Source organism: Anomalospiza imberbis, chromosome 8 (assembly GCF_031753505.1).
Source record: "Anomalospiza imberbis isolate Cuckoo-Finch-1a 21T00152 chromosome 8, ASM3175350v1, whole genome shotgun sequence".
Classification (NCBI taxonomy): Eukaryota; Metazoa; Chordata; class Aves; order Passeriformes; family Viduidae; genus Anomalospiza; species Anomalospiza imberbis.
The window spans coordinates 26,150,001-26,404,191 of NC_089688.1; the positions used below are offsets into that span (position 1 = coordinate 26,150,001).

Consider the following 254,191-nt stretch of genomic DNA (forward strand, 5'->3'; position numbering starts at 1 on the left):
GGAATAACTGATGAACATCACAAAACAGAGATGCTGAGAGCTTTACTGCAGTATTGGATAAGGTTTGGATATTTGCTAGTGACACATGGTAGGAATTTGGAAATAAAAAAAAGGAGGCTTTCTCTTCTCTTTTCTTGGGTGAAGCTCAGGGCTATCATAAAAGTTCAGGCTTAGGGCCATGGAGGCCTGTTAATAACTGGCTTTGCTCTCGGCACTTTCTTTTGCCTGCTAATAACTGGCTTTGCTCTCAACACTTTCTTTTGGCTGTGTACAAACAGGTGATCCCAGGCCTCCCACTGCTCTGGCTCCCTGAGGTCCCTTTCTATAGCATGACTAAATCCACACACACCTGGGTCTAGGTTCTGTTCCTACTGTGGGCCTTGGAAACAGGATCAAAACCCTTACTGTGGCATGGCACTTTCATTCCTTCTCATAGCAAGTGTCCCCTGTCCCTGTGCAACCATTTTCTTCTGAAGGCAAATCAATCCACCAGAATTGCTCTTTTGCACATCTTTTGGATCCTTAATGAGCCACGATGCTCATTACTGTACTTTCTGTGTAAACCTGAGATAAAAAATTCCAGCCCTTAGAAAAAATTCTAGTCTTAGCTAGGGACTTAGCTTGCAACTATGAAATAACATTGCTTTTAGACCTATGAATTTTTTCTTACCCACTTCTCACTGTGTTTTCCCATGCCCCAGAGGAATTTATCCTTACTTACTGAAGTATCTTCTATCTAGACTGCCTCCAAAGATCAAATGCAAGCCAGATTAATTATCAAGGAGATAATCACAATTTATAATAAGTCACGTGCTAATTACATGTACCCTATGAGTATTTTACTCTCATTTGTCTTGTGAGTGCTCATTTTGCAGATTAGTAATGAACATGACAACTGCAAGTGCAACCACTACTGTGGACTGTCAAATAAAGGCTTGGAGGAATTGGTTTCTTAATTAAAACTGGTATTTGCTTTGCATTACAAGTGTAACTACTGATGTTGCTTTCAGGAAAGTATGTTTATTAAAAATATATTATTCCCAAGAGACAGATAAAAGACACTAAGACACTCAGGCAACACCAAAAGAATCACTTAGTATTGAAAACTCTTTCATAGCAACGACAAATTAGTCTATGAAAAATACCACCCTGTTAGACCTGAAGAGCAACACACTCTCTCTTATGCTGTACAGATGAGCTTTTCTCCTCTGTCTGAGCCTTTTCCAAAGAACTCAGGCCTGCCTGTGGTTTCCTTCCTCCAATTTGGTTTGGCCTAGATTCACTCACTAAAACTGCCTGTAGATCTCACAAGTAATTTCTGTAGTTGAGAAGCACAATGAACTTGGCTATGAGTGGTCGTCAGTCAGAGGACACTTGATCAATACCAGCTTCATGGGCTACATGAGAATCTGCAGTTTGGAAGTGAAAAATGGTTTACTTATTTTTTAAAAGAGCACTTAATTCCTCCTCACAATCTGAAAAACAGTACTCATGGTTTTAATACAAGAAAAAATGTGGATAGAAATACCTCAGCATCCAATGCTTCTGAGAAAATAAGTCCTTTTTTTTGGGCACCAATGCTCTTCTGGCAGTTTATGGTCTGCTTTGGGATGGATTTCCTTTGGCTGGATGTAGGTTTATCATGGAAATTACCTTTAAGAGTAATAACTTTATGTCAGAAAAACAGTCCTGCTTTTCTCAATTCTATTCAGCATCCTATTACTTTTGACATTTTTCCTATACTGCTTTTCAGATTATCACCTGTTTCATTCCTTTTAGTAGTCTGGCTAAGTTTCTGATGAATGTTTCAGCAACATCTCATTTGTTCCTCTAAAAAGTTCCAAACTGAATTACTCTAGAGGCGGAGTTGTGCCTCTGCATGTGCCCCCCTTTCCCCTCCAATAACTTCACTAATCTCAGGGCTGAAATTCAAGAAGTAATTTCCAAAAAGAAACAAATTCTCTTACTCACAACTTACATTTCAGAAAGAATGAAAATGACCTCTTGTGGAATGCCTTTAAAAAGCCTATTTCTTTTTGCTCTTTCCATACCCCAGAAGAGATAATTAAAACTCATGTAATTTCTTGTCCACTACTTCATGACTCTGTGACTCAGGTGATCTATCTCAAATCCTTGGCCCAGTTCTGGGGCCCTCAATTTAAGGACATCAAGGTGCTGGAGCAAAACCAGACAGGGCAAAGAAGCTGGTGAGAAGTCTGGAGCACAAGTCCTGTGAAGAGCAACTGAGGGAGCTGGGGTTTGTTAGCCTGGAGAAAAGGAGGCTCAGGGGTGATGTTACTGCTCTCTGCAACTCTCTGGAAGAAGGTTGTAGAAAAGTGGGGGTCAGGCTCTTCTCCTGAACAGCCAATGACAGGAGGAAAGCACACAGTCTTAAGTTGTGCCAGGGAAGGTTTAGGTTGGACGTTAGGAGGGAATTCTTCAGAAAGGTTAACTATACACTGGAATGGGCTGCCCAAGGAGGCAGTGGAGTCATCATCCTTGGAAATATTTAAGGGAAGACTGGATATGGCACTCGGTGTTGGGTCATAGGCTGGACTCTATCTTAAAGGTTTTTCCAGCCAAATTGATTCTGTGGTTCTATGATATGTTACCAGCTGTGCATTCAGAGACACAGAACCAGACCAGCCTCCTCTGCTAGACCTTCCAGCACTGAACAACTCTCCTACAAGTGTCTGGCACTGTTCTGGACCTGTCCTTGCCACTGCTCCTTTCTTTATTCCTGCTTTCCTGCTCTCACTCTGCCAAACAAAACTGCAACCAGCTAATATTGCTGCCAAATGTCTTTCTTTTCCTATCAGTACCAATCTGAATACAGAGCAGGCAGTGAACTTGTTGACACCCATACTTAAATCAGAATAATGTTTTTTATCCAGTACATTTGTTTTTATGACCTGGGTGACATATTTATAAAATTTGGTTTTTCTGGTTTGTGTTTACTCATGCAGCAGCTGTGCTTTGTCCTTTAAAAATACAGTATAGTCCTGATGCCTGGCTAATTTTAAACTACACAAATCTCACTGGTCATCTAAAAATAAGTTTGTAATGCTCACATGTAGTATACATAGAGCCATTATTTGACCAAACATGGTAACATAAAGGGGTCCTTATCAGGTCTTTGGCTTCTTCTGTAATGGCAATAATGACTTTAAAATACACAGCAAAACCATAAACAGGCCCTGTACTTCCTGTTTGCAAAACACCATGAGAAGAAATTAATGTTTTTGTGCAAATAGAATCTGGGTTAAGGACACATTTAGACTATTCCCAGCAGTAATCAAAAAATTATATCTTATACTTCCCTGAAAGATCTGGTTTATTATAACCCCTGTAGATCAATGATGGTGAATATTTTGAAGGGGAAAATAATGCTGGAATGTAAACAAAAAAATTCTGATCCTTTGAAATACCAATTAATTGTCATTCTTTTAGATAAGCATAATCCAAACATCTTGTTATACAGCATCCTGATCAGAATTATTTTTTAAACCCAGTCCCTGGATTTTAACTATCCAGGCTTTCTCAGCAGAAGGGTACTGACCTGGATAAGCGAAAATGCCATAGGTCATCTAACAATGAGAGAGATGGGCTATGAAGGCTTTAGCAAAATGTTTTAATTTTCATTAACTGGGCATTTCTTTGACAAAAACCAGAATGGAAAAGGTTTTCATAAGAAACCTTAGGAAATCTATGTCCGTCACAGTTTAAAAGAACACTACAGGCAGTAGAATTAAGAATGTCTGGCTTTGTATTGATTTGTGTCCCAAATGACCACCTTGGTGGACTTAATCATTTTTAGTAAGGGGTGAGCAGATGGTTGAAACCTTTCTTTTCTCACCTTCTGTTCTTTCCACAAATCCAATAGGAATTGTGGAACTTTGAGAAAACTTTATTTCTTCAAACCCCATAGACAACTACATCATTTCGGAGTTACTGGGAACAGATAGTCAGAATGGGGTAGAGAAACAAAAGCACATCACTACATCAAAACAGTTTTGGGTGCAAATTCTACAATACAGACATTTAGCACTACAGGAAGCACAGATGTTTTGCTTTCATAGCTGTACATCTAAATGAATATGCTCCATCCTCATGTTGTTTTTCTATAGACAAGCAAAAGCATCAGGTTAAATACGTTGCACAGAAAACAATTAAAATCCAATTAGCAGGAATTATTGTTGCTTAAGGAGTTAAGAATTAATTCTAAAGACCTCAATGCAACAGTTTGGAAAGTAGTCAGGGCTGACTTATTGGATGAACTGTACTGGAATATGTAAGTCCTGGTTTTGAAAACCTCTCAAGAAATACTTCAGTATGACAAACTATGGATCGTAATGGGATATTTTCAGTGTCATGTTTGAGTGCATTACAAGTCTGCTTGCATTCTTTCAGAAGAGGATGAGTCATTACCCACAGAATGCAATAAATTTAACTTGGTTTTCCACTTAAGCAATATTATGAAGTAAAACAATTTCCTGAAATGTGTACTTTATCGAAATTCATTCTTCACTGAGGCTATATTTTTTAACTTAATATTTCTGTCATGTGCCTAGTAGACATCTGACCCACCACAGACCTTCCTATGACATTAATACAGTCTACCTGTAAAAAAAACATGCAGATTTCAGGGTGAGCTCAGCACCCCACACCACTATGAGGTCCTATACTATGATTGTATTTCATAGGTCTTACACTATTTTTAACACTTTTCTTTAGCTTCCCTTTAACCATTCCTCTGCTTGTGTCATCACCTTCCACACTGCTGGTATCGGTCATTAACAATTCTTTTTTTTTCAAGCTTTGTCAGTATTTGTCCAACATCTACAATATTAGAGTCCCAGCATCACAGTTGTGCCCTATTGTGACAGAAATAATAAACCCATCTTTGTAGTTTCTTTCTTCAAGCTATGGTTATGGCTGATACTTCCTTAAACACGGTGTTGCACTCAAATGAAAAAAAACACTCTATATTGTCATCTGATTGAAATGGAAAGGGTTCTGCCTGTATGACAATATGAAAAACCATTGTAAGGCATGGCTTCCCACGAAACAGAAGAAGAAAGCGTTCTGTGGTTTCAGCTGAGCATGTGAATTTTACAACAGCATTTCAGAGCTTTCTGCAGCAGCAGTTTTCATAAGTGAAGATGTTTTCACAAATGAAGATAGACTCAAACAATTACAGGAGTGGGGTTTGAACTTCATGGTAGGATGGATGCCCTAAGTATTACAAAGCAGCTCCTAAGAGGAAACTTCTACAGTGGGAACTTTGTGCATGAGAGCTACCATGTACTTAAACTTCAATATACATCACAATGTGCTCTGTTGAAAAAACAAAGTCCACTTACATTTTCACACCATTCCAAATTGAGTGAGTTGGATTTTATGCAATTCAAAACAGCAATGGTGCCTACTGCTTTCACTTATATTATCACAGGAATCCCATCATGCTTATATAGAAGGATATTTTTTTGTGTTCATTAAAGGAAAAGCATTCCAACAAAATGTTGTATACAACTGCAGCTGGGGTGAAGGGATAAAAAAAAAAATCAAGAAAACCATCTGTTAGGGAAGTTAGGAAGATACTCTCAAAGTACTGATTTATCCAAGAAAACAGCTTATTTAGTAACCCTACATCATAAGACCTGGGCAGATGGAAAATTCACAGAAACCATGGCAGAAAGGTCCATTCAGAGGACACTGACAGTGAGCTATAAAGATGTTCAATGATTCTCGCATATAAGCAGATTTTAAAGGCCAGAAGGAAGCCTTCCACCACCTTGCTTGTTTTAGATAGGAACAGCATCCAGAGTCTCTTATAACATGTGTTTAAAGAGTTTTCCAAAATAGTACTCTATATTTAAAGAATTAAAGAGGTGAATCATTCTCTATTTGGCCTCTGTTGGTGGCCTGAAACTAGAGGAACTTATATTTTTATTTGCAAGTGTCCCAAAAGCGAAGTTTATGCAGAATAAGCTATTTTCTGAGGCTTATAGCATTAAATCCTTTTTATTCTGAGTGCTGAGACCTTTAGAGAGAAGGGAAGAGAAGAGAAAGAAATTTGTGGTGATGAGACTTAGTACATTTTTTCTAAATACCATGGAGATATCCAAAACATGGGAAAAAATCTAGGGAGTTTTCTAAGACAGCGGAAGGAAAGCTGAGATATGGGAAGACCTTCCCTGCTTGGCCAAAGCATGATTTTCCCGAGGCAAAAGAGAAAATAAAAACCTAGGGCAAATAAGTTGACCTTCATCCCGCTCCAGTGGTGTGCTTGTCACAGCCATTAACTTGACAACGTTCTAGTTCTTGCTTCTGATTGAAGGTGTTAGCTGGGACAGCATCCTAATTCTTTGACAGTTCAAAATATACAGCTTTTCAAACACAGGAAGAAAGCTTCTGCATTTCATTAATCTGCTTTTGGAAGCATGATGGGAAACTGAGATGGGAAAAGAGATTGCAAATGCTGATGGAGGCATTTCACCAAGTTTCTAGGCTCCCCTTGAAATTCAGCTCCTGGCCTAGCAGCGCTTGGCATTGTCTCTGAGCGGCATAAATCTGAGGGAAGGAAAGGAATGTCAACGAGCCCTTTAGCCCACATATCACAGATCTTGTACTTTTGGGACTTTAGAAATTGACAGCATATGTTGGTAAAAAGTCTGAGAGATCAGCTAAGAACATAAGTTTCTATTAGGACACAACTTGTTTATCTGGCTTTAATTTGCTGCAACTGGGTTGCTTGCATGAGGGCACATGGCTACACAAGCATGTAAAAGCCTTTGCAGTGCCCCACACAATTCCAACTGGACATCCCTGCCATCCTTCACCCTGGAATGGCATGCAGTACTGGAATAACAGAACAGCTACTTCCCCTTTCAGAGGCACAGCAGCAGGAAATATATTCTAAACCCATCTGATTTAGTCTGTGGAATTGCTCAGGTCTCTTGCCAGCTGGAAGGGGGTTGGCAGGCACACATGGGCTTCCAGCCTCTCTCAAACACAGCCTTGTTTGATAGCCTGCTCTGATGAGCTGCACAAGAAGAGTCAACCCCTAAATGAGGATGGATGGGCTGCAAGTGCTTGTTTAGTCTGAACCTCCAGCACTCACTACATGCCGCACACAGCACAGAAAAGAGAAATGCCTCAGAGAGGCCACAGCACAGGATACATTGGGCTGTATGTGTTGGGAGACATGGCTCCTTGACCACCTCATAGAGGCAAAAGAAGGCAGGCTGCTTGGAGCCAAGAAGAGCTAAACACTGAGATCCAAGAATCAGGGAGCTGGAGAGCAGCAGCTCCACTGCTGCCCCACTGTTCCAAGAGCTGCAGAGGCTGGATGGGCAGCTTGGTCCTGGGGAGCACGGTGATGTCAGCTTCAGTACTACCTGCTGCTTTGTTTCACCCTCACAACGGTCACTTAAATTAGCCAGCAATTCCTACGGTGGCACAGCCCCATATCCAGTTTAAGACTCAAGCAATTCAATCATTTAGCTTTTGCATTTGGCTTGATAACCACAGTTTGGCCACCTCTCTCCCACATTTGTCCTAGTTTCCATAAGCAGCAGCCAGGGGATTTTCATTGTATTTCCTGAGGGAAATTCCAGTATGATCAAAAATATAACTCTCAATTATTTCCTGTGAATTTCTTGCAGTACTAGTACATCTATCAACACAAACAACAGTCTTTTAAATGAACATGTTGTACAGCAAGAAGTTTGAGAATATTGCTAAAGGGTGAAGGTTTTTGTAAGAGTTTTTGTTACATAATTCAAGAAATCAACAGGCTGCCTATAACTACCAAAAGCATCTGCTGAGGATGTCCTGGCAATGATCCACAATGTTAAAATTTTTGGGGCTGGAAAGTACATGAAAGAATATCTAGTTCCAGCCCCTCTCAATGGGGCAGGGATGCCTTCCACTAGACCAGGTTGCTCAAAGCCCCATCCAACCTGTCCTTAATACAATTCCAGGGCTGGGGCATCCACAGCTTCTCTGGAAAATATATTCCAGTGCTCCAACATCCTCATAGTAAAGAATTTTCCCCTAATACCCAATCTCAATTTACCCTCTATCAGCTTAAAGTCATTCCCCCTCTTCCTCTCACTAGAGGCCCTTGTGAAAAGCCCTTCTCCAGCACTCTTGTAGCCAGCCCCTTTAGGTCCTGGAAGGCTGATACATATCACATGTATATCCACAATGTATGGTTATAGATGCTATTTATGTTAATCCTACGTATTTAAAAACTCTGGAGTTACTTTACTGAAGATCAAAGTACAACTGAGTTCTCTGGTGCAGGGGGGAGATGGAGACTTTTCAGCTGGTGATGGACCAGCACGGGGAAGGAAGATGAGTACAAGCTTTTGACTGTATTATGGGGTTGGATAGACACAACACTCATCACCCAATCTGGAATTTTCCCATGATATCAAAATTAAAACTGTGATGCCACTTTCCGTCTCAGGAAATCACACCAGACTACTTTTTGTGGCCATCCTAGTTTGTATGGGCCTGCCTGTCTGCTTATAAACAACTCTATTTCCTGGCAAAGGATTGCTTTGGCTTCACTGCAGAGAATAAATCCTGTAACTGTTTAGGAAAAAACAAGCCCCTTACAATTAGACTACAACTTTCAATATAAAATCCATTCCAAAATTGTAACTACCCCAAAAGCTAGAATTGTGGTTCAGTTTGTGGTTACTTCTTGCAACACAGCTTTGTCAGGACATAAGTAAAATTTATTTACTAACAGAAGGAGTCAGCGCATACCATGAAAAATACAAATACTAAAAGTATCCAGAGTTTTGTAGGGCACAGACAATAAAAGCATCAATATATGCAGCTATCCCTTAGGAGACTGTGCTCCAGTTATGTCAGGAGTACAGATCAATATTTCCAAATTGGTTTAAGTTTTGTGTTGTATTCGATGTCCTACACCACCACTGTGTGTGTTTTCATTAAAGAAACAGAAATTATTAGTATTGTGGACTTGGGTTTTGGTGTTTTTTTCCACTCCTTTTCCTGGTAATATCATTTCTGCATTTAAGCAAGTGCTACTGCCATGAAGAGAATTTTCAGTTGGTGAAAAGAGACAATAAAAGAGCAAGAAATTGGTACTGAGAAACAGAGACACTAGGGCAAAAAATTCCCCAAACAACAGAGTGTGAGAGATGAACAATAATGCTGAGCCAGCAGTTAAATAGAAGGCAGAAGAGTATATTGAACAGTCAAGGTGGAAAAGAAAGTGTAACCTGCAAATAGAAAGGAATACTGATTCACCATAAACCTGCAGTCCTAACAGGATGGTCGTGGATGTTTTCCTAGTCTCTAGAAAAGGCATGGCAAGGTCATGAAAATTAATATGTAGTTCTATATTTTGTATTCTGAAGTTTTAAGACTTCTGATCAATGGAAGATATTCACAGGTAAAGGACAGCTGGTTGGTGGACTCCACTGGAGTCCAGGAGAAGCTCACAGATTGCTCCCACTCACTTCCTCTGGAGGAGAAAACTTTCAGAATTTTCTTCAAAACTTAGAGAAAAAAGTGAAGAGTGTAACAACAGTTAGAAGGGTATCAGCATACAGAAAACCAGATATTAAGGAAACAGATGCTAACATGGAGGAAATCAGTTCTGGACAACATTAAAGTCTAAAGAAAGACTTACAGAGAAACTGAATGAGTTAAGATAAACCAATTTAAGATTCTTATTGCCACGAAACTGGATGGCAAACCAGAAGGAAACACACTGATTAAAGTAGGACATGAAAAGAGCTATACGGGGTAAATAAAAAGAGTATGGAAAACCAGTCATGACTAAAGGACACTCACTGTTCAAAGGGGATAGAAACAACCATGAACTGATCTGAGAGGCTGAAGAAGAGTAGGTATTATAAAATGACAGGGAAAATAGAGGCGGGAGAAACTTTGGAAGATCACTGGTCCAACTTCCTGCTCAAAGCAGAGCTAACTTCAAAGTTAGACCAGGTGGTTCAGGCTTTTTAATGCTGAATTCTGAAATTTTTTAAGGATAGAGATTTCACTGTCTCTCTGTCTCTCAAGAGACTCTGCTAGAGTTGCATATACAGACTTCTGCAGACACTCAAGGTCAGATCTGCTTACAACTTGAAAGCTCTTTGATAGTTTTGACAGATCAATATTACAAGGAAATATCCCATTCTAAAGGATATAAAACTTTCCCACTGGACACCCAGAACAAACATTTCCAGTAATGCTAAATACTGCATCAATTTCTTTGCCAAATAGCAAACATATCAACCAAGAGCGATAACATTTTACATTTGGTTTAAATTATCATAAATAACAATATAAGATGAAGAATAAAATAGCCTTGGATAGTGTGATCAAAGGTTTGATATTAAAAAAGTCCCAAAACAAAAGAGAAAGAAAATATAGTAGATATAGTAGGAAGCAGTAGATGTATTGTAGTGAAAAGGCATGCCAATTTGCCAGTTGATGTTGCTAAACTCCATGCTGAACTCCAGGGCTCTCTGGAAAGCCCAGACGTTCACTGATTCAGGGAGCAGCAGGAGACCTTGCTTTCAAGACATGCAACATAAGAAATCCAAGCTTATTATTATTTTCAATGCTATTGATGCTTATAAATAGCTTTATTTATTGTACAGAATGCTTGGTGTTATTTTGTTAGCTAGCTTTGTTGACAGGCTACGAAGCAATTAATTAATCTGCAAGGAGGATATTTTGTAAATTGTGTTTAATGGATGTTGGCATATCCCGACTGTTTTTACAAAGTAACTCGGAAAATGACATTTTTATCTTGTTAATGGATGATGGGCCTTGTTGGTCATATGAAATAATCTGTCAAAAGAAGGTCCCACTTGCCACAGTGAAGCCGGTTCCTTGTGATCTGTGTGTCAAATGGACTGAGAGGTTGGGTAAAACTGAAAGATGCTGACAAAGGAATTTGACAAAATCAGTAACAGCTGATGTTCTCACAGCTGAGAAAGAATATGTATAGGTCTTAGTTCACGGTTTATTACCTGGAATTATTGTCTATGGATCATTAAATGAAGAGTTTTCCATGCTCAGTATGAAAGAGTACAGAAGGTGCATGTACACCTGAAAAACATGAACCTTTTTTTTAAAGAAAAGATGTGCAAAGTGAAAGAAAGCGAGAATCCTATGAGTGGATTAACAGGTAAGATGGAGCATGGGGCAGCTTGGCAGCACCAGTCACAGACTAGAGATTGCTTGAACCCCTCTGAAACAGAGGGCATAACAGCCATATAATTTTTTCCTTTGAGGCACAGGAATGAAATAGAGAATTGAGAAATTTGATGGTAAAGCAAGGGAAGTTTCCAATCAAAATACCAGGGGTGTCTTCAGCTAACACAGGGAGCCTTTCCCATGGCTGAGCCTTGAGCTGCAGGGCTTTTCCACTGGTGTTAATGAGTGGCTCTGCTCAGCCATGGGCCTAAGGAGCAGCTGAAACTGTACAAGACTGAGGAAAAAACTGAAAACAGTTAATGTTGCAGTATGAAGAAATTTTGGTATTTTAACCAGTAAAAACCGTGTCACAAAAATTGAGAGCTTAAGTGTTCCTTGAAAATGGGCTTGGTTTGGAGGAAAAAACTTCTTTGTTCTGTTGTGATCATGAAAGCAGAAATTTGTTCTTTCTTTGACAAGACAGATGGCTGCAGGGATATTTGATTCTAGACTAATTTCTTCTCCTGATCCAAATTGGACTACTGCTTTAGCTGTAAAGGGAGAACAGTTTTTTTCTTTATTTCCTGCTATAGAGCCTGAAAAAAATCTGTGTATCTGGGGAAAAATGACATATCATTTATTGTTAAGATTTTCTGATATGACTTAGTGCTATAGAACAATCTGTCTTAAATGTCTTTATTTTATTAAAAGTATTTGTCTGTTAGAGAATAAACAATTATTTAGGACAGAATAAAGAATGCTGCAGCAGAACCACAAGGACATTTTAAGTAGTCAAGCTGAGAGCTGGAAAAGGATTAAAAGAAAATTTCCCTCAACTTTAATGGTTTACATTCACTCAGGTCAACTCCTGTTCAACAGGGAGGATTAAAAGATGAGCTCTTTGCACAAAGGAAATGAACTACAGAAAGGTTCTTCATTTCTGGCATTGCCAAATTTTACTTTTTTGGCTCAATAAGAAAAATCACAATGTAAAGTTGTGTAAAACCTGAGACGCAACAGAGGAAACAAACGTGGCACAGCACACAAGCAGCAGAGGACATTTGATGATGCTCTGTTTAAGCTTGAAGCATTTTTTAGATCTTGCCTCAACTTCACGAACATTTAGGAAGCTGTCAAAGATAGAGCAAATCCTGTTCATGACATAAAATTATTTGCAACCTTAAGTTTTAAACACATGCAGTCTAAGAAAGTCATTAAGATACAGCCTGAAGGGCTTTCCTCTCTACACGACATTGAGGACGTGCCCATTTTCATTAAACTGTCATTAAAAAGACTTGATATTAATGAGTCACTTCTACCATTTAATTTCCTTTTCAGAATCATAAATTATCTACAATTCTGAGTTCTACACTTTGCTCATTCAGTTCCAAATGTTCTGTACTTTACCATAACTTCATATGGAATGGGGGCACTGGGACAAACCAAAACCCCTTAACATAACAGACTGCATCTTGCAGTGTCTCCTTGCAAAAGAGACGAGTGTAAGTGCTTCCAGGACTTTAACAGTAATGGGTTTACACTTTTATACTTATGTCTGACAACAAACACCTACGAGAGCCAGTAGATTTCAAACAGCTTCCTGACACTAAACAAACTACAGTGAGAAAAATCTTGGCAACAATTACTGCATGAAAGAGACTCCATGTCCCGAGTTAATTACTGCCTTGTTCATTGTCTCAGTTAAGTCTCCCACTGAAGTGAAGTGGTTTCACTTAGCACTTTACGAACTTGTCTCTCCCTACCCAAGCTCCATTTAAGAAATGGTTAAACATAAGCACTTTTTGCTTGCTTTTTTCTCACTTGGATAAGTACAGGAGATGTGTTTACTGTCAGGTTTTAGCCAATGGATCCTGTTGAAGGCAGCTCCTGCTGAACAATTTCCTCACTCTGAAACCAGAATCGACACTGCACTCAGGACATTTTGACTCCGGCTTCCTGTTGGATCCTCTGGACACTGTCATAATATGACAACACAAGCCCAAACTCTAGTAGATGAGGGTCCACATCAGATATCCAGGGATCCTGTGGAGCAGGAAGCTGGGAAACAACCACTGAGGAGTGCTGTGGCAACTTGAATGTTGGTATGTTTATGCACACATCACCTCAAGGCCAAGGAAATAAAATACTTGTGTTTTGGGAGGCTTTTAGAATTTTCAGAGAGTAAGAACAAAACCAGAAAATGTGTCTAGCATGCTTTTTCTTACCAAAAGCACCTTTCCCCACATCATACTGATTTTCTTGCTGTCTCCATAGTCTGCTGCTCCACTTATTAACATTCTGTTTTGAGACTTTGTGCAAGACTGGCACAGCACTACTTCCAGCCACATTGCTTGGATGACAATGCAGAAGCAGCTGCTTGCTCCTCTTATGCTATCTATGATTGCCTCTGAGATGAGAGACTGAGGGTACAAGCTGAAGCCCTCACTGAGCAGACAAGCTCTTTGTGCAGACTCTCACTGAGCCCCAGAAAATCTTGCTGAGCAGTAGTCATTTGGTCAGCAGAGGGTCCCGCCCTGTCCGGACTCTCTTAAGAGCAGAATTTGACCAAATGGGTTTGCAACATCTTTGGAGGGGACAAAATGATCATACAGATTTTTAGAAAGTGTTTTTCACCGATTGCAAATGTCAGTAGTGGGGTAATAATCTGTTTCTGTGAGTGTGAAGCCTGACTGTAACAATCTGCTCATACATAACTCTCCCCTTTCCCAAGTGAGTGAAGAGTTTTTAATCATGTAACCTGAGGACAGTTCTGTCATCACCTGGATTTTTGCCTGTGGTCTGTAGTGAAGAATGTTTATCACCCTAGTTCAGACTGACCACTATGCAGATAATAAATCACAGATGTTACTATTTCAGGGTTTAGCCTAAATGCAGAACTGATTTATGTTGCTGGTTCTCTCATTAGCTGATAAAGAAAATTTGACTGACAGGCAGTCAGAGAGTTTGAAGATCCTGAATCTACATCTTTTTGAGCACAGTGGTCCACAGAAGAAAAAGCCTAATAAAAACTCTCTCAAAGATTTCAGATCAGTAATGTTAGATATCACTGTGTGTGAGAGAGTGGCTATAACTGACACAGGTGGTTTCATATGGAGAAAGAGAGTCCAAACAAAACCCCAAAACCCCCCACAAAGATCCTTGAAAGAAAAGATTATTTGGAAATTTGGCTGCTCAGAATTATTCCTTTGATTAGATCTGAGCTATCCCAACTTTTCTTTGCCATGATATTTCAGTCACAAACACATCTGACAACCCTTGAAACATCCTTTACATTTTCCTTTTCTCTGCAGCTCTGGTGCACTCTGCGTTCTCACAGCTGAACAAACACCACTGTTTCTCTGTTCTTTTCATTTCCTCCAATAAATCTGATGCACCCACAGGTTGGTGAAGCCATTGGACATATCTTCAGGGGAGCATCTCCACAGGCACTCTTGAGAACATGGTGTTTGTGTCTCTTTAAATGAATCATCTATGTAACAGCTAAATTGGGAAAGCAGCCAAAGAGTTCCCAAGAGAACTGCTGGTAGAACCACATCATAGTCCTGTAATAAAAAATGTGAACTCTATGGCATTACAGCTGCTTTATTGTAACACTTTCAGAGATGGCTTTGGGTAACAAAATGTAACAGAAAATCACAGGGTTTGAGGGCACAGATAAACCTACCCAAGTTCTCTTCCTGTCTTATTGCCTGTCTGGAGATGCTCCTGGCTCTGTGACGGCCAAGAATGAAACACCAGGTCATTGTTGGCCGGCATTTTTGTTTGAGTTAAATACCTGTGTGTACTGGTATTGGTCAGGCTGTGACCCTTGGCAGTGCAAAACCACGTGGACATGTGGGCCAGGCTTTTGGAAGCCCTAAACAGCCGCACCTCTGCTGGTGTTCAGACACAGGGGAAGAAGTGGTGCTCAGCCACCACCTGAGGAAACACATGAGGCCAAAAACCCCAATAAACCCAACCACCAACAAAGGAGCAATTCCTTGTTTAAACAAACCTGTGCTATCTCTATGGAATGAGTAAAGGCCCTTCCTCCACAGGGGACAGTTTTTCAGGCTCAAACTCAATGTGAGCAAAGACAAAAGATCTCTCTAAGCCCTAGAAAATAAACTTTGATTTTTGCCTTGAGGCAAGGCCTTGGATCAGTGGCAAAACTGAAAATCCCTGACTGAGATGGTTTGAATCACAGCCTGGGGACCAGCTCTCCCAGTTTTCATGTCTGTCTGACAACAACAGTCTCACACACAGCTACTGAAGTTCATTCTTACAAGAAAAAGTTGAGAAGGTCTCTCTAACTGTGAAAATATATGACTGTGGCAGATAGTGAAAAAACAACTGCTTTGAGGTCTCACAGAAATAGTTATTTCTGCTGAGATTCAGCAGGAAAGTAACAACCAGTGCTCCAACTCCTGAACGTAAAAGTCAAAAAATCCACCTGACATTCAGAAAAATAACAACTGTTTTATATATGTCTGCAACAGCCAGATGCTATGAATCTTGTGTAGCCTCAGGGAATATCAAATTACTTGATAACATGTGATTTGATATTCCAAAGAGAAGAATAACCTGACAAAATTTAGCTAAAGAAACATTACCAGAAGCATCAAACTGTTCCCATTTCTTTCTCATGCTATGTCTCCATGGTACCCAATGGGAAGGACTGAAAATACAAACTTGACATCCGATAGAAAGATCCAGAGCCATTTTTTATAATATGCAGCTCATTGCAAGAATAATACTTAATTCTAGTGTCAGTAATAATAATAAATAAAGTAATAATAATAATAAAGTAATCAGCATCAGTTTATCAACCAAATAATAAACCAAATTCTGTGCTGTGGGTTAGTTGCACTTGGAAACCTTTAATTCTATAGATATTCCCCAAAGAAAACCACAATTTATGAGAAAAAAACATCTAATTTATTAAAAAAATTATTCTCAAACAATGTGAAAAGAGGTGGCTGGGTAACACTATTGACTTTGTGGGCCTTAGATAAACCCACTGGTTCTCTTGATTTTTAGAATGTCCTGGGCTGTGCATGGACAAAGTGGTTTCAGCACACTCGTAGGAGGCAGAGGTACAAGGGATTTATTTCCTGAAGGGCATTATCTGCTCAGGACTGGGGCAGACAGAGATGCATTCCTGTGGAGCCATGGCCAACATCAACAAACCCTCCTGAGAGTGGAGGAAGATTCTCCTTCTATGCTATGAGCTATATGGTAACGGGGTTCATAAAAATAAAAACAGTTTCTCTCCCACTCTAGCTCCCCACACACCAAAAAGATTCCTGAAACAGCAGGACTAGGGTTCCTAAAAACACAGAATCTGGTTTTATTTTTATAGCTTATGAGGAAAGCAGCTCTAATTTCACTTGTAAAGCAGAGTCAGAACTGCAACGAAATATTGCTGGGTTTTCCTAAAATCCTTGCTGCCTAGTGCTTTATCTCAATTGTTAGTTAAAAGAAATATTAGAAAGCCCATTGAGCCCAAATGCTCCTCATCATCAGCTCCCAGTCCAGCCCCTAGGATGGAGCACCTAAAGATGAAGTTGCAGACAAAATCTAATGACAGATGTGAAGAACCACAGATTTCCTTCCTCCTTTCCCTCCTTTCCAGGTTGGAAAGAAGATGTCTCTAAAATGAGACAGGATAATGTGCTTGCAATAAGGACCTGTGAGACAGCTGGCTTTACAAGTGATGGGTAATAACAAGATATAACTTCATAATTTTAATGTGAATGTTGAGCTTTCCCAAGATCCTTCAGAGTTAATGATTTTAGTCAGGCAGCTGGACATTTAAATATCCATTCTGTTAATTTACAGGCATTATGTACAACTGCAGTTTACTAAGAATGCTGAGCCAGCTCCCCTGAATACATGACACAGACTGAAAGCTGACATATGGGCTAATTACCTTATTTAAGAAGGGAAGCAGAAATCTACCCCTAAATAAAGGATATTTGTGGTGGCTATTTAAACTTCACCCAGGAACAACATGCAAGATAGATATTTCAAACTACTCTAATGCCTTTCTGAATCATGGACTGCCTCTGTCTGACCTACACTGGTTTTGACTAAATTTACCAGTGCCATTCAGTGGTACAGAATACACATTTCAAGAATCAGGAGATCCCCCACCTTTTAGTACTACTTTATAACACAAAACTGAGATTTTTATTTTCTTCTCAAGAATAATATATAAAAAAAAAAAAAAGGACAATGCTTTGTGGGCCTCTGGTTCTGACTTAGCTAAAAGTTAAAGATGGTTTTTTTTTATCCAAAAAGTATTCACAGTTACATAGAGATAAAATGAAAAAATATAACAAGAATACAATAGCTACTTTTTTATCAGAAGAAAAATAAATTAGTGTGCACAGTTGTGCAAAATTATATTAGCCTCCAAATTTTTGTTAAAAAAGGAATCTCAGAAGTTCTGACACTTTTGGCATGTACAGAAGGTATTGAAGTTCTGAGTGCCAGTGGGATAATTACCTCATATTTCTGCATCTTTGATTTTAACCATTTTCAATACGTAAATTATAGTAAATGAAATTTTGTTTCCCAAGAGTTTTATTAATCATCCTGCACTCTTTAAAGAAAATCTTTAAACAACACACCACCCAGGACTGAGAGCTCCCTTGCAAGTTGAAGGTAAGGGCCAAAGTTGTGTGTGAAGACAATGTTCAGTTCACCCTGTTCTTGTGTCCTTATTTACTTTCTGTAGTTTCTCAGTCTGAGAAGTTCTGGCAACTTCAGCCAATATTTAATCTAAAACTGAATAGTTTTCTTTCCTTTCTTTTGAGAATTAATTTGTCTTGTACAATGTTCCAGTTCTGCACTTGGCTCTGGGTTACATGGCAGCCCTGCCAAATGCTGAGGAGAGAGTGAGTCCACAGCCCCTCAGCACCACTCCACTTACAGGCAGCCTGCACATTGTAAACTTTTAATTCAAAGCATCAGTTGGTTTCTCAGAGGGCTTTTTCTGGGTGTTTTTTAGCAACTGCAAGTACCTTGTTCTGACTAGCAAATGTAAAACTTTTAATTGCTGTGGAAAGCCCTAAACCTCCATCAGGTTTAGAGCATACTTAGTTCCTTTCTGCAGTGTGAAGGACATCAGGCCATGGATTCCCTGTGACAGGGAGATACCTGCAGTCACTTTTTTTTATGCTTCCCCTCCTGGCAGATATTAATGAGGTCCATGTTCTGTCTTTATAGTCACACTCTAATTTTCTCTCACTTTTCTGGAAATTGCAGAATGCCCTCATTCTTTCAAAAGGATACATACACTTAGTCAGTTGGATATGGGCCCATAGCTTTTCTTTCCCCACTACTGATCACCACATATTAACATGTGTTTGCAATCATTTCAGAAGTTTCTACAGAGAAAAGCCTGAAAGCTATTTACTCAACACAATTCCTGTATCAGCTTTCTCCTTCTTTGATACTGAATACTGGCTACAGAAGAAGAAAACAAAATCTAAAAATGAAACATTTAAGTGTATCCACAAAAGTCTTTTGCCATTGCTTTCCATGACCTTGGACTGCAGCATTTAGCTTCTCATATAGAACAAATCTTTGAATGAGCAGTCTGGAAAAATAAATTAACTAAGATCTTGATACCAGACGCCTAAAGAGTTTCCACATGTTTATGAGAAGGGAACTCAAAGTACTGAAAACATTGCTCACGTCATGTTTTTTGCAAGCTTTCCATTTTTATTTGGTAAAAATATCTCCCCAGACTTTCCCATAACTACAGTGTTCATAGCTATATCACCTCCAGCTGTGATCTCATCAGATGTCTCAGGCAGAGCAAGGTCAGGCCTGGCTGGTTCATGCACATGGAGATTCCAGGAAAGGCCATGCTGGATGAAACACAGTAATACTGGATTCCAAAACACTGGATAAAGGCAACCTGAGTTCAGCCTTGGGTTTTGCTACCCACAGAAAACGAGGAAAGAGGTGGACTGACAATGAAAGCAAGTGAATTAATAGTTTTCCAACAATTTTCTGCAAGCCTTAAATACAAATCAACTGTGCCAAGATGGTCTGGGTTAGGAAAAAGAGCGCTCTGCTTTATGTACACAGCAATGGGAGAAGTGGATGGGATTACGAAGAGTATCTGTTAAAAGGAGCATAGAATTTATGATGCACTTTGACACAAGCTTTCAGTGACTCTGTAGAGCTCCACTGGGGGAGTCAAGGTTAGAGGCACAGTGGTTGCTACTGAATGTTTCTGCGAGCCCAGGAATAACATCACATGCTCATTCACCTACAATACCTCAATTGCTATGGAAACTGCAGAACTTATGGAGGAGTTGTACAGGACATGAGAAGCCAACTCCAGGTGCTACATCTGAGGTAGAATGAACTTTACTTGGCTAACCTCCTAATGTGTTTGTTGAAATGATAAATAATAAAAACCCCCCATGCTTTGAAAGAGGAGAATCAGTCTCTAGAAATAAAATGGCTACAAAATGACCTTGAGTTTGGATTTTTGCCGAAGAAGGTGGTTTCAGGTGAAAGTGTCCTCATTTGGCTTTAGGAAGGGTTTGGTGAGTTCTGTTTATTTTGAAGAGCCCCTGGTGACCTGAAACCTCACTTGCACTCTCTTTGTTTACCAGTGAGACAGTTGAGGTTCTGTTCACTGAGTGTAAAACCAGGCTGGTTCCTATTTCTTAGCCATGATAAGCAGCCTTTCTGTAGCATGTTCTTACGCTCACAGTCCTACTTTATTAGCTTGGATGTTTCCTCACTAGCCTGGCAAGATGTTCTTTGCTTTGTCAGCTCCAACAATTTTCATAGAGAATGTCTCATTTGCAGTTCTTCTATGATGTCATTATGCCCAAATCTACACCTCCTCTTTTCTCCCTATGAACAGCCATTTAATGTTCTATTTCCTGCTTCAGTTTCCAGTACTCAGAACAAATGCACTACTCAAGTTCACAGGAATTTATCTATAAACCTCATGACGAGCCAGATGTAAATAAATCACACACATATATCATGCCTGTCCCTCTGTGTCCCACCAGATCACAGGGACAAGGGACCTATGAAGTTGAGAGAACCTCATTCCTGCAAGTAGTTTAGTATGCTCAGAGACTGTATTTTTTAGTGACTGAAGCTAAGATTTAAGATCCCCACCACTCTGAAATATTCAAGCAGACTGAAAATCCACATGTGCTGCATAACCTGCAGCTCCCCCTGATTGCAGCTGATTTTGAGAGTGCTTTTGTATCACTTGAAAACTCTCTAACAAGCAAGTTCTTCTATCTAAATGTAACTGTTGAAGTCCTGGATAGAATGTGCTGAAGTCTGTGATGTGCTTCCAGGCACCACATTTCTCTAGGATTTAAAGTGATGTTGAAGAAGTCAGACCTTGGTAAGTCTGGTGTGTTCAGAGGAATCCGATTTTCTCACCTCCATTAGGGAGGACAATGACTAACAGCAAGAAAAACTCAGGCAACTCAATTATTTACCTGCCTCTGCTGAATTCAGGAACTAAGCCTTAGGCATTCAACCTTGAAAACCATTAGCTAAAAAATCTTCAAACACTGGGAACCTTTCGACACAGTACCCATGCCAATCACAGCAGACAAGGACAGGTACAAAAGTTTTGTAGAAATAAACACAAGGGAAAGAGACAAAGAAAAATTGAGGAGAAGCATTTACTTTTTGGTGGGAAGGCGTGAACTACAGAAGTTTCAAGACTGTCTTCTTGAAGGGCTGGTTGCTACCCTGATTGAGAGGAGTAAGGATGGTAACCTTGTTAGCAATGTTAGTTTTATTTACCACAACATGCAAGACGACTTGGAGAAATGGGTGAAATAAAACACCCTGAGGTTAAAATAAAACCCCAGAATTAGTGAGCCACCAGTCAGAGTTAGTTAGATGTGGCCTGCAGCTAAGCCTAGCAATGCATGAGAACAGTGGCATCTCGATAACACCCTCTAAGTTTTAGCTGTAAGGCTACTAGAAATTGCGACCGGTGAGCAGTGGGGAGGAAAAAAAAAAAAAAGGTAAATCCCAGCCATATACAATTTGTAGCATTATGTAGCAAACAGGCCCTGTCCAAGCATGCAAATTTTTCAGTAGCCTCAAGTTAACTCCCAGGTATTGCTCAGGACATCACAGAGAATGAATGCTAACTCCAAGAACATCTGCTGGCAAGTGTGCCTTATTAAATTATACATATGCAACCACTTAAATAGACTAACCACTGTCCTGTTCACACTGTGTCTTCCAAAAGCTACAAGAAATAAATCAAACCCCTTATCTTTATAATAAATGCCTCTAGTACACTGTGCAATATGCCTAGAGATAGACTGATTTTTTTACCATGGGCATGAAAGGTGACATAGCCAGAAGGACACTTTGTTTTTCCCTGGGACTCATGAAACTGAGATCACTGTGTCCTGAAGACTTAGAGGGGGAAAAAAAAACCACCTGTCCTCCTGGCTATGTCACCCTTAATGCCCACAGTAAAATAGTCTGTTTCTGGGTGAAGAACAGTCTTTTAGAAAGAGAACATCATGTGTTACCTCGAATAGATCACAAGTAGCACACATTGGATATATCAAGGGAAGGCATAACGACAGGGGAAGAAAAAATTCCTTGTTTGAGAAGGAGTTGAACCTGACTGTGGAGAGGTTTTGTACCACAGATTAAAAGTCTCCAGGTCAATGCAGTGGATTTGAGGTCAACTAGAGAGTACATGGCACTTTGGCTTTATTCCTGGGGCTCTGGACAGAAGGGAAGGTCAGTGTAAATCAGGATGAAATCAACACCATGGTGGCACTGTTGTGAAGGCATTTAAGTAATAAGTAAGTAAACCTGTGTTTGGAGGCTAAAATGGCCAGCCTGGAACAGCCTTTTTCCTGGCCTGAACAGATAAAATTTGGGGATCTTTAGCAACTGGGTGCTATCTGTATTTTCTCACAACTTTCTCAGGGTTTTTGAGGGCTCCCTGCTGTTTTAGAGCCATTGCAGCATCAAACCCTTCTATGACCACGCAAATCACACCAAGCACTACAGAAACCAAGGGGATGCTGTAGAAGGTAACTGGCAGATGACACAGCGAATATTCCAGCAACTCTGACCAGCTCCTGACCCCAACACTTGCTGCACCCACATGTGCCTAAGCAGCATCAGTGCTTCCCTACAAAAGTCAAGTCAAGAGGGCCAAATCAAGGACTTTAGCCAAACCCTCAGGAAGGTATCCGTATGTGAAAGCATAATGCTACACATAATCTACACAGAATTTTGCAGTACAGATTGTGAACCCCTCAGATACAGGTGCAATAATGAGATCTGGGGCTGGGGGAACATCAGCGTTTGTAGCTACCCTCAGAAGAAGCATCTGACACCTCCTTTGAGCTGCCTCGGAAAAAGCCAAAGGGAGGTTCAAGAGAGGCATGGTACAAAGTTGCTAATGAAGAGTCAAACCAAAGTATGTTCCAGTTACCTCTTTTAGATGCAAGAAAGTATCTCAATTCATTCATCTCTAATAAAAACCCAAAACACTGAGAGTCAGATGTAAACATTACCTTTGCTGGTCTCCAGGATTCCCATCCCTCTTGCATAGAGACAGCATCAGTTGCATCACTTCTGCTTTTGAAACGTCTTTCCTATTCCTGCCTTTGAGCTTCTCACTCCCAGTAAGAGAAAAGCTCAAAATAGAGAAAAAAATCCCTTTTAGAAGACAGCTATTACAATTTCAGAAATAAGTTCTTGCCTCAAAATTTATCCTCATACTTAGCTAAATCACTGGAAAAAACAGAGGAAAAGCAATACCCTCTTCCACATTTCTATTCCCAACTACCATTCTAGCAGAGCCCTTGCCTTACCCTTTACATGAATCAGCTGTTCTTTTAGCAGCATCAGCTGCAAAGATTCACAGGTGTCCTGTCTCATCTTCCCTCTGCATCTGTCAACACTCTCTATTAAAGATCTTTGGCTGCAAGTTTAGTGTATTTCCTATTATTGTTTCCAAATGCTGTTTAAGGAAACATTATTAGAAGGTTCTTCTAAAACCCTACACTACTCCTTCTTTACGGAAAGCAATCTGTTAGTAGCAAAATTTTCAGAAGAGGTCCCTGCACTCTCTGTCCGGTGAAGGTCAGAGACTTTTGCAAATCTGATGGAAAGGGATGTAGTTGGAGTTTAGTTGTGAATTTCAGCCTGCAGGCAGTTGTCTCCTTTACAAGAATGTATCTAGTAATAAGAGTCTTAGATAAATGTATAATTGCATTGCTGTTGTAATTAAAAAATCAATCATTCCCTGTGGTTTAAGCATTGACCTGTGGCATTTTTTTTGGCTGAGATTTTAATACTGATGAAGACAATACTGTCATTTGCATAACAAAAAGTGACTCTGCATCTATTGAACACTGCTTTTTTAGTCCTAAAATGGATGAAAAGTCTAGGCCTATGGAAAAATGTGTTTAGGGAAATAAATTGCTCTTTCAGAAGTAGACATTTGATGTTGCTGTTGGCTCTGAAGCACATGCAGAAGCATAAGCTATGTAAGAGCAGAACTTTATCCTCCGTTAAAGTGACATTTTCCAAATGGCACTGCTCACAAAAAGTAATTCTTGACTTCCCTGAGGGTTTGGGGTTGCTTTTTTACCATCTGTTGGTGAAGAGGTAGCCAAAAGGACCTTGCAACTGTGGGTTCTGACTCTGAAATGAGTATCTCAAATACCATTGAGAAAATGTGATAAACTGAGTCACAGAAAGTGTAAATCGACAGCTGAGGAAGAACCTGAATCCACCTTCTGCTGACTCCACATCACATCTTTTAAACAGGTGAAGTTTAAGAACAAGTTCCAAGTGCAAGAAATGCTAATTCAGATCCAGACTGACAAGCTGAGAAACAGGCAGGGTTCTGGGTGGGGAAGCATTTAGCTGAATGTGGGGACTTGCCGTTAATCTATAAATAGCACCTTTGTTAAGAGAGGGACTCTGGAAATGAGTCAGTGGAGGTTGACTCTCCTTCCTATAGATGCTTCCTTTTGATGGAGTTCTCCTTTTTTCTCCTCTGTCAAAGGAATCTAAACATTGCAATTATGGGTTAGATTAGGCAGCTGGGACTGATTTTGCGGGTTTCATCTTTCTTTTTTTCCAATACTGCAGAAGACTTTGCTTAGAGGGAAAGAAAAGGAGTAATTGCATTAGCATTGAAAACAAATCAGTCTTAGAAAGTAGTGTTCTTTAGGTCCAACCAATTTCATAAAATTTATTTCACTTAAACCACAAGAGCAGAGTACAGAACTGCAGGTTTTAATCTCATCTTTTTTATCTGTCTTTCTCTGGTTTTTGCATATACATCTGTAGGTGTATTTTTAATGGATGTATTTACAGAAAGTTCACTTCTAAGTGTGTGTTTATCCAGTGACACATTTGATTTTGATGCTCTGGCAAAACTGCCTTAAAAATCCCCATCTTTGTCTGAAATGTTGCAAAGAACTAACATGAAAAAGGATTTCTATGTACTTTGGGTTAAGAAAATATGTAGTGAAAGAAAAATATGTCTCTTGAAGGTAATGTTTTCTGCTGAGGATTGCGTAAATTTTTTTTGTTTGTTTGTTTTTCTGCCCTGCCTTCAGCATTGCATTTGGCTCAAAGTACAGATAGAGTGGAAACTCTTTCAGTCTTGAAGGATGTCAGTTATTGTATCTGGATTTTTCTTAGAAAACATATAGAATTTCCTCTCCAGGCTTGCTTTTAGCAATCTGGGCCCTTTCTGGGCTTTAAAATTTACCTTTCTTGTCCTTAATAAATTATAAAGAGTTGTTTCATTTTCATACAATTATCTCTTGGAAATAATTTTTTTCCATTAAAATTTTTACGTACAGGGAGCTTTCAAAGTAGATTTCCACTGGAAAATTGTTCTATTAGATGTATTTTGACTAATCTGAAAAAGGACACTGACACTTGCTGTGATAAGAAATTATAAGGGAGTCTGTTCATACCATCTAATATCAGCTCGTAAATGAGGAACCTAAATGAAGATTTTAGCAGTAATAGGCTTCCATTGAGCACATGGAGCAAGAAGGGATCTTGCAGAGAACTATTTATGAGAACTGGATGTATATGTCTTTGATAGATGAAGAGGTAACTTCAGGGTTCATGAATGCTTTGGTGCTACAGAAGTGGAGATATGTGAGCAATATTCTGTCTTTAATGCTCTTCCCTGGGGGTGAAAATCAGCTATGATTTCCTCCCAGAAGATGATATCCTTTGGGGGCTTACACAAGTGTTATGTAGTAAGGATGTTCTACAGTCTTAATTCTGAATTTCTTCAGTGTTTTTAGTTGACCTTCAGGGCTCAGTGGGGCAGGTGGCACCAGGCACGCCTAGGCAGAAATTCCATATGTGACAGTGATGGGATGTGCTACAGACTGAGATCTACATGGCAGCTGGCAGCACAGAATGTGTTTCCCAGCTTCAGAGCCTAACACACTGTCTGAATTTCAAGGAATTCACCTGCTGTCACCTCTGTGGTACCACACATGCTGTGGTTGTCTGGTCATAGCAACACAGAAGTCTGCATGAACAAATTTGCCCAGAGAAAGACATGATGTCTAAAACAATTTCATCCCTCAAGGAACTTAATTTGGCAGCTATTATGGGGAAAAACAATGCATAACTTTAGAGTAATCTCTCTAACACAGAGTTTAAAAAGTCTCTGCTGCTGCATAGTTGAGTAATGGGAAGGAGAAACACATTCACTCTAAAATATAAATGAAGTTTTCCACCCTCAAACGCATCTCTCTGGAGTGTCTCTCTGGAGTGTCAAAGGGATGAATTGTCTCACTGCTCAGCCTTGGTGCAGCACTGTGGTCCCTGGATCAGAGCCAGGCCACAATATATACTGAAACCCTCCTCAGAAAGGCCCATCTGAGTTATTTCCCTTCTGGCATCACCAATCTCAGAATAGTCCTACTGGCTGGTTTCCAGCTCAAGAGTGCCTGTAAACTCCTCTGAAAGTGTTGATAGATGCTGGTACTTATTCTGTAAGATGGAGACAAAATTCAAGTTGCCAGGGGTTTATTAGAGATACCATTTTATGTGATACACAATGACCTACCTTGCAAGCCTTTTGAAATAAAGGCTTGCTAATATCCTAGAGCATCTCCTGGGATTTTTTTCAGGAGGCACCAGTGGACAGCTCCTGATTGTCTCTAGAGATGCTGGGCAGAACCACACATTAGCAGCACTCACCATTTACCAAGGCCCTAACTTGATCTTACTTCTCCTGCAGTTTTTGACTTTTTCCCCACGTATTGCCATGGCCACGAGGATACACATAATTCTTCAGAAGGCAATATCTGTGCTCTGCCTCTCAGGACAGGCAAAGATGTCACAGGTGCTATCAGCTGAACTCAAGGGGCTGGGCTTTTTCTGCCTATTAACCCTGAGGTGCTTTTTTTTTTTTTTTTAGGCAGTTTCCCCCCCAGCCAAAGGCTGATATACCCCACATCATTAGAAAGAACATTGCACAGAGCCCAGGGGAATGTGATGGTTGCACGGGGGTGAGAAGCAGCAGCTGTGCTCACTTTGCACACCCGGGTTAGGTTTTAGAGCACTGCTGGGACGGGCAGGGGGAGTCATTGTTTCAGCAACGGTGAGTGATCACTGCTAGCACATCATTTCACCCAGAGGAACTATGAACAGCGCTGAGATAGTGTTAATTTGTCCCTGTTAATGCAGGAGACAGAAGGTTTTGGTGTTTCCAATACCTTGTGCAAGGGCTACAAGTAACTTCTTGTCACTAAGACAGCAAAGACAGCCCAAACAGAGAGGGTCCAGGGAGTCTGCTGTCACTTGGAGAGTGTATCTTTATACTCCTTTGCCTTGTTTCACAATACATTTTGCTTGTGTTCTGCAGAATTAATTTTACTTGGCTAAAATACAGCCCAGGAGAATGAGCAGTGGTCTGGCAGACAGGAGTGTTGGGGGTTTTGTTTCAATCTGCCGCTGCTTTGCACGGCAGCTTTGAACAATCTGGCCTAGAGCTGCAACAGGTTCAGGAGAACCATACCCTGACTTGTATACATAAATACATACATACATATCAGCACATGGTTTATTACCCCATCACTTAGTCAAATGTTACCTCTTAGGGGCTGTCCTGATGTGAGGCACAGACAAAATGTGGTGTGGGAGTGAGCAGCACGAGTCAGTCAAAGCAGAGCATGAGCAGAGCTCAACAAAAGCTTTGGATAACAACATATGTAAATATAGATTGCATGCATACCTTAAAAATACGTGCTCTTATTCTTACAACCAGACAACAAATTGTGTGGGCAATTGCACTACTCTGTCAATATTTGTTCCCTGTAGGAGAAAAATGAGGCACAGACAGTAAGTGAATTTCTTGGGATCTCATATGTTCAAGGTAAAATTCTGGAGCTGATCATAGGCTGGATTGGCACTGTGTGACTGTGAACTTAACTTCTTGTTTCATGATTAAAATACCTCTTCTAATGTCCAACATATCCTGTAAAGACAAATGTCATCCCAAAATGTCAATATTCTAAGAAATAAAAATCTCTGAATAGGTTGCTATAAAGAACATTTTTTTATGAGGCTTACTTTCCTAATTAGAAGTAACCAGGGCGGTCTTAAAGTGTTTTAGGGAACACTGAATAAAGCACAGCCTTAAGCCAACAGTGAATGTCTCTTATTATTAGTCACAGCTAGTGTCAATGTCTCTCCATTGTGTTTTGGCATCCATGGATTTGCTCCTGACTGTGGACTTGTCCTTGTGAGTGAAAAAGATGAAGAGAATGTTTTTTCTTTTAGTTGAAGGAAGTTGCATGGCACAAAGCTACCATAACAAAGCAGAGGGACTGGCAGGATGAGGTAAATGCACTGCCTTCCATAGAAGGGGAAGAGTTTAATGAGAAATCTGTGATGTTTTTAGAAGTACTTATGAGCCCAGCACAGATTTATTGATAGTAGCTGAAATGCAAATCATAAATGTCACAAACACTCCTAAAACCAGAAAAACAAGTATTTTAAAAGCCAAATGAAATGATATCAAACAAAAAAAGCCACACAATCCTTTTTGGTCCACATCTAATTCTCTGAAGAAACTTTGCCAGAACTATTTCCTCACAAATCTGCTCCTCTGTGTTGTTAGTGCGTCTTCCAACAGCACGATAGAGGAACACAATTACTCTCACATCTGTTGGGCCGTCATTATTCCGGGTGTGTGGGTGACACTGCCACTTGATGATGCATGGCACTGACGCACAATGACCTGGTGATGGGGGTGGGCTGGCTTCTTCTCTGTCACTGGGAGTCCTTGCAACTGTGACTCTGCTGGGTGAGGAGAAGAAAAAGAAATGTGGATTATATTTGGCATAGCAGTGCTATAATCAAGCTTAAGTGCAAGAAGAAGGATAGAGGTGTCATCATCCATGAGCTGGATGGGGCTCTGAGCAACCTGGTCTAATGAAGGTGTCCCTGCCCACTGCAGGGGGGCTGGAATGAGGTGATCTTTAAGGTCCCTTCCAAACCAGGCATTTGATGATTCTATGATCCTCTCGTGAGGCACTGAACAAGCTTTGAAGGCATGAGGAGGACAATATAGGAGGGGTGTGTAGAAACCAGCTGATAGCTGACACCACTGAGCAGATCCAAATCAGCTGTGTAGGATTCTGCATCTCAGTGTTTCAAAACAGAGATTGATGCCAAGTCTCAAAAATATTCTGTTTCTAGTCTTTTTAGTGAAAGGTAAAGGCCTAATTTTGATTTTGGTACAAGAGAGTAAAAATGTGGGTGTAGTTTTCTCTTTTCTTTAATGGATCTCTGTATAATAGCTTAGTGCTGCTTTTATAAATTCAAAGGAGATAAGCGGTGTGTTGAATAAGAAGCACTAATAATTTCTTTATCTTTTGGATGGAAAAAATCAGGCCCTGTTGTGCCCTCCATGCCTTTGCAGGCACTGAGCATGCTGCTCTCATTTTGGGTTTTGTGCTTCATGTGAGTGCTAAGATGTCACTCGGAGCATTTTTTTTTGCCAGTGATTTATTGGTAATACCATTGTGGCTGTATGCATTCCTCTGTGCCAGCTCTACCATAAATATGGAGGGAGACATGAGTCCCATGTGAAGTACTTTTATCCCTTAAGTCCCTCAGGCAAATGTAATTTTGGTTTCCGAACTCTCTTTGCATTTCTTTTCAGCACTTCTGTTCAAAGGTTGCAGTATCTGTGTTCTCTGTGACTCCTGCTTGAATGGCCTTTATGAAGATCTTCTCAACACAAACTAAATTTATTAAAAAGAGAAAGAAAAATAAATTGATAAAAAGAGTTGATAAAAATAAATAAAATATTTATCTAACATTTTACATGATTTTTTTACTTTCCTCATGAGTTAAACTGTTCAGCTATGTGATAAAAATAAAAAGAAGTATGACTAGTTCACTTCTCATGAAAATCAATCTTCTGTCTATTCAAATCCTCTGTTATCATGAGTTTTCTGTCTAGAGAGAGAGCTGTGAGTATCCTACTTATTCTCAGCAGAGTTTTCTGCAGGTAAACATAGGATAGAAGCTGAATCCATCACTTTGCTGACAGCTGGCTCATTGAGGTTGTTATCTTAAGTGTGATTAACCACTGTTCTTCAAATGCTCATTATCTGTATCAGAAACTGCCTTGCACAGTTTGTAACATCTCAGCAGAGCAAAAGTTATTGTGGCATAATCTCGATCAAATTTGCCTTTACAGTAGTTTTCCATTTGAGTCGATTTATCATGCACTAAAAAATTAATTATGGGCAGATCCCTGGACTTAACATTTGCCCAGTCAGAGTCCTACAGTAAGTTTGGAAATGCTGAGCTGACCATGTCCAGCTTTCTGATACCTGACACCTGGAATCAACCAGAGGTTTGAACTACCTCTGCCATCGTGAAATAGCAATTAAAATGCAATTACCCTTTGGCACTGTCACAGAACGTCACCTATTCTCAGCACTCCTAAAATGCAAGAAATAAAGGGAAATGACTGTGGTGTGTGAGTGGATGGTGATCTAAGCTGCATGGGTAGTGTGTAAATGAATGGGTAAATGAATGTGCTCTTCTCCCACTGCCTTCTAAATCAGGTGTGAAGGCAGTGGGCTGCTAAAATGGAGGAACTTCACTTAATGATGTTGCCTTGTCCTAGCCTGCTACAAGGTAATAATGCAATTAGGAAAGGCAGGCTGACTAATAAGCACACTGTTGTTGTGGGCTGTGGGATGGTGTTTCTTATCATCTCTCAGAAAATGAAGACAGCTTTTCTGAGCTGTACAAAACCACATCCTTGCCGAGGCCTGTGTCTTAGCTGTCTTTTTTTTTTTATTATTATTTTTTTATTTTTCTTAAGAAAACCAGAGCTCCTTGTTGCTAAGTTTTAAATGACAGACAATGGCATTTGGTCATGTCTGCTCCTTGCTCCATATTATCTTCCCCTGACATAACTGCTGTGATTTAACCTCCCAAAGAGCCTGGGACAAGCATAAACCTGTGATTGGAATGGAAACCTTTTCTGTGCAGGGCTGAAGCCTCATCTGTCAGGACAGTCCTGCAGATCCAGAGCAAACTAATTGCTCTCCTAAATGGCTTTGAACTGGGAAGGGTTTAACAGTGTAAAGAAAGCACTCCAGCCATATTTCTCCCTATTTTATGGAAGGATGAGAGGTCCAGGCCTCAGTGTGGATCTTTTCACACAATTCCATTGCTTTTACCAAAGCAAGAGGTGGAAGCTATTTTTATGGAGAAAGCTGTACATCTTGCACAGTAGCTTGGTTTTCAAACCACTCTGGGAGATTTCAGACATGTATCTTCCATTTGCTTTAACACGCTCTGATTGTAATGCAAGATATGTGTCTGAATCCCACAGGCTGCTTTGGAAACCCCAACTACAGAGTGTGATTTAAAACCCACTGAGATCAGATCTCTCAACTGATGTCAATGGGTCCCAAAGTAAAAAAAAGCTTCTGTATTTGATGTGCCTGTAAGTGCAGGATCTCAGCCAGTTCACAGTGACCCATTCTTCATTTCAGGCAGACTTTAGTCAGAAGTGGCCAGAGTTAGAGAGCAGTGGCATTTTTCAAGCTACTGGGTGATGAATGATTAAACAGCCACAAATACAGTGAAGTCTTTAGTGCAATTACTATTAGAATAGGTCAGGGAGGGGGAAGGTTCCCTACGAGGCATTTGCTGGGATTGCAAGGATTGAAGAGGATGCCCAGAAACACGGGAAGGATTTTGAGATGGTACCTTAAATAAATGGAAAAGTCAGAAATACATTTTACACCCTTTTTATACACAGTTTAGTTTCTCAGCTACTTTTCTACATCTGGAACACCCAAGATTAGCTTCAGCTAGTAAGACACGAGTAGGGGACACTGATATTCTCAGTTGAACAGAAAAGCTTTTCAGGGACCTCTTTGCTTCCACTTTCAACTTAAGGTTTATCTGCCTGTGAGGAAAGATTCCCCCACAGAGAGCAGAAGGGACTGTTTTCATTTGGAAATGTAAGAAGGGAAAAGAAATAGGGCTATGGGAAATGTGGAGTGTTTGTTTTTCTTTGTATGAGGGGGATGTGGCCTCTCCCATGTCACTAAAATTTTCCCTGCTGTTTGCAAGGACAGTGCTGTCTGTTTTTTTCTGCAGGCAGGAAGATGTAGCTTTGATGTCCATGAGCACCCAAAAGGAAGATACTGCACCCTCTGTAGGCTGCTGGGGAGCATTTTAAACTACAGAGAATATAAGATTTGATTTTGTGGGTCTGTGGAGCACTGCAGGGAGACAGCAAAAAATGCTTCCCATGTTCCAGGGAAAGGGCTGGGGGCTCAGTCTCTGTGGCTCTGTGTTCACAGATGAGGGTGTTGTGTAACTGTGCATTTGCCAATTGATATATTGGAGAGTTTAATCAGTTGTTTTATAGACTAAGTCACCACAGCACTGTGACTATCCTTAGCTCCAGAAGGTGGCTGAACCCCAGAGTGTAGTTTAGATTATGCTGAATTTCTTGTCAGCCCTTTGAGAAAACCAAGTGCAGGAGAGTTAACAGCTGTGCTTTGCAAGAAGCAGGCAACTTTTCCTTTTTAACACAAGTTAACTTTCAAAGTTATATTTTGGATTTTAATTTGTCTTCCCCCCCCCCCCCCCCATGAGTTTTCCCATTCTGACAAATCAGTCACACTCCTCTGGTGGAAATAACTAGATGGGAACTGTTTCTAGTGGAAGCAACTGAGAGTGGGCATCACTGTCAGTTGGTATCTGGCTAAGGTCATGGTCTAGTGAATTTAAACTATGCAAATATGATAGAAATGAGTTTGATCATCAGGAAAATCCAGCAATCACTTGACAGGTCTGAGTGTGTGGTACAGAACAGAGAACCCTCATTTCTAGGAAAAGATGACAATATTTTGAAAAGTTCTTGTGTTTACAGACTTACCAGAAGGACTTGGAGCAAAAAACTGTACCTATTTGAGGATTTGATGGTATGTTCTTTAGGCTGTCTTACTGAAAGGAATATGAGTCATTTGAAAATCACAAAGTAAATTAATGACTGTGACTGAAACTGGAGCTAGTTCTCTCTAAAACAAGTGCAAAGTTTCTTCAGGCTGGGAGTTGATTTCTCAGCAATGTTGTTACTCCACTGGTGGTGCACAGACTTACGTAGACATGAACTACAAAGAAGTCCTTCACAAAGTTAGGAAACAACAGATGCTCAGCTTAGGAGAAATATACAACTTGGCAATGTTTAATTTTTTCTATTTGTAATTCTAACTATTCACAGGCAGATGCTTTTGGATTTGTGTGCCTGTCTATGTAAACATATGTACACTTCGATCTATACTTGCATGTACCTCCCATCCACTCTTGTTATGGAATATGAATCCAACTTGTAATTGCAGGAAAGCCCTCATGTTTTATGTGAAGCAGTGGTGAGCTGTCAGAGAATGGTATTATAGGTTGTTATGACAGGTTAGTCAGAAAACCGACATGTTAGAGAGAAATACTCTCTCCATCTGAACATGCTGGAAAACTGACAGGATCGTAGTTACATGTAGAACTTGGAAGGAAGTATCCAGGCATAGGAAATCCCATTACAGACTTCTGGCTGTATCACAATACTTCTCCATATACCTATAGGATTGTTATATATGCCTTGTGTATGCTCTAGATTAGATGCCACAAGATAAAAACTTCTTCTATTCTGTTGACTTTAACAGAGATATCCAAATTGATGTCAGCTGATTGTGTGTTGTACTAAATATATAAAATGAAGATCAATGTATATCTTGTTTATAAGGTATCTAGGTGGTTATTTTGTAATTCAAGCTTGTTCTCTAGGTAGGTTTGGTGTTTGGGACTTTCTCCACATCTCTGTATACACATGGCTAAAAATCAGCTTTTTTTTTCCTTAGCTTCACCAGAGCAGAGATGCAAATTTGGTCCATCAAAAGATAGTGCTGTTGCTTTCATTAACATTTCTTCCACAGAAAATAACCTGACCCAAAACCTTAAAAAAACACATTTTCCTTTTCTTTTTTTTTTCCATTGCTGTAGCTGTTTGATTTAAACTAACACACAGAGAAAAGCAATAAGGTGGATATTGACGGTAGGGGAAAGAAAGCACCCAGTCATCAATGCTCCCTCATAATACTCTTGCTAGATTTAATTTCAAACTATCCAATTTTTATTGCATCTCAAATATCTCATTTCATCTGAAGTTTGTATGGTCTTACAAGAAGGAAGGGCCAGAGTCTGACATTTCTAGACAAAGTCTTGTGGCCTTTCCTTCTCATCTTTGTTTTTGTTAATTCACTTCCTGTTTTCAGAGAAGCAGAACCATTTCCCAAACAGTGTTGCTGTGAACAACAACTTGAGGACTGAGTCATGTGCCAGCTCCTGTGCCAAGTCCCTGCTAGGACGGGGAGCTTTTGAACCATCCCATTGCTATTCAAACAATCTGGTGACATCCTGCCAACCCCGTCCTTGTCATCTGCTGCTCCCTCTGCACACACATTCAATCAGCTCAGCATCATATTCTCCCTGCTGTGCACAAAGTTTCTTTTCCTTTGCTAAAGGAAAGGAGGGATAGACAGATTTAAGACTCTTGGCTCATCTTATCTGGCTCATAACAGCTATATTCTCAAATTGGTCTTGTAAGTCACTTTTTCCTAACTAGAAATTACTTTTTACAATGGTTTTATGTCTTTCTAGCCTGCTGCTCTGTTTTTCTACCCCAGGTTCATTTTCCCAGGCTCTTTCTTAGCGTTTGATTCTGAAAAGGGGAATAATTTGCCTTTAGGAAAGTGGTAAAGGAGACTAGCACATCCCACAACTGTCTGTGTTTTAAACTGGTCAAGTCGCAGTAGAGAAGGATCTGTCCCAAAATGCAAACAGCACTCGAGAAAGTACATAATTAAATTTGTTATCCTTTCCTGAACAGAAAGAGTGGTATCTCGTCCTTGTTTACAATGGCTCCCAGAGGTTTAGTTGACTCTCCACCTGTTACTCAACAGTCATTGTTCCCTCCTTGCCTCCCCTTCTACCACAAAAACACAATGCAGGAGGAAGATTATGAAAGCAGAAATCCCCTTGGACAACTCAGATCAAGGATGAAAAACTACTGCTCATAAAGCATAGCTGGAATCATTCTCATGAGCAGGGAAAGGTTAGTGAATGTGAATGCCTGTGGAGAGCTTGTCCATAGAGATTGATAATTTTGAGTGACACAGGATTTTCCAAGTGAATGCAGCAAAAGAAAAAGTGCCTTGCAAACAAGCAGCTTATTTCTCTTTTGGGCTGAGGCCACCCTGTCAAGTCTTGAGATCACAAACAGGGCTAAAAAATTCATTTGATTACATGAGTATTAGAGGCAGGTCTCATGGGTACTCAACCTCACAAGGCTGGACATCAAGCATCAAATATTCAAACAGCTGTGGATAACAGACATCAAATAAAATTTCTGCAGTGACTTTAAAATCTAAAAAGGGAGAGTTTTCAAACGTAGTAAAAGGCTGAATTGTTACTAGAGGACCCAAGGAAAAACAATGCACCACAGCTATGGTCAAGATGAAGAGACTAATTTATTTCTTCTGACTCCAACATTAATAGTTTTCAAAAGGTGCCAGTGGATTGGAGAGTGAACGTGCTACCTCTCCAACGACACTAGACAAACTACTAGTATATTAAATTTCTCTGCTTTTATGAAGGAATGCAAAACAATAGGTTTACAGAAAGTTGTGTGAGAAAGTTTTCTACAAGAATGTAAACTCAGAAGGCTTTAGAAAATCTTAAAAAATCAGGGCAACAGTGAGTTTAAGCCTTTTTAATAAGTATATGGATTAAGTATTCTTAGAAATTGTTGAGTTCAACACTTGCTGCTTCATCCATCACTGATTCTACCTTAGGTAATACAGCATGTAGTGGCTGTGCTGATATCAGTGTGTTCCACTTTGCTCTGTTCTGAACCAGAGCTCTCTGTGTGTGCCACTGGTCCTGTGATGCTCAGCAAAGCAGAGATCTTGCTAATATTTACTGGGGTAGAAATCTGTTCCCGATCAGCCCTGTGCTGCCATAGTTGTCAACCACCACCACAGTGCAGTGTTAAGTGACAGTGGCTGACAAAGGTGAAGTCCCTGAAAGTCAAACAGGGATTTTTCGCTGGTTATCCTTTGAGTTCTTTGTCTCTAAATGCTACCTTTGGGTACTTGCTTCTTGCTGGTTATCTACAACCTGGGCATCTACTCCAATGTGGAATGGTGGGCAAGATATTATACACGTATGTCATATATGTCATAATCAGATGGAAAAAACTTCCAGAGGACAATTCTTGACTTTTCAGGGGTTTCTCTTTCTGTGGACAATAGAGGTAGTCAGGACCAAAACCAGGCTAGCTATCCAACCTGCAGACAGCTGGTTGGAGAATCACCTTACTTCTATGTGGCTAAGTGAAATATGTACCCCATTTTGACTGCAGATTACTTGGGGCATCACAGCCAGTTTCATACTTTGCAGTGCACTTTTATGTCAGGGTTTTGGTCACCTGTTTTCTTTCAGAATACTGCAGCATAGGGTAAACTTGTTAGTTCATCCATTTAATTCAAGGTAAGGTGGGGGAAGGACTGTAATGTATAGAAAGTCGAATTAATCTTCCTACTGGGGACTTTAAAATAATGGGGCAAGAGACTTTCCAAGCAGATCCAATGAACAAAAGGCAACGTGTGCCCATAACGAAGCAGTTACTGGAAGGAACAAGAAAGATCATAGATTTTCAAGTACTGCTCCCTTTTGCCTTGGGTTAAAAGGGTAAAGAAATATGGTGTTTTGCTTTCTCTGCCTGTGTGGCATGGTCCTGGGAAGTGATAATGCATCAAATACATTAAGAAGCATTATAAAATAATTTTAAAATTAAAATTTGTTGCAATTTGCATCATTAAGCAATTTTCCACTTAGCTTTGTCTTAAAAGAAAACACATTAAAAGGCCATCAAAATTGCTGATATGACATTTGTTATCTGAAAATAATGGTTGGCATTGGAGAGAGAGCTATTGGATTTTGGCTAATTAACCTCACAGCTAACAATGAATGCCACATGTTTGCTGAGAACCTAGATTTACAGCTTGATTTATGGAAGCAAATTTCTCTAAAAAATTTTAAGCTTGTAATGCTGGATAAATCTAGAACCTAAAGGTAAGGGCAACTTTCCTCCACCCAAGGAACCTGGTTTTGTGGAAAAGTATAATAGAAAGGCAAATCTGTACTTCCACCACTTCCACAATGTGTGTACTTCCACAACTTCAGGAAGGCTGCTTTTCTAACTTTCAGAAGTCTTAAATGCAAATTTGTGGGGTGGGAGGGAATGACCATAACCTCAGAGGGATGTTTCTTCTATGCTTTTCTCCAGTTTGAAGTCATAAAATTTTAACACCCACTAAAGCTTATCCTGCAGCACAGACATCCATAATTCTGCATTGTGTGAAGTATATTTTTGCTTTGTTTTAAACCAACTTCCTTTTAAAAAACTATAAACACAGACCTCATAGTCTGTGTTTTGCTGGAGGCAAACCTTTCATATGCCATGCAAGATTTAATAGACTTCTATCCTGCAGCACCTCCTTCCCCACATCCATCTCATTTCCAGACTAGGCACCAAACTGATGTAATCTGTTTTTATGTCAAACTACTCTACACCACCATAAAAGCACTGAAATCCTGTGAAATTACCCAGGTGAGGGCGAGTTCAGACATAAAAAGTGTTGAATATAGAACACATCCAGCAAACCTGATGTTATAAACGAACACATTTTCTTTGCTCCCATGTGAACAATTAGCCTCGTCTTATGAGCAAGATGAATAAGAATATGAATATGTTCTAGAGGAACTACTGCATAGTTCACTGTGACTCCCTTCTGCTATCTGACTGCCTCAGAGCTACTGTGGCTGCCTGGTTGGGGGGACTAAACCATGGGCAGCATCGTGATCCCATGGGAATTGGGGGTAAGATAATTTTAGCCACGGTGAGGACTCTGCTCACAGCTTGTGCAAGACACACAACCTGGTGGCTCCCAGTCAACATTGGTGACTTGTCTGCTTCTCCAGAGACCATAGGCTATGGGAGCTGACTTGGGTTGAGGTCCTCCCAGGTCCTTGTCTCACAGAGCCTGCAGAAGCCTTCCTGGCCCCATCAGAAGCTGAACAAAATTCCTTTAAATGGACTACTCCATTTCACCTCTCCATAGAATCAGAGAACCGTCAAGCTCGGAAGAGATCTTTTAAGATCATCAAGTCCAGCTGTCAATCCAGCACTGCCACTGTAACCCCTAAACCCCATCACAAAGCACAGAGTCAGATGTCTCTTAACAACTCCAGGGAGTTTTGTTGCCTGTCATTTTACAGACTAGTCTGCCTTTGAAATTCTCACCCTCCTGAAGTACCTCTTCACTTCTCTTCCAGCAGATCCAGCACAAGAAAGCAGATACTCCTCTGTCTCTGAGCTAACACCCCGGAACAATAAATGCATACAACTCTGACTCTCTTCAGCATAAGATAAAAATATCAGACCATGGGGTGGAATGGATGGATTTGAAATTCCAGTAAGAAGATATCCCTTGTAGCTGTATATTTTGCACTTAAATACCTGTCACTGAGTTGCAGACACTTCTGGGACAGGGAGTGAGCCCTGCTGAACAACCTGCCAGAGCAGGATAGAGGTGGAATAGAAAGTTAGAATAGAAACAATAAGACAAAACTTTTTACAGCAGCACAGAGAACTTTAAACATTATTGGGCCTGTGCATCAGTGAACATATTGAGTCAGTGAACATTTACGCTGTGTGATATTTGGCATTACTTTTTCTAAACATGCACTGAGTCAAACAGATACTTTTGAGGATGGAGCCTAAAATTCTGAGGGGTTGACACCAGAGGTTCAGTTCTATGAGCCATTGCCCATTGTCACAGGAGCTGCAGAATTTTACTTTTTTACACTTTCAACAACTACGTGAACACAAACAGGAAACTTCCTGCTTTTTACACTTGCCATTCAAAGGAAAGATGGTCAGAAAAATTCCCATGCCTGAAAGAAATCCTCAATGGACTTCGAAATGCACTTTTACTGTTTTACTATCTGAGGGCAACTCTTCTGCAAATCCCACCTCAGTATATGGATAATTCTCTCTCTGGTGTTCATTCCTACTTTACATACTTTCATAAGAGGTGGTCTCTGGATGCACAGGTCTCAGCTATGACTCAAAGCAAATTTTGTGTAAAACCCTGTAGATTAAACATCACTGATTTACTCTGAAAATATCTCAAGTCTTGCTGAGCAACTGAAGAACTGAAAATATGTCCAGGAAGATGCAGATGGAGCTGCTGACTCAAGACTACACCCTAGATTACAGCCATCATGTGGACCATGAAAAACGATTTGATTAGAAGAAGTTGAGAAAGTTTGCATCTAATACCCAGCAGAGAAGAAAAAGTTTCCTCAAAAAAGATTTGATAAAAAAAAGATCTCCATTCCAATCTGTTCTGTAGAAAGCAGGGCTGGTTTTTTTCCTTGAGGAAAAATGAAAAAGTTGAAATTTTTCTATATTTTTAAATTGTGGAGCAATTCCCTAACAGGTAAAAAGCTGAAAAATCATCAGAAATTGGAGGATAAAATGCTTTCTTTTGAAAGTAACACCAGTGGAAGGAATGCTACTTTAAAATTGAAAAGCAGCACTTACCTTAGAAGGTCCTACTCTTAACTATTCTGTCAAAAAATTTATAATGACTTTTAAGTGGAAAAAAATAGTGTAAAAATGACCTTTTGCAAATGAGAGTATTAAAATAGTGTTCTAAGCAAGAAGAAAAACCACTTTTTCCTATAAAAACTCATTTCATCAAGTAATTATTACACCTCATTTTTAAAATTACATTTTGGACTTGTCAGGAGGGGAATTAGTTCAGTTTGCAGTATTAATATTGCCCACTGCAAATCATTTTTCTTCTGAAAAAAATGCACCAAGCATTAGAATAACCCCTGTGTTTCTTTCATAGCTAAGCACTATAGAGGCATAAAGTCAAAAATGGCCAAAAATCCAACTCAAAACCCATTAAAAATCAATGAAAAGCTTTGAAATAGGTTTCTAGTGTGGGTTACCTCCCCACTGATTGCAAATGAAATTAATCTGTCAGGCAACAATAATACAGTGATATAATGGACTTACAACACAATCATTTTAACTTTCATTAAAAGTGATGAGTTTCTTTCAATTATGTTGCCAAGATGCATTTTATTGTTGCTTGCTTGTTTGCTGTTGAAAAAGGAAATAAATCCTTTTTTAGTTCATTTTCCCCTGGACTGGGGATTGTTACTGTAATGAAGTCCAACTTCCAGGGTCATGCTTGAGAATGTAGTGACAAATAGGGATATCTGCAGAACAGGGAAATTGCAGCCATTTTCTTACTGCATCCAGAAGCATGCACATTTCACCCAAAAGTTAATGAGAACTCAAACTGGTTGTGCTGGAACACCAATTCCAGTGGTAAGCTGGTATTACAATGAGAGATTGCACAGGTTTTCCAAAGAGAGATGGGCTGGTGAGGGGAAAGCTTGGGCCCAGAGTCTAGAGAAACCGTGGCTTTGGGCGCCTTTGAGCTGAAAAACTCCCTGACGGACAGGTTGCTGTCTTGTACCTCAGGATTTCATTGGGATTTGGAAACTCAATATCTCTCATTGACTTCTCAGTGCCATGGTTGAATTGTGCCTTCTCCTTGGGCAAGAACTAGAAATGAGAAGCAACTGCCTCCTCTGCTGCAGTGCTTCCCTTCTCAGCAGGATCTCAGGCCGCTTCTGACTGCCTGCTTGTGACTTCTTCCCAGCCCAAATCTCACATCTCACCAGGGTGACAGGGAGGTGGAGAGGTTTGCTCTTCTCCTCATTACACAACACTTCTTGCCTGCAGATCTTAATGACAGTTACAGAGGAGAGCTGCACCAAGCCACAGATGGGGGGAAAGAGCATTAAATAAAGATGAGAGCGGATCAAGCAGAGCTATGAGAAACTTGCCAGGTTTGATTCCCACAGGTTCACAAGAGCATCTTCAGCTGTGGTCCACTAAACAGCTGCCAAAGAAGTCACAGGGGCGGTTTCAGCCTGGGCTACAGGGGAGGAGAGGCCACCTGGGTGTGAATTTCCCTTTTATTCCTTCCCTGTCACATTTTTATGCGCATTAAGGTTGGTATTCCTCTCCCCTTTCTTTCACTTTGCAATCTCTTACTTAAAAATATCAAAACAAAGTTTATAGTTTTCTATAGAACACAGTAGGCCAGGATAGAATATAGTCAGCTTTCAGAAAGGGCTAGATAGACTGGTTTTGACTTCATAACCTAACAACAGATATTTCTTTATTCTTTGAAAAATCAAAGATGCAAGATGCCCAAAAGTATAAAGATTACACAACACTAGCAGTTGGAAAAAGAGTCAGATATATCTTTAAGCATAAACATTGGGCTAAATAAGTAGAGCTCCTGTAAAGAATGAACTGCAGGGTGTGGGGAGGAATTTTGTTGTGTGCGATCTGGAAGATTTTAGAGAAGTGGAGCAAAGGAGGAAAAAAGTTCATATATGTATTTTTAATCTGTGTGAACTTACTTTCTTTTCACATTTTTAACAGTTATTTTAATATCAAAATCTAGCTTAATTTTTCATGAGGCAAAATTACCATTTAGATGGCAAAGAAATAAACCAGGAAAGTTCCAGTTTGAGAAAGCTGACATAAGATGTTATCATGTCCCTGCCAGTTCTTTCCTGCCTCTTCCTCGCCCCCAAAATATGCCATATGACACATTCAAACACCTTCAGCTGCTCTAGAAATCCATTTTTAGGCAAAAATTTCTATTCATCTGAGAGGGTTTGCCTAGGTCATCCAAATCTGGTATTGGATGTACAGTTCTGCTTCATTCTTCTAGAAAGCTCCCCATAACATGGGCAAGTCCTTCAGTGCATTGCCTCCAAAGGAAAAGATAATGTCCTGTGCTTGGCCAGGTGTTGCTTTGTCTGGTACCCACAGAGAGCTGAGCTGTGTAACACACACTTCTAAAATAAAGGGACTAGGAACTGAGTATTAGTCCATTTTTGTAGGATCACAACAGATATCACTGCCAGAAGAAAAAGTAGGATATTCTTCTCTAAAGCCATCAAGAAATCATGGCAGATTTCACTTTTCATCCTCATGTTTGCAAGACCTGTCACTTACAGGTCTAATTTAAATAGCTCCTTAGTTTTTCTTGTATTTTCTGGTCCTTACTTTTAGTCCAACTCAGAAGGCAGCACTTACTCACGTGTGCTATTTTGCAGTGACCTCTATTAAAAATGGAATAACAAGATGAGCCGGCAGAAGTGAGCAGAAAGTACAGTGACTGGGCAATAACTTTCTTCTGCCCTGGTGGATACTTGCAAGAAGGTTGAAAGATACAGTTGACCTTTTAAACTCTGATTTAGATCTCTTCTTTTTAGGATTTCATCAGGATCTTTCTTCATTCTGTGCAATGTTTAATGTATGTGATGGTTGGCAAGGAAATGCCTTGTTATATCTGACTTAGTGTTCAGCAAATATCCAAAGGGCTGAATGCTGCTCTAATTACAACCTATTTGCCTCAAACTTCTCTGTGCACCAGCTTTCCTCTGTGACTGCTCTTTATGCCTTGGCATTATCTCAGATGTTATCCCACCCCATTCCTTCTGCTGCTGGTGGATTTGTCACCAGTCCAGTAGGTCAGTGTGAATTTTGCAGGGAGCAGCAGGCCCATGGACTTGTCTGAGGGGCTCAGTAAACACAGGGGGTTTTCCCTGTGGAGCCCGGGGTCTCAAGTGCAAACAGCACTGGGCTTGCAGTCTGGGGCAAGGTAACTGAGGATGAGGGGTGAAATATTCTGTCATTATTCTGCTCCAGGGCAAAGCCAGTCTCCATGGCAGAGCTGTGAGCAGAAGGTGAGCTGTGAGCCTAGGGCTACAAAGCCACTTGCAGTGGGGCACTTTCATGTGAAACATGCAGGTGAGAGGGGGCAGCATTTATTTCTGGACGTTTGGTGGTTAGAGGTACAAGATAGGCCTTCCCTGGATGTGTCAAATAGCACATGGAGTTCTGTGTGTGTTCTGAGTATAGCTTGAATGCAGACGGAATCACTGTCCTTTCTCGAATCCATTTAGTCTGCTGTGATGGAATTTGTATCTTTATTGTACTACCTTTGAAAAACCCCAAACACCTTTCCCCCAGTATTTAATGTGGTCAAGAGAAATGGAAAGCTTAGGATAGAGGAACTACCATGAGGATAGTGGTGTCGTCCCCTCTGCTCTCTGGCACCTTTTATTAGCTCATGTTTTCATGGGGAACTGGGAGAGGCAGAGATCACCTTTACACCAAGTACCTCTCATAGGCTGGTATGGATGGATTTGATTCCTCAGCTCTGCAGCCACCTGTGCTGTGGCAATGTATAATTAAAGACAGGAACATCATCAGGAGCTGTCTCTTGCTCCCAGCTCAGGATTAATGTCAGAGAGGATTGTATTCTCACTGCTTTCAAGTCATCAGCTCCTGTCAGCTCTCATGGGCATCTTGAGGCTTCGTTGCTTCCTCGTGCTTTGAGGCCTTCAGGATTTGAGGAAGAAGCTCAGAAATTACGTCCTTTATTCAAAAGCCTTCTTATCCAGCAATTCATTAAATATTATGATTTTTAAGAAAGGCTGTCTGGAAAATAATCCCACTGACATGAAGTCTTTAGGCCAAGTGCTAAATTTAAGTGATGACGTGAGCAATACTGAAATGGAGAGTATATTGGTACCCTTGCATAACACACTTATCTAGGTGTATTAATTCACTATTCAGACACTCCTCTCTCTGCCCTGGGTGACCTCTTCTCCCAGCTAAGTTGCATTTAACTAAAATGCTTGAAAAGAACATGCAGGGGAGGCAATTTCCTACCAACGCCTCCAACTCAGCACCCCAGAACACATTAGCATCCCACTATTGTTGTTTTCACACACAAATTGCTCCATTTTCCAAGTCTGACAGATTAGCAGACAAAGCATGAAGCTTTTGCTGAAAAACAGTGAAAATCATTAGGTAAGATTTGGGGTTAGTTTCTTTCTGGGAAAATCCATGCAAAGCATTATTTAGTATTTTGTAACATTAATCTGTCTTTGTGTACAGGCTGTGGGGCAGGTTTATCTCCAGGTGCTCTGTGGCTCCTCTTTGGCCACACTTGGCAGCCAGCCCAACCTCTTTGAAGCCCTTACTTGGCCAGGGCTGCTATGGGGTGGAAATTTCATTTTTTCCAGTCAGCTTTATTTTCTAGACAATTATTTTCTACTTCAGTCTCAGAGTTCTTTGCTTAAATTAAAATAGAAGACATGTTTAAATCTCTTCCACACTTTCCTTTTTAGTCCTGTCCTGCTGTGATTTACTGGATGCACAAATTTCTGGCTGGGAAACCCATGGCTGAGTTGAAGACAATGGTGGCTGAGGTTTTCTGGGGAGGGAGCCTGTCTTGTTTCAATCCAGCTCATGCTTTAAGAGTGCTTGCCACCTTCCGGTTTTGGTAAGGATAACAAGTGTTTAACTGTGGCATATTGAGGAAATCAAGTGTAAAAATGCTGGTCCTGGTCCTAATTCCCCTGAAACAGGTGAGAGATTTTCAAGATGTCATAATGCTGATTGGAGAGTTGAAGAGTTTTGAAATGAAAAGATAGGGTTTTTTTTGTTTGTTTGGTTTTTTTTTTGGTGGGTTTGTGGTTTTTTTTTTTTTTTTTTTTTTTTTTTTTTTTGTCAGAATGTAGAAATGACATCTGACAAGAAAGAAATAAAAGAAATTTTAAATTAAATATTTCATTTGGTACTATTGGCATTGTTGGAGAATGCCTTTAACCATTATGTAAAGCATTAATAAAAGCAAGAATAATGGACAGTTAATTTTTTAAGGTGACATAGGTACAAATCCTTCAAAAGGGAAAGAACTTTGAAATTGGAATTTTTTTTTTTCCTCACAAAACTGCTTGCAGATTTTGACCAGTCTCAGACTTCTATTTGTCTTGTCAGTTGTCAGCACTCAGCCCAGTTTCAGCAAGACCATTTAAGAGTATTACCTGGGCCATTTGTGTGAGGGGAGAGTGTGCATTATCTCTAGAAAAGCCACTTCAAAATTATGGCACTCAGATAATATGAATAGCACTGCTATCAAAAGTCAAAGCATACCTTAGCCAGTCATCTGCAGTTTAGCTTGATGAAAGCATTCCACAAAACACATACATTTGTGGAAGGTTGGTACATGCTTATTCTAATGGCTGTCATATTTGCTTGGCTTGATGTAATTCATACTTAATTTTAGATGTCACAGTTCTGTCCAAAAAAGTCATTTCTACAGAGATCCTAATTGAAGGCACCAGAGTATCTGAAAACATTCCAGCAGTGCATGAAGCAGTGTGACTAACACATGCCATTGGATTGTTCAATTTGTTCCTGCCCAGCAAGGGACAACAGGCAGTGAAGCAATTCTTTTTGTTGTGCATTTTAATCACATACACAATTCTGTTTATATTGAAAAAAGCAGGTCAAAGCCAATGTTCCTCACAGGGAGAGAGAAAGGCAGTAAAGTTTCAATGCTGCACAGTTCTTGGCAGTTCCTATAAGGTTTTTGGCAAAAAAAAAAAGAAAAAAAATAAAGGTTGTTTTCTTGACTCTAGCTTGGTCTTGCACATCTTCACAGTGCAACAGACTCCTTGTTTGTCTCTGTTAATTAGAGCAGACTTTGCTGTACCCCACCACAGCTTGAACGATGGCTGCAGTCACAGCAAGGTAAGCAGCACCATTTGTTGGTTATGGCCCACTAAGGACATGTGGGAAGAGAAGGTGAAAATTGGAGGAAAGTTGTCAGGTGTGGAACAATTCAGTGATGCAGCACAGAACCCCTTGCAGAGGATGCCACACCTCTTTGTGCGGAAGAATCTACAGGCAATATGTGAAAAGACTGGGAAAATAAACAAAATGAAATCAGGGCTTTTAGACAGCCCCAACCTGGCTTCCATGCAGAAGAGAAAAGCTGGAGGAAAAAGCTGCCAATTCTTTCTGTCCATCAAAGGAAAGCAGAACAGGGTCAGAGCCAGTGGGAATAAAGGAGGAACAAGGTACAACAGGTCTGTGAGGCAAAAAGAACTATTTCTGCACCTTTTAATTTTGCAGCCGAAGTTCATTTACTCCCAGGCCTTCACTTGGGACAATGCTCAGAGTTACAATAACATCTTGAGAACAAGATGCCAAGGCACAGTTAGCTGAAGAAGCGGGTGGTTGCTTACCCAGGAGACCAAGTGATGACTGTTCTTAATTTTGCCCTAATTCATTACAAATCACTGCCAGACCCATTTTGGAGCCATGAGGTTTTGTCAGGCTCCCTTCTCTGACCAGCAGACATGTCAGGTTTGTCAAAAGTGGGAACATCCCAGCCAGGCTAATTTATCCCTCTCTCTCTCTCTCTACCTGGATGAAAAATCAGAGCTGCTCACACCAAGACTCTCTTGACAGAGCCCTAAAATACAAGGGGGGCTCAAGGGAAGTGTAGGTTTGAAGAAAATTCCTCCTGCACAGCCTGCTGCTGTGTATGGCAGTGCTGACACCCATGAGAGCTCTGGAACAGTGTGTGTGAACTGGGTTTTCCCCTCACTTTCAATACATAAATCAGCAGAAATCAGCCTGGTGTGTCTTTGTCCTGGTTGAGCCAATTTTCATGCCTTCTGTTCAGCCATATGAGAATTACTGATGGGAAACCGTGGCAAACATGTTAAGCAGCTTGTTTGTTACACCTCAAGTTCCATTCATTTTCCAAACCTAAACAGGGGACATTTTTCAATGAATATTTGACTTGACTGTTAATAACAAATCTATTGGTCCATGTTATAGCCACAAAAGTTATGTTTGAGCCCTCCCTCACTATGCAGTTTTTAAATTCAGGAATTAATCCTCCTACCCACAAGAAATAAAATTTTGTGACTGTGACAATAAAAGCTCCTTGCAGGTCTGCAAGATCCTAGGTATCTTCCATCACTACCAGGGTCTATCAAATGAAGACTAAGAAACAAATTAATTTGCCAGAAGTAATATTTGTGTCATCATCCAGAGCAATAAGAGCAAATACATCTTCAGAAGCTGAATAACCTCTAATAATGACTAAAGTATCTGTGCTTTTCATAACAAATTTTTAGGATGTTTAATTTCTCAGATTTATCCATGTAAATAATTTTTGCTCAATATATCTCTTTATAACAACTGTTAGAGTATTGTGGAAAGAAAATTTCCTTGCTCTGACTGGTACTAAGTTATACAGTATGTATCTACTCATTATTTGATTGAATAAAATCCAGATTATGAGGACAATATATCTAAGATTCCCTCCTGACAATTGTTTCTTTTTCTTTTTTTAATACTTAAGTAAACTAGTTTCCATGGAAGTTCCTGCCAATACACTTGTTCATTCAGAACTTTGGGCTTTATCCCAACTGGCCACTTATTTTTCAGTCAAAAATGGACAGATGCAGGAGGTCAGAATTTTTTAGGGGCAAGCCATAAAAAAGAAATTTTATCTTCTAGCTATTTCCATGATGTTGAGCGTGCTTTTCATTTTAAGCATGACTGATCCCACCAGTTCTAGATGACATTTGCAGGAGACAAATTACAAAACTGCTGTGGAATCTGTTGGGTTTCTCTCAGCACATGTGAGGCAACATGAGAGGAGGTACCACAGCACGGTAAAATACCATTCCCATTAAAGGAAGGAACATAGCTGCATTTATCTTGCCACGCATTTGCAGATGAAATGAAAAAGCCTCACAGACATTTAAGGCCATTGGATGATGCCAAATACGTGCAAACTTTGCTTGAGATACCTTCTATCTGAAGACTTCTGCCTGCTGTAACATCTCACAGAGGTGAAAGGATGATTCAGTGTCAGTGAGTGTAGCCATCAGCCAAAAGCTTCCAGAAGAAATAAAGCTCTCTTTCCCAGCAGAAGTAACGTACCTGCCTGTATTGTGTTTAACATTGCTACTAAAAGGCTGCACTGCTCTCAAGCACAGGAGTGACAGCACCTGAATTTTTACGTGTGAAGAATAGCTTCTCCCTGAACACATCCTAAAGCCTCTGGAACTTCACAGGAACATCCACGCAGGCCCTGAGAAGAGCTGTCTCGAATATAAACACATTGCTTGCATAAAAACTGTATGCATGCCTTCCTTTGGACATACATAAGCACAGATGGAGACAAAAAAACCCGCTACTCTTACATCTGTTTGCCTTTATTGCTATTTTTTTCTAATGGTTGAAAAATTCTGTTCATAGTTCTTCTAAATTAATGAGAAAATTATTACTTCTTTTCCTTTAAAAACAAGTCCAGAACTGCTAAACAGGTTGTTTGGCGATTTTTTGTGTGGGGTATTTAGTTTCTTTATCTTAAATTTAGTTACTTTCTTTTACAGGAGGGAGGAAAAGATAGTCAGTTTTCCCTCACTTAAATACAAAATTGGATTTTCTTGGCTTTGCAAAATTTTGAAATTTTTTGATGACAGCTAAAAAAACCCCAATATTTTTCATCCATCTCTACAGCTGCATTTGTGCCCAAGTGCTTTGCATAACTCTCAGCAATTTACAGGAAGATCAAATTCTTCATGAGTTGACAGCTAGAAACCATTATCACCCACTGTGGGGTGGTGTGCTCTGAGCTCACCGTGCCCTGATCCTCCTGACCTGAATGGGTCACCTTGTGAAATATGAGTGAGTCCATGCTGGGACCTGATGCTCAAAAGAATTCTATGAGTTCCATATTTTTATAGACATAAGGGTGTTCTAGCCAAGTCCTCATACTCAGAGGCATGCCAGGGGTTTTGGCATTGCCCAAGAAATTACTGTCGGGCTCGTAATTTGACCTGGAGTCCTCAAGAGGTAAAGAGGACACCATGGCCCTACACAGTTAATTACAGGATTTGTAACCTCCACTACTTAAGCAAATATTTTTACTTATTTACCACTAGTCTATCCCTGGTTTGATAACTTTTCCAGGTTAAGCAGACTTGCACTGCACACTGTTTTCTACACTGTGACTAGAGAAAATACTGCTTTGAGACAGTCCCTCTAGGCAGGACTTAGTAGCTGCTTCTGAGAATCAAGGTTGTATCTCTGTAAAGTGTTTTTCTATGTGATCTGGATCTACAGGTCACGATAACTTTGATTTGGAGGTCCTTTGCACAACACAGATCTGCTTTTTATGTAGATTGTATTGCAGGATTTAACTCACCATACTGCAAAAATTGAGCTTTTACGTCCTAAATTAATTCACTGCTTTCTGCTGTTTATTGTGCTGTTTAGGTAAGCCAAGAATGATAGACAGTGAGAGCTAGATTTCAAGAACTGGAGGGTTTTTTACTTCTCTCTATATCACTTTCAGGTACAAACTACATTGTTGAAAAGGCATTTGTAATATTCTTTAAGAGACTTCCCATGTTATTGAGCAGTTACACTAATTTGTTTCCTGAATATAACTCCTAAATCCTTCTTTTTGATCCCCGTTTTCCAAGATATCATAACATACCATTTTGCAGAAGAGCTTTTTGATGTGACTTGAATAGGCCAGATGATAACTAAATGATGTTAGACCCCTGTGCATCACAGTCTTACCCATATCTTTACTTAAGAGTCTTAATACCAGATTTTGTCCATACTTAAAGTGACTTTTTACTTCCCTGACACTCTTTGATGAAACATATACAACAGCATCACCCTCAGTCAGAATCACTCCCAATCTGCCAAGGAACCACCCCTTTTTGCTAAGGATTTCCCCTTGATAGATCTCTTTTGGGGGTTTTCAGTCACTTTTTGGCCATACGTTGTATTCTCCATAGGTTCTGATATTTAATCAAATGGAGACAATCCGATTTCAAACACTCAAAAAAGAGTAAAATCATGGTTAAGAGAAAGTACAACTGAGGGAAGTAAAGGGCTGATGAATTCTTTCCCACGCCCCCCAGACAGGATCAACTGTACTAATACCTCATTCTAAGAATATTACATCTTGAGAGGTATCTTTATCATCAATTTGTGCATTCTTGTCAAAGAGCAAATTAGGTTTTGTGTTACAAGACCCCTTTTCCACAGAGCAATGTTGATTGACAGCGCATATTTTTCTGCCATACCCATTACATTTAAAAAAAAGTCTTCTCATTTGAAATGTTAATGTTTGAACCTCTTTTCAAAAGTAGAAATGAAGAATCCTCACTCTGCACTGCAAGAAATTTCATCTACTTCCAACTAGATATGATCAGGCTTTTAATCTTTAGCCACAATTACAGCTTGATTTAAAGATCATTAAAGCCAGCAGGAGTATTTGCAATTATTTAATAAGCCAGGTCCTTCCTACTTTCTAAAATGTTTAAACAATTGACAGCTGCTTAACCTGAAGAGAAGTTCCAAATGGGTAAATTTCATTCTGCTGGGACAAAATAAGACCTGGAAAAGGTGACAACAGTTGTCTCTTCATATTTAAATGCCAAGGCAAAATTGGAGAATTAGATTCCCTCTTAGGGTAACAGCCTACATAATACCCTTGGCTGCTGTAGAGACAGACATGAGCAGAAAGCAAAGTTTATTGGTAAAAAGACCAAAGCCTCAGACTAAAAAGCATCAGATAAAAAGGATCTAAGAGACAACTGTACGCCTCAGATCTTGTTCTCATGGTGCAAGTTCTGTTTCTTAGAGCTATATATCCTAAGGACGCTGGACAGTCTCAGAACTTTTCTTGTATTACTTCAGAATAAACCTTCTGGAAACATCTTTGTGTGAAAGGCCAAACACCCCCCAATATGATTTCTTTAGTCCTCACTGTTTATTACCGTGTTGTAAACATGTCATATTGCAAAGTAGAGACCTTTACTAATGTTTTGTGTATTTGTTTGCGCCCAAAATTCATCTATTTGATCAGATCATCTTTTCCTGAGCAGTTTAAAAGAAAATCAGCCTCCAAGCCCCTAAAGTGACTGACATCTAAAGTATTATTACCCATTTTCATCTTTCATATGGGGATTTGAAGATCAGTGTGTCACAGGTCATAGAAGAGCAGCAAGTAATATAAGCTTTGAAGGAAAAAAAAACATGTTTTTTTGAGGACAATTTTTTGGTAGCTCCTTTTATACTCTTCTTGATTTTTGTTTCATGTTTTTCTTTGCTACTTGAAAATGAATCTGTCTAACCTTGGTTTGATATGATTAGTTAGTGTAAGTCAGTCTATGGGGGAGAGGGGATGAAGGAAAAAAGCAATTGCCAAAAATGCTACAAGTTTATTACTGAATCCATAGCTCCTTACAACTTCAGGCTGTGAAGCAATCAATGTAATTTTTCTAACAGAGCTTTTTCAGCTGGTTGGGAGGAGTGTAGGCTTGGTAATTGCAGTGTTTTCTACTTGGGAAATTGGTATTTTCTTAGCTGGGGTTCTCATGGGAGGGTATGACACCCTCTTTGTGTGTCCCTCTGCCAGGGAGCTGGGTGTGTAGCTCTGCAGTCCCTGCTGTGTGCATCTCACAATTAACAGGTAGGTGATTTGCAAGTGCATATGTGGATATTAATGGTAAATGCACTTGTTTAGGCTGCTAAATGGAAGAGAAAATATTTCATCTGGTAGCCTGATGAAAATAGCATCTAAATGTTTGTCAAAAGTACAATTCACGCACGGGATCTGCAGAGCAATTCCTGCAGTGGGCGGGATTCACCATCCTCAGCTGAAGGCTCTAGAGCTGAAACTTGCTACCCTGAGGATGGTGATCCACATCCTGGCTGGGCCAGGGCTGCCATGCAGAGAAAGCAGAGCAGATGGAGGGAATTTGGGTCTGGCTGCAAGGAGTAAAGCTGGATTTGATGTCCTTATGCCAGCCAGAGCGAGCAGCAGTTCCTGTCACCTGTGTACCCAAATCCCTCCCTGAGCTGCAGATAGCTCTGCCACCACACTGCAAACCACAAAACAGAGGCTGTCACCACGGTTCCATCTCCATCCTGATAAACTGCTGACCTGGAGATGTGCATATTTTGGTTGTGTTTATGATTAGCCCTTAGCCCTCGAGTTTTATTTTTGCATAGTGTAAAGTACAAGCATAAAAAGGAAGATATATTTGCTAAACAAAGATAGGAATCATGGATAAACCTCTCTGCAAGGCAAAAATTATTCTTGTACAGGCATATTTCTATAAAAACTAATTAAAATTGTTTTATATTTATTTAGACACAAGTAAAATTAAAATTGCAGATTGCTATTGAACTGTTCATCCTGCTCTTTGTGCTTCACTCCAAATTTTCTGTTTCAATTAAACTCCAAAAGCTCAAAAAATAAAAATATTCTGGGTTTTTTTTGTTTCTGATTTTGAATTGGACTAAAGAAATCAAGTTTTTCCTAAAGCATATAACTATGTTGCCTTTTAAAAAAGCTTGCAATCCCTCTTTCATTCAAAACATGCTCATTACTGTTATGAAAGTTATAATGAATACAACTCTATATTGCATATGATTCAAATATGAGAAAAAGTATGTGAATTACAGAAAGTTAAGTGGATGAAAATCCTGTAGCAGATGCATATGGCATAATTATGTTGAAGAAGTATCACAGAATTATATTAAAATACCAGAGAAAAAACGACTTACACCCCCAACTTCCTAGAATAACAGAACTAACTAGGAATCAAAGAATAAGAAAGCTGCTCTGGGTGAATTATAGGGTTCCCCCTGGCTGTATTAGTCTTTTTTCAAGAATCTTCTCTCTTTCATCTCTTTAGCTGCAAGACCAGGATTATCCAAGGATCTGCATTTTTGGTGTCATGAGTGCCTTTCTGAAAGGAGTGTTGTAAGATAGACATAGAAAGACTGGACAAAGTCTGCTTCTCTTATCCCTGAGAAAGCTTGTCTGACTCTTTGAATAACTGTCAAGTCAATATATAGCACAAATAAATTATCTTGTTATATCTTCAGTGAATATCCTTGCAGTAATTCAACTATCTCTCACTAATGAATAAAAAGAGTATAGATAGGCAGATCTCAATGGAAGAAAGCTATCACTGAAGAGTAAGAAAAACAAGCCCTATAATAGCTAAATATTTCATCTACTCTGAATGAATGGCTTTGAAATGATGTCTCACTTGGAAACAGATGTTAGAGAGAAAATGAAATGCTGGTAAATGTCAACAGAGAATCATCAATACCTTATTTTTCTTGAACTCACTTTTGCATGACTTACCCCCTACATTTCATAATTGTCATTACTTATTTGCTAATGCTGATTTTGTGCTGCCTCATGAACATACAACTTTCTTTCAGACCTTGTAGTTGACTTCAAAAAATAACTTTATGTACGATTTGCTTAAAATTCCACACCTACTTGGTTACTAAATTAGTTAACTACAGATTCAGAGAGATTACAGTGGTCCTTCACAGAATGCTGTTTAGTTGCTCTCACCTCATTCCAGCCCTCACTTGCTCCAGGACAAAGCCAGGACATTTGCATTGCTTTCCTCTGGGTGAGGCTGACCATGTATCTGCCTCACAGCCCCCATCTAAGGATCACCTTTTTTGGTCAAACACCGCGGTGCCCATGCAGTGTGATTTGTCACAGCCCTGACAGGTACAGGTGACAACACAGCAGAACCTGCCAGGCCTTTTGGGAAATCAGCCAGATAACAACCTGACTGCCATCCCTGCTGCTGAGAACAACACAGAGTACCCATGGATGATGGATGTTATCAAATTCAGGCAAGATTTCCTTCCTTGTCTTGTTTTGTTGGTAGTAGAAAGTACAGTGCCTGAAGGGTGCTAACTTATTATTACAGTCAATTGAGTGCACTGAGTGGTTATGTCTCAAAATACCCATGTGAGAATATATTTTAAGTCTTCTTGGGAGTCAGTAAATAAACTCTGGCAATGCTGACAAGCCCATGGAGAGCTATTAAATGCAGAAATATACCTCTGGCACAGGAAATCTCTCAACCACAATTTCCTGAGGGTTATGAGAGCATTTTGGGAAAAGGATCATCATACAGTCATCTTGTTTTATGTTTTCCAGGAGGCATCTGCTATTGGCTACTGCTTGACAGGAGGGGCTGCACTAGGTGGATGCATCATGGAAATCATAACTACTGATCTCACTCAGTGAAGCTGATGAGACCTTTACTGAGCACCTTGTTGGGAAAAGTCTTCTCTCACAGCTTTTACAAGGGCAAAGTATAATTGCTGAAGTAAAAGATCGAAATAAACTTGTCAAGTATCAGCAGTATCAGCAGTAGTGATTAGAATTATTCTAGTACTCAGCTCATTCATACACAGCTGGTTTGGCTATCTTCTTACTAAACTGGGGTTTTCTGGGGTTTTCTGTTACATATATATACATATATATATATATATATATATATATATATATATATGATTATATTTGACCCCTCCTGCAATTTTTATGGCGTTCACAGTCCCTGATCAAATTTTAAACTTACAAACCCAGTATCAGCTAAGCTATCTGGGATGAAATGGAGTTGTTCCTTTAGCAGTGCTCATGACAGTAACAGAAAATAAAAATTCAGACAATCAAGAATGCTCAAGAAGTCAAATAATCTTTTTGGAAAAAGCCCCAAATAACAAAGAGCAGACTTTGCCCATAAAATTTCTACACTGTTTGTGTTTTGCATTTTTTTCCAGTCACCCATTGTTTTATCTTCTCACATGACACACAAATCCTTCCAGTGAACTTCTGCCATACATAAAACAAACTCCATGTTTTGGACAGCATGGTTGTTTGAAGGGGCACTTGCCACGCATCACTGTTTTTCATTTCTAAATGTAAATAAAGTATGGTTACTCCTGGTGCATGGTTTCCATTAAGATTCCTATTCTGATTGCAAGTGCAAATATGGGAAAACAAACCTGTTTCCAAAAGATCTCACTGCTTCTTGCTTCAGCTCATGAGCCACTCAAGCACATGAAAATACAGATCAGTTGCTTTAGATTCGCCATGACTTCCTCCTCCTGTATTGGTTTGATTTTTTGTTTTTCCCTAACAGGTCTAACAGAGCTGAATACACTCTTTATGCCATTCCAAAGCAGATGTCTGTTACCTGAGCATAGTTCTGATTTCTATTTGAAATTTTTAGGAATTTGCTATTGACTTTGGATGGGAGATGGCTGGGGCTGAAGTTGGCATGACAGACTGCACTCCTGACCAAGCAATTCATGAAATATAGATCAATGCAAGGGAATTCAGGAGTAGAATCAGTGAGAGTTTTCTGAGGCAGTTTGTCAGCAGATGTAAATGTTGATAGGCCAGAAAATGTTGGCCACAAAACTTGTGTGCAGGTGGTGTCAGTAGGCAACAGTACCCTTGACAGCCTGGACACTGCCTTCGCAACAAAACTATTCCCTTAACTGTAAGGGTTCAGTGAGGAGATATCCAGATGTTCATACAAAAAATGAAATGGGTTTATATGGACCTGAATTAGCTTTGATCAGTTCAGTACCTCATTTCTGCCCACACTTTCTCCCCAAAAGTCATGCCCCTGTCATGACTCACACACCACCTGGATTTCTGTTCCAGTGTCCCTGAGGTGGTGCCATTGCTGTATACCTTCCTCCATCATCCATATAAACACTAAATATATAACAACCCTGGGACCGTCCCTGACAGCCAGGAGTACTTCCTCGTACAAATTTTTAGCTTCAGTTTATCTCCTTGTAAAATGTGGCAAATGATATTGTCTTCCTTTATTGAGCTATTTGAGATTTCCGGGGATGAAATATATGACATAAAAGAAAAGCTGTGGATGCCCCATCCCTGGAAGTGTTCAAAGCCAAGTTGGATGGGGCTTTGGGCATCCTGGTCTAGGGGGAGGTGTCCCTGCCCATGGCAGGGGGCTTGGAATGAGGTAATCTCTGAGATCCCTTCCAACCCAAACCACTCTATGACTCTATAAAGGCCAGGACCTTTCCTTTGTGTGTGTCTTGCCCATTCTTCCCTTCTCTCTATACAACTGTTTGCCCTTTGTGTGCTCAGTGCTGCAAATTCCTCTCTTACAATCACAAGTATGAATAAGGTCAGAGACCTCCAAACCCTTGGTCTACCTTGGAGCTATGTTATTTAATGTTGAATCAGAGCTGAGCATGGATCTGGACAAATTGTTTACTTCTCCTCTTGAAAAACATGGATTTTTAATGTTTGTATCTTTTGAGCACAATTGCCATGAATTTTACACAGTTAATCTAAAATAGTCACAGGAACTGGCATGACATTTCAGGAAACTTTCCTATTTAATGACACACTGTGCACAGAGCAAATAACCAGGCCCTCTTCCAGTCCCTTTTACAGCCCACTCAGGTTATAAGGTTGGCTCACATGACAACTTGCTCTGGGCTGAATCATCCACAGAGCCTGAACTCACAACCCCTGTGACTGCAGTTATAATTTTCTATGACTGGAGCTAAACTACCAGGTTCATTACCTCAGAGACAGCAAGAACCTTATCAATCTCCTCTGCACTCCAGCCAATGGGAAGAAAGAAAAAAACAAGTGTAACCCAGGGCAGAAAAAGCCATGGATCGTTTTGCCAAATGTGTAAGCCTAAGCTGTCCATTTTACTGTACAGTCAGCATCAGAAAATCAGAGAACCTTTTCAAAAAATGCACCTGATTTCTTGAAGATTCTACAGGTCCTCCTGTAGACCCAGTCTACAGATCAAGCAAACCTGTGTGAGTTATCTCTTTAAATCAAGACAAAACATTGTTTTTCATTTCACAGACAGTGAGAGACAGAACAGGGACTAAAGGATCCTGTGATAAGAGTGTTGTGTCAGCTGAATATGAAAACAGTCACATAAAACCCGAGTGATCTGCTAGCAGCTAAGCAGACATGGGGTAAGCTCTGCAGGAATGCTAAAACCCCTCAGTTATTTACAAATATATTCCTTGCAAAGGTCACAAAACATTCCAGATTAAATTGTTCACTATTAAAAGTAGTCTCAGCTAAGATGAGAGAGTCAATACTGTGGGGAGAGCTTTTATCCAAAATTCAACTGAAATTTTTTAGCCAAAATCTGCCTTCCAAGTTTTCTTTTTGAGTAGCAGGAGCCACTAGGGCCTGAGAAGGTCCAGCTTCTCATGGCTGGGCTAGGTACACTTACACAATGGAGTCCTGGCTGCTTGGACTTGGCTGAATTGCACTGTTCAGTAAAAACTCTTTTTTCAGGCATCAGTTATGGTGAATAGAACTCTCTAACTTGACTGGAGAATGTAACTGTTGTGGCATGCATTATTTAACACTTACTGAAAAGATTTATTTTTCTTGAGCTCTCTTCTGCAGGGACTCACACACTCACCTGCACTGAAATCTCAGCTGGCTTTTTCACATTTTATGAGCTGGGGGATGGGAGGCTGAAATCGCTCTGCAGTAGCTGTTCCTCCAGGTCAGGAGTGGTTTTGAGACAAAACTCTCAGTGAAGAAGCCAAAGTCCTTTGTAGTCACCGTCTTTGCACAGTAATACAACCAACAAGTGGTATTACAACACCATTACACTAAATTTAATGACTTTGCCTTGTTCATCTCTACAGCAGCTAATGAAACATTATGAATGCAAAACAAATAGTGTGTTCAGGCTGGTGTAGGATCCACATGGTATCTGAATGTGCTGCATGAATTATTCACAGTTTCTGTTCACCCCTGTCATGCCTCCCCCATCACAGACTAAAACTCCTCTAAAACTGTTCCCCTTGCACTGAGGAAAGTTTCATATCCAGTGTGTCAAAAACATACGAGCCAGGTCACCTAGTAAAAGTGAAATGATAAAATATGAATATGCTCAAGGAAGGAGAGAGAGAGAAGGGAGGAGCGGGCAAGCTTCCTCCCTGTGTGAGTGAAGGTCTTCTCATTTTCTATTTTTCAACAAACCACTGTACCACTCTTCCTTCCTCCCATTTAGCTTATAAATGAGATAGCTGGATAGACTGTGTAGAGCTGCTCTTGAGGCAGAAACTGCCTGTCTGGCATAAGTCAAATTTCCTCAATATCAAGGTATGCTTATTTATGGTGTTAGCATTCAGAACCAACCCAGCTTTGCATCAGTATCAACTACCTCCCCCCACACCTTTCCTCCAATCTCAGTTGCCAAAAGTACTGTGATAATTGCTATTTGACCTCTGTTACCCTTTTGCTAGTTTTTACAGCCAGAAAAAAAAAAGATACTCAATTTTGCCTTCAAAACAAACATAATCTGTTTTTCAGCATTGACCTGCTGTTTGCCTGTTAGCAGGAGGCAAATATTTGTAGTGATTTGGAAGGCACACAGAAAACAGATTGATAGAGAGTCAATCAGCATGCCAAATACCTTGCTATTTGCTCTCATGAAAGGCTGGCGAATCTGCTTTTTTGTTGGCTTTTTTTTTTTTTTTCTTTTTTTAGTTTTCTCCTCTGTGATTGCCTCACCTACTGGAGAGCTGATCAATTTGTCACAATCTCATTTTCATCTCAATTACTGCAGTGAAGGTAGTATTTCTACTAGCTTATTTTAAAAAAATTTCCAGGGTTTTTAGTCACACAGGTTGCAGCCTGACAGACCAAGATGTATATTACATATCACAGCATCGATGCCCATCAGAGAAAAGTTACACATAGGTAACAAGTAAACACATGAATTAACTGAAAAGTCCTTGAGCATTTTTAGTCAGGGAAGAAGTAAGAAATGTGAGTATGATGGGGGTGTGGAATATTTGGGATCCTGCCCCCTCACTAGGAACAAGTCAGAAGGGTGCAACTGAGTCTGCTTTGGGAGAAGTTGAAAAAAGCTGCACCTCTCTCTGGACTTATGGAACTCAAAGGTGCAGTAAAGCTGGCTAGAAGAATGGGAGATAAAGTTTGAGTGATGGGAAGCCATCAAGATTTTATGTCCTTGCCCTGTGTGTGGGGGTATTGCCATATATATTGCCCTGAAGTGAGCTTTCTTGCCAACTCCAGCAGTCTTCTGCTCCCTTATTTCTTCATGCTTTTGCATCTTAAGCTGCTTCTGATTGTGTGCTAGTCCCTATGCTGGCTCTGTATGGTGTCAGTCACTGCAGGTGTGCCATGATATCCCAGCCTTGCACTATCCTGCCTTCTCTCAAACTCTCTCCCAAGGCATTGTAACAGGCTGCCCAGCAAAGTGGTGGGATTGAAATAAAATCACCTTCCCTGGAAGTTTTCAGAAAATGCATGGATGTGGCCAGTCTGGGGACATGGTTTAGCGGTGAACACAACAGTGGTGGGTTAATGGACTTGATCTTAGAGATCTTTTCCAACAAAAATCCTTGATTCTAAGACACAAAGGGTAAGACAAGACACAATTCTGACTGTAGCTTTCTACTGCTTCTCTGGTTCTTGGGATGTTTCAGCGCAGATCAAAATATGAAGATTTAGCGGATGGACTTGGAAGAAGGGAAAATAAGCTGTCCTGACAATCGTCCTTTCCCCTAGTCTGTACATTCACTGCATTATTCCTTATTATTGTACCAAGCTTCAAAGTAGAGCCAGAGAGACCAGAAAGCAGCACACAATCATCTGCTCCAGGTGTTCCATTCCTGCCTTCTCAGCTGTTATTGTTCCTCCATGCAGGCAGCATAAAGAAAGTGACATGTTTATTAGCTCACATTCAGCTGTGCCTGATTGATATCTACACTATAGTGAAACAGCTTTTTGCAGCCATTTCACTTTCAGTGAAGGATGTTGTTTTAATTGTCATAGTCAGTCTTTTGTCAAATGTTTGTGTGTTGCTGAAGAGCCCCGGGTAGCACAGTAGCTGTTACTGCAGGATTAATGAAAGGCATGTTCTGTTTACACAAAACTGACACCGAGTTAAGTGACTTCATAGAAAAAGAGAATCTGGGCTAATAAGTGCCTAAGGACTGAAGGCAAGGAAGTCAAAACTGCAAGCACCCAGGGCCTGTCTTATAAGGAATTTTATTTTTAGGCAGGAAATCTTTTACTCTGTTATGACCATAATAGTTGCTCTTCTCAATCACTGTAATGAAGACATGTAATAGTGGTACAGTTTTAATTATTTTACAATAGTACTTAAGAAATGGAACGGAGTTTCATGTGGAAGTTGGTTGATTACCCAGATCCATCACAGATGATTTATGTAGCACAGCCCAATATAATCATCCTTAAGTCAAGAGACATTTTTCATCAAATTCAGAGTTGTTTAGACTAAGACCTAATGTCTTCAGATTCAACCCCTAATTCTTATTTCTTCACTTACCTTGATGGTGAGGGAGGCAGAAATAGAGAAAACAAAGAGCTAATAAAGCTTTTTTGACACTGATTTAAAATATGGGAAAGTGGCAAGGAATCTTATCTAGAAAGCAATTGTTCTATTAAGTCTTTTTCTCCAATGATGTGTTAGGATCCTAATGCATCAGTCCTGTGAAAGTTCAATCACTGGTTCTCATCGAGAAAAGCACTTAAGCACCTGCTTAACTTTGTCTGTGAATGCTCCTGGCAGATGTCCTAAAACATGACTGAGCTGAAAGCAGAATATTCAGCAACTAAAAGGTACTGTCCTATTTAGTGACTGTTACTGATACAAGAAAGAGACTTGAAATTAATTCTAAAGTGTTACCTAAAAAGAAGTAGAAATAATTAATTGCTTTGATGCAATCAATACCAGGAGGGAACACGTGGTAAGGGCAAAGATGGATTTACAAGTCCACTGTAGCTTAAGAATAAATGCCCACTTTGTTCTTATATAATTATCTGGTAAATGAGCCCTCAAGGCAAACTCTAGGCATTTCAGAGACTTGAGCTATAAGGGTTTTGGTGGAGGCCAGGTGTCCATGGTCAAGAGATTTAAGATCTGTTGAGGAGAGGAAGGGAGGCCAGAAAGGTCTCTTTGTCCTGGGACAGATCATTGCCTCTTTCTGTCTCCCCCCTTCTTTGACTGGAGCAGCTGGATCTGCCAGCACAGGCAGAACTGTTGCCTAATTTGTCTTCTGCCTCGAGCTAATTATGGTAGCTCATCACTTTTGCAAAGTGATCTACAGGATGCTTTGCTCACAGATGTGATTTGTACAAATTGTGACTCTGTCAATACGCTGCAGTGAACCGGCCAAAGATAACAAATGACACAAAGACAGGAGATCAGATTGATTTTGTACTTGTACAGTATCAGTGAGAGAAGTCTGCTGCTGCTGATAGCTACATGCTTCTGCTGATGGCAATTTTTCTGGCAGAACTTGTGCACTGGGATGGGAGAATCAGCAGCTTTATGGTGAGGACAAAGGCAGTGGCTAAAATCAGAGATATTTCCTCTCACCAGCCCTATCCTGCAGAAAGTCATCACTTGATTTTTAATGCTATAGTTATTGTCTCCAAATCAAAAATAAGGTAAATACTGTCTTTATTAATTGGAAAACACAGAAATCTGCATTTTCTGGCATAAGATAGGAAATACACATGAAACAAACTGGCCAAGCTCTTTGAATTGCATTCATTAAAATGAGTCTGTTTAAAGTCACGTGTCTGGGTTTTGCTGACACTTGTCAAACCCAGTGCTCAAAACCAGCTGTTTTACTATGAGAATATTTTGATGGGTAAGGTCAACCAAATAAATAGTGATTTATCCATCTCTGCTGCAGTGGCACAGACTATTAGCTTTCATCTTGGAAGTAAAAGAACATTCCTGTTATGCTTATTTCTTCCTTCATCCTAACAAACAAAATAATTTGCATAGAGGAGAAGACAAGTTATTAATTTCATTTAAAGGAATCTCAATTTCCTCTATTTTACCAGCTGAAATATCAGCGAGGGTTAATAAGACAAAATAAATGAAGCTTAGTATATGTTCTTAAACTCTGATCTCATTGCTCAATCTCAGCCATTCTGTGGAAGTCAGCAGTTTAAAACTCCATACACTGAATGTTCATAAGAAAAAAGATTTTTAAAAAATTGATAATTTTGGTTATTTGTTTAGCCAATATTTCATTTAAAGGAAGTGAAAGGAGGAAAGGCATCATCCTTCTTTTACTCAGCTTGTTAGTCATTCACCATGAGCAAGAGCATGTTCATTCAGCATTTCATGTGGAGAGGACAGCCTCAGTAGTGAGAGGAGTAGATCAAAACCTACGTGCTGCCAACGCAGTTTTTCAGCTGTTCTGAGTCAAGCAATCTCCTAGAAATGCAGGGAGGTTCTCAAAAACAACTGTATAAAATGCAACAAGTGTCTTAAACACAGGCATTCAAAAATAATCCTCACTTAGATGTGAAGAAAAATTTGTATCTCTTCCCCTCTTTTGCCAATTTTTTCTCCTGTTCCTACCATACACTTTATTGTGGGGGAAAATCCCTACTCACATGTGGCAATTACTGCAAGACTGGGCTTTTATTCTCAATATTTCAGATTGCACACTGTGCAAATAATCCAAAATGAGAATCAGGCAAATTCTCACAGCTCCCCTCTCACCCATCAGCAGCTGACATCAGGTATCACTTCTATAGGTAATTAGCACTCATCAGGGGTAGATCAAAGTGGGAAGCCAGACTGGGGTTATGTAAACTGCCTAGAAGTGGAGAATAGTAAGTCCTGGCAATTGGAGAGAAAATTGTGACAGGAAGCTGGGAGGTGGGAGAGCAGAGAGCAGATAAGGTAGAACCCAGACTTCCACCACGAAGGCTCTGCTTGAGGATGAACCAGATCAGCAGTGACATGAAATCACATCTGGTAGCTGTGATTCACAGCAATCAGTGCTTCAAAGGACAGCTGGCAAACCCTACATTAAACACTGTCTCCAGAGCTGTTTTGCCCAACTTCCAAGTTATAGTGATAAAGATGTGGTGCTTTCCTAAAGATGATCATTAGGTACAGGCAGCAGGGCTGAGAGAGATCCCTGTGCAGGTATGGTGAAATTTCACACTACTGATGGGAAAGGTGGGGCTTTCTATGCATACTCTCTCCCTTAAGCCTTACCTGTAACAAATCCATATTTTTCATGTGAAAAATGAAAATTAAAAGAAATACACCAGGAGCTATTGCTATTGTACCAATTTTGACATGAATTTAAAACATTTTATATATTCATAATTACATAAGGTAGAGTTAAATAGCAAATCCTTTAATTAAGAAGCCAGGTATGATGTGATCATCCAGTCTGCCTTCCATGCAGGACAGTGTAAAAAGGCTGAAATTATTTCTGTTTGAACTAGAACACCTTCATCAGTGCACTTCAAGCTCCTCTGTAGTTTGCTTACAACACACATCTGCCTATTTTTTATACATGGGAGTGTTCTAGTATCATACCAATAACTAAACTAATAAATACACCTGTAAACAGACACAATACTCCTTTAAATCTACTGAATAAAAAATGTATTACAGAACCTTCAGTTTCTTGTCAAGCTCCTATTGTATGATTTGGGAAGAAAAATGGAGATCAAGTCAGAATTTACTCCATTATAGAATCATAGAATGCCTGAACCTCTGGAGATGATCTAGTCCAACCCCACTGCTAAAGCAGATTCACCCAGGGCAGGCTGCACAGGATCGTATCCAGGAGGGATTTTGAATATCTCCAGAGAAGGAGACTCCACAGCCTCTCCGAGCAGCCTGTTCCAGTAAGGAAGCTTTTCCTCATATTTACTCCTGAAACTATTACTTTACATTCACCACAGAAAAACTTCTCACCCCAAGGGATTTGATGTTAAAGAATTTGTGTATTAGAGCCAGACAGTGCAGGACTTTTATCAATAATGGAAGATATGATTAAATAACCTTTCTTGGATTTTTTATTTTTTCTTTCCAAAGAGCACAGTTATGCATTTATAATACAAGATACGTGCTCACCTATTTCTGGAACAGTCTGGCTGCCCTGACAAAGTACCATTTGACCTCTTTCCTGGCTTTCTTTCCATAAGTAAATATCCTATAATATTTGACACTGTTTCCAAAAACATTGCCCCAGCACATTAGATTATTTCTAGATGCAAGCTTCTAGTGTTCCTTTTATAGACACCCAAAGTTTTCTTCATGTAAGTAGGTATGCACTAGTGTCATAGAGCAACTAGGGAGAAAAAAAAATATTAATTGTATAAAGTTCACTCCTGAAAGTCAGCTGAAGAACTTCTGCCTTTTGGGTTTCAATTGAATTCTCAGTGATGACTGAAGCAGAGACAGGAATGAATTAAAACACCCAATTGATAGATAATATATTTTTCAATTTTCTACAGCAGCATGAAGGTCCAGCTGTGTCTGAGACCCTTCCCGGTTCCATGGAAAGAAAAGGAAAACAAACCAGCAATATCCTTTTCTGTGACCTATTTCTTTTCCTAAAAAGACTGCAATGATTCACACCAAACACCCATCTACCACAACACTCTTCATAAATCATCCTTATAATCACAAGTCAAGTGACTCTGTGGTTTCATGTCACCCTGTTCTTTTAAAAAATTTGAAGTTCTTTTAAAAGTTTTCTATGCCTTCTGATGTTTACATATTTGTACTGGAGTTTCTCACACAATGTTAATTTAAATAATGATTGTTTTGCATTCGTCCTTGTGGGAAGAAAAAATTGAGGAATTGTTAGTTTGACCAGTGTGGTTGGAAAGGTGGCAATTTCACCCTCCAACCCACTGTCACTTTTAGAATTCTATACACTGTGAAGTCAAAAATAAAACTTCCTCTTTTCCTTCTTTTCCATCTTAAGTAAACGCATGAGTTATTTCATGTTGTGGTACGACAGTTTCATTCTTTGAAAAGAGGTTTATCAAGATTTGCTTAGTAAAGCAGTGAACAGGAAAGACAATTCCTCCGTCCTTGCAATTGTTCATCTTTGTTTCCCTGTACTACCTCAGATTTCCCTGAACCTTGTCCTTTGACGCATTCAGGGAATTCAGGATGGCTTCATATTCAATTATTGCTTGAATCTTAAACTATTCTTAAAACAACACTGTACCAAACAATCCCAAAAAGGTTTTCACTCTGCAAATGAGGGGTGCTGTCAGAATACACTCTCCTGTGTTATGTGCCCTCATGCCCTCTTATGCGGCAAGAAATGTGTCAGACTCTTAATTTCAAGAAAAGATTATTTGGACAGAGTCAGGCAGAAAAGAAAAATAAAAAGAACAGGAAAAGTGAGGGAGCTTTTGTAATCAACTGATTCAAGGAAAGGAATAAGCACAGTATTTTGTTTAAAAGCAATTCCAGGTGCTGTAGCTTGTAAGTAAAATGATGAGTGAATGGAGCAGAATATGTCTGAGTGTAGTCTCTATGTTCACTTTTTCTTTTCATATCTTTCAGCACAGTGTATCTGTGTGTTTTGAACTGGTCAGATATCCCTCTGACACTAAAGATTAAATAATGAAAACTCACAGGATACAGAAAGCCAACCTCTGGCAGCAACTTTCTCCCAAATATGGCTTGATTGGAAGGGATAAAAAATGTCCTTTGAACCTGCCCTTTCATTAAAATTTGACTTTAAATACCATAGACATTTTCATTAAAATTAATAAAATCTCTGCTCAACGGAATGTGGTTTGGTTTTATTTTAAATTTCTAATGTTACCTACTTTGCTCTTCTTTTTTATGAGAACTTAGAATGAAAAAGACAAAGAAATATGCAAAACTACCACAGAAACTGATTATAGAATATTTTTCAGAAGAAAAAGTAATTTTTCAACCAGTTTTTCAAGTCAAAACACCACTGACTACAATCAAACTTTCCAGCACATCTGAGGGTCTAGCCAAAAAGCTGCATTCCTTCATACAAGCCCAGTATCTCTGCAACAAATGTAAGTGTCTACACCCAAGTTTTATGTGCATTTTACATGGTGCCGTGGTACAAAGGCTGAAACATGGTGGGTTTGGATCACAAATTCTGAAATGACTGCAGCACAGTGCTTGGTTCATTAAAAGAGCTTAATATCTAGACTGATAATAATTTATGACTTTATTTTTTTCATCTACCTAGAATTGTCAAGAATCCAGTCTACTTCTAATGCCAAGAATCTATAGGCTCTCAGTCCAAAATTCATGGATTAAATATGGTTGTTTGACCTACTTGAAGATTTCTCCAGAAAAGCATGTCTTTGGTCAATGGAACACAGTTTAGTAACTTCCAAGATACATTCATGGACAACTTATTCCTCCCACTCATCACCTCCCACACACTCATCTTGCATTGTAGTTTTTCTAAACTTTATTAGCTCCTGTCCTTGGTATTCTCTTCAGTCTCTAATGCACTTACTGGCAGCAATCACATAACTGTCCCCATCTCCATTTGCTCAACAAAACAAGCCAAACTTTTACAGATCTGTTTTCCTATTTGCTCCATTTTCAGAAATAGCTCTCTCTGCCTCTTTTCCCTGGATTCATCTTTCTGAACCCCAGTAACTGGGTCTTGTGCTGCCTTGTATTTGAAGGTGGTTTGCAAGGGACTTGATCACGTGTAGGTCAGTCTCTCTTCATCCTCCTTGGAGGAGTTGCTTCCACAGGAAACATAACTTACACCACCTCTGGCTTTCTCAGCAAAAAAAGAGCAGGTCATTTATATATATAAAGAGATATATTATTATAAATCTATTTATACTCTGTTTATACAAATAAATAGATAGTGAAACAAACCTCCCACCACAACAACTCAACAATGACAACAAATGTGCCCCCTTTTTTTTTTTTTTTTTTTTTTGACATAGCCAACAGGACAGGAAAGTGCCGAGGGCATTGTTAATGCCATGTTATGTAAGTATGTGTGTATGACCAAATGGATCAATTTCTTAAGAACACCAATTTATTGCACTCCATGATCATCAAGGCAAATTGAAATTTGAAGCATATAGAGTTTTAGGTATATGCCTGACATGCACTGGCTTTCACCATGTGCCCCACCTGCTTTATCAAAAACCAGTGACAACACCACAACAAGCAAAAAGAAATTCCTTGGCCTGACTGCTCTTGAAATGTGGTTATTTTATTTAACCTATTTCAAGGGCTGATACTGAGCCAGGGTATTGTAGCAGGCTGAATTTCAATCATTCATGATTGCATTGCTGTGTATCCTTGGGGATAGATGTGAAGATTTTATTGACGTTCTAGGCAGTCATGAAGAATTGTACTCTGACATCTAGTGCAGGCATTTACCTGATTTCTCATCTATCAGGAAAAACTCTGCTCTCTGCTGTCCACTGACGCGTGTAAGGAAGGCAGGGTTGTTGAGGAACATACAATGCTGGGCAGTGCTGATACAACTCTTTTTTGAGACTCCATTATTTACTCTCTCTTTTCTTAATAAAACCCAACAAAACTGGCTAGAGGGTAACCATGGTGAAGATGAGCCTCTCAGTGTGAGCTGAAGATAAAAGTTGCAATGTTTTTTGTGTGTCTGCAAAGGGCTGGGCAGGAACTCTATGAGTGAACTGCATCATTTGTTCCAATGATGTGTTAACTCAGATACCCAGGGATAACAATTTATTGTGACAGCCTCATTTTTCTCACATATTATAGTCTCTTTCATGCAGATTCTCTCATCTCACCCTTCAGCTCTCTGTGTGCTTTCCCAGTCTGTAAGCAATGCCCCCCAGCAGTCCAGTCTCCCTCTGTTCCGCTCTCCTAGGGTGGGAACCATTTCCATACTGCCATGCCAGCTGCTAAGGCACTCCAGGCTGGCTGTGCTCTTGCATGACACCCCTGCCATCACACCAAATGTACAGTCTCAGTTGAGACATCAGCATGTGGGAAGTCTGTGTTTGCTCTTGAGGCAGTGTTTTGGTTTAGGGCAGATAAAACATTGTAGCAGAGAAGCAATGGCTGTCAAACCCCCTCACATCTCAAACAAGAGTGTGAAGGTCCTGACCTCTGCACCACAAAGTCAAACACATGAGTTAAAACCCTCTTCAGCAAGGCTCTGAGCACAGTGATGGATGCACAGACACTCCTGGGGTCCCAGGTAGAAGCCTGTCCTGAACAACTTGCAGGCACCAGGGGAAAACTTCCTCACCAGTTTCTCAGATATGGCTCACTGCACAAGTGCTACCACTGAAAAGTCAAACAAAATAATTTCACTTAATGCTAAGGATGTTTTAGGCTGGGTTAATTACCCCAGTATAAGGCAGAAAGGTCTGAGATTGATTTAACCAATGTTCGGTCTGGAATGCCAACTAGTAGATGAGTGGCTGGTTTCAGTCTGTTGGTTTTTGTGGGTTTTTAAAATTTGTTTGTTCATTATTTTCCAGGCACCTGTGGGTCTTACTGAATAGGTGAATACAGCTATTTATGGCTTGAAGGAGAGTAAAACAAGTTAAAATAAAAGGATTTCACTATGGTTTTAATCAACGGTATTTTATCTCTGCAGCCTGCCAAGATGCCAAAGGCCATTTGCTGAGGCCATTTGGAAATTATGGAAAGATGGTAAGAAGTTCTACCTGTTCTGCATCTAGAAATTTGTTACAGGTATGAAAACAGCTCAGACATGTCCATATCAGGGAATGACCCTTTTATGGGCTCAGGATGATACCAACATAATTTGGTAGGTGTGTTTTATCACTTTTACAGAGAACTGCAGGTCGTATCCATGCAGTGTCCTTGGGGAAGATGCCACTCACTAGGGAAGTGGAGGAATTTGTTTAAATAAGCCTCACCATGGAGTACCTGTAAGATATAGACAAACCCCTATACCTAGAGAGATCAGTGTGAACTTTGTGCTTCACACTGGTGGGGAGCCAAGGAGAAGTGAAGAATCCAGGACAGCTCTGCTTTATGACTCTGCATGACATACCCTGAGGAGTTTGGGGGAGCAATGTTTGCAATCAGGTGGAGAGCTCTTGATGTCCCTCCCACAGACTGCAGCTGGGTAGCCTGTTCAGAGTTCTACCTCTTTTTTGTCCTATGACAACACTATATTTCTTCTCAGTGGTAAAAATGGGAATATGTATTTTTAATTATTTTTTTTTCTTGTTGGCAGATATGGATTGAGAAATGCAGAAGAGCAAATAAGACCCTTTAAGGCATTTGAAGCAAATGGCTTTTAGAAAGGCCACACTTCCCTCACTAATTGTTTAGTATTTTCTCAAGGTCAAGCAAAGGGCTTGAATCAATAATAAGTTGCGCACAACAGGCTAGACAGGTTAAGGAGACTTAGAACTCTTGTCAAAATACATGACATTAATTAACATTATGAAAGCAAAATAATAGTACCCCATAAAAACTGCATTAGGAAGGAGATAGAATAACACAGGTCATGTTAACTTACTGCATAAGGGACAGGAGGGGGTAGCATTTTTTTCTTGTGAGAGTTAGGAAACTATGTAGTTCAGAGTCTATAAAGAGACCTCAAATATAGATCAGAGGTCTCAGGTGGGGGACTCAGATGAAGTTCAACTGAGAAATAGTGGGTGTTATGTAAATGTTAGGTCCAGCTGGGCTAAATGCAGTTGCACTTGTTGCAATTTTTATCCTTTGGTGTGAAAAAAGAAGGAAGGGAGGAAAAGAAAGACAGAAAGAAGAAAATATAAGGGAAGTAAGGAAGAAAGAGGAAAGAGAAATAAGCAAACCCTAGAAGATTCATCCTCACCAGACCTATGCTTCCCTTTCTTTTTTTTTCTGTCAGTAGTGCATGATCATGAACCAATGAAAGAAGGGAAAGAAGCAAGGAAACAAGAAGGGAAAGAGAAAGAGGGAGAAGCTGTACCTTCAAGGGGTACAGGGTTGCTGCTGTTGTATGTTCTACCATCTGTGCCACTGATACCCTGAGTACTTCACTCCACATTGAGGAAAAGGAGCAGTATCAAAAACTGCCCTTGGACACACCATAATTCAATCCAGCCTGTGCTGAAGTGACCCATTTTGTGATCTACTGCTATGACCTTGCTGCTGATTTATGGCTTCTTGCCTGAGACTGTGCGAGGAGTCATAAAAAGTTTTTGCTTTTTTTCTTTTTAATTCTATACTACTGCGACCAATAGCTCTTTGGATGTGCTCTGCAAGCCTGTGAAATAAAGCAACATCCAGGCCTCTTGACCCTTCTATTATTTTCTCTTCCACTGTCTTTTTGTGCCATGTAGGAACCATAAAAGAATAAAACCTCAGCAAACTCTCCTACTAGTTCATGATGCACTCTAAGTACATTTTTATAGCAAATTTAATGTTAATGAGCACCAATTACTCTTGGAAATCATCATAAAAGGCATAAAAAGGCTGATACTGTATAAATTATATACTCTGGAGGCTATCTCCAAGATGGGAGTGCAATTTTGAGAAACATCCACAATTACCATGGGATGGTAATTTCTGAGTACATGGTGCATTTGTGGTTTGGGCATGCATCACATTATGGACCAGACCAATACTCATCTTTGAGAGGATGGAATTTGCACCCTTCTGTAACAATAAAAATAATTTTACTGAGAAGACGTCTTCAGATTTCTTCTGTTTGTTACTGTAAAATGCTGTCATTAAATGTATAGGAGATAATCAGCCTTTCTTCTATATTTCTCAGTTGTACAGACAAGGCTTATTTCAGAAAAAAAATTGGAGTGGCATGAAGTGAATAAACAAGGCAGAGAAAATTTTCATAGTTCTATGAAATTATATTAATTATAAAAATAACAATAATAGCACAATTAATAACTCAGCAACCATATTTTCTAGCCAGTAATTCACACTACAGTTAAGTTAATTGGACTTCTCAGGGTTGTAAGGACCTGCCGAGCTCATAAACATGTTTCAAATTCCACAAACGTGATACCTCCCAGAGAAGTCTTTGAAGAAATTTCTAAGGAATATTTTATTAATTTAGAGTCACAGCTGTCATCAGAGACAGAAAAAGTACTTAAACAACAGATAACACTTTTTCCTGCCTCTTTGCTCTTCTGTCTCCAAGTTAGATGGACTTCCACGTGACTGCTGACTACTTCATGGCCATTGATTTCCTTCAGAACAAAGTCAACATTTGCTGTTCACACATGCACTCTCACAGCAGCTGAGTAAATTAATATTAAAGACATATAATGTGTCATTATAATTCTCTGTCCAGTGAGAATTTTGTTTTTATCTTACAGATGCCAGAGGAATTCCAAAAGCAGCAGAGCATTAAGAACCAAGCAGGTGCCATGCAGTACAGTCCTGATAAACTATTTTACCTCCCCTTGCATGCAAGTGTTTGAGGGATCACAGTTTGCTCCCCTCAAATCTATCAGATGTGGTTATCTCTATAGATTTACATACCACCAGTCCTTACAAACATTAAACTGGTGTGCTGGGAACCAACAGAGCTGCCCATCAGTCAGACTCATCTCTTTATTTGTGTGTGTTTCTCCAGATAAGCTCAGTCCTCAGGTAAAGTACAAAAGACCTGGGGAGCTCCAACCAACTTGTTAATACTTATTCCAAAATAAAAAGTTGCAAATAGTGGATTGGAGGGGAATGGACAAGTTCACAGAAGAAGAAAACCATGGAGGATTACTGAAAACAGCAAAACCACATCTGACTCAGGAAGGCTCAGAGTTCAAGTTTCCCTCAAATATTCTTCCAGTCTCTAGCATATTTTCACAATCTCTTCTGTAATCTTTGTTCATCCGCTAGCCTTACTATTCCTTTGGCAGCTAGATTTGGGCACTGCTGGAGATGGCCTACATGGATATTTGTTCTCACATAGCACATCTGAGTAACTTAATATATTCATGGGTTCTTGGGAAAAAACGTGAGGTTCCCCAGGCTCCTCAGTGAGCTTTGTGTTTCTATAAAGAAACCCCAAATTTATGTGATCAGCAGAGTATAACGTTTTCTACATATAGTCGTGGTTAGGCAACTGATAAATCCTACTAAACTGCAGGTGTTCTGGGCTGCTGTCGTCATGCTACGAGGGGTCCAAAGAGGTTGTGGTCATCTTTAAAGGTGTTCCCATTTTTTCCCCCGTCCTGTAATACTGGAAGTATTTCCTGGGGGCTTTTCTGAAGAAATGCAATATGAAAATGCTGAAGAACCTAGCTCAAGTACTTCCTATAACATCTATCACTATGATTGAGCTTTTTTTTCATGTCTGAATTTTCAGCCTGAACTGTGGCTTGAATCATTCATATACCAGTACTCATAGAAGAACTAAATTGTGTTCAGAAGTTTTTGCATCATATTTGTAATTCCATGAGACTCTGAACATGTGACTCCAAGAATTAAATTTATAGACTGTGTATGCCAATTAATGATGTCTCTCTCCTGTTTTTTTCAAAGGATAACATCTCTCAGAATGAGAGGAATTAGGAGCTGGATTTCCATGCAAACTTGTGTGGGCTCCTTGTATTGCCCTGAATCTCAGAAATAAAGTTAAATAGATGGGGAAAGACTATGCTGGCATGGTTACAGCTTGGGAAGCCATGCTGAGCTACTTTTGAACTGCTGATACTACTGGAGGCAGAGCAACAAGATTGAGTATGAGAGGGAATGGGTATTGCAGCCATCAGCTTGGGTTGAACTTTGAGATAAAAAATTCCCTTTCCTTTGCATATCTGGCAATGCTAATGCAGTTACCTGTATAGCATTCCTGCAAGGTCAGCAGGTGCTATTAGTCTTGGCAACAAACTGTCTGCCAGGACAACCTTTCCATGGAAAATCTGTGCTTAATTCTGAGTGCTGGAAGCCTGGGCAGACAGTGTAACATGGATGGGCAGGATGAACCAGCTGGAGTGACTGCAGGGTGAGTGGCTTCCCTAGCCCCCAGCACATTGTAATTTCCCATGAGTCATTTGGAAGATATTAACAGTCACCTAAGCCACTCCAAAAATAACATTTATTTCTCCTGCTGAAACTAGTGACATTTAACTATAGAGGAGAAATGTAAATATAGTTGAAATATCTCCACATTTGAAAAGCTCCTTTAATATCCACAAGTAGCTGCCAGATTTGTCAAATAATAAATCAAAGTCACTTCTCTCTGAATAGGAAAATGGCAACCAATAAATCTCTGGACCAACCGTTACCAGGCACAAGTACATTGTATTTGGGAAGGAGTCCATCAAACAGAACATGGCCAGCAAAATCCAGCTCCATGTTCTGCAAGAGGCTTCCTTTGAACATTTCTGTACCAAAGCAAGTTTTCCTGTGACTTTCCTGGTCCAGCCTTCCTGCCACAGAAGACTTCTGTGAGGACAATGCAGTTCTTTCCACCACCCTGAGGAACTCAGCAGATAATCACAGAACTGTGGGGTGTCAAAAACCTGCAGCCCTCTAACTAAGAATCTACCCTATGAATATTTATGTTCATTGTTATTTGTGATTCTCATTACAAATATTTTAATTGCATAATTTGCAAAATTTGTGTTTTCATGGACTATATATAAAAGTAATTATATTATTAACTGCCTTTTTTTTAAAGGAAGAACTTACTTATAAAGCACAAGCTCAGCCACTTATGTTTCGTTTTCATCTTAATTTTTACTGTCATGAGATCCTGTTCTGCAAAATGGGTTAGATTGCATTCTGTCTGGATTTGGCTCCAATCTAACCCTTTTTCATATACTTCACATCCATTGCTCACTGTAATGCCATAACCTTGGCAGTGATTGTATCATCAAGATAACAAGGTTCTTTCTGTCCCATAACAACTGCAGGCTAGGAAGGTAACATAATACCCAGGAAGTAAGAATTAATCTTTTAAATCCAAATATATTGCTGATAGCAGGGCTTTCTCCTGAATGCTCATAAGCACTGAGGCAAGTTGGATTCTTCAAGGTTTAGGATCAGCCCTCTTACAGTCTCTTCTATGCAGCTTTGGAATATGTCATGCTTCAGGAGCAGACGTTTTTCAAGTTGTTTTAAAAAAAAAAAACCATTGGTATTTTCTTAGGAGGTAGAGTTTTATGACTGTGATTAGAGTTTTTAAAAAAAGCAAACCCAAAATTGATCTCATGAAAGAAAATGTACCACTGACTTCAGAGAATGAATATGCATTGATGCAATAAGCTTTGTTTTTCACACCCACAAAGAGGAAAACCATACATTTATCAGATTTTACTGCCTTTCATAGTTCTTCTGTGAAAAGTCTTGCTTTCTCTTATAAAGAAGTGTTATGGACATTCTACCACTTACTGACACAATCTACAAGAAGCAGAAGTTCCAGAAATGTTCTCGATGTTGTGCTTGGTTTTTCACTGGTTTAGTCCTTTTCTACTAACAAGATATGGAAATAGAGCCTAGAAATCTCTTGGGAGTAGGGGAAATGTATGCTGGAATTAATATTGTCTATGAAAAGGTATCCAGTGCACACTATCTATGAAAGAGCAGCAGCTTTTTGCCCTCCAGTTGAAACTGGATAATGAAAAGGAAAATGAAATTGATATTCTTCTGACAAGAGCTGTTGAGATCCAGTTTTCAGTCATCTCTGCCTTACACAACCACACTCAGGAGGCTACTTTGGCTGCACTGTAGCTTTACTTAAACACACCTCTCAGTTTTGCTTTTAGTGAGCAAATGCTCACGTCAGTGAAACCACAAACCAAGACTGGCATTAGCTGACCGTGTCAGAAAGACATCCAATAGCAGGACTCCCAGATCTCATGGGCAGGTTTCAGTTTGCCAAAGTCAGTAGCCAGATTCTCAGAAGCTTTTGGCACATTGGATGCAAAGCTGTTGAGTACCTGAAAGGGAGCAAAGAGCCTGTGAAAGTCTGGCTCCTGTTGGCCAGAGATTCTGAGCTAGAGAATGGCCCTTCCAGGCACATTGAAACTTGTCCTCTTGCTGCCAGCTCTGGGCATGTTCAGCAGGTCATCGGTGTGTTCTGGCACTGTGGCTGACAATTCAGCACCTCTCCCAGGTTCTGAAGTAGCATACACACAGGCGAAACAACACAGGTACAGATACACACACAAACAAAAAAATTCTTATCCCTGGGATGTTTTATCAGCACTTTCAAGCTTAAGAAAAATTGTCCTTCATTCTGCACAATCCCTAGTCTGACACCTCACAGCTTCCTGCTGAGCTGCACAACTCTCAGCACTAAGCAGTGTTTTTATCACCATTTGACAATTGTGAGCTCATGGAGTTAAACACTCCTAACTTGGCTCTCAACTCCAGCTGCCCTCTGCACTTTGCCAAGGCTCCTGTAAGAATGCCAACACAATCAGCTGGGGAGAGACAAGAACTAGTCTGCCTTTTCAGGAAGAACATTTCAGAGTTCCAACATTTTCTATCTGTTCTGAAATACAGAAATTTGCTAAATATATATAGAAAGATATATATATACACACACATATACTAGAAGGAAATTGTGTCTGGTTTGAGAGAAATTCCTGGTTCTTGAATTTTCTGATTTCTATCATAGCTCCTCACACAACAGTTTTTGTAAGTTACATTCCCATTTAATTTGGTCTAGGAAATGACTGCTAAAATTACAGATAACCTTGCCTATCTAAAGCACTAATTTAGGTTTGGAATTTTTTAATCATTGCTTTAAAATGTTCACAATAATTTGATGTTCAGAAGCCTATTAAGAGCAAGTATTAGACTGGAAGAGCAAAGAGTAAGAGTGTATTGCCTATAGGACAGACAGAAGTCCTTTTTTCTGAGAAAATAGGATAAAATAAGGTAACATTAAAGAAACTGCTATGGATTAGCTGTGCTGAACAGTCAAAAACTAATGTCTGAGTTCTTGGCAGGCTGACTATCCAGAGCTAGAGACTGAGACTCAGCCCAGGACACAGAGGACAGAGGTACCTGTCTACTATTTCCCTCCATGGAAGAACAATCAATAAAAAATATCAGATTTCTATCACAATCCTGGAAACAAAGGATTGATGAAGAAAAAATATTGAGTGTCTGATCTAAAGCTAGTCTCAGTTACAAGAGTGTCAAAATTCATCAGTTTCAGTAGATCAGGCCTTCAAGGTTGTTTCTACTGATTGATGTCTCACTGTTGTTTCAGATGTCGCCAAATAGCATAAGTACTAATAAATTCCCAGGGAAAAACCAGATTGAATGGACAGTGTGGCAGACCCTTGTGCATCCTGATCAGCCTCTCCTTAGAACACATAATTAGCTAAAAGTATTTTTGACTTCTCCTTGAGGCTGCACAAGCATTTTTCATTTCACAGATCATATCTGAAAGGGCCTCCAGAGAAAGTGTGATACTGACTATAAAGTCTTTTTAAAAAAGATTTGGCTCAAATAGAACAAATACAGCCAAGACAGCAGGAACAATACTCTCTGCATTGCCTTATAAATATTAAGTTCACAATGCAATATGTGTTAATTAAGGATGATTTCTGCTGTAGACCAATATACCACACAATGGAATGAGATCAGTGCCATATTTTAAAATATAACATCCAAACAGCCATCATGCAGCAAAGCCTTATAGCATTGCTGAACTCAAATTAATATAAAACCATGCTTAAGAGATATATAGATAACATGGTTCTCCTGACAATTCCAGCCAGGACCATTTACATCTGCCTTGTTTTGTTTTTCTGTTCCATTTGTTATTTCTATTCCTGAAGTACAGAGCAAACATCTAGTCTCCTGGAAGCCAAAGCCAAAACTTGGTGATTTATTTTTTTTTTTGTTGGCAATAAAAACAAAATCAATAAAAGAAATTAAGAAAATAATACATTTAGATGGGCAGGTATTAAAAATTCATCTTTTTCTATAGCCATAGGGGAACTTGTAAGAAAAAATTTTAGTACAATCCATGATCATTTTATACAGACATTGACAGAAAGATAAGTAAGTCATTTAATGTTAATTGTATCATCAAAATTGTCTTGCCTTTTATTTTTTGTTTTGTTGGTTTTTTTTTGTTTGTTTGTTTGTTTTTATTCAGGACATAACCAGGTGTAAAAACCCCACCTGGAAGAGAAAAATCTCAGCATCTCTTCCAGTGAGATTAAATGAAAATAACTGCAAGACTGTCTGCCAAAATAAAGAGGTTCAGATGTCCTTAGACATATGGATATGAAACCTGAAAAGTTACATTGGCTCACTAGCTGAAACAGTGGTGTTTTTAATCTGGAAGTTATTATGCAGAAGAAGCTATCAGAAATACTTGAATTTGAAATATATATGTAATATGAAACCTGAAACATACTTTCTTAAAATCAGATTAACATACTGATAAAGAAAACCTCCTATGTCTTGATTTTTTATCTCTGAAATCCTCCTCTGAGGACTACTTATCGTTTAAGATGACAAGCTTTTGCCAAATTAAAACTCTTTGTCTCAATAAAAGAGAAAGAGGACAAAAATTGATGGCCCTTGTTTTTTAGACATCCAAACTCTATGTTCTGCAGGTCCTTTCTGACCTTTGATTTATGCTGTTGCCTCTGGTTCAGGTGAAGGCCTGAATAAGAGAGAATTTTTTGGTTTTTTTTTTTTTTTTCCCCTTATAGAAGAAAGAGATTACAAACTGCAGGGATTAAGGATTTCATTAGGGTCCATAAGCAGATGTTTGATTTCTGGAATTATATTCACAGATTCTTCACAGACAGAGCTGCTTAAAAGCAACCCTTTCACTCAGTCCCCTGGTTTATTTTGTCCCTTGTGTAAATCTATCCTTCTGCAGCAGACATTGGCTGCTCTGCCTTTACTGGAAGCTAAGCAAGCAAGGTAGTATATGTTTCAATATCCCTGGCTATTCCCAAAGAGATACAATATCTTTTTGCTGCTCAGGCCAGCAGACCACTGGACTGCATTTCTATGGCTTTCCACTCTCCATTGCACTCATTTTGGACAAATTATTACCGTGTATTTTTGCCTTTGGTTGTCCACTTCATAACTAGAAAATAGATTATGTATTTTCGACAAGCACTTGGAATTCTACTGAGTACAAAACCAAAACCAGCTACCAAACAAAACAAACCAAAAAGCCCAAAGCAACAGAAAACTCTCATTAAGAGAATTTGCTATGATTCATTATCTGACTTTCAAGATGTGAATTACCAGTCACAGGAAATAAATGTTACATGGCACCTTCAGTGTTCAGAGACAGAATTTCAGAAAGCTTGATTTACTGATGAGCAAAACAAACCCAAAAGATTTTAATCCCTGATTAAAAGAAATGCATATTTTTAAGGGAAAAGGCTCTGCCTCTATTAATAATCCCTGCTATTATCCATGACTCAAGAGGAAGCATTTAATTTTGCCTTGTTTTCTGCTTTTTTCTTCTATTTTGAATGGTGTGGAGAGGGTGGAAGTTATTCCACCGAGCAAATTTCAGCCAATAAACTGACAGTGAAGTGAATGAGGCTCTCTACATGACAGTTCCTTCTCCCTGTGTAATCACCAGAGAAGCCTATCCATAAATGACCCTTGGTTTCCATTTAAAAGCCTATCATCTCAGTGGGAAAAGTCTTCTAAAGCCTTCTGCCTTAGAGAGAAAAAGCTCTGCTAGCTGGCCTAAGGGCAATTTCTTCCTTCTGTTTACCTCTTTGAGAGGCAGCAGCCCAAATACATTACTGTCTAGAAAATCCTGTTCATAAAATGAGGGGGAGGAATGGGGAAGGAACGAAATAAAAAGAGATCTGGAGCTGGGGCAGAGAGAAAATCAGGGTATTGTATCCTTTAGTGCAAGCAGCATGTGTGTCAAGAAGCACACGATTAAGATTTAACCCAAGATCCACTCCACTACAATCTCTATTATTTTTGTGGGGCCATACCCATGCAACTTTCCCTGACACTACAATTTTCTTTATGAAAGCTCTTTGTCATAAGAGGCATTGCAGGACCCCATGGAAAGCTGGTGATCATCACCATGCTAGTTTGCCTCTAACTTTTACCAATTCTTTCAAGCTAACATAACCCATTAAAATAAAACTCAGTCCCTGCCTGCATCAATCTTACAGCATTGGCTAGACTAGCATGTGCACTTGTTTTTGCAAGGCAGTCTGCTCCCTGGACAAAAAAAAAGGACTGACTTTTCCTCCCCTCTGGAAAGTGATCCTCCACAACAGATGCAGCCAACATGCTCAATACCTGCACAGAGAGCAGGAATCATTTAGAACTCTTAATTGGTGTATGTGACATAGACCCCATCATGAGGGATCACACGGTCTCAATGAAAAAGTCTCCATTGACAGCAAAATATGTTTAAATGATATTTAGGAGAGGTCAAGCCCCTGGACAGCTTCCTTGTCTGGGCAATTCAGCAGAATAAAACAAAAGTCAGTTTTGTTTTCCTTTTGAGCTCCTAGTGCTGATAAAGCCTGACCAGAAGAGTTCCTGAAACCTGGGAATGTTGCAGTGGCCAAAGTTGTCTCCCGCAGCAACCTCGCACAGAGGGAGTTGCCAACAGCAGGCTCACATTGCTGCTCCCAACTAACAGTACCGCGGAGCTGCTGAACTCCTTTCCCTCTGGAAGAGCCCTCACCTGTCACACGTGGACACAGCAATGCTGAGAGAACATCCTGATGGCAAGGAACCAAAGTGTCTCTTTCATGCCTTGAGGTGCCTGCCTGTGTCTCTGTTCTCTTCACAAGCTCACACAAATCCTTTCATTCCCCATCCCCTCCTTCTGTCCTCTTCATGGGGGGAACAACGGCTGAGAGCCTCCCCATCCCAAGCATCTGGCCTTCCTCCAGCAGGTTTTTACACCTCCACTAGCATGGCAGAAACAACCACCCCAAAACCCTAATGAAACTCCTTAAATAGCACACTCCATGGCAGGGCTGCAGTTGTACTTCTAGGAAGCTGCAGATTTCCTTAAAGATGCCCATAAGCCTTGTAATTACCTGACATAGCTCAGATGAAGATAAATGATTTTGTAGAACTGCAATCTAGCTAATCACTGACAAAAAACAAACAAACAAAACAAAACAAAACAACAACTCACACCTCTCTGGGCTGTCTGACCTGTACTGAAAAATCAAGGTCAATGTATTTCTAGATTTTTCTAGAACAACAGCCTTGAGCCCAGCACCACTCACTCTCAGGCAAAGCTCAATATGAGCTCAATTGCTGAGACATGAGAAAGTCTCAGCAAAGATGGACAGATAATTTGTAGTAATTGCAGGTGGCTCATGCAGAGCCATGAGATGAAGCCTCCCTTGAATCAACTTACACTTAAGTTGGATTTCTTCCAAGAAGGTATTTGACTTAGTTTTTTTCTTAAATCAGAGCCAAAAAAGGAATTTAAAAAGCTTTTAATCACTGTAAGAATCCCATTTAATCAGACGACTGAGTTTGTTTCTTTAGCACTGATGAATTAACCTAATCACAGTGTGATTTAGCTAAGAGTTTTGATACTGTAATATTACAAGCTTTTCTGTTAGTTGCCTGCATTTGTGTCTGTTACAAACCTTGCTTACAAAAAAAAGGTTGATAAGAGAGGTCTTAAAAGCAATCCCTGACCAAATTAATGAATTTCCATGTTCAGACCCTGCTATTCTTATTTTCCAAATGAGCATATTTAAATAATTAATATGAACTATCCTATGATACAGGTGATTCGAATTATGCAAACTGAAAACAAGTAAACAAATCCAGTGTTTTCTGAGTGAAGTAGATATTTAAAGGGTAAAGGAAGATAAGAATCTGAAATAGCTAGGGCCATAATTTACATTACTTGTGTTGCCATCATACTCCCCACTTACTTTTTCCCCATTCCCTGGAGAATTCATTCAGACATTGGACTCACAGCTTTTTGTCTGGCTACTTTGAAATGCACAAGCTAATGAAAATCAGCCTACTGCTGAATTTGGAAAGAAAGCACAACCACAGTTAGATTGTCACAAGACTAACTGGTTAATGCGAAGTCAGATGTAACAAGATTGGAACAAGTTTAAACTCACAGCCCAGTGGAGTCATGGCCAGAGAATTTTTCTGCAACCATATGGTATCTGCCATGAGAATATCAAGAAATATTGTTCTTAGCTACATAGCTGTCTGAGAGATGGCAGATGGAGGAAACAGTACATGTGCCAGCATGTCTAATTAGCTCAGAGGCTTCTAATTCCTTTGTTGTTTTTTAAATGCCACTCTATCAATATCTGATCCAATGACCATGGAAGTGGAGGGGAGTTTCTCCACTGACTCTGGTAGGTGCTGGCCTCAAACCCACACAGTTTATGTAAGGAAGTATTTGGCTGCTGGCTTATTGCAGAATTGTTTGTGGGACACAGGGACGAGAAATGAATGGATCAAAGGCAAGATGGAAATGAGGCTACTTCTGTGCATTTATTGAGTCTATTGTAAAGAGGACATTTCAGCCTAAGTCCAGAACTGGAATGGTTTTGTGTGTGCTTATATCAATAGAAAAACATCCTGAAGGCTGATTTCCTTTTCTTTTTCTTTCTCTCAGAAAAGATTTTTTTTCTCCCAGTTAAAGCTCTGCTGCTTTTTCTGTTTCCGTGATGTTTTTTCATCTTTTGTACAATGACATGCTGCAAGGCATCAGTGCCAGGGATCCCACTTCCCCAAGGGTGGATTGATCCTACATCAGCTGCCTGGCTGGGTCCAGTTGCTGTACTGCATCCCATGCCAAATTTCCCTGTCATAGGAAAAACAAGGCATACAGCAGAGGGACAGTCACCCACCCACTGTGGGGGCTTCAAAAACTTCAAGAGCAGAGTTTCTTCTGGATAAGAGACTCTCTTACGGTGCTGAATCATGGCATGACAGAAGGATTCATGCTGGCTGGCCAAAGAAAATTTTCCTTTGCTTTGGGAAGGAGCTGGCAGATTGTGCAGGAAACCTCTGCTCCAGAGCAGCACTGACCTTGTTGGTGGTGCGTGCTCATGCTGGGCTGGGAGATCCTCTCATTTTATTTATCTGCCAGGGGGAGCCAAGCTGAGAGCTGCTGCCCAGACAGCCGTCACACAACCCAGAGGGACCAGTCACATGTTCAGTCCTGTACTCAGGACTGGCCTGAGCTAATCCATGAACAGGGGTCAGTGACTGACCTGGCCTTGGATTACGCATTCCTCAAACAAATCTCCCAGGGGTGGCTGAGGAGAGGAAGCATTGCCATTTCTACCTCATCCATATGAAGGTACAGGTACATGGGTGATGACAGCACTCAGAAAAGGCAAATTAGAGTTCAGCACTAGATTTGTAATCCAGTCCTAAACATTATCATTCTGCATCTTGGGGCATCTAACTCAGCTTGGAGTGGCATTGAAAATAAAACCAGGTCCTGTAGCTTTAAGCCAGGTTTAGAGAGGCATAGTTTGAATAACTGCACTTTTTCACTGCTGTGTGCTTGGCCATATCTTGGTGTTAGACAAAGGAGGAACATTTCCAGCAAAGCAGCCTGCTTTTGTTCCACCTCCCCTCTGAGGTGTGAAGTCTTCTCAAAACTGTCCAGACCTTGATTTGCACTGCACAAGGCAAGACCAGAATGAATATAGTCTGAATCTATCTCTCAGAGAGAAAGAAAGATGTCATTCAGACTCTGAAAAGACAGTTTTTATGAAGACAGGAAAAAAACCCCAAAAACTACCTATAGAGCAGAGGGTTTGCTCAAAAAAGTACATTGCTGCTCATTCTTATGACAGGCACAAAACTAAATTTGAAAAGGTTTAGTCACAATTTCTACACAAGAATATGGTCAGGAACTCTGTCCAGGCAGACACATAGTTTTTGGTGGCTGTAATTTTTTTTTCCCCTATGGAAAAATTTTTTGCTTTGGTGGACATTATTTCTGTAGCACACAGATGCCTTCACACATATCTGGACTGGCAACTGTGCTGGGTATTATATAGCTCTTCCTCTAACCCCCTTGTTCCAGTTCATTTGTCTCTGTTTTAGAGTTATTGCCTGATGGGAAGTTAGACCTTTAAACGCTGAGTTTTGAATTGAAATCTTACTGAATGCTGGTTTTGGCCTGAGTTTATTTCACTTGAGGACTCTGCATTGAAAAAAAATGGATAGGAAGCTTCATACTCTACAAAGAGCTCTCCTCTGTTTTTGTATTTTTTTAAGTCTTTACAGCAACTCTTTCAGGAAGCTTCCTAAACTATAACAAAAAAAAAAAAAAAAAAAAAAAAAAAAAAAAAAAAATCAGTCCTAATCTTGCATAGGCTGATACAGGACAATTTTGTGTTTTGATATGGTTCATGAGGAACTGTAGTCAAAACTAAAGATATTTTCCTTTCTTCTTCATATAAATAAGTATAGCCAACTAAACACATTTCCCCATGTAACCAATCTCTAAACTCTGCAATGGAATTTCTCATTTTTTCTGACTTGATATTCAAAATTCTATAGGGTAAATTTTAAAAAAGATTTAATATTAAAAACATACATCATTTCCCAAAAAAGATTTAAGTGCTTTTTAAATGGGCTTGCTGGTTTTGCTCAACATTTTCTACTCCACGGTTTTAACCACATTCATAATCCACTCAGCATATGGCAAAATCTAAGAAAATTCAGTCAGAGAATCATTAGAGTAAGTGGAATGAGACACATTGCCTATTTAGCCTTATATATTGCTTGCAGGAATTGCTTTTGCTTCCAGGGAAAGAAGTTTTACTTAGCATGTAGATCTTCAATTATTAAGTGTAATGACTCAGAAGAAAATGTTATTTTCTGTCCCCTGGAGTTAAGTAGCTTATGACTTCAAGCACAATGGTAAATATCCCAAAGCTTGAATTTTGGATAGCAGTATTATTTCTACAACTTTGCAAGTTAATACAGATTTCCTACATGTTTAGCAAACACCAGTACTGTGTGCATCGAGATGTGAAGTGATTGGCAAACAAAGCCAAGGAAGAAAAAAATCAAATTATGGAAACGCTTCACTACAGGACTGAGAAGAAACACTTATTTTCCTTTAGTTACTAAGACAGGTCAGTCCTCACCAACAGATATGATCCAAAGGTTGGTATTGAAGCATTTGACTCAGATGGGAGGTAGTACTCCAAGGGATTTTGTTAGTTATAGGGTTGAGCCTGCATTTACTGCAGCTGTGTATGAGATCAGATCCCATAGGTCCACAGAAAGCCCAGTCTAGAGGGCACTCCACTCTACCAACCACCAAGCCTCCTAAGAACCCTTCTGAAAAACTGAAACATGATTGAGCTGTGGAGCAGATGGGAAAGATCAGTTTCCCACTTAAAATGAAAAGTACCTGTACTCTCGAGGTTGAATTCATCAGCACTTGTATTAAATTCTAGGTTTCATTTTCCCATAAGTAAGTAGACAAACTTTCTGAAAAAAACCTGCCATCTATAATAGAAGCTGCCCTGCCCATAAAAAAAAATTACTGTGAAAAACAAAACTAGAAAAGTTTTATCTCTCTATTCTTGACTTCACACTTCATTACCAAAAATTAATCTGTGCATAATTAAGAGCTTCCTTTAGCTAATTTGCTTCATCTTGACCTTTGAAAGTATTTATTATACAGGGAATACTCTTGGATTTCAGATAATTCACTACAAGCTCTCTGATAACATAATGCAGCTGATAACACAATGAAACTGTTAAGAAATCTGTTTAATACCAAAAAGAAGAAACACAATATTTTAATAATAGGAAGCTCTGTGAGAACCAGCAAAGAAAATAACTTATCTGTTGGATAGGAAGACTTCAGATCTTAAAAATATAAAACATCAGCTCCAAATACATCACTCAGTTCCTTTGGCAGCAAAGCAGGGACCTCTCATCCATAAAAGCAAATGAATTATGGAAGTGATCAATGCAATGCAGTCCTGATATGGCAGGTGTCCAGATCAAGTTCCATGTACAAAGATCCATGAGGTCACCAGTGCTCAACAGTGGGCCATGGGGGGAATTTTCAATAATTTCGCTCAGAAAGCACACTGGTAATAAACTTACTGCATATCAGAAACGTTATATATCTTTCATGCTACTTTGAAAATACTGTTTTGTTATGAAATTTTTGTTTACTATTCAACAAACAAACAGCATCTGACTGCATCAGAACCAAGAGCAATAAGCAATAAATCACAGCAGCAGTCAGGATAACAGAATTCTTGAAGAAAGACGGCATCTGTGCTGCAGATGGACATGTTGCCAGATGCCATCTCCTCAGGAGATGTTCTGGAACAGCACGAAGTGAATGATGAAAGGCATCAAAGCTTATCAACTTGGGTTGATCACAGACCGACCAAATATTTCAGAATGGGCTGTAAGGTTTGGAGAAGAGGTTGTGGAAATGACACCATGCTCTGAGGTTTCCTCAAAAGCACAAGAAGCCAAAACACAGGGAACGTGGTTGCCAAAGCAATGCACTGAGCCTCATGACAGGTTCTGCAGGTCCTGGACCACAATCCACAACTCTTTCAATGTGTTGATTCTGAGCTACAACACTCAAAGCCAGAGACATCAGTGATTCCAACACAAGCATAGCACTACAGAAACACAGACACAAGTATCCAAACATATCTCTTTTGACAGTTGTATATGAACACAAGTCAACATCTGCCATAAAAATATAGTGGAAGCATCTCACTGCTGGCTTAAGCACTGGGGCTAGGCACGGGCCGGAAGATCTGCACAGACACAGGAATTACAGGTGTCCAACACAGGGACGCTACGCTGTTTCACCCTAAGCATAAAAGGCTGAGACACAGATTGATGTCTTAAGGGACACACAGAGAGGTGGACATGTTGACCATATGGTGTTGCTAGTGGAGAAGCATATTTTGTGACCAAGGCTTAAAGAAAAATGGCAAAATGAACTTCTAATGTGATTAGAATAAAAATTACTATGCAGGACTGTTGAGTCTGAATCTGATCTAGCTGGGAAAAGCACAAAAGATTCGTAAAATCAGAGAACATCCTGAGTTGGAAGGGACTCACAAGGGTCATAGAGCTCAACTGCCAGCCCTGCACATGTTCATCCCCCAAAGTCACACCACGTGCCCGAGTGCATTGTCCGAACACTTCTTGAGCTCTGTCAGGCTGGTGCTGTAACCACTGCCCTGGGGAGCTGTTCCAGTGCCCAGCCATCCTCTGGGGGAAAAACCTTTTTCTAATGTCCACCCTGAACCTCCCCTGACAGAGCTTCACGTCCTCTCACCAGACACCAGAGCGATCAGTATCTGACACTCCCCATCGTGAAGAAGCTGTAGGGAGCTATGAGGTCTCACCCCAGTTTCTAGTTTGGGCTGAACAAGCCAAGTGACCTCAGCTGTTCCTTGTATGGTTTCTTCTCTAGACCTTTCATCACCTTCATAACTCTCCTTTGGACGCTTTCTAATAGCTTTATATCTTTAATATATTATGGTGCCCAAAACTTACCATAGCACAACACTCAATCATACTCTGAAGAAATACTGTTATCTATGTCTTCTGTCCTAGAAATAAAAACCAAGCCCAAATCAACAAAATATACCACCATGGAGATCTGAACAACAGAAAACAATCTCTGCTTTGGATGCAAATGAGGTATTAGATAATAGTAGGAGGGAAAACAGTAGGGGTATTGCATAGCTTGGAAATAAAAACACATCAAAAGAATATTTCTAGTTCTTCCCATTTTGGAGGGAAATAAATGTTTTCTTAATCATGTACATTGTAGATGTTGCTTTACAGTGCAGGAAATATTCTTCAAGGAAAAATGGATTCAAAAGACCAAGGAATGAAGAAGAAAAAGCCAACAAGAAAAACCAAAGCAAACCCTGAATAGAGCCTTAATTATACATGTTGAATAAGACGCTCACTGGATGCTTTTGTTTAACATAATTTTAAGACAAAGTCCTTTAAGCACTGTGAAGAGAACGTAGATGATAAATCAGGCTGCTCATTAACTGCTGTAATTCTGAAATATTTTGCATTTCCTGTTCAGGTCCTGGTTTAGGCTTTTTGTGAGTGTGTTAATGATTAAACTCTGCAGGGAAAATGGAGGGGGCTAAATGGATAATCCCAATTAAATATGACAAAAAACATTTGTCAGCTAACAGTACATCTTTTCTCTCCCTTTCTTTGGGCAGTACATAGCTGATCTCTGCAGGAGGGAATCCTCCAGAAAATCACCTGGGCATCAGCAGTTTTGATTATGAGAAAGATGAGTACAGCTGTACAAAGGGCTTGCCTGTTCTCTTTATAGACAGACTGCAAGGGATTTGACAGTGTTCTGGGAGCAGTATTAAAAGCACTATGATGGCCACATCCCTGTGAAACATCCCATTACTTGGGACAAAGTACATGATATTTTGAGGGAAAAAGTTCTTTGACACTGTACATGAACACAGCTTCTGGCCATGGAAATATGATGTTCTTTTCCTCTCAAAAACCCACTCCTTTAACCCCAACACTATTTCCTGCACAGACACATCTGATCCCGTTTGACAGCAAGGTGACTTGCAATAGTTGAGATTTCAAGATTTATTCTAGTTCTACTTTTCCAGTTTTTGTCTGGTAAAGAAGATCAGGATGTAAGTTAGCTCATCAATATGAAATTCAAATAATTCTCTGGTGTTCATCACAAACCTCCTGGAAATGAAAAGCCAAACAGACTCTTGACATTTATGTAGGTCTTTCCCTGCCTAATTGCAATGAAAAGATATTTGTATGAATTTAATTTCTGTCTGGTTTAAGTCTCTCTTGGATTCATATTCAGGGGATTTTGTACTAGATCTCAATATCTAAAAAAAAAAAAAAAAAACTTGTGATAGTGTTTGATTTTCATCATCAGTTCTTATGACATGGTTGCCATGTTCCTCTGATATACTTCACCTCTGTGAGCTCATTCAAGGGCACTGGGGCAGACCCCAATTTAAGCATAGAAGTGATTTTTATGGCTACACACAGATTAAAGCTAAATGTCAAAGTACAGAAGGAGGCATTGTAAAGGGTAAGTATTAAAAACTAATAATCCAGTAAAAAAGTGCTTGGAGCAGGTGAGCAGTTTCACTGAAATTCCCTTTGTATCAAATTGTAGACTTTTCCCCTTTGCTCCATGTGGGAGGGGGTGGGAAGAAATAAATCAGAAAATACTTGAGAGAAAAAAATGCAGAGATTCCTGCATTTTATTGTAACCAATACATTCTCATATCTTAAACCTAGCTCAATGTTCTTTCAGTTACCAGTGAATATAACAAGCAAGAAACTATTCCTATGTGTATCGCAGAAAATATCAATAAGAAAATAGTTGTTTTTTTCCAGACAACAGCACTTTGATATTTTGTGGGACAGTCTGAATCTGGGCACAAAAAAAAAAAAACCAAAAAAGAGGATTCTAATGAAGATTCATTTACTTTGTGGTAAAGAGAAGCAGAGGAAAACCAAGGGCAATAAGACCATGGTAAAGGGCTCAAAAGAGAAATGGGTAGGAAGCAGAGCAAGAGAGGGATGCAGACAGCAGCAGAGAAGTCCTGCTCTACTAATCAAACCATAACCAGAAGGTGAAACGTATATGCAGTGAAACCAAAGTTTTCATTTACTTCTTACACTTATTGATTGAAGAATGGTTGGGCAGCCCATTATTCCTCAAACATCCCCAGACATCCCCCATTATAACTCTCCTGCTGAAGAGAAACTTTTCAGAAGTGAAGTCCTAGCCACAACTTCCCTCCAGCATGAGCCATACAGCTCCCCACAGGAACTACAAAAGCAGATAAAGAGTCTCCAGCCAGCACCTAAAGAGCCAAGGAAAGGGGCTGAGCCCCAACATGACACTGCTCTCTGTCTCTGCTGAACACCTGCTCTCAGCATGCCAGGCAAGGGAACCCTGCTGTCAAGAAACTTGCCCGGCTTCAAGGAAAGAGTCCATTCACTGCACTGGCACAGGATTTCCTCGATATTTCCAGCAACTAACTTGATCTCCTTATCTTATTTTTCCTCATCAGGAGAGCGGGTCAGTAATTTCAGTTTTATTTATTTTGCCTATTCTGATTAAAAGTCCAAGCGAATCATTCTTTCCTTCACTGCACTTAAACCCTGTAAAATTTAGAGCATGTTTTTTCTGAACTTTGAGGCATTTTTCAGCTTTTCACTGCAGACATAAGGGTTGAGAGCTTGATGGGTTTTTTTGTGAAAGACAGGTCATATAGGGCTTTTTGGGGTCACTTCTCTAAAGAGGCAGCCAGTATTATGTTGTCAATAATAAACCCACAACAATTTTGCTGTGTTTACAAACACGACTTTTATCTGCTTTGAAGCTTGTAGATAATATTTTAAATTTACTAGAGAACTCTAAACTTCAGATTTTCAAAGGGTAGCTCCTGAACCTCTGTTTCTCCCTCTTCTCATCTCACCATCACTCTACTACAAAAAAAAACCTGCACAGATCTAAGCTTCAAGCACAGAAACATGCTTTGAACCAAGAGATTCTGAAGTAGAAATATTCTTGTTATTTTATCTACAGACCTCTACCAAAGAGGAATGTTTTCCCTCTGCCTTCTGGTGTTCAATGGAAATCATCCAAATAGAATGAAGTCCCACGAGATCTTGAACAGATGATAGGATGGACTTACTGTGACTGCTATGAAAAATACAAACAGTTTGATTATATTAATTTTCCCCAAGGCAAAGGAGAGGTCATTCCAAATTTACCAGGATACAAGAACACAGATTAACAGGTTCTGTAAAAGTTACTGAAGTGCTCTTTTGTTGACATCAAGAAACCTCACCTACACTTACTGGAGGGTTGTATCATGTCCTTAGGGCTATTCTACACTACAAATCTTCCAGATGAGCTGGTCAAGATGAAAGTTAAGACAAAGACTGAGGAGCAAAGGATAAATATTCTGATTAGTTGTCTCCATAATTAATCTAACTGGATCCTTTAATTTTTCTTACCATAAATTCTAGAATTTCCAGGCAAACAGACTTTGTTTCAACCTGGTGCACCTCTGAATTCTGAGAGTTGTAAAGCCACATTGTTAAACACCACAGCCAGATATAATGGCAATAGAAGACACTTTGTGGAAAGCTTTGTGCTGCTGCAGCCAATGGAGAGAAATTGAGATTTCTAGATAGCATTGCTTTTTATTTTTAGTAGAAATTTAAATGATCATTTGGAGGTGCCTACCTAGCTCCATCTTCACTTCAGACAGAGGCAAGAATAACAGTTACAACCTGATTTCTAAGTGGAACATTTAAACTGAACTGGATCCTAAGTTTTGTACTCTCCCTGACTCATCTTGCAGGCAACATCTCCTCACTGAATTTGGCCACTGAGGTGCATGGAACCATAATAATTTTTTCTATAATAAATGAAAAATTATAAAGCAATATATTGTCTGACTCCAGCAGCGTTTCCTTTCAGCACTTGATGTACGGTTTTTTAACTGTTATGAAATACCAGGAATTATGATACAGGTAATAAATTGCAGATGTTTATTTGCTATGCATGAATGTAGAAAACACAGCTTCATATTCTTGGTTTGAACCATAGAGTTAGAATTCCTTTTCTTAGGAAAATACTCTAATCCTGAAGTTTCTTGGTTTTCAAGTGAGTTGAGGATGTTCTGCCTGAAGAGACAGCTTGAGGAGAAACTAAAAGACTTTCAGTACCTAAAGGGGCTACATGAAATGCAGAAGGGCTTTTTGAAAGGACATGGGTTGATAGGAAAAGGTGTCTTTAACACTGAAAAAGGGTAAATTTAAATCAGCTATTAGGAAGAAATTCTTTGCTATGATTGTGGTGAGGCCCTGGCACAGGTTGCCCAGAGAAGTTGTGGATGCACCATTCCTGCAAGTGTTCCAGGACAGGCTGGATGAGGATCTGAGCATCCTGGTCTAGTGGGAAGTCTCCCTGCTCATAGCAGGGGAGCTGGAACAAGATGATCTTTAAGATCCCTTCTAATCCAAACCATTCTGTGATTCTATGATCTCTTGTGTTTGAGTGAGAAACTCCATCCAAGGTCAAGTTGGGAAAAAACCCAAAATCAACACAAAACATTTTCTTACAAAACCCCCAGAACACTAAGACATTCCTAACCAATTCCAGCTTTAATGGCATCTCTTGACCTTTTGTGTCAACTGACTGGCTCCATTGTGACTTTAGCTGTGTGAAAGGTCTTTAGGATTCAGATAGGTCAACCAGCTCAGAATGCCCCATGTGGAGAGGAAGCTTAGAATAGCACAAAGACATTCCTGCAAAATTAATCACTGATCCTTTTGCACATATTCCCCACCAAAACCACTAGTTTTAATAGTGACTTTTGGTGGGAAAGATATTTGTCCTTTTATTTCCAGAGTTAACTCATTTCACAAATAGTAACAAATAATAGCACTTGATGATCAACTCAGCACTAGAGCAAGGAACTTGCCCTTTTTATATCCACAAAATAGGCAGGAATTCACAGTCAATGTTATAACTTTTCATATATTACAAGTCACAGATTTATGAATGAAGACAGTTTGGATAAGCTGAATAATAACCTTTGCAGGATATACAGAATAAATTTACAACACAACTGCCACTTTTACAGGTGAGCTGTCTCTTTTTTATGATGGAGCATAGGATGCACTCAGAGATCTGTAAATTCCCATGTTAATGTATCTTTTTTAATGGAGTGTCCTAATAATAAAAAAAAAAGTAAATCTTCCTGTAAAGTTGTCATTTGGAATGCTATTACTTTAGAAGGTGCAGTGCAGAGGGAAGAAAGCCCTCCACTACAGAGCTGCTTCAAAACTTCTGTGAAAACAATTATTTGGGTTCTTTGTGTTTGTTAACTGTCACTGTTGCTAACCCTTTCCCCCCTCCCAGCCTGCTCTGTTCAACACTAAATCTTTCCCCAAAGGAATCTGCAGAACCAAACTTGCTCTCTGCTGCTCTTATTTTGAGAAACAAATAACACCTTCTCAACCATTTCCAGTGCCCAAAATGCTTCATTACAGCCAGATGTATCTGCCAAAAGAACCTTCCAAACTACATGCCTCTGAGTCTACAGTTGACTATTAAAAAGTAGTAAAGAGCCCGGTTTTATTCTCTAATTGATCTCATCTAGAAAAACACATTTTAGCTCATACGTTTACTGCTTTGACTTTTTTCTGTAGAAGTATCACACATGGATGTAAGGAAGGCAGGATTTTGACCTCTATTTCAACTTAAATTTCATTCCAAAGAGTGGTGTCAGAAGCTGAGGTTGAAGCCCAGAACTATTCTTATTCCTAAGCTTACCCATACTTCATAAATGGTTTGAAATAAAATTAAGTGTTTTTATTCCTGTATTAATTTAAAGGTTGATGTATCAAAATATTTGCATTACTTTTTAAATAGATATAGTAATAAAAACTGGTCTAAAAATAATAGGTCCTGTGACATTTTTGTACTAGGCCATTTTGATCATTAAGATGTTCTGCTTCTTGCATTGCTGAAATGATACAAAAATAATAATAAAACCCCCACAACAGTTTGCCAAGTTTTAATTACAAGATTATAGGGCTGGAATTCTTAATTTTATTTGCTGCTGGATTTAGCAAGTAAGTGGCTATCTAAGCTTCCTTTCCCAAGCTCTATTCTGCTATGTAACACACTGTTCCATGATTCCTTCTTTTGCCTTTATGTCAACAATCAGGAATGTATGAAAACCAAGAGCTATGGAAGGTTTTGTGTTGACTTCAGAAAAGAAGTGTATAAATGGATAACTGGACACCAATCCCAAAATTAAAAAATAGCAAGTCTTCCAAATGGAGGGTTTCCTTTTTATATATAAAATGCTGAAAAGAAGATTATCTCCAAGCCACTGATTGAGTCTCTTGTTTGCACAAAGCAGGATTCATTATCTAGCACAGCCCTTGAACCCACAGTTTTAACTTCAGGCAACCAGCCACAAGCCAGCTTAAAACCAGCAACACTCTGCCTACAAAGAAGAGCCCATAGGCTTCTTTAGGTTGTAGATATGATTGTCATTCAAAAGACACAGGATTAAACTTTTTTCTGAACATCCAGTAAACCACTAAAATCTTGAGGAAAAAAAATTCCATTAAACAACTGATTTCATAGTGCATTATAGAACCTCTTCATAACACTTACCTCTGCTGGCTGTCATTGCTCAGACTACCCCACCACAAGAAATAAATCTCCAAATATTCACCACTAATCACAGCACCTAAATAAAATAACTCATCCCACCAAAATATTACAGCTACTGCAAGACTTCTATACTGGCTCAATTCTGTGCAGGTGGTTGCAGGGAGCAGGGATTTGATTTGGGATTAAATTCACCTGAATTGGAAATGAAATTCACCTGTAGCAGAAAAACATTCTTTATAAGATTTAACAATTCCTAAGCAGCATTTTGAGCGTGTTATAATTTTTTTTTAATCAAAAGGAAGAGAAAGATAACATTGAAAGAAGATAAATAGTCAATGCAGTCACGAGCAGTTTAAAAATGAAAAAAAAAAATGGTTAATAGTCTGCTCATCCAGGTTGTATAGTGATAGGAAAAAACTGAAGGGGATGAAAATCTTACGGTAAAACATTTGGGACAAGCCTTTGTATTCATCTGTATAAAAGACATAGTATTCAGTAACGATAAAAATGTAGAACAGGACCATGTCTTTCTCATTTAATCCCATATGGATTCAGAAAACAAAAAAAGATCAATCAGGCTCAGCAGAGTGTTCCCTCCAACCATCAAAAGGAAATGCTGGCTTGGCTTTATTTTCCAAGCAGCTTGGCAATATCTATTCGTATTTCAAAACTGTTGTGATCTCTGTTCTTGTAAGTCCAAGGTATCTGACTTGTCACAGTTCTATGCATTTTCCTGGAAATCATGGGAGACCACCATCAGTTCAGGAATGTCTTGGGAAATCCACAAGTGTTCTGCAAACATTTGGTGGGTGACTGGCAATATTGAAGGAGGCTATACTTGGTTACCCAAACATTTTAACAGGAAACAGATTCTCCAAACAGAAATAAAGGCTGTTGAATAAGAAGGAAGATTGCAAAAGTTTACCAGGCTGACCCCTCCACTGGACACCAGGTCAGTGCCCACAACTGCCTGTAAAGAGAAACTGCTTCACCACAAATATTGGTACCATGACCTCAGATCATTCTCTTTAATAGATTTAGTCATGTTTGCTGAAGCCTTCATAAAATTTTAGTCACAAGTCAGGAAAAAAATCTGATGCAGAAAGGGATGTGGGAAACATCTCTGTTGTTACATTCTGTTGGGTCTGAAGCTGTGGAAATTTTAACAACTGTATCAAAAGTCTTTATCCATCCTTAGGTTAGGCTGAATCAAATTTATCTCCCTATTACTGAAATTCAAGAAGTTAAAGAAAATATTGAATAAGTAAGCAGATGTTTTCAGTTATCCTCCTTCCTGAAAAGGAAGTAGCTCAGACGACCAAATGAGGTGAAATAAAAAGAAAGTACATTTTGAACATACAGCTCTTCCTGTGAATCCTTTATGGGAAATGGATTTTTTCCATACAGTAGTTGCTTACAAAGTAGAGGTCTTGTTTATAGATTTTAAAATATTCATGCAAACATAATAGTTTCAGTTACATTTTCAGTCTTTTGATCCATATACAACATGGGAAAAAAAGAGTGTGTGAAAGGTTTAGATCGGTCTTAGAAACCTTTTAATTCCTGGAGTACAGAAAAACATTAGGCCTGGGTTGATTTTTTTAATATTAACTCTGCATTAAATCCCAGGAGTAGCATATTTCTATGACTTTTGCATAAGACAAATTCCAATATTAATTTCTGATCACCATGCTATTATTATGCATATACTACACATTAACACTTCCATGATTCTAAATCAACACTCTGCAACCTGTAAATGTCCTCTGAACCTGCACAAATCCCACTGAAAGCAGTGCAGGGAGAAAAAAAAAAAAGTCTACTAATTTCACTGAGCTTTGGAACAGCATTCCCTAAAGATATTCAGGCTTACACGCCACCCTGTGTTAGACCTGCTCTTTTCCTGCATCTTCTCAAATGCAGCAATTGAGCCTGAAAGTTTCTATAAATCACATAATTGAGAAACCAATGCACATAAAAGGAATTATAGCAAAGTCATTTTTATTTTGTAATATCCTGGACCAACGCCCAGGATGGACTGCTCTCAGAGCTCCCTAGGTGATCATTATGGTTCAAGAAAGGTTTGGGAAAAATCATACTACAGTAAGTAAGTATTGAGTAGAGCCATTTGAATTGTTTATGTTTCAACCGCAATAGAATGTCACTAAGGAGATAGAAATTGCTACCTAAACTCATGACCAGAATTCAGAATTACCGATGGTTTCTCTTCAATGCAGCCAGTGTGTGCCTGAAGACAATCCACTGACTTCCAGAGTCACCCAAAATGACAGTGGCTTTCTGAAGGACTATTGTTAAATGCTATTTAACTATTCACCTTTTGGATCAGATTTTATTGCAGTGGAATTGCTATGCATTGATCCTGGTGAGTCTCTAACATTTCAGCTGAATCTACACACTTTTTGATAATGGCTTTTCACATTATTACTATGAATCAAGATTTACCTTAGCCCATAATCCAAAATTTTTCTTTTGAGATGAACCCTTGTGTTTGATTTCACTACTTATTGAGAAGGTAAAGATAAAGAGTACAGGTTTCTGTATGTCTGCTTTGTTAGGGATGTGTATCTCCCAGTGAATGGATTACAAACAAAAAAACCCAGATTTCCTATATTCTCCTTATGTAATCATAAAGTTGTCCTCTGCTGTTTTTCTGAGTTTTTTCCTTATAACAGAAAAAATGGTGCTGATGAAATTTGGGTTGCTGTTTTTGACTGAACTTGCAAATTGTATGGGAACTAAGTTATCTTGGCAACTCATCTCCTCTGCTACTCTGGGAACACGTAGGCTAAAAGGGTTCAAAAGAAATTCAGTGACACACAGAGTAATGTGTGAGCCCCATTTTCATAAGCAGCCAGGCTAAAAACAAACCTGAACTGGAACCTTTCTCTATGATCACCAAAATGGGAACTGGCTGTATCCATCATTTGGTACAGTGATAGAAGAAGACTGCAGAACTCATTCGTGTTCCACAGTGGTCTCCCAGTGACCACTTGTTCCACCCATTGGAACCACTCCATACAGCTTAACATCCCAGGAAGAGAAAGGTGTGGATAAACTGTGTGTGTGCTGTTCTGGAGTTCTGGGTGATACTGATGCAGTTTACTACTAATTGCTACCTTAGGGAAGCCTTACACAGCAGTGTAAGCAGTTCCCTGCACTGGCAGTGAAATACTGGGGGATTTCTCAAAGCCTGACAAAAGGAATGAAGTTCCCTGTCTCCTGGGGAACCAGCAGTGCTGAGAGACACTTGTCTGAAAGAGTGCCGAGTTGAGCCAGGGCGCCGTGCAAATTCTGTTTGCCGATTCTTTTGGCCACGAGTGAAATTTTTCCTGCTAGTAACAGGTAGGAACTAATAAATCCAGTATTTTCTAGAAAGAAAGAAAGAGGAATTAAACGCTAAAAAAAACCTCTTTAAACTGCCTCCATGGTGCGGGCAGGTACTGCCTTTACACTTCATTGGGAATGCTGATAGTCCATCAGTGAGATTTCAGATGCAACAGGAGAGCCCACTATACAAACACAACCTATGTCTAAATATATGTTGCTGCTCTGTTTCCCTCATGCTTTCTTATTTTTTATAGTGCTTATGAGATGATTCCTGGTCATAGGAAAAGTGTGAGTGGTTTTGTTTATCCTACTTGTTATAAGAGAACAATGTGCAGGCTGTTATTTCATTATTAAATTTAAAAACAAAGCAAACACCAGATCACTACAAGACTGAATTAGATGATAATATACCCATTTCTGCCTTACCTGTTTTAGCAAGACTTAGTATTACTGAGTGATGGTAGGTAAAGCTTCTACCATCAAGTACCAAAATCATTAAATGACTAATCCTCGTTGTCAACAAGATCTGCTTTCAAAGTTAAGTCTACCTTGTCTACCTTCCAAAAATTACCAGAAAATTTATGATTCAACAATGAACTCTTAATTGCTTCCTCTTTATGTTGATCTGTTTTCCTGGAAATACAATTAATTCTCTATGCTGAGCCTTTAAGAATGAAATAAATTGTAGCCCTTGCTCTCTTTGGCAATGCAATCACTTTTAATCAGTGCATAATTAGAATTTAAACAGTATCAACCTGTCCCTGTTGCAAGAAGGTAGCTGCACTTAAACTTCAATTACTCCTAAATTTAAAAATCAATTGCAAATAAAATGTCCTGCTGCTGATGCTAAAGAGATTAGAAAGACCAGAATACATTCACACAAGAAGCCAGTCATGTCAACACAATTGCAACAAGCAGCTGCCATAATGTAGGTAATTCTGCTGTAATGCAATATTAAGGCTTTTATCTAATCAAAGGCTGTGGGCTAAGGCTGTCAAAAAATACAAGATCCCTCAAAAGGCATAATACTATTTTTTTATATATGGCTTTATCTTGTGCAGGATAAATGAGCTATTTTGCTGAAAAAAATGGGGTTTTTTTTGATATGAATACTTTCTATGGTGGGAATTTAAAGGGTTTTTTAAATCATTGTTTCCTTTCCTCTTTAATTCCTCTACAGAAAAAAACTTTTTTTCTCACAATCTATCTACAGCAAGATGATGGAAAAGTTGAAAACCAGACATCCTTTGTGATGACTCTAAAAGTGTGAAATAACAAGTCCTTTTTATATATGTTTATCAAAATGTTTTCTGGAGATATCAAAATTGCAGTGAGACATTGGCCTTGCAAAGAGGCAGCTGGGATGGCCTTTGAGGAAACCTGGAGCTGGACTCAAGTTTCTGCACCTCAGATTTCTATGCTCACCCCTGCTAAGTGTGCAGGGAAAGGGCTCCCCGTGTGTGGCTGAAGAAGCAAAGTTTTCAGCAGGCACTGGAGAGGAGTGTGCTCCTCCTGGGACCTTCTCCAAGTGGGATTCCAGGTTCACAGGAACACTCAGCAGCTCTGGGCTGGAAGCCAGTTACTGCCATGTCCAAGGAGGGAAGGATCATGAGTTCTTCCTGTCTTAGGCACTGTAATACCTGAGGAAAAACTTGACAAATTGATTCTTATTCTTGGGTGGAAACTGCCAGAAAAAAAAAATTCAAATTTCATCACATCTACTTGGAGACTGTCTTTTTTAAAGGAATTACTCCAAACCATCTCTCTAGGGATGTGACTCTCATGTCACCATGGTAGGAAACAGTGAAGAATTATTGGCTGCAAAACAAAGCTAAACTGAAATGTGCTGAAAAGAGTATCCATGCCCTGCACTCTGTGAGCAGATACTGTTCTGCAAGCCTGGCTGTCATGCCCCTGCCTGCTAAACTACACTAATGCCTGTACAATCTGATTTCTATCAAAATGACTGTGGGGAAATCCCAAAAGCATTGAGATACCCCGCAAGAAAGTAGCCAGGTCTGCTATTCTGATCATTCTTTCATGTTTAGTATTCTGGAAATTGGGCTAAGTATACACCAATGACAGCAAATATTTATAAAAAGCATGGCAAACCCCACAAAGAAATTTTCTGCCTTCTTCCCTTTTCAGGGTAGGGAAGAAAATTTATTTTCCATCCAAGGCATACCTTTGGCTTGACTTCTTAAAAATCTCTTTATTTTTTTCAGATGGCAAAGGGACAAGCACATGGCAGCTGCATCAATACCAAGCAATGCTAGTGGGCACCTCTGGTAACACAAGAAGAAACTTTTTTAATTGGTATATACATGTATTTTCTTCTTAAACTTCTCCCTTTTCTAAAACAAATCACCATGGTACTGTTCAGAGCTGCTAAAAATTGTGGCTGAAGGATGCAAGCTGGGAAAAGGACTCAGAATACCTCTAATGGTCCCAGGTACAGGGGGAAAGTAAACTCGTTTTTAGAAAAGGTTTTAAGGCTTTGACTCATATGCAAATGGAGGCACTGCTTTGTGTCCCTTCTGGGTATTCCGTCCTTTCTCGTTTCTCCTGCAGGTAGGATTTAGCTGACAACAGCTGGGCCTGAATCCTTGGACAATCTGCACAAAATGCATCTGGGAAGAGAGAAGACTTCTCCCTCCTCCTCATTTTTGCACATCCACACCTACAATTTGGGCTCTCTCTCACATACACCTTGGTGTCTGCAGTCAGTTTTTATTTCTCCTTTACTGAGGCACATCTCCCACTGAGGTATCATTACCTCTGCACTCAATTCCCTTACTGAATATCCTAAAAAGAAACACAGTCTGACATCCTACAGTGTGTGAAAGTGAAATAAAAATGTTGTTTCTTTTTCCCCGTGTGATACAAAGTTAGAAATCCTTATCCATCCCTGTGATTTGGTTATTCTAACCTGATCAAGTGCCACTCAGTACTTCTTCATCTTAGACTGTGTTAGAAGCTGCAGCTCATATGGGAAAAAAAACATATATAGAGCAGAAATTATAAATGGTGTCAAAATAATTAAGGCCAGGTTTTCCATTTCACCTTCCCCAGCTTTTATGTATTTTCCTATCTCCTAAACCTACCAAGGACAAAGGATATAAATGTTCCTTTGAATATAGGTGGCTAAGTGCACACCTATACAACACAGCCTCTGGTGTCCATAAAAATGCATTAATTCCATCCTGGATCTATAGAGAAGAGGAATCTTTGTTGTGTGTTTGGGTCCTGATGTTAAACCTGAGGGTTTGCAGTATGTGATCACTGACACAGCAAGAACAGAATGACCTGACATCTTTATCTGCCATAAAGTGAGTGGAATTGAGCATGAAAACAACCAGGCAAACAATATCTGAAAGCTGGGGCTGCTAGAAGGCAGCCTGGCTCAGTGCCTGTTGTTACAGAGTCATAAGATTAGGGCACAACAGGAAAAGGCAGTATTTTATATTAGCTGAGATGAAGCTGCAGGTAGGGAAGGAGCAATACAGGAATTTGGAAACCCATCAGGCTTGTAACAGCAGAGAATAATAATTTTTTATATTAGACACCTGATCAGTTCCCACTTAGCTTGTTTTGCCTGGGAGCAATGCCAGGATGACTATTCCTTCCATGAGGATTTCCATGCTCATATAAACTTCTGTCTCTCTTCAGCTGAACAACCATCCTTAGTCTTTTTTACAAAAGTGTCTTTTGTAAGACACTTTTCTGGCAAATACAGTCAAATTGCTTTTTGTATTTACTGTGCTATTTGCTCATTAATAAAAAATATAATGTTATCCCTGAACATCAACATGCTGTCTAGTCTTACAACTGATGTTCTTCTGAAGGACTGAAAGTCCAGATTTCAGTTTTCCCATTATTCAACAAGACTCCAGAAAGGAGATATGGTCAATCAAAAATGAAATTGAAAAATCCAGGAAATTTGAAATGGAATGACTACAACCAATTGCACTGAGATGAAATGTGGTGCAGGGAAAAGGGCCAAAACTTGCCCAAATGATTCCCTTTGAATTCCCTAAAATCAGGAATTAAAGGGAAACAAAGTGACAGAAGAGAAACAGAAGATTTGAAACTTCAAAAGGGATAAAAAACCCAACCAACCTGATAGAACATGGACACCAGAAAAGCCAAGGGGATGACCTGAAGTGCAGGAATATGGCCCAAGCTTGCCCAACTGATCCTCATTGAAATTGCAAGATTCCATTCCCTTTCCTGAAAGGAAATTCTTCCTTTCAAGGAAACCACAATTGTTTTTTCAGACTTTGCAGACCAAAGAAATAATCAGAAAAAGGAGTAGGCATCCACTTTTCTGTAAGAAGTGCTGCCTCACTCTCTTGCCTCACTGAAAACTTGCCATTATCTTAATGTCTGTCTTCCTACATAAACATTATATTCTATATCACATATTCCTCCCAAAATGATCATCTGCAGCACTTTTATTCTCTGAAATACTAATTCTGCTGCACGTTTAGGAGTTAGTAAAATAACCTTGGGGATGTGCTTTGCTTGGGCATTCTGAGAGAACTTTGCTCACAAGAGAAGGTGCGAATAACACTGGTGCAGTGGAATTTCTGTTGAAGCCATTAGACAAACTTTAATTCCTCAGGCTTTGGGTAAGTTTTTGCCCAGTTCCTGTTTTTTTCTTCCTGTGACTCTGACATGTACAATCTAAATCCATCACACTAAGAATAAGATGGTTATTCCTTTCACAATGATATTTCTTGATATTTCAGCTGCTCTTTCTGTCTCTCATGTTCAGAACAGCTGGAATTTCTTGGTACCTCTGGAAAAGTGATATTTCTCCTCTCAGCTTCTCAGGATATCTCTGGCTGTTTTCTCATTAGGCTCACAGCAAGAAATAAATGAAGCAGGTGACTGGCACTGAGATTTTGATTCTGATGGGATCCCTGCCACACAGTGAGCTATAGCTGTAGCATTAAGTATGTGCTTTTAGGTGAGAAATAAAGATATAAAATAAGCTGACTATCACAACTCAAATAATACAGTTATGGCCCCATATAAGACAAGACTGTACATGTTTTAGTGGATTCCTCTTTTGTTCAAAACATCCTTTAACAGGTTTGACTCATGCAGTGGAACGATGCTCTATCCACAGTCCTTTCCCCAGCACGCCAGCATAATTTGTAATAGCAAGAGTCCACCCACCCAGAAGGACAAACCTGATTCTGCTGTAGTCTGTATACATTCTGCAGTTATCTCCAGGGAAAAGTAGATTGATAAGTCAATTTAATGGATGTCATGTTCATGCAAAGATAAGAAGCTTCCTTACCACCAAATTTGTTTTTTGCACTGTGGAGAGCTTCCTACTTTGCTAGTGTTGCCACCTAAGTGTAAATAGGTTATTTAACAAATATTATGCTTATGATTGAACTGTAGTTGTTGGCAGTGTTTTTTGGAGGCTATTCTAGCTCTGATTCTACTTTGAAGAAATTATAAGGAAGCAAAAAAGCCTCAAATAATTGTGAGAACAAGAATACTGAAAACTCTGCTAAAGCTCTCAAGATTTGAGAGTTTTGTTTTAGTCTACAGGGAGAACTACGATATTGGAGATTATTACTATGCGCCATAAAAAAAATGAAAAGTTCTTCTTACGCATATTAAGGATAAATTCTTTGTAATATATCAAGAGAGACTAAATTGAGCATATCTAATATGAGCATTAGAGAGATGGAGGTGCGTACAAGAACACTACTAAAGTTCAGTAAGGCAGTTGTCAAATATTGGGAGATATCTTCATAGTGTCGAAAATTAATAAAATTAAGGTGTCGTTTGAGCTGTCTGAATCTGAGCTGTTATAGTATATACAGCTTGAGGTACCTTATTTTCCACATTATTTATATTTGTATGCATGTTTAAATATTTTCTTTTTCATCTTAGTTCAAAAGATATAACTTATGTTGACTTTATTATTTATTATTTATAACCTTGATACATATTCATTTTATACTCTGTTCTTCTGAAGCACATTATTCATTAATATAGTCAATTACTTTATTGTGTGATCTTCTGGACTTTGGAGGTGGTTTATGCTTTTCATGAGTTGCCCAAATTTATTTGTTTTTGCATCTGAAAATAAGGAGTTCCACACCTTATTATAATTTAATTTTTCAGTCCTGACAGAAATGCTTCTGAATCCATTGAATTGAGGTGGAATACTGGGAGACAAGAAGATCTGATTCTTCCTGGTTTTACTATTTTTGTGTCAATGAAATTTCTATGTCTTGAAAAGAGCTGCCCCTTCTTTACTCTAGTTTCAATTAGAATAGAATCAAACCTAATTTAGGGTTAACACTGTCCATGCCTGATGCACTGAGTGCACAAAAATAGGCAATTCAGGTTCCCAGTGAAGGTCTGCAAGCTATATACCTTTAGTATATAGTCTAACCTTTAGTATATAGTCTATACCTTTAGCATATAGTCTGCAGCTGTACTTTTTATTATGTTGATCAAATGCAATCAGACTGCCAAGTTACAAGAGAAAGAAAAATGTATCTGGCTTGTTGAAATAAGATCCCTGCATAGCATTATAAACATTAATTACATTTCATTCATTAAATCAATGAAATTAGTCTCTTCTAATTAAGCTGACATACAAGGAGTGATTTTTATGTTCAGTTAATGCCTAAGTTAGGAAGTATAATAAGTCAACTGAAGCAATCAGTTCCTTAACCAGCACAAACTGATGCAGCCTTACTGAAATTCAGCGTGACTTTGCTAATTTACCACAGGGGAGACACTTGCCATTCAAATTCAGATCTCCTGACTTGCAATCTCCTGCACAGTGACTCTTTCACAAAGATGCCTACAAGGGTGGAATTTGCATAAGGTCTCTTTGCTGCTAACACAGGAGCCTGGGGTGCTCGAATGCTGTCAATACGGGAAGCGCTGGCTGCGCTGCATGGAGACAGGCAGTGCTTGGAAATGTGATGGCTTCTTCCCAAGGGGTCTGGCTGTCAGCTGCTTTTCCCTAGATTTCTGTCAGAGCAAGTCAACTTTTAGCACCTGTTCTTCAGAATTAAGGGATAAGAAGGAGGTTCCATAAATCTGTTACTGGTGCAGAGAAGTGTCTCAGAAGCTGCGCACTTTTGGTCCCTCGATGTTGGCTTTTCACAGCACCGTGAAAAGCCAACAGGACACACTATTAACAGCCTCCTGAGCACCTGCTAGCACTACATTAACTTGGTTGGTGGATGCAAGACCCATAGCACCTGTCCAGACCAGGAAATGGGTTTCCTGTGTGGGCAGGGGGGCAATGAGATCTGTATGGAGTCCCTGCAAAGAGTACCCTGCATAGAAACAAGCAGTCCCCCAGGTTGCTGTGAAACTACCTTTCTTTGTTCAGGAAATTCTGATTTCCTCTGTTGTTATAAATAATATTCTCTTTCAGTGGACACCTTCTGTCAGCAGCATCCCCATATTTAGACCTTACAATACTTAGGATAAATAAAAAACAGGAAATCAAGACTTTGTCCTCATAATTGCTGTGACTTTGCTGAACAAAACATATTTTCTGTGTATTTCCTGCTGTCTTTATCCCTTGCCCCATTCATGTCTGACTATGTAGACTGAAAGGTTTTCTGTGTTTTCTACACTATTATCATCTCTCTCTGTCCTGAGAGTAGTGCTTGGAGTGTAAACATTGGTGTCAGACCCTATACACTTCTAGGATGAATTGTAGGCTCCTGAACACAGTCCTGCACAGTGTGAAATGCTATAACAAGAGATGCTGTAATAAAAAAAATAATTCTAACAGACATTTTACTTAACTGAAAAAGTAATTTTTAGTTTATAGTTCCTCCATTTCCAATGAATCAGCTGATCCATACTGGTTAAAGAATCATCAGGCAGTCACTGGTCTAATGTAATTTAGCAATCTTCAAAGAGATGAACAGTGCATACTACTGGAAAGGATCTAAAAAATTAAAAACCCACCTATTATGTGATAGGATGGCTGCTGAAATAGTGAGTGTTACCCTGGGTGAAGGAACATTTACCTGCACAGGCATCATTACAAAGAGCCCAGCATATGCCCTTTCTAAACTTATGGATCCATCAAGCAACTTACAGTCTCTGTGCCTTGCTTCATATTTTAAGACAGTGCTTGTCAAGTACATAAGCAGAAGTTTCTGATTTATACTACATATGATGGCAATCAATTTTTGTCTTAGCACATTTTTGGTCCTATTTTTCTTTTACTGATGAACCTGACAAATACAGTTTTTCTTTTCAGAAATAACATACAAAAATCTTATTTTCACAGCTGTTCATCTGTCTATGCATCCTGCTAGTGATATAAGATTCAGCTGCCAAGGCAAGACAATCCAAGTCTCTTGTACTAATGCATTAAATCTTATGTTTTAAATAACAGTTTTTCACCTTGGTACTTCAAGAAAGGAACTGCTGCTGTTTTCAATTTCACTCAGCTGGGGATTATAAGAGGCAGTGTCTATTTCCACATAAACTGAGAAAAGTGAATGTTGTTATTTTTGATGATGTAGCAAAGAACTAATAACCCTGTGGGACCTTATTACATGGCTGAAAAGTGAATTAACTTTGGCGTAACCGTATTGAGCGAATTACTCTAATGATCTGTTTCCTAACTCTTATGGGTGATCTCATAACAATGCTCTCATAATCTGGGAGTACGCATGAGAGCATAAACTGATTGTGCTTTCCAAAATTCATTTTGGAAATTTGGAAAATTTCCAAAACGTTCATTCTCAAAGGAAGTCACTGAAACACTCTGTCATCACCTTGCTGAGGGAAGCGGTCACTCCTGTAGGTGATGATGACACCTTCTGTGACAGTGATAAAACTGGTCCAAAGCACAGGCACTCACATATACCCATGTAGATGTAAAATTAAAGGTGGCCCTCTGTGACAGAGAAGGAGCAGTTACTGTCTTCCTCTGACTGGTCACCTTATCCACAGGACAGGCTTTTCCAGGCAAAGCCACTCTGCCTGGAAACTTGTCATAAACATGAAAAGAAAATGAGCTGAAAGTTAAAAGGCAGAAACTTTTTGCTTTTACAGGAAAGGCCAAGTTTTTCAGCAGAGAGATTCTCAGGACTTTCTGTTGACCAATCTTCTGAGAGACTTGAAATTATGGACATTAAAACTCATTAGTCATTTATGCCTTAGAAGATGAAGGTCTAAGTATCTCATTTTTGTTTTCTGACAGATAAATATTTATCATAGTTTGAAATAACTCTGTCTAGGATTTCTCATTCATCAAAGCTCAGAGCAGGACATAACAAGGAATTATCTTCATGTGGCTCAGTAAATAAGTATCCATCCACATTGTATTTAAACACATCTGCAGTGTGGCTGACTTGCCCTGGGTCAGTGAATTTCTGCACAGAGCTAAAGCTCCTTGGAGACTGGCCCTGTGCTTCATTCTGTTTGCTGCTTCCTTGTCCTGGAGTCTCAACATTACTCACTAAATTTGCGTAACACTAATTAAGGATGTGATCAGACAAAGTAATCAACAGTAGTTCTGTCGTGCACTGTGATTATTTCAAGTTGAGATGTGAGTAAATATGCAATTTCAACACAGGGATTTTAATTTTCTAGCAGCAGGATTAATGAGTTTGCTTTGCATTGGTCACTACTGACGTGTGAAGTGATGGAAAGCAGAGGCAGCACGGAACACTTGTCCATGGCCACGCTCACCCTGCTGCTGTAGCCTCTCCCCTTCCAGATCCTGTTGCTTTAAACAGTTGTTTATCACAAAATCCTTGATGGAAGAAAGTATCATTTTGGAGATTAATTTTCTGGCGCCTGTGAAAAGACCAGCTGTTGGGTGACAGCCTGTCAAATTTTTTAAAACTATCCATCTTTAAAGGGCAAAAATACTATGTCTGACATGGGTAGCAGCAGTGGTCGTGCCAGGCAGCTAGTACAGCAGGTGAGTTCTGAGATACTACAGCACCATATGCTGTCTGCCAAAGCTCTGCAGCAGGAGATGAAACCTAAAACTGAACATAATAGAAATGTAGAAAAGTAGTGTCACTGCATGTCCTTAGCTGCCCATCCTGCACAAAGGCCTGGAAAGGGCAAGAGAGGTGTCATTCAGCTGTAGTCAGCACATGTTTCATTTGTTAAGGAATAAATAATAAATAATTTTTATCCTATGTTCACCAAGAAAGAACTGGAGCAGAGAGCAAGAAAATAGCAAAGCCAGAGGGGTCGGTGGTGGAGCTGGGTACCAAACCTTCTTCTGCACCCTGGAGATCCCTCAGCTCTCACACTTGCCAAGATGATATTATTTACTAAGAGCTGTTACCAGCTGTTTGCAAAGACAGACTATAAGAGGACTCTGAGGCAGTAATATGCATTATCTGAGCAGTCCATGTTTGAAATGTTGGTATTTTTCACAGCACTGTCCTTACCTGCCTGGGAATAATAAAACTGGTAGCAGTCATTTGAAATGGCAAGGAGCAGCTGTTTGTGTTTGCACTCTTGCCCAGCATAAATCTCAAACCACTTACAATAGCAGCACACTCAACCTGAGCTACAGCTGATCTCTAGTGATAAAATCTGATTTCCTTTTTGATCGGTTTCCCTGTGCCTGGAGTATTTCAAACACGGTGTCTTTCTTCAGGAAAGGAGTGAGACACACTGAAGCAAATCTGCTGAAACATCATTTGGCACTTCAAGCCAAGGATGGAAAAACATTGGGCAGAGACTTTTGCCTGTATCATGTGTTGGTCTTCCATAATAATGATACCTTTGCAAGTGTCACAAGCTGTGGTAGCATGTTCATTGCTGTCACACTGCCCCACCAGAGAGGGCATCTGAATTTAGTTCAGAGAAATCAGGTAAGACTGATGTTGCAGAAGTCACCCACTCCAGTCTCATTAAGTTGACTCAGACTGTGAACAGATGATTACCACCAAAAAGCTCTATCACGTTAACCCCTTCCTGAAGGCTCCTTTGACTGATCTGATGGTTTCCCTGGCTCCTGAAGTATTTTTGACTCAATTTGGTTGTTTTCCTCCCACTTTTCTCCCTTTGCCAATTCTTCTCTGTCATACAGATATTGCTTTGTCTTTTCAAGTGATGGTGTAGAATAGAAGAGCACTGGAGCAGAGACCTTGCTGTCTACTTTCCTGAAGGTTAAAACTGAGCAAGTCCACCACAAACTTAGTGTGCTACCACACTATAAATTATGTAAATGAAAACACTACTTGACATCCAATAGACAGATTAAACTGCTGAGAGAGAGGCATATTTTTTAGGACAGAGAGACACTTCTGATTTTGTTTGACCTCCTCTCAATACAGGCTGTAGAATATCATGCAATCACCTCCACATTCAATCCAATATTGTACTGGAGAACTAGAACACTTCCTTTAGAAATTTAACCGGGTATCAAGATTACCTCTGGGGAAGCAACTACTCCAAAGCTATGTGAGGCTGCAATTTTCAGCAGTCAGGAATATATGGCTACATCTGCAGATGCTAATGATTTAACTCATTTCTCTCTGTGGACCCTTCCTATTGTCTCCTTAATGCCTCTGCCATACCAGCATTTGAATGGGGAGGAGAGATATTAATTAAATATGTCCACGTCTAATTCCTCAAGTGAGAAATGAGCATGATCTAAAGTCATGGGGACAGACTATTTCTGTGTTGGCTTAGCATTTGGGAACTTCCCAGTTTGTTATAGCCTCAATTTCCAACTACATCTGTGCATTACATACAAATGGGTTAGATGACTGCAAAAAGAATCGCTAATTTAAGACAGCAATGCAAACATTTTTGACATTTAAACATTATCCAGTAAAGGTTCATGACCCTTCTATTTGACAAAAGTGAATACTAATGAGAACCCACACATTAGAGCCCTTCTGGGATAAAGAGACGAGGGAACATATTTCTATTATTTCATATTTTTTGTAACAAATTAATTCATTACTATGCTTCAAAGACTAACTAATTCCTCACAGTGGTGGTCTAGACATTTTTTTATTATTTTTTTTCTCTTCTGCTGCTACTGCTGCCCAAGTGGCCACTGATTAATGAAACAGAACATTCAGCATTACAAATGGAAAAAAATACTGGAGATTATGTACTTTGTACCTTCTCAAAGGCCAGCTGCTGTCCAGCTCAATTTATCACTTTCCTCTCCTCACTCCCTCTTCACCCACAGGTTTCTTTGACCTGCTTTCACTTCAGTATATATTTTCTCTTGCTCCAACGGTAATGTGTCTTCCTGCTAAGGAAGCCTGGTGAAATAGAAAAATGGGTGGAAAGCTTGACTCACACATAATGTGAAGATCTACATTACCAGTGTACATTAAAAATGACAGAAAATGACATTGACAATGGGGAACCTAAAATACTCCCTATTCTAACCTTGTGCATATAGCTTGGGCATACTCAGGAGTGCTCAGAGGCTGACCTTTGATTGTGTCGAGTTTCTTTGTAAAAATGAGTTTAGTTGAACTGGATTTTGGTGGTGATCTTGCCAGACTATGAGCAGGGCCAAGCTTTTTGTCTTTTGTTCATTTTTGTGTAGCTTGGAGATGATATCTAGCAACGTTCCTCTTCTGTACAGCACGCTGTATATTAGGGTAGTGACCTCAGCTGATAACCTTGCTGTCCCTGCAATTCAGAAAAAAAAAAGTTATGTGAACAGAGAGAACATCAAAGAAGGAAGCAGAAAGTTTAAAAAAATAAGTGTTCACTCGACAGATCCAGCTCATGCAGCACTGTGAGGTAGAACATGTATTTCTACTCCTTTTAACAGCTTAGGTATGGCTGTAGAAATGTCATGTAAATGGTCTCAAAAGCTGAATACTCTGAGTAAGCTTGTTCCATGCCATATATCAAGTTATTGTTAAGCACTGATAATACAGTTCCTTCTCTCATTTACTCCTGCTGAGGATCTCTCTCTAGCAAACAGTGCTTCTAACACCTTTTTCTTCCTTGGCATCCTGGCCCATTTCTGCACTCACGTTTTTTCCATGCTTCCAATTTGTCTGTTTGCTGTCAGCTCCCTATCACAGGGATATTGGGCCTGACTGAGAGGAGCTGATCTTCCCAAGGCAGCCTTGGAGCTGTGCTTTTGAATTAGTAGATGGAAAGTTGTTGATAACACACCAGTGCTTTAGCTACGCCTGAGCAGTGCTGGCACAGCATCAGCACTGCCTCTCCAGCATTCCCCCCAACATGGGAGGGGACATAGCCAGGACAGCTGATCCAAACTGACCAAAGGGATATTCCATATAATATGATGTCTGCTCAGCAACACAAGGCTCCTCAGGCAAGTTTGGACAGCCTGAGTGCCCTTCAGCCGCTCCTTGACAACACCTGTGCACAAAGGCAACATATTCTGTCAAAGTAGAAATTAGGCCTTGCAAGCTCTGCTAGCAATCAAATCTAGGCAGGAACTGAACACGGAGAAAACAGGATATTGCAAAGGTGTCAAAGGACTTCAGGAGTCTGGTGAGACTCAGCCTCCTGAATCATTTAGACCTTCCTTGTACATATGGAGAGGAATTATCCAAGGATCTCTCAGTGCTTTAAGCGGAGAAAAACCCAATTTGTGTACTTTGGCAGAGCTCCAAGAAACAAAAGCACAGGGGAAGATGGATGAGGGACCCCACAAGGGAGATCACACAGCTTTCTCCACCACATACTCCACTGCCTTGATTGGGCTTTTAAAGAATTAACGCTGTGTTCAAAACCTTTATGCAAACCATGAGAAATAATGTCTATTTTCCCCAAACAGGAGCAATGTTTTCCTTCAAAAAAGTAGTCAATTCAGATGAGAAAAAAGAATATCAAAATGCTATTTTGCTTGTAGTTATGCAGGTCATTAAGTCTTTTACTATCTATTAATTATTCTTCTTTGTCTAGGCTCATTATAAAATATCCAGCTGATACAGCTATTCTCAGTAGCCTGAGGAAGATACTTTGATGTTAAATGCTGTGCTATCAGAAAAATTTACAGAGTTGGCCTGGGGTTTTTGGCTTGTGTTATTTTTTATTTGAGTTTTTGTTTGTTTGCTTATTTGGTTTTAACTCCCTCCAATTTAACTCCCTCTCATGTAGTCTGTTGCTCATTTAACCTGAATTGAATTTGCCAAAATTTTGTACTAAAGCAAGTGATATTATTTTTGTGTTCTGTAACAGGGTTTTTTTCAGCTATATTTTTGGTCTTTTAAGACTGACCTATGAAACAACAATTTTCTGATCCACTTCTTCAACAGTAATTGTTCCTGCTCATCTTAATCACCCAGCACACAGTGTGTGCCTGAGGATTTATTCCAGGTGATTAAGACGATTTCCCAAGGATATTCCATATGATCCTTATTTGATTTACATCTCTCTTCATTTTCACTATTGTCTTCAAAATTGCAAAGGTTCAATACAGGTTTTGTTTTTAAAGGAAATCATGCTGAGAACTTCTCACTGCATTAATGCTTCTGATGCTCAAGGATGTTGGCAATTTGTGTGTATATAATTACAAAATTCTGGTTTGCTTGAGTTTTGTCCTTTTATTCACCCTATATAAAATGTTAAGAATAGCAGAGCCACAAATGCACTTCATGGTATTTCTGAACTGAAGATAAAATCTAATAATTACCTTTGTCATAAAACAAATTTCTTCCTCTAGAGGGATGATGAACAAGCTTTTTTGTGGTGTGCTGTCTAATAATTCAGCTGGTCACAAGGCTTCTGTATGGCCATACACCTGGAACATAAAAATCATCTCCGTTATTTTGAGGTTACTGGTAGAAAAATGAGATATGAAAATGTCACTGCAGAGATAAAAGGATTGGATAGGGGCAGTAATAATACCTGGGATAAAATTAAAACTTTTATCTAATTTTGTGCTTTAGGGTATGAAGTGAACACCAGCATAGTTCAGGGATATGTCCTTCCTCTGAATGTCTACCCTAGAGCACAAATGGTGACTGATTGGAATAGTTGGAGACATGGCTGCAATTTTTCGTCTTCCTTTGCTGAAAATACCTTCATCATTCTCAGACATTAAATGAACCTGTGCTATCTTGTGGTTTAGAAATTCCCTTGTTTTGACAGACCTGGCATTCCTGTGTCACAACAAAGCTGATTTCAGGTTGGTCCTGCATGGAAAAAAGCCTGGTGACAATTCTCAGCTGCAAGAACACATCTGTATCAGTTTGCTAAATAGAATGGGACCCAAAATTCATAATTCATCAGTACATGGCCAAATAAGTCATTAACTTGTGTGGGATTTAGATATGTAGGTATTTTAGAAGTATCTTGATCTCTTTTTTCACCTCTTTTCAGGTGGGCTCCTGGAAACACAAAAAACTGGGGAATCTTTGAGTTCCTCTGGAACTGGCAGTTCTACAAAAGTAGTGCCAAATATTCACCAAATGCAAACCAAAAGACATTCACTGAGACTAATGTGAAAAAAGCAGGTGAATTTGTCAGAGCCACTCCAGTTTATGACACCTGAAATTTTGACCCTGAACCGATGTATGGATAAAGCAGGTCCTTTACTTGCTTGCATGTCAAGTCCCATTTACCAGCTGACTAATGCAGAATGCAGCAAGAGGCACAAAAGGCATCCACAGTATCTGGAAAAGCACCCGAGGTCCAGTACTCTTTGCCCTTTTTTTCTGAAAGAGTGGTACTATTTGAGTGATTGCATTTAGAGATATTTTCCAAAAATCCTTGGAGAGTGGTATCAAAAATCTGGAAATAAGAATCAGCTCTAAAACATGGAGCTATGAGAATTACTAGAGGGACTCACAAAAGGTAAGTAAGAAATACACCCCCATTAACTTTAGTGTGTCCTAAACAATCAAAGTAATGCAAGTCTGAAGGTTCAGACTGTGCTACTGAGTTGGCACTTGCTGTCCCCACACCACTGTGACAGCATTGTGTAGCTGAAGAAATCTCTCAAAGTCTTTTGAGTGCTAAAATCCTAAAACAGAGCCACAGCTGACCTGGGCGATCCAAGCCCACAAACCATTGTTTGGCCACCTGGGGTTTAAATAGAAAATATGTACCAAGAGTTATGTAGAAAAATTATGATTCTCTTACTATCCAAATAGTAAACTGGTTATAGAAAAAGTTCTAGTTCTTGGGAATTCCAAGATTGTATCCTCTGGTGCCTATTTGAAGCTACTCAGTCCAAGCAGAGTGTGGGCTGAGCTGACACAGCTCAGGAGCTCTCTGGGTCTGCAGAAGCATTTCAGCACTGCACTTTGCAGGGTAGATGAAGCCCCTATCACAAATGGGAAGACAAACTCCTCTAAGAGTAATTTGAGGTTTCACAACCAAAATAGTAGGTAACCATCCTTCTCAACTACGTTTTAGCTGGCATTGGCTCTTCAAACCTGCACTGAAGTGCTCAAGGCAAAGGTTTTTAAAAAAATATCTTGCTACACACATGAATTTCCATGTTCCTATTGTCTACATGTGGGGGACATTCAGTCTCCTTCCTGTTCCCTCTTTGTGTCACAAACGTTTTCTTGTGACTAGCAAAGTGAACTAAAACTGAAGGAGACAAAAAATTATAAACCAAATTTATTTCAGAGCAAAGGAAATAAAAAGAGTACAGTTCCCAACAAAAATAATTTCTACTTCCTCTATTTATTTCATATCTACCTTCAGTAATGATGAATAAATAAAAATTAGGCAGGAACCGTACCCTTTCTCAAAAAATAGAATCAGTCATCCTCTGTGCTTAAGAAACATAAAATTGATGTAAAGGAACAACAGACACTATTTTTTCTTCTGGGGTGTTATTCTCTTGCGATGGAAGCCAATTAGTGTTGTTCTCTGAAGAAACATGAAAACATTAGAGAGATGTTTTCATTTTTTTGTCTGAAAAGAAACAAAAAGAGTGAAAATAATCTGATCTAGAAAGATATTTTCATGTGCCTTCAAAAAATGGAGACAGAAAAAGAGACTATTGTCGTTTTCCTGACAAACATAATGCAACTTTACTCTTGAAAATGCTGGAGTTCTGATTTTTTCCATTAATATTATCTACTGAAAATGTTCTGTTTCAGACAGTGTCTCACTTTGCCAAAATTTTCCTGCTGAATTATTTCCTTTAAACAGTGTAGCAAAGATGCTTCTAAAGCATTGCTGCCTGTTGAGATCAGGAGTTCAGGTAGGAAGAAATGTTCATTTTTTTCAAAAGTTCTTGCAGGAAGATTGTTGCTTGTCTTCATTTTGAAGTGGATTTTTTTACTCTTCTGGAATGCACCTTCCTTTCTCCTCAAAAGACTCCTGTTTGCATTAGAGTAGCCTGAAGACAAATGTGACCCTGCTCTGGGAGAAGCCTTAGATCTTGCCTTGGGAAATGGAAAAACACCAAGACTCCATGGAGCTGTGAGCCTGTGCTTGTGCAAGCATCACTCATGGCCTGACACAGCCAGGCACTGCTGCTTCACCGTCAGCCCTGAGGGGACTGAATGAGTCTTAGAATGATGAGGTAAACGGCCTCTCTGTGCCAGCAAGCATTTGGATTGATATTTGAACATGCAAAAACTGGATAAGTTTGCAAACAAAGCCAGAAGGAACATTGGAGATGACAGCACCAGGGGAATGGCTCCTCCGAGAAGCTCTGGAGGCACCAGCTGGCAGGGCAGAGGGATCATGGTGATGGAGATGTGCAAGGACCCACAACACTTTAAACATTTCCACAAACATCCAGTGGGCATTCGTAGTGTCCAGGGACAAATTCCAATTTGGACAACTTGCCAAATGCTGTCCTAAAGAAAGAAATACCAAACTAACCATGTAAGCAAGTTATTCCTGCAGCTCAATGGGCAGTTTTGTGGGAGAGAGCCCTAACTGCCATGACATATCACAATTTATTTGGTACAGCAGGTGACAGAAAAGCAAAGAGAAGGGACTAAATCCTCCAGGTCCTCAGCTGCAGAGGAAGATGGTCAGCAAATTCCAGACAGCTTCAAGTGATGAAGCTGACACATTTTAGGGAATTAGCACCTGACATCTGGAAATTATAAACACACTACTGAAAGGCAAGAGCTGGCTGTATTCCTTCCACTATCCTGTTAATACACAATAAAAAGGTGAATTAATCTTGTTGATCGTGTTGTTCCTTGTTGATTGTGACTTTTCTTTTTAAAGTGATGGTTTTATTTGCTTATCTAGATTTTTGAACTATATTAACCAGCTACATTTTTTGGCAACAGGGAGATTCTGCTGATTTGTTTGCACAGATGGCTAGCCCATTGCTGAAGTCCTTTATTTGGAAAGACACAGCCTTAAAAAGCTGATGGTGTCAGTAAGAAAAATCCTGTATTTCTGTTTTTTTCTTTAACAACAGGGAAAAATGGGATGAGAACATCCAATCTCAAATTGGATGAGAACATCCAATTTACCATTACAGAATTGATGTGATTTTCTTGATCTTCCCTCTGTCTTAAAAGATTCTGGCTTTTAAAATATAATGTAAATACTTGCTAGGGTATTTGCAGCATAAAAGAAGTCAGACCTACGGCAGCACTAAACGATCAATGGACTTGAATAAAATCAGCATAAAAGTAGCATAAATGCCTTTAGCATAAAAACAGCTAAGGCAGAACAAAACCAGTGGTTTCCTTGCTGATTCAAGTTGTGACAAGTCATGACACCCATAATTTTGTTTCAGAGATCATTTGTTCTCACAGCTGTAGCTGTAACAAAATATCTTCCATGCATCTCTCTACATCAGAGACCTAAAGTCCTCTGCAGGCCTTAACAAGAAATTTCTTGGCTTTTGAGAAATTAAATAAACTTGTCAGTACACTAATATATCAGTTCAAATTTTTATGACACCTATGCAAATTTACTTAATCTAAAGAGAACGTGAGTTCCCTACATGAAAACTCATCACATCTAATCTGATTTTGATAATCCTGTATGTGTATTTCAGGGTTTCCTGCTTGCTTGGCTAACATGGACTATTATTCTGCAACCTCCCATCTGTAGTTCTGGTTGTTTTTCTGACTTGATTTGGTAACAATATTTTAGAAATGTTGAGGTCTTTCCAATGCCTTAAATCCAAAACAAGGGTCATGGGAAAAACTCTTATGCTTGAGTGTAACCACAGCAAAGTGAAGCCTGGGCCAGAGATAATATCTTTGAATGATAAAGGAAGCAGATTAAACACATGGGACTGTCCAGAGACATTTACACATAAGGCAGGCCATTAATGGGCAATGAACTAATGATACATCTTCAGAAAATGCTTCCTCTGTGCCCAGAACCACTAACAAGATACATAAGAGGTATACACTCACCACATATTAGGCACTGGGCTTGGGTGACTTGTGTCCCAGGATGCCCAATTTAGTTGATATAGCAGGATGAGCTGCTCCAGACAGCAGGTGAGAGCAGGTGCTGCAGAGGTGGCAGTGAGTATTTCTCATCATGTTACAGAGGAATTGCACCACAGCAGTTTAATATGTCAGACCTGAGTGTAAAATTTTATGATCTGCTTGGTGCAGTCAGGGATTGAAAGCATGTCTGTGCTGTGAGAGGCTGAACATATGATGGCACACAAGCACTTACCTCTGGGACTGAACTAAATGAGAATACAAGCAAATGAAAGGAGAAGCAGAAACAAGAAGGCAAGAGAAAACAACCTGAGAGGCTACAAATGCAAACACTTTTCAGTCCTTTTGTGATATTCTTTATGTGTGTACCCCGCACTAGTTCTGCTGTATTGTTCTGTTCTTTAAACCACATGGAGTTTACAAAGAGCTTTAAAAAATCTGGGAGAAATATCCTGTGCTTATTCTAAGCTGTGGGATAGAGCACACTGCAGACATGCAGAGTCGAAGATGAGATGGGCAGTGCCGGGTAATAGTGAGAAAAGCCTGTACAACTTACAGCACAGTGCTCTAATTAACAAAGAACGTAACAAAGATAGACATTCCAGATCTATGTCTAATTCTCCTTCAAGTAATTGTACTTCTGTAAAGGAATCTGCAAGGACACAGTCCTAACCTGTGTGTGAATGGCTTTAACCTCCTTCCATGGTTTCGTCCTGATGAAGCTTTCCTCCTCATTTTGTATTCCTTATGAATTTCTGGGCTCCAGCCAGAATCAGAACCAAAAATGAGGCACTGCAACTCTGAAGGAATTTCAGTCTGGGAACCTAGACATGGGAAATCTCATGAGAAAGCATGCTGTGAAACTGCTGGACAGGTTTGGCAAACTTGAAAGATGAGAGTAGCCTGGACAAAACTTCACATTGGTGATTATTGGTGCAATTTGGATGTAAACTTTTAAATCTAATTGGTCTGAATGATGTCTGTATATTCACTTATATTCTGCTTGTATTCACACCACTGGCAATGAATCTGTGAAGCAAAATGGCTGGTGCTGAGGACCAAATATCACTGGGTTCATTTTGGTTTTTATGTAATTTATGTCATTTTTTATGTCAGATTTACATCAGACAGGGTCCCAAACCATTTGCATCTCCCAAAATTCCCCTGCTGTAGGAACCAAAGTATGGTAAATAGAATTTGCTTCAAAAGCACACTTCTGCCCCAAGAAGACATGGTAACATAGATGCGTCTGAAGGTACCTGGCAATGACAAATCATATCTGAATAATTAAACCATGAAAGGGCTTTATAGATATTTATTATAGACAATTAGAAAATGGAACTTTACCAGAAAGAAAAAAAACTGACAAAATCTCCTAAATTCCAAAATATTCTTCTGAACATTCAATGAAAAAAATATTGGTGAGAACTTAAACACTTTCTTTTTCAAGCAAAACATACCAAGGTATTTTGATTCTACATTTCTTGGCTCTTTGCATCAAGTTTGTCTAATTCACTCAATCAGATTCCCAAATTTTAGCTCTGTGCTTTGGAAAAACAAGATCCATCTGGTAGATGCAGACAAAACCACCATAAAAAGGATTAACTTCTATGATATTTTTCTCATTTTCATTCCCAATCTTGGGAAGGACCCAGAACAAAATTCACAATAAGAAAAAAGGGCTCTGTTTTTATGGAAGAAGTTATCACTTGATAGGGAGCATCAAGGCTGAGCTTAATGGATGAAAAATACAGTCAGGCATGAGAATTTGGTAGCCATGAAACCTCTAACTCCCTGTGTGCTGTATGGCCTTTCCACACACAACAACAGCCTGACCAAAAAAGCAGTTTTTGCCTGCTGACATGAAGGAGTGACACCATTACCACCAGAACTACTGTGAAGTTGACACATGCATAAAACCTGTGCATTTCATACAGTAGGAATAGGGGACACATGCAGCCAGAATAGAATTATAATATACTGTCCTCAGAACAAAGAGAGCTACCTCAGAATTCAGTGGTCATTTAGTGTCTGCAGCACTGCTGGGTACAGATAAAAGGTTTGATTTCTCCCAGTCTGAATGCCTCTGTGGCAAAAATGGGCTGGGAGAACATTGCTTTGCCGAGGAGTTTGCTCTTCAAATGTGCTGCATGTAATTAGGGGCATTTGCATGAAATTTCTACATCCTCAAGGCTCAGGTTAGAAACACACACATCTGTCACAACTTGACATGTTCAATGAAAGAAGAAATAGATTTGAAATCATTACAGGGTGGTTATTTTTAATGAGAGAACAAGTCAAAATACAAAGGAAGGAGACAGGAAAGGAAAGCATTCAGGGACTATCAAGAGCATGTCAAAGCTGCAGTGTTAATGGTAAAAAAACAGCAAAAAACTTTTTAATTTCATGTCTTTATCTTCAAGTCTCAGAAATTATAATAATTCTTAAAACTGTGATTTGTATGTTAGCTAAAGGTTAATGATTTTTATTTATAGCACCTCAAGGCGAAGCTCATTGACAATTTCCCATGGATGACAACAATGTCTGGAATAGATTTTTAATTGTGGGAGTTATTAGGAAGATTTCAAAAATCTAGGCCTGTTAATGTTTTATTCAAATTTCAGGGACCAGCTGATGTTCTTTAGCAAGACATCTTTTAGACTCTGCTGGTGTTTTATCAGACTGGTGATAAAGAGGGCTTTTGGCTTACAGTAGCATACAGCTCAGCAGTATGACTGCTTTGCTCTTTAAATTTTCTTTTCTTGAGGATAACTTTAGGCAAAAAGCAATTACCCAGTGTCCTGGATTCAGCTGGGATAGAGTTAATTTTCTTCCTGGTAGCTGGTCCAGTGCTGTGCTTTGGACTGGCTTTGAGAATGATGCTGATAAGCCAGGAATGTTTTAGCTGTTGCTGAGCAGCTCTCACAGGACTTGTCAGCTTCTCTGCCCCGCCAGCGAGGAGGCTGGGGGAGCACAAGGAGCTGGGAGGGGACACACAGGACAGCTGACCCCAACTGGTCTGAGGGATATTCCAGACCATGTGGCACCGTGCTCAGCCTAGGAAAAGCTGGCTGGGGGTGGATGCTCAAGAACTGACTGGGTATCAGCTGCTTGGTAATTAGCAATTGTTTTGCATTTGCATCACTTGTTTTTCTTGAATTTTATTTCACCTTCTTGCTGTTATTTTCTCCTTAATTAAAATTATTGGTGTTGTTATTATTATTCAATTATTAAACTGTTCCTATCTCAACCCTGAAGCTTTCTTACTTTTACTTTTCTGGTTCCCTCCCTGTCCCAGGGAGGCTGGAGGAGGTGGAGTGAGCAGTTGTGTGGTGTTCAGTTATCAGCTGGGTTAAACCACAACCTTCAGCTGCTGAGGACATCCAGATTCCTTCTTTAGATCTTTTGAGAGGCCATGTTGGTACTACTTTAACGTGGTGCCAGTAGTTACAAGAGCAAATTTACTCTTCTGAAGATAGCATTCTGCTTTACAGTTAGGGAATGTTCCAAACCACAGGCATCTTGCTGAAACTACAAAACCACCTTAATCAAGGTGAAAGCCCTAAACTCCCACTGTGATCCAGCAGAGTCAATTAATGCACTACTTTTAGTAGAACAAAAAAATGGAGAGGATCAAGAGTGAATAAAATATTTCTTCCTTTAAGCAAGGTTGAACACTGAGTTGAAACCTTAGTCAGCTTAGGTCTGTGACAAATGCTTTTTTTATTGGCCTTCTATTTAAGCAACAGGAAAAGCATCCCTGGCAAATGTAACAAAACTCCAGACAGTTAAAACACTTAAAACTTAAACAAATATGGAAATCTTTAACTTTAACACTAGCCCTTTTTTCTTTTCTATTTAGGTACAGAGAATTTTTTTGTGATGCTGCCTCCTGGAATGTCTTTCTGTTGGTAATGGAGGTGGCCTTAATTGCCCTCTTGCAAGTCATTGTTACCTAAAATGAGCTAACAGAAGTTTCTTCTTTTGAGTTCTCTTATGAGTATGAATATATTTTCTTGGAGACAAAATAAAACAAATACCCAGAGAATGAGGAAGAAGGAACAACAAAGATAAATGTGCTGCTTCTGCAGACCATGGCATGAAGTGTCTCTGTAAGAGAAACAAGGGCTGGTAAACATCCCTGTAGGTGCCTGAACAAACACACATCACTAACAGGTTATTTCAGGCAGAGCTGCCTTCCTGGTCACAGGCTCAGAGCAGCACAGCCAGACACTCTTCTCCACAGTAGATTATTTTCTTTAGTAAAATGCAAAGAAGGAAGAAAGGAAACAGAGTCAAGAGCAGAAAGAGCACATATTTATATGTGGGCAGCAGTGGGAAAATGAGTAATCTTCCAGGTGGAAAACATTAATTTTTTTATGGCACACTTTATTTCTCCAACCTTCAATAAAACCTTGACCAAAGGCTGACTGATAACTTTGGTGGAGGCTGTGGTCTCAAAAGCTTGCAAGAAAGGCAGAAAGGGTGGAGAAGGTTGTTATTTTCTCCCATTAGTAATGCTGGTTTCAGTACTAAATTAAAATAATCTCAGGTGTTTTTTCCATCCTCTACTCTGCTCATATTTCTTTCTGATGTTTCTGTTTAGTTCAGGAGGTGACATTGGTTTGATTGCAGAACCTATGCCAGGTGATAAAATGGTATCAACAGATTTAAAACTTGATTATATCCATCTTTCCATCTTTAAATTTAAGCTAAATTTATAAATAACTTGCAGTTGTTCTTCTTTTATCTTGACCAACATTGCCTGTACTTCACATCCAGCTTTGAAAACACACACATTTCCTTTTGAAACTTTTAAAAGAAGCTTCACTTTTTAATTTTCTTTTCTTTTTTTACATTCTTTTTATGCTATAAAATAAAGCATGAAGTGATGCAAAGAATTTCATCTGCACAGCCAGAGTTATTGATTTGGCATCCAAAAAGAATTAATCACTGGATTTATATCCTGTCGTCCATTAATTTAACTAGTCTTCCACAACCATAGTCTCCAGAGACATGCCAACATGAAGAAATATATTCCCTGTTAATTCCACGTTGAAAGATCAATGAAGTGTCCCAGAACTTGGTGTTAAAGTTCATCTTACCCATTTTTATTAAAGGTTTCATTCCTTTACATGCCACAGTAGTATTTTATGTTGCAGTCTCCAGTGACATAAGAAGAACGGATGTTGAGTGGTACCTGAATGAGGCAGAGATTAAACACAGTCTCAGCATCCACAGCAGTTCTGTTCTCAGGACTCTCTGCCACCCTTTCTGGCTTTTGAGAGGATGTCTGTGGGGTCCTGGTCTATGGCTGCAGTATCTCACCCAAAGTACTGGGAGCACTACAGCACAAAGGTTTGAAATGCACATTTCACCCATCATAATAACAACTGGACCTGTCAGTGGGGACATGAACACAAATGACTTCTGTTAATGTTGGAATTGTATTAAGGGCTCATGAGCATGGCATTTATGGCTGCCTTGCCATACCAAAAAACACAACAGCTCTTGATTACATTTCCATTTATGAGTTTAGAAGACTAATTTATGAAAACCATGTCTGGAAATAATGCAACTGAAGTGTTTTTACTAGTGTTGATGTTACATTAGATATAAAGAACATGACACAGACTTATTCCACATACCAACAAAGAAAAAAAAAAAAAACAACTAATTTAAATTAAGCAGCCAGTTCTGTGCAGTCATGGTTCAGATCTCTGAACTGACCAGAGACCTTCTCTTTCTCATGTCAGCTTTATGAAGTAGTATGGAAGGCTTCCCTGCTGTCCAAACTCAAAATTTGTTGCCACGACTTCCAGGAGGTTTAAAACTGAGAACAGGGTGGGACTACATCTGCCCAATTAGATTATCTTAAATCCATCACAAACATGCAGCCTGAGGAACCTAGTGAAGGCTCAAGTACTTTACTATTCAGTCTCATTAGATTTGTTTTCTTTAGCCTTTTCTCTTTCCTTGCCCTTTGCACAGAAGTCCCTAAGTAGGATGTCAAAACAAACAGTACCCAAGTGGGAGATAAACATTTGATTTTGTGATTTAAAGTTAGTTTCAGATGGCTAAACTATCCCACAATGCCCCAGAATGCATCTCAATTCACACAGGGAAAAAAACTTACATAAAAATGAAAGAGCAATCTAAATCTACAGAGAACTGCTAAGTACTTCCATATTGCAGCTGATATTATGGTCTTTAGGAAAGATCCACAAAGGCCTACAGACAAGAACAAGACAAGATATGAACACTAGGCTATCTGCAGAAGGCCAAGGTCATGCAAAAATGTTTTTCTATTTTTCTGTTTTTCCTGTTCTGTGAAAAATCAGTATTTCTCTCAGACTTGTTATATTGTAAATGGAGCTCCATAGCACTAGCTTTGCACTGCATCTATGAGACACTTTTTGAAACTGCTGGAAGACTGGATAGAATTCAAAATAATGACAGATTCTGCTAAAAATGCTGAATCAGAAACTTCAAGCCAGATTTGCTTCATTCAGTTGGGAAGTTGGGACTTTGCCCCTTTTTATTTTTTGCAGGGTCAGGGTCAGCCCTTGAGGAGAGCAACAAATAGGACGGATGAAGGCATCATGCTCTGACCAGGAGACATGATTGCTGCAATGGAACTGGAGAACTTCTGGGAGATCACACTGACCTTGTAAAGTCCATGTCACTCACACCATTGGAAAAGAGGGGGGTTCTTATCAAGACCAAGAATAGTCTTGCCATACACATGAAAGCAAAGCAAAACAGAAGAGGAAACCATTGTTTCCACAAGCAAATTGTCAGCAGTCTGTAGTGCCCCTGACATTTAGAATCCATGATAAAGCTTTTATTTCTATTGTGCATTTAAAAATTGCAATGCAGTCACCAAGTCCTACTGAAACCAAAAGAAAAGGGATGTTGTTTTCACATTATATGTCAAAGCAGTCTGGAAACTGTAGTCTTTCTTTCCTTATTATTTATTCTGTTTGCTTTGGTTACCTCACAATACATGACCAGAACAAAACCTTAGAGAGAAAGCATTTCCTTACCCAAAGAAAACTCACCAGATTTTGAAACATTTTTACCTTCCATAAAAGGACACAAAAGACATGAAAATTTTCACAAAATTAAAATCTCCCAAAAACTAGATCAAATTTTGCCTAGTTTTATACTTTATTTTGCCTTTCACCAGAGATGAAGCTACTTCTGCAAGTGAAATTTTAAAACAAAAGAGCAAAGCAAAACAAAAGGCACTTCAGATTATAAGAAAATCTCTGCTTGTTTGGTGTGTCAAAACCAAGCTTTGGATTATTTCTACATCAGCTTATTGAAAGCCCTGGTAAGTGAAATTGAAGGCCGGGTGCCTCAAAACCAGCTGTAATTCTGTCACAAAGTGGGGCTTTTCACCTGAGAGCGGCAGTGAAGGGAATGTATCTTGACAGTCAGTCAGAGAATGACTTTGAGTGTGGATGTGATGCCACTGCTAGAAAAGCTGATTCAAACTCACCAGACTGTCCTCCAGAACCACAAGTGTGCAGAGATGCTTTCTAATCTGCTGTACACCAGGCTTCTACCAATTGGTTTCCTGTGCTGGAAAAGGACCCAGTGGCATAAGTAGACCCAATTCCAGAGTTACATAGCAAAATTTATTAAATTAATTTTCAAATGGAACATGTGTTGACCTCAGCTCTATACTGGTGCAGGTTAAATTTCAATAAAATCAGTGTTTTTCAGCAGATAAATATCCTCAAATCCCTTCTCAACTAATTTAAACCTCTCAGTACTGCTGTCCTTTGAAGCTATATTCATTTGCTCCTGCTAGGCCTTGTTCTACATCTTGATCAACTCAGTCTCAGTTGATTCATCTTTCCTATGACACGAGAATGTGAGCCTGAGAACAGGATCTAAATGAGGACAGTACCTTATTAATTCAAACATCAGCTGATGGGAAGGCAAAATTATTTTATTGCAGTCCCTTCAGCAGTGAAATACAAATGACTACAGCAGATGTTACCATGAAAATTTAACTCTGATTTTCTTTTCCAGCAACCAGCCTATAATTTAACCTTTTAGCCAGGCTGGCACTCTTAGCAGTGATGCACTACCCTGACTTCTTTAATATCTTGACTGAGGACAGTGGAGTTGTCCTCTAATGGCTTGGTATGCAGGGACACCTACTACAAGTCCAGCTGACAGCACTGAGAGTGAATTTGCTGTGCAACCCACTCTTCATGACCAATTAATCAAAATTTGGACACAAAGTTTGAACATTACATCTTTTTGCCTGCCCACCCACAACTGACAGACTGGGTAATTTCAACCAAAATGATTCTTTCGAAGTCATGGTGAAGGGAAAATACATTAAACTTGTTTGACTGCAGAGTCCTGCTCTTTATTTTTTTGAATAATGATTTTCCCTCCAGTCTCTCTAGAGGTCATTTACATTTGGGAACAGAATAAAATCTTGTCACTGTGTTTTGCCATCTGAAAAAACTGTCCAAATTTGATCAAGCTATGAGAAAAATGCAATTTACACACCATGTGTTCTCTAGGAACTTCATAATCTGTTATTTTAACCTTCAAAGATTTCTTCTCGAGAATAATGCTCTGGTCCAGTCTCATAGCTCTGCTCCCCACATATGGGCATGCTGAAACCTAATATACTGACAATTCAGTGGAGTCTGATTTAAAAAAAACAATTATGAAAGACAGTGCACATTTATTTGAATACCATAGGTTTTGTATGAACAAAAAATTGTCAGGAATTAATTTACTAAAGGAAGCTGGTTATAAAATGTAGGTATTCCTGATGATTCTGTGTATTTTGCAGTTTCAGAAATTAGAAAAGAAATGTGAAGAAAAATAATGGGTAAGAGTAGTGTGAAGCAATCCATTGCAATAGCAAATGAAACAACACGCACTGCAGGAAGAATTCATGAGGAAGGATTAGAGGTTCTGTGACCCACAGTCATGGGACTGGTACCTCTGTGAAGCAAAATTAAGGTCCTTTATCGGGAAATGTCAAAAAATAGGGAAACCAGCAGCATTAATAGACCTGTTTTAACACATTAAAGATTCCAACTTCACTTGTCTTCTCCTTTGAGACTGGCGAAATTCCAAAGTTGCAGTTTCTGCATACATCTGTTCACTTGGCTTATCTGATAAGTGTGTTCAGGGCAGGCTATGAGACTTGCAGATATAAAAGCTGTGTGATATATTTTGCTTTGGAAACAGATCTTAAGCAAATCACCCTGATCAAATTGAATTGAATTGAATTTCTTCAACAGCTATGCATACTCACCAGATGTGTTAGTGCATTATTTTAGGAAAACAGCAAAGACATGGGGAGAAGAAAAAAGATCAGGGACTAATTTGAAGGGAACAAAAGGAAATGCATGCATACAATGGAGAAAATATCTCCCCAAGCCCCTAAAAGGTGTTCAAGATTTCTACATCTGTGTTCATTTTCTGAAAGAAATCAGCTGTGAAACATCCATGGGAATGAAAGGTTTGCCTGGAGACATCTACAGAAAACTTACTAAGAGCTGAAGAAAAAACTATTTAATTCCAGGAAAAGACTGGGAATTCCTTCAGCAGGCCAGTTGCCCAAGTAAGGGGCTTCTTAACAACTGAAAGGAAATGCAAAGAAAGAACACTTAATAAGTGGGGGGGGGAAAGAGATAAGCAGCATGAAAATGAAAGCGCTGCTTTGCCAAGAGTAAATCCCAGGTGGAGGAAAAACTAGCAGAGGATATCCAGAGCAATAAGAAGGGATTCAACAGATACAATAGTTCCAAGAGAACTTCTGGGAAAAGTTGGGTCTGCTGCTGAATAAGGAGACAGCATGGATGACACAAGGAAGGCTAAAGTGTTCCCTGTCCTTGCCTTGGCAAAGACTGTTCCTGTACTTGAATGTGTACCAGCACAGCCTAGAAAGAGGGAGACAGACACCACTGTGTGAAGAACAGGTCTTGTAATGCTGAGCTGCTCTGACTAATCACAGTGCAGTGTAAATTGCTCAGTTTGGTTACCCCAAATTAGTGGCAGGTTTTGGTGTCTGTGGTCATTATCTCTCTAGGCAATTTTAACTGTGAAAACAAGAGAAGCAAGTCACGAGCATTAGCTGTACTAAGCTGTTCAAGTGTTATTCTAGATGTGGCAGAGTCAATGTGGGGCAGGTGCATTTCTGTGCCAGCCTGAGGAGCTGGGAGAGCCCTTCTGCAATGCTGTGTGCTTGAAGAAACGCTTGTCTTTCCCTTCTTCCCTTGTCCCTCTTGCTCACGACTCCCTCCTTCCCAAAATTAACATTTGAATTGAAAGTTCAAAAGGTGTCAGGGCTAACAGGGGTTACTATTGCAAATCAAAGGCCCACCTACCAATCTGCTCAGTGTCATAATGTCTGCATTAAGAAAAAAGCTAGTCAAAACCTAGTGATTAAGTCATTAGTTATGAAAGCTCTTCATGTCCTGTCGACTTTTATGTGCTAGGAGGGCAATGTGCTAATCTGAATCACGATGATGTAAAGAAATGTCTTCTGAAATCCAACTTCATTTTAATGTGGCAACTGCACCGACTGAGCTAGCAGTTTTCCCTAAAGATAAAACACAGCAGCTCTGCTCTTTCACCTTAAAAAAACTCATTGCTGAAACATCCTGTGTGTACCCATTCAAACTCCAGATGTTAATGGACCCCAGAGTTATTTTGGTAGGAACCTGGTAGGAAAGCTGTGTCAGATGTTTTCTCTAGAGGAGAGAGGGAGGGAATATTCTTTCCTGAGAAGTGAAGTCTCTGAGCAAGAATATGGGAATGATGATTTTGCGGCTTGGCAGCTAATCACATGAAAAGTTTCAGGCAGAAGCAAAACTTTCTGTCATACAAATTGCTCGATTTCTCCTTTTGCAAGAACACTTTCACTACAAGAGAGGAAAAGAAAAGACAATGCTCGAGTGCCAGCCTACCTTATTTTAAGTTTAAAGACAAAGACAGCATTTTTCTCAGTGGACTTTCCCGAGCCACAAATGTGTCCAGTTTTCCAGTTTGGCTGTGTGCCCTTCCTGCTGTTTGGTTTGACAACTGTCACCTCTACAGAGCCAGTTTTACCCCAGCCATCACTATGGTCAGGATGCTCTGCTGATGCAAAGAGATGAATATAAGAAATATTCTGAAAGAGGCCTGTTTTAAGGAAAAACATTCCACAATCTGCCATGAAGAGTTCAGAAGACCCCTAAATAACAAGGCAAGAAGAATACAAATTGATACTCATGTGATTGCCAGGAGTACAAAAGTTACATTAGTGAGAAAAATTATCTATTGTTGTATTTTTTTATAATTGGAAAGTGTCTGCATATCCACATTGTAAGCAAAGACAAATAAATAAACAGCCAGCAGAGCCTCAGGAACACTTCTTGCTAACACGTTGCATCTGCAATAATAGAAACTACTCACATTGCATCCTTTTCCCTGCCATCCAGCTATTCACTTTCTAACACACAAACGAAGCTAAGGCAAGAGAATTATATTCTAATTACCTTGGCCCGGTGTATTCACATTCTCAAGTGTAATTCTTGTGCAAATTAATTCTTTGTGGCAAAGGAAGACTCGTTGAAATGGATTTTGGACAGCACCAGAGTAAGGCTTATTATTTCCTCTCAGCAGCAACCTCATCTTGCTGGAGAGCAGCAAAAGTAACAGACTTTAAAATGATGGTGAGAGGGTGTAACTAGGCCTGGGGTGGAGAAGGATGCCCCTAACCTTGGCCACACAATAAAAAAGCCCTGGAGACCACTCTGAGCATACAGGCAGTCTGAATGTAGCAAATCCCCCAATCTGAGGTGAAAGATGACTCCAAATTCCAGTGAAAAAGGGCACCAGAAGTGGAGCCTGAGGATCATTTGCAGGGGACAGGCAGCAAAGCCACAGACTGCGCATCTGAGGGAATTTAGAAACATTTCTGTCAGGGAGGCATCAGAGATTGCTGCTGAACTGTTCCATAGCAAATACCTCTCCCAAGCCCAGTTTCACCGAGCCTCTGCCAACAATCAAAATTCATTGCAAGAATTCAAAAGAGCAAAAATACCAAATTTAGAAGCAGTTTACAAAGTGTCCAGGTTAAGTTATGCTTTTTCCTTAGAGCTGAGTTACCCTAAACAGAAACTAACTTGGTTTTCAGAGTTGTTCATTATGCAGTGATGCAGACTGTGAGCCAAGTTAAACAAATATAAAAAGAAATATATTGTTGTTACACAAAATTAGACAAACTAGTTGTAAATATCTCTGAAATGAGATCTTGAACATAAAGATTATGAGACATTTGAAAAGCCCAGTGAAATTATCTTTATGGAATTTTTATTTTAAATCAGTCAGAACATTTACTTTTTTTTACTTTTTTTCCTCCTTAAAGTTGCAGTGCTTGTAACCAGCTGATCATGAAGTTTTTTCACCCTCAGGTGAAAAATATATTCCATTTTCCAGGATTGTAATAAATAAATATATTTTTAATTAAATATATGCAGAATATAACCCAAAAGATAAATTAAACCAAATATCTATGTATTTTATAAAACAGCAACAACAATAACAAACCAAATGACTTTGCCATTTTCATGTTCAGCTCATGATGATTGAGTAAGAATTTATTACACTACTTAAAAAAACTTCACTAATTAATTAAATGAACCAATCAGCCCTGTTCTGAGATTTTTGAAAGAAAAATAATATTGGGGGTTTCAAACAGAGAAGACTCTTACATGGACCTGAGTATTGTGCTGTAGTTTAATAAGAAACGGTCCTTTTCCTGTTTGCAGCTGAAATTTATTGAATTTAACTTTGAAATAATTTGCTCACAGAAGGATATGCACATATTTTAAAACTTCTGTTGTTGAGAGTTTGATCTATGAGTTTAATATTGAATATATTTCAACATTTGCATCCCAGGTCAAATAGCCAGGTATTTGCATTTAAATGGATTATCAGCATATATTTCTTGTTCTTGTTACTCTCTGTGCTTTCCATGAAGTTGTTTGATATGAAGACTTCTACTGATGCAGACAGGATTTTAGTAATCAGGGCAGGAGACAGGTTAATATACTTTAAATTAGATATAATGCTATTCCAATATATGCTACCACACTGATATCAAATCCTTGTATGGAGCATCATTTCCCAGCACACTGAACCCCATTCGCACAGAAAGGAGGCTTAGGGGACAGGCTGAAGTAGCAGCTTGGTGTAACAGGCACCAAACAACAGCAGACTCTGGGATATTGGGGTATTGTGCTCCCCTGCAGTTCACTCCACTCCAACAGTGCTCCTGCCTTTGAACCTGGGCAAATCCCTGTCTGGTGCCTCTGTGCTGCCAGAACACTCAACTGCTTTGCAGAGATGCCATGGATTCCCTGGCCAACATCACGTGTTTTCCCTGAGTTCTTACAGGAGCTCAGCAGCAAAGGTTGACATGGGCCTCGTGGAAGCCAATGCAGAACTGCTCCTTTGTTATCCATCCTGATGGAAGATCACACGCTGTCCTTGACACAAATCCACACAATATTCTGTCAATCTAATGTTTTCAATTCCGCTGCAGAGAGAAGATATATGTTAGATGTTGGCAGGGAAAAAGAAACCACCCTAACTTGCTTTTACTTATGAGTAAGGTCTGTAATGAATCACCTGGAGAGGCTGAGGACTCCCCACAGTTAGAGCTCCACAGCAGATGGACACAGAAAGAGCTGTCTGAAACAGGAGTGATAGCAAGGGGAGTTTACAAGGAAGCTTTGCTGACCAGCATGGCCTCAAACCTAGAGGAGTTCTCAGGGTTCTGTCCAGCCTTCTTTTCTAATATTTAATGAAATCTGGTCGAAAATTCATAAACATTTTGCTGGCTGCTTGTTACAAATAAACGTGGCTCCAATCACACAGTTCTTTGATGGGAACATGCAGCACTGGAGGAGATTACACCTGGAGGAGCTCAGGGAGGATACAGCAGCTCCCCTCCCTGAGCTATAACACCACCCTGGCCTCCCAGCTGGCAAAGAGCTCCTCCTCTCCTGCCCTGTGCTCTTGCTGAGGTCCATGGCAGCAAACAACCAGAAATTTGGCAAGTCCTGCCCTGTGTCTGATTGTACTTGTCCCACTGGTAGGGAAGAGGAATGACAGACACATAAACAAAACAGCAGCAAAAAAAATTGGCATATGAGTTATCTCAGAGACATCCACATCTCCAGCTGAGTGAAACTCTGTGAGAAATCTTTTGGCTGATACTCTGAAATCTACAAGTTTACTTTGAAACAGCGAAGTTGTCCAAGTCCTTATACTTTCCACATTTTAAAAATCACCACCTGAAGGATTTATGGCAGAGTGCACGGGCAATTACATTGCTCTATTTGTTACTGTGGAAACATGTTTTGTGACTGGTGAAATCTATCAGAAATATATTGAATGAAGTTCTGAAAAACAATATTTTAAAATTAAAGCGGAGCACTGGATTTAGCAGCGCTAGGAAGCCTTAGCCTCAAGGAAGTCATGAAACACCGGGGAGTCAGCAGCAAAGTGCCACTGAGTCCTGATGGGATTGATTTGGTTGGACTAGCTCTGTGTCATAGAACAGAAAAATAAAAGTAGACTCAACTCATCAAGATGGTACTCGCACAGCTGGAGAGCTGTGCCCAGAAATGGGTGCAAGAATGAGCCAGAACACAATGGTAATTACTCCCGCTCTCTTGGGCTGTGAATATTTTCCAAGCAGTCCAACCCTATGACATGAAACTGTCAAGACTTCAGTCCTTTAAAAATGTTTTTCAAGTTTTAAGGTTTCCATTGGTCCTTAGTCATGAAAAACTATTGATCTTCTCAAATGTTTGTTAGAAACAAACAGATCTACAGATGCAGGATGAAGTGTCTTCACATACCTAAACCAAGGTAAAAAACACATGCACTTTGTCATGAGACAGCTTCCAGCCTTCCTGGCTGAACTGGAAGAAAGGAAGAAATCTGGTTATTACCTCCCATTAATTATGGCTTTTTCATTTTTATATTGAAGGTGATTTGGAAATCCCAGTACTTAGTTAAGAAATCCAAATGCATTGAAATCATTTGAGGTGGCAAGACAAACAGGAAATCCAAATACCCTCTGTTACTCAGGAAGATCCAGCCTTCATTTCTAGAGAGATTTCACAGGAAATTTTAAAAAATAAAAGGAAAAAAGGAATTAAAAGGACATTTGTTTGTTAAATAAGAAGGGGATTATGCCTGTGAGGGATTCTTCTGGACTCTGGGAGGAATAATAATTTCTTTCCTACTGACCAGGCACCAGTATTTATTGACTAAGATTATGTAAACAAAAATATGATATATCTTTTTGAATATTTCCAGTCCTTTCAATCAATTTGTAGCAGTGTATTGTAACCCTCAGTGAAGTTATCCTTAATTTACCTTGGTCTCTCTGAGAGGAGGATTGAGGCTTGCAGAAAGCCAAGGTATGACAGTCCAGATGTGATCGATGCAAAAGCAACAGTGACAAAAACTGAGATGTGTGCATAAAAGCACCAGGTACTGTGAGTTTATTGCTTACCAAATCAGATATTCACTGTCAAAAGTTCAAAAACTGACAATAAACTTAACTGTTGCATCTTTAAACTTATTTATAACTTACTGAGGGAGTATAATGTCTTGGGCTTGTCTATTCCATAAAGTTTACAGCCAGCAGGAGATAATAAAATCTAGGCTGAGCTCATATTGCCGAGAGAAAAAAAAAATCAAGGCCTGTATGTGTTGGTGGCTGTCAGGTGAGATATTTTATACCTCATTAGTGTCTCAGCAGTTATTGCTTTTGCTTCCTTTATGAATAGATCATGGGATGCCATGCCTCTCTCTCACACTCCTCACCAATTTGTCACAGCAAACAGAAATAAGAGATTTCTTGTCAGAGTCCTTTTCACTTCAGTGCTTGCTTCTGATGAGCCATGCTACCCAAACAAGTCTAGATGTGCTTGACAGCCCTTGGAGCTCCTCACTGATGCAGAGATCTTTATTTAGGAGCTGTCCATGCAGCACTGATGCTTGTGCTCCCTCAACAGCATGGCAAGGGAGGGCTCTAGCTGACCTCCCTAGAAGGCTCCCTAGGTTCCAAAGCAGCTCACCCCAGGGAAAGCCATGGCTTACAGAGCCCACAAAGCACTGCTGAGCAGTATTTTTATTTAACAACTTAATCCTGAAGATTATTCAGGATAATGGGTCAGGGTTTCCCCAGCAGAAAATGCCCTCCAGGTGGAAGTTGGCCACGTGTGTTCTTCCTTTAGATCTGAGCTGGAACAGTCTTAGGTTTTGGCCAGACAAAAGTTATGTTCATGTTTTGTTGTTTTTTTTTTTTTTTTTATGCTGAGATTATTCAAACCGTGTCCAATCTGTAGAGAAGATGTAGCAGAGTTCTTATATAGTTCAGGGTGAAGACACAAAGGAGAAGTGATGTAGATTGATTTGACCAGCAAACAATGCCAAATGGAATAGAATTCTACAGACAAACAGATGTGAAGAAAAGCACATGACTATGCTTAGCCCCTGTTTCCACAATTGTTAATGTACTCTACAATAATTACCCATTATTTGCCATGCCCATTCTGAGTGCTTCTAAGGCAAATAGAAGCAACAAAAGTAATTTTTGGGAAATTGACTATTCCTCTCACTCCCTCTTTCTGCTTGCAGGAAAATCTATTCAGTTAAAGAACCACAGCTAAATACTGTTTTCCTTCTTTAAAAAGCACACAGTTGTTACTACACCATGTTTTGAGTGTAGGCCATGAAATTGTATAAGCTTTAATTAATCCACTGAACCATCAACTTATATTCCACTGCAAATACTGCCATCTGCTACCAGTCCATGCATCAATAATTAATGTCTGCTACAAGTTTGCTTCCCCAGCATTATCTGATTAGGTAATTAGCCTATGGAACAATACCCAACATAATGCATTATTGTTCTATTAAGTCTGATCTGTTTGAAAGCACTAAAGAATACCTTAATACTGCTACATTTCCATGACTTATACCTCAACAAACACCCATCCAGAATATGACAAAGCAATTCAGAAAGGAAGGGGGGTAACAACAACAAGCCCAAAACCACATCAAAAGCATGTCAATAAAATTAGGCATGAGAACTATTTATTTCAGAATAGCCTGAGAGGAAATATGAATATAAGACAATCCAAAATCACTGTTCTCCAGAGAAGGCATGAATCAACACCAACAATCATCTATTTATGATAAAGGCCCCTTCAGAGAAGAATGATGAAGCATACTTTGTCAACGAAACTCAGGGGTTTAATAAATCAATGGAAGGTGGAATCAGGAGGAAGAAAAACAAAGCAGCCTGTCATCTTTATTCACAAGTGTAAAATGTGACTGTTTCCAAGATTACATCTGAATTAAGCTTGTGAGGAAAGCAAGTGATGAAGATGCAGCAGAGGAGAACTGAAATGAAGCCAACAAATCAGCACTGTCAGATCTTGTGGCTGTAGAGCAAAACCTATCAATATTTGGCTGAGTGAAGTGTTTTTACTTTATCCAGCTCTTGGCCTCAGGTGATTACAAAAACAACTCTGATTTTATTTTGCATGAGATCACTAGCTTAGCCTGGGGCAGAGAAAAAGTTAACAAAGTCAGCCTCTAAGTGCACGAAAAACACAAAAAGCATATAAAAAGTCCAAGTTTAGGAACCTGGAGACCTTACATATCATCTCTGCTATTTCAAAAATCGAGGTCAGGATTTGTTTTACCAAATTTACATACCAACATCGTAAGCAACTGCACTTCAGCCTATTCTCTCCACTCCTTTTATAGCTGAGATAATCCTGCCTCTCATGTTGACAACACAAATGTTTTCCACCATGGTTATCTGGAATAATTTACAAAATCATTGTCAGTTTAATGGCATAGCCATAAGGCTATGTATCTGCAAGTTTTAGTTCTGGACCAGGCTTCCTCAGTTTCAGGTGTCATTCCTTTACAACAGGCTGTTTCACAATTAGACATTTTCAGTGGCTGTGACCTAATAACAGAATAAAATCTATAAACAAATTCATGAAGCCAATCCTAGCAGGAGCACACTGTCCCATTCTCTTGCTTTTCCTTCATTACTTGTGTTCTCACTGACTTCTCCTCCTATACCTTTTCTTACTCTGATAGCAAACCTAGAGCTTATCTACAGCCAAAAGCTCTGACTTCTCCAAACAGTGCAGTGTCTGCAAAACTTTCAGACCTCCTCTGCTGTCTCAATTTCTTTAAAATAAGTCATGATGTGCAAACAGTAGGGCACTAAACTAATTGGATTGAATAACAACCCTTGAGATTTTGGGCTGACTTCCCTTCTTATTAAGAGAGTAGGAAGAGCCCTACAGAACCAGACCAACACTTCATAGTCTCAGCTGCAAAACTGAAGGGATCCTTTGCTGATTCCTTCTAGAATTTGTGGTTACTCACAACTTTCTACATTTCTACAAGTATCAGCAGTTTTCTAGAGTTAGGCAGTGCATGACACATGAAAATTTACTTTCTGCCCCACGATTACGATTTGTCAAATTTTACTTAAATTTTGCATATTGTTTTGTCTTGCATTAGGAATGACAAAACTGAAACTGCAATTCCATGCCTATTCTTATGTCTAGAGGTTCCCTGTTATCAGTATCACTTGGATCCCTGAAATCATTTGGAGGAGTCTCCTTTGAATAGGCATAGAAACACATCTAGAGTTTAGGATGTCGGAACAGACACCATATGGAGATAGTAGGTTTATTTTTATTATTACCATTATTGTCTTTTTTACCATAGTGCCTAAAGCTCCACCTGGGACCAGGATCCTTGGCATTGGATAAAGAACTAGAAACAATAAATCCAAAGCTTGCAATTTAAAGAAGAATAGCATTCCTACATATATAAAGTCTGAGATTACTTTGATGATATTACTAAAGGTATTTTAGTCTGAGACTACAAGCATTTTTGGGTAAGAAAGGTGGCAAAGAAGGTCAGGACAACTACAAACAGAGCAGTTTTCTCTGTACCTATTCCCTTGTAATTAAGATGTTGAGTTGGTGGGAGGGAAAAACATAACACTTGAGAGTATTTATTAATTACTTTTCAGCTTCAGTGCACAAGGTTAAATGCAGCCTCAGGCAGCTTTCACTGATGTGACTCACGTCTCCACAATGTCAGAGCTTTCAGTGACACTGATGGGCTCATATTTTGCAAAGAATAAATGACCCTCTGGTGTATTAATTAAGCAGGTCCTGCAGTGAAGCAGAGCAAAACCATAAGAAGTTTTACACAGTGACTTTCATACCTATAAAATGTGCCTTGACAACTGCTGTGCATGAAATCTCTCATTTATCCAGAGAATGTGGGCAGCATGGATAAGAAACGTGTTTTCCCATGGCAACTGTGTCCTCAGTGGGCTGAGTCCTGATGGTAAGTCAGCACAGGCTTCTTCCCCAGGAAGATGACCAGGAGATGACCTAATTATGTCCAGTCACAGCATTATTTTCTATTAATTTTTCATATGAATTCAAATGTGAGCCGAGGACCTTGGTAAATATTCCAATGGAGATGTTTACAGAAATAAAAAATCCCTGCCATACATTTTTTAATTGTGTCTATTATTTTACCATATTTTCTAACCGCATGAAATATTTTTATTTATATTTTGCACAGCTGCCCTAGAAAAACAAACCCAACCCCCCACAAATCTTAATCCAATCCAGCTCTCCCAGCTGCTGCAAGACCTTAGTCTATGTTCATGGTCTCTCATGGATCCTTGTGCCCTCCTGGAGGGCAGAATATAGAGTATCCCATAGGATTCAGTCCATCCAGGTGAACTGTATAAAGACAAATACACCCTCTCCAATAGCAAAAAATCCAGCAATGATGCATAAAACCCCACCTCCTACCATGTTTCCCAGTGACTGTCTCCCCCAGGCTGATAATTCTAAAAATCATGATAAATAGAAAGGTCTAGAAAGTGTGTGCTTAAAAAATATTCAATTTTTCTATATATTATTTGCTAAAAAATAGAACTCCTTTCAAAAGCAATATAACTTTTGAAATTTTAAAAGACAATCCCAGAAAGAACATATAAAAGAGTTTATGCTCCCTCTGTAGTCTTCCTTTCTTTTAGAGTTCTGATGACCCTTTCTGATTCTTTACAAAAAATTCAATTTAGACTTTTTCTATTTTCCATAATTTTTGGCACTAAATTACACAATTCTTTTACTCTTCCTCACAGTGTAAAATTTGAATTTCATCAGGCAAAACCAAGGATGTTCTGTGAGATTGCTGCTGGCATGGACAGCTAAATTCAGATTCACCACATTTCTGCAAGCAGTTCAGTGTTCATTTAAGTGCTCCGAGCTCATGCACCTTAAATCACCTGTTACTGAAACTGAACAAAATGAAAGCAACATTTTTCCATTTACATTCCCAAACACAAGCTGTGGAAAATAGTAAGATCTTCTTTCTCTCACACTTGTTTTACACCTAACTCCCTGATCACCTGAGTGCTTGGCATGAGTTCTTGTGAGAAGTGTGTAACGTGGCCTCAGGCCAGCACTTTGTTCAGACTTCTGGTTTGGTTGCAATTTTCTCTTTCACATTCTTCCTAGCAGCTCTATCAAGTGGCCAGAGATCTGAATGTGTCACTGCAATCCATGACAAAGTCACCTGTTGGTTGGGCCCAATGCAAACACATTCTGAGATGTGTCTGGGGCAAAGTCTGGGTGGGGTAGCAGATGCAGAAGGGAAAAACAAACACATATGGGAGGATCAGACATAAGATTAAATATGAAAAAAAAAAAAATCAGTTAAGAGTTAAGATCAGTGTTAAGATTTTCAGTAGTTAAGAGATTTGCTAAAATCTGTAGACCAAAGGTTTTTTTTTTCCACTGAGGTGCAAGCTTTTTGGAGGGAATTAGTTTGGGATGTTTGCTAGCTTTGACAATAAAGCTTGTTTTCCATAAACACCAGGATAGAGGCAGGTAAGGTTCCAAACAAAGAAGGTAGGTGCCATATCTCCAAGGTATGTATGGAGGCACAGCTCAAGGGGGGTCATCTTAGGGTGAAATTTCCATTTCACAGTCCCCCTGTGAAGTACAGGAGGTATCTGCTGGTGCATAACCCTTGTGGTCTGAGGAAAGCCAGCCTTTCATGTTTCCTTGCATGTCTCCCTGAGTTCTGACTCACCTGGAGCACAAGGATTTTGTGCTAACCCCACCTCTAACAGAAACCTTTTTTGAGATGTTGGGGAAAGTTACTGCATCCCTCCAAAACCTCCTTTTCTGCCTTGTTTTCAAACGTACTGTGCACTTGCTCTGCCAGCCTTGGCTCCTGAAAGGATCCAATAAATAATAACTAACCTGCTGTTCAAACATAAGAATTTCACAGATTTATTTGGGGAGGGAAAAATTGAAACTTCAGAGCCCTGGGAAATCTGAGCATTGTTCTGAAAAATAAAAGTAGGAAAATTCTCCACACATAGTAATTATCATTGCTTCATTACAAAGTAAAAGAAACCGTGACAATTTTTACACACTGGAGAGATGATTTCTCTAACACTAAGGAGCAGAAATTCCCCTTTAGTTCTGCATTAGCTTTTTTTAAGTATCATAAATGGAATTGTCTCTCCTTATAGGCTGTTCTCAAATAATTGAGTTCCTGCCAATATCCTTTATTTTCCTGAAAGACATGGGACAAAACAAAGCTCTATGAAGTCACACAAAGGTACATTGCCTCTGGTTTTTAAGCTGATTGACTCTGAACAAGTAGTTTTCAGTCTTTCCTGACTTGTAAAGTCCTAAAATTTTCCAACAGAGATGCACTCCCTGCCCCCTGAGAGCAAATTTACTCTACTAACAGGAGGCTTTTCTCAGCTGTGCTATGTGGATTCCTTTGCCCACAGGTTCAGAGCCACTGCTGTATGCTGTCTGGCGTTCTGCAGCATAAACACATCTCTGTTCTGAAGAAAATAGCTCCCAGTTTTGGGTGTTTGAAAAATACATCTGGATCTACCTCCTGAAATATGCATTCATTGTATTTTCAAGCCTTGGAGCCTGATTATGGCAGTATAAGTAGGTTACATCAACAGAGCCAGCTGATCTGCATGGGTGCGAAACCCAATAAAAATTAATCCCTTTGTTTCCACAGCCCTCACTGTCAAATCTTTTTTCAGTGCAATCAGAAGTTTGGCTGCATTAGTAACTTCAGACCATGACATTTTTCCACACCCACTAATCAAATACTGAATCCAATAAGCAAATTTTTGTTTAATGTGGAACACAAACACAATGCTGGATTTCCTCAACAATTACACCTTTAGACCTTATTGACTTGTTAGCTTTCTCTTTTTAACACTGTGTATTACTTTCCCCATTTCTATTCTTGCAAAGGTATAAACATCTATATATTTTTTTTGCAAATGGATAACATCTTTTCATCCACAATGCTACTAAGATTCATTTTTGAAAAGCATTGCCTGTGCTATGTAGGATTCTCACCAAAGGGAGAAACAGAACACCATTTTAAAAATTCTCTCACTTATGGCCCCCATCCAGCAAAACACTTAGCCATATGTCTGCTTTTCCCCCTAGTCTGGGGGTTTGGCTACTGGATAGCACAAATCCATACACCAGGAAAGGTATATTATCCACTGCTGCTTACAGTCAAAGATTCTTAAATAGCTGATTTAGACAACCGGAATGTGACAATTATCCCATGGAAATCCAGGGACTAATGGGCTCAGGGACCCTGTTCATAATGGAGGTGCAGCAGAATAGTCTCAAAACGCACGACATCACAGAAAATTGCCTCCTGTATGGCTGTCCTTATGTTCTCTGGTTATCACATTTTTGAAATTGAAGCATTCGATGAAAACCACTGGACTATAAATTGGTGCCTTCAACATGTAGTTTCTTACTTCACAGTGTGACCTGCTCAGTGTACCCTATTAAAAGGGTAAACATGACAAGATAATGGATTCATTTTGGCAGCGGCAATACACTTTGATTTTTTATTATTTCTACTTTGCTAGCTCACATTGAGCAGTCCAAGAGCTCTCTTCAGTTGCTAATCTATGAATGGCTAATGTCCAGACCCTCATGTTCTGGGATTAATGCTACAAAATGACAGAGAAATTGCTCACAAGACAAGCAAGCTTTGGTCATAAATTTTCAGGGAAGTTTTTTTGCAAAGTTTAGCTTTACTGTCTAAATATGCTTTCAAATGCTAAATATGCTTTTGAATGTGCTCTCTAAAATGCTTTCCTGCTTTGCTTTTCAGATTATCTCAATGTTAATCTGAAATTAGCTAATTTTGAACACCCTAGAAACTGGAGGGTTGGATTTATACTGAAGTCTAGCCTAATCCTTGTCAGTAGCTCCAATCCATTTTCTAGGTGAGCTAAAAGCACTTCTATCTTGACAATTTAAATGCACCACTGAGCAATCATCCTTCTAATCCACTTGCACAGATTTGTGTTTACTGCTTGTGTTCATGTGTCTCAAGAATGAAATATGGAACCAACGAAATGCCGAGGATCTACCTGGCAGTTTCCTGGCCCCTGAAATTGAAGGCTATTTTTTTGTTGAGGCATAAACTCTCTTCTGCACTCTGTCAAAGGAAATAAAAGATAGAGCCAGGGAAGGGAGAAAGCACCTTTTAAGGCTCCTGAAGCTTTTAATTGAATCAGTGATTCAGGAAATCTCATTCTCCCTTCTGCTTGTACTGAAATGGAGAGACAATGAGCAGATTTCTGTCAGTTGAGCAGATGCTCTGTGCATGCAGACATTTTTGTGTCTAATGACAGCTTTGATGTTATGATGAGTTTTGTGGGATCTGCTGCCTGGGGTATCAGTAAAGGATTCATTGAATGCCTTTCCTGTGAAATTTATAAGACATTCTCTTAAATATGAAAAAGTTGCATAAAATTAGGCTTGTAATGGTATTTTACTTTACTTATCACAGGATTGTACTGGCAGTAAGGTTTTAATTGCTCAAATTACAGTATCTTTTAGATATCAAAATTACTTGCATTAATTGCCAGTGGAGACAAAGCAATAATGCTCCTGTACTAACACATTGCGCACCCAATTAGCACTAATGGTATGACTAAACTTAATATGTTTTTCTGTAACGTGATTAAAAGGAATCAGCTACTAGATAAAGTTCAGAACTAAGATGAATGCATCTTTTCAGTCTTCAAGTCTTAGCCTAAGTATTTACTTACATGAAAACAAAACATCTTCAGATCTGTTTTTTAGACGGTGCATATCTTCCTAACTTCATATTTAGGCTGATTTACATCCTATGAGAATATGGCTTTATTTTTTCTTACAGTAGAAGCCAGCACTAGCCCTGCCTAAGGGGGTTCTGTGAGTGGAAATGTCCGGTTCCTCTCTCAAAAATCCCAGCTCCTCCTCATATATTCCTAGTTCTCCTTTATCTTAAGGAAACAGACTCTTATTTACCAAGAATATGTTCAGTGTGCAATCCAACAGGCATATTCTCTCTCAGCAGGAAACCACACAAACAACTATGACTAAGATGAAAAAAACCTTATATAATGCTACTTGTTATCATTAGAGAGGCACCACATGTTTTGTCCTCTGCATTTAACATGTCGTGCAATAATGAAATTAGTAAATCTGAGATCCAGTGTTTAAGAGGATTTTCTTCTACTGTTGTTTGGAAAATATTTTTGGTAATAGAGTCACTAATTAAATTTTGAAAACTGCAGGAAGGTACTAATAGGAATAGTAAGCCCATACTCCTTTAAATAAGTTTTTCAAATTGTTACACAGCAGTACACATTATGTATCATGACTTGAAAAAAATGGATTCTTTACACTGGGTTTTCATAGCCAGCAAACCTGTTTCTTATTGCAGAGTTAATAGAGAAGTGTCTTCTTTTCAAATACTAAAAACATGCAAAGTGGCTGGGAAAGTTTTGGCATTTTAAGTTCACCTGCTTACTTGCTAAATTTTTAAATGCACATATCTGAAAACTCCTTTGACATTTTCTTTAAAAGACAGTATTATTGAAAGAGTCTACATTTAAAGAAAAAAGTTTCAAGCTCAAATAAAGAGTAACAGAATGAGCAGAGAATTTCTATCTGGCTCATAGTGGTCACCAGGGCAACTAGTGCTTCTGAAGGAGCTGTGAGAGGCTGCCTGTGTGTCACGACACCTCCATCACACCAGAGGAAGGAGCAAGTCAGAGTGGGCAAGAGATTAGTTTGGGTCCTGAAATCCAAAGGTTTAATATCTTCTGTCGAAGTTCTTATCACTTAGTAACTCCAGACATATTTGTAATCCTCATCGCAAATTCCATCAAATTCCACTGTCTAGTAGCACAGTAATTTTATTAAATGTTTCATCTAGGAGCTATAAGAAAAAAAAGAGAAACATGCATAATTTGCAACCTTGTTGCACACTCTCTTTATGCACATATTTATGAATTAAAGGCTTTCTTTGTGATCTGCATCCTTTCAACTCCTCTAATCTCCTTTTAGTGTTTTGTGGATGGGATGTTTATACTACACAACATCACATAATCCACACCATAATTTAGGAAAGCCACCATGATATTCTCTACACTTTCTCCAGCTGTGCATCTACTTTAGGGTAGCAGATGTGTGGCCATCCCTACTAAAGGATTCTGTAGGTGTTCAAATTTCAGCCGAGCTAATGGAGATATTCTGTCAACTAATGCAAAAGCAATGCACTGAGGATTATTACATTCCCAGAAATAATCCCAAAGCCCCTGATGTGAAAACAGCTGAGGAGATTGTTAAGGGAATGTATTTTATGTGCTTGTCTTCTACTTCCCCCAGCCTAGGTACCCACCTACATTCCCTCTCAGGGCCTGGATGTGACATAGACCATTGGTGCTGCTCAGCACAGCGCTTCTCATACTCCAAAGTTTGTCATGGCATCAGAATATCCAAGATTAAAGTTCAGAAATGGGCTGAGCCTCAGGTGATCGGGTGTCTTTGGCAGTGATTAAATCAACACAGCTTCGGTTCTTAGACTGGATTCTGATCTTTTACAGGAACTGGACAGATGAATGGGACAGAATGAAGAGTAGCAGTAAAAAAGATTAATTGCTTTGAATCCTGGATGATTGATCTATAATTGTTAAACTAAAGCAGTGGTGCAAAATTTATGAACATTATGTCAGTTTGGTTTGGATTTTTTAAATTTTAATACATATTACTTACTGGTTGCCAAGGTATGTTTACAAAGTAGTTTGGCTAAAAGCTAAGTATGTTGCAACCGAGAAAATGAACATCAAAGAACAGAATTTAACCCACAGCAGGAGAAAAAATGGAATTTCTTTCTATGAAAATGTGGTTATCAATGCTTGAAAGATTTCTTATTCACAATAAAAGTTCAAACCAAATGAAGAAATGTTAAGTTTCTGGAAACTACATAACTAGGATGCAGTCCATGACCAAAGCAAAGTTTTATCATGTTCAATAATGCTAATTTTATGATACTGAGCAGACATTGGTTAAAACTACACGTCTCTGTAATGTGTTCAGCATTTTAAAACACATATTCCAGTTAGGGACTAAATGTTAATACAGATCTCCACACAGTACCAAATACCAATTAGTAAGTCAATATTTCTAAGTGACCAGAACTGACCCCACATAAATATAGAAAATAAAGGACAAAATACACTTAGGCTAGTGTATTTTATAAAAAAAAAAATTAAAAGAAGATATTAAAGCTGATATTAAACTTTATTCCGTTGTCAGCAACAGCTGTCAGAACAGGCAGGTAGCATAGCAAAGGTGAAAAGGTTAAGGAGCCTCATGAGTATGAAAAGCTTTAAATTACTGCTCATATTGACCCACTGTGTGACACAGGACTGGACCCCACAATGCACACCAGAAGGACAGGGCCACTGCGTGGGACACTCGCTGGCCTCAGCAGGCCTGTGCACTCACAGCATCAGAAACACAGGGGCAGATAAATTTTATCCTTCAGAAAACAGGAAAAAACCTGTTCACTGACCAGTTTGTAGTCCCAGTTTCATATTACCTTCTTAAGCAGCTAGATGTTACAGGTTATCTCATAATAGAAATCTTTTGCTTTCTCTTCTTTCACTACGAAGCATAGCCAGCAAATGAGGAAATTTAACTTAAAAACCTGGCAGTAACAAAAAAATAAACCTTTTCTCTTTTTGGAAAAAAAACCACAAAACCATCACCAGCAATGAAATTCAAATGTCATCTCAAGTTAGGCATGTAGTTAGAGCTATCAATCACAGAAAAAATTCTGCTTGCATCTGTATGAAAAGTACATTTCATCACTTTTGGACCACAAGCACTCCCACAATTCAGACAGACATTTTTCTCTCTGCTCTTTACTGGCTTTAGTACTATGAGCCAAAGGCTATTTTAGGCAAAGTTTATTTTTCTAAGTTTATTCTAGGACATATAAATAGGATGTGTGAAATAATTCTTCTACTCTGCTACTAAAAAGCTACAGCCAAGAAGGCTGTTCAGTTTAGAGGATAGTTTCTTAAAGTCACAGATGGACTAGAAAGATGCCAGGAAAACAACAGAACTACTTCAGGTCCAGAAAGCACAACTTCTGCAAAAAAAGTTAAAGCCCCCCCAAAGCTGAGCATGAATAAGGACACAGTAAATCCTGAGGTTCATAAAATGCTCTCAGAAAGAGGAGGACTATCCTTTTTACAAGATGCATGGATGTCTTGAAACATGGATGTCTTGGAAGAGCCAGAAAGACTGAGGTGAAGTAATAGGAAAATCTGATATAGAGCATTGAAGCCCTGAAGGTTTTTAAGAACAAGGTCAGCAGACATTTGTCAGGATTGATTAAGGCTGATCTGGATCGAGGGCAAAGGAATGGAGAAACTGATCACTAGAAATACTGTCCAGTCCTATTTTCCTTCCATCTGATCGCCTTCCTACTGAATCAATGAAACTTGTGCAGCATACATGCTGTGAGAGTCAAAAGGACTAAATCCTTCCATCATTTCTAAGTATTAATTTATTTGAATCTCTTTGCATTGTATGCACTGATTACTCTGTGAAGACATTTTATTATTACTACTCCATTAAAAAATGGAGGCTAGATGCATTTATTAAAAGCAAAATATTCCAGTTTTCTCCAGAAAATGGAGATCTCCTTCTAGTTTTAATACTTCCATTTAATTATCTCTTTTATGAATCGAGCTACTACTTCCTGTAACCAACTTCATAAAGAAACAAGTGGAAATGCTAGAAGGCTTATCTGCTTATGTTGCCATATCTTGTAAAAAGTCCTTTTATTCTGCCAAAAAATAGAGCCCTGACTAAATAAATACACAACTCTCAGAAGCCTTGTATAGTTGCAGCATGTTAAGCATTAATACTGCTGAAACACTGACCCAAGAAAAATATCCATGTTGGTTACATTGTTTTCCATGCTATATTATAGAAGCAATAAGCATTTACTTATTTATAATTTCAGATACAAGTCACTAATCTAGAAAATTAGATTTCTGAAAGAACACAGATTGTATTTGCCAAGAACCAAAAATCTATCTGAATCACTTCATTCTTTTTAATAAACTTTCTCAGTGAAACATTGATATTGAAGGAATCAATATGACTTTTTAAAAAATATCCCTATTATCATTCATTTATTCAAATAGAGACCTTAGCCTTAATTAAAATAACGCTGCAGAGACCCAAGGGAAGCACATATGTATAATTCCGACAATTACTTATTTATTATTTCAATTAATTATTTATTACTGAGGGTTTTTTTCCAAAAAAGCTCATAGAATTTTAATTAAAGTTACAGTAGACTCTGAGTACTAAAAGTGCACATACAGAACATTTTCATATATCAAAATTAAGTTAAAATAATTTCAATGCATACTATTCTATAAGCAATTCTCTTTCTGTGGAAGTGCAAATAAAGTTACACACAGTCAAAGACCAAAAGCTCAGCTGCACACGTGGCTGCAATGTCAGTTTGGTTTAGTCAGACACTTCTCTTGGGTAAAGATCAGCCCAGCCTGGTCCTCCTCAGCCTCCTAACACAGGGATCATCATCCAGGGTTGATGGAGAGGAGTTGGAGAGCACAGCTGCGGTTCTCTTATGCTCACCATGCACTGCCAGAAAGAAGGATTTAGGCTGGTGGGCCTCCAAATCCCAAAAGTAGATATTAAATAACAGCAATCCATGTGTGTTGAGGCTCCAGCTACCTCCAACCTCTTCTTGTGTCAGGTGGGCATAAACCTCACCAAGCCCATTTGGATGGAAAGATCACACTTGGCACCTTCTATCACCACAGACACTTTGGAGCAGATTATGTGTTCAATTATTAAGTTGCAGCAACAGCTTGGCTGTCATTTGGGGGCAGGTGCAAATCTGGCCTCGCGTGCTGAACTCTGTCACATTCTACATTTATTAAGCCTGGTTTAGGCTGCTTTTAAATGAACCTCCCATCAACATCCTCATTACAGCATGGCCAAACCATGCCAGCAGTGCAGCTCAGGAAAGTTTATTATGCTAAGAGACTAGTCCAGAAATATCAATAAAGTTATATTATTTCTATTTAAAGGATGAAGCCTGCAGTTGTCCCTGGATATGTACAAATGTGTGATAATTGACTGCACTGCAACCTGTGCACAGATGTAACAGCACATTAGATAGCTCAAATCTTATAAAAGCAGCTTTCCTTGGGATTATTAGACTCTTATCAGATGAAGTAAGCAGCAGTGTTCTGCTCAGGTGGAAGGCAAAGACTAAGGAAAAGTGAAGCCTGTTTCAGTGAATTGCGAACAACTGTTTCTTTTCTGTTTTAACATTCAGCACAACCACACTGGGGAAGTTGTTAAAAACCTTCCCCTTTTTGTGTGTACTACTTAAAACATACACTGTCTGTACCACAGCATTCTGAAGGACTTCCTAGTGCAATCTTGCTTCAAATTCGCAAGGCCAAAGGTAAAAATGTTTACTCCTGATCGTCACAAAAGAATGTCTCTCTGAAAGGTTTGCCACAGCATCTACAACAGAGGTAACTCAAAGGTGAATGCCACAGTTAAAGGAGGTATGTTCTCCTCTCCCCTACCCTGGCTTTTATTTAGTGATTGAATACTAAAGGGAAAAAAAATACAGTGGCATACTTTATCACATCTTCTTTAGACCTAGAAGTTTTTGTAACAATAATTATATGAATTTGGGTCTGTATCTGCACATATGCAGTGACATGAAAGCTTTTTCCCTGTTAAGGCAAGGGGCATAAGGGTAAAGCATAGCTCAAACTTGCCTAAGGTAAATTGGCACCAAAATCATAACATTTCTTTGTGTTAGGTATTAAGACATACCAAGAAGACAGAAAAGAAGGGATGAGGCTGGTGATGGCCAGCCAAGGGCAGCTTCATGCCACAGCCTGGGGAGTACAAAACACTTTTATCTTACTGACATTACTGAAATGTCTGAAGAAAACAAGGTAAGAAATCCACCCCTCCTGGTTTGCAGGACTGTGAAGAACGTATGGAACATCCTGCTGGTAGGAAGGTGAGGTTTACACTCATGTGCTCAGCTGGTCTCTGGTATGACTATTGCAGGTCTGCAGTGCGCCAAGAATTGATCATGTGTATTTATATTTCTCATGATGCTGTATGACAGTCATAGTGACCCAGCTGAGCTTCATCAACAAGGTCTCATAAGGAAAAGATGTGGGAAGAAGAGGATATTCACGTGTCATTGTTTCTGTTGAGCTCACTGGTGTGGGAAATGCAAGTTTGAGGTTTGGGTTGGGTTTTGTTGTTTGTTTTGTTGAGTTGTTTGTTTGTTTTTGTTTGTTTGTTTGAGGTTTCCTTTGTATCTAAAATTGTGATAAGATTGTGTCAAGACAATAAAAACTTGGAGTTGCAATATATTAAGCTATTTTCAGATAGTTGTTGACAATTAAAATGTGATGAAGTTATTAAAATCTAGTAATTATGATTCTTAGCTATCCATGAATACATACAGCCATTACACATTATACATATATACAGTCACATATATGTATAATGTATATATACATATACAGAGTCAATTATTTTTTTTACTAATTCAAACTATTGGTAAAAGGCTAGTAATAAAAAAGTAGACTAAGTATATTAAAATTCTTAATTTTTATTGTTGAAAATAATATTTTTTAACACTTTCCTGAGTTCATCAAAGATCAAACTAGAATTATAAAGATGTAATAATTTGCTGTCTGTGTCAAACCCACATAATCTTCAAATAAACTGCATGGACAGTATCACTCCAGGAAGATATTATTTCACAGCTATAACAAGGCCAAAGATACACTGAGCTTAAACAGATGGGATTGTGTTTGTAATGCATTATTAGGCAGAGCCTCTCAAGGAGACTGAGACATTTCAATGGAACTTGAGGACAAATTACTCATGGTCAGCAAGGCTCTTGAGCACCAACACAAGATGTCTGATAAGTAGCTTAAGATTTAACAACTACCTCAGAGAATTCCTGAGCATTACACAGCATACTCATCTTCTGATCCATTGCATCTTAAAGAGAAGTGGAAGCAAAGCAAGAAGATCTCTCTGCTATTCATTATTTACCTGTTGTCCTAACCCTTGATATTTTATAGAACACTCAAATCTCTTGACTCCTCTGACAAGGTGAATTATGTTGGAGATGAAGCAAACTGCCACAGTCTATGTACAAGCCTGTTTTCAAAAACAACATGCATAAACCTCCAGTTCCCATCTCTGGAGAGAGTAGTTTCCTTTCCCTCTTAGTCTTAACTGAAAGGTCTTTCATGACAACATTTTCATGCCAAAATTAGGTAAATTGCTGTAGAGAAACTGCAACAGTTTGTGTGCATTGACAGGGCACTTAAGCACAGTAACACTTGGGAGATTTATTTAACTTTCTTCCCCTTTAATATCAACAGAGTAACAAACTTCTCCATAATCTTTTATAAGAGGGGAATTCAGAGGAAACCAGATTTTAGACAACAAAGGTAAAAGCTCAGAATTCCTTTTTCTGACTTAATAGAATTTTCTCTGTTCCTGTAGCAAATAAACTGTTTGTTGTGTCAGTAAATACCTTACAGTAGAATGAAAGGCTGTTTATTTTAACTTTTATCAAAGACTAAACTCTAAATCCTGGTGCCTTCCCTTCTGAACTTTTTCTTTATGACTACAGGACAGGCTGTACTGCTACAGAAAGATGATAAAGTAGTGAAAAAATTCCAGGAGAAACTAATATTATGACATCAGGCTCAGTATCTGAAATGAAAATACTTAAAGGAAACAAGTAAAACCAGCAAGACACAGATAAGGGTAAAGAAAGGTGGATTCTTGTCCTGAGGATATTTAGCTTACAAAACTTGCACTGACACATGGAACATACTGGCCAGCTACAAAAAAGAATTAGCACCCAATATGGAAATTAGGTCAGATTTTTCTACCTCATTGGATTCTTCCTCATCACTAATTTTCTGTTTCATATTTATGGTTTCTTTGAGGTTTCTGACATAGATTTAAACAATGGCATAAGGAATCATTGTGTACTACAGGGATTGCAGTTCTAATCAAGATGGACTACCTGGACTATTTAGATTAAAACAATTTTTGGGGTTGTAAACTTCTCAACTATATTTGACAAGAGGCAGATGACTATTTACATTATGCCCATCAGATTCACAGATTCTCCTCAGAAAGGAGACTTGTAGCTGTTGTCTAAAGCATCTGCATGTGGCAACATTCCTCCAAGAAGACAGAGAGCTTTTATGCCCATCATAGGACTATAGAAAAAAATCACAAACATGATAAAAAGTGAATGAGTATATTTCTCCAAAATGTGTCTGTATTTTCAGAAATTACTTCAAGGTCTCATAAACCTTTAAGAAACGCAACATTTATTTTATGTCCCATGGAATGTCATCTAATATAATAAAAAAGCACATGCAGACAAACTCAGAACCCAACAGAACTCTAATTCACTACAGATATTTTCAGTATAATTATGTTTTATGGCATTAGCTCTGCATTCTTTGGGAAATAATTTTGTTGCAGAAATTTATTGGTTTGTTTTTCTGATACAAACAAAAAAATAACTTGTTTTGGAATTGGAGCAGTAGTACCTTCTAGCTGTTCTCTAATAGATAAAAAGTAACAGAACAAGTGAAAGTGGTGGCATGGAGTAGAAGAAACTAGAAATTTATGTAAATCCCATCTTCTTGGAATGGCTGATCATGGGAATCATTAAAAATAAGATTATATTCTTATGGGATGTATTTTGGGCATGATGTTTAGATGAAGCCAGGCTGGGAGCAGTTAATAAGGACTGACTGAGACACTTCAGAAAGTCTGCAGCACTTGAAACTGTGTCAGGCACTGCAGACAGAGCCTGTCCAATGTAATTCTCTCAGCCCAGTTTTGAACACTCTGACCTTAGCTCTGCTGGGACAAACACTCCCAGAGGGCTTAGAAGACTGCTAAGGGAAAGATCAAAGACAAATTTCTTCCTCCTGGTTGCTGTAGCATCTATGACCACTTCTAGTGACTTGTCTCTTGCAAAGGGCAGCCCTTGTGAAGTCCTGTGCTTTCATGCTGACTTCTGAGTAGACATCAACTTTGGGTTTATGTCTTCAACAGCAGCTCTGAGGGACTACTGTGAAATGGTAATTTCTAACCAACAGGCCTTATGAATTTTTCTTAATGTTTTCTATAACTTCTAGCATTAGAAAAACAGTATTACATGAGGTAGGAAGTTATTCCAAAAACAAATGGTTATTTGCTTCTGTTTGGGGACAACATATTCCAGGGGAAAAATAATTCAAGAATTTTTCATTATCTTTAAAATGGGTAAGAGCTATACCATGAAAAGTTGAAAAAGGGCACTGTCTCCCTTGGCTACCCTAGAAAGCTTATACAATAAGAGTGCTTGAGGCTCTCTTACTCAAGGCTATAGCTCTGTCACCCTGCTAAGGCTCAGCAAAGCAGAAACAAAGTACAGCAAAGGAAGCAGCAGCCCCATACTGGGGTCCTGGAAAGCACCATATCTCACACTTCTGAACCTCCCTCTACTACCACAAAGGAAAGCTCCAGGCTTCCCATTTCCCAGCTTCCTCATTCCTCTTGCAGGTCTCCTCACAGCATTTCTCAGTTTTGTTTTTTTTTTTTTTTCTATCCCCACATATCAGCCTTCCATGTCTCAGACTTGTCTGCACTCAGAAAGTCTCCTGTCCATCCTACTGCCTCTCACAGCAGAGCTGCTGCCTGATGTACTGCATCCCTTTTGGGATGCTGGCTTTGTCCTATTAAAACACAGAGCTCAAAACCCCAGTAAGACTGGCCTGATATGCCCTGTTTCTCACAAATTCAGGTAACTTTTATTCATCTCTATAGTGTCTTCTCAGCCTGTCCTGAGGTTCACATTCTTATGCATTGCTTCCATGATTATTTATTCCATGACTTATGCTGGCTTTGTCCTATTAAAACACAGAGCTCAAAACCCCAGTAAGACTGGCCTGATATGCCCTGTTTCTCACAAATTCAGGTAACTTTTATTCATCTCCATAGTGTCTTCTCAGCCTGTCCTGAGGTTCACATTCTTATGCATTGCTTCCATGATTATTTATTCCATGACTTATGCAGTAATTAAAACTACTCAGATTTAGAATACCCTGGTCACTCTAAGGCATGGACTGTGCTCACACTTCCCCTGTCACCCCCAAACTCCCAGGGAGAGCAGCTCTGTGATTGCTCCATGGATTAGCAGACCTGAGGTTTCTCAGATTAAATGAGTAACGAAAGCCCCAATGAACTGGAGGGCATAGGAGGCTTCTGGCATGAACAGCTGGGGTTAGCTGGCATTAAACTCTTCATTAATTAAAACCAGCTTCCAAGTCAATGCCTAGAACAAGTTCAGGTATCAGGAAAAGAATTAATTAGCTTCTTATCAAAAACTAACTCACCAAAAGAAAAAAATAAACAGCCTGATTCAGATCTGCTTGGATTTAGACAGGATCTATTTCTGTTGTTTTGGTTTTTATTTTTCAGGTGAATGCAAGAAGAAATCCTTAGCTTTAGAAAAAACTGCTTCTTCTATGCCTGTTTGTATTGCACCAAGGAGATGGGAATGAACAGCATTTCCAGACCCACACAGCCAACTTTCCACTCCAGACAATCTAAAGCTATGGGGAAGCAAACATCACAGGCACAGTACATTCCTGCTTCAAAGGACAAAGCACTTAATTCTCAGGTTTGGTAACTGAGAGTGCAGTCTGTTACTGACAGCTGAGCTCAAGGAGGGCAAAGATTAGAGTATGAAAGGAATCTGTTCTGAGGTATATTTTAATACAATAATTGCTGGTTAAGCAAGACAGTGCATCTCTAGACTTGTAATCAGTAATATTCACTCTCATTAATTGCTGCATGCAGCAGTAAAAGACAAGATTTTAATGTAAGTAGATACCATCTCAAAGAGCAAATGTTGCCACTACAGCCAGCAGTGCCTTGTTCTTCCCTGGAAATCCATGTAGGTAGATAATTACAACCCAATCAAATGCCTCCAACAGACATTAAAAATAGTTTTCCTTTATCACTTAGCATTCAGCTGAATGCTTCAGGATATAGTCCTGCACCAAGACACAGGTAGATCTGCATTTTTGTCTTCACAAACTATCAAATGAAGTTCCATTTAAATCTATTCTTCTTATTCATTCCTGTGAAGTCATCATCTGTTCTCTTTAGAAACTCTTTGTGTGATACAATTTTCTCTGTATTGTGAGGACTGGGGAGAAAGCAAGAGCCTGAAGTTTTAGTGACTAATCTTACTAATATATTAAAAAAAAGGGTGCCAAGAAAAAAATATCTTCCAAAAGAAATTAGTTTGCATAATACAAAGAAGAAGAGGGGAAAAAAAGATGGGTTAAGGACAGATTTCGCGAACATTCTGAAAATTCCTTATTTAAAATTGACAAAAAGGGATTTATCAGCCACAAGATGAAATCATCTTTCATTTTTATTTTTGATATATCCTAATTTGATGGTTAACAATCTGACCTAGTATACCTGGCTATTAATATGCATGGTTTTATGCATGATTGTGCTAAATTTCCTGCCCACAGATTTTTTCTAACACAGATGAGTAGAGAAATTGAGAACAGAAGCCACTTATATAGAAATAGTAGCTGGATGACAGTAATTGCAATGTTGCAATATGGGTATTAATTCAAGGTACATCATGTTCATGTTCTCTGTGTTACTCTGAACAACAAATGCATCAAGAAAATATTATCACTTGAGAGTTTATATCAAGCTAAAGGCTGAATTTAACCATCTCAAGTACATGATTTAGGTTTGACATTATGAGAAGGGAGGATCTAAACTATGTATTTGAAATCAAAGTCCACAGCATAATAACAAAGAACTAATTTGGAACATTTTAACTATTTTCTAGAGGAAAACACAGCTTAATCAAAAATTAAAAGCAAACTTTGGATAAAAGAACTGATTCAGCCAAAATATTTAGATGGAGAGAAAAGGGAATGAATCTAAACAGCCTCAAATTAATCACAGATATGTTGTTCTATTTTTTCTCCATTTCTCAGTGCTTATAAACAATATATTAAGAAGTATAAAATACATTATTCAGTTTCAAGGCATCTAAAGTGAAATATTTATCTTTCAAAACTTTATGTATATCCAGCTGAATTCAGGATTAATTCTGAACAGGAAAAAAACAACATTCTTAATCCTTCACAGAACTAGATTTTTCACTTACAGCAGAGTTTTGCTGGCAAAAGGCCATTTGTGAGAGGTGTTAGCAAAATTCTCAAGTCCTTAAAGTTGTACTCTACTCCAGGGTATGGCATAATTTGAAATAACAAAAATAGGGAGGAGACTCATTAAGAAGACATTCTTTTCATCTGCAAAGGATTGGGAAGAAACCAACGGGTTGCTAGAAACATCACTGAGCTTTGTTTTGTTTCACTGAAGACCCCCAAACTACAGCATTTGGCAAAAATTCAGGTAAATATTCAGGGTTTTCAGACCTGTCTTCATTCCAAGTCTTTCTGAGTGGAGGGTCCTGGGTCCCCTGGGTCCCAGTCTTTTTTTTTAAGTAACAAAGCCATCATCAGATCTTGTGGAAAAACAAGCAACCCTTGAGGTTGAGTACAGAGTAAAAGCAGTGCCTGTGGCTTGTTTATTCTTTATTTCCAGGTGTCTTGCAGCAGAGCAGGTGGAATGAGAAATGCACTGTAAGAAGCCTGCAGAGTCAGTACAGAATTTTTTTTTTGCTTAAAGAGAGGAGGAAAAGGACAGCACAGAGATGTCACAACTTCACCTTTTCTAGCACCTGTTCCTCAACTCCACTGAAACCAAAAATTTTAAGAAGCAGATGCCTGACACAACTGATGTGTCTGGAAGCTCTTCCACATCTTCCACATAGTAGTGGAAAAGCCCAGACACTTCCCCTGTAGGATATTGCTTTAGCATTATCTTTGTCCTGTACAGTAAAACAGCACTGCTCAACATGAGTTTGCCTTTCCCTGGAAGCCTTATATGAGCAATTTATACAGCAAGGCAATAAATGCCTTCTAAGTCACTGGCTGTTCAGTACAAAAAATTTAAAAACAACCTTTTTCGGGTACTCTGAACATCTGAGTCTATTTGAATTAAATCAGAGAGATTTGCTGATTGAGATTCAAGTGCTGAAAGGCTAATTTGAATTAAGAAAATGTGGAAAAAATCAAATGTGCAAAGTCAAAATCCACTACAGTCAATGGCTATATTTACCTCAGTGAAGCATTTTCTTCTTAAACTATTGATTTTTGCCTTCTTCACCAAAATCAGTTCTCTTTTAAGTATAATTCAAAAGCTATGATCAAACGTGACAAAGATTATTATCAATTCTAATATAATTTGCATAGCTTTAGCCCCAGCTGAGGAGGGAACATCTTTATATTAACAGCTGTAATAATTCAAAGATCTTGACTCAGGCAAAGCTTTAAAAAACTAAGGAAAGAGAGGATCATGTCATTATGATTTCCATGCTATAGATAAAACTTGAAACAACATTACAGGACAGCAATTACCACAGCCATGCAAACTTACAAATCAGCCAATGAACTTACAAGTCTTGTGACTGTGACTCACAATCTGTTCTGAAATCAAGCCACAGATGGATTTAGTGATTTAAATGACACTGCTATATGGAAGCACACCAGCTGCCTTCAGCCTTAGAACTGATGTTACCCTCTCCAACTGCCAGAGCAAAAGTCTAAGGGTATCATGAATGACAAGTCTCATTTGGATGTATTAATATAAATGTAACTTGTTACAATTTCAATTACTTGATGTGAAACAATGCATATGAAAGATGTATAAACTCTCTGTTTAGCTGCTGCAGAAATTTTAACTGTTACCAGCTGGCTGTTGCCCACTGCTTATAAATAAGTGGATGGTCACTTGGCCAAAATGCAGTGACTTTTTCTCTGTCTAGCAAAAAGAAACTGAAGACAACAGCAGAACTAATTTCAGTCTAGCTCAGGATGTGATTAAGGTTACTAGTTTTGTTTTATTTTTTAAAGGTATTCTTTAAAGATTAGTACCTAACCAAGAGGAAATTACCTGGAATATTTAACTGTTCTTTCATTTGTTATCACATCAAGTGCTGTCATGAGCAAATATCTTTGTTGATGTACTGATGAAGACCCTAGAAAGTAATTTAAAAATCTACTCTGAAACATTTTTGATTTAGATTTGTTACATGATATTGTGTCAATCTTTGCATTTCTGTGTGTTAAATGTACCATGTTATAAATGGCGAGTAGCTTGAGGATGGTTTTCAAGTCCTTTAGGTTCCTTGTTCTCTGGACTTGCTTCCCTTGAAGTCTGCTGTAATTCCTGCTGTGTCTCAGTGACATGGCTCTATTTCTGACCATGGTTGCTCTCAGCTAATACTCATTACTATGTGACACACAATGTCACTCATTATTACTGAGAAGACCCATTCTCACCCAAAGTAGAAAACATTGTGACAGGTTTTATTCTTCTTGAGGAAAGCATTAATACTTACTTACTTGCAGAGTTTCTTGGAGAGTTCTTGGTTTTTTTTTTAATATTGTTCATTATTGGTATTTTCAATATGCAATATGTTTCTATGTAAGATTTTTTAGTCCTGGGAGAATTCTGGTGCCTTTGAAGACTTATTATGGGAAGACTTAAATGAATGTTGTTGGGTTGGAACTGTAGGACAATTTGGAGGTGCTTATTGTTTCTAGAAAAACAGAAAAACAATATTTCCTGAATTTAAGAATTTATTATTACAATAACTTCAGACTCATCAGTTCATAGAAAAAATTTCCAATCCTTATGGGTGTTTTAAGGATCACAATTGCTTACTTAAACATATTCAACAACTCCAGTGGAAAGTTAGGATACAATATAGTGCTGCCATCACCGAATATTGCACTGAGGGGAAGTTGGTCCTTATGAGGGAGCCCAAAAATGAGGATACATCATGAAGCCATTTCATGGTTTTGTCCTACTACACATAGAGATGAGTACAGCAATTTAAAATTCCCTTTCTAGTGTTAAGTCTAGTTTACAAAGTCTTGGCCAAATATTCCTATTTTCAAGAAAGAAAAAAGAGCAGGGGAAAAGGACACAAAGAACAGAGCAAGAACGGTGATAGAAAGATTACCACCATAAACTGACATAAACATGCTTCCAAGGGAAGCCCATTATTTCTGACTGATCTGACTTTCCAAAAGGACCTCTTGTCCTTCTTTAAGGCCCTAATATGATGAAAACTTACCAACTTACAAGTTGTCCTAGCAACCATTTGCATTTTATTTCTAGATTAAGTGTATCTTCAAATTCCAGCCTCTAAATTATTATCCCTTTACCCCTTTGTATCACATCTTCTCTCCACATAGGTTGTTTTAGGAATTGTTAAACTCATGTCTTATTTTCCTTCCAAATAACCCAAAGACATTGAGCTTTTTAGTGTCTCATTTATAAGATGCCTTTTCTCATTTATAAGATGCTTTTGCTGAAGCTGTCCAAACTCACTGAACTTTTTAAAGCACTTGTCTTCAAAATGCCAAATACAGGGAAAAAGAGCACCTATTGCACTGTATGCAGATAAAAGAGCATACGTTTACTCCAAATTAAAATATTTTTTCTTAAATAACCTTTAGTGATGTTGTGATGACTTCCAGAAGGTTATTAAGATGGCTGGGGGGAAAAAATGGAGAAATTGCAGAAAGAATCACAAATTCTCTTTCACTACATTATTTAAATATTAATGATTATTAGTGAAGAAAGAGAAGCCGTTGTGGAGGTCAGAAAATATCTGCAAGCTAGTGTATTTGGATATTTAGCAGTGGGAAGTAGTTCCCATTGTAGGAGCACAGAGGACAGCTCAGCAGTGGAGCAGTCCCGTATTAGTAGTTCTCACAGGAGAGAATGTTTAGATGGGGAAAAGGAAACTGATTTTGGTATAGGGGCAGAAAATAGTTGTAGCCTTGGTGGAATGTTATGTCCAGGTATCTAAGACCCCACAATTAAAAAGCAGAAGTGAAAGAAGTTTAGCCTATAAAACTGTTTCCTTAAAGAAAAATTGCCCAATCCCTAACTGAGAGCTGATAGGGAACAGATTGCACTCCCAAAGAATTCTTCTTCTGGCAGCTAGAGAGATACAAAGGAGTGCAGGGATAAAATACAAGAAGTACCTGAACCCAAGAACAGTAAATAGCTCTAATAACCAGATACTCAGAGCACTTATTGGAAAGGAATACAGGAAGAGATTAAGAAATGTGCAACCATTTATCAGTGGACTTTTTATAGGGTTTATGTACTTGTGCACATTTGGACAGAGCATAAAAACTCGACAGGTGAGGATTAAAGGGTCCCTCAAGAAAATGTATTAACTGGGAAATATTCACTAAGCTTCTAAAGATCTAATACTTGCTGTAGAAAGGAATCCTGAAATGTGCCTTAAACATGATCTGAAGTGAAATATTTGAAAGGATTTTATGAAGAAATAGCATTACTAGACACTTGAGGACTGCAAAGCTCTGAATCACCCTTTAGCAACATAACTAGTTCTGAAGTCTTTTCATTCTGATCATCCCTGAGACCTTATTCTTTTCCCAGGTGTCCTTCACTTGAGGTCTGTACAAGGCAGTACTTACAGACTTTTTGTCCTGATTGTGGTGCTTTAAAACCAAGGTACAGCATGCAATTCAAACAAGAAGGCAATTTTTAAAATAAATATCTAGGGTATCCCTTTATGCAAATTTCCTGTCCGGTTCCGCTATTTGCTCAACAGTCATCAAGAGGAGAATACAATTATTCCATATAATATTTAATCCACTGTAGCTGTGCTGAATCAGCTTGGATGGAACAAACTTTTTTCTTCCATGGGCAGGCCTTCATTTGCACTGCATACAGAGGGAAAATGAACCACTCTGTCCCATGTTTTGACACCTTGCACAAAGACTGAAGCAAGGAGCTGACTTAGACAAGACAAGAGAAAACAAAGAGCATCCCAAAGCAAACCAAGAAGGGTCAATGCAGAACAAAAAGGAACTTTCTCTGTGATTCTTGGTCTGATAGTTTAGTAGCTTAACTGAACAACACAATTTGCCTTCTGATTTAGCAGGAGCACCTTTTATGGGTTTGCTTCAAAGAAAGATGAGCTGTACTATTTTTTTTTTTCCCCATGTTGTTTCGGTTTGACCCTGGACCTGCCATTCATTCTCCCATCTCCAGAAAGAGGATAGAAGACTGAAGGTCAAAATTCCTTGTACTACAAAGCCATGTTTTGTCAGAGATTCTCTCAAAGTCTTACCTACTTAAATTGTCATCTCTGGCCCATCTGAGCATTTTTCCTGTTGGTGTCAGAGGGATTTTCATTTGTCAGCTGATCATAGCTGCCTCCTCCTGCCTTCCAGAGCTGACATTACCTCATCTCATTGAGGTTAAGAAACAAGGAAAAGGAATGGAACAGGTTTTGCTACTCTCCCTAAAGTGCTTGTCTCTTGCTGTGCTGTAAATAAAGGAGCTCGTTTAGAAATTAGTCACTGTAGCACAAGAAAAGAGGCTCTTGAAAGCTTTGAAAGTGAGTAAAAAAGGAGAAGGCAGGCCCAGCTAGAAGTCTGAGCACCAACCGTTCTCCAGGAGGATGACTGCGCTTATGTGCACAGTGCCTTCAGATTAGGGACACATACTGCTGTGGAAGTGCTTTGAAATTTTCATTTTAAACATGAGCCCTTACCAAAATTCTGAGTTTCCTCACCTCAGACTGGTACAATACCTCAGCCAGCACAACTATGTGAGAGCACTGCAGGAGCTCTGCCTGAGCGCAGCACAAAATATGTTGGTGCTCAACAGATGCAGTCCCTCACAGATGCAAACTGGCCAAAGATTGGTTAACAAGTGATCTGTGGCCTTAGCAAGGAGCAAATCAATAGGTTTGAAGACTTATGGAAATATCAGCCCTCTGTGTTTTGAGAAAACAAGGGATACTTTAAAGAGCAAATAAGTGATAATTTACAGGGATTTTTTTCCCAGGGTGTGCAAATCAGTTCAAGCTGTATTTAGTCAGTGCATAAGTGCCCATTCAGACATAAATCTTAAAAGTTGAATAATTTCACTGCAACCATAAGAGTGCAATGTTGGAATTGTTTTATAGCAATGAGAAATGGTGCTTACACTGCAGGCTCCAGGGAGAGGGCAGTTGGTGTTAATTTATTGCCATATGAAATGCAAAATAACTCATGAAAGTTACCCCTTGCTAGGTGGAAAAAAAGGACAAGGGAAAAGCATCTCACATATCCCTGCTAAATAGTATTTGGAAATTGCTGACCTGTCTCAGGACAGTTACCCCTGAGCGGATCCTACCAAATTTGGAGAATAAAGTTAAAGAGGAGACCAAGAAAATATACAGAAGGCAAGAAAAGCATCAGGAGTGAAGAGCAAGGCCAAGGTAATATACATCTTTTTATATCAAGCATTTAAAACACTGAAATAAAACTCATTTGTGTTCATTGACTTCAATGAGTTTTTCATCAGCCACTCACTGCAAACATGGCTTAAAATGACAAGGAACTCATAGAAGCAGTGACATTATGTAAACGTGTTCAGAGACAGAATATGGCTCGTAAATATCTTGTATGTATGTATCTATCTTGTAAATATCTTGTATATATCTTCTAATAAATATCTAATTCAATTATGAAGCTGAGTAAGCATGGACTGTACTCATAAATTATAAACAGTTAACAATGAAGATGTGACCCTGGCAACATGAATATCAAAGCCATATTAGATGCTATTCACAGGCAGTCTCATATTGGGCTCAGGGGTATAAATCAGTATAGGTTTCCTGACATCTGTAAATTAGGCTGATTAACACTGGCTGAAGGCTTGACCCATGGTGACAAGTATTCATAGTAGCCCCTTGTGGTCTCATACTTCTCCCAACAACATCAGCAGCAAAAATGAGGCTTTACAGGGGGACGTCATTACACTTGGAGCCCTAAAAGTCTTCCTTAGTGGTAGAGCAGGAAATGTACACCTGACATGTTTCTGACTTTTTAAATGAATTTCTTATTGGTCTTTTACAAAAATGTAGAGTGGTAAAAATTACTTCTGACAGATAATTCTTCAGGGCCTGAAAGCCATGACCTTGGTTCACAAAACTGCTCTGAAAGTAACTAAATTACACTGGCAGATGTGACAGAAGGATCTACTGTAAGTTTAGTATCAAATCTGCTTGCAGAAAAGCTGTGCCAACTATATAATAAGAGAATGAGGAAGAGGAAAAAAATAAACAAATAAATCATAACATAAGCAGTATTCCATCTTGCAACCCTGAAGGACTGTAAGATCTTTAACTCCATTTGTTTAATTTGTAAAAGGCAACTTATGAAGTGGACAGGCTGACTTAATAAAGATTTTTTTTTTTTTTTTTGCTTTGGTTTTGGATGTCTTGAATCTTACTAGATAAAGCACTTGCATACAAATACAAGATAAGGGACATGAAGTGTAATTGCTTAGCTGCATTTATATATTTTATGAACTGTGTAATGATCACACAGTTGATCATGTTTCTTAGACCCACAGTTTCTAATGGGAGGCTGACCCATATCGCTTCTAGATGGCTGCAATTCTGTCATTTTATTCCTGATCCATTTATGGTTGATTGTTCCAGCATCTCTGTGCCTGAAATTATTCATTTTGGGTTTATCCCCAGCAGAGAACACTCACATCCCTTCTCAGACTTCATTTTACCAGAGCACAATAAAATCTCTCTTGGCCTGATTAATCCTCTCAGTCTTCTTTGCATCTGTTCTGACACACTGGTGGCTCCCAAACAAATGGTGCTCAAAGAAACCACCCAGATTTTCTCTCCAGCTGTCATCTCCACTTGGAGCCACCTGAACAAGTAGCAAAAGTTCTTCTCATTAACCCCTCTGTGCTTGACCCTGCTTTGCTCCATTAAATTTCAGCTAATATTTTCTTATTTCTGTCATCCAAATTTTCTGGTGTGGTATTTCAATCTTTCTGCATACTGACAGCTTCAGCTTTGTGAGATCAATAAATTTATTTCAAGTGCTTCTATACTTTGTGATGAGTTTATTAATGGGAGTATTAAGCAAGGCCTATGCTTGAGGAATTCAATGGTAATTACCCTTCAGTCTAGCAGTTTCCTTTCCAGATGAACCCACTGTTATTTCTCTTTCAGCCATGACTGATTTATCTCTTTTCCAGTTTTATTAACTATCCTTGTGTCACTGTCACACACACTTTACTGAATTGCAGAGAATTAGACTTAAGAAAATTCAGCTACCTAAACTTTATCAGAGGAAAAATTTTACTCATTTTTGATAAATTTTTCTGCCTTCACTTGTTGGCTTTTAATCTCTAAAAATTGTTTTATTATGTTCTCATGCAAGCAAAGTCCCTTTTTTATTTTTGTTTTTCAGAATGAAGAACCCATTCCCATATCTACAGTAGTACAGTCAAGTCCCTCTTTTACAATTGTTTGGCAGAGAGCACTTTAATTTTATTTTCTTTTAATTATTTAGTGCCTTGCCAGTTCAACAAGGTCCAGAATGCATTCATTTACAAGTCAAAAATCCAAATACAGACCCTACAACACATCTTCATGCAACACATGGACAAGGAAATACATTTGCCTTACTGGAACACTGGCTCATCCCTTACTTGCAAACACAGCTGCATCAGCTCTGGCTTGCTTTGTTACTTCTTCAGGATTTTTGCTAGGATACAGCACTTGGAAAAGCAGAGAAACATTTTACACTCCGCAGAACCATAGAGGTGGATGCAAAAAGACTGGGCAAAACCTAGCTCAGGTTCTAAGTTGGCATATGTCACAATTTCCTCAAACTTCAGATAACCAACACTGTCAGAGATGCAGAGCAGTAGAAACTGAGATATTGCCATTCACTTCAAATGGAAGTGGAAATGGAAAGCAAAAATCTGTGATGGACACAACTACACAGATGAGCTTCTGTCGCTTCCTATGAACCAATACAATGCTACAAGCCTAAAATGCCACTACCTACTCTCCCACATAATTTACACATAATGCAACTTAACAGGGGAAAAGGTTTTCTTTCATATCTGACCAATTGTACTTATACAGCCGAAATAAATATGTTGGAGCATTAGCAGAATCAAGCAAAATTATGCATGATTTTCTGAACTAGGGAGTATACTCTGCATATTAACAGGGCTCCATCTCACTGCTGCCAAGGGGATTTCAACATTAGATTCGCTATAGCAACCCCTGAAGATGCTCTTTCTGCCAGTGAAATTTAGTTCTGTGCTTAGAATAATAATTTCTTAATAATACCAAAACAGGAGATTAACATCTTAGATAAGAGCTAAGAACAAATTACACTGCAAAACAGAGGTGAAAAAGAGCATTAGCCCAGGATCTCATCCAGCCAACACAATGTTGCACTGTTAACCAACAAGATACAAGCTGAGAGTCATACTGAAATTTCTCAAAATTATGACAATCCCTCCTTGATACAAACCATACAACTATTAGAGAAAGTTCCTTGCTTTATTACTGAACTATTCCACACAATTTCTTTTGCAATTATTGTGCTCCAGCTTCACAATGTCTCTGAAAAAAAGCCCCTTACCTTCCCTGCACAGCTGCATAACTGGAGAGATGACTCCCAAGAGTAATTCATGGTCATGCAACCACTCTGTGACTCTAAGAAGGAGAAATCTATTGCACAGTTAACTTGCAAACTGAGAAATTCTTTATCATCTCATGTTTTTTGATCACTCATAAAAATGGTTCATTCATCTATACCACTGTTCAAGTTTAGGACCAAAGATTGTTAATAATGTCCCATTTTAAAGAGGATCACACAAAAACTTCAGGAAATGCTCTTGTCACAAGAATGGCTAAGGCAGGAGTCAGGCCAGTTTCTATTTTGCAGAAGCCTTTCAACAACTCTCAGTTTAAACCTAAGAAATACAGATTTTTAACAAGTAACAATACTGACAGTTTAAATCTAAAAGATCTGAGTCCTGGAAGAAACTTGCCATCTCCATCTGTCTGCATTGCTGGTCTTGTACAAGGAGGACCAGCTCTGACAGGGGTGGGTGCCTAGGTGCTCTGTGTTTCTACAAGAAGCAGAAGGCAAACCTGGCACACAACTGTTTCATGTAATTCCAGTGGCAATTGCACAACAAGTCTTATTACTGCAAGGTTACTCTAATTAATCTAATGACTTTATAGTATGTCTGATTATGACAAGAATGATTGTAAGAGCTGCAGCGATGTGGCAGATCAGTGTTGCACTGCATACTAAAGAGGGAAAACGTACAGATTTTGTGACGAGGCAGGAAGGAAAGAGACACAATCCTGTGACATTTCTGTCAGATTGCCACGGGGAGCAAGGCTTGCTGGTCAAAGGTATTGGCAATATTGCCCCTTCTCACCCTTAATCTGGTGAGATGAGAACATGATTAGGAAACCAATCTGTTTGAAAATGATCTAGGAAAAAAATAACCTGGAGGAGGCTGAGGATTCAACAAGCGGGAAAGGAGGAAAACATTTTGACTGCAACTACTGTGCAAGGTATGTTCCTATGGTTATTACCCCAGAGAGATCCTGTGCAGGGAAGAGGCAGGAATTCATCTGAAGGTCTCAGTATGACTGGACCACAGCTGCCAGGGAACTGAAAAACCCCATAATTAAATCATTTGCACGTTTTTCCTTCTAAAGTAGCACATCAAAGTTTGTAAATTGAAGAGAAGGAAAAGACTGGTATGAAAATCACAAGGCATAAACCTATCACACAGGCACCTAGAGAGTCAGATGTAGTTCTTAAAACATTAATGAATTTGCCCTTTCTTTATCACCTCTCTTACACCCTCTTTTACCTGCTGTTCTTACATTTCAAGTACAACTTTGATATTTGTTTCAACACAACAGGAATGAAAGAGTGAAACTGTGCCCCTGATAGCAAAGCCAGAAAAAAACATGCTCTCTCAAGGGCATTAAAATGGATATAGTTGAGTGTCACATTTCTTGTTTTTATAGTCATTACCATGTATTTCTTTTGTGAGATCCTCTCAAGTAATAGCCTGAAATCAAGGCCCATTGAACAGACATTTTAAAGTATTAATTAAGCCATAATACTTGAGGTATAAAATCTCACGAATCTAAAAAGATAAAGGGCACAGAGGAAAGGAAAGTATAAGGTCTCATACTTCAGTGCCAGAACTGGAAACAGAAATGCAGTTTCTGAAGTGCCAGTGCAATAAATACACTGCTCACTACTGGCAAAACCACGAGTAGTTCATACAAGCACAGAGGGTTATTTGTGGTGACAGTTTGGGAATATAAGAGTTGACATTCAAAGCACAGCATTTATCATGGTAGATAGCAGTTTTGTACCTAAGATATGAGATACTGGGACATAATAACATTGACAGTGTGCAAAAATTTGTGAGAAAGCAATATTGAGAAAATGTAGATTTCAGGGTAGCCAACATTTTCAGCCCTCTCCCTTCTGGGAACTGAAAATATTTCAAATAGACAAGACTAAAGCATGTCCATTCACTTCATGTTTTCATTCTTTAGCTATAAATTATTATTTTGATTATATTTTACACTAATATAATATCCTAGATTATTCTGCAGTAGCTCACTGGTTTTGTTAGCATTCCCATTTTAGTTTGTTTCTTCTTAGCAATTACAATAGCTTTTTTTTTTTTAAGCTTTTAGCAGATCTCCAAACATGCAGATTTCGGGTCAATATCACATGTGCTTGCACAAAGTAAGTAATAATTGCTCTTAGCCCTGCAGCTGTTAGCAAGCTCAGGTCAGAAATTAGGTTTTGACCTTTGGAAAAAGTCCAGTTCAAAGTCAGCTTACATGGGCACAAGAGCATCTGTATTGTCATGCATTTCTTTCTAAGCCCAGAATAATATGACCTGAGGTAATATAGATTTTCTTTCTAACCATAAAGGACAAATATTTATTGGAACATTTTGTCAGTTCCATTGAAAGTAACAAATGTTCTTCAAGTGTTAGCTTGCAGTCCTGGAAGAGCTTTAATCAATAAGGCTCTGAGCCCCTACAATACCATGTTATTTCTGATGCAGAACCAGGCAACGGTACTTTGATATAAAATATCATATTTACTGTGCCTTTCTTATGCAGAGAAATATTGAGCCTGTCCATTGTGAGAGATGAGGTCACTGTGTGCATGACCTTTGGTAACAGAATACACACGTAGCCCCTTACCCAGGGAATAAAGGAAAAGCTATTTTCCTTTGTCTGTGTTGTAGGGAAGCACAAGATGAGCTGGGAGGAAGACTACAAGAAGTGTTTGAAATGACAAGGATGACAAGCCAGCATTCACTGGGATGGGAATGTGTTTTCTCATCCATTGTCTAGGATCAAGCCTCTCACCTCAGAGGTGGTTACATTTCTGTAATGGTGAAAAGCTCTATACTGTGCTTTATCCATGGAAAACACAGGGACAGCAATTATCACCCTAATTTAAAATACTAGTAGTTCATAAGTGAGAGAATTACAGAAGGAATATGTGATTTATGCTTTTCCCTGTATTCCCTCAATAATTACCTTTCTTCCCAGAAAGAAGCTAGGCAGACACCTGTTTTTCACCAATGCAAGTTTGGCTTGTTAATGAGCAGAGAAGTTCTAAAGAATCCCACTACTTCAAAATTGGCCTTGCAAACCAGTATCTATTTATTTGAGAAAAAAAAAAATTCTACAGGAAACAGTTTCTGTTTGATTAAGGGCTGTAAAAGCCCTCTATCATCCCTTCAAATCTACTTTTTTAAAAATTCTTTTTAAATTATCCCTCTCAGAAGCAGAAGGAGGATAATATGCATAGACTAAGAAGAAAATTGTAAGTTCCAAGTTTTTTAATTAAGCATCAAATAACCAATTGTTAGACAGGAATTTATTGCAACTTTTTAAGGAAGGGCAATACAGTAACTTTATCAAATCTCCTCTAACACAGACACCAGCAATACCTAGCCTAGTCTAGCCCTCTTTTTATCATTCACTCTGTCTCAGCTTTATTCTTACTGCTGTCCTCTTCTGCCACATTTCACCTTGGCCTCTCTTTTTTTACCAAGGAGTAGTAAGAATCTGCCTGAAGCAGTCTGCCATGCAACCACACTCCAAAACTATTGATCTACAGGGAAAATAATCATCAAAAGTAACACAGATCGAATCAGAGGCAGGGCAGATCGAGAGGGCAACCTGAAGTGTAGATCAGAAGCAGACTCCCTCAGCTCACAGGTAGTTTGGCAGCTTGAGGTTTTCATGCACTGAGAGATCTTTCAACACTCAGAAGTTACTTCAGAGCATGACTCCTCTGCAAAGCAAAACCTCAGACCACTTTGTGTGTTTCAAGTGCCTTTCGATTTGCCACGGCTACCAATCTATGTCAAACCTTGACTTTAAAAGTTCTTGTAGTAGGCATGAAAGGAAATGAAAACAGCAAACTCAGGCACACGGGTACAGCTTGTCTGCAAAGACACTTGTCTAACTTTAAAAGAAACAGAAGCTTTTCTGATCCCTTTATAAACTCAGAAGTGTGCTTTTTTCCCAAAATACTGCCCTACAACAGGGGAGAACAGCATCCTTGCCTAAAAGTATGAGCCTCTGATTTATCAACAAAGTAGAAATGCAAACTGGGACCCTATATTTCCAGTGAGATCCACAAGCAGATTTTGTCAAAGGAGAGACAAGTAATTTAAACATATATGGAGATACAAGGACAAGTGCAAAGCTTTTCTACATGCAGCCAGAGCAAGATGAGCCTCAAGACTGTTTTTTCACACATTATCATATTTTCTTTATGCAGCTGGTTTGGAAAGGTCTTTTGGGTGAAGGTTATCAAAATTCTTTTAGAACACTGTTTCTAGAATAGGAACCTGTTTGTCCCCAAACTGCTCTGAGACCCTAATGTGTGTTTAACAAAACACAGTTCAGAGGAGAAAAGGCAATAGCTGCTTGGAACTGAGTATAAGTCTGATATTTGGAAACTTCTGCCTCATCATGACAGTGCTGCTTGTGAAAATGTCATGCCAATTCCTTATATTTAAAGAAAAGAAAACATGTTTCTTATGAAGGCACAAACACCAAGGTTGATCTTATTTCATCTGTTTTCTAAAATTAAAGATTTTATTCCAAGAGCTTCAAAGTACCTAATGCAAACTCTGTGCCAGGACAGCACTTAAAGCTCCAAGAAGCCCAGCAGCAGCAGGGCTTCAGGAATTTTTGTCAATGCTGAGGTCAGAAGCTGAGTGCTCTAGAGATGAGAAAACAATTATTTGTGCAACCTAAGTTCTTGTTGCAGTTGACAGTACTGGGAAAGGGAAGGCTAGGGCTGCTGCTTATTCCAAGCACTGGACTGATATAAAAATGCAGAGCACCATGCACTGATGGAACAGACCATATGAATGGAGCGTAATTTCTCCATTCACTCAGTCATACTCCTATACACATCCACATGCAAAGTATCTAAATCAGTAATAAGGTGAATTTATAAAATGCAGTGTTGACTACAAAAACAATGACTATACTATTTGCTTCACAGCAAATGATCCATACCAAAGGAAGAAAACAAGAGGATAAAATAAAATAATTTTTAAAAATATAAAGCTACCTAATTTAAGTAGTGGAATAACATTTCTAAAATTGCCAAAAAGCTGAAGGGGTGGGAAGTGGGAGGGAACAGGAAATGAACTTTAGAAACTCAGAATTAATAGAGTTATTAATAGAATTAATAGCATTATTATGTTATTTCCTGATAAAAGTGATGCAAATGAAAATCTCTTCTAGCTGATACCTCACTCTTATATGCTCATAGCTGTATGTCTTAAAAAAAGAAAAGGAAAATCAAACCATTATTTTAACTCCTTCCTTGAGAATTATTGAGCTGTGGATCACAATTTCCAAACATTTGCAGTGATACAGAGAAACTTAGATTAATCTAGTATTTTCTTCTGTCCTGTGTAAAGGTTCAAAATCTCTACAAGTATCTGGTTGTCTCCTAAAACCTGCCTCACTCCTGACCTTTGTAACCTCTTGTGTAAACGTCCCTTTGTCTGTAGATGCATCATGTAAGAACATGACATTTATGCAATCAAACAAGCTTTAAAGGGAAAAACAGTGAAAATGAGTGAAATCCAGGCTCTCTCTTTTGTGGAGTTGCCAACATTACATCACAGTAGGTAACATCCAGAGAGGAGAACGGCAAGTTCCAAATTCTGAAGAACTGACAGTTGATTTTTAGGTAATCCCAAATGCCTTAAATCACAAAGCTATGGAAATTTTGCTAGAAAGTAACCTCTGAGTCCAGCCTGCCACTTCAAATGAGACTGTCCTGAAAACCCCCACGAATGGATATAACACAACTTCTCTTGATAAACTGTCCAGTTACAGCAGGCAATCACAAGGATATGAAACCAGAAATTTTCAGTTTCTCATCATCTCAAAGAAGTTTCTTGTCAGAATTCAATGCCCCAGTTTGTCAGTAGTTTGGATTCGCTGAAGCAGAGCCGAGGTGAAAATTTAATTTTGACATCCTTTACCAAAACCCCTTTTGTTTGACGAAACAAAAATGAAGACAGTCCAATGAATAAAACCTTCCATAACAGAATGTTCACAGACTGTCTGCAGATTCAGACTCAGATGACCTCTCTGACCAACAATAGCAACTGATGTTCATGTTTGAGAAGAGTCTATTCCATTTCTAGATATTTTTTTGAGAAAGATGATCAAATTAAATGAACTACATAGTCATTCAAGCTACAAGTGGCTTAGTAATTTGCACAAATATATGGAAGTTATTTACCCACTTGTAGTCTGTCTCATCATCACCACTCTCTACTATTTAAAATGAACAATGGTGTCTATTATCCTCATTAACCAAACTGTTTTGAATCAATATGAATCTCTACAGCCATAAGCTATTTTATCTGTGCCAGACTGGGAGCTGCACTGAAACTGCAGTGGCATTATTATGTTATTTCCTGATAAAAGTGATGCAAATGAAAATTTCTGCAAGCTGATACCTTACCCTTATATGCTCACAGTTGTATGTCTTAAAAAAGATGTTATAGCCCAGTCTAGGCTAGAAATATTAGCTAAGATCAAAGGCAAAACTAGATGTTAATGAGTACAAAAGACATACCTCATACTTAGGAAAAGACAAGGCCTCTAGGAAGGGAAGGACATAAAATCAGAGTGCACATGTAGCTAATAATTTAGAAGAACTTGTAATTATGAAAGAAGAAAAAATTACAGCAACAGAAGGATATTAGAGAGAGACCTGGGGGCCTCTCAGTTGTATGTTTTCAAATAGAAAAATGCATACTGAAATGAAACAGTAACTATACTGGCCAGATTTGTCACTCTTATTCCATCTCTTTGCTGATGTAAACATCAGTAAGACCAGAACAGTAGCTGGGGGAATTTTATACCCTCAATTTACTTCTTTCTGCTGATTGACTGCATGACACATTGTTCCCAGCTACTAAATTATTTAATGTATCATCTACAAACACCTGGAAAAATATTTCTTGCTTTATTTCAATCACTTGTATTTTATCCTCTAATCTACTAACAGAGGAAGTAATAAAAGCTGTCATTCCAAACAACTCCTCCAGATTGTTTGAAATTACTTCAGTAATGTGTTACCTCAAAGCTATTTTTAAATAATCCTTTCTCTCCATCTTGTTCACTACGGGATGTAACAAAAAACTGTGAAATTAGAAGTGTGTTTAGAGGTTTCACTTCCTAAATAGTTAATTAACTTTTGTTATGGTTAATGGAGGAAAACTCAGAGGAACCATAATGGCCAATATAGCTGTGGTATGTCTTTGTGATCTGGAGCATATACGGCAGGAGAAAATTATAATAACACTCCTCTATTTAATAGAAAAATTGTCTCTAGGGCACAGCACTCTTTAATAGAAGAAAAAAGGTGCCAGAGAACCCTCAGTGAAATGTGAGCACTGGGCTGAGACCTTTGTGTCCAAATTCATGAGCCTTTTCTCTCCAAGCTTAAAACACTAAACCAGACACAGCTCAATGAACATGCAAGAAATAGGTTGCCCATGGGATGAGCTGAAGAGCCAGGTCCCAGTTCTCAGGCTGTGTGTTCTGGAGTTAAAACACATTTTGATAGACTACACTGCCCATAAGTGTGAGTCCACAGGCAAATGATGGCCATTGCCTTGATGAACATGGCACTGGGTTTGGGGAGAGGCGTTCCCTGTGTCTGTGAGTGCTTTCTGCCTGGGGCAGCATCCCCACAGCTCTGCCAGCCCCTGGGGCAGCTCGAGGATCCCTGAATCCACTTTGGACACACTCAGCTGCTTTTCTGAAAGGCCCAAAGGGTTGTGCTAGTGCAGATTACTCTCCTGAAGCGAGACAGGGAGCAAATTTTCCCACCTCCCTCCACCAGCAGTGTGGTGGGACTGGTGAGCCAGCAAGGGCCAGCCATGGACTAGAGGCAGAAATTATGGTATTTCAGCCAAAATCAGTCAGGGATGTGTTCCCACAGCATGCAATGTCTCTGAAACCTGCATCAGCCACATTTGACAACAGCTGCTGTTTTTCAAAAGTGTCTTTTATCATCAAGCCTCTGCACAAGTGGCTGCTCTAAAGCACCACACAAATCTTGGTCACAGGTGAGCTGCTGCTTTGCACACTGGGAAGAGGAAATCTCATACTGCTCACTGGAAAATTCAAAGGGTTAACATCTGCAGAGGATGACAGCAGCTAGGAAGTTTGTATATTAGTTAGCAACAAACTGCATGTCCCCACACCCTCAACACTTGCTGCCAGGATGCCTTGTCCCCTTCCCCAGTCACGTTGGCAGCACAAAGCCATGGTACTGTAGTTTCTTATTTGACAGCTTTCAGCTCCTTTCTGAGGCTGCTAAAGGAACATCTCTGTGACAAGCATTGGGTTTCAGCCCAGAAAGGAAGATAAAAAGACATCTCTGTCAAAACAGTGACCTGGTTTGTCAAACCTGCCAGCCTGATGCAACACTCCAAAATCTATACAATCTAACCCACATATGGTAACAACCTAAATTCAGAACTATCCAACACTGATAAAACATAACAAAGTGAAAAATAGGGAGGTGAAGTGATGATGATTGAATACCTGGAAACTTGGATATCTACTTAAAAGCAAGTATTTTTGAAAATGTTGGCTTATGTTGATATAGTAACAATCAGTGCTCTGAATTCTTCTGACTCTCAACAAACAGCTTGCAGCCACACCATTGATTTTTAGCCTGTCTGTGCTCACCCTGTTGTAGTAACACAGATCTTGGGCAGAAGAGTACAGCATAGCTCATCCAAGCTCACAATGGAAGTTTGTAATGGGGTAGACAAATGCAACAACTCTCATCATTACACAGATTACAGCAGTTTTCAGACCAAATCAGCAACTCATCATCCAGTCCTCTCTTGTTTTTTCCTTAATTCCATGCCTTGCACTGCCAGTGCTTTACCTTGAGACAGCTGTGGCTCAGGTCTGATCCCATGGTGCATCAATTCCATTTAACAAAAGAGCAGAAAATTACCTTGGTAAAAAGCAAAGCCCTTAGTTGGGTTAGAGAAGCAAATTGGCTCCCCATGCAAACAGGTGAGTGTCAGAGCCAAAGAGGGAGGGAGAGGGATCTCACTCTTTCATTTCAGTGGGCTGTGACCAGCTCAGCTGCCTCCTGCATCCTGAGCCTCTCTGCAGGCACTACAAGAACAAATAGCCCATCTTGCCTCTGAAGATATCAGTGCTGACAAGGAACACATGAGAGGGATTAGGGAAAACAATATTTGTCGGGAAGTCTGTTATCACACAACCATTCAATGACAGAGCTGTTTACCAAGACCCCTCACACAGCTGTGTTTGAACAAAGCTATTACTGTTACTATCTAATTTTAATTTTTTTGAGAATTTTTTTTTCTATGCACAGTCATCTTTTCTTTTTAAAATATCTTCCTCTTGATCAGCTGGAGTATGGTCAAAACATGTTGACTACATCACAAATCACACACAAAAACCTGCCAGAGGCTAAATGTGAAAACACACATGCAATGAAAACTGAGACACTGAAAATGAAACACTGAAAAATAAGAGCCATGGAGAAACAGAAAGCCATTTCTTTTACAGTGAAAGTCATGCTACCATATTTTTAAATTCACAGTGGAAATTGTTTTCAGCAGTCAGTGAGGGCGATTGGATCTGTGTGGAAGGGAAGTAAATCAGCCCCACAGAAATGTGTGTGTTTTTCTTCAAAATGCAGGAAATTTGAAAGGTGTGCCTGAAACCCCCATATAAGTTAATATCAAAGAATATTTGCAAGGATTTCTCATGTGAAAAAGATTCATAGAATAAAATGCAGATGTTTTCCAACAGCTAAACTTTTAAAACTTTTTAATAGTCATTTTCTAACTATAAGAAAATGAATTAAGCATATTCCTGGCCCACCTAAGAGAAAAATGTTATAAGGCTCAAACTTTATAAATCTGCAGCACTGGTGAAAAGAATTATTTTGCCCTTGGGCTACTAATGAGTGGCTGGGTTTACCAGCATTTGAAAGAGTATTAGACATTTATGTGGCTAATGAGAGCATTCATGGTTACGTAAGAAGGGATAAATAAAATTAAGGCTATAAGCCCTCATCCTTCAGGGCTAAGGAAAAAAATTATTTGGTGGCAAACTATTCTATGAAGACCTGGGGTAAAATCTTGGCCTTGTTAAAGTTAGAACTCTTCCAAAATAGCTGTGGTTTTACCTCAACCTTGCTTAATTATGCAGCTTTCCCTGACTTCATTAGACTATTCATCATCTGCAGAGCTGCTTATTCTTTTTCCACAACACCTGAAAACAACCAGCATAGCTACAGATAAGCAGCTGGTATGATTTTATGTATAAACTGTAATGACAATTTCTGTATTCCTTTCATGTTTATTTTAGAGAATTGAAATTAAATATTAGATCTGATTAGGAACAGAAAGGCTACTTTGACTGGCCCTAGGACTATTAAAGTCCTTGGCATGAGGCAAGAGCACAGTACAGTACATGCCCATCACACTGCCCCATCCTGCTCCCAGGGAGCAGCACAAGGTGTTATTCATGGAGAAACTGCTGCAGTGCCAGCCTGAATTCCTTAGCATCACCCTCAGAGCAGGATCCCTGAGATGCCCCAGCAGTTGTCCTTAGTCCTGGCTGGCACTTTGCAACCAGGTTCTCCCAGTTCCCACTCTCTGCCGTCTGTCAGCTGCTCCCCAGGGCACAGACCAGCAGCAAAACCTCCTCCTCTATTTTCCTCTGGTTTTCTACCTTCTTGGGCCTCTCACAGACACACACCTCTCCCTGCTCTTTCTCCCCTAGCAGTTCTGCCTCCAGCCAGCTGCTTTATTTCCTCTACCAAAGTGGCAGACACGCAGTAAAACAATTCAATACAGGGCTCCAGAGGGTGCCTCTCCCATGGCAGCCTCTGGCTGAGCTGGCACTCTGCAGGATAGATCCAGGCAGGTCTTTGGGAACTGTAAGGCAGAGCCAGAGGCTGAAGCCTTCCTGCTTGTCTTGGTAGCATATCCAGCAGCCTACATAACTCATCATGATTATTCACTGCATTGTGACAGGATTTGGGATTACTTTTTTGATGTTTGCCAGCATGAGCCAGGATTATATTATTGCTTTAACACCACGATGAAGCATAATTCTAAGGGCATTTAAATGCTGGAAAGTAACACTCTCCAGTGCTTCTGGTGACAGCATCTCCTCCCTGTAGCCATCCACCTTTTGATGCCTCATGTATGGGGTGTTCTTCATAGTAAGGTACTAAGATGATTGAATATTAGAGAACAAATGTGATGCATTGAATTAAAGCCATTTATTTCTCTCCTCATGTGCCTAAACCCCTCAGTTCCTTTCGTAGAGGTAGAAAGAGAGAAATCCAGTTGACAGATAAGACATTTACCATAGGGCAAGGTGTCAGACAGAAAAACAAAAATTATGCACTTGCTGCTTGACTTCTCCATAAGAAAAGATAAGAAACTTGTGAACACAGTGAAATACTTATAAACCCTGTATAACAGGAGTCCTGAGACCAGTCAGTCTTTTACTGACTAACTTCTTCCAAGAATCTTGCAGCACATATTGTTAAGGGGTAATTCACAAAGGCTATTAAAGAAATAGATGCTCATTACATTTGATTTTCAAAGGAATTTCAGTGTAAAATCCCCTCCAGCTCTAGAAAATCTGGGCTCAGTGTTAGTGAGCCTTATCTTCTCTTCTCTGAAATTGAGCTTCTTACCCAGCTTCCTAAAGACTTTGTATGTCTGTGGATAAGGGTTATACAGTGCTGCTTTTATTATCCTGACCAATAATACAGAGAAAACCCTATGACAAACAAGATACACCAAATCAATTCTTGCAGAAAGATGAAGCAAAACCTTTATTTCCTTTCCGGATGTTCAGCTTGAGACCCAGAGCTTTCAACAAACAAGGTACACTTTGTATCTCCTCATGCCTTTGTCCCAGGTACATCGAAGCTATCCTGAGTATATATTGCTGAATATTCCTCAGACATCCACAGAAACGATTCATGTATCCATTGACTGTGACGGGCTTTAGAAGTGATCTCAGAGAGCTGATATCCCCCTTTTGGCTGGAAAAGGTCAGGGTGAAGCAGCCTGCCAGCCAGCAGAAGGGATATCACCACAGCTGGCCAAGACTGAGCCTGCAGCAGAACCACACCAGCTTTATGGACAATATATAATTCCTTGAGTGGAGAAGATAAGTGCTCTAACTCACAAACCAGTTCACACTCCCCTCATTTCCAGTAGTATGAAGAAGTGTCTGTTCCTTCAAATATATTGCACAGGTACTAGGAGAAAAAACAAATCAACAAAAAATCCCCAATGAATCAGCACAAGAAACTTTTCCAAACTGAGGCAGCATTGGCACTCCAGGGAGAAAATCTTACAGCTTGCGAAATTCTTGTAGGTGGGGAAGTTAAAAGACCTTTATCAGTATTCCCCATGCCCCAGGACGGATATGAGGTTACACAGTTAAATCAGCATTCAGTTTTGAATCTCCAATTGCTCAAACTCAGGTTAAAATAATATTTTGCCAATTTATGTCAGGACACAGGTCTCTCAGTCAAAGCTCATCTGCCCTATCACACAGGTTCACAAAAATCAGTATCAAACATTCCAGCACAATCTTGCTGTAACTGCTGGGTATCGAGCTCCCAGGAGGGCATGGTGAATCACAGCCCTACTCTTTCTCCATGGATGGCCCTAGTTTATCTGTGAGTCTCTCAGTTGTTTAAAAGAACACCCTTGGATGGAATTATAAAGACTTCTTTTTCACCTCAGGCAGGGAAATATTTCAGTTCTTCAACTTGTTCTGTACACAGCACAAATTTCTAAAGGTTTTGCAGTGACCTAACACTAGCCTCTGCCTGCTCTTCAAATTAGTTTTGACAATAGTAAAGAAAATACTAACAACTGCACATATAATTTTCCTGTTTTTTGTTGTCAGAAAGTATAGTGTCTTTGACAAGTCTGAAGCTCCTGTACTTTTATCTCCACTCTCTTCATCTTCCTGTGTCATCTGGGGCAAGGAAAGAAGCCAAATAGTCAACAATAAAAGAAACTGATGTTTCTTCACCTCCCACCTTTTTTTTTTTTTGTATTATCAATAGCAATATGGTTGATTCCAGCAGACAGGTAGAACACTATGCATGACTTGGAATAATCCCCATAAACTTCAGCTGTTCAAATGTTACCTGCACCAAGAATCAAATACAAAACTGATCCATCTCTTGCTTTCCCTCTAATTGCTTCAGGGTGCTTCTCCCCTTTCTTCTTTTCCCCATCTTATCAATTATCCCATGAAAAACACCCTGCAACTGATATGGAGGAGTTTCACACTGTCTCACCTCACTGTGCCAGCGTGGAGCACCAGCCCCATCTGGGGACAGCAGAGTGTTGTGCTGTGTCCCCAACTCTCAACACAACCCCACGGGTGATTTGTCTCTCTGAGCAAACCAGCCCCACACAAGCAGCATGGCACCTGCACTGGCCACTTTCCTGACAAAGCTCTCCAGGTGATGTTCCTTGCTGGATGTATTTTGCTGCTGCTGTGTGCTGGGCAAAGCAGAGCACTTACCACAAGTAACCAAGGATCACACAGCTGAAACAGTGAAAAACACTCTTTGTCTACTGCTGTATTTTTTTTTACAGATGAACAGTCCAAAATTAGATCAAACTGAAATCCCTGCTATCAAAGCTATCTTTTTTCATAATCTTATTGTACCTTTCTCAGAAAAATACAAGATTTAGTTCCTGTGTGGAACCAGTGTGCTCTTAAATGAAGAGAATTAGGGATGGAAAATCATGAAGATATTATCTAAAATCTATTTGTCCAATAGCTTATCCATCAGTGTTTTGTTAAATACACATTAGGGTACTGAAAAAGTGTGGAAAATATTCAGTTATCTAGAAAGATACCATCTTATAGAGACATACAATGATACATGAGTCCAACAAAATTCCTTTGGAGATAAATAACACATCAAAATCCTTCAATAACACCCAGTACAAGAGAAAGTAAGGCTGAATTGCTTTTCCTCACCAAAGACTTCAACTTCTGGTCAAAGAAAATATGTCATTTTGCCAATGGAAAATTTGTTTTGGATTGCTAGAGACTTTTCAGCTAAACACTAAGATTAACCAGTTCAACAATTAATTTTTTCCTAATTAAAATCTTGAAAACAAAATTTATTGTTAAGTGATCTGTTGTACAAATTGCAGGCTATTCAGACAGCTCAAATAGGCTTTATTAGTGTGCCACAAATAAGTATTTTTATTTTTTTTTAAATCTAAAGAAATAGATCTAGATAAACCTAAAGATTAAGTGTAATAAAAGTCATGTAGTCTAACTTTTCTTGAAACTATAGGGCACAAGGTCCTTGGTTATATATGCTTTCAAATTTTGCTTCCCAAGGGGCATTTTAAGACACCTGGTTGTATATATAAGAAGATAAAACAAAAAATTTATATCCGAAAAAACTACCTTGGACCCATGCTAATTTATGAGAGATCTCAAACAGGCTAACATTCCTATGTTAACTACAAATTCCTCTTTTTTTGTTTTCTTCAGCTTGGCAACACAGCAATCTAAATTTATTGATTCAAATCTTATTTTTCAGGAATTTTAGTTAGAAGCTGAGCATAACTGTTCACTGTAAACTTTTGGGTCTAGCACAAGATTTCCATCTAAGGAGGGACCTTACCATTTCTCCTGAAGTGGAGCATACTTTCTTGCTGTTTGTAAAGTGATTTTCTGCAGACAGCCACATTCTAAAGCAGCAAAGCACATGTCTGAACTTGCAGCTTCTAACCTGAATGGAACACGGCACATGCTTGTATCCAAGTGCAGCCTTCAGTGATTATAAACTTTGCATTAAGCACACTGACAGAAGCACCTGCCTGAAGTGAAGTCTGTATTTACAGTTTGCTAAACATCTGAACTTCTGCCGCTATTGCCCCCAAGGACTCTGATAATATGGTCTGAAATGGAAATCTTCATTAGAATGCACACCACATGCAGCTTCTCCTCAACAGCTGCTCACAAATTAGATGTAGCAGGGACTGTCTCTGACCTTCAGTTAATTATTTGATACCACTACTGAATTTCAAGAACTCCAGGGGTTATCTTTTAGAAAAGACTTGTTGAATACCTGAGGAGCAGCAAATGACACAAGGTCACACATTTAATAGGATAGTACCAGCAGCCTGTGCTGAGGGCTGAGAAGCAATCCTGCACTCAGCACCACCAGTCGGAAGGAAGAACGAGCGATTCACAGGGAAGGGGAAAGAAAGTTCTGTGACACAAACTTAGAGAGATCATTAAGAATTTTCTTCACAGGAATCCTGACTTAAATTCTGTTGACTTTCTCTCTGGATCAACATAGCAGAAACAGTTCAGTGAAGTGAGAACTTTTCTGAGCACCGTAACTGTAGAAATAATTGTTTCTGGGCACACCTCACCTGGGTTCCTGCTTCTGAGTGTGACTTGCCTTGTTTGATCCATCCTAAAGCAAACTGACAAACACAATAGCATTCATATAAGCAACAATTTCATCAAGTCCTCCTTGATGGGCAACCACCTTGGAGTACATACAGGTGTTACAGCCTTGTTGGAACTCAGATAATTAAAACTCTTATGGTAATATTAGCCAAAATAATAAAAGCGCATTGTTTTACTCCACTGACTTCTATTTGGCCACTCATATATGTGTAATTTGCCTTTTAAAAGTTATCCTAAACTTATTATTTGCTCTTATTTATTCCCTGTAAGATGAGACTATTAAAAAAGAAGCCACCAAATCAACAAAACCTAGTTATGTAATGTCACAGTCAGCTGAAGAAAGTCCCAAAGAATTAACTGTGTTCTGGGAAATGCAACTGGAGGGGTGGAAGCCCTAAGCTTGGCAAAGAATTACAAGTCTCTAAAGACATCCCTATTTGACTGAGGTACCTCTGTATTCCCTCCAAGATGGATGTGTGGTGGATTTGTGGGGAAGTGAGACTGGCCAGGAAGATTGGAAAGAAAAGTTCATAAAGAAATGTGGTCCTGTCAGGTACAGATATACTGCACAAAAGAACAACACAGAACAACCACACAGCTCTCTCATCTAACTCTATTAAAAAAAAAAAAAAAAAAAGTTTAACTCACAGTACTGAGTAGAATCTCTGAGGCTAAATTATTCTTTGCAAGATGTGGGACTTCAGGTGATTTCTCTTAGAGGATCCTAAGTTCACACCAGTATTTTTGTCAGAGGAGAGATGTGCAAACACATCCTTCTCCCATCATCTCAAGCACTTTCTCCTGCTGTTTGTTACCTGACCTACAGTTCTATCAGCAGTTTGTCATCCTGAAAAGCCTCATCACCTCATCCCCTCCAACACCCAACCTCTCAGTGACAGGAGACACACACCTTGAGTTCTGAAACAAACAATTAGAATGACTCTTTTGGCAATGACTAGAGAGTCATTTCAGAGGGGAAAAGTAAAACAAGTTTTCAGGGCAACTTTTCCCGCTTTCTGCTGAGCAAAGCTTCCTCAACCACAGGTGACAGCTTCTTACAGTAGCATCAAAACAGCTTAATTTTGACTTAAGTCTTGCTTTGCCTTGTGCCTGAACTTACTCAACACCAGCATCAAGAGATAGAAAAACTGTACCAAAGTTTACAATGCTCAGACCCCTATCAGAAAACAGAAGCTGCATTCAACTTTTAAGAATAACAGTGGAAACACTCTGTTTTGCAGTCCAGCTGAAAAAGCAAGAAATATCTCCAGACTCCATAGTGTGTGGACCAGCTCTCCAGGACTTAGGCACTGCCTTGCTGATCAAATCCAGCCACGAAATCCTGTCACTGCTGTGCTGTGTTCCAAAAGGTAAATATGAATCAATCTTTTACACATTCAGCCTTACCTCTGAGACACCATGTAGAACAACAAGGATGTTGCAGTTGAGACGGCCCCAATACACAGAGTAACACCACGCCCCTTCAGAAGGCTGCAAGCATCTGCCCTTCTTGTGCTTCAGCCCAACCTTTTCTACCCTCATGTTCGTGCCGTGCCCCTGTGTGCCCTCTGTCCCTCTGGTGGTTGCTCAGTGCCCCTGGGCACTCCATGGCTCATTGCTGTCAGCGCTGCTCACCTGCTTCTCACAGCTGTGCCCACTGGGGATGGGGCTTGCAGCCCCACTCCCAATCACCACAAACTGTGTGCCTACACAAGTATATCCAGTCACACACAAAATGACAGAAGATTAATGAATAGAAAAGAAAGAAATGACAAGAAGGCATTTTGGGGGTGGGGGAGAACGTGACACACTGATACTGAGACTGTCAAAACTGAATATTAAATTTGATTGCTTAACATCTCAAATAAATCCTTGTGGTAGTTTCAAAAATCTCAAATCACTTTTCAAGCTCTGACACAAAGTGCAGTGAAATCAGTAGGAAGACATTTAGTGCTTAAGACAGTTAACAGATCAGAGCACACAGAAGATACAAAAATTTGGTTTTGCCTGGGGCTGTGCAAATTTTTTACTTCATTTTTGCTCCCTAGTGCTAATATACACTTTGGTACACAAGGAACTAATGCACTTAGTTTTACAGATTATTGCTGAAATTTTCTACAACGATGCTTGCAGTTTCAAACAAAATCATTTCTAAGATGTCTTAAAATATTTTAATTACTTTTTCATCTCAGCAGATATAGTTACTTTTCATTGTTGGGGTTTTTTTTTCTAGATTGATCAACTACAAAGAATTTAAAAACAGACTTATGCAGTAAAGAAGATATACTATACTATACTACTTCAAGCAAATAGAAAAAATAAGCCTCTTACAACACCTACTGAATAACAAGATTTCTTCTATTAGCTGACATTTTACCACTGGAAACAACAGGGAAAAAAAAGAGATCTAGTGGAAATCCATATGGCTGAAGTCTGTTTTCATGGTGCACATTCAGCAGCTTAGATACAGGAGCCCCATAGGTATTTTCATTTGGCATTGAATCCTCTCTATATAGACCTGTCCTTCTGCCAGCCCGTTAGCTCAGGATCGACAAACACACAAAACCTGCCTCCCTGCACTGAATGTGAATGTCCTGGTATAGTCCACAAAGTCTCTGATCTTAGTGTTGTGCTGCAGTGTTTCAGCCACAATTGTTTGGTTAATTGAAAATATTTTCATTTGTATCTAACAAACCCCACGTTTTGTGCATCTCCTTCAGAGACTCCCTCATTTTCTCCAGATTCCTTGGCATAAAGGGAAGCCACACTGGATGGCTCTGGAGTCTGGCATAGCATGTGCACCATCCTCATTCCACATGCAAAATTATTTGTTTTACTCTTAAAACATTTCTGTACAAAATAGCATAATTTTGGAGTTTTAGGAAAATCTTTTCAGGTTGTTCTCTCCTCTGCATTTAATTGCAGGTTGAAAACAAATCTCTTGATTTCTTGACACCTCTCTGCACCATTATTCCTTAACTTTTAATTAGTCATCCTCTGTTAGCTTCTTGCAAGGCGTCTGCTCCCACATCACTACTTGAAATGCCATCCTACCTAGAAATCTTTTTACTAATGTGAGCCTTGTACAAATGCAAATAAACAGACATTTAGATCAAGAGGGTCAAAGAGAACCTCCCATACGCTACCAACAGCATTCAACAAGAAGGCCTTTAGAGGAAAAGCACAAAAATTACAAGGGTTCATGATGTAGGACTCAAAAGCTCGTCACAGGTAAAGGAAGGGTGTTAGCAATATAATGATGTGATTTTCATTCTACTGCAGTAGAGCTCTTGAGGTCTATTAAGGAGAGGTGTGCAGAGAGCACAAAATAATAGACACTTGATGAGAAGTGCTCTCTCCTGTCTGCTGGCACCTTCAGATCTTACCATGGCTGAGTAAACAAAGTGAGCAACAGCACTTGGAACAGTTCAGGCTGCAAGGATACAACTCTTCCTTTTACATCCCTTGAGCAGGACACCAAACAGTTGAGAACAGCTCGGGCTCATTACCTGTTTTGAATGAAGTCTTGTGTACCTGCAAACAATTTCTTCACTGACTTCCTTTCTTTATCTGCCCCAGGAAAATTACTCCATTCCAGATAAACAAAAGCCAGGCATCTTATCCACACTGGCTGGAATAAGATAGGAAAGGAAAAATTTGGACTGTCCTGTTAAAGGGTTCAGATAAATTCAGTTTTGGAAGGAGAAATACTCATGAATGTATACATTGTGCAGCCAAATGGCACAGAAAATCCTTCAGCAAGATTAGCAGACACAGAAAATAAAATCATATTTTAAAAAAATGCTCATGCAGTTGTACTTTCCAGCATGATCCCGCAGGAGACCTCCAGATAGATTTTCAGGGTTTTAGTGGGTCTAAAGATGGGATTTTCTTAGAAAGTCCCAGCCAGTCTGAAGCTTCAAATATCAAATACTTATATGGTCTGCAAACCTTGACAGGAAAATTATCTGGAGGTGTGTTCATTAATACTAATTCCTTTTCCCACTGGGACTAGGATTTCAGATAAATAAGAACTTGAGCTAATTTTTAGCTAAACCCAAGATTTTCCAATGTAATCCTTTAGAATACAAAATACAACCCTAAAACAGAGTGAGGTTCTAAGTGATATCTGTTTTTTATATTTTTTCCAACATTTTGTTGATAATAGAGAGAAAAACGGCCCAATGTTTAAACATTTCACTGACATTTGAAAGCTCAGAATTCAAGTTTTGAGGATATTTTTTAGTTTAAATAGAGATTTTCCTAACCTTCAGTTTCTCTGATTGTCAATATGAGTTCATGTCAACTTTTTCTTTCATAAAGAGACATAGCTAAAAGTTAGAAGCAATATTTTATGTCAGCTCATTTTGCTCATTTCAGATTTTTCTTCATAGAGGGTGCACTTACAAAAGAGTGTGGAAGAATATAATTTTGAAACCAATCCCCAGAATTTCAATTTCAAAGCATCATAAACCAAAACATATCAGCACTAACAAAATAAGGATTTTTTTAACATGGGAGGACATAGAATAATATTTAAAGAATCATCATTATTTATTCCTATATTTTCCTAAGTTCTTGTAAGATGAATCAGCTTCCCAAGTACTTTTAGTTCTTATGATGCTATTTTCCCTGTTCCCCTCCCCCCTTTTTTTAATTTGTGACAAAGTTACTGTTCTTTGGGCAAATGTCACCCAGGTCTAGCTGCGAGAAGCTGAACCATTTTAACATAAATACCATTTAAAAACCAAAACACTGCAAATAAGAACATTTCTTTGCAAATACAAATCAAAAATTTCCTGTATTTTTTGTGCGGGTTGCAAATCCTGGTGCTCTTCACTAGCTTTGGGGTCTAAATGTCATGTTGACTGGCTAAAATGTACTTTATGCTTAGTCTCCTTTTAAGTGTTTGTATTGTGGTTTTGGGGGATTTTTGACCCTGGAGTGAGGCATGAATACACATATCTTTAGAAATATCTTATAGGGTGGTGTGAAAGAACAAGTGTGGCAAGCTGCACTCTGGATAAAAATTACTGATTATTCCATCAAGTACAAGTACTGAAAATAAAACAAAAACCAGGAGTAACTTAACAAGACACAGTTAAAAGTGCACACCCACGTACTGAACGGAAGATCATTTCTGTACCTGTTTTCACAGGTTTCAACTGCTTCCTCTGCTCCGATTCTAAGGCAACTGGGGAAAACAGGAGCTCTGGATGGACCTTGATACCCCTCCCCAGTTGTTTTCCTTCCAGAAAAAGGAGATAAAACAGGGCAGGAGTGAAAAAAAATTGCCACTACAAATTGTTTATGGGACAGACAACCATCAATCATTAGAACCCCTGCTTCTCTCAGAAGAGCTCTGAATCTGTCAGCCTCCCTCAGCCCTGGAGCCAGAGGCTCTGCTACACACCGGGGTAGGTTTCTGGAGGATTCCCACAGCAGCTGCCAGAGACACGAGAGCAGATTTTTTTCACTCCCACCACTTTCTTCCTGACACAATTGGTCCTTTCCACTACACAAGGTGGAACAAGCAGGAATCTAAGCCTGCCAGGCACACCTACTGAAGTGGCCTGCTGTACACATAGCCTTGTCACAAATGGTGGCCAAGGGCATGAATAACCCCTCAGCCTTTTCTCCTGACAGCAAGGGAAATATTTATACAGTGACTGATGGGATTAGGGACCTTTTTCCTTATGAGCACTCAAATCTTGAGTTCACCTACATCATTTCTGAACATCAGTCACTTGGGAAAGTGGGTAATTGATAAGGAAAGAGCTGGGACTATAAGCAATAAGATAATTTGGACCTTCTCAGATCTTCTAAGCTGGAATTTAAACAGTGAGATCTCTGGAATTTATATGAAATACTTGAATTTTGTGATCTGGATTGCTTATTGGGGGGTTCAACACTCCTTGTATTCAGGAAGTGCTGAGATTGCCTCAGATTGTCAAAGCTGAGAAGTGTCAGTAGAAACCCATGATTAACTAAAAAACCTCACAAATTTTTAACCCTACACAAATTCCTGCCTACCGTCACACGGCTTGCCAGTGACCACTCTAGCCCTAGGCACACTGGAGATCCTTGTCTCTCTCACAGAAGACAGGGAGAGGACAGACAGATTTCCAGAAACAAACTTTGCCTGCTACTTTTTTGAAGTACTTCTTGTTTCACCCGTCTCCCTCAAAAGTCTTCTAGTTCTGTTTTTGACACAGGAAAGATCAAGAAAGATAAATGTAAGGTTTTTACAGAAGGAACTTCTAAGTAAGAATTCTACATTCATGGTTGGACTGGATGATCATAAAGGTCTCTGCCAACCTTGATGGTTTAATGATTCCATGATTCAGAAGATGACACCAAGCCTCTTGAATGTGAAGGGTTTCTGCCAATCAGATAAATCAAATATATCTGGCAAAGCCTACTGTCAGGTAGCAGAATCACAGACTAAATGCAAACAACTCTGATTTCTCACTGCTCAAGCCCTAAAAGCACATTTTTGAAAACCAACCTATCTTATCCTGGAACTCATAATTGTACATACCTGCTGTGAAAGCTGAATAAGCAGAGCTTTTAGGAAACAGAATCCAGGAGCACAGCTCTCAACGGATGGAAAATTGAAATGATGAAGCATTACCCCTGCAGAAATAAATATCACAGCCAGGAAACCTGGATGAAGGCTGAAACAAAACCTGACAGAGAGGTTATTTCAGAAATTACAGAAAGGACAGGAGTCAGTAATGACATGAGGAGTCTAGAGGGCTGAGGGGATTTTTCTCTGAACCTTGCTTATTTTCTATACTGCTATTTTCTTTAATGTACAGCAGAGGTTTTGTGTTGACAATTACTAATATCTCTGAAAGAACCTTAGTGTCTAGCACTCCTCAAGGATTCTGTGGCCTTTTCTATTAGCATACCATATTTGGAGGGAGATGCAGTATTCACTACACTCTCCACTGAGCTGTAAGAAGATCTCGTTAGTGTAGAACCAAAAGTTGAGTTCCCTGTGTCAGGGACTTGATTAAAATAACAAGCAGAAAAAATCTCTAAATGTATTTAATCATAAAGTAAACCCTCTTCTGCTTCAACAAACGTGTGTTTTGTGGAAAGGGTGGATGCCTCACAAAACAGATGGTCATGTCTTTCTTTTAAGGTAAGTGAAAAATAGAAACACAGATGTATCAGAAAGTGAGATTTTTATCTCAGTTTTGAAGAAACAAAGGACATGAAAGTTATGAATTGAAACTTTACCCAGGCACTATGGCCAAACCCCACCCAGTTACATCTTGTTCAAGTGAACCATTTCTTTGAAAAAATTTATTTGAAGAGTTCATAAGTTTGAATGCACATGGTTTCAAAATGTCATTTTTTCTTATTTTAATCCTTTCAGGAGAACAAAATCAAGACCCAAAGAAAAGCAAGCTGCACATGTCTAGGAAGGATAAAACCAGCTCCTACTTGATTAAGAGCTGAGGATATTGGCTCTGACACAGTAGAGAAATGCTTCTTTTTCCTTCTCCATGTAAAGCTAAAGGATTATGTGAGCACACATATGTATATTTAGGATCACAAAAACCCATGAGGAGCAGCTGAATGTAAAAGACACAGTAACACTAATGTTATCCTATGCTAGAGATGACATGGGCCTAATTTTTAGCTCCTTAATATTTGTTTCTCCTCAGACTAAGGAAAACAAATTTCCATTGCTACTTGAAAGGAATACATCATCTGTCTACATTCAATCTGTTAGAAATGTCTTCTTCAGCAAGAGAATACTTGCATAACACTGTTCTCCTTGTCAGGTTCACAATAGTGGTGGGACTTATTAGACTGGTTTTGTGTTGAATATTCAACAGTGACTCACTAGTCAGATAAGCAGCCTCATAGGAGTCAAAATGTACATGAGCTAAGACAGATGATTTAAAATATAACCCTATCCAGAGTTTGAAACAAAATGCACTTTGTGCAGAAGAGTAAAGGCTGATGTGCAGGCAAATTGTCAACAAACCTACTCTAGTGTATTATTTGTGTACACTGAATTTTTCTGGTTTGAAATAGAGGCTGTTGAGGGCTTGCAAAGGTGTATACACTTCTTGACAGTGTTATAAATCCTTCCCTTCTTGACCAAGCTACTTTGAACAGTAGCTCATATCTCACCTGTGATTGCTGAAACCTTTCCCCTTCTATAGAGAAATAAGATACTTCACATTAATGTTAAAGGAAAATCTTTACTGAGACAAAAATGAGAGAAAAGGGCTCGGGGTACTTTTGCTGTTGCTTTACTTTGTCAGAGCTGGAAGGAACAAGCTGGCTGAATGCAGATATGGCAGGACAGAGAAAATGCAACACTAACTTTCTAGAAACAAAAGAATCATAACTATGATTTAGAGGAGGATGGGCTTTATATAGTGGGAGCAAAAGGAGCCTTTGGCATGCTGAAAGCCCTGGACTCCAAGGAGAGAGGCTGCTGGAAAGTGGAAAACACCTATCCAACTTTCACATATTCCATTGAAACCAGATTAGTTGTATTCCTTTCGTTACTTGCGAGACCTACAGTAATATCCTCAAGGAAGGAGATACCTAGTAAGAAAAATGAGTTGAGTGAGAAGCAGGAGACTTCCCCAAAAGGACTGGACAGAACTCAGAAGCCAAGGACTGAGAAAGAACCTGAGAACAGTTGTGGCGACAACAACATCCTGCTGAGAGCTGAGTTCTGGGCAGCACCGGGAGGAACAAGGACCATGGAAAGGATAAAAGATTTACACTGCTCCCTGGAGAAGGAAATAACTCCAACTTTCTGGGGATCTGACTATATAGTCTAATAACATCAAAGACCTTTCCAAAGCCTAGCCTCTGCCCACAAGGTGAGGCTCCTCCTTCCACAGCTGTTGGTACTCTCTTGACCCAAGGGCTGTCTCTTTGCAGCCCTGACAGCCATTGCACTGAAACAAACACACATCTGTGCCCAAATCACGCATTTCATCACCCAAAAAATCTCTCCAGATGGCAGACAGTCATCTACTACCAGTAATCCATTTCTCCTCCTACTTTTCTACTGCAGCAAATTGATGTCAAATCATCCCAGCAATCTTTTAAAAGAGAGCAAGGATATACAGATGTTGTTTGTTGTTGTTGTTTTTAACAACAGACAACCGAGAGGAAAATATTTTTAAAAACCCAGAGGAAAAATTAAAGCTTGTAGTGCTGCTACAGAACAGAGTCATTTAGTTTAAAATCACATTATTTGCAAGTAGTTTCTTTTCTGACAAATGGCAAATGCAACCACTATAGCTGTTTGCCAGGCCAGCTCACTCCTCCTTACCTGCTGTGAGCTGAAGTGTTGGCAAACTTTGTTCCTGCCTTCTCACAATTCCTTCCAGCCCCATACTGGAACGTAGTTTGTAAACATTACTCCCTCTTTCTCTCCCTTGACATAGAAATTTTGTCTGTTCCTGGAGAATAATTTTTCTAGGTATTTATCTCACTAATCTCTAGATCCTGCAACCCTCTCACTTTTTTTCTAAATGAAATTTTAACAATCAAGAAAGAAAAAGGAAGTGTCCTGGGAACACCAGTTTGGGCAAAATAAAGTAACATTGGAGTTGGTAAAAAAGGTCCTTGCAGAAGTTCAAGATTCAAAAATTCATATCAACAACACATGAACAAGAAGCCACGCTTCAATTTCACAGCTGGAGTCATCATGGTAACCAGTTTTCTGATCCTGAAAACTTTTAGATGTTCAACACATCTTGATTCTTGAAATCATGTTGCACTCCTGGACTCAAGGTCATTGGCTCAAGATGAAAAATACTTTCTCACTTTTTTTTCCCTGTGAAGTGAGAATATTATTCCTTTCCTCCTTGCTCATTTATGAGGTTCACATAATATTCCATGTACAAGGACCCACAATATCACCACATTTTTAAGTGTGTAAATGCCCGCACTAAACCGTGTCCTCCAGGACATTCCAATATTGGATGACTTACTAGGAATACGGCTATCCATCTCTCGCTTTTTCACGAATCCCTAAGCCACCAACAGGAACAAGACTGCAGGTATCAAAGGGGATTCTGCAGAGCTACCACAGTGTGTGGCACATACCTTCATACAAGAACCAAAGGGGCAGAGGAGGAAGATCTCTGACCAATTCAAAGGTCTGAATTTGAGAGTTTCATCCACAAACCCTTAGAATCTTACTCATTGCTCAGGATCCTCTCATAAGTAAACAGCAAATCAAGCCAGATGGCCTTGTACCTACCAGCTTGATCTGAAAATGGATTCTCTGTAAGCGCATTTTATGCTCCTGGGTACAGCAGAAGACAATACAACACAGAATACAAGCAATAAACACACAGGCTTTCTGTGACAGCCACAAAACCAATAAAATAATATGGCTGTGTGGTCAGCCAACTCAATTCTCAGCAGTAATAAGCATGATTTAAATAAATACAGAAGTGCAATCAGAAAAAAAATACAGGAGCAGATACCTTTTCACCCCTTTAAGTTTTGTGAAGCTAAAAGATCATTGCATTTCTTACTGGAGTTTATTGAAAATAATAAATCCTGTCTCTTTTGTGGTTGACATACTGAACCTGATACTCCTACACCAAAAACTTTTTCTTTGTGTAATATCAATAGATAATTTAGATGTCCCACCAAAACCAACCCAAACAGAGTTTGTTGACATTTACCTGCCTCATACAACCTTTTCATTTCAGTCTGGAAAAAACAGGGGATGGGAAACCTCAAGAACTTGAGTTTTTTACTTCTGCTGGTTTTATATCTGCAGCAGTATTTTAAGTTGCAGATGCCACAGGTGTTAAAGGAATAAATGCCCAGAAATTCAAGATTCGATGTAAGCAATCTCTGAACTCCGGAGAGTGATGGGAGCAGTGCTGGAACATCAGAGCCAGGAACACTATCCCAAAAGGTCTCATTATACCTGCTAGACAGCCCAGAAACAGAAGGGAGTGCTGTGGTTGAGTCACACAGGCACAGCTACGGTCAATCCACGCTTTCCAGATTGCAGCAGCACCAACATCTGAGCAGTGTCAAATTCTCATCCAGATGTATCCTGCACTTGGGAAACGAAAGAGCTCTCTCTTCCCCTGACCCTGTCCCAAAGGGTTTGATACCAGGTACTCCTGCTCTGCTCCCGTAGCACCTGAGCACAAGGGGACACATCTGGGAATCCACCTCCTCCACCCACCTTGGCCCCTGCATGAGATTCCCCTTCCAACTTCCACTGCCCTTTCTTTGTTCACCCTCTGGAAGCTTTTCAGGCATTTTCATTTTTTCTTTTTTTTTTTTTTTTTTTTTTTTTTTTTTTTTTTTTTTTTTATTTAATAGCATATGTCAATAATTGATCTTTTCTAGATAGGGATGAAACTACAACTCCAATAATTTTTAATTCAGTGTAACCTCTCTTGATACAGTTATGAATCTCTTAATATTAGAAGAGGCTTCAATAAGCACAAATTGCTACAGAATATTCAGATTTTCAATCATCTCTAGCACTACAGATTTTCAGGTCTGCTGAATGGGTGCCTTGCTTTCAGCTGATATAGAACTTCTTCTCAGTAGCTGGTACAGTGCTGTGTTTTGGACACGGAATGAGCATGATGCTGATGACACACTGATGTTTTGGGCTTTGCTAAGTCATGTTTATCCTAAGTCAAGTACTTTTTGTGCATGTGTGTGTGTCTCATGTTTTGCCAGTAGCTGGAGGAGGTACATTAAAAAAATGGGAGGGAGCATAGATGGGACAGGTGACCTGAGATGGCCCAAGGGATATTCCAGATATTCACACCACTGAACACCACGCCCAGTAGACACATGAACACGAGGAGTGCCTGGGAAAGGGGGGGCCAGTCAGGGGTCAACACCGGCAGCAGGTGGTGAGCAATCATCTTGTGCACCACTTGGTTTGGTTTGGGTTTTTTCTTTCCCTTATTGTTAACATCATTAATATTGTATTTTTTTTCCAATTAAACTCTTCTTATCTCAACCTACAAGTTTTACTTTTGATTCTCTTCCCAATTCCACTGGGGTAAGGGTAGACAGGGGGTTTGAGCAAGCAGCTGCCTGATTAATTTCCAGCTGGGCTTAAACCCCACAACAATGGGATAAAGTTTATTTCTAGAGGTATATTTGAAAAGGAATAGTTTTCATACACATTTCTGAGGAAGAAACGAGGTCTGAAGAGACTTAATCAATTACTGGGGAAGGAAGAAAAAAATCCCATTAGAGTTGCTTAGGTCAGAGAGGTGCAGAAGCACTTCGTCTCCACTCCTACACATTTCTTATCCAGACCCTAAATTGCCTTTCATTTGTGCAATCACTGAGGAGTTTGTCTTGCAAGCTCCAGCAACACTCCCCCTGCACAGAAGCATGCAAAGCACCAGGAGAAAAGGCTGCTTACACAAGGAACTTCCATCAGTGCTCACCTACTCAAGAAAAGGCATTGTCTGGAAAATGCAGGCAATGTGTGGAAAACACACCAACGCAATCTGGAAGTGGCTAATGCATACAGATGGGGTCAAATGAGCATCAGCAGCTCTACCACCTGGTTCCTGGCAGTAATGAGCCACATTTGACAGTGGAAATCAGCATGACATAGCCAACATTTCCTACTTTTAAACCACAAGAGCCATTAAACTGTTCAGACAGTTTTTTTTAAGCATCCTTTCATGCTCAGGCTGTGACCTCCCTATTCCTATAAGGATAAAATCTCTCTGAGATTCTCAAGAAAATCCTAGGGACTGAGTAATGGCACGTGTAGCTTGGAACGTGCACATTTGTTTTCCAGATTTTCCTTTCACAGCAGTTTTTTTACCTCTCCCACTAACTCCTATAAATCACATTCTAGTTTGGCCCATGACTTTTTAACTAAAAATTGCACTCAACATGTGTTTTCTACAAGAAACATTTTCAACTTCTCACGCTCAAGTTGTTGTTCAATCACTTCTAAGGTAATTCCTGGGAGAGAAAAGGTAGAGGAATATTTATCTCTTGATTAAATTTTCCCAAGGCCAGAACTCCTCAAGTATTAATTTTGTGGCTCTTACAGCAGCTCAGCCTTCTAAAAAATAAATTAAATAATCAAAATAAACACTCTAAGATCATGAAAATCCAGGTTTTTACATCTTTTAAAATACATCATATTACCCTGTATAGAGACAGACAGATAACATTTCCATAAACAATAGATAAAAAAACCCAAACCTATAAAATTTAATGGAGCATTTCAAATGCTTGGTTAGAAGGCATATTTAGAAAACTAATTTTCAGACTAGGCCACAAGTGGTAAACAAATTCTCAGTACAGAAATGTTTCAAATGGAAATTGCATAAAATGAATGATGCTTATTCATGGCCACAGCAGGCTGAGAAAAAAATTAATTTAAAAAGTTGCCTTTTTTTTTTTTTTTTTTTTAACCAAGCCCAAGCACATCTGATTTCTAAATCAATAGCTGCCTCTAACCAAACTGAAGTGCTTGTACAACTTCAGACAGGTAATTACTTACAGGGATTGGATGAGGAACAAGCACATCAAGGGATATTGCTACGTCAATCTCTCTTTTATGTTTTATTGTAGCCTTTTGGCTGCTTCAGAAATCAACACTAAGAACTGATTTTATCCTCTAGCAGCTGCAATATAAAGAAAAGCCAATATACTAATGCACAGAAAGATGTGCATGGCTGCATTGTCAAACACCATTTAGTGTCATGGTTTTGGGGCAAATTTCACAGGAAAGACACAGATTTTGAGATATTTAGATTTTTTTTCTTTAGACTGATGAGTGCAAAATAAACTAAGGTCCCTGGAATGAGAATTATGAAAATGCCAGCACAAGATACAAAAATTACTTAATTTCAGGATGAAATGCAGTTGTAAGACCCTTTGCATAAGTACAGAAGGGGCAATACTGTTGCATTTCATTAAACTGTACTAACATGATGCAGTAACAGGACACCAGTTACCTCTCCATTGAGGAAGCCCCACAATACACATTCAACTTAACCAGCAAATGTCATGACCACCTGACATTTTTTCCACTATCATTATTAGAGAATTTGAGGTATTGACTTTTAAGTTGACCTCTTAAATTGTATGGCTTTTATTAAAAAGTTTATTTTTAGCTGCAAGCCTAAAATTTTCACATTTTGAAAACAACTTAAAATACAATAGATATATTTTGCCTCTTTTTATCAAAAGTACAATTTTCTCTAAATATTTGTGTGCATACCTATATATGTATTGCTAAACACATCAGCATTTTCTGTGGGGAAAACTTGCTCTTTGAAGATCTAATTTTCAGTATTAAAATTTTTGTTTTTTTAAGATTGAGAGCTTCTGTCTCCAAAGTCCATTTTTGACAGAAACAGTAAGAAAAAAAAAATCATATTTATCAGTTAGAAAAACAATTTCTAAAAATCGTCCTCTAGGATACTTACTGCAATAAGAGTGAGATAGTACATGGAAATTCTATAACTCCTAAAAGATCTAGGCTCGAATGAGATCTGCAAGTCTTCCTCCGCTTTCCTTTGTATCACTAGATACTCCTGGCAAGTATTTCCTCACAGAGAAGTAAGCTAAAGTATACAGCCCTCCTGAGACAATACTACTTTTTATTAGAAGATTATGTATTTTAATGAACTGGATACATTTAGTTGCCTCTAGTATTTCCTCTGGTGTTCACTACTCTCCCAAGTGATGAGTCAAAATTTGCATTTTAACAGAAGCTGAGTACTCTACTGGAAAGGCATCATGCTTAAAAGCTCATAAGTAGATTTTTGTCTATTATTTATTGAAATTTGTTACTGCCTTTAAAGTCTCTTGTTAAGAGATACACAAAGCTCCTGTTAATTGACCTAATTTACCATCTGTATTTTTGCACTCACTTGTAGGGTCATTTTACCAGAGCATAAATGTGATGATCTGCTTTGCTGGGCAATTACTCCACCTATTTTGCACTGATCTGATGGCATAGAACAGGTAAAAACCTCCTGATCACCTGGAAACTGTGTTTTGTAATGTAGGTTTGACTCTTCAATACTTTTTTTTTTTTAACTGAGTTTCAGCCATGCAGAGCTGATAGCAACTGTCCAGCTGCTTCAAGAAAATAATCAAATGTGCCACCTAACAACAAAGACAATACTCCTTTTAGGGATCTTTTAAGATAAAGCAAACACCTTCTATCCAGCAATCATTTCAAATTCGACTAAGCAGCTGTTTAAATCTTCTCTCCTTGCCTTGGGAGAGGTCAGTAAACAAGCCTCCCTCTTGCCCTTCCCTGCCCAGGGGCTGTGTGAGGTGAGAGTGAGGGGAGCAAGACTCTTCTTCCATCTCATCCTGGCTGCAATCACAACTCTTTCACAGCTGTGGTTTGCATGCACCAGTCCAGCAGAAATAAACCCACAAGTAATGCATGAGCTAGTAAAAAATCCAACCAGCCAAAAAAAAAAAAAAGCCACCAAACCAAAAAGATAAACCAAACTTCCACTCTCACTTGTCTAAAGTAAAGCTTCACTTCTTAAATTACCCTGTGACTATACAAAGCACTTTGGCTGTTGCAATAGTTCATTTTTTATTAATGATATGAAAGGAGACCAATTCTGAAGCCGCCAAAACCCTTCATTTTTCTCCTGAAGTCTCTCTCATTCATTATTTACACCCAAGAATTCTCCCTTCAAGCAAGACACATACATTTCATTTCCCTTTTTCTTTAATTCAAAGCCTATTTAACTACAGCTGCAAAACAAAATATAAATACAACATTAAAAAGTACAATTTGAGTGAAATATTGAATAACCAACAGTGAAATAACTGACAATTTTTGATTTAGGAAAAATGCTCTCTTCCTCTTCTGCTGCTTTTTTTGAGATGTTTCACTTCCAAATCTACTTAAGATAGAAAGTCTAGAGATGTTATAATCATATTTGCTGATTGCTTTAGCAATTGTCTCCTACAATCTTCTAAACAAGTCATTAGACTCCCACTGATGGTTTCCAGGACAGAAAAAGATAACATGAACATCCAACAATCATTATTTTTTCAGTCCAGCTGTACTCACATCCCGCATTCACACATTTAGGTCTGAACACATCCTAGGCTGCTATTAATGGGCAAGGCAAATAGATGATGACCTGAAGGAGCTAAGACTGCTTTTTTAGCTCCTCACATTACCATGAGTCAGAGATCTCCAAAATTGTGCATCTACAGGAGAAAAACAGAACCTAATCACCCCAGGAGCTGTGGGCTTAATTGCTGCTTGCACCTCCCAGCTCCTCCTCAAGCCTTGCAGAGCAGCTCAGCGCTGGCAGCTGTGGTCCAAGAGAGACACCGTGTCCTCAGGAGTGCACCTCCTCTGGGAAAACAACAGGCCAAAATTCAGCTGCTCTCCCTCTCTTAGGAAAGTCATTTTGATAAGGATTGTTTGTGATTGACAAAGATCCATTTACTGCATGCATTTGCAAAGTAAGGTCTAAGCTACCCACAGACAGTTTACCTTCAGATCTGTAGTGCTAATAGGTTTGGGCAGCTGGGGTTTTTTGGTTTTTATTTTTTTGTAGTTTGGTGGTGGTGTTCTGTGAATCTGGGTTTTGGTGGGGGGCTTTTCTATTGTTGTCATTCTTGGATTTGGATTTTTTGTTTTCATTTTGGTTTTATTAAAAGGGACAGAGTTCATATGCATCTCTGCAAAGAAATTCCAGGATTTAGTGCAATATAGCAACAAAATAGATTTATGTTACTGACTGTTGTTCCCATGGGTCCATAAGTTAGCAGACCAATACCTGGATAATTAGATTAGGCAGCAAGTCTGGTTGTGGAGGGTGAGGAATATCCTTTGATACTTTTTTCCATCTTACCTCTATTTTGCAAGGTTCTTAGCCAAAATGGCAAACACTGTTAAGTCTGAGCTTTGTCCATGTCCCCTGTTACCCAGTCTAACAGGACCATGTTCTAGCTCTTTCTGAGCTGTGATAGAAAGCAACTTCTCAGCTCAGTTTAAATTGTAGCCTATATTAACATAATGCTTACAACTTAATTAGCTCTTATTCTTGTTGATTTACCAGCTTGTTAGCATCTGATTATCTTTTCCCATCTGCCTCTAGGGTGTTGAAGATGGCTTTGATACATTAGAACTACAGCATAGTCATAGTTATTCCTTATCACATGTAATGATTTCCACCCCCTTCCCCATGGCAATAGAGCACAACCCAAAAGGGAGTTGGATGAGCACAGCCAACTCCTCCCAGAAGAAGTGTGATGATCCAGGAGGTCACAATCCCTCGCACTGGTCAAAGTGCAGCATCCCTGGGTCTCACCTTTAAAGCAGCATGACAAAGAGCACAGATTTGGTGGCAGATGGAAAAGTGTGCTGGTGGCAAGGACTGCTGATAACAAGCAGTACTGAATGGTGAAATAAATTAGCAGTAGAGAGGAAGTAAAATATCCAGCACAGATGACTTTAAGGAATAATGAAAACAGTGGCTAGGAAGGTACAGGCAATTGCTCCTGTGGTTACAGACTGGTGCTCACTTGATGTTCCTCGCCAGGTTCCTCCCCATCCCTCACCCTAGACAAAAAGCCAACACTCTCCTTGTGCAGTTCATCCCTCCTACTCTCTGGAAAGGGATACTCCAGTCATTGCTGCAGCCTCAGCCAGCACAGCAAGGGACAGGGCAGGAGTTCCCTCCCCAGTGGCTGAGGCCACCTCAGAGGGCAGATCCAGGGTAGTAGGGCACTTGCATGGCTCCTTGAACAGGATCCCAAACAGACCAGATTTTCCTTTGCTGTAGTCCTTCCCCCCACCACAGATTTGGCCTCATCCACCTCCAGCAGTTTCCCTCACAAGCTCTCTTGGGAAGTTTGGCAGGCGCTGTGGGCTGCCAGAGTAATTTACTAGAAGGGCAGAAGGAAATGATAAATCAGTTTCAAAACACATACACACACACAAAAGTGCATCTTCATCGCACACGAGTGAAATAGTTTCTCAGTCAGGGCAAGAGGCCACCGTTCCTCTGTGTTCCAGGGTCAGCTGGGGCAGCATGCACACGTTTTTTTTTTTTAGCATCACCTGGGCTTGGCAATTACCACTTTGTTCTTTGCTGTTTAGTTACAGAAATAAGTGACAGCTGCTTCACTCTCAGCGCTAGGCAGTGGTGGAGGGAAAAATTCAGCCCACAGTGTGGTTAGGGACATTCCTGGAACTGGGGCCACTGTGGGGTTCTTCACCTCATGCCTTGGCCTTACTGCATAATTACAGATGGCACACAGGCTGCTTGGTAGCCTATGGAAGAACCTAGGCAACAGAGCAGGAGGGCCCCTCCGCTTGCCTAGATTGTTTTACAAATAAATGTGAGAAAAAATGTAATTAGCACAGTGTGGCCGTACCCATTGATACAGTGGAGTGTGGAGGAGGAGAGAATGTCCCACTACTGAGAATAGCTTTTAAGTATATACCACACATTCATTGGCTTTGTTTACCCAGAAAACGCCATGCAAGTCAGCAGTGGTGTAATTGGGTGCATAATACGAATACATTCTTTAGTTCAAAGGCACAATGAAAAGAAGGGAATGAATAATACTTCACACTATGAGGTTATTTTTTGTTCAGCAAAGCAGAAAATCTGATAAGGGGTTGTTTTCATTTTTCTGACTATTCACTACTGATTTGTAAGCTTTTACTTTGCCCAAGCACAGGCCAACTTTTACCCAACTGTGTCCATTGAGAACAAAACATTTCAATTTTCTAATTGAAAAAAAAATTGTTCTTAGAAACATAATTCAATTTTATGAAATAAGAGAAATAAAATATGATAATATTTTCTTGACTTTTCTGCCACCAACTTATAGGAAGTCATTTCCAGTTAAACTTTCAGCTTTTGGAAACCAGATGTCTGTGGAGCCCTGGGAAAGGACAACAGGCAATGCTCAAAAACCTGGAGACTGAGCAGAAATGTCACCATCTCCATTAATATTGCTGGGAGAGGAGCTTTTGCAGCTGTCAATGAGCCCTCTCTGCTCAGCACACCTCCCTGCCATCCTGCCTCACTCCACTAGTGAAGCAACACTCCACCAGCTGTGAAACAACACCTCAAACTGCTGAGCTGGGTGTCTGCACCATGGGATTCCCCCTTAACACACACCAACATCTGGCCCATGCGCTGACACAACAGGAGGAGACATTGGCACAGGTTGTCCAAAGAAGCTGTGGATATCCCAGCCCTGGAAGTGGTCAAGCAGAGGCTGGACAGGGCTTTCAGCAACTTGGACCAGTGGAAGGTGTCCCTGCTCATGGCAGGGGGGTTGGAACTAATGAGTCTTTAGGATCCTTTCTGACCTAAACCATTCTGTGATTATGGTTCTGACAACCATGTGTTGGTCCTCTCATAATCCCTGCACCATTTCCAATGCAAGGAAAAAATAAAGGGTAAAATAATAATTTACATTCAGCTGTCACCTAGAAATCAACCACAATCTCTTAGTGACAAATATCAGCTCTTTCACCAAGACCTTGCCTACAGCTCTCTCTCATTCTTTATACACAGCTGGTGATAATCATACTGCAAACAGCTAAAAGGATTCAGCATGGGTCTGCAATCACAGCAGATGTTGGCTGTTCAGTTCAAACAAGAGCAAAAAAACTCAAAGGAAGCAAATTTGAGAGATTTTATCGCAATATTAATTGTCCAGGACAAGACACACAGTCACCTGAGTTCAGGTTTTTCTATTAAAATCTTATCCTAATGCTTCTCCAGAATCCCTGTATGAAATTAGAAAATTTAATTCTACACTACTCAAATGTAGAAATTAGAATTTATTGCTGAAGCAGAGTAAATATCAACTCCAAAACACAGAGGAAGATTTAAACTTTTCTAATTACAGACTAAAGCCTAAGCAGTAGCAAGAAAAATATTTAAAACCTAAAACAAGATTATTGCCTATTAGCAAAAGTACTGCTACATTCATTTTGCAGTTATTGAACATTCCAGTTCAAGCCTCACAAAATGTAATCTTGAGTATTGTTGAGACTCAACCAGTTTTTGTTTGTTTTTATTTTTTTAATTCATGGCTTTATTTAGGAGATTTTAATTTTTTTACTGTACTTTATATTTTAGTTGTGAAAATTAATTTAATGAGCAGGACGAAATTTTGGTCATCATCAACTTCTCAGTGCTCCAGGTATACATTCAGCTAGAGGAGCTGGAGCCTTCTACTGTGTTGCAGGATTTTCTTGTGGCAAGAGGCAGCAGAATAAATTACTTCTAGATTTTCTAGCTGGCAGCATCACTGGCTGTATAAGAATGCAGGGTGGTTTTCTAAGACAGGGAAGTTGTTTTAAGTAAAACTCCTCTCTCTATGGTTTTATTCTCTTCAAGGTATTTCACAAATAATCAAAACCTCAGCAAGATTCTTAAGAATTTTAAATGGAAACAAAAATCTCAATCTTATTTTAATGCAAGTCAGCAACCTGTTAGCACAATGGGTCATTGACTTTTCAAACCCTTTTTCCCTGAAGTAAGGGAAAACATTAAACAGAAGGGTTTGCAGGGTCAAACAGCTTCTAAAAAACATCCCAGACAAGATTAGACAGGAAGAGATCCGACAGCTCTGCAATTTATAAACATTAAAATGCAAGATATTATTTAGAACTTTGTCCACCAGAAGGAGATGAATGATTCGGACAGGGAATCATGACTTCTGCCCTACACAAACATGTGGAGATAAAGAGTTAGATAGACTTTCCAGTAGTAAAGTTTAGTTTTGGCAAAGAAGTCCTTTCCTTCCTATCTCAGAATGCATAGATTAAACCGCTGTACAGCAGAAGATTCTGAAATTCCTCCAAAAATTATTTGAAATATTTCATTAAAATTGTGCAATAATGATTTTTCCAGTAGAGATTTATACCTCTCACATCACAGAATGGTTGTAATGTTGAAAAACACAGTATATTTTATAATGTAGTGACACTTTGATAAACCTTGTACTATTAAAATTTTTTACCTTCAAGTGTATCAAAAGAAACTTTTTTCCACAAAAAAATTTCTATTTTTTTCTGTTGTAATTCTGAGTAGATGTTATTGACCAGATTCCTGATTTCCCACATGCCCAACACCTGTAAATTCTTAAGCCCATTAGTTTAAGAATAACTCTCCTAATTAGATAACTCTCCTGCCTCTGAAGGCACAAAGCCAGCAAGAATACTTTCTGTGCTTTGCAGCAGGGAGGCAGCAAAAGCCACTCAGCCTGCCCACAATTTGACAATGACCTGCTTAGACCCAAGGCCAGACTATGAAGAACACCTTTCTCTCTATGCTGACACAGCCTACAAGTGCTCTATTTCTGTATTTTGGTTATTTGGGTAGCAATCCATGACAGTGCTTGCACTCCCCTCTGTAGGTATATCCTAGGGCCAGTGCAGGCAGAAAGGTAAGGAAGGACAGCATTCACCACTCAATTTTCATTTGAAAAAGAAGAATCAGCCATCCTCAGTCAGCAGCAGGGAATAGAAGAGAGCTGGCTACATAGAATGGTATTTTTCATGTTGCTTTGCAAAGGAACAGGCAGGAAGGGCACAGGTATTATCATCCTGACATTAAAGGAATGAATGAAGAATAGACAGCTGAAGAAATTATTCTAAATGGGAACTTTCATCATTAGAAAGAGCCAAGACTCAGTGTCCAGTTCAGGTTTTCAGGCTGTTTCCCTGCCAGGACAATGTATTCAGACTAAAAATAAAAGTACATTTTTATTTCCACCAACAAAAAAGATGTTCAAATTGTTCACCCAAAATTAGTCAGCTGTGGTCATTTATACACCAAAGAATATATTTAGAATCAGAGTGGACATTTTCCCCATGAAACAGGATGGTGTTTTTAGAAAACCCTTATGTTATACTGCTGAGGAGGTTCAGACAGCCTTGAACTCTGGACTGCAAAGTCTGAGATGGGGAAAATACAGATGACAATAAAACATTCTCCTGCATTTGTAGAAAGTTAAAGCTTTGAGAAATAATCCACTTGCAGGGAAGAAACTCTTCTATTTTATCATCATATTGGTCAATTTTTTTAACTGACCATACTGTAAAATATATTTTCTACTGACATTTGACAGAAGAAAAAGTTTTGTAACTAAAGAAAAAAAGTCAGTAAATCACTTCCCTATTCTTCTGCTGACAATATTTCTCTGTCAGTCAGAAAGCCATTTTCCATTATTGCTACCACAGAAATGTAGAATCCTTTTTACTCCTTGGAAAGAATACTCGTCATTTATTAATAATCTCTCAGTTGTTTCACTTTATCTCTTAGTAAAACTGTTCCCCCTTCAAGTCTTCATTTTTTCTCGGGATTTGTGAAACTTTCATGTAATTCTTTCTTGTCCAGAAAGACATCTGTTAATTTTCTGCATCAAAATGTCAGATTGAGGAAAGTTCTTCCTGAAATGAGTTTCCTCAGTTCTTCAGTTCTGACCTCTGAAACTGTGAGGCTCTTTACCTATGATGTCTTTCACCATCTCAATGACCTCAGTTAGAATGTTCACTTCCAAGGAAAAGGAACATTGAGCTACAAAACCATTTCCTTCCTCCTATGGGAACACCTTCAAAAGATCTACTCAGACCTTTCCGTTAACAGCCTTTTGGCCATTATTTAATTACACTCTCTTGCCACCTTCTGTAACAGCTACCTTTTTCTAAGTTTCCCCTAATTTTTGGGTTAAACCTCAAAGATTTTCCTCCTAACACCTTTAAATACCAGAAACACCAGTCTTTTCTAGTATTGTGTCTTATCATAGGTGGAGAATTGAGGCTCTAAACTTATTTCCACTCCTGATGCTGACATCATATGATACATAAGTGATGATGAATGACAATAAATTAGAATCACTCTAGCTTCATAGGGAAAGTTCTACATTCCATTCCATCATACTCTGCACAGAAATAAGGTAAAAGCCTGCAAACTCTATGTCATTTGAAACTGAAAGCAGCCCATCCCTAACCTGGTTTTATGGCATGGAAAAGGTACACACATAGTTGTTATAGCAAAGCTCCAGGTTAATCACCTATGTTGAGGATTTGTCCTTCCTTTGTTGCACTGATCTTCCCAAAGAGTGTTTACATTTCAGCTTGTGAAAACCCAGTATTTAACCTTTCCTTTTTAACCCCATGCATGAAGGAGTTGGGCTTTTTTTTTTTTTTTTTTTTTTTTTGCAGACAAAAGAGTCTCTTAACCTTCTAGCAGTTGTTTGTAACAAACTAGAGTGTTTGTTAAGTACCAAACCCCCAACACATGCTTGAAGAAGTAGCTTTATACCTAGTGGTGTATAATTACATTCCCAGCAAACCTTTTTTGGGAAAACTTGAGAGCAGAATTCTCAGGGTTTAACCCCAGCTGGAACCTAAGTACCACAGAGCTTCTCACTCAGTCTTCCATCAATGGGATGGGAGAGAATCAGAAGAGTAAAAGTAGGAAAATTCATGGGTTGAGATAAAGACACTTCAACATGTAAAGAAAAAGCCATGCACATAAGCAAAGCAAAACAAGGATTTAATTTGCTGCTTCCCTTCAGCAGATATTTAGTCATCTCCAAGAGAGCAGGGCTCCATTACATAAGCTGATTACTTGGGAAAACTGCTGTATATACTGAACAAGGTGCCACAGCTGTATATACTGAGCAAGGTGCCACATGGTTTGGGATATCCCTGTGGTCAGCTGGGCTCAGCTGTCCAGGCTCTGTCCCCTCCCAGTTCCTTGGGCACCCCCAGGCTGCTCACTGGTGGACTGGGGAACAGAAAAGGCCCTGACTCAGTGTCAGCAGCAACAAAAACATCATTATTATCAACACATTCAAAATACACCTCCATATCAGCTACTTAGAAGAAAACTCTGCCCCAGCCAAAACCAGCACAAGGAATTTGCATTGCCACCCTCTTCTTAGGAACTCTTGATGGATCTTACTTCCATGGCCTTTTCAGACCATCTGTATTTTTGGCCTTCAAGACATTCTACATAGTACATAATTATATTGCTGACACTGCCTTCAAAGTTATTTTTGGTCAGACCTTCTACATTATTTCATTTAGCCTTCAAGTTCTTTTCCTGACTGAAAGCATCATTCACCATCTCTTTCCTGAATGACAGTATTTCATTCCAAGCCCACCAGTACACACATTCAGTTAAGGGAATGTATTCGTGTTCATTACTTTGCTTTTACTAACATAGAATTATTTTGCCATGTTCATGTTCTGAAATTTAGGGTGGTGAAGTCCTCCTGTTCCTCTATCAAGTCTCAATTCTCTCTTTCCACTCACCCCTTTTCTCTATTATTATGAACATACAGTTTTGCCTGTTGCACAAACTGACATTTTTTTCAAACCCTCTCTCACAATGTATCAATTGCATGATCAGTGACAGTTTAGTTACTACAGAAACCTCTGGCTAAAACTAACCAAAAGGGTTTTGTTTTGTTTTTTATTTTTAGGAAACTAGCTATACCACAGTATTCAGGTCATTCTCCTTCACAAATATATAGATTGACTCATATAAAAATGAAGAGTTGCAGCTTCTCCTAAAAGGACTCATTAAAATGAATAGACATACATTTTAATTACAAGTAGCAGCTATTTTCCATGGGTTTGTGGATTTAAAACTGGAATCAGTAGTTAAATAATTTTGCATTTTCTTTCTTTTTGAAATCTTGGCCAATCATCCCCAGTACAGGCACTTGCCACTCAACCTTATTAGAACTTTTTGTTTCCCTTTTGGGAAGGGAGGGGTAGTCCTTCTTTTACCTCCCTTTTCCAGTAAAAGAAGCCTGTTTTTTCCACTTCCAGTAAGAACAGCCTGTTCTTTATCAAATCATAAAAACCTGTGTGGGCGTGAAAAAACAGCAAAAATAAGGAAGAGGACAAAGTAAATTAAAAGCAGCTAAGTATGCATACCATAGAAAAGAAAAGCAATATAAGTTTAAATGACCTTCTTGCACTTTGATGGAAACTTTTGACAAGCTTTTTATAGAAATCCATTGCACTTTGGGTTTCTGACGGATTTTCTTGGGCCAGCTCTGGCTCTGATACTTGACAAGACGACAGCCATTTGCAATGTTCCAGAAAGGTTTGGCAGAAAGATAAATATATTGTTGTGTCCTTGTAGCACTCATAACAAAGATAAGGAGTTTTGAACAGAATCAGCCTCTAACCCCTACCAGAATAAGCATCCATCTCATCCCCAGCTCCTAGGCTGATACAGGAAGGTTGTGCACTGCTACTTTCACACAGAACTAACCCCATACTCTTAGATCCCTTGACAAATGTATGTCCAAATATATGTTGTCACTAACTACATTTAGCTTCTTTTTCTCTCAATTTGTATGCCTTGTTTTTTCCACAGTGCTTGGCTAAACTTGTGTGGGATTATGACCAAATTATTTAAAAAGCAATGGAAGGGTTGATAGGGTGCTGTTGGCATCGGAAGCAGGCTCACCCCTCGATGAGTTCTGGGATCCACTCAAAGAGACATAGGATATTATATGCAAGGTGGAGATGGTGGCACCTCTCACCAACACAAAAAACTACCCCACCCCAGTTCCCAAAACACACAGGAAAAGCCATACACAAAATAAGGAAGTTGTTCTCTAGGTGCAATTCTTATAGGTTCCCACCAGATGCAAAACATTTCCTAACTAAGCAAGCAAATCCTTGAAGTTAACAAGGTAAAGTTGTAGGACCTGAATTATGGGGGTAGAATTAAAATAATTTCTCATTTAGAATTAACTGGATGACAATTGTGAATGGGACAAATCCTGAATTTGTTGTCTGAGCCTGGTCACTGCTGTCTTCTTACCTGTATTCCACACCACTCCTTTAAAAGAACTGGTTCTGCTATGCTCAGATAACCTGAATGCACACACAATTTACAGGCTTTGAGTGAATCTTCCTCTTACAGGATGATAATTACAGTGCTAGTAAGCTGTGGGGGAAAGGATAGGGTGGAAAGAGAAGTGTTTGGGATTTTTTGAGAGTAATGGAGGGATGGGAGGTGGGAGTTAATAGGGGTAGCTTATGAGGTTTGATGTTGGAAAAATACTGGAGCTGTTAGACTCCAGGATAGACAAATCTGAATTAAAATTGTTAAGAAGACTGAACTGCAGATTCCCATAAACAGCATTGTATTTATATTACAGAGAATATACTTAAATCTCCTTTCTCTTTAGACTAAAGGGATTATCTAACCCTATGAGCATAGCTATGTGAAAGAGAAAGCAAAAGGAAATCTTTGGTGTTTGTTGCGTGTTCAGACCCAGAGCGCTCAGCAGTTCACAGAGCGGTAACTGAAGTGATCAGTACAGGCTTCTGTCTGATCACCAGAGATGAACACTTAAGAGAAACAAATTAAATAAGCAACAGGAGTGCAAGTAAAGTGATTTGGGAAAGGGCAGCTTTGTCTCTGCTCACTGCTGATGAAAGCTGGCAGTCAGCAGCCAGAAGCTCCAGGCACTGCCTGGCAGATTTCAGAAGGCTGTACCTTTGAAGAAACTGCAAACATGTAGTGAGTGACAACAACAATCGGTCAGAAAAGATCATGTATTACATTTCATCAAATCAGTGTGCTAACCATTCCAGAGAACATCTCTACAATAAAAAATATCCAGAGCGATAGGATAAATTCCTCAAAAAGCATTAGTGATAGACATTAAAATGACTTGTAGCACAGAGGTGTTTGCTATAGACACAGACTGCCATGAGACATTAAAGGTGAAACTTAACATTCAGAAAAAACTATTGCTATGTCAAATATCAACATTACTTCTGGTCTTAGAGGCAGCAACAGAAGTGCTGATGACAGTGAGCACCCACCAGATTTCAAGGATCTCTGCCTTTCTTTGTCAGCACCCATGTGCATGCACACATCAGTGCTTCCATCTCAAGACAGCACTGAGCTGAGAGCAGCTGAGCTCTGCACCTTCTCCTGTTTTAGAGTGCATTCAAGGCAACAAGGCAGGGCCAGTCAAGCATTATAAACCAAGGGCTTGGATTCCTAGCATCAAGTCCAAAAAGCTGTGCCCAGAAATGGTAACCAAGTTCTTAAATAAACAGGACATATCCTTTGTAAATTATCTGGGAAGCCAGTAAATGCATTTATGCTAGCAAGACCATACACCCATTGTTTCAATGAGAGTTTCTTCAGTTCACTTTAAATAAAATAGAATCATTGAAGAGTTTGGGTTGGAAGGGACCTTTAAAGGTCATATAGTCCAACTCCCCTGCAGCAAGCAGGGACATCTTGAACTAGATCAGGTTACTCAAAGCCCCATCCAGCCTGCCCTTGAATGTTTCCAGGGCCATCTACCACCTCTTTGAGCAGCCTGTTCCAGTGCTTCACCATTTCCCATGCAAAAAAATTATTCCTTGTATCTAGCCTGAATCTACCTTGTTTTAGTTTAAAGCCATTACCCCTCACCTTATTGCAAAGGTCCAACAAAAAAAACTGTCCCCATCTTTCTTATAAGCACATTTAGGAATTGAAAGGCTGCAATAAGGTTCTTCCCAGAGGCTTCTCCTCCAGACTCAAGAGCCCCAACTCTCACAGCTTATCTTCAAAGGAAAGGCATTCCATGCCTTTGAGCATTTTCATGGTCCTCCTCTGGACCCACTCTAACAGATTCATATCTCACAGGATTCACAGAATGTCTGGGTTGGAAGAGACCTTCAAAATCATTGAGTCCAACCCATGCCCTAGCACCTCAACTAGATCATGGCATTGAGTGCCATATCCAGTCTTTTTTTAAACACATCCAGGGATGGTGATTCCACCACCTCCCCAGGCAGTCCATTCCAGTACTTTATCACCCTTTCTGTAAAAAACTTTTTCCTAATGTCCAACCTATATTTCCCTTGATGCAGCTTGAGACTGTGTCCTCTTGTTCTGTCAGTTGCTGCCTGGTGAAAAAGGTCAACCCCCACCTGACTACAACTACCCTTCAGGAAGTTGTAGAGAGTGATAAGATCACCTCTAAGTCTCCTTTTCTCCAGGCTAAACAACCCCAGCTCCCTCAGTCGTTCCTCATAGGGCTTGTGTTCCAAGCCCTTCACCAGCCTCGTTGCCCTCCTCTGAACACGCTCAAGCACCTCAACGTCCTTCTTAAACTGAGGGGCCTAGAACTGGACACAGCACTCAAGGTGCGGCCTCACCAGCACAGAGATCCTCCTATGCTGAGGATCCAGGAGCTGGATGCAGCACTCCAAGGTCTCACCAGAGCAGAGAAGAGCAGCAGAAACCCTCCCTCACCCTGCTGGCCGCTTCTCTTTTAATACAGCCCAGTACACAGTGAACTTTCTGCGCTGTGGGTGCACATTGCCAGCTCATGTCCAGCCTCTCCTCCACCAGCACCCCCAAGTCCTTCTGGGCAGGGCTGCCCTCCATCAGTTCATCCTGTGTTGATAACCAGAGATTGCCCAGACACAGGTGTAGGACATTGGACTTGGCCTTGTTGAACCTCCTGAGGTGCCCAGGGGGCCACTGCTGGAGCTTGTCCAAATTTACTGCAGGTGCATTCAGTCCCACCAAGTAGTTGACAAAGGCATTAAAGGTCTCAGTGACACTGCAGACCCCGAGGGACACCTCTCCTCACTGCATGACAGTGATGTGACTTTCCCAAGCTCAGAGAGCTTGTGGGAGGGAACAGATCTGAGCAATCCAGACAGCATTTCATCAGTGAAGGTGGATTCTAACAAATTAATAAACACTAGTCAGGGTTTTCTCAATCACTCTACAACACTCTATATCCTTCCCCATTCCTCTTTGCTTGGAGTTAGTGAGTTTTGGGCCTTTCTGTAAATAATTCATAGAGGTCAATTATACTTCTGAAGTTTTCTAACCTTATGTCATTATGTACCATACATGCTATGGCAGTACCTCAGGAAAAAAAAAAAAAAAAAAAGCTACATTTGGAATGCAGTACAGGGGAAGTGGAAAGAGTGAATACAGTCTGCAGGAAGGGTGAATGTAGAGCACCCCATGAATAATGGATGCCAAAAGGCATAAACTGGAGAACTGAGAACTCTCCAGGAAGGTTTAGCATTTTCTTTTCTTCCTTTTCACAGTAATTGCAATAAATGCCTCCTGTTTAAATATTCATTAAAATAATTTATTTTTCTTATCTTGAAACCATCTCTTTAAACAGGTATTTGGCAAAACCACAATCTTCCTCCCTCCTTCCAAAATTTTCCTCCAGATTGAAAGCCAAAAATCCATAGTGATACTCATTGGAATGTTTCCCATTCAGTGAGCATGCAACAGGACCATAATGCATATTCTCATAATTGTTTCTTATTGTCTTAGACCTTTCTCTCAGCAGATTTATTCTGTGTAACTATAATTGCCAAAAACGGTCTTTCAATGTGCTACTACACAAAGGTGTTTGAAGGTAAAAGGGCAAGGATGGTAGGTCTGCTTAGTCAAAAGCACATAAATTTTCAAATTATCACATTCTCTCCCACACTGAGGAGTGACTTAAAGGTGATTCTGTGCAGACAGCACCCCAAAATTCTGTGCATTTACCAACCATTACTCCTAATGAATAAAGTGTGTCTCTTCTTACCCTAAGAGCAAGACAACTCTCCTATCTCATGGTAGGGCACATTATGCCCTGTGGTTCAGTAGCAAAATATGACTTTGTTTGTAATTTCCATTGCATAAATTCCATTGTGTGGAAAGAGAAACAAACACCAAGGACCAGAGTAATCCTCTTTAGGAGGAAAATCCACTGAAATCAGCAGCTAAGCTAAGCAATTCCCTCCCATACTCTCAGCTGCAGAAAGACCCATGAACCTGCTGTTAGGGGAAAGCAAATCAGGGATTGTCCCTTCCCATCTGTGCACCCAGCACAGCTCAGATGAGCATGACAGTGGTGCAGACAAGAGGTGCCACCCCATCTGCTGCCAGCAGAGCCTGACCACACTGGGTTGTTGACCACCAGCACACCCTGCCACTGACACTGCTGCTCAGCCTTGGGCCTGCTGCTGTGCTCAGCCCCAGCCCAAACCAGCTCTGCCGGGGTCACTCCAGTGTTTCTGGCTCAGGGGGCTGTACAGGGAGCAAGGCCAGCAGGTGAGTGAACACCTCCCCTGTTCCAAGAGCTTTTCTAACTGTGGGGAGGCAGTTATTTAAAGATCTTGCTCATTGGCACAAACTTAGTAGTCCTCCCACCCACCCACCAGCATCACCACCCCAGAGCAGAAGCTCTGGGAACACGTCTGCACAGATGGAGAATTAAGTCTTCCCTTCCCCATGAGTTTCTTGGTGCAAATTCCAACTCTTTTTGGTATATAAGGTTAAGTGCAGCTGACAGTATAGTCCTGTTCATCTTGAGTTCCTGGAGTGAATTAAGACACAGGAGAAAGGTTTTCAGACAGGTTTTTGCTGCTGTTTTGTAATTAACACTCATGTCACCAGCTGTGCTAGTGATAGTCAGGATTCCCACAGCTTCTATTTGGTCTGATACTGCAAAAGCTGTGTATTTCTTAGAGTTCTAAGGTCAGGAGATTCAGGATTATAAAAGTCAATTTTATGGGGGACGGGAGCACGAGCATTTAAAAGTGTTTGGGAAGAGCTTTTCAATATGTCAGACAAGAAAATAGTGAAATTAGTGACAATTTGTTTGTGCACTTTACATTTTATGATGAGAGAGCTTTCAGATCTGTACTGTTTACATTTCTATTTATCATGACAATGTTCTGAAAATTTCTTCAAATCCAAGTACAGGAAGAGTGGCCTCCTTGTATCAGAGTACATTAAAAACCTCTGCAGCTTCTTGATTCTTCTCACATGGGCATGAACTCTGCTTCTCAGCTAGTGGCTGCTTTCTGTGTGCCTGATGAACACCCAGACACAGCTCACTTCCACAAGTCTACATGAGAAATAGCTGAACCACACAGGTCTAACACAAAGTTACACCTCGAAATTCAATTCCATGTATGCCCCTATTGTCCCTGTCACACTTTAAACAACCATTAAAAAAAAAAAAAGGAGGGGGGGGTGGACATATTTTTTTTTCAGCTTCTATGGAGCTCCTGCTGACTTTCCTGAGATCTGGGCCAGTCTTGACTTTATTGTCAATTCATTGCCATTTTCCACAGTCTCCCCCTCTTGCCTCCAAACTTAGCTGTAGGGAGTGACTTTTCTCTTCTTTGCTTAATCTAAACATCCAACCCCACCTTATCCCAACACCTCTTCTGTTTCTTCAGCAAGAAAATACTGCCCTCATCCAGCCTTTTCAAAGATTGCTGCAGTTTTTGTGAGAAATACTGGTGCAGAACAAAGACAGTTTTCCCCTTTGAACCAGATTTTCTGACCATGTTCCTCATTACCACTCAACACAAAGGTGTGATTAAAGTTAATTGCAAGCAGTACCAGAAAAAGCAGTACTTCCCTCAGTACTGAAAACACCTCATTTCCCCCTGTAGACGTGAACTCTGTGCTCTCTGCACCTCAACACTTAACTACTTTTAGCACCTACAGATCAATTAGTCAGATACCTACACAGATTCAATTTACACCCAAACACACATTCAAGTTACTCATCAGTGAACACATTTAGAGAGTACAGCATAGGTTGTGTTGTTTTAAAACATGCCAGTTAATTTAACAAGTACTAGATTCAAACGACTCTCCATTTGTTAGCTCTTATAGAGACCCTGAACTTCAGCTGAACAGGTTTGTGTGGCCTTCATCTTTGCCTAAGCCTCAGATTCCTTGAATTACTTCCAAAGCTTCAAAAAAAAAAAAAAAAAAAAATCAGTACTAGTTTAAAATAAAGCCCTTGTATGACAACAGGCTTGGTGTAAAAAAAAAAAAAAAAAACAAAAAAACAAAAACCCTGCTTTTTAGTTGTGTATCTTGATTTTTCCTTTAGTTTGGACAATAAAAATCAGCTTGTGCAAATTCCATTTTTTATCCTGTTTGATACCTTTGCCTTCACCAGCACAGATATAATGGCTAGAAACAGTATAATAACTTTTAGTCACATTTAAAAGCATGTTTCTGTGAGTATTAGTCACTTTAAATGCTGGAAGTAGAGGTGGTTTTAAACAAATGTTTTCTGTTTTCCCCCAGAAGTCTATCCAAATTGCAACAAGCATAAAGGAAATAGGCCCTACAGAAGTGTAACAGATCATAAATGAACAGTTACAAACACCTTCTGAATTTTTAGATAGTATAATCTTGTATAACTTTTCCTTAAACTACCAAGTAGCATTGAGGGAATAACAACATTCCAGAAATTTTCAGTGCTGGCACCAAACTGCCTAATTTTACATGACAGCATGAAGTTTGTTACAAATTAGTATATTTCCAACTCCTACTGAGCTTTTCTATGAGAACAGGTAAGCTTAAAAGTAATTGGTTTTTCAGTTTTTCTAAAGAAACCAAAAACATGTTTATCATGTATGAATAAAATATTGGACATATAGAGTTTGGTGCTTTTCTTTTCCTCATACAGCATTCCCATCAGAATTAATCTGAACAGGCTAATGCTCCAGCACTTCACAGATACAATTGTGAGTGCTGCTCACCCACAATTGCCCTGACCAGAGAAGAAAAGCTCAGCTTCCAGCCCTGATCCCATGAGAGACACCACAGGGTTCAACAGCCAAAACTTTCAGCAGGGGCAGAACCACTAGGCTCCCTAGAGAAAATTTAATTTCTCAGACAGGCACAGCTATGCACTTCCAGCTAAGAAGGTATTTGCTGACATAGCCCAGTCTAAATATTTGACTCAATCTACAGAGAAGTGGTGCATTAAGGTTTCAGTTCGGCTTTGATGAGATCAATGCCATTCAATCCCAAAATTATTTCTTGCATAACTTCAGAACAACTGCTGAAGTGTTCTGCCTCTCAGAAGCAGAAAGCTGAACCAAGTCAAGCAGATGCCTACTCTGTTCTCTGTGGGGTATTTCATTACCTTCATTAAGGAAACACTTCCCACTAGTGAATTGCATGATGCAATTACATCTGTTTTATATGAAGCAGGAGGATGTTCTTTCATCTTCCTCTTGGATCACTCTCTCCAAAAAAACAAATCCCAAACATAATTCTGCAGTGATAGAAACTGAAGACCAAAGACAGGTAAAACCACATTCTCCAGTGCTTTCAAAGGTGTCCCTGTTTGGGGAAACTTTAGTTTAAAAGGCATCTTTCATATCTTGTGCTGGATATACAGTGACACTAAAAACCCCCCAGCCAGGAAGGAAGCACCAATGCTAGGAACAGCATGAGGAAAACCTCCCTTAAAGGAGCAGAAAGTTCAATAATCTTTAGATAAGCAAATTTCAGAGGAGCAAAGTGGAGCATTTGACATAAAATTTGAATCCCATTATCTGTAATGTCCAGTTCCCATTTTAATCTATATCCAGCTGCCTGACCTGTTGAGCAGACACCAAAAAAATCTTAGAAAATTTAAATTCAATCTACTGTCCCTTAAGGACATTATTTAGCTGGATTTCAGGTGCTTCACTTGCAGTGGAAAGGTCAAATTCTCTAGTGACTGACTTGCTTCTGGTATGTGGAGATTCACACACTTCACTGGAAAAATTTCAGTGAAGTAAAGCAGACAAAAGAGTAGTTATATACTCAGTGAGCCCAGGCTTCTGAAACAACATGTTTGTGATCGAGCCACTGGCAGTGGCAGGAAATACAGATGCTGACTACTCAGCAGCAGTTAAAGCTATAGTTTTTCAATAACTGCTTGAAAGAAAGTGCTTTATATCTGAATGACCAAGTTTTTGGTACAACATCCCCCAGAATGTCTCAAGAATTTATAGATCAAGTACCAATAGTTCTTTGCTTCAGCAATCACTGAGGTTCCACCATCTCTTTAAACAATCCCAAGACATGAAGCTCCTGCCATGAACCAGGTTTTTTCAGTACCTGAAACAAGGAACAAGATGTGCCAACACCATTTCAGTTGCTCCTCACTGCATCAGTTTCTACAGATGCAGGTAAAGTTGTGGTATGCAGCAAGTATTACATGGCTCAAAGCTTCACCTGTGCTCTGGTTTGGGTCTTCCTCATGAAACTCCTCCAGCTGCAGAGTGCAGCAGGGCTGTGCTGACACAGAGCTGGTCCTTCCCCAAAGGCTGTTCAAGGAGGTCAAATGCACCAGCTTTCAGAATGATACAGAGGCACTGCAAACACAGGTTTCTAATCACCCAAAGCCTCTCATTTGATGTCCTTCATTTCTGTGAGTCCTGCCTTGCTGCCGTATACATTTTGATCAATTTATACAGGTATCTGAAATGCTGCTGCCCTGAGACAGATGCAAAATTAACCCAAGACACATGAGCCAAATCAGCTGTGGCAGCAGGAAAGGAGTAGATGAGCAGCAGTTTACAGAGTCCCTGAAGCAGCAAATTGCTGGCTGTTGAACACTTTGTCCATGATGGACACCACAATCTCATTAAGGAGCCACATGCTCCAGTCTTGTTTCACAGCACACACATCTTCTGCTTGAGCTCTACCTCACTTCGGTCTGCAGTTCAAACAGCTGTGGTAAATAGGGCTGTGCTCAAGTTACCAGGCTTCTGCTGGCCACTGAGGCTTCCCCTCCCTTGTTAGATGCTTAATGCTGCCCAGATTTTTTTTCTCTTATTGAAATATTAGATGAGTAACCATTCATAAGATTTGGGATGCATTAAACAGGAAAATGCTTAATCTCTAATGGCTCACCAAAACATAACTGCCACTTCCTCATAAGCTCCAAATCCATGTTTTACTCCCTCTGTTAATCCTCTCAGAGCTTTATTTCCCCCTGAAATAAATTTGAAGGCATCTAACACAACATTATCTTACAACAGGTGACAAGCAGTGAGAAAAATGTACCGATTTCTAGCTGCCGTCTGAGTTTGGGGTCCTGCTCTTGTGAGGAAAGGATAATCCAAGTAGGCAGATTGCTATTGCACAGATAGCCTGAACACAAAGATAGACCAAGAAAGTTACACAACTTATCCACTTGAAATCACAGTAAGCAGCACAAAGCTCTTGTGCTGTTTACCCTTCCTGGTAGCTGTAAAAAATCCAATCCAGAAGAGGGATTTTACACTTAAGCCATCTCATCAGAGTTTGCCACAAGCAGGGGATTCTGCCTGATGCTGTTAGCCATTTCTGGTGTTTCTCAGTAAGATACAAGCAAAGTTCTTCACAAAAGTGCTCCTGCTAGACATGGGAGTGACCAATCCAGAACAGTCTGTCATCTGTCCATGCATTCATTCTATGGCACGAAGCAAAGCTTCATTGCCTGTTGTCTCCAGACGTCACAGGTTCATGATCATCACTGTTGTGGTGCCTGCACCGTGCTGCACACTTTTCAGAAAGGTTCCTGTGTCTTCAGGTAGTAACAGAGAACTCTGCAAGACCTTTACTGGACAGCCAGTAAACCCAGGAATGCGGACAGAACAGGATCCAGCTGGATGATTTCCTTGGTTTGCTAGGCAGGCAGCTTTGTTTCCTTTAATGTTTCCTCTCTTGATTATTCTAAAATCCATGGAAGCAGTTTAGAGAGCTGTAGAAACAATGCATAAAATTTTGCCCATCCCTGGAGCAAAATCACAGCATGCTTTTCTGTAGCAATACTAATGTACCAAATGTAACTCAACAACTGTCAGGCTTAGTTTCAGTGCAACTGTGCAGGGTTTAGGAAATCATGGTTTCAGACCTTGATCTGGAACTGGATCTTGTGTAGCATGCATATTTACTTCCTTGGAGATAATATTTAATCCTGCAAATATGAGATAGGTACTAATCAAAATTGTTTCCAAATGAGCCAATGTATCTTTATGATGGAGAACGTAATTTTACCATTTTTCTCTGGCAAAGGCAATAGAGATGCATACTCAGAAAGGAGAGCTGTCACTCAGCATTGTATGAGCACAAAAGACAAACCCTGCACACTATACTTGACAAAAGGCAAAGACAAAAGAATGAGGTCAGTATTCAAAGAACACAACTTTAACATAGAAAGCAAGCTCATTTATTAGACAAGAAATTATTAGACCAATAAGACAACTTAATGAAGGGCACTGTGCTGTGAGTGCACAATTTGCTTCTGAATTATAAGGTCTGTAGTGAGGACATGTTTTCTTGGCCCTTTCCCACCTATTGAGCAATGTTGTACACAACTCTGATGTTCTAAAAAAGGAAAAAATAAGGGTGATAAATCCATTAATAAATAAATCTGAGAAGTTAACTCTAACCCAGCTGAAACCAGGACAATGTCATTTCCTATCCTTGCCAGGATCGAGAGAGCAGGGCAAATAGAGTTTTTCATTCTGCCTTCCCCCAACCCCGAACTCCTGCCATCTACCTGTTACTCCAGTGGATGCTGTAGCTGTGTCAAGCAGAAAGAAAACATAGAAGACATTATGTTAACCAACTCTAAAACAGTAATTCATCTACTTGGATGTCTGATTGTCCAGTTCCTTCTCACTGAAGAAATGTTTGGAAAAGAGCTGCATTAGATGGGAATAATTTAATTTATTAATGGAAATGAGCATTCAGAATCAGATCAGGAATGAAATGCTAGCTTTCATCCCTGATTACTAAAAGTGCTCAGAAAATCACACATCTACATTAATGCCCACAGATTATGTTTGCCTGTGATTGGTATAATGGTGGTGGGGAATAAGCACTAACCTACATTCTTACAGTGCAATCAATAATGATGTGCAAAATTATCATAATAGCATTGCTACAAGTATCTGGAACCTTCACAGCTCCTATGCAAGTTTACACAGTCCAGAGAAACTACAGGTAATGGCACAGAAAAGGCTAACTTACCATCAGGTAGAGTGCACAGGAATAAAAAAGCCTTTTTTCCTAGGAATATGGTCTGCATAAGCACTACACTTCCATTTAGTTGCCCTTACAAATATCTTAACACTTAAAATTGAAGTAGGACATGATGTTTACAAAACCAAGATGTTTTGTTCAAATGCCATTTAATTTTTTTTTTAAAACTCATAGGTCACTTTGGGGAAAAAACAAAAATGGACTGAGTCTTTCCCAACAGAAGTTCTCCAAATGTTTTCCTCAGAATGGTACTTGGCAACACAAATTCATTGTCTCCCAGAGCTCCCAGATATCTCATGCTTCAAGGCTTTTTTCCAATGACACTAGAAAAGTGATTTTTAGTAAGGTCCAGCTGCCAGCACAGCCACAGGCTGGGCAGGTACTCCATAGCTCCAGTAGCTTTTCCAGTCAGCCAGCAGTCATTTGCAAGATTAAAGTAAAACTTTGGAAGTTACTGGGGGTTTTCTTTATTTTTCCCCTGTCTTGCCACAAGACAGGAATTTTAGCACAGGAGATTTTCTTCAAAAAATGTCAGCCAGAAGCCCAAGATCAATGAAAAAACAAAACACCCAGACACAGCCAAACAACAGCTTTAGTACACAGACCTAAGTAAAATCTGAACTGTAGAAACACGTCAAAAAAAGCATATAAGGAATTTTGTTTGTAAACATTTCAATCATACCACAGAAACCTAGTCAAGAGTATCTTTATTGGAGTCCAAGTTCAACTAATTTATGAGCTTGGTTCTGCACATTACTTTCCACAAACCTGACACAGCCCATTAACCATCTAATACATTAGAAACAGTTTTCTTGTACCCAGCTAAAGCCACAATACATTTTTCTAGAAATAAGTTTGTTCTGTACTCACTTTTAAACATATCAAAAATTGAAGGAGCTCTGAGCAAAGTGGTAATTTTAGTACAGCCACTCAAGACCACTACAACTAAAATTAAATACCCTTGACAAAAATTTTTGGTACACTTACATGAAAGCAGCAACTTATGTCTACGTTACTACCATTAATTTCATATCACCTCTTGTTGCTGGTCACAATATCTACTTAGCAGCAAGGCCACGGTGTTAATACAAGAAAAATGGGGCCCTGGGAGGCCCAGCAAGTCCTCAGTAAATATCTTCTGGTGAGGCACTTCTGCCTTGGGGTTTGTATCAGTACGCTCCTCACAAAGGTAATTACAGAACTTTTTGTCTGTGAATTGTACAAGGTGTTTGCTGTCAGAACTGTCCCTTAATAAAATACAATAACCATTCCAATGGTCAGACCAAATCTCTAGTCGCTGCACAAGCCTCAGGAGCAACCACTCACTAACATCTTCATCCCAATCTTCAAGTCAGATGTGCAAAGACGCTTGAGTCCTTTCAATGGTATACTTGCCAGAGAAGTAAGCACTTGCAGGTATATAAAGTTTTGAGCTGCCTCTGCATCTCAAGGCAACAGCACCAAGCAGGAAGATTCACATTCATAGACCATGAAATATATGATCAAATGCTCAGAAAAATTCACAGTCATTCTGACTCACATTGTCAGCTCTTTCAATTCCATTTACCTTGGCTTATAAAGAACTTCACCAAAATTACTGCATTTAGAAGCTGACATTCTGATTAAGCCATATGCTAGAAGCAAAAAAGAATAAAAAAAAAAAATCCACCTTGGAATTAATGACTCTTCTCAATGTCCTTGCCACCATAGCTTGAATTCCAAAAGTACTTTGTTCCTAAGGGTACAGGTATGTATTAAGGATTTTCATAGGAAAATTTATATTCATCTGTACAGTCACAAAATCTCACCTTTTAGATATTTTAGTCTTCCTAGAAAGTTGTGTAAATCATTACTGCAAAAAAATATGCCTTATTCTCAGTCTGATAAATAAGTGAACTGTAAAGTGTAGGTTAGAGACACAGTGCTGGCAAACAAGACAGGCTGTTAATTCTCACCTTTTCCACACACTAAATGATGCCACTTCAGGGACACAACACTGAGCAGAAATATTACTAGGTTGTAATTTTTTTAACCTAAGAGCTCACTTCAAATAGAAACTAGCTCAAGTGTGGCTGCTGCTCTAGTGAAAGAGCACTAGAGTAATTCCTAGCTGTTTTCACTAGACATAAAGGAAATCAGCATTAAGCTATGAGCATGCAAACTGCTGATAAAGTGGATTAACTTGTAAAAGGCTCATTTCTGCAAAATCCTATTGCTTGTCACTGAACTTATGTGTCTGCAAGTCTAGTCTCACCTTCAGCCCTAACACTTCAGGCTTTTCCTCCCTGCAGAAAAGAGGAGGAGGACAAATGTTTTGGCCTTATGTTATACATTTATTGCATCTATTACTGTGCCAACTATAAGTTTATTCCTTGTCTTCTTACTGCAGTCTCAAAGCACACCACAGCTACTGAGAATACACCATTTTACCAAAACAACCACAGAACTGACTACATGGCTATAAATTACAGGCACTAGAAACTGAATCCAGATGTCCTAGATTTTGCTTCTAATAATACCTCTTCACATCCGAGGTTTTTTCTCATCATGACTAGGACTGCAGTCTTACCACCTTCTCTTTATAGCTGCCATATGTGAGAGAAGGAGTTTCAGGATCAGGCATATCCTTTAACAGTCCAGGGGGACTGCAAATATTCTTTCCAGCTACCTTAGGGTACAGATTAGAGTCCAGAAGAGCAATAGAGTTGAGGCAACACAAGCATTTTGGCATAAAGTCTCAACAGCTCAATATCTTAAAGCTGCCTCTCACATTGACCAAGAAATGCAGCATAGGCTGACAGCTTCAAGTAACAGGATGAAGTACTAAACACTTCATCTGCTTCCCTAAAAAGCTGCTTAAAGTAGGACTTTAAGTTGAAATTCTCCAGCTTCAAAAATATCCTTCAAGGCCCACACATCACATGCCTTCTGGGGACTACTGCGAGAATTAAGAACTTGAGCTCATGGTCAAAGGCACAAGACCTTCCAGATCTAGAGAGAGTGAAGAAAGTTCATAAGGCCTGAGCATATTCCACTTCAGAGCTCCAATGTCAGCACAGAAAGTGAAGTCAGTGATCCTGATGCCACCTACTCTCGTCAGTTTTGATACCTTTGGTGTTCTGCAAGTTAACCAGTTTTGGTCAAAAAAACTGACTTTTTTCTGCTGCTACAAGCTTGCAATGCCTAAAAGGAATGTTCTCCCAATACACTTCTGATGGCACAGACATTTCACAATTGTTTCCAATTTGGGTGTAAAGCTGATTGAAGAGATCCACTGCCATTCTCTTCCTGCAAAAACTGATGGGAAATTACTAATTCAGTGTTGCTCTGCCTCTGTTCCAGATAACATTCATGTGACCCATATCTAGCACATCAAATAATTATGTCTTCTATAGTTGTGAATATTTGAACTGAGTGTGGACATGTGTGGCCAAAGCGAGGGGAAAAAAAGCCCCAAGGGTGCTATAACCCTTAGCTCATTATTATTAGCATCATGAAAATGAGTAGTGAAGGCCCCACAAGAGAGATGGGGCTTCAAAAAAAAAAAAGGTACACTGATGCAGAGAACCTGAGGCTAATTCCAACTGACCTGGACCCAGAATGGGAAGCAGCAGGCTAATGTCTCCTCTGCAGCCTGTCACCAGCACATGGACATCCTCTCACCATTGCCAGAGAAGCAATTTGGCAGTCTACCCTCATCATGCATTTGTTATCATCTGCCACCTGCAGACCATCCCTCCCTTCCATTTACAACACTCTGATGCTCACTAAAAGTTTTCTAGTCCTGAACAATACAGCTGCTACCAGGGGTTTGAGCTAAATTAGTTCTTTTAGCCCTCACTGAGAGTCCTACCAGCTGTGGAGATGGTAGTTGCTCCAAGATCACTCATGAGTGGAGTTTGAATCATTGAGGAAAAAATCTCCCTTACATGCTGCAGAATAAGCAAGTTGCGGAGTTTTGAGTAGTTAACCATCAATTATTCTGTTTTTAATATCACAGCTCATATCTCCTCTTCTAATACACTCCCAATTAATTTGGCCTCCACTGAAACACAATTCTCTTAAGGGTCCTCATTCTATCTCCTGGCTTTATTAGAATTAATCTTTAAAAGAAAAGCATGAGTCTTTCTGAAAAACTTTTCCAAAGGGTGGTGATTTTGATCGCCAAGCTCCAGCTATCTCAAATTATTAATGTGCACATCACAAGCTAAATATTAACAATGCCTCCTACCAAATCCTCTCTAGTAGGCGTACTACTGTCAATAAAATGAGAGTAGTGGGGCCCATGAGTCAAAACTGCATAGTAAAAAGATTCAGAAAGAAAAATCGATCAAAACAAAGCTTACAATCCATAAAAACCTTTTAGGAAATGAATGAGCAGCCAACTAAACTGTGTTAGAACACAATTCCAACAGTAAATACAGAAGCTGTATACCAGAAAGGTCTCAGCTGCAAGAAAATAAACATGCTTTTATCAGTCATCTTCAGGAGGAATGACAGCTCTGCAGTTCATCCACTTGCACAGTGCTTTAAACTTTTGCCCACCTCAAAGACTCTAGGGGAAGGTTGGGCACCTTTTGTTTTACGCCTTGACTTCACCAGCTCCCAGCAAGGCTGGAAACTTTTTAATATAGTCAGTATTCTTTTGGTAGCTGTAACACGATGATACATGGATACATAGAAGCCTTTTACGTGGGGGAAGTTCATAGGAGCCACTTAAGCAGAGAGAGGAAAGAAGGGAATATTGGTTAAAGCACACCGTCCTGCTCCACAGCTCCATCACAGCTCCCAAATTTTTTAAGTTTTATAGGATACTTTGTCTCCCCTGGTCAGTGCTATTGATTTGCACTGGGGGTAAAGTATGGCTTTAAACCCTTACAAACCAATCTTTAAAGAGCCTTGAAGACATTTTCTCCAGCTTCTCTCTGCCCAGCTGTTAGGAACATTGTGTATTTTAAACCAGAAGGCACAGCTCCCACCCCTGGAAGAGGGGGCAACATGGCAGTATGAAACAGGCACTGAAACCCTGATTTCCTCTTACTATCCACTTTTACCTTACAGTGAAGTCATACAAGAAACAAACGTCTTAACTTGGGTCCAAGACCTTTCCTTAATAGTAGATCAAAGGTTTACAAAGTTAGATTCATGTTTTTCCATAAACAGCAAGATGCCCCAAGACATCTAGGAAGAAATTTGTGGTAAAGACAAGCCTTTGGAAAACCAGAAATTTCAAATCATGAGATTTTGTTCAGTGAGAACATTGTCACTGTTCTCTAAGGAATGATACCATTTCTAGGTCACCTGTGAGAAGCAGCTGGTGAACATCAGAAAAAAGTTCCCCCAAAGCTCTTTTGGGTTCTGTTTATCCATTGGTTCCAAGAGAGTGGTCATGGTCATCTTCCTGACATGTTCTTATAGCAACTCTTTTCTACAATTGTGGCTTCCCTGGCACATTTCAAATATCACAAAGGCAACAAAACTAGAATACCCCTGTGTCTACAACAGAGACTCTCAATTATCTATAAACATTCATGGCAGAATTCTAGTAATTAGTTTGAAAAAGTTAAAACATAGCAGTAGATGTTCCAGGAAGAGATGTAGGGAGTCAGAACTGCCAGACAGATTATTTTCTAGAAGTTATTTATTCAGCATACCATCACAGAAAATGCAGATAGAATGTAACACAATGGGACAGTGTAACAATTATTCTAAATCTCTGTGCAGTTTACAAGAAATTACTTCCCTCTTGTAGCTCTACTGAGCCATCAGCATGCTTCTATAATTGAAATATGGTAAAATTTACTTGCTACTTCTGTAGCAAATTCTATCAGACAGTTCTTTTCAGAATAAAGTAGAAAAAAGTTTCACAACTTTAAGGCTTATTCAGTTCTCAGAATTTTCTTTAAGGTATTAGAAAGGAAGTTGTTCTCATTCTATGTACAGGGTTTTTTAAAAAGAAACCTGGCCTTTACCTACTAAGCAAATGAGATGGGAAAGAGGTTTTACAGCCACATGATACATCCAAATCTACCACTGAAAATTACATCAAATTCATCAGTTCCCAAAATGAATGGACGTTTTTAATCCAGTGCAGTGCCTTGTACCTCCAGACAGAACTCCTGGAGCCTATTTTCCACTTCAAAGAGACCAAAGCAGTACTAGACACCAGTGCCTTTGAAGCATCATCGTCCTAATATAAAGGAAACTCTTCCTATAAGGGAGGTAGATCAAAAGAATTTGGTCATATAAGTCATTCATTTGGTCATGTTTGGTCATTCATCTACTGAGGACATATAGAAGGTCAATATAAGCAAGTGAAGTCCTACCCTGCAGTTTGAGTGGTCTAACACTGCAGCTTGTCAGCAACAATCTCTGGCAGTCATGCTCCAATCATTACAAACACAGTGCTGTGTGTTATGTAAATGGCCAGAGTGCAGCGGTACCCTCAGCTTCATAAACTGTCCAAGGGCACTGCTAAACCAGCTGTAGGGACACACCATCACTGTTGTAGTTAATACCACTCACACTGTTAACACTGGTCCTCTTTGAAAGAACTTCGAGATTTTATAGACTATGTCCAGCCTGCAATATCTGAAATTATGTTGATGTCAAAATTCAGGCCAATCACCAGTTTCCAGGAGCATGGTAATGCAGGGTGGTGACATTCAAGGCACCAAATATTTGCAAAAAATATAATGCAAGATCATGATTGATTTTAAGTAGCAATTATCATTATTCAACCCCCCTTCCCCACACTACTACAATAAATTTTTAAGGTCCTGGGGAAAAAAAAAAATGAAGCTTTTGAAAAAAGCCAAGTGCAAGCTTAAAGTACTGTATGGTGGATTAGGTGATATACCTTGGGGCAACAGTAAAAGACTACGTAAGTTTACATCAGTGACTCCTTTTAGTGTGTTAAATCTAGTATTTCACAGGGTACCAATAGTCCATCTCCTGCCTTGATTTATCTTTAGATAAAAGGATAGAATTTCCTTATTTGTGCTGAACAGATCCCTAGCTACTAATTTCAGAGGGAATTCCACCATAACAGAACTGAATCCCAGACTGCTACCACTGGGAGCCCACGTACCCCAGCTCCATGCAGGCTGACTCTTACAGCAGCAAGAACTGCTACAAAGCCCATTAGGATTCAATTCCTCTTCCTATGTTAATTTGATACTTATCTAAATTAAATAACTAATGCAGATTCTTTCCATAATCTATGGAAATAGAAAACACATCTTGAGAGAAATTTGTTCCACTTCAAGTCTGTCTGGAGGTGTCACTTGGTCTCTTGACTACAGAGGGAGCTTGGGAGCTATTTCCAAGTAAATTAGACCTCAACATTTGAGGTTTCTTGATATTTCATTAGTTGTGTAATTATGTTAAAACTAATTTTATCATCCAGTGTGAAAGGCGTTTTTTTGGCATACAAAGGCAACGTGTATAAGAACAATTTAATTCATATACTTGTTAGTTGGCATATTAACAAAAAATATCCAAAGAGCAGAAAAAAAACCTCCCAACTCTAAAAAAGTGTTATTATAATTTAAAAATAATATGTTTCATATCTCTGAAGGTTGACATTAGATTGCTTCCATCCAGTTTTCCTATTTGCATCCTGCTAATGAGAAATTGCATGCCATTTCTTTTGCTGGCCTTCTAATGAACCTGATTTGTTTCAGTCTGCAGCCTCAATACAATTTTATCCCAAACACTGAATGTCAAGTGCCACTCCCATCCCTCACCTGTGTTCCTAAAAACCTAGTCAACTCATCCTCTGGGAGAAAGGAAAATGCTAACAACCAAAATTACAAATACTTCGTTTTCTTATTACAATATGCTTATTTACATAAATGCCCTCTATTCATCTTATTGGATCAGCCTGACAAAACCAGAATTTGCATTTAAATAGTATGACTATAATTGACATCAAGTACCTGCACTTATTTTCATACTCTTATATCCACATATAAGAGGCAGGGAAAAGCTTTTTCTACTCAGAGAACAAAAGATGAAGATGAGATAATAAGCAGAGCAATTTCTCAAATTTTATTTTTCAAATTCTCCATGGATCCTGTACTTTCCTCCTTTATAAAAGTGTGATAGTGAAAGAAGCAGCAGAGAAAAATTAGACTTGAGCTAGTCAAGGAGAAATTGATTCAGCTTGGATGATGTAGCAAAGAATCACTTTTAGATAGCATCTCTGAATAGAAACATCCCAGACAAAAGAGACGGAAAAAGGCGACCAGCCATTGCTTTTGTTTGTAGGGTTTGCATTTCTTTTTCTAATCAGGACAACTATCAAATCATACACTGGAAAGCAGAAGCATAGACCCAAAGCAAAACGGTTTTATTATCAGTCTGGAAGGAAAGGTTGTCACTTCAGAACTCAAAAATAAAGCTGCAGAAAGTCCTTGGAAATTCCTTCAGTACCACTTTGCTGCAGGAGGGGAACTGGATTGCACCTGAGAGATGAGGTGGGAGAAGTGGTGGAATGGACAGTGGGACAGTGGCCATGGTGTGAGAAGTGGAGCAGGAAAAGGCTAAATACCACCAGCTACAAGAACTGGGACAGGATCGTAGAGCAGATTATTACCTCCAGGCAGCAATGCCCCCTCTGAACAGCAGCTGACTGAGATGAGCACCCCACTCCCTGAAACCATGCCATAGACATACATAGCAATTAGAAACTGCTTTCTCCTCTCAAAAGGAAACCCAAAACCAGAATTAATTATTGAAAGCTTCATTTCCTGAGGTTCTGGAATACAACACAATCATTGCTAGGATGAAGAAGTACAGTAATTATGGGATACTGATTATGGTTTTATTGGGTGTTGTTGTTGACACTGTAGTTCTCTTCTACACTGCATTTCTCTTTCATAAAGCCACAGAATTGTATCACTGCCACATGACAAAGCTCCTAAATGAAATATTTAAATGAGGTGATTTGTTAAATCCAAGAAAGGGGAAAAAATTGTAGCAACATTTAGAGGATAAAAGCTTGCAGCAGAGTTATATGAACACAGCTGAACTGCTCCAGCTAGAGCAGCATTCTCAAGGCAATGGCCAGAGAGCAACAGAAAGCTGACCTAGGACATCCCACTTCAGGCAGCAGGATGGCAACTCCCCCTAAAATGTGATTATCCAGTGATGGGCTGCAAGAGTTACACAAGAAAGGAAAGGGTTAGCTGCTCCTAACTGCTCCTATTGTGACTCCAAGTCAAAATAGATTTTAAGCACTTCCCAAGTCTTTGGGGTGGAAAAGCAACCTCAGAGCAGAGAGAGTTCACAGAGGCTGACACAGATAGACTGATGTTTATGGCCTTTACAAACCTTCTGTGTCACGATAGCACAGGTTTGTTAAGCTGAGTTAGTGTGATTTATTTGCTCAAATATTTTGTGGCTTGAGGACAGAAAGAGTCTCCCATGACATTTAAATAGATCCAGCTCACTCTTTGCAATATCAGCAGCATGTGTTTTGTGTTTTAATTATTGGGACAAAAATAAAAGGAGAAATCAAAGAACATTTTTGGAAAAGAAGAGCAAGAAAAATTCACAACTAAATCCCAGGCAGAAAAAATTGTTTTCAAATATCCTTCAAAGCTAATATTTATATCTTTTGCAATGCATTTTTTAATTAATTGAATTCAGACAAATAAAATACTTGCAAGACTTAGCCCTTAAATTAACATCTTTCAGCTGCTTTGTCAAGCCCAACAGCATCCTTTTCCCCCAGCACACCAGGAGCATTTGTCCAGAGCACTTTAAAAGTTATAGACTTGTTAACCTGCTTTTCAGATTCTTGACTCCAGAATCTGGCATACAGGCATTATCTCAAGAATTTGCACAAAGGCAAGTTTTGCCACACCAGCCAATTTAAAGGGCCCTTTTCAATGCAACTGGGATAATTATTCTTATCCCTCACGAGAAGAAATAGCACCCAAGACTCCAGTAACAGTGTCTCAGACTTAAAGTGCAGTATAAAAAAGTTAGTGGCAAAACACAATTAACTGAAATTTAAAGTCTTCTAGTAAAATTACCAATACTTCCTTTTTCTTATGTATGGGTGACATCTATTGCAATCATTCCGAGACTTTCCCAAGAATTTAAGCCAAAATTGTCACCAATGTCAACTTGATCCAAAAAAAAACTTTAGTAAAAGCTTCAGATCTTTTATCAGTACTCTGATTTGTCAGGCACTTTATGTCTTAAAGGTATCTACTCACTTAAATTGATACAAATTCTACCAGAGACAAAATGGCCTTTTCCATTGCCTACAAAATTAAATCAGGCCAATGATCTACTAGAAATTATGATTTTAAAAAAATTTCTTTCCTTTACATGATTTGAGTTTTTAAACATCTTTTACAAAGCTTTTGTATAATCCAACTGAGCTATTGATGGGATCTGGAAAACAATTTGCCTTATTTTCCTGCATTTTTTCAGAACAATATACTTTGTCAGCTCTGACAAAAAAGATTTTGGGGTTTTTCTGCCAAAATATGTCATCCAGTTACAAGCTGAATTGTCACTTTTTTCAGATCAATTCTTAATCTTCAGACTAGTCAGAATAAAGTGATCCACTCAACTATTTGAGATTACAAGTAGTAGAGTATTCAGTCCCCACTGTAAATGAACCTTACAGGGGTCAAAAGTCAACACATGTATTCTAACAAGTTAATGTTTTTCACTTCTTCCAGCAGAGGACTCAAGTTCTCTATAGACAGATTATTCTGTGCACTTGAAGACCTCTACATGACATCTCATTGTAGACATCAATCTGGTGCCCAAGTCACATTTCTGTGACCCATTTTTTTTCCCTGCACATCCTGATCTGCTTGTGAGGTAGATCCTCACTCCTTTTCATGCTGGAAACCTCCCAAGAATTTTCAGGCAAATGTGACTGAATATCTCCATCCCAGGGCTATCAGGACACTGTGAAGCACCAGCTGTTCTGCCCACCTCTTCTACAAGGCACATCAGTTTCAACCTGACAAAGAACTAACTACAGCTTCCACTTGTTAATACCACAGAAGTGAATAGCTTTGACCTGCTAAAGTAAGTCAACTGAGGCACATCTAAATTTCATAGAGAAATACTTCTTGCTGGTCTTTGTGACCCCATGGACTTTTGAATATGCACAACTAAGGATTAAACCATATTATAGCAGTATCTTAGAGCACTTAACTCACTCTTTTCTCACTCTCCTTCCTTCTGCTTCCTTTATGCATCCTAAATGTCTAAAAGGCATATTTAGTTCCCAGGGAGTAGCAGATTCTTAGTGTTTCTTTAGTTGCATTTGCAAATCATCTTGTCCTTTTTCCCCCTTCACCTTGTGTATCATCCTCAATTATCTTTTTTCTTGATCATCATCACCATTCATCACCATCAATTATCTTTTCTTCTTCTATAAGAAACTTCTGTCCTTTTGTACCCTTCCAGTCCTCTTTTTTACTCTCCCACCCACTACTTGTGGGTTTTGTTATCCCAGCATGTTTTTTCCTGATGTTGTTTCAGTGCAGTCTCGCACATCAATCACTTATTTTAGAACATTACTTTCATTTGGCTCTGTCATCACTGCAATATTCCATGAGGTGCTCACTAGGCATCCAGAAGTGCTGCTTAATTACTTGCCTTCAGCGCTGCAAGCTGCTCACATGATCAGAGGCAGGAGCTCCAGAAGTCACCGGAGGAACTAATTTTCTGACATTTTGGTTGAAATTTAAAGAACAATAACATTCATGACAACTACAGAAGTGAGCTGTGCTGACTAACTCAGAGGCCATTTCACAAGCTCAGAGTTTGCAGGATAAGGGTGATAATTATGTTTTGTACAGTTTTTCCTGTTTTCTACTCCAGTTATTTTTGTTCTCCATGACAATTTCTGCTGACATACATGCATACAGAAAAAGCAAGAAGCCTGTAGAAGCTACTACAGGCTCCTCTCTGCAAGCAAGAGACTGCTTGGTAATTTTCACCCTTCCCTTTTTATTTAAAGGGTCAGGAAGCAAAAGACCCCCCCTGTAGGCGTGGAGATGCAGTCCCAGCTAAACCAAGAGGAATGGAATTGGTACAGATAGAATTGGTACATCTGCCAGTCTGCAAGGCCATTTTACCACCTTAGAATGCCTAGAGAAGCCAGCACCATGTGGCAACATGGCAAAACCCTACAAAGATTATTTAGGAGAATCACAGCATCAAGTTTGCAATTACATCTTTTCTGTCTAAGAGGCAGAACTACATCCTTCAGTAAGCCAGCAGCGCATGTGCAGCAAGAGGAGCAGTGGTGCGGCTCAGGCTGCCTCACTCTTTTACTGTACAGTTTGTCACTGTAAAAGTCACTCTTTGACTGTACAATTTGTCCCTTCTTGTGCCCAGCAGTCTGATTTGGGCAGCTATTTGTCAACCCACTCACCTGGGCCTTCATTCAGCACAATACCAAAGCACACAGTCCTTGTTATTTTAAGGGCAAGTACAATGCCCATGATGGACTGCATCTGTACCTAGCATTAGAAGTGCTTTTGATGAAATCAGGGCTAGATAAGCCCTCCATGGAGCACACAATGCTGATCAAACCTCTGCACACACTCAGGTTTCTCTGGTTGTTCCCTAAACATCAAATTCACCGGGACCAATCAGTTGTTCCCAGTAAAACCCAGACCTTGAGCCCACACTGCTCCTGGCAGTCTCAGCCTGAAGCGCATTCTAAAGGCATTACTCTCTGCCTGTTGTCTTCCCTGCTGCCACTAACACCAGGGCAGAAATTCACTTTAGCAGACAGAGCAGCCAGGACAATTATTGCTTCAGTCAGGGAAAGCACAGTGTTATGGTTTCCAACCCTATTATGGAGGAACTCTAAAGCCTTAGAAAAGTCATTATTGATGGACCTGAATAAGTTTGTAAATCTATTATACTGCATATCACCTAGACAACTTGTTTTCTCAGATTCTGACCTGCATAATCAGTGAAAAACTGGGGCAGGGTGAGGGGATCTGGAAGGAGAAAAAGCCTTTTCTGCCTACTAATTAAATCATAAATAATAGCAGAGAATGCAAGATATCCATTTCAGTATAGAATCAAATCCCCAGGGGCTGACTGCCTCCTTCACTAACCCATCAAACGTCATACAGGCAGAGCAGAGTTTCTCATTAACTGTTTTGGGTTTTTTGATGAAAGAAAATCTTTGAAAACAATATATTTAAATGAAGCAGCATTAAAATTACTTGTTTTGATAATGTTTGACTAATAAAATACTTTTAAAATATTTATTTCAAGTTTCATTATTAATTCACCCACAAAGAAATGACAGTGTTTCAAATCTGGTGATTTAGCTATTCCATCTTACAAAATAAACATTTTTTTTTAAATAATACTACCTTATCCTAGTTCATAATAGATATAGCAATTCAGAAGAGGTACATTTTGCACACACAAAAATAAAAATAATTTTTAAAAAAAATCAAAAGAAATTTGAGTTTTCCCCCATGAAAACTGTGACTAGAACTCAGTCCAGGGTTTGAGTGACAGATAATGACTTTTCCTTCCCACAGTTTGTTGGGAAAAAGTGACAGCTACTGAGCCTCACAAATCTCTCTTGGACAGGGCTGTGCATTATCCCACAAGACAATAGCAATTCTCCACGCAGCTCAGAGAAAAAATGATGCACTACTGGTTTATCTTATTCCTTAACTTTTCTGTCTTTTCCTTTATTTCAGCAACTGATATAATACCACCTAAAATGGATTCAACATCAACTTTTACTGAGTCTCCCTGCTAAGCCATTTCCTCCTCACTCATTGCAAGCTCAAACATCTCTCCACAAACAATTCTATTTTCAGGGGAGCAAGAAATGGTGGGGAGGGAAAAAGAGGAGACAGGAAGGAGAGATGCTTGCTTTTTGTCTACAAAATAAATTTGAGCACTGCTTCATCTCCTCTCCATTCCCAGTGTGTTGCATCCCAAGCATCTCACTTAAACTGTAACTAATGAGCAAAACCAACAAGCTCAGCCATAAGGCAACACCTGCAGCTATGGTATCAGGTGGCAGAGATCAGCAGTCCCCATGGCCATCCTCACAGCTCCAAAAGAAACCCCAATCTCCCTTTCCAATTTATTTCTTGCCAGTCAAAGCCTAAGGCCTGCATTAAAATGCTGTACTCTAGATTTGCTCACACAGGAAATCCCATCAACTCCAGAGGCAGCTGCCTCACTTCAGGTTGAGTGAAAATAAGCATGGCAGCAGCTGACAACTGATTAGTCCATTCTCAGCCAGAAGAAAAAGGTCTCTGACTAAACCAAGCTACTACACAAAACACAGAGGCAGGTCAGCTAAGTGAAAAAAGTGGGTCTGATAGGAAAAATGTAACTGATTCTGTCACTAAGAAACAGGGAATTTTCCTGATTAAATCATTGTTGAAGGGATCACAAGAGCTTGGTTCAAATCCTGGGTGCATCTCCAGACCCTCATCATCATGGAAGCTTCATCAAAATGTTCACACCTTTTCTTAGCTTGGCTCAGATCTTGGTGAGTCTGGAGCTAACTCCAAAACGCAGCAGGAAATATTGCCCTAGTACAGAAGCAGCCCAAAGTTGCATTAAACTACAACTAAGGGTGATTCCACAGCAACGTGGAAACCAATGGCTTCAATACATAGTTATAAATAGAAACTATGTTTAAGTTCATATTTATTTTCACATTATTAGAGCACTAAATGCACATCAAGACACTGTTACAAACATAGTTCATGCAGCCACATCTCCTGTTTTTACCAACAAGTTTCCTGTTTGAAACCCATAGGAACTCAGTCCAAAAGCCCACAAGAAAACATTTTATAACAGTGCTAGAGAATAAGCAAAGAACCACCTAGGCCTTCCTTGGAATCAGAACACTTCAGAGTAGTCAGAAGTAAACCAGGTTAGAAACTCAAGCCCTGTGCTGGGCCTAGAAACAAGTAGTATCTAAGAGGAAAAAAATATCCCTGAATATTTATGTCTCCAAGATAGAGGATGAAAGCAAAAAGTTCCACATTTATTTTCTCTACTGTGATTTAAAAGGTGTTAGACAATCAGGTCCACCTGAAGTGGCCTGTTACTTGTCATTTCCATCAGGTTACACAAATCCTCAACCTAGTGTTTCTGATGACAGTTCTGCTATGCCACTCAGAAGAAAAGCCAAAGCACCAAAATAACCAGACATTCTCTAAGTGTCAAAAAGTGCTCTAGTTCAGGAAGAAAGCAAATATTCAGACATGGTCCACAATCCTCTGCCCCAATAACAATTTTACTAAGGATGGAGAGCAGATGAAATATTTTTCTCCTATTAAATAGGAAAACAAGTAACAGAAAACACTTCTTAAAAGCAAGTTTTTACACTTCTTGAACTTTTTAGCTTTCCTCAGAATCCCACCAATAGTTCAAGGAAAGAACAATCTGTTCCTACAGTGAGCTGCACTGCCGAGTGAGACCAAAACAGACCTAAAGAGCTCTGGAGCACTAACTCAAGCATGTTCTGCTTATTTCTCCTGGAGGAGGGAAGTGTGCTTGCCTGCCTTGTGAGGCAATACTAAAGAACTTTGCAGATTTCTGCACTGTGCTGCTGCTTTCACAGAAGGGGAAAAGAATGGAGGGACAGCTCAGTGGTCCAGGACACTACTGTGGCTCTTTCTGGGCTGGGACAGGAGCCCAGCAGCCTCCTGGGGAGGCACATAGCAGCTTGAATGAACAAGAAGAGCAAAACAAGGGAGCAGACAGAGACCTTGGAAGCTGGAAAACAAGCACACAGAGTGTGCAAAGTAGAAATCACTGGGCTGCAGGACACAGGAACGAGAATGCCCGCAGCAGCAGAGCCAAATGCAGGTCTTTCAATGTGCTGAGAGAGCAGTGCCACCCATCACAGAAACAGGCAAATCCTAAAGAGCAAGATACAGCTCTCTCCAGGAGTGTTACAGCACTGCACAGCACAGACTTGACACAAGAACTTCTTGTCAGCTCACACAACAAGATAGACTTCTTGTTCTTATTTTAAGAGATTCTGCTGTACCAGACCCAACTCAATTTTTCCCCAGACAGTTTCCCTACCTTCAAAACTGACATGTCTTAACCAAAAAACACCTTGCATCAGTATCATGTTTGGTTTTTTCCAATACTCTCTGTGCAAACTATGTCAGTCCCTATGTCTCCTGCCTGGGGAATGGGGATGTGCTCTCCTAAACCTGGCCCAAGGCCTGGCCACAACCTTACTTATCTTTCTGTGTCTGACAGCTCCAGTCAAATAGTAGTTTTATGTCAGGAAAATGGAAAGAACCTGGGAAGAAACTCATCCTCTATGACCTCTGCTCTACAGACTCCCAGGATATTCCATGGTGAACAGAAACACTCTTCTACCACAATTTTACTCAATAGCCAAGTTAGCAGGCTACCACCACCTTTGCAGAAATAATGGCCTCAGGACTTCAATGCTCTGTCTAGCTTCCAACTCTGTAGTTTCTCTTGTGACAGGATAAGGATTGAAAACAAAAAGTTTGTATTTAATAAACAAATTAATTTGATCAGGTTTAGGGTGCAAGGTATTCCTTCTTGGGAAAATATATGCTGAAATTACCAAGTGTCCCTAGAAATTTTGTCAAGAGGATTTTACTGATTAATATAGAAAGAAATAATTCCCAGCTCAGGAAATTCTCTGGGCTGAAAAACAGAGGACAGGGGCACACTCAAAGCCATTCGTTCCTCTCCCCTAAGCATTCACTTAGACCTTTACTAGAGTCAGGATGCAGTGCTAGAGGGACTATAAAAACTGCCATTACTGATCAGGGCCTGGCATGACAGATCCAATGCAGCTCAGAGAAATTAACTTAAGTTTTTCCACTTGAAAAGTCCTGTAAGATGAACAAAAATAAATGCCACCTTAGAAGCTGACACTAGTGATGAGCTTCCAGAAAGAAGACTTCTTTCCCATGCCATTTTGTGTTAAAAGCTAAGGGGCCTCATGTTTGGGGATTTCAGTGAAGCAAGAAGGGAGCAATGAAGCCAAAAAAAGAAAAGTCTTTTCTCTCCACTGGTCACCTGCAGAGCCCCATTGCTCAGACAGCTGAAAGTGAGGGATCTCCATGGAGTGGAATTTTACATGCAGCCACCATCAGTCCTGCCCTCCATACAAGAGCCCCTTTGGATCCAAGGCTGCCAGGCTGTGCAGTTACAGACCCAGAGGGAGCACAGACTGGCTGGGATCAGAAGTGGCCTGGTAACATCATCAGGGAGAGCCAGAGCACACCAAGAAGCCCACAGTTTTTCTCCAGACAAAGGAAAATCAGCAGCCCAGTGCTCTCATTTGAAACCCATAATAATGAGCCAAGCAACTCTCCCTAGGAATTCCTGCAAGCTGAAGGGGGCTCTTGTCTCAAGAAGGGTAGGAGACTTAAGAGTGCATCTTGAGGTTGTAAAAAATTTGCCATGGAGCATTCAGGTGAATGACTCTGAAATCTGCCCAGAAGGGAGAGGATACAAGCTAGTGAACTATGAAAAAGCTTCAGGAGGGAAATTCATGTCTTACGAGATACCAGAGAGACATAGAGAAGAACCCCAGGCTGCTCTGGGATCAGCAGAGCTTACCTTAGGCTTTATCAGTAGGAAAATTCTAGCAGAAAAATATAGTCTAAAATTTTGCCAGCAAAGTAGTCAGATTGGAGAGAGCAAATAAAAGAATCAAGTGTCACAGCCTGACCTCAAACACTGAGGGCATGAAAATTTTTTGGTAGAAGAACTGTTGTACACTTCAGTCAAGGTTTTCAGAGTTATTTACCCCAAATCCCTTCTTTACATGTACTCAAGAAATAATTAAATCTCAGTACTGTGTGGAAAAACGCAGGTGCTTTACAATTTTCTGTGTGCATAATTACAATTATTTTGAGACCAAAATGGTAGCTGTGGATATGAGTGCAATGTTTCAGCATTAAGTTTAATATCAGCAGGCAGGAGAGTAATTAGTTAATGGGCATGCAGAGTTTTAGGAAAAGGATGAAAGCATTAATTATTATTTCTTATATTTTAAATTGCTCTAATAGGCAGAGTCCTCCCAGAGTACATCTAAAGATTTATTTCTATTCAGGCATTGTTTTATACATTGAAATTCAGGCTTGAAATTAGATGTTGCCCAGGGAATTTGTAATTACTATTATTCCTAATTTTTTTTTTCTTGAGAAGTAAATCCCATACTCTACAGAAGTAACTCACAAAAGACATTAATGATTCTGCACTACAGCTGTCAGCAAATGCACAAATTTGCCTAATTCAGCAGTGATTTCCAAGGCAAGTTTTTATTAAAATGTCCCTGACCACCACATAAGTATAAACATTGTGCTTATTGCAAACAACAGGAATTTTCTTTTGGTGCCAGCAATTTGCAGGGTTGACCAAATTCAGAGGAAGGTTACTCAAAAACTTAGTTTCATGCAGGGACAGAGCACACAGACTGGCAGCACAGCTTCAGACATGTCACAGAGTGACAACAAGAGAGCTGTATGCTTTTCAATGTCAGAAGCCATTTTCTGTTTGGAAAGCTTTCATCAACATGTAAAAGCTGTCTGGGAAGTTTTCATCATACATGTAGCAGAAATTATATGGTGACAATCTAAGGCCAGCAGGAAGTGGTTTTTCCAAAGAAACAAAAGCAGGAAACTCTCCCATGAGGCATGATGGCTTCACATCACTTTAGGCAAAAGCAGAGCTGCTGCCATTCAGGTTTTGGAGTTATTCTCCAAATGTCATCATGCCCAGCTCGTTGGGAGAATATGCTCAGCCTCAGGGGCATTTGTCAGGAGCAGGGCTGTCCTCCTCATCCAACAGCATCTTACAGCTCACCCCAAGCTCTGAAGCTTCCACATCACCAGGCTGAGCCTGGCACCCCACAGGAGCTCTGCTGCTGACACAGCAACAGTTGGTGCCCAGAAAGAGCTGGAGCCAGAGCCAGAGGCAAAGCTCTGCCCCTCACCAGCATCACTGCTACCACAAGGCACTTCCCAGAGAGGAGCCCAAGGTGAAGCACCCCCTGCCAAGCAAAGGGATTTTCTGGGAACAGCCCAGGTGACCCCTGCCAGGAAATTCAAGTTCCCACTCTGGCCCCAGCTGACCTTTTACAAGGAAAACCATGGTGATTTCAGAACCATAGCTGCATTTGGAGTGCAAACTCTTTTCCGTGGTATAGCTGCAGCATTCAAAGGGGGAAGGTACAAGTTATGCTTCTTATCCAGCTGCCAGAAAAAAGTATTCCCACCAGCAGAGCAAGAAAGGAGTTGTTCAAGACAAGGTACTACATCCATTATTTACATTTTGCATCACCACCAGTCTTATTAGTACATATATACAAACTGAAGGACTTTTTTATCCTCTTTCAGAGGTTATTAAGTATTCCCTACACTATTTCCCATGTGATTCTAGTAATGTATATAAGCAGATACTGATTCTAACTTGCTGAAGACTTCACCATTGTTACCTAATTTTTGTTTGCACTAACTAAAATACTGTATGCAGATAACATCAACACTAAATGGCAGCAGATTGAAAGCATCTAAGCAATTCATCATGTCACTAAAATATGCAGGCATGTTTCTCAGCACTAGAACATCTCCTTTCTAATTTAGAGGTGAATTAGGCATTGCTGCTAGTTTGTGACTCAAAGATAATTGCAAGACACTTTTCCTGGCTTCTTGTGTTTTCAATTTGTGATTACTGCAAGAAGTTTAATAGCAGCTGTAATTCTCTGTGCCGCCCCAGAAGCCCCCAGGGGGCAGGCCACAATGCCAGTTTCTCAGAAGTAACCCATTACACTTGCTTGCTAAAGATCAGAATGTAAAATAAATTTGAAATAGAATGTAATTAAGAACTCCTTTGCCAAGAACCATTTCCCTTCAGGACATTATTCAAAAAGTCTGAGTATTTTGATGAAAACAAGTAAAGACCAATCCTCTGGCCAAGTAGCAAGGGCTACCTATCATGACAATTGCTTTCTTAAAAATTAAGAAGCCCCATCAGTTGTCTACTCACTGTAGGCTAGGCTGAAACATGATGTTTTCTAAGTTGCTTAAAGTTGAGTCACATTGCTTAGCTCACAAGAGACAAGTACCTAAATTCCCTATGAGGTAGGTTAAAATAAGAAAAGACAAATAGGCTTTTCAAAACATAGTCCATTGGCCAATTTCTCATACTGAAGGCTAGAAAAAAATGAAAATGTTTGCTTTTTTCCCCAAGTTCTACCTGCAGTGCTTAATAGTCTTGAACAGGTGTTTCCAGTCACTTCAGGAGGTAAAAGGAAAAAAAAAACCTCTATTCAGTGATATGATTGAGACCAATTAGAGAATAGCAGAAGCAAGACTGCAAGCAAGACACTGGTACTGCATTGTTGAACATCTGTAACAAACCCATACAACCAGGATCAAAGCATAGCTGACATCATTTCATCCTATTGCAATTAAAGCCAACCAGCAACTTCATCAAAACCAAGGCAGTCAGTGTGAGAAAATTCTACCAGAATTCCCTCAGCCCAGACTCAGAAGTTCCTATTGCAACCTTGTACTGAATACCCAGACCATGAGCCTTAATGTTGAATTAAATGTGGGGAGCACACCCACACAATCCCTGAATATGCCCCACACTGAATCCCTTCAGCTTTGAAGCAAGCCAACACAAAAAGAGTTGGGAGTACCTGGGAAGGGATCTGTCCCCTCTGCCTGACCACCCTACTGAGACAAATTGGGCTGGATCCATTGCTGCACGCAGACACATCCAGAGTGTTCCAGTGGTGATCATCTCTGCTCAGACAGAGCTGCATTGTCAGGAATAGTCAAAATATTTTAAACATCATCCCTGACCTTTACAGCAAAATCCCATGCACTCAATGCTGCCAAGTATTAGGAGAGAATTCCTGATCACCTTCCAACAAGTACTTCAGTGACCCTTCATCTTATTCCTTCCCACAGAGGCCTGAAATTCTTTAATTTCTTTAAAGTACATAACCCCTAAACACACAGTAAGGTTTTGCCACACATTAAAAACCACATGCCCCAGGGCCCTGCCATCAGAGTATCTCAATAACAATAGATCACTCGTGAATCAGATGAAAGAGACTAAAACATGAACAAGCAAAAGCTGCTCTCAAAGTCAAGGCAAACACATTTTTAGGGCAAGAAAACAACAAAAGGCTCCCCAGATAATTACAACAGAATCCCAGTCCCCAGCAGAGGACTACAACAGAATCTATATCAAACACCCCATCAGTGCAGGCAGATCACGAGTGTCACTGCCAGCACCACACACTGCCTCAGCTCTCATCAAACCCCCTAAAGCATACTTGTATTCAAGCAGATTTTGCATCTCCTCAAAACACAATCAACTGCAAGAAAGCTTAAGAGTCCCAAAGACACACGAATCTGAACCATAAATCTGAAGCTTGATGTTGCATAAGAGTAATTCCAGATGAGAAATAGAATAACAAAGACTCAAAAACCAAGGAAAGAAAACTAATAGGGCAGGCTGATTTAAAATAAAATAAAAAATATTACAGAGCACAATGACTTATTTTCATGGTTCTTCAGCCCAGCAGGTCAGAGCACAACTCTCAGGAGTCACTTCATGGTCTTTGTCTGACAGGGGACATGATGCATCCTTAACACAGCACCTTTTACAAAGGGAAAGAAACCCATAATAGTTCTCCTGCAAAGGGCTCCAACAGCTTGCAGGCAACTGTCACATTTGCTTTCAGTGTGGGCAGGAGCAACTCCCACAATGAAAATGTCTGTTCAAGATAAAAATAATCCTATACAGCAATGCTGCACCTTGGAATTCACAAAGAACAGAGGGAACTGATGTTTCTTATCACCAAAGCAATAAAGCCAGTGTGAGCGTTTATATTGTCCCAGTCAGACTTGCAAGGCTTCACTTGTCTTTAGAATGGCCTGAAAGCCTGCAGGAATACAAAGGACCATAATGAGATTTTTTTGGGGGGGGGAGCACTGAGGACAGTTTTGAAACACTGGAGTTTAACAGCGGCTCTCTGGACATGCCTGAGCAGAATTCGTGCCCAGAATTCCACAGCCACTTTAGGGGGCCACTCATTTGAGCCTAGCAGTCACAAGAAGCTCATGCAGGGTGGATACCAGATACCATCATTATGCTGGGGCTTGAGCTGTCTAAATGCATTGGAACAGAGACTCACTGTTGAATCAAGAGCCAGCACTGCACTTGGAGAGACTTTTACAGATTATCTCTTCCCCCTGTTCAGCCAGGCCTCGTGGGTCACCACCAGTAAGTTTTTCATATGCCAGTTGGTGCCTTACACTCCTTAGAGAAGGATCATTAAAATATTTCAAAATGCTTTAACCTATATTTTAAGAGCAAAATATGGAGTATTCCACTGGAAAGGAAAAAACCTCCTTCCTCCCTCTTTGTGAAAGAGCATGAAGGTGATCAGATGGAAGCAGCTACATAGATGTCACATAGATAAGCCAGAACAGGTACAGACCCACAGTGTGGGACAAGAGGAGAGAGCTGCAGTGAGATCCTTTACAGAAATCTGGGAGGAAATCTCCCCCAGCAGCTCTGCAAGCCCCCTCTTGATCACATGTAAATATCTGCCAAGCTTCCCGTGCAGGTCCAAAAGGCACACACACGCACATTCACTTCTGCATGCAGCACACTTGGTTATAGGCATTGCTGAGCATTTACCTCTTTGCTCAACTTCTCAAAGCTGCGTTGCTGAATAAGGTCTTCATCCAGTAAAACACCATTATTCACACAGCGGTGTTTGTTAGAAACCAAAACAATGTATTATTCATACAGTTATTCCATTCAATCAACCTCACCCTTCCAACACCTCATTTTTCCTGCTTAGCCTAGAACAGCATTTTCCTGAAATTGAGCAGAAGGCTGAGATTTTTGATTTATTTTTGAGGCCATTTGCTATGTACTAGACTAAAAGAAGCCCTACCACATACACATACAAAAAAAGCCTTATTTCCCTCCACTCTTACTGCATCATCCTTCAACTCTTTGAGGAAGACCCACTCCCTGCTGAGTAATACACTCCATTTATCACCACCGGCAGAGAACACTGCATCAGGATTTGGCTCTGTGTTGCAGCAACCCACTGTCTGCTCTGAAGGTTACAGAGGAGTGCAAACGCATGTATTGTACCCACTACTTAACATATTTCATCTGTAAATTGTCTGAAAATTCAAATTGAACCAATATGGAAGATGTCTAGTACATTTTCCTAAACTAAAACTTGGGTACAAGTCTTGGCTCCTCATATTTCAGTTAAACAAAAACCTCTGGCTGCTACTATAACCAGAATGCCAATAAAACAGACAGTTTAGCTGGTTATGTATTCTTGATTCACAAACACATTGACAAGAAAGCAAAGTGTCATTTAACATACAAGACAGAAAAACAATTAACAGCACAAAATACAAAATTTCTACTTCTATTACACTACAGGCTTTCTATCACTAAATAGTCCATCACTAATTAAGCAGTCTGCACTAAATGAATTCTAGCCTCACTTTTTGAAAAGTACTTTGATACATTCTTTGCTCATCATGTCCTACAAAGCTTAACTTTGTTTTACAGCCCTTACTCTGAAACTAAGTTTCAGCTTGCCAAGTTCAGGGGACAGCATGTGACACAATGAACTGTGTTAATCTCCAGGTCAGAATCCATCCTATATCTACCAGCATCTTTTGCCTTCCAAGCAAAGGTTTCAATCATAATTGAAGTACAAATCCAGCAGTTGCACCAGGGTGTAGGGAAAGTAAGGCTTACCTCTGGATAGAACTTCTGCAGTTCCTGTCACAAACCCCAGGCACAGAGAAGAAAAGGATGTGGGAGAGTAAGAACTTCCTATGACATTCCTGCCATGTGCTTTGCAGATGAACAATTTTATTCATTACTTTTATTAAAAATCCAGCATTTCCTTCCAGAAGCACTGATGCACCCTCCTAAGAGGAGGATTCAAAACATCTAATCTTGGATGACAGCCTGCACAGTTTTGGGTAAAGCACATGATCTCCTCCACAGTTGCGCTTTACTAAGACTCAGAACTACTTCAGAGAACCTTAGTATAAACACTCTTACTAGAATTAGCTGGATTTTTCTCCCAGAGAAAAGCCTTGAGTCACAGCAGGTTTTAATCATTATTTTAGAACGGTGCAGAGAGGCAGGCAGTAACGTAACAAGAAAATGCTTGCATTAAGTGGACCATGAAGAGCACCTGGAGACAAATAGATTTTAGTTACAGAATCTCTTCCACATTAAGAAACAAACAAAACACAATGCTCCAAGTCTCTGCCACATTTGCCTAGAGTCCTGTTACAGGCATCAACATCTCCTGCAAAAGGATCAGCTGCCAGTAAGTGTGATCTAAAGCAAGTACCACACCTTCTGCAGAAGTTACTGTTTTAAGGGAATAAGTGAACTAGATCTCCTCTATTCAGCAGGGTAGGAAGCCTACATCCATAGCTGGAGTTTGGCTGATTGCTATTTTGACACAGAATAAAGAGCTCCCAAACCAGCCCTTTAAAGGGATTCCATAGCAAGATCTAGTACCTAATTTTCCTCAGGAATAATGATGAATTAGCTGTAGTTCACCATTATCAACTAACCAAGGCACAGTACTTGGTTAGCTGCCATTCAACCAAACAGCTTCAACATTTTCAGAAATCAGCAAACACTAGGAGTAGCCACAATATACTTACATACCTAATCTTCAGGCACATAACCACTTCAACCAACTTCCAGGTGTCTCTCCTCTTGCCCCAGCAGGATCCTGAAAATACCTTTAACAATAACTTATCAAAAAAAGCACCTTCTTCCCACAAAAACCCATGGAGCAAACACATCCATGCCCAACTTAGCCTTTTCTTCAGATTTTATCTTCTTCAGTGAACTGGCTAATTAAGCCAGCAACTCAGCTTCACCTGGACCAAATGGAGAAGGTCTCTTATGGCAGGTGTGAGCAATGAATCACACAAATCGTGTAGCATTGGTAAAACATTAGTCTTTTTACAGAACTGAGGAAAAAATGCATTGGAAGGTGATTTTAGTAGAAAATGACTGGGTCAGGCATTGTTAATATCTGGTCAGGCATTGTTAATAGCACTTCAGATGCATGAGTTAGGTATGGATGTGCCCTTCCTAAGAGGTATAGGATTAACTGAATTTTACTAAAGGGAAAGAAGTTCCCAGGGCAGCTAATCACTCAAAAACTGGCACAAGAAACCTTTGCATGTGTTTTTCTCTGCAGGAAAGATATTCTTTTGATGAAGCTAGCAGCTGAATCAGAGCAATGTGACAAAACAGGTTGGTCAGATGGAATTTACAAGCTCAAAAAGAATAGCTGGATGGCAGAGCTCAGGTTAGGTGGTCTGATGACATTTTTGACATTAAGGCCCAGGCTTAAAAGACAAGCAGTGGGTAGGCTGTGATTCACTCCTGTAAATCCTTATTTTCCAGGCTTAGTCCCAACAGCTGGCTATTCAGTTAATTGCATGCTTTCTTTGTATGTGCTATGAAGAGGTTTTGTAAGATGAAATATTTTGGGTGCCCTTCTGAATCCACTAGAGAAAACATAAGCATTTTCACAGGCTTTCCTGGACCTTAGTCCAGAATAAACCAGGAGGATTTCTGAGCTGTCTTTAACTCTCCTTGAAACCTTTTAAAAGTGATTGAGTTTTTCTGGGACCCTGCAACCTCCCTGAATTCATGCCCCATCTGCTGTCTGTGGGATCTCAGAGTAAGGTTCAGGTTCTCCACCTGTGAAAGTGGCAGTGGGTCTTTTTCTCTCATCTCCTACCAAGATGTTTTCTTTCTTCCTTATGAGTTTATTTATATAGGAAAGAACAGCTCAAGCATTTTCATATCAGACTGAGCTTGGTTTTGCTTAGGACTGATCTCCAAGTATTAAGCACAGAAGATCTCACCATAGCAATAGAACCCTAAAGTCCCCACTCCCCCCAAACTATAGTTACCAATTTTGCTCCTCTAGACTCAGCCCACACAACTCTCTTTTTCAGCTAATTTCACTTTAAATTTTCCCTGTGCTTACAGAGAAGCTTCCCTCTACTTCTTTCACTCAGCTTCATGTGCCTTTTGGTTGAGGTTATTTAATGGGGTAGTTAAATGTTTAGTCTTTGTCCCTTAGCCAGAATTAGCTCTGTTCCACCCAGAGCCTTTTCTTTGATTAATTAAAAGGAAGGAGGAAGCTATAGAGTAATTTTATTGCTGTTTTCAACTGAATAGCAGTTTGTGTTCTGGATATTGTCTGACAAATGAGCAGAACCACGAAACAGAATTGATAATAAATATAAACTTGTTAGTATTGTAGCAATACTAACACCAGTGCTATCAGTTAGGAAAGTCATGACATGCTCTGCATTACCCAAGGAATTTGGCTTTTTTTTTGTTTTGTTTTGTTGTTAGTGCTGTTGAATTAAAACAGGGTGCACTGTTTTGGCCACATAACAGAAATGCATCAGGTCCACATGTTGCTTTAAGTATCATGGACAAATCTTCAGTCACCATTCCTGCCTACACTATTTTCTAATGGCAACTAAAATAATTGCTTTTTTATTTTCCCAGTAAAGTGTGAAATTGTTTTCAAAACTAATTAGCACATTTTGCAGCGAGTAAGAATTAGTGTAGCAATTGTCATCACAAACCCCTTTGAAGTCCAGAAGAGAATGGATTTTGAAACAAATCACCTAAATCTTCACAAGGTCTTGAGCCCAAAGTGGCAGAAAAAATTACCACAGAGATTTAGTGTGAGCTCCCATTAAAGTATTGTGGGAATATACTGTGATTAAATAAAAAGTAAACTATCTTTCTTTGCTTTGCAATGATAATAAATAGCCTGTGGTCACAAAGTTGCAGAGTCTAAATCTCCTGCACCTGTAGTTTTCTCTTTAGAAAATAAGAGGAAGCTCAGAGACACTTCCAACAGCTGCAGGCAAACAAAAAAAAACCCTTGTATTTCTCCACCCTGCTAATACAGATGTTATCACTTGTGCTTGGACCAAAGTGAAGTTCTCCAACTTCCTCTCAGTCTTTTTTCCAGCTTTTTCTTTTTTTTTTTTTTTTTTTGTGGTGTGGAACTGTCACTTTTTAACTAGCTTGCTACCCTTCTGGTTCATGAGAAAAATTTTTTCTTTACCTAAGATACTTCAGGAACTTTCTACTACAGGCGTCTCCAGTAAAGAAGCATATGCTTGACTTTCCAGTCACTGTAAATGAAGAGTGCTCCACTGGCCCAAATCAGCTTCCCAGAGCCCAGCTGGAAATTCAAACACTGCCAAACATTTGGTAAAATCCCATCCAGAAGTGGGTGGCTTCATCAAGGCACCCACATTTCACCTCAAAGGAAGAACAGGAGAACACAAATCACTTGGTCAGGGCAGTTCCCCACTGTGAGGTGTCAGGATTTTCCCTGAGGGGTGCAGGAGGTGGCCAGGTGGGTTCTTCTTTGGCTAAGAACTGTTCAGCAACTGATTTATTTCCCCAGAGTTTGGAAACCTTGAGAATATATCTTTCTTTAATCCCGATTCTCAGCTGATCCGCTGTTTCCCATTCCACAGGATCCATAACAAACTGACAGATTTGTGGTCTGAGTGTTGGTTGCTGCCTTTCCTTCCACTGAGTTCAGGAGCATTTGCTCCACAGCATTTTAGCCCAAAAAGTGAAAAATGGGCAGAAGCAGTCAACCATCCAAGAAAACACTGGAGAAACTGTTTAGTGGATGACTTCTACATCTGGGATATGGCAGCAAAGGGCATTTCAGAAGGACTGGATTGGAGACAAAGCTATGAGATTTTTCCAAGGGATTAGGACAAGGGCTCCTTTCAGAGCAGATCCAGGTCCAGCCAGGAGCCAAGGTCACAGTCACAGCCCTGCCTGAGCTGGTGTGGGTCTCCTGGACCATGGGCAGGGCTGGGACCAGCTGGGCAGGGACACAAAGGGCCATTAATGCCCTCCAGGGCTGCCAATGTGACCTATCCTGCATTTGTAGGATTACATTTGCAAATGTTAATTCCAGTATAAAAGCCAACAAAAAATAAACTTCAATTTTATGATCTCAGCAGCTTTCTGGGCTCTCCTTCAACTACATTAACACTTGCTGGGATTAAACTTCTTTTCAGTTTGTTTTTTTCAAAGATATTGCTAGGCAATTATCTTCAGTAGCAGATTAGGTGATCCAGCTAACAGTTCTCAAATACTGCAAGTCTTCCCTGCTCATCATTAGCACTCAGTTCACCAGCTGACTGAATTATTGCTTGTAAGTACTTTTGGATAAATTATCTCTTGCGCAGTATTTTAAGCTGTTTGAATCATGGTTCATTCATTTCTTGATCTTAAATTGTAAAACATAAGATAATTGGACCCACAGAAATGCTTTATTCTATCCCATTTTATACAGTTTGCATAATTTACATGGTTTCTTCCAACTCCTAGCTGGACTGAAATGCATATTCCAAAGCAACTGTGTCCCATTCCACAGGTAATTAAGGCCCTGACACTTTTAAAGTTTTCTCTCAGAACTGAAAGGTCAATCCAAACTATGCTGACTTTCTTTTTCCCTTTCCTACATCAGGGTTCTTAGCCAAAAACTTCTTTAAGATTTACAAAGATTTCCTGAGAGCTGGCAGACCTGTATGAGCCAGGGGTTAGAAGTTGGATTTCATGCTTTGCCTCTGACTTTCCAGGTATCCTCAGGCCTCTCTACCATCTCTCAAATCGCTGATTTATTTGCCAGTCACAAGGGGTACCATTTGCCATTCACATTCATTTCGCATCACATGGGAAAAAAATATTTATCAACATTTTGCAAGGACATGACAATCCTATAGAACATTTTTCAAACCTAACATGAGATATACAAATGAAAGGGGAAATATTATTATTCAGTTCTAATTGTCCTATTCTTCTGCAGAACACAAAGTTGTCATTTACAGGGACGATTTTGTTCATCACAGCCTGTTTGCTTTTTTCAAATTGTTCATCAGTGTTTGGATGGAGAAACTTTCTGGCTATCACTGTGGGATTGATACTGTAAGATTTCCTAAAAGAGAGCTGCACCAAAGAAAATTCTCTCTGGTATGAGCAGATAAATTTCATGCAAACAACTCACTTTTTTAAATGTCCTATTTTGAGACTGCCATTGGTAGCATGATCCATCCTAGGGCTATAGGATTTTCTGCTCCTGGATTTTCTGGAAGTCGAAAATCTTTATTTTATAGAGCTAGTGAAAAGAAACAATTCTATTTTAAAACCCTCAAATGACAGAAGATCAATATGAAATCTGCAGAAGTACAATTTTAAAACAAGGCTTTTTTTAAAAAGGAGTTCAAAGTGCGCCTCCTGGACCAGCTATTAAAACAAACACATTTCAGCTTGGAGATTAAAGTCCATGATTTTTGCCAAGTTTTCCCAGGGTTTATTCTGCAGTTTGCATTGTGCAAGGATTCTGAGCATCACAGTTCTCATTGCAGCAGCCTCCAGCAGTGGGAACCAGACAAGACAATCCGTTCAGTCCCATCTTCAAAGCAGGAGTCACAGCAAACATGCAATATTCTCACTTCCCATGGAATGAGCTGGAGCATTTATATTAACCATTATTGTGGGCATGCAAGCGGATTTCACAAAAGCTACAAGAGAGTTGCCAACAGGCACCTAAATACCCCCAGTATGAGTTCTCGTTCCAAAATTTAGGTGCAATGTGACCCTGATAATTGCCCCACGGCTTGCTGTGGCAGTGGTGCCCACTGATTCCCCCAGCTGGGGCCAGTCCTTGCAGATCACAGTTGCCACCACAAACACCACTTTTTGCTCAGTGTAGACACAGCCAACAATGCAGACCAGGCGGTCTTGGGCTGAAGGAGGCCTCTGAGCACTGCTAAACTTAGAAATAGAATGTTTGGTCCTTGGATGAGGTCACATAGCAACCAGCCAAAGGGTCATGTGTAGCCCAGAGCAGCCAAAAAGAGCTATTAAAAGATAATTTCCTAATTAATTAATTTAAGATTGCTGGGACATATGAAGACATGAAATTGAAGGCTTGAAGGTGCCCACTGAAGACCTGTAACCACTGTGGCTTTGCAGCTATGAAAGCAAAGCATTTCATACCCACATGAAGGAGCACATCCTCCTTCTTTCTGCCTGCTGGAATTCTCTGCTCCCGGGAGGCCCTGCTAGTGTTCACCCCGGGGAGCTTGTGATGAGCTCTGGCAGTTTCAATATTCGTCAAGCAGGATGTTCAAAGCCACACAAGGCATTTTCAGGCCCAAATTCCATTAATTGTAGAAGGAACTGAATGCTCCAAAACCTTAGGGACCATCAAGCATTTTATCCTCATTTTGATGCCTAAGCTTTCCTTTAAAGGAAAGCTTTTGGTAAGAGATGCCATGGGGAAAGCACTCATTTGCAGCTCTTGCTGAACTGATTACACCAAGCAATGAGTTAATGAGTTTTCTTTGTGGTTTCTTAGTCCTGTTTGTAGAGGTGATTTTTTTATCACTTCTAAGCTTTCTGTTGGAGGTGACAGCTGCAAGGTGGAGTGAAGAAAGACGATCTGTGCAAAATGTGCTGGCAGAAGCTAACGCATAAAAGTTTTAAATCACTTGCTTATGACAAGCAGAAGGACTCTGTGGCTAAGGTTTACTGACTCTCTGGCACAGCAGTTTATCACTCCTGGCCATTCAGTCTCTCTGCTTGCTTCTACCTTGTAAAGTGCTACTAGAAATGAAACAAATGACAGCACAAGCTCACACACGTTTTATTACTGATGGACCCAAGGCACTACCACAACCTTCAGATGTTAATCCTGATGATTCAATGAACACAAACATTCAAGCCTCAGATTTTATTTCAGCTTGTTCTGAAGATGGGGATTAGCCAGGTAAGCATCATTTGCTGGGTCAGTCATAGGAGATTTCACAGGAGTTTAGTTGGACTGTAATGCTTTTGTCTATCCCGCTGCAGATGCAGGGAGATGACTCCTACACAAAGTAGGTCTTTCTGAATTGCTGTGTAGTCTGGCACACCACAGAGACTCACTGGAGGGCTGCCGCACTACAGCTCTGCACAGAGAAGTCTGAAGTACATAGCTCTGTTCAACAATGCTGTGCCTCCATTCCAACCCTGCAGTCTTCCCTCTGCCTGCAGGGATAGAGCACATTTTTGGTGCCAGTAATCACAGAAGCTTGCTAAAGAAAATAGTTTCCACAGCATTCAGTTAGTGGTTTTTAATTTTCTATGGGACACCAAACTTGGGATGTGGTTTGAAGCATTTGTTAACCTTAGCAGAGAGGTATTGAAAGAGCAGTAACCTCCTCCTGTCACCTTCCTTATCCAGGTGACAAGAAATCTGCTCTCATGTCTTTCCATTCAGAGTAATTTCCCTTGCTGCTTTCAGACAGTTTCATACATGGGCAATATTAAAAGAAAAAAAAAGTAAAACTCCTTTCTCAGAATATCTAAACAGGGATTTACTACAGAACAAAGTAACAAGAAAACTCCATCTTTCTACCACACAAGCTCTTTTTCAGGAAAAAGGGTTCAAGGTACCTTCAGTGTCCTGGGTGGTTTTCAGAGTTCTCTATGTGGAAAATTACAGCCATTGAACATGTCAGTTCAGTGGTAAAGCCATGAAGTAACCCAAGAGCCTAATTCCTGAATGAGTAGGGAGAAAAATCTCTTCCAGGCTTTTAGGACAGTGTTAAGATCAGCAGGAGGGATGCACTCACAGAGCTGTGGCCTGGCACCAGGCAGAGATGGGACCTTGCAACCCACACTGACAATCTGCTCTTGGGAAGGAAGACAGCCTGTAAGGACAGAGGGAAATAAAAGAATGAGACAACAACCTGTTTCTGAATTTTAACTTTTATCTTTGAAGGAAAATTACTAATTTTGAAAGTGTTAACTTTTTCCCCAAATCTGGAAGCAGCTTTATGAAATCAAAAGTGTAACATAGCCCAGGTTCACGGTGTCAGAGTAAACCCTGCCAAGGAGGGGTGAGGAAGGACTCTCTGTTCCTGCACACACACAGATACCACAGATAGGGCACATCCACACTACCCAAATCTCACCACAGAGCAGGAGCTGATTCCTGTTATGTTTTCTTTGACTGGCTGAGTCTCACTCCGTACCACTATTTATATCCTTCTCTCTTGTGTTCTCTGACATTTGCTTAAAAATTATCCCACAGCAGGAAAAATTATCCTGACACAGATTGTGATGCAGTGCGCCCCTGCTAAAAGGTAGCTTGTGATCATCAGAAAAAATAAACTTTACAATATAATTTGGTATCAGAAACAATAAACAATAAATTTAACATTTATATAGACCACCAAAAGGCTTATTCCATACTAAAGATCTCTTTCACATACACTGATGGACACCCCAACTTCTAATCCAAATGATCAACTGCAGAGCAGGAATAGCACTTTTAAGAGAAGAGGGGGAGATACAGTTGTAAAATATCAAATGGGATATAGAAATAGAGCTCTCCTGCACATAGCCTTATGAAAGGAAGGAGATAGTCTAGTTAATGTGAATTGGGAATCCTTTGCAAGCTGGTCAGAGGAAATGCCTGTCTGTGTGCAGGAGCAATTCATGCAAACACCAACGAGCCTTTGAAGCTCATTGATGCTGCACCTGAGGGACACAGGAGATCACACAATAAAAGCTATCCTGCATTTCAGCCTGGGTTCTCAGGCATGAACTTGGAGATCTGAAAATTAATTTTTAAGGTAAGTTATTTAACTGTGAGGGTTTTTTGACTTATGTCTTAGCCCATGCCCCAAGCTGCTGTCAGGGGCTGGATGACACAGACATGGTTTTCTCACAGCAGGACAAATCCTGCATTTTGACACTCCACAGAAACTAAAGAGTCATGTTAAGGGTTGTGTTTATTAACTCTACAATATCATGGAGAATTCCTTTATTTCAACTCTGCTGAAGAAATCAAAATCCTGTATTCTTCCCTTCTGAAAACCTAATTCCCTCAGCCATTTTGGAGAGGTACTTTGCTGAATTAAAATCCTCCCCAGGGAGATTTTGTAGGTGCAGTAACACTGTTTAAAGATCACTGCCAGGCTGTCTGTGCCATCCAAAATCCTTCTGGAACTCTTTAAAACAAGCAGAGTGGAGAGGTTGAAGTGAGGGAAATGTGAGAGTTGTGCAAGTGTGCAAGTATGTGATAACTTTTCTGAGAGAAAAAGAGTGTGGCGATTACCTGAGTCAAGAATCAATTTCTAATACAGCAGGAACAGCAAGCTTGCTTTTTAATTTGTGATAAGAAGAAACAAAGCTATAAGGAAACTCTGATCACAATTTTATAATAGGCTCTCTAAGAAATTCACTAATAAAAGTGTATTCCAAACACATTATTGTAGAAATTCAAGAGACTGAATCCAAGAGCTGGAGCAGAATCTAACACATTTTTATGAATTCATAAAATGTTTTACAGGATCTGATGAGCAAGACCCTGCAAATTTGGAGCCTGAAGGAAGTGTTTTTACAGTTCACATATATAAAACCAGAACCAGAGGTTTTTAACGGCAGTGTTGACACATTGTTAACTATACATGATGCTTAAAATATGAAAAACAAAGAGGGGGAAAAAAGAAAGAATTTCTGAGTACATCTATGTTTTCTGTTATTTTATGTGGAAGCCAAACTAAGAATTGAAACAAAGACAAATTGTAAGCCATTGCTGAAATCCTCCTTCATGTCACTGGAAATTTATAGTGCTCTTCCAGAACTCCTTTGGATGAGGGGCAAAGTTATAACCTGACTGAGCTGCTCCCAGCACTCTTTTCTTACCATTTGTTTCTTTGGAGTGTACTGACATCCTCCTTTTTTTTTCCTGACTGGAAAGGCAAAAGATTGGTGTTTATTAGATGTTATTTATGCAGCATTTCTTTAAAAAGTAAAAAAAAAAAAAAAAAATTAAAAGCAAAAAACCAAAAAAGGCATACAGATTCTATAGAGGAAGAAGACAGAGAGATCTACTTTATAATTAACTTTATTTTCATTTACATAGGTTTTGTTAGTTTTCTTTCACAAATATTATGTGTAGGAAAACAACTGCTGTAAAATGAAAAACATTAAAGTGGTGTCAATCCTCTGTTTCACAGAGACAATCATGATTGGGTTACCATGCCGAGAGAAGAGAGAGAATTGATTGAATTGAGACCATTTAAATTTTAAAAAGTCACTTTCACCACCTTCCTCCTGCATCAGTCTTCATGTATTGTGCCTTGCCTGAGCTAATACCAGATTCATTGCAACCTTGCTGTAGCTGATTGCTGTAAATTTGCATATTCTCACGATGTATATGAAGAAGTAGCACTGAGGCTTTCAGGATTAACAGATCTATGCCTTGAATTACTTCTCATTTCCATTCAAAGTCCATGCAATTCTTTACAAGGGCTCTTCAAAAGAAATTCTGCAGGAAACAAAGCCAGAAAATTCACAGTAGATTAAAACTCAGCAGGGGTGAATTCATGTGGTGAAGAAATGAAATACAATAAGAAAACTGATTTCACTTTTACATTTTTAAAAACGCAGAGCAATCACGACCTTACAGTGATCATAATTCTCACAGCAACACAAAATTAAGTGTCTCAAAGGCTGCCTGTGTCTCTTAATTTGACTAAGGGTGGCCTGGAGATCTAAAACAGAGATTCCACAGGTCTGTTCCAGTTCCCAACAGGAGCAAAATAATGGAATCATTTAGGGTGAGGGGGACCACTGGAAGGCAGGTGGTCCAACACCCCCCACCAGCCTCGAGAGAGGGCCAGCGTAGGACAGGCTGCTCAGACCTTGTGCAGTCTGGTTTGACCCCTCCACAGGCAGAGATTCACCAGCCTCTCTGGCACCTTGCTGCAGGACTTCACTGCCCTCACTGGAGATGTTTTCCTTGGTATCTGATAGAAATTTCCCTTGTTGCAGCTTGTGTTTGTTGCCTCTGTACTTACTGAAATTTTAGAACACTTCAAGATCGCCTTGGTGTATCTGGTATACTACAAAAAAAAAAAAAAAAAAAAAAAAAAAAATCCCTGGATTTCCCAATACAATATTTTGCTCTGTACTTCACTTTTGTCCTGGTCTGTTGTCTTCTTAGAAACCATTTATCCAGAATAGCTCTAGAAGACACAGCTGAGAAGTCCAGCTTAGGAAACAACCCACTACCTTTCTCAGGCATTTGAGAAAGAAAATAAGAATAATTCCAGTAGAATATGAGAAATTTGAGTAAAAATCTGATGCCTCTCTGAATTCATTAAATGCCTGACTGTACTATGAGTTTAGTGTTTTAACTGCCCAGAGTACAAGCCCAAGTTCTTCAGCTGGCTGTGGTAAGTGATTTATCTAACACGTGGTATGTAATTGGCCTGCAGTTTGCTCTTAGCTCCTGTCTTTGGGTGAGCCTCTGTGATTCTGAGGAATAATATTGAAATTCCTTCCCAAAGGAGCATACTGGTATCAGGACTGGCAGTCCTTTAAACCCCTCTGTTCTGCTGTCTGAGGAGGTTCACACATCATGCCTGGCTTCACCATCCTGCTCCCAGTTCCATGCTGCTCCATGGAGTTCCCTTAGCTCCTGCACTACCCCAGCACCTCCACCCTCCTGGACCAGCCCTCCCTTCCAGCAGTTCCTGGTGTCAGCCATCAATAACATCCTAGGAGAGAGAGAAGGGATGAAGATTTTATGAGCATTTTCCCTTTGGGTTCTTTCCTCTCTGAAACCCTACCTTAGATGAAGTTTACCCAGGCAGACAAGGTTTTCCCACAAAGCAAGGAGAGAGACAGGAGAAAAGAGAAGAGAAGAAGAGAAGAGAAGAGAAGAGAAGAGAAGAGAAGAGAAGAGAAGAGAAGAGAAGAGAAGAGAAGAGAAGAGAAGAGAAGAGAAGAGAAGAGAGAAGAGAAGGAGAAAGAGAGAAGAGAAGAGAGAAGAGAAGAGAAGAGAAGAGAAGAGAGGTTTTCAGGTAGCCCTTCATGCTCCAATACTACTTTTTTGCAAGAGTGGAATGATATAGTCCAGTTGCCTCATTTTCTCCTCTACCCAGAAGTTTCAAGTGGGTGTTAGGTTCTTATTCACTAAACTGGTGTCATTTAATGGTGTCTCAAATTGTTAAGTAGTTTCTGAATCCTCTCTTCTGATGGATGAGGCAATTCTATCTTTACGTAATTCAGAGGAGCCACATGAGACTTAATTAATATTTATAAAGCAGTCAGGATGCTCAGTTGAAAAGGGTGATGATATAAAAGCTCTATAAAAACACTCACAATTTTTCAAATTCTCTGATGTTGCAGGTCAAATTAAAGACTCGTTTTTCCCCTTCATTTTCCAGAAGCAATTGTGTCCCCTATGGGTTGTGTGGAAACAGTCAATGCCCAGAAGCCAGTAACACAGGGAATTTTTAAAAAGTGGATAAACCTATTTATACTTGTAAAGGATGGCAGGGCACAAACAGCAAAACCAACGAAATGTTGTTTCCTGTGAATCCGTGTTCTGTCTCCTCTAACCACCACCTCACCAGACATCTTCCCCCAGCCCTTTGACGTCTGCCACAGGCACAGGGTGCTTCAGGCAGGAGCTGATCCAAGGACACTGAGGGGCTGCTCAGCGTGGGCAGTTCAGCCTCTGCCTGCTGCATCCAGAGAGGGCAACGAGCTGAACTGCACCGTGATGGCAGGAGAGCTCCTTAGAACAGCTGCAAGCACCTGGGCTTCTGCAAGTTGGTTGGAAATTGTCTGGAAAAGAAGATAGACATCCCAGCTGTCTGAAGAACCTCATTTCTTAAAATTGCCAAGCACAGCCACAAGCAGATCAGACAAGACTGAGGCTCTTGAGGCCTCTCAGTGATGTCAGGCTTCTACCTCTGCCTCACTTGCAAACAGCTCTTGGTGCCAGCAGAGAAATAAAGCACTGTTTAACTGAGGCTGGAGCAGGGTGGAAACAGTCCCACCCTGCTGCAGGGCACTACCAAAGAGATGCAGTGGGGATCACAGTGACAACAGCAAAGACACCAGACTGGAAGGGATGTGCTACAGCTGGCAAACACAAGCACCAGTCAGAGAAACATCACAGCCCACAGGGAAACATGTGTTCATTTTTCAGGTCACATCTACCACGCAGAGGAAAATTATAGAGAGTGCGTTGTGTGTGTGTTTGCATCTCCACTCAGCTGTGCTGAAAAGGGGAAATCATCAAGATTTGTCTAATGTGGGATGATTTCATGGCATGTGGCATAATTCAGCAAGTAACCTGGGGCTACCTGCCCCCATAGGCAGCCTGTGCTGACATCCTCCAGCCCCTCAAGAAAGGCTTCCTGAGGCTCCTCAGGGCTCCTTGGGATGTGGCTGCCTGTCCCCACAGCCACCTGCTGTTGCTTGATCCAAGTGCTGCTCCCACCCCTCCTGAGGAGACAAGGGGTGGCATGAGCTGCTTCTAAGATGGAATGGTGGAAGTTGGTTTATTTCTTGACATACAGTGCCCACAGCTGCTTCCTGCAGACATTTGAATTATCTTGTCCCTGCTCTGTATCAAGTCAAGGGATCACTGGACCAAGCTCCCAAATCATGGTGCCTTGGCAGCATGCTCTGATTGAAGTGTGGGACATATATGGGTCCATCTTGCCTTCACTTTCCTCCCCTGGTGCCAGCTCCAGCATGTTTCTGGTCCAGATATATACTGACAGTGACCAGTGGTGCTTTGCAGGGAGCTGAGCTGGGCCTTTGATGTGCCTGAAAAATAATCCATAAGAAAAAGGGATAGAGGGGGTGAAGGTGCAGAATTTCGTTCAGCTGTGCTCCCAGCAAAGCTTCAAGCCAGCTGCCCAGGAACAGGGAACACAGCACTGTGGAGGAGCTAAGGAGGGAGAGGGAAGGGGAAAGAGCAGGATTTGTTGGGATCAACAGTCTTGTCAAGACATGCACATAAATGACATCCCCTGAGATGCACAAAGGCACCTGGACACTGGGACAAAGATGCTCAGCATGGCCTCAGCCACCTCCCTGTCCAGCCCCACATCCTTGAGCTGTGCAGCACTGACCCCCTGCCTAAAGGATTTCTTAAACTCAGTGGACTCCTCCACTTTTACTGAGGGCAGGTTCAAATCTGCTTTGCACCAGAGGGGCCATCAGGAGGTTTTTTAAGTAAAAAACCTCTATGTGATGATGAATTAGCATGCTCACTGGTGTTTTAATGACTTCTTTCTGGGATACTTTATATCAAGAAGGTTATCTTCACAAGAAATCCTGCAGAATACTTTAAAATTAAATTAGTGCTTTTAATACTTTGCAGAATAATTATGACAATGATGTGATACTGTGATAATCACCTTGTACCCATACTCAGACAAAGTCTTGAAGCTGGAGTCTCCTCTGGAGCATCAGAGGAAGGTGTATATCTAAAGGGGGTTAAGCTGAGCTGGCAGCTCTGCCAGTCTCTCTCCTTTCCACCTACCTTGCAGAAGATCCAGTTCTCTGCCTCCCACAGCCATAAGGAGCATTGTTTTACACGGTGCCAGGGGAGGGGGTCTGATACAGATCTTCAACACAGAACTCTGGTCTTGCATTTGGGATACTCCCAAACTTGAGCCATGCTCAGGTCTGGTCTTGGAATGATTGTTTCATTTCTTTTAAATGCCTGTCTGCATCAGTGAGTGCAGGAAGATGGGTGAAGAGCTTCTCTCCTAATGCACATTTTCACTTGAAGACGAATAAACTCCACAGGGTCTTTCAAGGTGGTGATTGTGTCAGGTGTCAAACACAGCCCGACTCCTGAAACTTTAAAAATCTATCACAGCAACAGATAAAACCAGCTCCAAATGAAGTGCTCCAATGTCTAGCAAATACTGCAGCTGGCTGCCAAGGAAATGATGTTTTGTTTCTGAGGGACAGTTCGGGATTGAGGTTTGGGAATGGTGGTGCCCGGTCTCTCCGAGGGAACTGCAGCTGTAGATGAAACTCCACCACCATCTGCTGGACACACTGGGGATGGAGCTGGGCTCGTCCGTGTTTTGTTATGAGCAAAATGACAATACTTCTCTAAAGAAAAAGTTGGCCAACCTGTTAATGCAAAGTCCTTAATCCCGCTTTACCGCCATCAGGAATTTTTTCTACCCATGGACACAAGTGGCAACTTTCCCTTTGGAAAGTCTGGTTTTATTTAATTTTATGGTAGCTGTGATAGATCTGAAACACAATTCATAAAAGTACAGCCTGAATGTTAAAGTAGGCAAACAATGGGGAAAAAATGTTTTCTTAGGCAATTTAAAGAGAATCCCCTTATGTTTACACAGCAGTGAGCAGCCAGACTCTGGGTTAACCCCTTGTGTGAGAATGAGCTGGGAGAAAGAAATCAGCGTACCAGGGAGGACAGAGGACATTGCTGTAGTCACACAGGAGCAACAGGGAGAACTGAAGGAAGAGAGAAACTGTATTGAAGAAGAAAATCACCCTGAGCTAGTTGGACCAGGAGTCTCACTGTGTCACAGTTACCTCCAGGAGGTCCTGCATACCCAAAATTTCCTGCACAAACACACCTTCCAGCTTAGCTGAATCTGCAGCCCGGCTCAACACACCAGGCAACTGCAGCAGCAACATCTCGGGCCTGCTGCATCATTTAGATCTGATTCTTTAACAGATGAAGAATTGGGGCTTTAATAAGAGATAAGGGAGCTTTGGACTGCTGTGCTCAAACTAATCTTTTAGTTGAAAGTGATAGAAAAGCTGCTTCAATTTCTTATCTAGCATTTTCCTTTGAATTATTAATAACCAATTTGTACTTAATTTACTTAGTTCAGAAAATTAACTACATGTGTCATTGAATCCAACATTTTTCATTTTTACTGCCATCTGCATCGACAAAGGGATAACTTCACAAAAACCAACTAAAAGACAAAGACACACGCACAAAACCTCCTGCCCTGGTTTGCTCTCCCAGCTCTCGGGAGTGTATCCACAAATACCAGCTTCTAATATTTCCATGCTTCTTTGCTTCAGACTTCTGCAAACTACAACTTGGGTTAATGATTACAGCTGGTAAAGGGATGGAATTCTCCTAATATCTAAACCAGTTTTCCTAGACTCTTGGACAAGAAGAAACATTTTGGGGTAAAAGGGACAGAATCTGCGGGTTTCAGGGAAGAATGCAGGAGTTTTAAAGCCCACTACCAGAATTAACTCACATTATATCTAACAACTACAAAAATGTAAACACAAAACATGTTTAAACTTCCTCATCTCCTACAAAAGGGAACATTCATATTATTCACACAATG

The 254,191-nt window shown here is 39.6% G+C and overlaps 1 long non-coding RNA gene across 2 annotated transcripts; it reads right to left on the reverse strand.

Moving 5' to 3' along the window:
• Positions 1 to 108,077: 108,077 nt before the first annotated feature.
• LOC137478579 (uncharacterized) lies at positions 108,078 to 238,701 on the reverse strand. 2 transcript variants are annotated; one of them, XR_011001670.1, is made up of 4 exons: positions 238,611 to 238,701; positions 186,341 to 186,470; positions 183,563 to 183,657; positions 182,320 to 182,466 (listed from the first exon to the last, which is right to left on the reverse strand). It is a non-coding gene; the product is annotated as an uncharacterized lncRNA (long non-coding RNA). The 2 variants fall into 2 exon arrangements; XR_011001671.1 differs by lacking the exons at positions 182,320 to 182,466; positions 183,563 to 183,657; positions 186,341 to 186,470 and adding exons at positions 108,078 to 108,249; positions 110,616 to 110,723.
• Between the last annotated feature and the right edge of the window lie 15,490 nt (positions 238,702 to 254,191).